The sequence below is a fragment of the Jaculus jaculus genome, chromosome 18 (genome assembly GCF_020740685.1).
Source record: "Jaculus jaculus isolate mJacJac1 chromosome 18, mJacJac1.mat.Y.cur, whole genome shotgun sequence".
NCBI classification, from domain to species: domain Eukaryota; kingdom Metazoa; phylum Chordata; class Mammalia; order Rodentia; family Dipodidae; genus Jaculus; species Jaculus jaculus.
In genome coordinates this window covers 35853355-36139530 of record NC_059119.1, presented here as the reverse complement: position 1 = coordinate 36139530, position 286176 = coordinate 35853355, and the positions used below count along the sequence as shown (strand labels likewise).

At 48.2% G+C, this 286176-nt stretch overlaps 1 protein-coding gene, 1 non-coding gene and 2 pseudogenes across 4 annotated transcripts; 2 read left to right on the top strand and 2 right to left on the bottom strand.

The window, feature by feature from the left end:
* Positions 1–5567: 5567 nt before the first annotated feature.
* On the top strand, positions 5568–5728 carry LOC123455915 (annotated as a pseudogene).
* Positions 5729–49497: 43769 nt separating this feature from the next.
* Positions 49498–279059, top strand: Mical3 (microtubule associated monooxygenase, calponin and LIM domain containing 3). 3 transcript variants are annotated; one of them, XM_045137315.1, is made up of 32 exons: positions 49498–49622; positions 145259–145595; positions 151474–151681; positions 154220–154336; positions 154721–154822; positions 155215–155370; positions 156588–156688; positions 160725–160982; positions 161503–161618; positions 164923–165049; positions 167115–167211; positions 170233–170380; positions 174237–174433; positions 176307–176419; positions 176516–176578; positions 177171–177344; positions 191156–191342; positions 205807–205895; positions 207206–207293; positions 232772–232967; positions 238270–238520; positions 242867–243004; positions 248075–248185; positions 249005–249151; positions 249581–249663; positions 250797–252513; positions 253157–253251; positions 258584–258694; positions 260285–260378; positions 275152–275251; positions 275742–275815; positions 275898–279059. In XM_045137315.1, the coding sequence occupies exons 2-32, from the start codon at positions 145317–145319 to the stop codon at positions 276080–276082; spliced, it is 5922 nt and encodes a 1973-aa protein (XP_044993250.1). In that variant the 5' UTR covers positions 49498–49622; positions 145259–145316; the 3' UTR covers positions 276083–279059. The 3 variants fall into 3 exon arrangements, with proteins under 3 accessions (XP_044993250.1, XP_044993251.1, XP_044993252.1); XM_045137316.1 differs by lacking the exon at positions 49498–49622 and adding an exon at positions 57515–57594; XM_045137317.1 differs by lacking the exons at positions 49498–49622; positions 232772–232967; positions 238270–238520; ... (9 more) ...; positions 275742–275815; positions 275898–279059 and adding an exon at positions 179428–179511 and having other exon boundaries at positions 207206–210631.
* Positions 137422–137886, bottom strand: LOC123455758 (annotated as a pseudogene).
* LOC123455857 lies at positions 228528–228632 on the bottom strand. Its single transcript, XR_006634172.1, has one exon. It is a non-coding gene; the product is annotated as a U6 spliceosomal RNA (small nuclear RNA).
* Positions 279060–286176: the final 7117 nt, after the last annotated feature.

Genomic DNA, 286176 nt, shown 5'->3' with positions numbered 1-286176 from the left:
CTCGGGAGGTAGAGGTAGGAGGATTACCATGAGTTCAAGGCCACCCTGAGACTACAGAGTGAATTTTAGGTCAGCCTGAGCTAGAGTGAGAAGTGAGACCATTCCTCTAAAAACAAAACAAAACAAAAAAAAAAAAAAAAAAAAACAGCACAGAGTATTTATGCAAGAATGGGGATTAAAAAAAAGAGTCTAATAAAGCCAAAGTCCCTTAGGGTGTGTGATGCCCCACACCCTTAATCCTGTCAACTGGGAGGCTGAGATTTCTGGTCTGAAATAGGTTCCAGGTCAACCCGGAGCAGAGTGAGGCCCTGCTCCCAAAAATGACAGAAGAAAAAGACAAAGGGCCTATGAATCAGGAAACGTCAAAGGCAACAACAGCCAACACCAAAATACAGCTTCTTTGAGAATGCTAAGGCTGACCAATAATACATCAGTCAAATCTAACACATACCCTGCCTTGACATGGAAGGTGACATCAGCACTTCCAGTGCAGGCCTATGCACCTGGCTTTGTGTAAGCAGGCCCTGTTACCCTTTGGGCTGGCGTCCAATCTCACCAATGCTGAGTGCCCAGCTCGATCCCTCTCCGTCATGCTGTGGACTGTTCGTGCTGCTTGCGTGGCTGGATCTGGTGTTCTGATCAGCTGTGCCGGATGCTGAGTTCTCGGGGGACGTGCCGCACTGGCGGCTGGGGGATGGGAGGCTGTGCAGGGTGCCAGGAGTTGCACCGGAGCTGCTCAGCTGGTCCCGTTTCTGTTCTCCACCAGCAGCTGCTCAGCTGGTCCCGTTTCTGTTCTCCACCAGCAGCTGCTCAGCTGGTCCCGTTTCTGTTCTCCACCAGCAGCTGCTCAGTTGGTCCCTGCTATCTTCTCCTTTAGGTTTCTTGACGTTGTAAGGAAGCTGGTAGGAGTGAAAAGTCCCTTCACTTGGTTTCTGCTCCTGCAGCTCTATGCAGGCTGGCTGGGTGGGCACGCAGACCAGGGCCGCCAGCGCCTTGGCAGGATTCTGGCCTGTTTCCTCCTTTCAAGAAGATCTGAGACTCTCTTGCTTCTCTACTGTGGTAGATCATGACTTATACACCTTCACTTTTTGGTATAAGAGTGTATTTTTGCTGTTTATGTGCTTATTTCCCTCCCTAGGCTGCTTTGGCATGGTTACTATGCCACCATCTTACCTGGAAGTCTGAATCTTCATGTTTTATTAGCAGATATAGTAGTACAGTCATCCGTTGGTGTCCTTGAAGATTGGCTTCAGGACCCCCACAGACACCAATATCTGTTCAAGTCATATATATATATATAATTTTGTTGTTTTGTTTTGTTGAAGTAGGGTCTCACTCTAGCCCAGGCTGACCCGGAATTTACTATGTATTCTCAGGCTGGCCTCAAACTCACAGCGATCCTCCTACTTCTGCGTCCTGTGTGCTGGGATTAAAGGCACCACCACACCTGGCTTATTGTTATATTTATTTATTTTATTTTTGGTTTTCTGAGGTAGGGTCTCACTCTAGCCCAGGCTGACCTGGAATTCACTATGGAGTCTCCAGATGGCCTTGAGCTCACAGAGATCCTCCTACCTCTGCCTTCCAAGTGCTGGGATTAAAGCTGTGCACCACCACGCCCAGCTCTATTGTTATATTTAAATGGTTTAGTTTTACATATAATTTACACACACCCTTCTGTATACTAAATCATCTCTAGATGACTTAATAACGGCTCATACAATGTAAATGATATGTAACTAGTTGGTATGTTCTGCTATTTAAGAAATAATGACAGGAGGAACAAGTCTGCACCTGTTCGGTACAGATATAAATATTTATAAATATTTTTTTCCACAACTGTAGAACCCAGGGGGAAAGAGCCAACTTCGGGCTGAAGAGATTGCTCAGTGGTTAAAGGTACTTGTAGTTCAGGTTCAATTCCGCAGTGCCCACATAAAGCCAGAAACACAAAGTGGCACATGCATCTATAGTTTGTTTGCAGTGGCAGGAGGCCCTGTAATGTCCATACCACACACCCCCTTCTCTCTGTCTGTCTCTTTATCACAAATACATAATTTTTTTTTTTTTTACCAGGTAGGGTCTCACTCTGGTCCAGGCTGACCTGGAATTAACTATGTAGTCTCAGGGTGGCCTTGAACTTACAGCGATCCTCCTGCCTCTGCCTCCCAAGTGCTGGGCATAAAAATATTTTTTAAGTTGGGCATGGTGGCATAGGCCTTTAATCCCAGGACTCAGGAGGCAGAGGTGCGAGGATCATCTTGAGTTCAAGACCAGCCTAGGTCTATAGAGTGAGTTCCAAGTCAGTCTAGGCTGGAATGAGACTCTACCTCAAAAAAAAAAAAAAAAAAAAAAAAAAAAAGGACTGGAGAGATGGTTTAGCGGTTAAGTGCTTGCCTGTGAAGCCTAAGGACCCAGGTTCAAGGCTCGGTTCCCCAGGTCCCACGTTAGCCAGATGCACAATGGGTACAATAGTGGCACATCTGTTATGGTAGAAACCATCTGCCCTCCAATTGGACTGGAGGCCCGCTCCATGGGGGGCAGGGAATACATCCCTGATACTGAAAATGTAAAATAGGGGTAGTCATGAGCCCTAGGGGTGTAACGTCTGCTGCTGTCTGGCTAAATGTATATACTATGCTTATCAAGCTGCCTGGTAAGCACTTCTCTCAATGTTCATACCCTTATTTTAATGCTACTCTCACTTTTGATAGAGAATCTCCTATTTTCAGATGGCAATGACCTTGGGATGACTCAGAAGGCATCATGGTGCTAGAAAGAAGTGACAGGAGTGCTCAGCACTGCAATATTTCTATCACACCTTCCAAGGTTCAGGGTCTATTGCAGAAGAGGTGGCGGAAAGAATGTAAGAGCCAAAGGAAGGGTAGGACTCTTCACAACATGCTCCCCCAGACACAAAATGGCCTGGATACCCATGACCTCACAGTGCCTGACACTACCTACACAAGACCATCATAATAGGAGGAAAAGATCATGACATCAAAATAAAAGACTGATTGAGATGGGGAGAATAGAGTTTCAAAGGGGAAAGTGGGGGAAGGAAGGGTATTACCATGGGATATTTTTATAATCTTGGAAGTTGTTAATAAAAAAGAAAGAAAGAAAGCTAAGGTCCCATAATACCCTCCCAGAGCACGTCTCTGATGGTACAACATCCTCCCCCAAGGCTCTGAGGCAGTTTAGGGTGACTGGGAACCCGAAAATATAAAACAGGAATGACTTTGGGTAGTCTTCACTTTGTTAGAGATCAGCGAAGAATCTGGCTTCCCTTGCCTAAAGGAGTTCCCTAGATCTGGTTTTTTGTTTGTTTGTTTGTTTGTTTGTTTGTTTGTTTTTTCCATGAACTGGGGTCCTTAGGCTTCACAGGCAAGAGCTTAACCGTTAAGCTATCTTTCCAGCCCTAGACTTTAATTCTTTAAATTCATAAGACAAGAATCCATGGTACCCTAAATTTATTGGTGCATTGGCATACTGGTATTGGCAAGCAACCCCAAAATTCCCATTTCAGCTCCATCTCCTAAAGAGTTCCCAGGCTGGGGTTCAAGCTTTCAATACACATGACTTCGAGAGACAGGGAGACACTGAGAATCAAAGCAACAGCATTGTGCACCCTTATCTGCATCTTATGTTCCTTACTTTCCAGCCTGTTGGTGCAGGATTTGGGGGTTCAGGAAGAGTCTCCAATAATTTTTGTGCCCCAAGGTTTGGGTTCTGTCCTACCTTAAATAAAAAATGAATAAAGAGGGCTGGAGAGATGGCTTAGTGGTTAAGCACTTGCCTGTGAAGCCTAAGGACCCCGGTTCGAGACTCAATTCCCTAGGACCCACGTTAGCCAGATGCATAAGGTGGCGCACGCAATTGGAGTTCATTTGGAGGCCCTGGTGTGCCCATTCTCTCTCTCTCTGCCTCTTTTTCTCTCTATCACTCTCAAATAAATAAATAAAAATAAACAAACAAAAAAAAAAAGAATTAAAGTCCAAGCTGGGCATGGTGGCACAACGCCTTTAATTCCAGCACTCTGGAGGCTGAGGTAGGAGGATAGCCATGACTTGGAGGTCACCTTGAGACTACATAGTGAATGCCAGGTCAGCCTGGGCTAGAGTGAGACCCTACCTTGAAACTTTCCACCCCCCACCAAAAAAAAAAAACACCAAAACAAGAATTAAAATCCACAGACCAGAGGGTAAGGTTTAGAGAGACTTTATTAGATTAAGAGAAGGAAAGCTGAGGGGGTGCCGAGAGCTCCAGCCAAGAGGGAAGCAAGAGAACCCTGAGATTACAGAGTAAATTCTAGGTCAGCCTGGGCTGCAGTGAAACCCTACCTTGAAAAACTAAAATTTAAAAAAAGTTTTCAAAACAAATGCTAGGGCTGGAGAGATGGCTTAGCGGATAAGGCGCTTGCCTGCAAAGCTAAAGTATCAAGGTTTGATTCCCCAGGACCCACATGTAAACAAGATGCACAAGGGGCCGTGTGCATCTGGAGTTCGTCTGCAGTAGCTAGAGGCCCTGGCATGCGCTCTCTCTCTCTCTCTCTCTCTCTCTCTCTCTCTCTCTCTCTGTCTCTCTCTCTCTCTCTCTCCCTGCCTATTTCTCTCCCCCTCCCCAAATAAATAAATTAAATTAAATAATTGTTTTTTAAGTGCATGTAAACTGGGAGTGTTGGTGCATGCCTTTAATCCCAGCACTTGGGAGGTAGAGGTAGAAGAATCGCCATGAGTTCAAGGCCACCCTGAGACTATAGAATGAATTCCAGGTCAGCCTGGACTAGAGTGAAACCCTACCTCAAAAAACCAAGGAAAAAAAAAGTGCATGTAGCCAGGCATGGTGGTGCACACCTTTAATCCCAGCACTCGGGAGGCAGAAGTAGGAGAATCGCCATGAGTTCGAGGCCACCCTGAGACTACATAGTGAATTCCAGGTCAGCCTGGGCTAGAGTGAGACCTTACCTTGAAAAAAAGAATTTTTTATTTGCGTCCAGGTGTTCACATGTGAGTGCAGACACCCGTGTGCCCTAGCACATGTGAGGAGGTCAGAGGACAGAGTTTGAGCTCCCCATGCAGTGCTGCATTTGTCTGGATTGTCCTTACTGTTGATCTTTCCACTATACTTGCCAAGAGCTTATGGGAACTCCTCCTGTCTCTGCTTCCCATCTCGCAGGCAGTGCTGGGATTACAGGAACCCGCCATGGCTTTGGGCTTTTATGTGGGGTCTGAGAATCTCGTTCCTCTGGTACTTAGGGTCTAGTGACTGAGCCATTTCCCCAGTCCCTGTTTATGTTTGTTTTTAATATTTTATTTCTTTTCTGTGTGTAGACACACACACACACACATGTGCCAGGATCCCTTTCTGATATAAATGAATACATTTTCTGTGTTTGGTTTTATGTGGGTGCTGGGGAATCAAGCCCAGGCCGACAAGCTTTGCAAACAAGAGCCTTTAACTACTAAGCCATCTCCCCATACCTTTAATCTCAGCACTTGGGAGGCAGAGGTAGGAGGATTTGTGGTGAGTTCAAGGCCAACCTGGGACTAATAAATTCCAGGTCAAGTTTTGCACAGTGGTAGTACTGTAGCCAATGAGGTTTATCCGAGGTGCGATTATTGCTAATTAAAAACTTTACCTAATTTCCTACTGTGACAACTTGCGATATATATGTATATATATGTATGTATAAAAATCTGGGCAATTTTGACAGTCTCTACAGAGACTGGAAAAAAAGAGAGAGAGAGAGAGAGAGAGTAAATTCCAGCCAGACATACTGGCACATGCCTTAAATCCTAGCACTTGGAAAGCAGAGGTAGGAGGATCATTTTGAGTTCAAAGCCACCCTGAGACTACATAGTGAATTCCAGGTCAGCCTGGACTAGAACCAGACATTACCTTGAAAAACCAAAAAAGCAAAAAGGTCTGAAGAAATGCCTCAGCAGTTAAAGCACTTTCCTGCAAAGCCTAAGGACCAGGGTTCGAGTCTCCAGTACCCACAAAAGCTAGATGCACAAAGTGGCACATGCACCTGGAGTTGATTTGCAGCAGCTGGAAGACTTGGTGCACCAATTCTCCCTCTGTCTCTCTTCTCTCTAGCTCTCTCTGCTTGCAAATAAATAAAATATTTTTTTAAAGGGGCAAAAGAGAAAAAGATATTTCTCTTCCTTCAAGGTGAATTCAGGAAGTGTAAGACCATCAGAGGGTGGCAATGGGGTGAAGAAAATGCATGGAGCAGAACCAGAGACGTATTTTTGAAACAAAACAGAAGCATGAAGGACAGACAAAGGTTGACACAGAGAATGTTGCCCAAGTCTTCCAACTCTGGCATGTGGTGGACCATTCCCTACGGGCAAAAACCAGGTGCCTGGGATGCAGGAACTCCTGCGCTGCCCTGTTCATTCTCGGATGCAGGGCAGGTTGCTATGGTTGTTTAGCCTGTACGATGTGGGTTGACTTAAAGTGATTTCAGGAGCCCTTTCCAGTGCATGGCTCTACAGACAAGGAATGAGATGCTTACTGCTCGGTGTACATCCATCCATCCTCCCGTGGCTCTTAGCCAAGGCATGATGTAGACAGTGATATAGGGGTGGGCAGTGGCAAGAGAAACTGTGTGAGGAAAGGTCTGGGGCCTTGAAGGCGGCTTACCAGGAGTGAGGAGATAGGAAGTGCTATGGCTAAGGGAGATATACAGAAGTGGACCAAAAAAGCCATGCAAAACCCCAGACTCCTACATCCCAGGCTGGCCAAGGTTCAGCACCCTCATGGAAGGAGGTTTACAAGGGAGGAACTCTGACAATGATTGCTCAGTCTCAGAGGTAAAGAAAACCTAAAATATACAGCCAGGACAGAGAACAATCAGTAGCATAATCTAAATTTAATGGAATTTCACAAGATCTCCCTCCAATCTGTTTCCTTCCACTTTATACTTGTTTTAGGGAGGTGGAAGTGTGGCTCAGTGATAAAGCAAGTGTTTTGCTTGGGCAAGGCCCTGAATTCCATTCTCAGCACCAAACAACAACAAAACAGAAGAACATAATTAATCTAGACTTTAGTTAAGCAAGTCTCCTCAGGGAGGCTCTTATTCCCACTCTTCCTGGATTTACTACAGGTGTCTTGTGTCCTCACTGATAATATAAATTCCCATAAGGAAGGGGTTTCACCTGCCTTTTTCTTTCATATCCCTGTGCCATATTTATACAGAAACACTGTTTTTGTTTTATTGCTCCACCATGCATAGCAACAATGTTTTTGGTTTTTGCTTGTTTGTTTGTTTGTTTGTTTTTGCTACAGAAAAATCATACCCTGTCCTGGAAAATGCAGGCACAAATGTAATGCCTTTTCCTCATAAGTACAGTGGTTCCTCATCTTAAAGTTGCAGCTGAGGCCAGGCGTGGTGGCGTTCACTTTTAATCCCAGGACTCGGGAGGGCAGAAGTAGGAGGACTGCCGTGAGTTCGAGGCCACCCTGAGACTCCATAGTGAATTCCAGGTCAGCCTGGGATAGAGTGAGACCCTACCTTGAAAAACCAAAAACCAAAAAAAAAAAAGAAAAACAACAAAGTTGCAGCTGAGGAAAGCAGGGTCCACTCTGTGGAAGGTGGGGGTCCTGAAGCCTGTGTCTTGGGGAGCCAGGCCAAAGAAGGCTGTAAAGTGGAATGCGCAGGGAAGCGCTTCCGAGGAGCAGGTTTGATCCAACAGCAGCAGCCAGAAGAGATGGGCTTGAGAGATAGACGCCCGTTGTCCTGAGCCCTGGCCCCCTGCCACCAAGCTCTCTCAGTGCTCCTCCCTGCAAGTCACAAAGAGGCCGTCAGAACCAGGAGTGCCCACAGCCATCCAGCGAGCTGAGGGGGAGGGGGCAGTGGGAAGCGGCAGTCCTGGAACTCTGGGGGTGGGGAAGAGCAGCCCAGCCCGCAGGTCCCTGCTGAGCCAAAGAAAACACTGTGGGGGGGTGGGGCGGGTGCTGGTTTTAGTTAGGCAGCCTGCATCTTCCCTTATATGACTGCAGGCCTCCTGACTTTCAGGATTCTGCAAAGAATGTCCAAACAAACATGTATACGGGCTTTTCTATAGACACACATGCTTGGGCTTTTGCCAGTGTACGTGCCAACCTAAATCTGCTCGTGTGGGCTGTACGTCTGTGCTTGTGTGTGATAGCGCCCATGTACGCACATACCCATGGGGCCTGGGGAGGCTGCTACAGATCTGGGTGCACGGAGACGTGCTGGGGCAGTGGAGCTGGGAAAGACAGACCACGCCTTTAGCGTCTGTGCGCCCAGGAGCACATGCTCCTGCTTGGCAGGCCACCAACGTCCCCATGACATCAGCCCACCAGCCATAAAGTGGCCACTGGCCAGCCTTCGCCTAACCCCTCCACCCACACAGCACTGCAGGCTCGCTGCCCAGTGCCTCCGCCCTGCCCCGTAGGGGACTTTTGTTTGTTTGTTGTTTATTTTTGAGGTAGGGTCTCACTCTAGCCCAGGCTGACTTGGAAACTCAGTAGTCTCAGGCTGGCCTGAACTCAACAGTGATTCGGCTACCTGGGATTCCAGAGTGCTGGGGTTAAAGTCATGCACCACCACGCCCAGCTTTTATTTATTTTGTGTGGGTTTTTTCTAGGTAGGCTCTTACTCTTGCCCAGGCAAACCTGGAATTCACTATGTAGTCTCAGGGTGGCCTTCAAACTCATGCGATCCTCCCTGCCTCTGAATCCCAGTGCTGGGATTAAAGGTGTGTGCCACCACCACCCAGTTTCATAAGAGACTTTTGAATCAATAGACTTTGGTCTCAAAGCTATGATTCTTTTTTTTAAATTTATTTATTTATTTAAGAGAGAGAAACTGCCTGTATTCACTGAAAAAACTGCCTGTATTCACTGAAAAGAAAACTAATAAATTAAGAGAGAGAGAGAGAGAGAGAGAGAGAGAGAGAGAGAGAGAGAGACACGCAGACAGAGAGAGAATGGGCACGCCAGGGCCTTCAACCACTGCAAACAAACTCCTGATGCGTGCGCTCCCTTGTGCATCTGGCATACTTGGGTCCTGGAGAATGCAACAAGTGCCTTAATGGCTAAGCCCTAGAGCATCCATTTTTACATGAGTACCAGGGAATCAAACCTGGGCCATCAGGCATTGCAAGCAAGTACCCTTAACTGCTGATCCACTTCCCCAGCCCCATCAGACAGGTTTTGTTTAATTCCAGCAAAGCTATCTATCTATATATATATAGACAATATATATATATAGACAATAACCCATGATAATTCGCTTCCTCCCCTGCCCTTTGCAACTCCACTCTACATCATACATTTCCCTCTCTCAGTCTCTCTTTTATTTTGATGACATCATCTTTTCCTCCTATTATGATGGTCTTGTGTAAGTAGTGTCAGACACTGTGAGGTCATGGATATCCAGGCCATTTTGTGTCTGGAGAACCACGCTGTAAGGAGTCCTACCCTTCCTTTGGCTCTCACATAATTTCTTCCACCTCTTCTGCAATGGACCCTGAGCCTTGGAAGGTGTGATAGAGATGTTTCAGTGCTGGGCACTCATCTGTCATTTCTTCTCAGCACCATTGTGCTTTCTGAGTCATCCCAAGGTCACTGCCATCTGAAAAGAAAAGGTTCTCTAACCAAAAGTGAGAGTAGCATTAATATATGGGTATGAACATTAAGAGAAGTGCTTACTGGGCAGATTGGTGAGCCTAATATATGCATTTAGCCAGAGCAGCAGACATTATACCCCCTAGGACACATGACCTCCTCTATCATAGGTTTTCAGTATCAGACATGTATGCCCTCCCATGGAGCGGGTCTCTAGTCCAATTAGAGAGTTGCTGGTTTCTCCCATAATGGACATACCACTATTGCACACATTGGTTCATGTGGCCTGGCTGGCCAAATTTGATTTCTCTCTCTCCCATGGAACTGCATGCGTGCATAGCTTTTTCCAGTTTTCTGCCAGATGGTCTACATGGAGGAAGTTTTTAGCTCAGCTCTGGCAGGATTTCTCAGTGACCTTGCAGCACAACTATGTGGAGTCTTCAGCAGTAGGGTCTTGCCATCTATTCCTGGTGAGAAACCCAGAGCCTCAGCAATGGCCTGTAATGCTTTGGGGGTATCAGGGACCTCCCTGCCCACCAACTCACTGGAAGGTATCCCATCCCTGAAAGCCATTATTCTTGCTCATATCCATTGAAGACCACATATTCTTTTTAAAAACTATTTTCATTGAGCTGAAGAGATGGCTTAGCAGTTAAGGCACTTGCCTACAAAGTCAAAGGGCCCAGGTTCAATTCCCCAGGTCCCACATAAGCCAGATGCACAAGGTGACACATGCATCAGGAGTTTTTTTATTTTATTTTATTTTATTATTATTATTTGGTTTTTTGAGGTAGGGTCTCCCCCTAGCCCAGGCTGACCTGAAATTCACTATGTAGTCTCAGGATGGCCTTGAACTCATGGTCATTCTATCTCTGCCTCCCAAGTGCTGGGATTAAAGGTGTGTACCACCATGCCAGGCCTTTATTTTTATTTTTATTTATTTATTTGAGAGAGAGAAAGAGGCATATAGAGAGTGAATGGGTGTCTCAGGGTCTCTAGCCCCTGAAAATGAACTCCAGATGCATGCGCCACCTTGTGCATCTGGCTTATGTGGGTCCTGGGAAGTTGAACCTGGGTCCTTTGGCTTTGTAGACAAATGCCTTTAGCTGCTAAGCCATCTCTCCAACCTGCAGAAGGAGAGAGAGATGGAGGCAGATAGACAGACTGAGCGCACTAGAGCTTCTAGCTACTGCAAACAAACTCTGGATGCATGTACTACATTGTGCATCTGGATTTTTGTGGGTACTGGGGAATTGAACCTGGGTTGTTCGGCTTTGCAATCAAGTGCCCTAACTGCTGAGCCATCTCTCCAGCGCCGTGACCACATATTCCTGATGACTGCTCTCGCTCGCTCTCCCTCTCTCTCTCTGACTCAGTGTCTCTGCCTCAGGCAAACTGGCTTGCCCTTTGTCTCCTGAATGCAGCTCTGAGGCTTGGCTTGCTCAGTCCCCTGCTCAGGAGGGTACTTGTCCACACACCCCCCCACACCCATTCCAAACATGACAGCAGTTCCTTTTCTCTAGGCAACCTTCCCTGAGAGCAGGCTTTCCCTCCCCAACCTCCAGCTCCTGTGGACAACACTAGGCCCCCAGGGTGACGCCTGAGCAGCTCTCTTCAGGGACCCCCACTCAGGTGAGGCCAAGATTCTTTCTGCCACAGGAAGGAATGTTAGGATAAGCAGAGGTGGAGTTTTTTTTTTTAGGAAGGATTTAAAGAAACAAAAACAAAAACAGATTCAATCTGAGGATTAATAGAAAGAAAGGCACTCAGGTCAAGGATAAGACACACCCAAGTGTGGGCGTGAAATTCTCAAGAGTCACGCTTAATTTTCTTTATGTAGCCATAGATAAAATTTTGGTGGAGTCTAGAGTTACCTCTCAGAAATAAATAAATAAATATAAAGTTACACCTCAAAAGGTTGGCAAGGAATTTAAATTAGAGCATAGGGTGTTTCCCCGACAAAGATAGGATCACAGCTGATAAGGTAAAACCCTAGGTCACAAGAGTAGTAGATGTTTTTTATTTTTTTATTTTTGTTTTTTATATTTATTTATTTACTTTTGGTAGCCTCTCGCTCTATCTCAAGCTGACTTGGAATTCACTATGTAGTCTCAGGGTGGCCTTGAACTCTCAGTTTCCTCCTACCTCTGCCACTTGAGTGCTGGGATTAAAGGCATGCGCCACCATGCCCAGCTTACATTTATTTTTTAATTTATTAATTTAGTTATTTATTTATCTACTTGAGAGATAGAAGGTGGTAGAGAGAGAGAATGAGCACACTGGGGCCTCTAGACACTCCAAATAAACTCCAGTTGCATGTGCCACTTTGTGCATCTGGCTTAATGTGGTTATTGGGGAATTGAACCTGGATCATTGGGCTTTGCAGGTAAGTGCCTTAACTGCTAAGCCATCTCTCTAGCCCTTATTTATTTTATTTTATTTTTAAATTTTCTACTTTTTTTTGTTTTTGACATTAAAATGTTTCACTGTAAAAAAAATTTCACTGTTGGGCTGAAGAACCCTAACTCAGGTTCGATGCCCCAGTACCCATGTAAGCCAGATGTACAAGGAGGCACAGGTGTCTGGGAATTCCTTTGCAGTGATTGGAGACCCTGATGTGCCCACACTCTTTCTCTCTCTCTCTTTCTCTCTCAAATCAATAAGTAAAAATATATATATATTTTAAAGCTCACCATCTTGTTTGTGAGATTCCTAGAAAACATTTAGAAAAGAGACTCTACCAAAAGTAACAAAAATAAAAATAAAAAAAATCCAGGTCATAAATGCTCAGGCATTAAGCACGGTTCATTCTTTTTTTTTGTTTGTTTGTTTGTTTGATTTTTTGAGGTAGGGTCTCACTCTAGCCCTGGCTGACCTGGAATTCACTATGGAGTTTCAGGGTGGCCTCGAACTCATGACAATCCTCCTACCTCTGCCTCCCGAGTGCTGGGATTAAAGGCGTGCGCCACCACGCCCGGCAACACGGTTCATTCTTTAAAATACCTCTCTGTAGAAGAAATTTTGTCCCTGTGCAGGTAACCTTCACAGCAAACTGTGCCAAGGTTCTTGTCTGATAAGAGGCCAGACTCCAGGGCGAGAAGTTCTTCTCCTTCCCCGCGTCCCCTGAACTGTCCCTGTCTTCCTCAGTTCTTGTGCACAGGACGCTCACCACTGGCCGTTTGGGACTCACGCCAGCTGCTCTGTTGCACACCGCCTCTCAGATGCCTGCCTCAACTCTCAGGCACCTCCTCTCAGATCCAGAATCTCGGCCGGCACCCGCATGTTCTGCACCATGCCTTCAAACTGTGGTGCAGGTCGGCATGGCACGCCTTTCATACCAGCCCAGGTGAAAGGATTGCTGTGAGTTCAAGGCTAGCCTAGGACTGCAGAGTAAATTCCAGGTCAGCCTGGGTACAGACCCTACCTCAAGAAACCAAAAAAGAAAGAAGGAAGGAAAGGAAGAGAGAGAGAGAGAAAGAAACAAAGAAAGAAATGTGCAAAGCTGGAGAGATGGGTTAGTGGTTAAGGCACTTGCCAGCAAAGCCAAAGCACCCAGGGTCATTTCCTCAGGACCCATGTAAGCCAGATGCACAAGGTAGCACATGCGTCTGGGGTTCGTTTGCAGTGACTAGAAGCCCTGGCATGCCCAATTCTCCCTCCCTCTCTCTCTCTAACAGCCTCTCTCCAAATGACTAAATAAAAATAAAATAGATTTAAAATTATTTTTATTTTTATTTATTTATTTATTTGAGAGCGACAGACACAGAGAGAAAGACAGATAGAGAGAGAGAGAGAGAATGGACACGCCAGGGCTTCCAGCCACTGCAAACGAACTCCAGACGCGTGCGCCCCCTTGTGCATCTGGCTAACGTGGGACCTGGGGAACTGAGCCTCGAACCGGGGTCCTTAGGCTTCACAGGCAAGCGCTTAACCGCTAAGCCATCTCTCCAGCCCTAAAAATTTTTTAAAAGAGATTTGTTGGTCTGGGATCCAATTAAACAGCTTGCCCCTTTGTCCCTCCATGATTTGATTTCTTCTCCAGCACCTAAGGCAGAGGTTGGCTTGGGTGTCTATGGGATACTCGCTGACAGCACTCTGGTCCAGGGCTCAGGAAGCAGCCAGCAGGCTTTCCCTGCAACAAGCCAAGGACGCCTGCTTGGGGGCCGGACCCATGGCCTTTGGGAGCCGTGTTGTCGCGAGTGGGGCCCGAGTTGGCCAGGATTCATACTTTATGTTTGGATGGAGGGTCTGCTGGGAATACCCGCAGGGCTGGGGACCCCCGGGTGGTCAAAAGCCAGACTGGGGGACATGGGACTGTCTGAGCAGCCCAGGACAGGACCCGCTACTCTGTGGACACCTGGCCGAAGGGTCCTCAGCTTCTTCGCGGTGCTTAGAGAGAGCCTCTTGCTGTGGCCTGACCAACCTCCGCCCGCCAGTTCTGAGCTCAGCCAGGCTCTCCATCTTACTATGTAGAAACCATTTTGGGCCAGAATTGAGTTGAAGGGCTCGGGAGATGGTTTCGTTTGTAACGTTCTTGTGGTACAAGTGTGAGGATCTGAGAGGGGATCCCCAGAACCTACCTAAGGTCAGGTGAGTGTGACCGCCCATCTGTAACCCCAGTGCTCCGGAAGAGGAGACGGGAATCCCTGAGGCAAGCTGACTAGAGGAATTTGTGAGCGCTGGGGTCAAATGAGAGCCCCTAGCTCAAGAAATGAGTGGAGAAGGCAGGGGCAGGTGAATTGCTGTGAGTTTGAGGCCACTCTGAGACTACACAGGTCTCAGATCAGCTTGGGCTAGAGAGAAAGACCCTGCCTCAAAAAGACAAAAAATAAAAAATAAATAAATGGAGAGCAAGTAAGGAAGACACCCAACGTCTTCCTCTGGCCTCCACACATAGGTAAACATGCAGACACATGCATATCACACCCATACACAAACAAAAAAAATGAGTAGAGGAATATTGATGAAATTATCATTAGTTAAGTAAAATGATCAAAAATTTCTTTTTTAAAAAATATTTTCTTTATTTGAGAGAGAGAGAAAGAGGAGATAGAGAGAGAAAAAGAGAACTGGTGCACCAGGGCCTCCATCCACTGCAAACAAACTCCAGATGCACACACCACCTTGTGCATCTGGCTTACATAGGTCCTGGGGAATCTAACCTGGGTCCTTAGGCTTCTCAGGCAAGTGCCTTAACCACTAAGCTATCTCTCCAGCCCAATCAGAAATTTCTAATAAGCCTTTACAGTCTTAATAAAACTATTACTTTATAAAGATGGTTTATATATACATTTCTCTTTCTTTCCATCTCTCTCTCTTTCTCTGTCTCTCTTTCTTTCTTTTTTGAGGGAGGGTCTCACTGTAGCCCAGGCTGACCTGGAACTCACTCTGTAGCCCTAGGTTGGCCTCGAACTTATAGTGATCCTCTTGTTTCATCCTCCCGACTTTTGTAATCATAGGCATGCACCACCATGCTATGGAGGGGGAGACAGAGTAAAGAGAGAGGAAAAAAGAGGGGAGGAAAGGGCTAAATGCTTGCACTTGGAGGGGACGAGGAGAGTTGACTTAATTCTCTCTGTAAAAGTAAACAAGCAGGGGCTGGAGAGATGGCTTAGCGGTTAAGGCGCTTGCCTGTGAAACCCAAGGACCCATGTTCAACTCTCCAGATCCCACCTTAGCCAGACGCACAAAGATAAGGCAAGCACAAGGTCATGCATGCATGCCCCCTAGGTGGTGCAAGTGTCTGGAGTTCAATTACAGTGGCTGAGGCCCTGGTGCGTCAATTCTTTTCCTCTCTCTGTTTTTCTCTCTCTAGAATAAAATAAAATACAAATAAATAAGTAAGCAAGCAGGCCGGGCATGGTGGCTCCCACCTTCAGTTCTAACATGGGAGGCTGAGGTAGGAGGGCTGCTATGCCTTTGAGGACAGCCTGGGACTACAGAGTAAGTCAGCCTGGGCTAGAGTGAGATTCTTACCTCGAAAAAACAAAACAAAATATATATATAAATACAAAACAATATATATATATATATATAAACAAACATATCTATCCTAATAGCATGCAAATGCCTTTCATCTTTAACAAACCCGGAGCACTGACTTGCTAGCTTTCTGCTTCTAAGCAAGGAGTCTTCCCTACCTTTGCCTCACGGCGCCTCCTGCAATAAAGGCCTCAGCCAGTTTGTCCACATGAAGAACAGGCTTGGCTCGGGGCTGTGTGGGAACCCACGTCATAGAGAGTGGCATTCTCAAGACAGCATGCCCTCTGCGTCTTTCTGCCCTTAGGCCTCCCCATGTCTAATACCAGCAGGAACAAGAGGCCAGGCACAGACTTGCCCTTCACTGACCTGAACAAAGCCGCGAGCAGGGCCAGGTCCCCGCGCTGTCTCCACCTGACGGTAGATGTCTTCATCGGGAAGCTCCTATTGGGTGCCTCTCTGCAGGTCACAGACAGAGCATGTGTTGCAAGGCCATCCCAGAAGAAACTGATGCTCCTGGCTTTGCAATGGCATGGCGGAGTTCCGAATATGCCAGGGCCAGGAGGGGGAAGGGGAAAGTGGGGATGTGATGTCGGGCATAGAGAGGTGTTGATAGACTCTCAAAGCTAAATAAATGTGTTTAAAATTCACACTGATTTAAAAATAAGTCCATACGTTCTGATGTTTTTAGGCCAATGAAAAGAGGACACATTTGGAGAGAATTACTAAGTGTAACAAAGACAGGCTATAGCCACTCTGAGCAGATGTGAGTCACCACAGGACTGAGTTTCGTGTCTTTCATTTCAAGTCCCTCTGAGCCAAGCAGACCTGGGAGCAGCTGGGAGAGCCGCCGAGGCCAGGAGAGCAGCCAGGGGCAGGTCTGCAGCAGGACAGGTCTCTCCTGGTCTCCAGGGAACAAGGGATGATGGAGAGAGGCAGGGTGGAGAAAACCTGCCACCTTGCTACTGAGAAGACAACTCAGATAGCTTCTAGGTCCCTTGCTGATTTGACAAGAAACACACAGGAAATGGACAGCTTGCCTGACAGTGGTCTGAGCACAACATCTGTGCTTATAAGTATGATGTGAATATACACAGGAATTATCCAGAGAAGCCTATGCCCCGAGTACATGAAGCATGAATGTTGGCTGCTGTGATGGCTAAGCACAAGGCCTTGCAAGAGAGGCAAAAAAGACAGGATCATAAGGTAGTAATCAGCATTCCAGGTCAGCCTAGGCTAGAGGGAGAGGGAGACCCTACCTTGAAAAATGAAAACAAACAAAACAACACTTCTTTGGAGCATTAACACTGTTGAATGATTTGCAAGTAGCACAACACACACACACACACACACACACACACACACACACACACAGTTTGCCGCAGTGTTGTGAGATTTCAGTCTTACACTATCAGATGCTCAGCTGAACACCTTCTTCTCCTTTTATGCTTGACTGAACCTTGTTTTGCAAGTGCCCTATGATGTGTTGGGAACTGCACGGTATCCTAGCCCCATTGAACATCTTTTGGAGTGTGTATTATGGAAGGCAGAAGAAAATTGATTGAAAATAATTAAAGCCATCCCACTCACTAATTCAAGCAAAAATGACAGACCCAGGGGTCGTTCATGTGTTAAGATATCAATCAATTCTTCAATCTTTCAAAGTACTTTAATCTATATTACAATGAACTAAGGTGTCCTACATTTTACGTCTCATTTTTATTTATTTACTTGACAGAGAGAGAGAGAGAGAGAGAGAAGAGAGAGAGAGAGAGAGAGAGAGAATGGGCATGCCAGGGCCTCTATCCATTGCAAAGGAACTCCAGATTCATGAGCCACCTTGTGCATTTGTCTAACATGGGTCCTGGGGAATAGAACCTCGGTCCTTTGGCTTTGCAGGCAAATGCCTTAACTGCTAAGCTGGCCCTCCAGCCCTAACATTTCATATTTTGATTCATTCATTTTGCGTATGGGGTGTTTTTTTGAGTCAGGGAGTCACTATGTAGCACAGGTGAAATGGAAACATCATCCTTCTTTTTCCCTTCAAGTTCTGGGAATAAAGGTGTGTACCATGAGGCCATCTATCTCTGCATTCTTTTTTGTTTGTTTGTTTGTTTGTTTTTGTTTTTTGAGGTAAGGTCTCCTGCTAGCCCAGGCTGACCTGGAATTCACTCTGTATTCTCAGAGTGGCCTGAAACTCATGATGATCCTCCTACCTCTGCCTCCTGAGTGTTGGGATTAAAGGCGTGCACCACCACGCCCGGCTCTATTCTGCATATTTTAAGCAAATTATAAAACTTCCGTATAGAATGTTATGTCTAGTTTATTGTCTGCACACAGATGTCTTGATTTTATAGGTTATTTGCTTCGATCATTAGGCCTTATTTCCCAGGGCTGTATGTTTGTAGAGAAATTGAACATACAGTCCAGATTTTTCATATGCTCCTACTTCATGACTCATGTTTTCCTCTTCTTAGCAGTTTACATGTAGTCAGTATATTCACTACAATAATGAACCAAGAAATATATTTGATTATGTGGAGAAATAATAAATACATAATTATTTACTTAAAAAACAAATAAAGTTGGGCTGGAGAGATGGCTTAGCGGTTAAGCGCTTGCCTGTGAAGCCTAAGGACCCCTGTTCGAGGCTCGGTTCCCCAGGTCCCACGTTAGCCAGATGCACAAGGGGGCGCACGCGTCTGGAGTTCGTTTGCAGAGGCTGGAAGCCCTGGCGTGCCCATTCTCTCTCTCTCCCTCTCTCTGTCTTTCTCTCTGTGTCTGTCACTCTCAAATAAATAAATAAAAAATTTAAAAAAAATTAAAAAAAAAAAAACAAATAAAGCGGTACTCATCTGCAGGACAAATGCATTTAAGATGCAGTCTTACGGGGGCTGGAGAGACAGCTCAGCGGGTAAGGGTGCTTGCCATGCAAGCATGAGGTCCTGAGACAGGCAAGAAGGCCTCAGTTCAATTCCTCAGCACCCACATAAAAACCTAGGTATGAGCCAGGCATGGTGGTGCACGCCTTTAATCTCAGCACTCAGGAGGCAGAGGTAAGAGGATCACCATGAGTTCAAAGCTACCTTGAGACTGTGTAGTGAATCCCAGATCATCCTGAGCTAGAACAAGACCCTACTTCAAAAAACCAAAACAAAACAAAAAGGCACATTTGGTTAAGAGAACAACTCTCTCTCAAAGAAGCAAACAGAAGAGCCACAGCGGAGGAGGTCACCCAGCATTCTCTTGTGAGTGCATCTGCACCACTGTGTGCACACACAGTACGTACAAAATGCCCTCTGTGCTTCATATATGCACACACAGGTATACAACTACACAAAATACATGCATACACACATTACACATGCATGTACATACCACATGAACACATACTGCCCCACACATGCACACACACAAAACAATGTACATACTACACATGAAAAAAGAATGAATAAAGACACAAGCTTGTTCTAAAAACATGAATGCATCCAGTGGATGCAATGCTCGCCATCTAGGGCCACATTCAGACTAGCTCTTTGGACAGAGAAAATATAATTTCAGAACTGTGACTCATAGCAGACCAAAACAACTCCTTTTACTAGGATGGCACCTCTTCCCCGAAAAAAAAAAAAAAAAAAAAACACCACAGAAACATTGTTCTCCATATTTAAGAACATTTCTTCATTCAACAGACACTGAAGATCCATCCTCTGTGACTAGCTTGATGGTGCCTTTAGAGTTCTAATGAAGAAAAGCCTGTCCCTGTCATTGAGGACTGTACAATCCACAGGGTGGAAAGATGAGTGTTTGTGCTAGTGAAAGGGTAATTGTTCTATATTTTTCTTTTGTTTTAATTTTTTATTGACAGCTTCCATAATTGTAGACAATAACCCATAGGAATTCCCTCCCTCCCCCAACTTTTCCCTTTGCAACTCCGCTCTCCATCATATCCCCTCCTCCTCTCAATCAGTCTCCTTTTTTTTTCCCAAAAATTTTTTCTTGTTTATTTATTTGAGAGCAACAGACAGAGAAAGAGACAGAGAGAGAGAGAGAGAGAGAGAAAAAATGGGTACACCAGGGCTTCCAGCCACTGCAAACGAACTCCAGATGTATGCGCCCCCTTGTGCATCTGGCTAATGTGGGTCCTGGGGAATCGAGCCTCGAACCAGGGACCTTAGGCTTCACAGGCAAGCGCTTAACCGCTAAGCCATCCCTCCAGCCCAATCAAGCTCTTTTATTTTGATGTCATGATCTTTTCCTCCTCTTATGATGGTCTTGTGTAGGTAGTGTCAGGCACTGTGAGGTCATGGATATACAGGCCATTCTATGTCTGGAAGACTGCATTTTAAGGAGTCCTACCCTTCCTTTGGCTCTTACATTCTTTCCGCCACCTCTTCCACAAAGCCTTGGAAGATGTGAGAGAGATATTGCAGTGCTGAGCACTCCTCTGTCACTTCTTCTCAGCACCATTGTGCCTTCTGAGTCATCCCAAGGTCACTGCCATCTAAACTCAACAGTGGACACTGCAAGCCTTATATTTGGCCAGCCAGGAGTGCTCAGCACTGCAATATCTCTCTCACACCTTCAAAGGCTCAGGGTTTATAGTGGAGGAGGTGGCGGAAAGAATGTAAGAGCCAAAGGAAGGGTAGGACTCCTTAAAATGCAGTCTTCCAGACATAGAATGGCCTGTATATCCATGACCTCACAGTGCCTGACACTACCTACACAAGACCATCATAAGAGGAGGAAAAGATCATGACATCAAAATAAATGAGAGAATGACTAAGAGGGGGAGGGGAAATGATGGACAATGTAGTTTCAAAGGGGAAAGTGGGGGAGAGAGGGCATTACCAGGGGATATTGTCTACAATCATGGAAGTTGTCAATAAAAAAAAATTAAATAAAAAGAATAGAATAAATTCTGTTAAACTTATGGTATTGTGGATGCAATATACTTCCTTAGATAAAAATACCCTAGACACTGTTCTTCATGAGTCAAGGATTTGAGTTAGTGTCATATCAAAGGGGGAAATGGAAAATGGAATGTGAAAGGAATGGGTTGATTCCTCTTTGCAATGCAGGTGTTTACTGTTACCTAAGGAATGGGATGATCCCTCTGTGCAATGTACCATGAACTTCCTGTATCTCTTTGTTTCTAAATATCTTTGTGATTACATAGCATAAAATGTTTCTTGCCTCAGTTTTACCTCTATGACCTATGTAACCTTGTGACTTCTTATAATAGCTCCCCTCCCCCAGGTTTGACAGTATGTAACTTTGTGGTTTAACTCCCGTCCTGTTTTTAGTATAAATATGTGGTTATTTCTAATAAAAGCTGACACTCCAGTGAACAGTTTGGGGCTGCATCCTGAGATCCTTAACTCTGGGATGCAGACCTGATGCATCAGCTTTCTTCTTTTTCTTTCTTTTTACCCAGTAAAACTTTGCACACACACACACACACACACACACACACACACACACACAAAAGAATGGCAAATCTGACCACCCACCAGATTTAACATATAATTTACCCTGACATGGAAGGTGCAATTAGCACTTCTGATGCAAGCCTATATGCCAGGCTCTTTTGGCAGGTACTGAGCTGGTGTAAGCTCAGTTGTCTTTTGGGATGGCTTTGGTCTCAATTATGCTGTGTGCCCACTTTGGTCCCTCTTTGCTTTTTTGTGGGCTCAGGTAGGCTGGCTGGGTCAGTGGGTCGTTGCTCTGATCGCCTGTGCCAGGTGCTGTGCAGGTGAGCTCCCTTCCCCAGGTCTCTGGTGCTTGCTGGCCCTTACGCTGGTGGTGGGGGAGGGGAGGCTGTGGATGGTGGCTGAAGTTCTCCCACTGGTCCTCGCAATCTTCTTCACAAGCCGCTCTGCTGGTCCCTGCTGTCCTCCCTTCATGTTTCTTGAATTTGTGAAGAGGCCACTGTGGGTGGAAAAATCCGCTTACCCGGCTTTTCCTGTGGTTCAGGCTGAGCCTGGTGGCTGTGGCCACACAGACCTGGAGCCGCTGCTGCTGGAGCCGCTGCTGCCTGCTTCTGTGGGCTCTCGACGCTCTGGGTCTCTCCTGCTTCTCCGCTGCATTTGATAATTTCTTATGCACCTCACTTTTTAGTAGAAGAGTGTATTTTGCTGGGGGCTTTTTTTTTTTTTTTTTTGTCTTTTTCTCCCCAGGCTGCTTTGGCCTTTGGCATGGTTTCTACACCACCATCTTAACCAGAAGTCCCCTACACTTTTGTTTAATAAATATTTTTATCCATTCGTTTATTTATTTGAGAGAGTGTGTGTGAAAGAAAGAGGCAGACAGAGAGAGAGAGAGAATGGGCACACCATGGCCTCTAAGCCACTGCAAACGAACTCCAGACGCATGCCACCTTGCGCATCTGGCTTTATATAAGTACTGGGAATTCAACCTGGGTCATTAGGCTTTGCAGGCAAGCATCTTAGCCACTGAGCCCTTTCTTCAGGCTTCCTACAGATTTTACACTTTATAGAAGAATAATAGCCTGTCATACCACACATCTGCTTCTTTGCCCAGAACTTGAGTAGCTTAGATTTAAAGTTAGTGCTTTAGCTTGGCATGGTGGCTCACACCTTTAATTCTGGGAAGCCCGGCTAGGAGGATCTCTGTGAGTTCAAGGCCAGCCTGAGACTACATAGTGAATTTCAGTTCAGCCCAGGCTAGAGAGAGACACTACCTTGAATGCCACCCCCCCAAAAAAAATTTATTAAAATAAAAGATAAATTTAGTACTTTTTTATTCCCAGGTTCTTGGTTTGATCCCCAGCACTGCAAAATGGATGAATATCAAAACGAATATAGTGCCCAATTCCTTTTCTTCTGGAAGTCTTTTTGGATTCATTTTTTAATTTGTATTTCAAATATGTATGAATATATATTTCAAGTCATTTTTCATTATTTTGGGATTCAGAAGATTGAAGCACTAAAACACAATAATGTATGGGAGTTAATAGCTATGCAAAAAAAAAAAGGTAGGAGGATCACTGTGAGTTCAGGCCACCATGAGACTACATAGTGAATTCCAGGTCATCCTGGGCTAGAGCGAGACCCTACCTCAAAAAATAAAAAAAAAAGAAAGAAAGAAAATGGGGCAGGAGCCAAGCACGGTAGCAGACACCTTTAACCCCAGCACTCAGGAGGCGGAAGCAGGAGAACAACACCAAGTTGAGGCTGGCCTGGGCTGCATAGCAAGACTCTGTCTCAAAAATGCAAAATAGGGCTGGAGAGATGGCTTAGCGGTTAAGCGCTTGCCTGTGAAGCCTAAGGACCCCGGTTAGAGGCTCGGTTCCCCAGGTCCCACGTCAGCCAGATGCACAAGGGGGCGCACGCGTCTGGAGTTTGTTTGCAGAGGCTGGAAGCCCTGGCGCACCCATTCTCTCTCTCTCCCTCTATCTGTCTTTCTCTCTGTGTCTGTCGCTCTCAAATAAATAAATAAATAATAATATATAAATGCAAAATAAATGAAAATTAATTACTGGGCAAGAGAAATGGCTTAGTGATTAAAGGCATTTGCTTGTAAAGCCTGATGGCTCAGACTCTCAGACTCCCTGGTACCCAGGGGAAGTGAGATCACAAAGTAGCACATGTGTCTGCAGTTTGTTGATAGTGTCAAGAGGCCCTGGTGTACATATAAACACACACACACTCTCTCTCAAATAAAATAAATATATTAAAAATAAATTAATAGGAGCAGGGCATGGTGGCACATGCCTTTAATCCCAGCATTTGGGAGGCAGAGGTAGGAGGATCATTGTGATTTCAAGGCCACCCTGATACTACAGAATGAATTTCAGGTCAGCCTGAGCTAGAGTGAGACCCTACCTTGAAAAATTAGTTAATTAATTAATAGGGCAAGAGAGATGGCTTAGAGGTTAAGTCACTTGCCCATGTAGCCTAATGACCAAGGTTTGACTCCCCAGTATCCACATAAGCCAGATGCACAAGGTGGTGCATGCATCTGGAGTGCCTTTGCAGTGGCTGGAAACACTGGTATCTCCCTTTCTCTCCCTCTTTCTCTCTCTCTTCTTGATTTTTTAAGGTAGGGTCTCACTCTAGCCCAGGCTGACCTGGAATTATATAGTCCGAGGTTGGCCTCAAATTCATGGTAATTCTCTTACTTCTGCCTCCCAGGTACTGGGATTAAAGGTATGAGCCATCACACCTGGCTTGCTCTCTCTTTCTCTCTCTCTCAAAAATAAATAAATGCTGCTCATTATCTTTCCTGGCTTTCTGACATCTACAAATTTAATCTGCCTGTCTTCAAACTTCAGGGTTACTAGTGAATTGCAGTATGAAATTGAAGTCGTCATTTAACTCCTTAAACTTCGATCTCTCTATTTGCAAAACAAGGGCTGGGGAATGACCTCCTTCGTTCCAAGGAATATCTGCAGGTCCCACACCCAAGGTTTCAGCCAACTGTGAAATGGAAATATGTGGGGGAAGGGGTTGCACTGAACACGTACAGATTCTTTTTGTTTTCTTTTAAATTGTTCTGTTTTTTTGAGGTAGGGTCTCACCCTAGCCCAGGCTGACCTAAAATTCACTACATAGTTTCAGGGTGGCCTTGAACTCACAGTGTTCCTCCTACCTCTGCCTCCCAAGTACTGGGATTAAAGGCATGAGCCACCATTCCTGGGTCAGATTCTTTTTGACACTTTTCCTAACAATGCTGTATAATGACTATATTAAATTTCTATTGTATTAGGAATTATAAGTAATCAAAAGCTGATTTAGGGCAGGAGAGATGGCTTAGTGATTAAGCACTTGCCTGTGAAGCCTAAGGACTCCGCGGTTCCAGGCTGGATTCCCCAGGTCCCACGTTAGCCAGATGCACAAGGGGGCGCACACTTTTGGAGTTCGTTTGCAGTGGCTGGAGGCCCCGGCGCACCCATTCTCTCTATCTGCCTCTTTCTCGCTTTGTCGCTCTCAAATAAATAAACAAAAAAAAAAAAAAAGCTGGTTTAGAGTACACAGGAGAAGTGCATAGATTATACTATGCCATTTTATATTAGTGATTCACTTTTGGATGTTGGTGTATTTAGGGGTTCCTAGTCCCTGGATACTGATTTAAGGAGGACCACATTTCTTACACAAATTTCAATTGGAAAAAGGAAAAAGGAAAGGGATTGATCCCTTTTGATTATAACATGGACTGTCCAAGTAAATTATTTATGTTCAAATACGTGCATTTCAACTTTAAACCTCAGCCATTCTCAAAAAAGATTCTGTGTATGCCCAGAAGCCATAGATTGTTACTAGAAAATTTTCAGTGCCAGGGATGGGATATCTTCCAGTGAATTGTTAGCCAAGAACTCCCTGATGCCCCCAAAACATTACAGGCCATTGCCAAAGCTCATGGATTATAAACAGCATTTAAATGTGATTAAATGTTAGACCACAGCTGTGGTATTTGAAAGTATAATGCACTGTTCATACTCATATTAATGGAACTGGAAAGTAGAAAAAGAAATTTTTCACTTCAGTCATTTTTTAAAATTGTTCAATGTAGAATACTGAAGGCAACTAGAAAATGAGTTAATCTTTTGTAAGATTGCATTGATTTTTCTAAAGGCAGTATATAATTGAAAATATGCTAACCAATCTAAGGGGACATCTCTTAATTTTTAGATAGCATGAAAGGTAAAACCCAGCATTTAAGCAGTCCAGTTTAAAAAATAGACTTAAAAAAAAAATAGACTTGGTGGGCTGGGGAGATGGTTTAGTGGTTAAGCGCTTGCCTGTGAAGCCTAAGGACCCCGGTTCAAGGCTTGATTCCCCAGGACCCACGTAAGCCAGATGCACAAGGGGGCGCATGTGTCTGGAGTTTGTTTGCAGTGGCTGGAGGCTCTGGTGCACCCATTCTCTCTCTATCTGCTTCCCTCCCTCCCTCTGTCTCTCTCTCTTTCTCTCTCTCTCTCTCTCTCTCTCTCTCTCTTGCTCTGAAATAAATAAATATAAACAAAAAAATTTTTTAAAAATAAACTTGGTACTGTGAGATGTTGCTGGCAGGTTCTTCTGGTGATGGGTGCCACAAATAGAAAGCGTTACTAGATCAGGGACTTGAATGCACTTTTTAAATTTTTATTCATTTATTTGAGAGTGACAGACAGAGAAAGAGGCAGATAGAGAGAGAGAATGGGCGCGCCAGGGCCTCCAGCCACTGCAAACAAACTCCAGATGTGTGTGCCCCCTTGTGCGTCTGGCTAACTGGGTCCTGGAGAATCGAGCTTCGAACTGGGGTCCTCAGGCTTCACAGGCAAGCGCTTAACCACTGAGCCATCTCTCCAGTCCTTGCTTGTTTTTTTGAATAGGAGAAAGGAAGATGTATTTAAAGGAATCATGAGAAAAGAAAAGAAAGAAAGATGTATTTAAAGGAATCATGAGAAAAGAAAATGTGAACATTTTATAGGCAGAAGGATGAAATATAATGTTTGATGTTGATATGGACAGGCAACATGGCCTTGCTGGCACTCAAAGCTCCTCACTTGGCTGTTTGCTTAGACTTTAAGAGCTATCAGGTATGACTGCCACACTAATTTTTCTTAACATACACACTACATGAATGTTACATCCTCAAAATAGTGAAGATTCCAGTGACCCAGCTTTTATACAGAGCCTTCTTAGAACTCCACTGTTCAAAACCCCATTTGAGTCTTCCCTCCTATCTTAATGGTTGTCATTTTTCCCTTTTGGAATGGAGTTGATTTGAGGAGGTAACCCTACTCTGAAAAACTATGTTGGGGGCTGGAGAGATGGCTTAATGGTTAAGCACTTGTCTGTGAAGCCTAAGGACCCTGGTTTGAGGCTCGATTCCCCAGGACCCACATTAGCCAGATGCACAAGGGGGCACATACATCTGGAGTTCATTTGCAGTGGCTGGAAGCCCTGGCGCGCCCATTCTCTCCCTCTCTCTCTCTCTCTCTCTCTCTCTCTCTCTCTCTCTCTCTTTCTCTCTCTCTCTCTCTCCCTTCCTCTGTCTGTCTGTTGCTATCAAATAAATAAATAAAAATAATAAAACAATTTTAAAAACCTAACTTAAAAGGGGGAAATACTGGTCAATTTATAATTCACAAGTAAAACATACAAAAGAAACTGGTTTTTCAGACTAAAATTCTGAAATGAATTTAAATAGCAGCGTTAATGTTTTAAGATTTTAGCAAAGTACAAAATGAAGTCTAGCATTTATGTTTAAATGCTGTGTTTATGACCACACTTTAAAGCATTGTCTAGCCGGGTGTGGTGGCGCACACCTTTAATCCCAGCTCTCGGGAGGCAGAGGTAGGAGGATGACCGTGAGTTCGAGGCCACCCTGAGACTCCATAGTGAATTCCAGGTTACCCTGGGCTATGTTGAGACCCTACCTTGAAAAACCAAAGGGAAAAAAAAAAAAAAAGAAAGAAAGCATCGTCTAAAGTTCCCGTGTTCTCAGCATATGATTTTTAACTACCACCACTTTAATCCTTAAATTTAAAATAGCTATGCCATGGTATATATGTTCAAATTTAAACCTTTTTAAAATGTGACACATGAACTTCATGCAAGTTGGCAAAAGTTCTGGTACTAAAGATTATACTTGTTTCTTCTTTTTACATAGCCTGTTTAGTATTGAATCCTCTACCAAGAGGGGCTTCCTAAGATGACTGATGTCATTATTTGCCCTAATATCTACAACCTGTGATAGGAGTTTTTTTAAAGGGCTTCATGTGAACTATATTGTATTGCTTTTCTAAGTATTTTTATTTATTTTATTTTTTTTCTCAATTTTTATTAACATTTTCCATGATTACAAAAAGTATCCCATGGTAATACTCCCCCACTTTCCCCTTTGAAATTCCATTCTCCATCATATCCCCTCCCCATCTCAATCAGTCTCTCTTTTACTTTGATGTCATGATCTTTTCCTCCTCTTATGACGGTCTTGTGTAGGTAGTGTCAGGCACTATGAGGTCATGGATATCCAGGCCATTTTATGTCTGGAGGGAGCACGTTGTAAGGAGTCCTACCCTTCCTTTGGCTCTTATATTCTTTCTACCACCTCTTCCGCATTACACCCTGAGCCTTGGAAGGTGTGATTAAGATGTTACTCAGGGGCTGGAGAGATGGCTTAGCGGTTAAGCGCTAGCCTGTGAAGCCTAAGGACTCCGGTTCAAGGCTCGGTTCCCCAGGTGCCACGTTAGCCAGATGCACAAGGGGGCGCATGCGTCTGGAGTTCGTTTGCAGAGGCTGGAAGCCCTGGCACGCCCATTCTCTCTCTCTCCTTCTACCTGTCTTTCTCTCTGTGTCTGTCGCTCTCAAATAAATAAATAAAAAATTAAAAAAAAAAAAGATGTTACTCAGGGGCTGGAGAGATGGCTTAGCGGTTAAGCGCTTGCCTGTGAAGCCTAAGGACCCCGGTTCGAGGCTCGGTTCCCCAGGTCCCACGTTAGCCAGATGCACAAGGGGGTGCATGCGTCTGGAGTTCATTTGCAGAGGCTGGAAGCCCTGGCGCGCCCATTCTCTCTCTCTCCCTCTGTCTTTCTCTCTGTGCCTGTCGCTCTCAAATAAATAAATAAATAATTTTTAAAAAAAAGATGTTACTCAGTACTCCAGTCACTTCTTTCCAGCACTATGATACCTTCTGAGTCATCCCAAGGTCACTGCCATCTGAAAAGAGAAGATTCTCTACCCAAAGTGAGAGTAGCGTTAATATAAGGGTATAAATATTAAGAGAAGTGCTTACTGAGCAGATTGATAAGCATAGTATATACATTTTTCCAGACATCAGCAGATGTTACACCCCTAGGCCTCATGACTGCCCCTACTTTAAGTTTTCAGTATCAGGGATGTGTTTCCCGCCCCCCCATGGAGTGGGCCTCCAGTCCAATTGGAGGGCAGTTGGTTTCCACCATGACAGACATGCCACTATTGCACCTGTTGGCTCATTTGGCCTGGCTGGCCAATTATAAGGCTTGCAGTGTCTACTGTTGAGTATCTTCACTGGTGGTATCTCTTTCTCCCATTGAACTACATGTAGAATGGCTTCTTCCAGCTTTCTGTCAGCTGGTCTACATGGAGGAGGTCTTCAGCTCAGTTCCAGCAGGATTTCTCAGTGGCCTTGCAGCCCAAATATGTGGAGTCTTCAGCAGTAGGGTCTTACCATCTATTCCTGGTGAGAAACCAAGTGCCTCGGCAATGGCCTATAATGTTTTGGGGGTGTCAGGGACCACTCTGGCCAACAACTCACTGGAAGGTATCCCATCCCTGGCACTGAAAATTTTCTAACAATGATCTATGGCTCCTGAGTGTTCCATTGTCCAAAGCCGGAGGATTCCATATGATTTATTTGCATCCTCTTAGATTTTGATTAGCCCTCCCTCCACCTTTCCTTTATTCAATCTCTTCCTCTGACCTCACTAAGTATTTTTTTAAAAGGTAACAAAGTTATGTTTATGTACTAATTCTGATCAGAAAAGCTAGGAAAAGTTGATGGTATTCATTAGGTTTTGATGAAATGGATCAGTTCCTTTTAACCATTTTATAGTAAGGCTAAAACACTAACTAACTTGATGTGTATTCAGTTTAAATTACTAAGTATTTTTTTAATTGCCAAGAAAATAAACAGTTTTGTACATGTGAGGGGCTTTTTTTCCCCCCAGCAGCCTCCATCTTTATTGTCTTACTGTGGCACTTTCCCGTACCCAACAGAACGTTGGCAAAAGCAGCCTTCAGCACAAACACTTTTTTAAATGAATAATGGTAGCCTAAAACAATATTTTTATAAAATGTTGTAATATTGTTTTGTGGGTAATTGAAATAAAAATCTCATTGAATGCATCTTTAAGAAAAATTAAACTCTGGGGCTAGAGAGATGGCTTTGTGGTTAAACGCTTGCCTGTGAAGCCTAAGGACCCTGGTTTGAGGCTCAACTCCCCAGGACCCACGTTAGCCAGATGCGCAAGGAGGCGCACACATCTGGAGTTCGTTTGCAGTGGCTAGAGGCCCTGGCACGCCCATTCTCTCTGTGTCTCTCTCTCTCTGCCTCTTTCTCGCTCTGTCTGTTGCTCTCAAATAAATAAATAAAAATAAACAACAACAACAACAAAAAACCTAGAGGATACTTCTGTAATTAGACATTCAACTTTTATATAGCTCCTATCTATAGAAAAGAAAACCTAAACCTGGAAAGGATTATACTAAGTGAGGTAACCCAGGCCCAGAAAGCCAAGAGCCACATGTTCTCTCTCATATGTGGATCCTAGCTACAGATGATTGGGCTTCTGTGTGAGAATGAAAATACTTAGTAGCAGAGGCCAGTAAGGTAAAAAGGAGACATAAAGGGAAGAGAAAGGAAGGGAGGAGGATACTTAATAGGTTGATATTGTATATATGTAATTACAATGATTGTAATGGGGAGGTAATATGATGGAGAATGGAATTTCAAATAGGAAAGTGTGGGGGTGGGGAGGGAGGGAATTACCATGGGATATATTTTATAATCATGGAAAATGTTAATAAAAATTAAAAAAGAAAAATAATAAAAAAAGAAAAGAAAACCTAAAAATGTACAGGTAGTTTTTCCATTCCATTGTGATAAATTTAACTCCTAAATTCAGTATATTATCTAAAATGACTTGCTGTTAGTTTTATACTGTGCATTACTTTTAACATTCAGAACATCACTTACAAGAGAATTCATAAAGGACCCCTCAGCAATTCTGCAACCACTTTTAACCCTTTAGTCAAGACCAGAGGCTTTTGGCTCAACCTAGTATTTTTATTTTTTCAATATATATATATTTTTTACTTATTTGCAAGCAGAAAGAAAATGAGAAAATATATGTGCACCAGGGCCTTTTGTGGCTGCAGACAAACTCCAGACACATGGTGGATCTTTTTGTGTACCTGGCTTTACATGGGTATTGGGGGGCTGAACCCCAGGCTGGCAGGCTTTGCTAGCAAGTGCCTTTCACTGCTCAGCCTCTCCCCAGCCCCTGGCCTAGTATTTTCAGAGGCCAAACTTCAAATAATTCAAAAGAAATAGATCCCCTTTTCTCCTCGTCACACTTCCCTTTCTTCCTGGGGGACTAACAAACTTAAGCTTGAGGACAGCGGGAGCAGGACTAAGTCCACCCTCACCTACGGGCCAACTTCTCTCTTCCAGAAGAAGGAAGCCTGCCCAAGCTGCATATCACCTTGGGATGGTCAGTGACAAGAGATGTCTGTCCCACAGCCATCTCTAACCATGGAAGGCTTTTTCTTAGTAGCATCCTTCACGTACCATGTAAGCCCGACACTCCATGGCAGCGGCTTGCTTTCTCTAACTAGCAGGTCAGTGGTAAACACCAAAATACAAATATGACTGTGGGGCTGGAGAGATGGCTTAGTGGTTAAGGAGCATGCCTGCAAAGCCTAGTGTTACGAAGATCTTGCAAGATAAACACTTTAAAGGACAATGTCACACCAGATGTGCATTCCTGGGAGTGGGCAATAAATGGGTGAAAGAAGGATTAAAAAGTCTTAAAAATGTTTATGCCAGCTGGGTGGGATGGTACCAACCTGTAATTCCACAACTCAGGAGGTTTAGGCAAGGGGATCTTGAGTTAGAGATCAGCCTGGGCTACATAGTGAGACCCTATTTCAAAAACAATCATAAGGCTGGAGGGGTGGATTAGCAGTTAAGGGATTTGCCTACAAAGCCAAAGGACCCAGGTTCAATTCCCCAGGACCCATGGCACATAAGCCAGATGCTCAAGGGGCCGCACACATCTGAAGTTCGTTTGCAGTGGCTGGAGGCACTGGTGCACCCATTCACTCTTGCTCTCTCTCTCTCTCTCTCTCTTCCTTTCTCTGTCAAATAAGGAAATAAATAAAAATAAAAATATTTTTAAAGAACTAAAAAAAAAAAAAACCACAAAAGGCCAGGTGTGGTGGTGCACACCTTTAATCCCAGCACTCTGGAGGCAGAGGTAGAAGGATTGATGTGAGTTCAAGGCCAGCCTGGGACTACAGAATGAGTTTCAGGTCATCCTGGGATAGAGTGAGACCCTACCTCAAAAAAAAAAAAAAAAAGAATGGCTGGGCGTGGTGGCACGCACCTTTAATTCCAGCACTCAGGAGGCAGAGGTAGGAGGATCACTGTGAGTTTCAGCACACCCTAAGACTACATAGTGAATTCCAGGTCAGCCTGGGCTACAGCAAGACTCTACCTTGAAAATCCAAAACTCTAAACAAAAACAAAAAAGGAAGGATCTCTTTTGGCTTGTAGTCCAGAGGGGCACAGAGGACATGGAGGTAAAAGCATGAGCAGCTAGTCACATTCAGCCTGCAGCCAGGGAGCACAAGGCTGGTGCTCCACTCTCTCTCTCCTTTTTACTCAGCCTGGGACCCAAGCCCATGGCAGGGTGTCATCCACTGTCAGACTATGTCTTCCTACCTTAACTAACCTAATCTAGAAAATCCCTCACAGACACATCCAGAGATTTGTTTCCATGGTGATTCTACATCCTGTCACATTGACAATTGAGATGAACCATCACACCAATAAAGTTTGCTTTTTAAATTTTTTTTAATGTTTTACTTTATTTTATTTATTTGAGAGAGAGATAGAAAGAAGCAGAGAAAGAGAGAGGAGAAAATGGGCACACCAGGGCCTTCAGCCACTATAAGCGAACTCCACACACATGTGCCACCTTGGGCATCTGGCTTACATGGGTCCTGGGGAATGGAACCTGTTTCCTTTGTCTTCAAAGGCAAAAGCCTTAACCACTAAGCCATCTCTTCAGCCCCAAAGTTTGCTTTGATCATTCAACCCAGTGCATTTGGTGGAGAATTAAGATGGGCAGATTGGGTAAGAGATATGACAATGATTAAAGCTTGTGTAAAAGAGCTTCATTTGCCTAGCACTCTGGAGAAGTGGAGGCAGGGGGATCTTAAGCTTAAAAGCATCCTGGGCTATATAGTGAGATACTACCTAAAAATTATATATATATTATATAATTATATATATAACATATATGTATAATTTGTTTGCATTGGCATTCCTTCTAGCTTTAAATGAATTGAAAGCTGCATTTGCCTGCAGAGCCAGCCAAATTACTAAGTAGTTGGAAAATAATTATGCGCACAGTCAGAAAAAATGACACCGGTAATGGTGCTTCTGTTCAGCCACCAGCATGGTTCCTGCCAATCTGTGGTGGGGATGTACATATAGGATGGATGCCATATGCCCAAACCAACACCAGGGCAAGACAGAAGACAGGAAAATTTACTATGCAGTGCTTCTGGGCTCCACGGTTGCAGGCACTTGCATTCTTGCAGTGCCCTGTTAGTGTGTATTAGTTCCTAGAGGAATTTTCTTTTTCTTTTTCTTTTTTTTGTGTGTGTTTTTATTTTATTTTTTTTAATTTTTAAATTTTTATTAACATTTTCCATGATTATAAAAAATATCCCATGGTAATTCCCTCCCTCCCCACCCCCACACTTTCCCCTCTGAAATTCCATTCTCCATCATATTACCTACCCATCTCAATCATTGTACTTACATATTTACAATATCAACCTATTAAATATCCTCCTCCCTTCCTTTCCTAGAGGAATTTTCAAGAACCTTGCCACATGGAAAATGGATGTGAGTGTAATCTCCAAGGTGAACTGTGCCCTGGAAGAAGAGTAGCTCCTCACCACAATGAACGACTTCAAAATACAGTGATCCTGAAAGTCAGCCAGCTCTTAGGGCCTATCTTGGTGCAATTACCCATAATCTATTCCTGGAGGACGCTTTTCATATGACTAATCGTGTCTTTAAAAAATTTGTGGGAGCTGAGGAGATGGCTTAGCATTTTAAAGGTACTTTTAAAAAAATGTATTTTATTTATTTATTTGAGAGAGAGAAAGAGGGAGAGAATGGGCGCACCAGGGCCTCCAGCCACTGCAAACGAACTCCAGATGCTTGCGCCCCCTTGTGCATCTGGCTTATGTGGGTCCTGGAGAGTCGAACCGGGATCCTTTGGCTTTGCAGGCAAATGCCTTAACCACTAAGCCATCTTTCTAGCCCTAAAGGTACTTTCTTGCAAAGCCTGCCAATTGGGTTTAACTCCCCAGTATCCATATGCACAAAGTGGTGTGTGTGCTAGAGCTCATTTGTAGAGGCAGGAGGCCTTAGCATACTCATGGTCTTTCTCTCAATCTCTCTCTCTCTTTCTTCTTGTTCTTGCTCTTTTCTCTCAAGTAAATGAATAAAATTTAAAGAAAAAATTTTGATGCTAAAGGCTGAACAGACTTCCAGGTAAAAGATGGGAACGTAAAGCCAGGCATGGTGGCACATGCCTTTAATCCCAGCACTCGGGAAGCAGAGGTAGGAGGATGACCATGAGTTCGAGGCCACCCTGAGACTCTATAGTGAATTCTAGGTCAGCCTGGGCTAGAGTGAGACCCTACCTCAAACAACAAAAAACAAACAAACAAATAAAAAGATAGGAACATAGTAGCCACACAAAAGCAACCTAGGAAGGGAAATAAGCAGAAAAACAGCACAATATACTCTTCTACCAAAAACTTTATGAAATAAAGAGGTCAATATAAGACTTGAATAAGAAAATAGAAATAGGGCTGGAGAGATGGCTTAGCGGTTAAGCGCTCGCCTGTGAAGCCTAAGGACCCCGGTTCGAGGCTCGGTTCCCCAGGTCCCACGTTAGCCAGATGCACAAGGGGGCGCACGCGTCTGGAGTTCGTTTGCAGAGGCTGGAAGCCCTGGCGCGCCCATTCTCTCTCTCTCCCTCTATCTGTCTTTCTCTCTGTCTCTGTCGCTCTCAAATAAATAAAATATTAAAAAAATTTAAAAAAAGAAAATAGAAATAATGAAAAAATACCAATAGGAAGTCAAGTAGAAAACTCTGTAGAAAGTCCCATCAGTCGAGTGGATAAAGGAGAGGACAGAATATCTAAACTAGAAGACCAGGTGACAGATTTAATACAGTCTAACACAGAGAAAGACAAACTAATAGGAAGGCATGAATGGGAACTTCAACACATTTGGGACCTGATGGAAAGAACAAACATGAGAATTCAGGGTATAGCAGAAGGAGAAGAATTCACTACAAAGGCAGAGTAGGTATTTTCAACAAAATTATAGAAGACAATTTCCCCCAAACAAGGAAAGTGATGCCAATACAGACACAGGATGCTTTTAGAATGCCAAGCAGACAAAGTCAGGAAAGAACCTCTCACTGTCTGTGGTGATTTAATCAGGTGTCCCCCACAAATTTGGGTATTCTGAATGCTAGTCTCCCCAGCTGATGGCAAATGGAAATTAAAGACTCCTGGAGGTGGTGTATTGTTGGCGGTGGGCTTACGGGCATTATAGCCAGTTTCCCCTTGCCAGCGTTTGGCACACTCTCCTGCTGCCGTTGTCCAGCTGCCATCCTGGAGCATCCCCTCAAGCCTGTAAGCCAAAACAAACCTCTTTATTTTTCCCATAAGCTGTTCTTGGTGGGTGGTTTCTACCAGCAATGTGAACCTGACTGCAACACTGCCATATTATAATTAAACTACAAAACACACAAACCAAAAAATATATATTGAAAGCAGTTAGAGAGGAAAAATCAAGTCACGTATAAAGGCAAGCCCATCAGGATAACAGCAGATTACTCAATACAAACTTTAAAAGCCAGAAGGGCTTGGAATGATATATTCCAAGTTCTGAAAGTTAACAACTGTCAACCAAGATTACTTCATCCAACAAAGCTATCTATTCACCCAAATTGATGGAGAAATAAGAATGTTCCACAACAAAAACAGACTAAAGGAGTATATGACCACTAAACGAGCTCTACAGAAAATTCTTGAAGGGATCCTTCATGCTAAAGAAAAAGAAAAGCACACACATAAGGAAACAGGAAAAAATAAATCATACTTAAATAATAGTTAAGAGCTGGGCGTGGTGGCGCACATCTTTAATCCCAGCACTCAGGAGGCACAGGTAGGAGGATCACTGTGAGTTTGAGGCCACCCTGAGACTATATAATGAATTCTAGGCAAGCCTGGACTAGAGTGAAATCTTACCTTGAAAAACCAAAAAATAAAATAGAATACAATAATAATAATAACAATAGTTAATACAGGAGAGTAAAGGAAAAACAGGAAGCACTACAAAACAAGAATAATGGCAAGAATAAATGCATACTTTTCAATAATAAATCTAAATATCAATGGCCTCAATGCCCCAACCAAAACACACAGGTTTGCAGACAGGATTAAAAAAAAAAAACAAACAGGATCCTTCTATCCTTCTGTTTGTTGCCACCGAGAAATTTACCTATCCATAAAAGACAGACACTATCTTAGGGTAAAGGGATAGAAAACATTTCAAGCAAATGGGCCTAGGAAACAAGCAGGTGTTTATATCCTAATATCTGGCTGGATAGATTTCAGACCAACATTAGTTAGGAAAGATAAAGACAGTCACTTTATATTGAGGAAAGGAACACTCCAACAGGAGACATTACAATTCTAAACATGGAGGCTCCCAATTTCATCAAACACTATTAGACATAAGGCCACAAACCCAATTGTAGTGGGTTACTTCATTACCCCACTCACATCAACTGACAGATCATCCCAGCAAAAAATAAACATAGAAGCATCTGGATTAAATGAGTTCATACAGATTTTGGATAAAATGGTGCATACTAGCTGTACCAAAGCAACCTAGGGAGGGAAATGAACAGAAACACAGCAAAATACACCCTTCTACCAAAAAGGGAAGGTGTATAAGTTATTATCAACCACAGCAGAGAAGCAGAAGAGGCCAAGATCTTCCAGAAAGCAGGAAATTGGCCAGAATCCCACCAAGGCCCCAACAGCCTGGGTTTGTGAGCCTGCCCAGCCAGTAGCTCAGAGCATCAGGAGCAGAAAGGAGGTGAGGGGATTTTCCATTCACATCAGCCTCCTTGCGAAGCCAAGAAACCTGAAAGGGAAGACAGCAGAGACCCGCTGAGCAGCTGCTGAAGGAGATATAAAGGGGACCAGCTGAGCAGCTCCAGTGTAACTACAGGCACCCTGCAAAGTCTCCCATCCCCCAACCATCAGGACTGTGAACTGCTCTGGAGAACTCATTCACTCCCCAGCACCCCCCACCCCGCCCAGCCCCGAGAGGGATCAAGGTGGGAACTCAGCATTGGTCACATTGGAAGCCATCCCCAAAGATAACAGGGCCTATTTATACAAAACCAGATACATAGGCCTGCACTGGAAGTGCTGATCTCTCTTTCCATGGCAGGAAAGGTTATGTATTACCTTAGAATGCTATATTTTTGGTTGGCTTTATTCTTTTCAAATAAGCTGTATTTTGTTATTGACTATCGCTGCCTTTGACATTTCCTGGTTTTTCAGAACCTTTGTCTTTTTCTTAAGTCACTACTGGGGGCAGAGACTGACTGGCCCCAGGGTGACTTGGAACCCATTTCAGACTAGAAATCTCAGCCTCCTAGTTGATAGGATTAAGGATGTGGAGCAACACACACCCTTAGGGACTTTGGCTTTATGAGATTATCTGTTTAGTTCAATCTCTACCATTGTATAAATACTTTGTGCTGGTTTTGATTGAATGCCTAAATTGCTTAGTTGAATTTTAGAAATTACCAGTAATTTACTTCACCTAGTCTACTAAATACTTGAACAGCAGGCAAACTCAATACCTAGGGTCACTTCTGCTGTTTCTCTTGGAGTAGAAGAGCTACACTTGGCACCTTAAACTCCTACACTGAAGATATATAAAGTCAGATTTATACGGCTAAGAACATTGCAGATAATTAGACAACCCAAGCATCAAATTAACTCCAAATGCAGAAATCTCTACATTATAATACAAGAAACACAAAAATCAAGACAATACAATCCCACCAAAAATTACAAACCCATTAGATGAAATACCTGACAAAGATTTTTAAAAAAATAATTATGTGCTGGAGAGATGGCTTAGCAGTTAAGGCATTTGCCTGCAAAGCCAAAAGAACCAGGTTTGATTCCCAGGACCCATGTAAGTCAGATACACAAGGAGCACATGTGTCTGGAGTTCGTTTGCCGTGGCTAGAGGCCCTGGCGTGCCCATTCTCTATCTGTCTCTCTTCTCTATATCTCTCTATGCTCACAAATAAATAAAATTTTTAAAAAATTATATCTATGCTCAAAGAAATCAAAGTAGTCAGAGAAGAAAACCAACTCTGAAGGAATTCCAAGAAAACATAGGAAACCAACTTAATGAACTAAGTAGGTGAATACAAAACATGAGTAAGGAAATAGAAATAATGAAAAATGCTGGATGTGGTGGCGCACGCCTTTAATCCCAGCACTTAGGAGGCAGAGGTAGGAGGATCACCATGAGTTCGAGGCCAGCCTGAGACTACACAGTGAATTCCAGGTCAGCCTTGGCTACAGTGATACCTTACCTTGAAACCGCCCCCCCAAAAAAAGATATCTTCAAAACTAATGAAAAATACCAATCAGGGCTGGAGAGATGGCTTAGAGGTTAAGGTGCTTGCCTCCAAAGCCTAAGGACCTAGGTTTGATTCTCCAGTTGCCACATAAGCCAGATGGTCATGGTGGCACATGCATCTGGAGTTCATTTGCAATGGCTAGAGGCCCTGTCACACATTCTCTCTCTCCCTCTCCTTCTCTCTGTCTCTAGTAAATAAATGAATGAATCAAAATAAACCAGAAGAAAAAATACCAATAAGAAGTGCTAAAAATGATTATCAGAGTAAGTCAAATAGAAAACTGTAGGAAGTCACATCAGTAGAATGGATGAAGGAGAGGACAGAATATCTAAACTAGAAGACCAGGTGGCAGATCTAATGCAGTCCAACAAAGAAAGAGAAACTAAGAAGAAAGCATGAATGGGAATTTCAAGACATTCAGAACACTATGAAAAGATCAAACATAAGAATTCAGGGCATAGTAGAAGAAGAAATCCACTCCAAAGGCATAACAGGTACTTTCAACAAAATCATAGAAGAAAACTTCCCCCAAATAGGGAAAGTGATGCCAATACAGATACAGGAAGCCTTTAAAACACCAAACAGACAAAATCAGGAAAGAACTTCTCACCATCATATTATAGTTAAACTACAAAACACACCACGAAAAAAAAAAAAAAAAAAACACCTATATTGAAAACAGTTAGAGAGAAAAATCAAGTTACATGCAAAGGCAAGCCCATCAGGATCACAGCAGATTAGTCAACACAAACTTTCAAAGCCAGAAGGGCTCGTAGTGATGTATTCCAAGTTCTGAAAGATAACAACTGTCAACCAAGTTTACTTTATCCTGCAAAGATATCTATTCAAATAGACAGAGAAATAAGGACATTCCACAACAAAAGCAGGCTAAAGGAATATTTGAAGACAAAACCAGCTCTACAGAAAATACTTGAAAGGATCCTCCATGTGAAGAGAAAGAAAAGCACACACATAAGAAAACTGGAAAAAGCAAACCATACTCAAATACTAGTTAATACAAGACAGCAAAAGGAAAACTGGAAGAACTACAAAACAAGAAAAATGGCAAAATAAATACATACCTTTCAACAATAACTCCTAATATCAACAGGCTCATGCCCCAACCAAAACACAGGTTCACAGACTGGGTTAAAAAGCAGGATTCCTTAATTTGTAGCCTCCAAGAAACTCACCTTCCTACAAAGGATGGACATTATCTTAGGATGAAAGTTTGGAAAATGGTGTTTCAAGCAAATGGGTCTAGAAAACAAGCAGGGGTTGCTATCCTAATATCTGACAAGGTAGACTTCAGTCCAACGTTAGTTTTTAGGAAAGGTAGGGAAGGTAACTTTATATTGATTAAAGGCACACTCCAACTGGAGGATATTATAATCCTAAACATATATGCACCTAACCCGGGGGCTCCCAACTTCATCAAACAAACGCTATTAGAAATAAGGTCACAGATAACACCAAACACAGTTGTAGTGGGTGAGCTGAGCACCCCACTCTCATCAATTGACAGGTCATCCCAGCAAAAAATTAACAGAGAGGCATCTGGACTAAAGGAGGTCATAGAAGAAATGGACCTAACAGATCTCTCCAATCATTTCATCCAAATGCTGCAGAATATACATTCTTTTCAGCAGCACATGGAAGATCCTCTAAAATAAACCATATATTAGGGCACAAAGCAAATCTTAACAAATACAGGAAAATTGAAATAATTCCTTGCCCTCCATCTGATCACAATGGGATCAAACTACAAATCAATAGCAAGAAAAGCTATAAAGCATACACAAAATCATGGAAACTAAACAATACACCCCTAAATTATGAATGTGTCAATGAAGAAATCAAGAAGGAAATAAAAAAATTCATAGAGTCAAATGATAATGAGAACACAACATACCAAAACCTTTGGGACATAATGAAGGCAGTCCTAAGAGGGAAACTTATAGCTTTAAAGTGCCTATATTAAGAATTTAGAGGGCTGGAGGGATGGCTTAGTGGTTAAAGTGTTTGCCCTGCAAAGCCAAAGGACCCAGGTTCCATTCCCCAGGATCCACATTAGCCAGATGCACAAGGGGATGCAAGTGTCTGGAAGAAATTCAAGAAATGGATGATTTCCTTGATTTATATGACCTACTAAAATTAAATCAAGATGAGATAAACCACTTAGATAGAACTATAACAAGTATGGAGATCCAAGCAGTTATTTAAAAAATCTCCCAATGTAGCTAGGCATGGTGGCATATGCCTTTAACCTCAGCACTCGGAAGGCAGAGGTAGGAGGATCGCCTTGAGTTTGAGGTCACCCTGAGACTACCAAGTGAATTCCAGGTCAGCCTGGACTAGAGTGAGACCCTACCATGAAAAGCAACAACAACAAAAAAGTCTCCCAATTTGAGTGAATTCCAGGTCAGCATTGGCTAGAGAGAGACACTATCTCAAAAAAACAAAAGTAGGGCTGGAGGGATGGCTTAGTGGTTAAGGCATTTACCTGCAAAGCCAAAGGACCCAGGTTCGAGTCCCCAGGACTCATGTTAGCCAGATGCACAAGGGGCACGTGCATTTGGAGTTCGTTTGCAGTGGCTGGAGGCCCTGGTTCACCCATTCTCTCTCTCTCTCCTTCTTTCTCTGTCAAATAAATAAATAAAAATTTTATATATATATATATACAAAATAAATAAATAAAGTACCTTGAAATAAACCTAACCAAGGAAGCGAAGGATCTCTATGATTAAAACTTTAAAACACTTATGAGAGAAATTGCAGAAGACACTAGGAAATTGAAGGACATCCCATGTTCTTGGATTAGAAGAATCAATATTGTGAAAATGTCAATCTTACCAAAAAAAATCTACACATTTAATGCAATTCCCATGAAAATTCCAATGGCATTCTTCACAAAAATAGGAAAAACAATTCTAAAATTCATTTGGAAGCACAAAAACCCTCGGATAGCCAAAACAATTTTGAGCAACAAAAATAGAGCTGGCAGTATTGCCATACCTGATGTTAAGCTATATTACAGTAACATAGTAACAAAACCAGCATGGTACTGCCACAGAAACAGACATGTAGTTCAATGGAACAGAATAGAAGACCCAGATGTAAGTCTGGGAAACTATAGCCATCTGATTTTCAACAAAAAAGAAAAGAAAATCATTGGAGAAAAGACAGCCTCTTTAACAAATAATGCTGGGAAAACTGGATATCTATATGTAGAAGAATAAAAATAGACTTGTCTCTTTCCATAAACAAGAATTAAGTCCAAATGGACCAAAGACCTTAATATCAAACCTGAAATTCTAAAACTGCTAGAGGAAAAAGTAGGAGAAACCCTTCAACATATTGTTAGAGGCAAAGACTTTCTTAATATAACCTCAGTTCCTCAGGAAAAAAACCACTAATAAGCCACTGTGACCTCATGAAATTAAAAAGCTTTTGCAAGAGCTGGGTGTAGTGACACATGCCTTTCATCGCAGCACTTGGGAGGCAGAGATAGGAGGATCACAGTGAATTTGAAGACACCCTGAAACTACATAGTGACTCCCAAGCCAGCCTGGGTCAGAGTGAGACCATTCCTTGAAAAACAAGCAAACAAGAGCAGCTTGTGCTTCACAGTTTGCAGGTCTGCACCACAAGCCACTGAGCATCTTCCCATCTCTGAGCAGACATCAGGCTGGAAGAGAAAACATCTGCAGAAATGAACCCGAGCGTCACTGGAAACAACACTACTCCGCCTTCCCTGCAGGATGTGCTCCAGCAGAGTGGAGAAGGAGTCCCCAGTCCCATTCCTATAGGGGCAGAGAAGTGCTTGCCGGACACCCCTGGGACCTCGGGAGTGGAGGCGAAGGACTGTGCAGGCACACACCAGATGAAATCGATGGTGGTGATGAAGGATGGCCTGGCATCCAGATTTGAAAACGGAACTCCATGTGCCATGAGCAATTCTGAGGATCCACCTATGACAGGAAGTGAGCCTGATGGTTCTGATCTGGAGACTGATGTGGACCCTGAGTTGTACCCAGAGGAGGAAGATTCATATGTATGGAGCAAGTCGGAACTGACACGTTCTGAAGGCCCCCTTGGATCACTTGAATGGTGCCCTGTGCCCCCTGAAGAGTTAACTAAGGCATTTGATTTCTGAAGAAACAACTCAGGAAGCCAAGAAGCAAAGGAAGAACTGCACAAGAGGTGGGCACCATGGCCCAGGCCTGTAAGCCGAGCTTCCAGGACAACTGAGGTGGAAGTGTTGCTTGCCTCCAGGAGTTTGAGTCAAACCTGTCTTGAAGAACTAACCCTGTTTTATAAAAGAAAAGACAATAAATTCTCAAATGTAATTGAGTCAAGCCCCCCCAAAAAAGAAAAACAAGCAAACAAATGAACAAGAAAAGCTTTTGTATAGCAAAGGATACTATGAATAGAGCAAAGAGGCAACCTATAGAATAGGAGAAAATCCTTGCCAGCTATACATCTGACAGAGGATTATATCCAGAATATACAAAGAACTCAAAAAACCTAAATAATAAGAAATCAAACAACCTAACCAAAAAGTGTGCTTTGGGGGCTGGAGGGATGGCTTATCAGTTAAGGCATTTGCCTGCAAAGTCAAAGGAAGGACTCAGGTTTGACTCCCCAGGATCCACATTAGCCAGATGTACAAGGGGGCACACACATCTGGAGTTCATTTGCAGTGGTTGGAGGCCCTGGTGCGCCTATCCCCTCTCTCTCTCTCTCTCTCTCTCTCTCTCTCTCTCCCTTTCTCCCCCTTTCTCTGTCAAATAAATAAAAATAATTTTTTAAAGTGGGCTATGGAACTAAACAGAAAGTTATCAAAGGAAGAAATACAGATGGCCTATAATATTTTTTTAAAAAAATGTTCTACATCCTTAGTCATGAGGAAAATACAAATTGAAATTACTTTGAGATTCCATATTACTCCTGTCAGAATGGCTACCATCAAGAAAACAAATGGTAAACCAGGCGCGGGCGTGGTGGCACATGCCTTTAATCCCAGCACTCGGGAGGCAGAGGTAGGAGGATCGCCAAGAGTTCAAGGCCACCCTGAGAATACATAGTGAATTCCAGGTCAGCCTGAGCTAGAGTGAGACCCTACCTTAGAAAACCAAAAAAAAAAAAAAAAAAGAAACCAAATGGCCATAAATGTTGGCAAGGATGCAGAAAGAGAAACCTTTCCACACTAACAGTGTGTGAATGTAACCTGGTCCAACCATTGTGGAAATCAGTGTGGAGGTTCCTGAGACAGCTAAAAATAGATCTACTATATGACCCAGCTATAGCACTCCTAGGCATATATCCTAAGGACTCCTCTCACTACCTTATAGATTCTTGCTCAACCATGTTTATTTCTGCTCTATTCACAATAGCTAGGAAATGGAATCGGCCTACATGTCCCTCAACTGATGAATGGATAATGAAAATGTGGTACATTTATACAATGGAGTTCTACTCAGCGGTAATGAAAAATGAAATTATGAAGTTTGCAGGGAAATGGATGAATCTGGAAAGGATTATACCAAGTGTCGCATGTTCCCTCTCATATGTGGATCCTAAGCACAAATGTGTAGACTTGTATGTGTGCTCGGGTAAAAATTGGTAGCAGACCAGGGTGATCTGAAATTCACTCTGTAGTTTCAGGGTGGCCTCAAACGCACCGTGATCCTCCTGCCTCTGCCTCCCAAGTGCTGGGATTGAAGGCGTGCGCCACCACACCGAGCACATTCTTCTTCAATCACCTTCATTTCCCCATTTCTTGCTCTCAGACAATGTGGTCACAAGACTGTTGTGAGCACAGCTGCAGAAGGTATGGTTTTCCTGAAAGGCTGGACCCTGAGGCGGAAGCACAGTTGAGACAGTAGTCTGACTCTGGTGGAGAAAAGAGACAAAAATAATGCTAATTCCTCATCACTCACTATGCTTGTACCCTTGACCAAATGAACTTTCAGGTTTTTTGGCTTGCTGTGGTTAGGAAGTGGTTGGAGGGACATACAGGTTCTGGCCAGGCCTCAGGAAGCTGATGCACTTGTACCCGCTCTATTGGAAAACTGCTCTGGGCATCTGCACAAGCCTGGGATATCCTGCTGGGACATCAAGACCACATGGGGCACAGCAGGGATCTCCAGGTCATCCTGGACTAGCCAGCCCCCTTGACACCAATCAACTCAACACTAGTGTGGCTAACTCTCAGAAGCCTGAAGAACATGGTCCAGAGGACTCACAGTGGCTCGAGGCAGGTGCAGGTGTGACCAGGAACTCCAGGTCAGCCTGCCTGGGCATCAGCTAGGTAAATGCATGGTGACTTAAGACACTGTTTTTTTTGTTTATTTTTTTATTATTTATTATTATTTGACAGAGGGAGAGAGGAGAGGAGAGAGAGAATGGGCGTGTCAGGGCCTCCACAGTGCAAAGGAACTCCAGACACATGCACCACCATGTGCATCTGCATAACGTGGGTTCTGGGGAATCAAACCTGGGTCCTTGGGTTTTTAGGCAAACACCTTAACCGCTAAGCCATCTCTCTGAGCTCTATGCGCATGCGCCACCTTGTGCACATGTGCAACCTTGAAGACACTGGTTTTTTTTTTTTTAATTTTTATTAACATTTTCCATGATTATAAAATATATCCCATGGTAATTCCCTCCCTCCCCACCCCCACACTTTCCCGTTTGAAATTCCATTCTCCATCATATTACCTCCCCATTACAATCATTGTAATTACATATATACAATATCAACCTATTAAGTATCCTCCTACCTTCCTTTCTCCACCCTTTATGTCTCCTTTTCAACTTACTGGCCTCTGCTACTAAGTATTTTCATTCTCACACAGAAGCCCAGTCATCTGTAGCTAGGATCCACATATGAGAGAGAACATGTGGCGCTTGGCTTTCTGGGCCTGGGTTACCTGACTTAGTATAATACTTTCCAGGTCCATCCATTTTTCTGCAAATTTCATAACTTTTATGATCATTTGTTTTCATGATGGTGGCCAATCTGACAGGAGTGAGATGGAATCTCAATGTAGTTTTAATCTGCATTTCCCTGATGACTAGTGACGTAGGACATTTTTTTAGATGCTTATATGCCATTCGTATTTCTTCCTTTGAGAACTCTCTATTTAGCTCCATAGCCCAAGACACTGGTTTTTTAAAGTGCCTAGCTTAACAATTCAGATTAATAAAACATGGTTCTGTAAGATCATACACAGAAAAGGTCTAAAGGCCAGCAAACTTGGTGGAAGAGATTTGTTTCAATTATCAGGTAATTCATATTGGTGTCCATCTCAACACATGCAGCAGTAGCAGGTGCCTGAGTCATCTCTCACCTATAAAAGTTGGCTGGCTCGTTTAGTCTGTTGAATTATGTATGCTATTACTATTACTAGTAAACCAAGACCACAATGAGCTAATCTTCATGGAGACCTGCCAGAGGCTGAGGAACAAACAGAACTGTTCGCCGTTGTTGCTTTGGCATCTGTTCATTCAATGGACCGGGTCATGCTTCCATTAAAATGTTGACTATCTTGGGAAAAAAAAAAAATTGGTAGCAGAGATCAGTACACTAGAAAGGGGCTGTAAGGAAGGGAGGAGAGGGGAGGATTTAAGGGCATGGTATTTAACCTATGCACATAGACGAACAGATTACTGGGGTTGGAATGGCCTACATGAGGCCATGGAAAGACATTGAGTAAATGAAGGGTGGGGGGGGTAATCAAAATTGAGCGTGGGGCTGGAGAGATGGCTTAGTGGTTAAGGTGCTTGCCTACAAAGCCAAAGGATCCAGGTTTGAGTCCCCAGGACCCACGTTAGCCAGATGCACAAGGGCGCACATGCATCTGGAGTTCATTTGCAGTGGCTGGAGGCCCTGGTGCACCCATTCTCTCTCTCTCTCTCTCTCTTCCTCTGCCTCATTCTTTCTCTCAAATAAATACATTAATTAAAATTTTTTAGGGTGTTAAGGCTGGGTGTGGTAGCTTACACCTTTAATCCCAGCATTTGGGAGGCATAGGTAGGTAGATCGCCATGAGTTCGAGGCCACCCTGAGACTACAAAGTGAGTTCCAGGTCAGCCTGGACTAGAGTGAGACCCTACCTCAAAAACAACAACAACAAAATAATAATAAGTTTCCATACAGCTTATTTATAACACCCTATTTATTTTGTTTTGTTTTGTTTTGTTTTTTGAGGTAGGGTCTCACTCTAGCTTAGACTAACCTGAAATTCACTCTGCAGTCTCAGGGTGACCTTGAACTCACAGCAATCCTCCTACCACTGCCTCTCAAGTGCTGGGATTAAAGGTGTGCATCACCACACCTGGCCGAAACCTATTTTTTGTTTTGGACAATGGCATACCCAGAAGCCATAGATTAGTACCAAAAAATTTTCAATGTAATGGTAAGACCCTATTGCTGAAGACTCCACATGCTTGGGCTGCAAGTTCATTGAGAAATCAAGCTGGAGCTGAGCTGAAAATCTCTTCCCTGTAGACCAGCGGACAGAAAGCTGAAAAAAGCTACACTGCATGCAGGCCTATGGGAGAGAGAGAAGTTATCAGTGGAGATACACAACAGTGGACACTGCAAGCCTTAAGTTTGGCCAGCCAGGCCAAATGACCCAACAGATACAATAGTGGCACATCTGTTATGGGAGAAACCAACCACCCAGTAATTGGACTGGAGACCTGCTCCATAGGAAGGTATACATGCCTGGTACTGAAAACCTATGACAGGGGAAGTCATGAGCCCTAGAGGATGCCTGGTAAGCACTTCTCTTAATGTTCATACCCATATACTAATGCTACTCTCACTTTTGGTTAGAGAAGCTTCTCTTTTCAGATGGCCAGTGACCACTGGGATGACTCAAAAGGCACCATGGTGCTGAAAAGTGTCAGAGGCACGCTCAGTACTGAAACAGCTCTATCACACCTTCCAAGGGTCAGGGTCCATTGCGGAAGAGGTGGTAGAAGGAATGTAAGAGCCAAAGAAAGGGTAGGACTGCTTACAATGCAATTTTCCAGACACAAAATGGCCTGGATATCCATGACCTCACAGTGTCTGACACTACATTATAATAGGGGGAAAAGATGATGACATCAGAATAAAAGAGAAACTGATGGAGAGGGTGAGGGAATATAGTGGAGAGTGGATTTGTGAAGGGGGATGTTGGAGAGGGGAGGGAATTATCATGGTTTGTTATCTATAATTATGGAAGTTGTCAATAAAAAAGTTTTGAAAAAAAATTAGCCAGGCGTGGTGGCACATGCCTTTAACCCAGCACTTGGGAGGCAGAGGTAGGATTGCCATGAGTTTGAGGCCAACCTGAAACTATATAGTGAATTCCAAGTCAATCTGAGCTAGAATGAAACCCTACCTCAAAAAAAAAAAAAAAAAAAAAAAAAAAAAAGCTGGGCAAAGTGGCATACACCTTTAATCCCAGCACTCTGGGCTAGAGTGAAACCCTACTTAAAAAAAAAAAGATTGAACTTAGGATCTCAAATATGCTACAACATAGCTACACCCCACCCTCTTTTTCTTTTTTTACTGACATTTTAAATTGTTTACATTCTTTTTTAAAATTATAGTTATTTATTTATTTGGTTTTTCAAGGTAGGGTCTTGCTCTGACCCACACTGACTTGGAATTCACTATGTAGTCATAGGCTGACCTTGAACTCACAACAATCCTCCTACCTCTGCCTCCCTAGTGCTAGGCTTAAAGGTGTCCATCACCATGCCTGATATATTGACAGAGAAAGAGGGAGAGAAAGAGAGAAAGAATGGGTGTGCCAGGGCCTCCAGCCACTGCAAACAAACTCCAGATGCCTGCACCCCCTTGTGCCTCTGGCTAACATGGGTCCTGGGGAATTGAACCTGGGTCCTTTGGCTTTGCAGGAAAACACCTTAACCGCTAAGCCATCCTCCAGCCCTATTATTTTAATAAAGTTTTATTTTTATTTTTAAAAATATTGTATTTATTTATTTGACAGAGAAAGAGGGAGAGAGAGAAGCATTTGGCTTTTTGAACTATATAGTTACATATACAGTTTGTCTACTCATAAGTTCACATAATTATTGTTAGTACACCTGAACATTTATATTTGCAAAAATATGTCTACTGTTATTATAAATTATATTGGGTAAAGTGGCCTATGAAATATTCTGTCATGGTTTTGTTTTTCAGATCCCTTTAGAAGATTAAAAAATTTCTCTAAGAAATTTAAAACTGAATCATGGTGCATGCTTTCAATACTAACAGTTGGGAGGTGGAGCAGGAAGATCAGGAGTTCAAAATCACCCTCAACTATATATGTTCAAGGCTTTCCTGGGATACATGAGACCCTGACTCAAAAAAAAAAATCTATTGCCAGGCATGGTGGCACGTGCATCTGGAATTTGCAGTGGCTAGAGACCGTCTATTCTCTCTCTTTCTCTCCCTTTTTCTGTCCCAAATAAATAAATAAATTTTTAAAGAATTACTTATTTATTTACTTATGAGAGAGAGAATGGGCATGCCAGGGCCTCCAGCCACTGCCCCAGACCCATGAGCCACCTTGTGTGTCTGGCTTTTGTGGGACCTGGAGAATGGAACCTGGATCGTGAGGCTTCGCAGGCATGAGCCTTAACCGCCAAGCCATCTCTCCAGCCCATAAATAAATTTTTTAAATCTAAGAGAGAGAAGGAGAGAATTGGTGTGTCAGGGCCTCCAGCCAGTGCAATTAAACTCCAGGCGCGCACCCCCTTGTGTGCATGCATGACATTGCATTCCTTGGTAGTTGAGCATGGGCCCTTGGGCTTCGTAGGCGAGCGCCTTAACCTCTGAGCCATCGCTCCAGCCCCCCCCCCATCTATTTTTTCCGAGTTGTACTCTTGAGGTATTGATCTTTCAAAAGAGCATAGATTTTAGGAATTTTTACTATTTTATTTTGATTTATTAGAGAGAGTCAGAGAGAATGTGTGCACCAGGGTCTCGGGATAGCGCTGGAATTTCTAACGTGTGTTAATTAGGGAGGGGTGGCTTTGCTTTGGGGTTGAGCCGCAAAAGTGTGGATTTTCCGGATGGTATCTTCCAGGAACTCCACTTCGTTCAGCTCCCTTGCGGTTCAACAGTCGCCCAGAAAGGAGAGAGAGAGAGATCTCGTCATCGCCGGTTAGTTACCTTTCCTCCACCGCCGTCCCCAGCCACCGAGGCGGGCGCCGGCTCCGGGTTACCGTGGCAACCCGAGGAGCCCGCAGCCCGCTCGGGCAGCTGCGGAGATGCCGCGGCGAGGACGCGCCGACTGAGGCCGACCCCGGGGCTCGTCCTCGTCCCGCCGCGCGGCCCGGGACCGGGAGAGAAGCGGGCTGGGAGCGAGGAGACTGGAGGAGATGTGCCGCGGAGCCTGCCTGCGCTAGCCGCCCGTGTTCCGGCTGCACGGTGGAGCCGGCGCGCCTCGCACGCACCTGTGTCGTCCCCCCGGAGCTGCACCGGGGAGGCAGGCGCTCGCCTCCGAGGGAGCAACACGTGTGAAGCCCCCAATCTGTGAGTACCATCAGATCTTGCAAATCTCCTAAAGGACGAGCTTGTTGGGTCTCGATCGATGCCCATTTAAAAAGTTGCATCTTTCAATTGTTTATCTCTGTCAATTGCATTGCCTTTCTGACATCTCTGGGCTTCTTGGAGCTTTTTTTTTTTCCTCCTTTACATGCACTGATGTGTGAACCCGCGGGAGCTCCACTCCATGGTTCGCGTCTCCTTTACGGCGGGACGGCCCCCAGCCCACATCCACGCACCACGAGCCCACGCCCCGGAGCCTTGCGAGGCAGCAGGGCGCAGCTTCCCGGCCGCTGGTCTCCAGCGTCCTTTTATTTCCCCAATCGAAGAAACGACGTCCCTAGACTAGCCAGTCGTTTGTCAGATGTCAGAGGACGGTCCGGAGATTCCTGGCGACCGGGTGTCCTTTCTTGGTGAGCTCATCCCCCGCGAGACAATCGTTCCCCGGGGAGGGTGCCCCGTCCGCCAGAGGCCGCCAGCGCCGCCTGCACCGCTCGGCGCCGGCGGCCGCGATGCGATCTGCACGCGCAGGCGTGCGCTCCGGGCGGGGCTGCGGAGGGCGCAGGGCCAGGCCTGCTCCTGCGGATCTTTAACAAAGGGATGTGAAGTTCGTTCCCTCTTGGAAGCCAGGGGAGACACAAAATGACTGCCAGAGCGCTGCATTTGCTTTCGCGTCGAATGCCTGTGATTCCGTAGCTAGGTACTCACTCTTGTTTGCCAAGTCCACCCCATCCGGTCGAGCATTGCCCCACCAGCCCCCAAGCCTTCCCACTTCGCTCTGACCCTGTGATGCACAGTTCGGAACGGTCCAGTGTTGGAAAGATTCCAGGGAAAGGCGCGACCTTGTTAGGACGAAAGACGAGCTGAAGGCTAGCAGGAGGCCCTGCGGCGCTCGTTAACTCTGGCCCCAGGTGGGAACACCTGAAGTCCCCTGCCCCAGGCATTCCGACTTGACTGGTCTGGGATAGGCTGGGAGTCTGCTAAAGCTTCCAGGAACATTCCTTTCAGCCCATTCTGTGAGCTTTCCCCTATAAAACACCACCTTCGTCGTCAGCTCTCGTTCCGGAAGCTGCTAGACACCCATGACAATTATACACCTGCCCCACCACCGCAGCCTGCTTAAGAGGCCAATCTAGTACTAAAGTTCACTTGGAAACATGTCACACTCATCTGTTGGAACAGTGGATTACAACCTCAGTTCCTGAAAGGAATGTTCTGACCTGTATTCCAGACCATGGACACAAGGAAATGTGGGTCTGCGGGCCAAAAGCTGCCCTGCCCTGTAGAAATGCACTTGATGGCAGGGCGTGGTGGCGCACGCCTCTAATCCCAGCCCTGGACAAGCAGAAGTGGGAGGATCGCCGTGAGTTCCACCGTGAGACTACGTACTGAATTCCAGGTCAGCCCGGGCTACAGTGGACCATACCTTAAAAAAAAAAAATTTAAAATTTAAAAATAAATAAATAAAATAAGGACTTAATGGTTCCGTGTGGTAGCGCACAGGTTTAATCCCTGCACTAGGGAGGGAGAGGTAGGAGGAGTTCCTTAAGTTCAAGACCAGCCTGAGAGTACATAGTGAATTCCTGAACTACAGTGAGACACGAAAAACAAACAAACAAAAAACAAAAGATCTAAGAGTCTTAATCCTTCTCAAGTAATTTCAATCCCTCCTATACCTAAGATAAATCCTAGAAATTTCCCTTCTCTGAGGATTGGAGCACCAGAGTAAGATCTCTACAGGCACTCTTGCAGCCTACTGGGCAAAAAGGTTTTTCTAACCATAGCATTCTCATGAGTATTCATAAGGCACAAATACCGGGAAGCACGTGGGAGGCAGAAACTACACCGCAAGCTCCCAATGCCTATGGTGTTCAAGGAAATTAGGTAAGGTCTCAAAACTCCAGGTTTAAGAGTGAGAATTTTAGAGTCAGGCATGGTGGCGCACGCCTTTAATCCCAGCACTCGGGAGGCAGGGGTTGGAGGATCACAGTAAATTAGAGAGGCCAGCCTGGGACTACAGAGTAAGTTGCAGGACAGCCTGGGTTAGGTAGCACTCTACCCTGAAACAAAAACAAACACAAATAAGTGAGAATTTTAAATATCCTACAAAGCCCAGGTGTGTTGTGTAGGTAGGAAGATGGGTTGGATGCCATTCTCCATTACATACATAGGGTTTTTGAGGCTAGCCTGGGCTACCTGAGCACCTATTTTTTTTTTTTTAAATGGAGCTGGGCATGGTGGCTCACACCTCTAATCACAGCACTTGGGAGGCAGAGGTAGGAGGATCACTGTAACTTCCAGGACACCCTCAGACTACATAGTGAATTCCAGGTCAGCCTGGACTAGAGCAAGACCCTAACTGGGATAAGAAACAAACAAACAAATAAATATAAAATTAAAGTCATCAAAGTAGCTCACACCTATACTCCCAGTATATGAAGGTTCACCGGGGAGTTTGAGGCTAGACTGGGGCTACAGAGTGAATTTCAGGTTAGCCAAGGCTAAAGTGAGACCTTGTCTAAATAAAACAAAGAATCAAATTGCAGTGTGTTCTGCAAACCTGGTACCAGCCTTTTGCTTGTCACAATTTTTTTTTTCTTTCCTTCAAAGCAGGGTCTCACTCTAGTCTAGGCTGACCTAGAACTCACTTGATAGCCCCAGGCTGGCCTCAGACTGGTGGTGGTCTGCCTATGTCAGGCTCAGGAGTGCTGGGACTAAAGGTGTGCACCACCACACTTGGCTATTGTTACACTTTTTGTTTTGTTTTGTTTTTCCAGGTAGGGTCTTGCTCTAGCCCAGGCTGACTTGGAATTCATTATGTAGTCTCAGGCTGGCCTTCAACTCACATCTATCCTCCTACCTCTGCTTCCTGAATGCTGGGATTAAACGCATGTGCCACTATGCCCAGTTTATAGTCACAGCTTTTTGTTTTTGTTTTGTTTTGAGGTATAGTCTCACTCTAGCCCAGGTTGACCTAGAATTTACTATGCAGTCTCTGGCCTCGAAATTCTCCAGGATCCTCTGCCTCCCGAGTGCTGGGATTAGAGGCGTGCGCCTCCACGCCTGTGTCAGAACCAACTTTTTTAATTTATTTGAGACAGAGAGAATAAGCTCACTAGGGCCTCTAGCCACTGCAAACAACCCCCAGATGCATGCACCACTTTGTGCATCTGGTTTTATATGTGGGTACTGGGGAACTGAACCCCAGTTGTTAGGCTTTACAGGCCTAACAGTTAAGTGCCTTAACTGCTGAGCCATTTCTGCAGCTCCACATTTATTTTTTTGTGCTCATTCCTCTACCCCCCTCTCATGTGTATGTGTGTGTGTGATGTGTGCGTGCAAATAAATAAATAAATATTTTAAAAAACCAGGATGGTATCCTGTCCCACACCATGTAAGGAACTCAGCATGACTTATACCAGAGTGGAATGATAGATATTTCTCACTCTCATCCACTCAGGAATCCATCTACTGGATAATCCCACACAAACTGACAGTTCCTTACTCATAGGAACTGGCCAATAAATATCTGAATGAATGTATAAATCAAACACAGACATAAGCAGAGACATTTTTAGACCTTTCTGAAATGAGACAAGTCAAGCTGTAGGAGTAAGATATTACCTGAATTGACTAGGGTTGGGCCACCAAACAGTGACTCAGGTATACTTGCTTAGAATTATCTTGAGCACTTTGAAGTCATAAAATCCTATTTCTCTGCTTGTTTCTAAGAGCAAAACAAACCCGGTGGTGCATGCCTTTAATCCCAGCATTCAGGAGGCAGAGGTAGAAGGGTCATGTGAGTTTGAGGCCATAGTGAATGCCAGGTTAGCCTGGACTAGAGTGAGACTCTACCTGGGAAAAATGAACACACAAACACACTAAAAAAGAATGAAATAATTAGCCCAGCTTGTTTTCAGGGTTGTCATAACTGCCAATGGAGCAGGGTAGCGTACCAACTGACTGGTTGGCAGAGGTAAGTTGTACAGCCCGTCCTCGTGGATATGGGGAGCATTCCATCACATTTCAAGCCAAGAGAACAGTTGTGCCACTAAGCCCGGCTATTCCTTGCTCTTTGCTATCAAATGCACCAACGTGACAAAAGACGTGAGCTCGCTGGCAGAACATGAGCAATAAACCAGTGAGGAGAAGCGCAGCATGCCCCTAGCTCACTCTTCTGGAAGCCGTCTTCTTCCCTGCCCGCTGCGGACGCTTCTTGTACCACAGTCCCGGAACCTCACAGCATACATTTTGTTACTTTGTATTTCTTTCCTTGTTGCTTACAGTTGCTGCCTAGTTTTACATATTATACGAAGATTGTGTTCACCTGGGGAAGTGGGAGAGTGCAGCTGAAAGAATGCAGGACTTGGAAAGCCAGGCTCCATTTTATTTAATTTTCAGATGTGCTGGAGATAGAAGCTGGGCAGGACACACGCAGTGTGACCACTCGACCACTGAGCTCCAACCCCAGCCTTGGAATCTGCAGTCCTCCTGCGCCGCCTCCCAGAGCAGTCTCCATTATCGACTAGCTTCCTTAACCTTGTCCACATTGGTCTGCTCTGAGCTGTCTACTCCCATGAAAATGAACTTCTGCAAAACTCTTCACACACTTTTTTTTTTTCAAAGATAGGGTCTCCCTTTAGCTTAGGCTGACTTGGAAATCATCCTGTAGTCCCAGGCTAGCCTCAAATTTACAGTGATCCTCCTACCTCTGCCTCCCATGTGCTGATATTAAAGGCAGGTGCCACCACACCCAGCCACACACTGTTGTTTTGAGGCTTAAATATTTTAGGTTTAGAACCATAAGTGTATGAAATTATCTTCTCCCCTCCCCCCCCCACCATTTTGTTTGTTCCCTGTTCTAGGCCATCAAGCCTGCTGAACACACAGTCTACCACTGAGCTATGTCCCTGGCCCTCACACCATATTTTGTAGGGCATGAGGTGGATTTGTAAGAGACAGGAGAAAGTGCTGTATGGCAGGATTATGAGGGTGGACACTAGAGTCCAGCGCTGTGTGCGCTTGAGCAGGTCAGCGTCTCTAAGCGTATTTTCTCTCAGAAAGAACAGTGCTGTGACCAAGACTAATAACAGCACTTCACAGTGTTGATGATGGATTTAAGGTTGTTGATGTGTTCATCCACGTCCTGTTGATTCTGGGCCTCGCCGTGAGGAAGACTATCGTGGAGCATGTGGGAGAGGCTACTTGCTTCATGGTAGACAGGAAGCAGAGATACAGAATAAGAACAGAGAGAGAGAGATTGAGAGAGAGAGAGAAAGTGAGCAAGAGAGCGCTGCTCTTGGATACTAGCAAAAAGGAAATAGGTCAATGTGTTCTGGGGCAGGGAACATGAAAAATCAAAATTATGGGGGCACAGGGTAGAAATGAGAGCTTTTAGTCAGGTGGCGCACACCTTTAATCCCAGCACTCAGCAGGCAGAGGGTAGAAGGATCGCCATGTGAGTTCAAGGCCACCCTGAGGATACATAGTGAATTCCAGGTCAGCCTGGGCCAGAGTGAGACCCCTACCAGGAGAAAAAAAAAAAAAATTAAACAAAACAAAAAGGAAGGAAAAGCTTTTATATGCCAGTAACTATTGGTGGTGACTACAGGCAGACTTTCTGGGCCTCCTTGGATAACAGTTGAAAGATAAGTTGTCTCAGAAAGGTCGTCTCTAGCCAGGTACAGTGACTCATGCCTATAATCCCAGCAGTCAGGAGGCTGAGGCAGGATTGACATGAGTTCAAGGCCAGCCTGGGCTACAGAGTGAGGTGTAGCCTCTGCTAAAGAGAGGGACATTCCAAACACCTAGTCTAATTTGGAAGCAGGTGGAGCACAGGCTGAAGCATTCTGAAATAAGCCGTGTGGAGTTGGCCTGAAGCCAAATGGAGGCCCAGCTCCCCAGGGCAAAGCTCTAAACACAGCAGCCTAGTTCCCCAGGGATGTCTGGGAAGTCTTCATGGAGTGTAACCTCGAGCACAACCAAGTGTGCACAGTTGAGTGTGAGTGTGCCTTACAGACTTCAGACAGGGACAAGCACCTCAGCAGTGCTGTGCTGGCTGCGGACAGCTTGCTGCTGATGGAAAGAATCTAGGGCAGTTCAAAAGGCAAGTGAAATACCAAGCTGAAGCCTCTTCCACTCTGGAAGAGCAGACCCCATGAGATACTCAAAGGCAGGGTCTCAAGGGTAGGAAAAATGGTCTTAGATGAAGGGGTCCAAAAAGAATATTCTATGCCTCTGCATTAGATGGCTTGAGATGGTCTCTGTGAAGATGTGGTGTCCTAAAGTCTACTTCTTTTTGGTGGGTCATTCTTGAGACTAGAGATCGATAATCCCGTGCAAAGGATGATGGGGTTGTGAAGTAAGAGAAGGGCAGCTACAGGTCCACTGTGGCACAATATCCTCACTGCATTAGAAAAGGAAATTGAGGCAGACAGTTGGAGTACCTATGTAATGCCATATAAATATATTGGGCTCATTTCTCTCATATGTTAATTGCTTATGTTTTTGTTTTTTTTTTTTTAATTTTTATTTATTTATTTGAGAGATACAGACACAGAGAGAAAGACAGATAGAGGAAGAGAGAGAGAGAGTGGGCGCGCCAGGGCTTTCAGCCTTTGCAAACGAACTCCAGACGCGTACGCCCCCTTGTGCATCTGGCTAACGTGGGACCTGGGAAACCGAGCCTCGAGCCGGGGTCCTTAGGCTTCACAGGCAAGCGCTTAACCGCTAAGCCATCTCTCCAGCCCCATTGCTTATGTTTTTTGAGGCAGGGTCTCTCATTCTAGTCCAGGCTGATCTGGAACTCACTGTGATCCTAATCCAGCTTCTCCAGTGCAACACTATGTCTCGTTCTTTCGCAGGTTTTTAAAAATATTTTATTTTTATTTATTTATTTAGTTTTTGGAGAGGGAAAGAGTCAGAGAGAGAGAAAGAGTAGGCACGTCAGGGCATCCAGCCACTGCAAACGAACTCCAGATGTATGTGGCACCTTGTGCAGCTGGCCTGAGTGGGTCCTGCGGAATCGAACCTCAGTCCTTTAGCTTTGTAGGCAAGCGCCTTAGCCACTAAGCCATCTCTCCAAGCCTTCTCCCCATGTTTTCTTTAGCGCTTTCCCCGGAAATTTTTGAGGTTTTCCTACTCTTTGTTTCCAATCTTGATGAGATAAGGAAGGCAATCCTAGCTTGTTTTGCAGCGACTTTTTTTTTTTTCCTTTGTCTTTTTAAGGTAGAGTCAGGCTCTAATCCAGGCTGACCTGGAAATCACTATGAAGTCTCAGGGTGGCCTCGAACTCATGGCGATCCTCTTGCCTCCCGAGTGCTGGCATTAAAGGGGAGCGCCACCACGCCCGGCTACAGAAGCGACTTCTGAGAGCAACAAGCGAGTCCTCTTTAAGGGCGCCCTCCGTCCCTCCATCTGGCCGCGTTTGATATGCCCCCCGCGTTTCCCCATTGGCCGTTTTGTGTGGCTTCTCGCCCCTTCCAGGACGCCCAGCCAATCAGCCCTTTCCTCCTCGCTCCGCCGGGCCCGGGGACCGTACCATATAGGCCGTGCGGGAGGGGGGTGCACAGGCGCCCGGGCGTGGCCGCTGCTCGCTCCTCCACTTTCCGCCCGTGAGCCGAGGCCGCGGCCCGCCCCGAGCCGGAGGGGGGTAGCCGCGGCGTCGTGGGCACGGGAGCCCACGCCGGGTCCGAGGCGCCCCGGGCTCGCGACCCCCGTGGAGGTCGCGTGGTCGGCGCTGCGGGCCGCGCCCCCCGCCCTCCCGTGCCGCCCAGCCCCGCCGGGGCCGCGCCTGCCCGCCCGCCCTCCCGCCGGCCTGCCTTGCCTGCCTGCCCCGTGCGGGACGCTGCGGGCTGCGCGCGGGGCTGCGGCTCCCGGCTGCGGGCTGCCGGCGCGCGGGGGACCAGACCCGGCCGAGCAGCGGGGCGCGGCGCGGCCGACACGGCACCATGCGGCAGAGGTGAGCGCGGGGCGCGGGAAGCGCTCGGGGCGTGGGGGGCCCCCGACGGCGCGTGCGGCCCGGAGCCCGCGCAGCGCGCCCGCCTGCCTCCTCCCGGCCGCGCGGGGAAGGCCTCGGCGCGCCCTTGACCCGACCCGGGCGCGGGTCAAGTGCGCCCGGCTGCACGGCGCTCCGCCGCGCTTTAGCTGGTGCCCGCGGCGGGAGCGGGTGCGCACGAGGGTCCCGGGCCGCAGCCTGGCGGGCGCCGGTGTGGGTTATGGCAGGTGGCCGGTAGAGAACCCCGACTTTCCCTCCGCCGGTGCGCCGAGGGTGGGCTGGCGGCCGCCTCTTATCTGGGGGGGGCACCCCTCCTTACCAAGTGACAGCGCTGCTGGAGGTCGCTGGCACCCGGACATCCCTAGCGCATGCATCACCTTGAGGAGCCCTGCCAGATAGCAGGACGGCCCACTGCAGCTCCTGGCGTCTCCCTGCGTGGACCCCCACCCCATCCAGCGCTGCTGAGAGAAGAAGGGGGGGGGGGTCCTTCGGGCTCCTCAGCTCACTGGGGGTGGGGGCCAGCTTGCTTTCTTATCGACAGCATTTCCCAGGAAACGCATCACAGCTCATGTTCTCTCAGTGTTGGTGTTTAAGGCAGACATTAATTACGGTTTGTGTGAACTGGGCTGATGGCAGTGAAGCTGAATTACAGATGGAGAGAATGGCATTTAAGCACCAGAACACCCATGTCTGTTTGGCCTCATTTGACAGTTTGCTACGCAGATAGTCATTTGGGTTGATGGTTGGGAGTGAGTGAGAAAGACATCTTACTACACAGATTAGGGGTGCCAGCAGAAACTAGTCTCCTCAAGACCTGGCCCCAGAGGTGCCGCTGTTCATTGTGGCTGCCTTCTTCTATAAGCACGTTTCTCAAGGGCCTTTACGAAAATACTATGAATTCCATATTTGATTTTCACATCTACTCAGGTCAGAAATTTGGCCCAAGTTATTTTAGCCTCAAAGTGAGGGTTTCTTACGCACCAAGTTGTAAAACTTTTAAAGCATCCTTTAATGGTGTATTAAGGAGCACCACTTAATTTCAGAATTATAGCTCAGATGTTATTTGGTTACTCCTCCTGCAAAGAATCTTTTAGAAAGTGGACCTGGCTTCTCATGCAGAGCTGCTCTCTGGGTTTACAGCGCTAACATTGGAAAGATCTGAAGCACGGCCGCCACACTGTGGTCCCCTCCCTCACCTCAGATGATTGCTGCCTGGTGCTTTTAGGTGTCAGAGAAGATGGGCTTTGCAAATAAAGAGAAATAGCTCTTTCTTTCTCTCTCCCTCCCCACTTCCCCTCTCTCTCTCTTTCTTTTGAGGAAGGTTCTCACTCTCTAGCCCAGGGAGTTCACTATGTAGTCTCAAGGTGGCCTCGAACTCACAGAGACCCACCTACCTTTGCCTCCCTAGTGAAGAAATAGATTTTTCTTTCCTTCTTGGTCGAGAGACCTGGTTGAGGAGGTTGGGCTTGGGCTGTGTGGACTGCCATGCTTCCTCCGTGAACCCAAGGTCAGTTCCTCATTCCTTCTCACTCCCACCGTAGCTCTTCGCACATTTTAACTGGAGGTTGTACATGAGACACCTCTGTATCCAAAAGTTAACAATCAAGGAAAAATTGAGCTTTACCTTCTGAATCATATATTTTGCTTGTTACTTTGTTTTGAGACAGGATCTCCCTACATGTGGTCCAGGCTGTCCTGAGCTTGCTCTGTATCCCAGGTCCCAGGCTGTCCTCAAATTCCATCCACCTACCTCCCAAGTGCTAGGATTGCCACCATATATATCTATCATTTGTTGATTAGAGAGAGTATGACACGCCAGAGCCTTCTGCCATTGCAAGTGACCTCCAGATGCATGTGCCACTTTGTGCATTTGGCTTTACATGGGTCCTGGGGAGTCAAGCCCAGGCCATCAGGCTTTGCACATAAATGCCTTTAACCACTGAGCTATCACTCCAGCCCAGTTTGTTTTGGCTTTTCGAGGAGGTAGGTTCTCACGCTAGCCCAGGATGACCTGGAATTCATTATGTAGTCTCAGGTTGGCCTCCAACCCACAGTGATCCTCCTGGCCTCCCTAGTGCTGGGATTAAAGGCATATGCCACCACATCTGGCTGTTGCTTTTTTTAAAAAAATATTTTATTTATTTGAGAGAGAGAGAGGTGGGGGGGAAGAGGCAGATAGAGAGAATGGGCACGCTAGGGCCTATAGCCACTGCAAACAAACTCCAGACTCATGCGCCCACTTGTGCATCTATCTGGCCTACATGGGTCTTGGGGAATTGAACTGGGGCCCTTAGGCTTTGCAGGCAAGCACCTTAACCGCTAAGCCATTTCCCCAGCCTGCCTTTCTTTTCTTTTCTTTTCTTTTTTTTTTTTTTTTTTTTTTTTTTTTTTTTTTTTGAGGTAGGGTCTCACTTTAGTTCAGGCTGACCTGGAATTCACTATGTAGTCTCAGTGTTGCCTCGAACTCACAGCGATCCTCCTACCTCTGCCTCCCAACTGCTGGGATTATAGGCATGATTACCTTGCTTCACCTAATGTGTTATATTTTAAAAAGTTTTTTCATTGTTTTATTTATTTATTAGATACAGAGGGAGAGAGAGAGAGAATGAGCATGCCAGGGCCTCTAGCCAGTGCAAATGAACTCCAGATGTATGTGCCACAATATGCATCTGGCTAACATGGGACCGGGAGAATCAAACCTGGGTCCTTAAGCTTTGTAGGCAAGCGCCTTAACCACTAAGCCATCTCTCTCCAGCCCATGTGTTGTATTTTTAAAGATAAGATTGTGCATGCTCTAGAAAAACTCTTACTCCCACTTAGAGCAGGAAAACTGATCCTTTTTGGGTCTCTGCAGGTGAGGATTTTACCTGTGTTGGTTAACCATTACTTAATTTGCTTGGACACTGATGTCTGAGAAGTGGCCAGGATGGTTGAAGCTGGAGCAGCAGGCAGGGGTAGACTCAAATTTCGTGGGCTCTCCACTGCCCTGCAAGGCATTGCTTTTTACCTCCACCTTGCAACAGGTTATGTGAGCAGATTAAAAGGCTATCAGGGGCTGGAGAGATGGCTTAGCGGTTAAACGCTTGCCTGTGAAGCCTAAGGACCCCAGTTTGAGGCTCAGTTCCCCAGGACCCACGTTAGCCAGATGCACAAGGGGGGCGCACGCGTCTGGAGTTCGTTTGCAGTGGCTGGAGGCCCTGGCGCGCCCATTCTCTCTCTCTCTACCTGCCTCTTTCTCTCTCTGTCACTCTCAAATTAAAAAAAAGGCTATCAGGCCTAATGTTCTTATGGGGGTGTGTGGGGGGGGTTTTCAAATTTTTTATTAACAACTTCCATGATTATAAAAAAAAAATCCCATGGTAATACCCTCCCTCTCCCCCACTTTCCCCTTTGAAACTCATTCTCTATCTTATCCCTTCCCCATCTCAATCAGTCTCTTTTATTTTGATGTCATGATCTTCTCCTCCTCTTATAATGGTCTTGTGTAGGTAGTGTCAGGCACTGTGAGGTCATGGATATCCAGGCCATTTTGTGTCTGAGGGGAGCATGTTGTAAGGAGTCCCTTGGCTCTTACATTCTTTCTACCACCTCTTCCACAATGGACCCTGAGCCTTGGAAAGTGTGATAGAGATATTACAGTACTGAGCACTCTGGTCACTTCTTTCCAGCATCATGATGCCTTCTGAGTCATCGGGTGGGTGGCTTTTTCGAGGTAGGGTCTCACTCTTCTAGCCCAGGCTGACCTGGAATTCACTATGCAGTCTCAGGGTGGCCTCGAACTCACACCAATCCTCCTACCTCTACCTCCTGAGTGCTGGGATTAAAGGCATGCACTACCACACCCAACTAGACCTAATGTTCTTCAAAAAGAAAGACCCATCATTGTTTTATATATGTTGGGTATGGCATTTTCACGAAAATCAGGCTCTGGCACTTAAGTGCTTGTTCTTTAAAGAAGTGGAAATTTTTCTTCACCTGTTCTTTTGGAAGAGGTGTGCTGGGCCTTAATCATGCTAGGTAACTTCTGTACCCGAGTCACACCTTCAGCTCCATTACTCGTTCTCACTGTCTGTAAGGTCTTCAAAGTGTGTTATTCTCATTTCTACATGAAGTAATGGAAGCGCTGTGCCCGGTTCTGAGTTCCCAGTGCGGTAGTCCTGAGCCAGCACTTGAATTGGGCGCCCTCCTTTCCGGCGTGAGCGCACGTGCACAGGTGCGGGCTCAGAGGAGGGCTGCCTCTGCTGCTCGTCCGCCCTGTTTCCCTGAAGCAGAGATTCCCACTGAACCTGGAGCTGCCGTGTTTTGCTTAGATGGCAGAGCAGCTGGTCCCCCCAGCCTCTTCTCCCTCTGTCTTCCCTGGCTCTGTGCTGGGGTCACAGGCATGCATACCTGTTGACTTTTTATGTAGGTGCTAGGGACCAAATGAGGTGCTCAGGCTTCCACAGCAAGTGCTCTTACCTGCAGAGCCATGTGCCCTGCCCCAGATTTTCCTCCTTTTACTACATTTCTCAGTGGTTGAGGCACTTGCCTGCAAAGCCTAAGGACCCGAGTTTTGTTCCCCAGTACCCACATAGAGCCAGATGCGCAAGGTAGTGCATGCATCTGGAGTTCATTTGCAGTAGTTAGAGGCCTTAGTGAGCCCATTCTCTCTCTTTCCTCACTCTCTCCCTCTTTCTCTCTCTCTGTCAGATAAATAAATAAATAAATAAAATATTAAAGAAAAGACTTAGAGCAGACCATGGTTACTTGATAAGTTACCAATAATTACAGTGTTTCGAATGCTTATCTGCCACATCCTGTGCCCTGTGCCGGGTGTTCAGCGCACATCCGTTCGTTTATTCCTTACAGCTCCCATTTCTCAGTTGACGAGCTAGAGTTTGGTGGGATCCAAGCCCCGGGGTGACAGTAGAAAGCCTTGACTGAAAGCAGAGCTGGGACCCAGACCCCTTGATTCTGCAGGGTGTCCTCCAGCTCCGCGCCGGGGTGGAGACTGACGGGCAGAACTCGCAGTCCTGACGCTGTTGCTTTTCCTGGGTTGGTGGCTTCGAATTGCAGTCATATACTCACACACTCTTCTGTTCCATGGCCAGAAGCACTCCTCTGGACAGGTGAGCTATACTCTACAGAAAAAAAAAAAAAAATCAACTACAAAATTACCTATATTTGGAGAGTGTGAAATATTTAATAAAGCCAGATGGGGGCTGGAGAGATGGCTCAGAGGTGAAAAGCACTTGCTTGCAAAGCCTGCCAGCCCTGGTGCAATTCCCCACTACCCGTGTGAAGCCAGATGCATAGGGTGATCCATGCATTTGGAGTCCATTCTGGCGCACCCATGATCTCTTGTGCTGTCTCCCCACCTCTCACTGTTTGTAAATGAATGAAAAAAGTTAGTTAATTAAAGAAAAAAAAAGACAAGGGCCAGGTGTGGTGGCGCATACCTTTAATCCCAGTGCTCGGGATACAGAGGTAGGAAGGTCGCTGTGAGTTTGAGGCTACCCTGGGACTACACAGTGAATTCCAGGTCAGCCTGGGCTAGAGCGAGACCCTACCTGGAGAGATGGCTTAGCAGTTAAGGTACTTAACCAGCAAAGCCAAAGGACCCAGGTTCTATTCCTCAGTACACACGAAAAGCCTGATGCACAAGGTGGCATGTGCCTCTGGAGTTGATTTGTAATGGCTAGAGGCTCTGGTGTGGCCAGTTTCTCTCTTTTTCTCTCTCTCTCAAATAAATAAATCAATAAATAACATATTAGATACAATGACAAATGGGGTGATAGGGCCAGAGAGTGTGGAAATGGTTTACGGACAGGGGAAATTAGTGCTCTGCTGACTCAGTCCATCGTTAGTGCCCAGGCTTCTTCATTTAAGCTGCTAGTCGAAGGTGTGGAACTTTTGCTGAAATCTGTGCAGTAAGGCAGACTCTTAACCAACTCAGATGGGAAAGTTGAGCATCTGATTCCTTTTTAATCTTCAGCTTTCAGAGATTAAGTACCACTAAGTGTGGAAATGGGGGATGTTTGGAAACTTCCATCAGCTTGCTGGATGTACTTCCCCTTCCCTCTAGTCAGCCTCTGTGTCGTCTTTGGTTCCATTTTTCCGAGTTGAACTCTGTCTCTAATCCAGTGGAAGTGGGTGGGGTGCGCATTATCCACTCAGGTGCTAGATATCCCTGTGGGAAGGGTGACATTGCTACCCTGTGGAGCTCTGTTGGATATGATCAGTTGTTTTTTTGGTTTTGGCTCTCCTGAGGTGTACACATGTGACTGCTAAACACAGGAAAACAATCTCCCAAGGCCCTGGGACAAATGACTGTTACAATTTAAAAAAAAAAAAAAAAAAGGAAGAAAGAAAGGAAGAAACAAAAGGGTGTGGAGGTGTGCTCTTTAATCCCAGCACTTGGGAGGCAGAGGTAGGAGGATCGCCATGGATTTGAGACTATAGAGTGAATGCCAGGTCAGCTTGGGCTAGGTCGAGACCCTAACTAAAAAAAAAAAAAGAAAAACAGAAGAATAAAAGAAAGAAAGAAAATGGTCATCAAATTAAAGAAAGAAAGGGCAGGCATGTTGATGCACGCCTTTAGTTCCAGCAGCTGGGAGGCTGAGGTCTGAGGATCACTGAGTTCGAGGCCAGCGTGGGCCTCCAAGTGAGTTCAGGTCAGCCTGGGCTAAAGTGAGACCCTTCCTTAGCAAACAAGAAAAGAGGGGCTGGAGAGGTGGCCCAGCTATTCAAGGCACTTGCTTGTAAAGCCCAATGGCTTACCAGCATGAAGTTCAGTTCCCCAGTTCTCATGTGAAGCCAGATAAACAAAGTAGCACATGTGTCTGGAGTTTGTTTACAGTGGCAGGAGGCCCTGGCCGGCTTGTACTCATTCACTTGTCTGCCTCTTTCTAAATAAATAAATATTTTTGAGATGGGTAGGGGATGTGATGGAGAATGGAATTTCAAAGGGGAAAGTGGCGGGGGGGGGGGGGAGGGTATGACCATGGGATATTTTTTATAATCATAGAAAATGTTAATAAAAATTGAGAAAAAAATATTTTTAAAAATGGAAGAAAAAGGGCTGGAGAGATGGCTTAGTGGTTAAGCGCTTGCCTGTGAAGCCTAAGGACCCCGGTTCGAGGCTCGGTTCCCCAGGTCCCACATTAGCCAGATGCACAAGGGGGCGCACGCGTCTGGAGTTCGTTTGCAGAGGCTGGAAGCCCTGGCGCGCCCATTCTCTCTCTCTCCCTCTACCTGTCTTTCTCTCTGTGTCTGTCGCTCTCAAATAAATAATTTAAAAAAAAAATGGAAGAAAAAGAAAAAAAAAAGAAGGAAGAGGTAAGACTGGGCAGCTCTTCCTTGAAGGAAGGACAGGCCTGGGCAAGAGCAGGGCAGTTGTCTTTGAGACTGTCAAGCGATGCCCACCACAGAGTGCCCGGCTCCCTGGAATTCACTATGTGTGTAGTCTCAGGCTGGCCTCGAACTCACAGCAGGCCTCCGACCTCTGCCTGACACCTCCCTTTTCCTTTTCCGAGGCAGATTTCAGTGTGGAGGTGGGTGGCTTTGAGGCCTGGGAAGCCTCTTGTGGCCACCCTGGGAGCCTGGGGAGGGGAGGGAGGGCCGTGAGGGCTCACTGCTACTACCTGTAGCTCACCCCTCTTTCTCCTGCCTGTGCCCCAGTGGCCCTGTGACTGGGGAGTACAGGGGTTGGGAGTGAGAAGCCCGGCGGTGGGGAGAACAGCTGCAGTCGGTCACTGGGCTAATGATCATTAGGCTGTGACCCAGTGATCGTGGTGGCCTGACATTAGCCTCTTGTCCTGAGTGTTCCTGCATCCAAAGCTAGCCTGGTAACAGCCGGGACGGGGGAGGCCGGGCGAAGAGCAGGGCTGTCACTGTGGCTCTGAGCCAAGAATACAGAGGCCACAGAAAGTGACCGAGGCGGGGGCGAGGAGGGCTCCATGCTCATGGGCTTTGCCTCGGAGCCTCCACCGCCACAGCTTGTCCTCCCGCTGATGGTGCCTAATGAAACGCTGGGGAGATGGGTTAGAATCAAGGCAGATTTCTTTAAATGTTCTTGGCATAGGGAGTGGACAGCAGAGTTGAAAGTAATTCTGGAGTGTTTGGCGGATGGACACAGGCTCACGTCTGCTTCCCAGAGTGCTTGGGGTCCTGGAAGCAGTGCTGTGGGGTCCAGGAAGTGTACCGTCCTGCTTCCATCCTTTGCTCTAAAATTTTTTTGTTTTTGTTTTTCAAGGTAGGGTTTTGCTCTAGTCCAGGCTAACCAGGAATTCACTCTGTAGTCTCGGGGTGGCCTTGAACTCACGGTGATCCTCCTACCTCTGCCTCCTGAGTGCTGAGATTAAAGGTTTGCGCCACCACGCCCAGCTTCCTTCCTTTCTTCTTTTTTTTGGGGGGGGAGGGGGTGGGGTTCGAGGTAGGGTCTCACTAGCTCAGACTGACCTGGAATTCACTATGTAGTCTCAGGGTGGCCTCAAACTCATGGTATCCTCCTGCCTCTGCCTCCTGAGTGCTGGGATTAAAGGCGTGCGCCACCACACCCAGCTTCCTTTCTCTTTCTCTTCTTTCTTCTTTTATTTGGGAGAGGGGTTGAGGTAGGGTCTCACTCTAGCTCAGGCTGACCTGAAATTCACTGGGTAGTCTCAGGGTGGCCTCAAACTCATGGTGATCCTCCTAACTCAGCTTTCTGAGTGCTGGGATTAAGGGCATGTGTCAACCACACCCAGTTTGGCCCTTTCTCTTTTTAAAATTTATTTATTTATTATTTATTTGAAAGAGAATGGGCATACTAGGGCCTCCAGCTGCTGCAAATGAACTGCAGACACATGCACCATCTTGTGCATCTGGCTTACATGGGTCCTGGAATTGAACCTGGTTCCTTTGGCTTTGCAGGCAAGCGCTTTAACTGCGAAGCCGTCTCTCCAGCCCTACCTTGGTATCTTAAGTACCTATAGATAGGAGGGTCCAGTGGGCAGTTATGGAAGAATAGCTGCGATAGCACTTCCCGATTGACCCTGGGTCAAGTGTTCTATGCGTACCAGTCATTTCTAGTTGTAAGGGAGGGCTTCCCCTCCATCACTCCACCAAAGGGTCACTTCCAGTCCGTTGCATAGGCTGGATGTCTCCCAAACCTGAGCCTGTAATTGCCTCCCTATATGATGAACTATTGAGGGAGCAAAGAAAGTGGGAATAGGGAATAGGGAGTATGAGGCAGCAGTAAATTCAATTAGTCCTCAGGATTTACTGACACTGTCTGCAGCCTCATGGGAAAGATGGGACACAAAGAAGCCCCTGGGCTTCCACCACCTCCGGAAACCACGGATCGCACGGAGGATTCAAACAGTGTCTGTGCTGGAAGTTGTCATGTTTCTATAGGACAGCCAGCACAAATGCAGCAAGTTGTCCTGTTGGGATGAGTGAGGGATTTCACTGGTCAGAGGACCTGAGTGTGAAGTGTTGAGCAAAGGTGCACTATTGTAGTCCACTTCTTGATGGCTTCACTTGTCTCTTGCGCACCCTTCATGGCTCTCCGTGGGACCTTGGTTTGTAGCTCTTCCTTAAGGAACTTGGCTGCAGGAAGGGCTGGGCCCTCTCGTCTTCCAGCAGGCCACCCTCGGGCCCAGCGCTACCGTGGATCTGTTGGCTGGTGCTCTTGTCTTTGCCCAGCCAAGAAGTAGGACAAGTGATCCTGTGATGCGTAGGCCTTCCTGCAGGACCCACTGCCAGCCACACCCTCTCCCGGGTGGCCTGACATGGTGGGGCAGCCGTGGGCATCAAGCCACTTCATGGTTGCTTTGGGGATTAGAACTATTATGGCACTGCTCCTTTTTATTATTTATTTATTTGCTTTTTACTTTTATTTTTCCAAGGTAGGGTCTCACTCTAGCCTAAAGTCATGTGCTATATCTGGAAGCTAATAATGTGGAAAAAACCTACTTGGACCTCTTGCAGCTGAATGTATTCAGTAGAACCAACCTACCTACCTACCTTCCTTCCTTTCTTCCTTCCTTTCTTTTTTCCCGAGGTAGGGTCTCGCACTAGCCCAGTCTGACCCTGGAATTCACTATTCACTGTGTAGTCTCAGGGTGTCCTCGAACTCTCTGCGATCCTTCTACCTCTGCCTCCCCAGTGCTGGGACTAAAGGCGTGCGCCACCACACCTGGCATTGCTTGTGTTTTAATCTTCTGTTTCCTGTTAAGACCTTTGCATCATGTCAGGTCCGGGTTCATTCCAACAGAAGTCGCTTTTGTCTTCTGGAAACAAGTAAAGGGTCTTCGCATCTCTGCTTCTGCTGTACTGAGTGATGTCAGTTTAGGAATCACGTCTGGGGCACTTTCACCTGCTGCCAGTGGACAGTCCTCTCTGACCATGACCGTTGATGCCAGAGCAGCGTCTGTGGGCTAAAGATGACACATGGAAATGCCTTTACCCCTGAAACTAGCACGTGCCAGTTCATCTCGGCTTGAGGTGGGATTTGTCACAGCAAAGGAATTTTACGACTTAATTCCTTCTTTAGAACCTAACATTTTGCTTTTCTGCGTATCTCAGGCAGTTTGACCTTCCACCGCTGGTGAGACTTACTAGCAGTCCAGAACACTTGGGCCTAGCCTGCCATCTTGGCTTGCTGGTGTGACTGAAAGGACTGGGTGCTGTCATGGGCTGTCAGTCAGGGTGTGTGCTGTGCTGGCCGGGCCCAGCTGGCCCAGCTTGTGCTCATGCATTTTGCATTGGCATTGGCATTGGCATTGGCATTGGCATGCCAGAAGTCCTCCAATTGTGCTGCCTCCCCTCAGCCCAGGTGCGATGGCCTGCCTTTCCTGCCTGTTGCCAGTTTTTTTTTCCTCTCTTTCTCTCTCTCTTTTTATTAAGTCAGGGTCCTGCTCTAACCCTGGCTGACTTATAACTCACTATGTGGTCCAGGCTGGCCCTGAACTTACAGTGATCCTCCTACTGCAGCCTCCCGAGTGCTGAGATTAAAGGCATGAGCCACCACGCCAGCTTCTGGGTTATTTTTACAAGCTTTAAGCAGTCCAGTGCTTGGGCATTCGGCAACAGGCAGGGCAGTCAGTGGCATAGACGGGTACCTGGCAGTTAAGAAAGTCAAGGGATTTACCTGAAAAAAGGGCTGTGGGACTATTGGGAAGGGAACCAGTCTCTTGGAATGTGCTTTAGAAGTGTACTGTGTATACACTAAGTATATGTGCTTAATTATGTGATACTAATGGAAGACGCTGGAAGCTCAGGCTAGGTGGCTTGCTTTAGATCTCTTGGGTGGCTCTAACTCAGAGTAAGGGCATCAAGTTGTGGGGTGTAGAGCATGGGTTCTGGAACTAGACTGAAGCGTGTGATCTTTGGTATGTTCCTTCACCTCCAGGGGCTTGGCTTCCTTATCAGGATCACCCAGCACTGTGCATCCACAGCAGTATTCCTCACCATCAGGGGTCACCACGCAATGATAGTTCCTGTGTATGCTTCTGGAACTTGGAGTGTCGGCCTTGGGCTTCGGGTCCGTGTCATCCAGGCATCACCCTCTGGGCTGCGTACACAGGTCCAGGCCGTCGTGAGCCCGGAGCAGGTTTTGTGCAGTGTTCTGGTGGGACATACGAGCAGTACCAGCTGCAAGGAGGGAACGAGCTCGTCACTGGCCCGTCTCCTCCAGTCCCATCTGAGGCTGACGGCACCCTTCCAGTTGAACCCGCGCCTGCTTGCCGTCTCGCGCCTGTCTGCCTCGTTCCCTGCTGCTCAGCCTCCTTTCTAGCCTCCACTAGGAATCTTCTACACTTCCTAAAATAATTTATTCACTAACTTACCATTGGACCCGTGCACCTGCCGCACTGTGCTGGATGTTTTGTCAAGGACTGGGCTCAAATACGACCTTGTCCCAGCGCATGAAACTAACTGCTTCAGAACATACAGTACTGATAGGTACAACAGGCGGGGGAGGAAAAGTGTAAAATGTAAAAGTGGTGTGCACCTTTGGGGAAAATAAGGGTGGAAACTGACTTTCTGAGAATAGGTTATACGCCCAGTGCTGGTTTAGGTGAGCTGCATGCATGGTTAGCCCTGCGTTACTCGTGCCTTACAGGTTAGGACCCAGAGACACCAGCATCTGTCCAGGGACACTCAGTTCACGAACAAGAGATGCCTGAGGTTTAACCTGCTCCACACTAATTCCCAAGGCCTACATGGAAGTGTGACTTGGACTGTACTTCAGGTCATTTGCGAGATTGTTCAGGTGAGAGGAGGGCGCTCCTGTAAGAGACAGCTTAGGGTGGTGAGCAAGCCCGGGACAGGGCAGGGCAGGGCTGCCAGGCCATCTCCGCGCAGTTCCACACCTGCAGACTACTTTGCCAGGCTCTGCCTGCGTGCTGGGAGGTCAGGTGAGTGCTCCACCTGCGGGCTCTTGCCGTAGCGGGGAGGCAGGCGCACAGATAGTTGACTCCTGCTCTGCATGGTAAATGCTGGGGTGAGGGCAAGTGTAGGGAATCACGGGAGTCAGGGGGTCCCGGAAATGTGCCCAGTCTCGAAAGGCAAGGTCGTAACAAGCCAAGAAGGGCTTTTTAAAAAATTCATAATTTATTTAGTTGAGAGAGAGAGAGGCAGAGAGAGAGAATGGGCATTGCCAGAGCCTCCAGCCACTACAAACCAACTCCAGACGCATGTGCCACCTTGTGCATCTGGTTTATGTGGGTCCCAGGGAATTGAGTACAGGTCCTTGGGCTTTGCAGACAAATGCTTTACTTGCTGAGCCATCTCTCCAGCCCCTATCCCCACCCCAGGTCCCGAGGTAGCCCAGGCTGAACTGGAACTCACTCTGTAGTTCCAGGCTCACCCTGGATTCATAGTGATTATCCTACCTCTGCCTCCCGAGTGCTGGCATTAAAGGCATGCGCCACCACGCCCGTATGAGGAGACTGTTTTCTTTCTGTTGACACCAGATAGAGCTGCAAACTACAAATCAAAGAAGTGATTCCATCCAGGTTCAGCTTGGCAACCGGTGAATGCATTGCTTGCTTACAGGAGCATGGATGAGAGGGGACTTACAGGAGCTTATGTGATCCAAAATGAGCCACATTACCAAAAGTCCCGCTGGGAAGGAGCACAGTGTGCGGCCACAGGCTCCCTTGCTTTCCTGAGCTGGAGGACAGGGACTCTGCCTTGCTCACATGGCTCCTGCTGCCCTCCGCCCCCCTGGGTGGAGAGTACTGTAGCAGCCCCTGAGACCTGCTGCACTGCAGACGCGTTTTCTCCTTTACTAGCATCTTGCTCTGTGGAATTGTTCCACGCTTCGTCTGGAAAATAAAATGGAAATAAATTCCAGTAATTTATTTTGGAGAAATTGGGTAGAAAAGATTGTCCTACCATTTATGATTTGGGCCAAAGTATATTTTCACTTTTGCTATTTTAAAAGACGGAAACTAAAAACAGAGACGTTTAAGTGCATGTCCTGTAATTCCTTCCAAGTAGCTTGCGTAGCCCAGTGGGAGCTGTGGGCAGTGATTCTGAACGTCCCGCAAGTTGAGGAGGAAGTCAAGGGAAAGCTCTTTTCTTAGTGCAGGGTTGATGCTGCGCTGCACTGAGCTAAATCCTACCATTCCACTAAGTGTTCCTTGCTGTGAGCCTTCATTGATGTCATTGGAGTCCTCTGTGCTCAGCTGTTGCCTCCTAAAAGCCTCTGTTCATGTAATCATCTGAACCCAACAGTCAGGGATTCCCAGCGTTTTCAGTCCAAGGCTGGTTAACATGGACAGAGATGCTGGGACATCAGTGAGGACAAAAGTGTGTGGTGGGGCTGGAGAGATGGGTTAGTGGTTAAGGTATTTGCCTGCAAAGCTAATGACCGGGGTTCGATTCCTTAGTACCCACATACAGCCAGATGCACAAAGTAGCATATGCATCTGCAGTTCATTAGCGGTGGTTGGAAGCCCTGATGTGTCCATTCTCTGTCTCTTCTCTCTCTCTCTGCTTGCAAAACAACAACAAAAAATGTGTGTGGTGGCTCTGCATCCCTTTTTCCTGGTATGGATGAGAAATCCTCAGTTCTGGTGCTGCCCTGGGAGCTCAGGAGTCCCTGGATGGCTGTCTCGCCATCTTAGATTTGTTAAGGGAGGTGTGAAGGGGCCAACTGAGGCTAAGATTTGGGTGTAAAACAAGCAGGTGTGCTCCGAAGCAGTAGGCGGTGAGTGCTCTTCATATACTGGTTCCTAAACAGACAGGATTGGGCTTAGGAGTGCTTGACAGGAGGGGCAGAGCTCTGGCCAAGCTGTCCTGACAGCTGCTCGTCCTCCGGGACGCTAGCTCACAGAATCCACAAGATAAGGCAGGTAGGTTCAGCAGCATCAACTTGACAAGAGACATGCGGCCGCAGAGTTCTCAGTTCACTTTGGAAGTCGTGATGGATGATAGAAGAGGAGCAGTGAACACCAGGACGGCGAGGCATAGAGAACATGGTCACACCGCGAGCTGCTTCTGCCACCCACAAGGCTGTCGCTCATCTGGTCTTTGCCTCCTGCACTCCTGGCTTGCCTCTGTCTCAGGGCCTTTGCACAGATCCTTCTCTCTCCCAGAAACACCCTTCCCTTAGATACCTCAAGGTTAAGGTGTTGAACTTCAACGTGAATCCTCAGGCTGCCAATTTATAATCTCAACATAGAGCTGAGTGTGTGGTATGCACCTGTATTCTTTGCTACTACAGGAGGCTAAAGCAGGATTGCCTGAACCTACTTAAAGAGCAGCCTGGGTAACATAGATGACCACACTGCCTAAGAGAGAGGATGGGGAGGGAGGAAGGAGAGGAAGAAAGGTCTCCATGTCACCATGCCCCTCCTCTCCATTACTCCACATTCTCTGTACTCCCCCTCACTTTTTCTGTGTTCTCAGAGCACTGCCACCCCTAGCCACGCAGTGTTTAAGAAGCATTATGTGTGTAGCCAGGGCATTGGAGCCAGAATTGGCTGCCTCGATCTAAGGCTTGGTTTCAACGTTGACCTCTCGTGTGACCTTAGGTAGGTATTTTAACCCCTCTGGGCTTGTCTCATTTGTAGAATAACACGTATGTAACTTATAGCAGTCTTATGAAGGATGATGCATTAGTGTTATGCTGATGAGGAGTCTGAGCTCTACAGGTGTTGGAGTCAGTTTGGAGTTGCTGCACAAAGAACCTGACCAAGAGCAGCTTGTGGGAGGAAAGGGTTTACTCAAGGGGGGGTTACATGATGGCAGGGAAAGTGGTGGCATGAGCAGAGGGTGGACATCACCCCCTGGCCAACATAAGGTGGACAACAGCGACAGGAAGCCAAACACTGGTAAGGGGTAGCTGGCTATAGCACCCATATATTTACCCCCAACAACACACTGCCTCCAAGAGGTTCCAATTCCCAAATTGCCACCAGCTGGGGACCTAGCATTCAGAACACAAAAGTTTATAGGGGACACGTGAATCAAACCAGCTTATTCTGCCCGACTCCCATAAACTGATAACCATCAATGATGTAAAATGTAATGCATTCAGTCCAACTTTAAAAGTCCCCATAGTTTTTGTTTTTTTAAGGTAGGGTTTCACTTTAGTCCAGGCTTACTTGGAATTCACTCTGTGTGCTCAGGGTAGCCTCCAACTCACGGCGATCCTACCTACCTCCGCCTCCCATGTGCTGGGATTAAAGGCATGCTCCACCAACGCCTGGTTTCCCCATAGTTCAAAATTCTTCATAGTCCAACATCTTTTAACTGAGCCATAATACGTTTTAAAAAAACATAATGGTACAGAATAAACATTCATACTGCAAATGATAGCATTAGGTATAGCAAATAAATAGTTGACGAATACAAGATTTAAGACAAACAGGGCAAACATGCAACTCTGTAGCTCCAAGTCTTACAGCTCTAACCAGTGACAAGTCTCCAAGTCTGATAATTCTAACCAGTGATGAGTCTTTGCAGTTACAGTTGCACCCCTCCAGCTTGGCTGCTCACAGCCCTGGTATCCTCCCATCAAGTGCTGGCAGCTGTCCTTGGCAGCCACCCCATAGTCCTGGCATCTCCACTGGGTCTCTACTGCAATCCATGGTTTATCTTCATAGCTGCATAGGGCCACAGGTAACCCAACAAGTGTGCTTCACACTGCCCATGGCCATTCCAAAACAATAAAACCCCAGTGCAAATTCAATGACCCTCTCTTTCCTGCATTTGTTATACTCCATAGGATCAGTTGGGCTACCAATTTGTTTTGTTAATCCAGGAGGGGATAAAGTAGACTTTGAAGAGCAGGACACTCCTTCAAGCGTTCAGCCCCCTTCAAAAGAGTCTGCATTCTGCCTGCTGTCCCAAGGAGAGTGTGTCCAACACTGGCAAGGGGAAACTGGCTCTAACACCTATAAGCCCGCCTCCAACAATACACTGCCTCCAAAAGGCTCCAATTCCCAAATTGCCGCCAGCTGGGGACCTAGCGTTCAGAAGACATAAGTTTATGGGGGACACTGGAATCAAACCACTCTAATAGGTGTTTGATAAAAACAGCTTTTTCTGTGTTTCCTCCACTGATGTAGTAACCTTAATCAAAAGCACTGTCTGCTCTCCACAGATAACTCCTGCCTGTCCTGGAGAACAGGCACTAAGTAGGCAGTGAGGATGCCCTCAGTGAGTGGATGGGCTGTGGGGCACGTTGGTATGAAGGCATGTGGGAGCAGCAAGGCACAGCAATGGCAGAGCTCACCTGCCTTCCCTGTCACAGTCTACCCTTAGTAGCTGGGTGACCTGACCCTGTCTTGGGCTACCAGCTTCCTAGCAGCATTGACAGCAGAAGAGAAGAAAGGCTGTGCAGTAAGTGTAAGCACAGCCTTGCGGCCCTGGCTGGGAGCAGACGACATGTTGCTTCTTTCCTTCCTCAGCACCCCTGGAAAAAGTGAGCTTGGATCTGGCTGCGGCCGAGACTGAGTGGTGGCATGAGGAGCAGGCAAGGCCTGAGTCCACGTTACGAGAGAGACGCACAGAACAAAATGCTGGGTGGACAGAGGTATGACCTACGCGCCCCAGCGCATGCGGAGTGGCTCACGAGCAGCTGTGTCTGTCAGACCTGGATGCTGAGTGGCGGGCCTGGACTTTGTGCGTGTTCATGGTGACTTGGTTGCGTTCTGATTGTTCAAGAATTGTGCAGGGACTGCTGTTTACTGTTTTCTCAACAGGGAGTCGCAGATTGAACCATTTGCTGTTTCGTATTTTCTGGTTGAATTTTTCCCCAGCATCCAGTTAGATATTATACCTTATTTCCTGGGAGTAGGAATATTCACTTAAATTGGTAGAGAGCCTCAGTAGCCCTGGGATGGGCTCCAGGACCTCATACATGCTTGCCAAGTACTGTTCTGAGCCACATGCAGCCCTGCAGAAAGTAGGAGGAGGTAGGAGGATCACTGTTGAGTTCAAGGCCACCCTGAGACTACATACATACATATATACATACATATGTAGCCTGAGCTAGAGTGAGACCCTATCTCAGAACCCCCCTCTCAAAAAAGTGAAAAAAATATTTATTTGAGAGACAGAGGAGAGGCAGACAGAGAGAGAGAAGTATGGGCACGGCAGAGCCCCTGCCACTCACTACACATGAGCGCCAGATGCCTGCACCACTTTGTGTATCTGGCAGTCATGGGTCCTGGGAAGTCAAACCCAGGCCACTAGCCTTTACAAACAGGTTCCTTTAATCTCTGAGCCATCTCTCCAGCCTGGAAAGTATTTTTTTTAAATTACTATTAATTAATATTTTTGGTTTTTTGAGGTAGGGTTTTACTCTTACCCAGGTTGACCTGGAATTCACTGTGTAGTCTCAGGGTGGTCTTGAACTCACAGTGGTCCACCTACCTCTGCCTTCCAAATCCTGGGATTAAAGGTGAGCACCACCAAGCTTCCATAAAGTACTTTTAAAAACATTTATGAAGTAGGGGGATTGTTGCGAGTTCAAGGTCAGCCTGAGACCATATAGTGAATGCAACCCTACCTCGAAACCACTTCCCCTCCCCCAAATTATTTATTTGAGGGGTGTGTGTGTGTGTGTAATTCAGAGACCACTTTTGGGCTGTTTCTTGCGTTCCGCCTATTTAAGGCAGGGACTCTTGTTTCCCATCTGTTCACTAGTATAGCTGGTCAGTGAGCCTCTGAGAAATTCTGTTCACTTCCCTACTGGCTATGGGCACAGTGGGATTACAGAGCCTGCCACAGTGTTTGGCTTTTCTTTGAAGTCTGGGGAAATGAATTCAGATACTCAAGAATTGTGCAGCAAGTGCTTTATCTGCCCACTGCGTCATCTCCCCAGCCCTGAGAAGGTTCTAAGTGAGGAAGGAATAGGATGTGAAGGGCTGGGGAAGGTGGGCTGGAGACTAGGAGATCCTGAAGCTAGCGGTTCAGAGCAGCTTCCGCCGGAGGGTGACAGGGACAAGGTGGGAATCAGAGACGGAGGAAGGCGTGGACCCAGTTGCATGGAGTGTGTGGCGGGGAAAGGAGACCTCAGGCCTTCGATGGGAGGAGAATGGTGCACTTGAATTTTGTACTCGGGAGACTGTGTCTGTGTCACAGAGGACCCCCAGCCCCAGCTGCTGCGGACACAGTGCTTACAGTTCTTGAGGCTCGGCACTGAGAGGAACAAACGTGAAGGGCGCGAGAGCAGTTGAGCCTGGGGCGACCCTGCGCGTGCTGCCGTGGAGCGAGGCAGGGCGTCTGGCCCAGGGCCGTGGCGGCAGGGTCAACCCTGCCGGAGCAGCGCAAAAGGAAATAACTTAAAAGAGGACCCAGACTGAGCCAGGGCAGGTGAGTGCCCAGATGTTACCTGTCAGGTGTCTTCTGGGGCCTGGAGGTGCCAGGTGGGCTCTGCCTTTCCAGATTTCAGACCAGAAATCACAAGCTCAAGGGAGCATTCTGTGGAGTAGTGACTCCCAGGGTGCGAAGCCGCGTCAGCCTCCTGAAGGCTCAAGGGAAAGAGAAGAGCGGGAAAGTGGGAGGGAAAGTGAGCGTCAGAATGGGTGCACCGGGGCCTCTTGCGGCTGCAGATGAACTCCAGACGCATGTGCCGCTTGATGCATCTGGCTTTATGTGATTATTAGGGAATTGAACCTGGGCCATCATTCTCTGCAAGCAAGGGCCATCTCTAGCCCTTTTAACTTTTTTTTTTCTTTTGGTTTTTTGAGGTAGGGTCTCACTGAAGCCCAGGATGACCTGGAATTCGCTATGTAGTCTCAGGGTGGCCTCAAATGGTGATCCTCCTATCTCTGCCTCCCAAATGCTAGGATTAAAGGCATGTGCCACTATGCCCAGCAGCACCCTTTTAACTTCTTAAAAAATATTTATTTTGAGAGAGAGAGAGAGTGAATGGGCACATCAGAGACTTTTGCCAGAGCAAACAAACTCCCTATGATGTATGTGCCACTTTGTGCATCTTTTATGTAAGTACTGGGAATCAAACCTGTGTCATCAGGCTTTACAAATAAGCGCCTTTAACCACTGAGCCATCTCCCCAGGCCTTATTTATTTATCTTTTGGTTTTTCAAGATAGGGTCTTACTCTAGTCCAGCCTGACCTGCAACTCACTATGTAGTCTCTGGCCTCAAACTCATGGTGATCCTTCTACCTCTGCCTCCTGAGTGCTATGAATAAAGGCATGCACCACCACATGTGGCTAATTTTTAAAAGATATTTTTATTTATTTAAAACCATTGCTTTCTTGGCTTTATATTTTGGGCTGGTTCTTTTTTATATTTTGGCAGTGCTGAGGTTTAAACTCAGGGCCTTGAGCATGCTAAGCAAGCACTCTACCTCTGAGCCATGCCTTCAGCTTGACTGAAGGCATATTTAAATTTTTGAGGTAGGGTCTTGCCATAGCCAAGACTGACATGGAATTCACTATGTAGTCTCAGGGTGGCCTTGATCTCATAGAGATCCTCCTACCTCTGCCTCCCAGAGTGCTGGGATTAAAGGTGTGCACCATGCCCTGGCTATGACTGAAGGCTTATAAATGCACTTTCTTCTGCCTGGATGTTTCTGTGAAAGCAACACCCTAGGGATCATTTTATTGAAGGGCATACCTTACATTGGAACTTATGCTGAGAATTAAAGACTTTCCTGCACTTTGAAATGATGAGAGATTGTACTACTCCCTTTAGCATCCAGAATCCCAGTTTAAGCAAGCTCTTGGTTCTCTCTGGAATAACAGTCTCTTAGGGTATAGTAACTATGGGATTTTACCTGGTTTCCAGAAATCCACACTGAGCACATCTTATGTACTCTGCCTTGGGATAGATAGCAACACAGGGCCTGCCAGAGACAACCAGTCTGTGTCATTAAATTTTCAAGGAATTGCATAAGGTGATTGCTAAGTACCATCATTATTACAATTAACTAGGTTATGTTAAAGCCAGGCTCATAGATCCTCAACACTCATCCCTTTGTTTTTCTCTTGGTATTAGCTCTGTGGCACATCTCTAGGACAGGGCTTGTGTGTTCAGAGATGCAAGTGGATAGCCTGACACCAGCTGTGGTGGAGCGTTTGCAAGTATCAGCGTGATTGAGTCCCTGTTTGCTCCTTGTCTAAGAATTGATGGAGAAAGGTTGTTATATCAGCTTGAGCTTACAATAAAAATACATACTAAATACTACATTATAGCATATTACTGTGATGGTTTTATTCAGGCATCCCCCATAAACTTAGGTGTTCTGAATGGTAGGTTCCTAGCTGATGGATATTTGGGGAATTAATGCCTCCTGGAGGCAGTGTATTGTTGGGGGCAGACTTATGGGTATTATAGTCCATATAGTCTCGCCAGTGTTTGGCACACTTTCCTGTTGCTATTGGCCACCTGATGTTGGCCAGGAGGTGATGTCCACCCTTTGCTCATGCCATTGTTTTCCCTGCCATCATGGAGCTTCCCCTCGAGTCTAAAAGCCAAAATAAACTTTTTTTCCCCACAAGTTGCAGCAGTGCAGAACCTGACTGAAACAATTACTATAGATTTTATTGCATATGTTATTAACTGTATTTGTTTGTGTTTTTTTTAAATTTATTTATTTATTTGAGAGCGACAGACACAGAGAGAAAGACAGATAGAGGGAGAGAGAGAGAATGGGTGCGCCAGGGCTTCCAGCCTCTGCAAACGAACTCCAGACGCGGGCGCCCCCTTGTGCATCTGGCTAACGTGGGACCTGGGGAACCGAGCCTTGAACAGGGGTCCTTAGGCTTCACAGGCAAGCGCTTAACCACTAAGCCATCTCTCCAGCCCTGTTTGTTTGTTTTTTAAGGTAATGTCTCCCTCCAGCCCAGGCTGACCTGGAATTCACTATGGAGTCTCAGGGTGGCCTCCCACTCACAGTGATCCTCCTGCCTCTGTCTCCCGAATGTTGGGATTAAAGGCGTGTGCTGCCATGCCCAGCTTAAATGTAAAATTTAAAGCGCTAAGTATGTGTACATGCAGTTACGTGTTTACTAAACATGTACTGACATGTACCACAGAAAGGTAAAGCTCTTCTCATGGTACAGTGTCTGTGGCAGAGGAACAGGTGGCAGAGACTTAGGATGAGTAAGAGGCATTGATGGGGCAATGGCGGCCCAGTGAGAGTGGGTGACAAGCACTCTGTGCTCGTAGTGTTGGCCTTGGGGAGTCAGGATGCTAGGGTGACTTCTTAGCAAGTGTAATTTTGAAGTGAAGCGTGCTCTTACACTCCTATTTTGCTTGGAGTTACTTGGGTCAAGGGGTGACTGTTGACTGTAACATTTGGAATGCAGCATTTAGGACTGCTTCCACATGGTTTTGCGATGACGAGGTCCGCCTGAGAGTGGCAGTCTCTTGGAGACTTTGGCCCCTTCGCCTCCTTGATAGCACGTTTCCGTGTCTTGAAGATGCGCGTGAGGGCTCTCGAGTCTACTGCCTATACATCCATTCCCTCTTCTACACCAACAACCTTGTGCATCCCCTCTCAGAGTGGATAGGAATACCCACCTTGCGAAGTTATTGAACTCAAGTGTTTAAAGTACAAAAGAAAGTGTACAAGCCGGTGCTTATCCTGTGGTGGACACCCGTGAAGCGCTAGCTGCTCCTGCTGTCACGGTGCAGCCAGAACGCTAATGTGGGCGCGGCCCTGGAAAGTGACGCACGAAGCAGCCGCAACACTGAACACGATTCCTGGTTGTCGAACACCTTCTCCTTGTTACGCCCTGTGCCATACGTGGACCTGCGTCCTTTTGTTTGGCAGCAAGCGCCTTAACCATTGAACCGTCTCTCCAGTGCCCCTCCTTTTAAAACCTTTTTTTTTTTTTTTAATTTGTGTTTATTTCAGGGAGAGAGAGGGGGGAGGAAGGGAGACAGGATGGGCACACAAGGGCCTTTATCTGCTGCAGACAAACTCTAGATGTATGTGCCACCCTTACACATCTGGCTATGTGAGTCCTAGGGAATCAGACCTGGGTATTTTGATTTTGCAGGCAAGTGTCTTAACTGCTGAGCCATCTCTCCAATCCTCTTTTACCCTTTTTTAAAAAATTATTTATTTATTTATTTTTATTTTTATTTTTTAAAAATTTTTTTTGGTTTATTTTTATTTACTTATTTGAGAGGGACAGACAGAGAAAGAGGCAGAGAGAGAGAGAACGAATGCGCCAGGGCCTCCAGCCACTGCAGACAAATTCCAGATGTGTGCGCCCCCTTGTGTATCTGGCTAACGTGGGACCTGGGGAATGGAGCCTCGAACCGGGGTCCTTAGGTTTCACAGGCAAGTGATAGAGAGAGAGAGAGAGAGAGAGAGAGGGAGAGAATGGGCGCACCAGGGCTTCCAGCCACTGCAAACGAACTCCAGATGCGTGCGCCCCCTTGTGCATCTGGCTAAGGTGGGTCCTAGGGAATCGAACGTGGGTCCTTTGGCTTGGCAGACAAACGCCTTAACCACAGAGCCATCCCTCCAAGCCCCTCTTTTACCTTTTTGATGGTGCCATTTGAAGCGTTGCATTCCCTCTGCCACTTCCTCCCCCGTTTCCTGATATGTTGAGACTTGGCAAGCGATGCCACATGAAGGGAGAAAAGAGGGCAGTGACCTGTCACACACATGCGCTTTCCTTCTCCCTCTTGCGTCCTGGCCGGCAGTCAGTTCAGCGGGGGTTGAGCATTCGACAGGGCGATAAGAACGCAGCGGCGCAGCTGGCAGGAGTGTGGTCAGGAGGAAGATGCCCTGAGAAGAACTGGTGCCTGCAGAGCCCAGTGTGGGCTCTGTGTGGCCTGGCTTGGGTGCTGGGCAGGTGCCACACAGCATGGCATGGCACAGTCTGCTGAACAAAAGCGGGGGCTGCCCCATGAGCATTGGCATGGTAGGCTGCTCCTGGTCCGGCACTGCCAAAGGCTGCATATGCTTGTGGGTCAGGTTACAGTTGCTGTGGGAACTGTGACCTTTGAATTTCCTGGCTTATGCCTGGAATTTTGGTTGCATAATACAACTTGGATTTTCCCCCTTTGCTAACCCTTCTCCTTGCCCCTCCCCCGACTCTCAGCCAAGGCGATCACAACTCTGTGCTGCTGCTCCAAAGTGGTCCATCTGCAGCGGCAACCTGGGGCCTGCACGGCATCATCGATTTTCCTTGCCTCCGACTGAGGCACTGGATTGGGGGGGGGGGAGCTGTCCGACGCCGGTGTAGGTGCCCTGTATTCTAGGGTTGGCTCAGCTGTGCTCCTGTGTTTTCCCAAGAGCACCTCCACCCTTGTGTCTTCTGCCTTCCCTGTATGCCCGGAACATGCCACTTAGCTTATTCTCCCCAGACTCCAATTTTCAACCTCTACCCCCTCTTTGAGGCAAGGTGTCACTCTAGCCCAGGTTAACCTGGAACTCACTGTGTAGTCCAGGCCGGCCCTGAACTCAGAGATTCAGCTACCTCGGCCTGGCAAGTGCTAGGATTCAAGGCAGGAGTCACAACTACACCCAACTGAATCCCGCCCTCTCCGGGAAGCCCTTGATGCATTTTACTCTTCCAGTGAAGTGTGCTGTGTTTGGCACTGAGCAGCTATTGCCTCAGGATGCATATTTCCTTTCTGTCCTATGCCTTTCTTTTTTTTTTTTTTTTAATACTTGGTTATTTGAGAGAAAGGGAGGGATGGAGGGAAGGACAGACAGAGAATGGGCACACCAGGGCCTCCCGCTGCTGCAATCAAACTCCAGACACTTTGCCACCTTACTCATCTGGCTTACGTGGGTCCTGGGTCCTTTGGCTTTGCAGGCAAGTGCCTTAACCACTAGGCTCTCTAACCCCCTCTGTGTTGTTTTATTTTTGGTTTGGTTTAGAGTGGGTGGTCTGCTTTCTCTTTTCCATAAATCACGTTACAAGATTCTTGAGGGTTAAGATTTTCAGCTATTGCCTTGTTAGTCATTAGTTTATATTTGTTGCTGAATTAATCATGGCTTGGTATTTTTTTATGTGAAGGAGGGAAGGGGAGAGAGAGAGAGAGAATGAATGAATGAATGAATGAATGAATGAATGAATGAATTGGAGCCCCAGGGCCTCTAGCCACTGCAGTTGAACTCCAGGCACATGTGCCCCCTTGTGCACTTGTGTGACCTTGTGCTTGCATCACCTTGTGCATGCATCTGGCTTACTTGGGACTGGAGAGAGTCAAACATGAATCCTTAGGCTTGGCAGGCAACTACCTTAACTGCTAAGCCATCTCTTCAGCACTGTTTTTATTTTTATTTTTTCAAATGAACTCTACATGCATGCGCTACCACATGTATTTGGCTTACATGGGTTCTGGAGAGTTGAGCCTAGGTCCTTAGGCTTTGCAGGCAAGCACCTTAATCATTAAGCCATCTGTCCAGGCCCATGTTTTTTTTTTTTTTTTTTTTTTTGTGTGTGTGTGTGTGTGTGTGTTTATTTATTTGCAAGCAAAGAGAATGAGAATGGGTGTGTTAGGGCCTCGTGCCTCTGCAAATGAATTCTATATACATGCCCCACTTTGTGCATCTCTTGGTCCTCGAGAATTGAACCCAGACGATTAAGCCCTGTAAGCATGTGCCTTTAACTGCTAAGCCGTCTTCCTATCCCAGTGGTTTTTTTGTTTTGTTTTGTTTTTTAGTGGTTTTGAGGTATGGTCTCATTGTAGCCCAGCTGACCTGGAATTCAGTATGTAGTCTCAGGGTGGCTTAGAACTCACAGCAATCCTCCTACCTCTGCCTTCCAAGGGCTGGAATTAAAGGAACACCGTTTTGTTTTTATTTTGTTTGAAGGCAGCTTCTTTTGTAGCTCATGGTAGCCTCAAATATCTGATCCTTCTTGCCTCAACTTTCACAGTGCTGGGCGTACAAGACATGTCTGTCATGTCTGTTACTATGTCCAGCCTTGGTCTCGTTAATGTTACTCAGGATGACCCCGAACTCCTGGACCCAAGCACTTCTCCAGCCTTAGCCTCCTGAGTGCTAGGACTTAGGCACCTGCCACGATCCCTGGCAAGCATGTGTTAATGTGGACCTTGAGGAAGGCATTGGGCTTGGGAGCTCTGAAGGGCATAGGAGAAAACAGCCCTGATATCCAGATCCTTACAATGCCCAGCCTAGCCTTGCTTGGCCTTCTCTGCCCTGCTACTGTCAGCATTGAATTCTAAGCCCATAGTCTTTATTCCAGAAAGGCCCAATTCTGTGGGTAGTCGATGCATACATGTTTCCTGCTCCCAGCCCAGGTTCTGGCCTTCACTTGACACCAGCCCACCACCATGACCAGGCACAATAGCCCTTCATTCTCAGTCCCCTTCTGTCCACAGCTGAGCCAAGTTCAGGGGACCTTCTAGGTCTTTCTGTCAGATTCTGCTGTTCTTTTTCTCATAGACATTGTCACAGCACAGTTGAACTTTTTGTCTATTTATGGAGGCATTTTAGACTGACTGCTGTCTCTACTGCACCTCCATTTCTGGACCCAAGAGTTGTTCAGATCCTGTGCTCAAACTCAGCACAGTGCCTGATACCAGTAGACTCATGTAGACTTACTTTGCTGTAAGGGACAAGAAAGAAATGTAAAGCAGCTAGCAGTTCATTATACTGTTTTAGTTGGTCTGGAATATATAGGCTTAGTGGAACCCATCTATTGTGCCCCTTGAGATAAAAGTGAATATGTTTTTGATCTAAGAATCTCTTTCTTCTCCTCTTTTTTATTCTTTTCTTTCTTTCTTTTTATTTATTTACTTTTTAATTTTTAGAGGTAGGGTCTTATTCTAGCCCAGGCTACCTGGAATGCACTCTGTGGTCCCAGGGTAGCCTTGAACTCATGGCAATCCTCTTACCTCTACCTCCCAAGTACTGGGACTAAAGGTGTAAGCCACCACACCTGGCCTTGTTTTTCTTTCTTTCTTTCTTTTTGATTTATTTGAGAGGGAGGGAGAGGACGGACACGTCAGGGCCTTCAGCCGCTGCAAACAAACTCCACATGCATGTGCCACCTTGTGCCTCTGGCTTACATGGGTCCTGGAGAATCAAACGTGGGTCCTTTGGCTTGGCAGGCAAGTACCTGAACCATCTCTCCAGCCCTTATATTTCTTTTGTCTTGTCTTGGGAACAAGTCAGAGGCAAGTTGGGTTCTTAATTCTTGAGGAGGGTGAGACAGATTATTCTGTCCTGTGGAATTCTAGACACTTATTTTGGGACATTTGGGATACTCACTTTTTCCTAAACTCCCCGTGTTGTTTGTGAGAAGCAGTCTGAGCTCCTGGCAGAGCCTGAGAAGCTGGGCTTCGGCTCCTCCTTGCTCACCACTCCCAAACTCAGCCTCGTGTTTTCCCGTCTCCTGGAGGCCCTGAGAAGTTCAGCCTTCCTGCCCTGGGGTCCCGGCTGCTGCTGTCGTCCAGGGCCTGCCTGCAAGAACACCGCAGGGAAGAACCTGGGGGCCTGGTGAAGTCACGTCTGTGAGCCAGGAAGAAAGAAGCTCTGTGTGGCCAACGTGGAATATTACTAATCAGACTTTTTTGGCTTCCCTCTGCCGTGGTATACCTCCTACTGCCACACCCCAGGATGAGTGTGCTCCCCTGACAGCCCAGAACCTCCAGACCCCAGGTCCCAGGTGTGCGGAGCCGCCCCAGTTGCAGACAGCAGCTCCTGCCTCTACCCTCATCGCTGTGGCCCAGATTCTCAGCATATTTCAAATGCACCTTCCTCAGCCTGGCAAGGTGGGGGCCAGCACACTTCCTCCCTCGCTCCACCCTCATGTTGCCGACTGGGAGCTCTGAACACAGATGCCAAGTTATATGACTGTCTTTCATGCTGTTCTCCTGGGAGCCTTTAACCAACTGGGGAGTCACACTAAAAGTGTCCCCTAGATTTCACTGCTAGAGGTCCAGTTGGGGGACCAGATAAAGAAGTCTCTGTTGGTCAGAACTATGCTCATTTTATTTGCATTAGAACTTCTCTTCTCTCTCTCTCTCTATTTAAGCCAGGGCCTCATGCAGCCCAGTCTGGCCTCAAGCGCATTGTGTACTAAAAGCTGACCTTAAACTTCGGGTTTTCCTGCCGGTGGTTTCTGCGTGCTGGGACTAGACGTGTACGCCAGCAGCCCTGTTTGTGCAGTCCAGGGCTTTGTGCGTGCTCGGCAAGCACTCAGAGTTGAGTCACATCCCCAGCAGCATTCGCTCTCGAGTTTTGCACTGACACTGCTTGTGCCTTTTGCTGTTTTTGCACTGCTCAGAGCAGACTTGGTGTCTGCTAGGTGAGCCCCTCACCACCTCCATCCTTTCCCCGCTTCTTAGCAGGGAGGTCTCCTCTGAGGAAGGTGTGGCCGACCCAGGGCCCGGTTGACGTTGGCAGAAGCTTGTCGCCTCCACCACTTCTAGAGGTGCTCTTGGCTTCCGTACCACTCAATCCTGAGAAGTGTGTCCCTTTGGTACCACACATCTAAACTTGGGGTCAAGGTTGCTGTCCATCCCTGCATCCCCACTCTTTTCACAAAGCAAGTTTCACTGTTTGCTACTGTGTTTCTCTCTGCTCAGGTCAGATCTCTTGTTCTTTCTGTCAAAAACTCTTCTTTCTGCTAAACTTGGCCTTACCTGACCTTCAGCTGAAATCCTCCTCCTGCGAAACTTTTACTTATTATTTATTATAGTTAGTGCTGGGATAGAACCTAGCCTTGCCCTCCTGCGTAAGTGCTGTTCCACTGAGCCACACCTCCAGTCCACTTTACCTGTTACAGCATCATATCGTTATGTCTCACTTAAATGTTAGAAGCCTGCTGTAGAACGCATTCATCCGTTTGAAGTGTTGGGAAAGGCGTCTGCACAGTACTGCTTTGTTGAGGGCGTCTGTGTACTCTATGCACGCGTGCTTGTCCAGGGGCGAGGGAGTCCATAGAATGGCTCTCCATGCATTGTGACATTGGGGGTAAATGATGTCCTAAGGGGGTGTGTGATGTTTCCCCTGCAGTGTCCAAATACTTTGCACTGGTCAAGCTAGGAGTACAGGAGAGAATGTTGAATGCACACTAGCTTTTTAATTGTTATTTTGCAGACAGCAGGCTGTCAGGAATAGTGTCTGTCACATAAAGATCAGAAATTGCTGAGGGCTAAAAGGAGCTATCTATCAGAAAAGGCTAAGAACCATCCCATTTGCTTGCCACCAGTGCCCTTCTGTTTTTGCAGTTACGTTGGTCTTTACTGCTTGTGGGCTGTAAGCTCTCTGGTGAAGCCTTCCTTTCATCTTACCACCTCATCCTACACAAGAGTAGGCACCCGCAGTGCCTGAGGGCATTAGGGCCCCAGAGGCCTCACAGATCCGACTTGACCCTTAGGTCCGACTTTGCCGTTGCACTCCGTGTTTTGCTGCCTTGAGCTCCCTCTTGCTTTCTTAAATCCTCTGTTTGGGGTTTTTTTTTTCCCAAGGTTGGGTCTTATGCCACCTCAGGCTGGCCTGGAATTCACTATGTAGTCTTCAGTGTGGCCTCGAACTCACAGCGATCCTCCTGCCTCTGCCTCTGCCTCCCAAGTGCTGCGATGGAAGGCGTGTACCGCCATACCCAGCTCCTCTTCTACTTTTTACAAATAGTCTCCCATCCCCAGTACTTCCCTGAGCTGATTGCATTGAGGTGCAGGGCATGCCAGGGAAGGTGGGCGAGGTTGACAGAGTCAGAGAAGCAGCAACGTGGTGAGGCGGGTGGGTGACGGACGTACTCCCGCCCGGGCGCAGTACCTCAGTGCAGAGTGGGCTTCTCTGGCACCTGGCTCTTCCCCTTCACCCCCTCTTCCTTGGGCGGCACAGTGCTTCTCCCTTCGCACCAAGGCCCCACGTTGCTTGGGGAGCTGCCTGGAGTGCAACAAACTGAGAAAGTAAAGAAAGCAGAGGTCAGACACTCTGGCTGGGCTCACGGACCTGAGGCTGCCTGGCTGACAAAATCATCTAAGCCTTCTTCATTCTACTTTTCCCTCATCTGTAATTTGCAGACAACTATAACTACTTATAATGTGGTTTCTGGATTACGGTGGCAGCAGACAAATACAGAGACTGTTCTGTGTTGCAGTTCCAGACTTCCTGAGATGAGCTGTGCTGTCCCCTGGGAGACTTTGGGCAAGTTGCTTAACCTCTTTCCTTTTCTTATCTATAAAAGCAGGCTTTCAATTTTACTTCACTTACAGTAAGAATTGTTGTCCTATGCAGGATAGGGTAGGGGCACACCTCTTAACGTCAGGCCCATAGAGTAAAGTGATGAATAGATGACAGCTACTGCCCTCCCCTCCCCCTCCCTTCCTGTTTCTCTGTCTTTGGACGGGTGTGTTGGCCCGTGTGTCTGCATGTATAGGGTAATCCTGCGTGTCTTCCTCTGGGCCACTTCACCTTTTTTAAGGCAGGATCTTTGGCACAGGCTGACCTAGAACTCCCTATATAACAGAGAATGACCTTTAACTTCTGATTCTCCAGCGTCTGCCTTCTAATACAAGCATATTTCTTCTTTCCCTTCTTGCCTCTCTCCTTCCTTCCTTCCTTTTTTTTTTCTTTTTGGTTTTTGAAGGTAGGGTCTCGCTGTAGCTCAGGCTGACCTGGAATTCACTCTGTAGTCTCAGGGTGGCCTCGAACTCTTGGTGATCCTCCTACCTCTGCCTCCTGGGATTAAAGGCATGCGCCACCACGCCCAGCTTCTTCCTTCTTTCTTTCCTTTCTTTTTTTTTTCTTTCTGTCTTCCTTCTTCTTTCCTTCCCTCCCTCCCTCCCTCTTTTCCTTCCTTTCTTTTTCAAAATATTTGTTTGAGAGAGAGAAAGGAGAGAGCGAGAAAGAGGCAGGTAGAGAATGGCACTCAGGGCTTCCTGCTACACAGACGAACTCCAGACACATGCGCCCCTTGTGCATCTGGCTTACTTGGGTCCTGGGGAGTTGAGCCTGGGTCCTTTGGCTTTGCAGGCAAATACCTTAACAGCTAAGTTATCTCTCTAGCCCTCCTTTCTTTTCTTTCTTCCTGGTTCTTTTTAAGTAAGGTCTTACTCTAGCCCAGGCTCACCTGCTACTCACTCTGTAGCTCCAACTCACAGCACTCCTCCTATCTCAGCCTTCTGAATGCTGGGATTAAAGGTGTACACCGCCAAGCCTGGCAGCTTCCAGTTTACTTACTTTATTTGAAAGAGAGAAAGAGGCATTGGAGAGATTGCTTATTGGTTAAGGCACTTGCCTGCAAAGCCAAAGGACCTAGGTTCAATTCCCCAGGACCCACATAGGCCAGATGCAAAAGGTGGCGCATGTGTCTGGAGTTCATTTTTGTGGTGACTGGAGGCCCTGGTGTGCCCATTCTTACTCTATCTGCTGTGTGCTCTCTCTCAAATAATAATAATAATGAATAAAAATAACCAAAAAAAATTTTTTTAAAGCAGAGAGAGAAAATGGGTGTCTGAGGACCTCCAGCCACTGCAGAGGAACTCCAGATGTATATGCCACCATGTGCATCTGGCCTATGTGGGTCCTGGGGAATCGAACCTAGGTCCTTTGGTTTTGCTGGCAAGTGCTTTCACCACTAGGCCATTTCCCTAGACACCCCCCCACCTTTATTTTTGAAACCTGGTATCTCACTGAAACTAGACATCACCAATTCTGCTAGACAAGCTAGCCAGCAAGCCTTGGAAGTGTCTTCTCGTCTCTGCCTCCCACCAGCAGAGGTGCTGCGGATCCAAGCTTGAGTCTTCATACTTGCATGGCTTGCTTATCCCATGAGTCATCTTCCCGCTGTCTGTCTGTCTGTATCTATATTTAGACGGGATCTCATGTTGCCCGGGCTGGGCTCACACTGGCTATGTGGCTGAGGAGGCTCTTGAACTCTTCACCCCTTCGCTGTCTCCTTAAGGATCACAGGTGCACACCATCATGCCTGGTTTGACAGCCGTTCTTAGTACTGGCACCGTCATCATTTTCACTATTTCCGTACTTTGTATAGAACAGGTACTTTTTTCCCTGTGGAGACTGAAGCATGTAATATCCCATGTGGTAGGAACTGTCTCTAGTCACAGTGGCAGTGATAGGCCTTTGGCATTTCTATTCACATCGAAATCATAACTACATTGTGTCGATTCCAGGATATTAAAAAAAAAAAAAACTCCAGGTATTGGTGAAATCCTTGAAAATGGCAAACATAAGCTGGCATGGTGGGGCATGCCCATAGTCCCAATGCTTGGGAGGCGGAGGCGGGAGGACAGGAGTTTGAGGCCCACCTGGGCAACACAAGGAGACCCTGTCCCCAAACCAGACAAAGCCAGGCCATCACATCTTTCTCAGGTGCAAAGCCCGGAGAGAGAAGGTCTTTTCCTCCAGTGGCAGGTGTCCTGCTGCAGTAGGTCTGGAAAGGCCGGCCACTGGACTTGCCCTGGGACTTCACACCCACACTGAGCCCTTCCCTGCTCTGTGTCCCTAGCTGTGGCCAGCCTCCTGTAGGCTGCTGCCCTTCTGTCCTGTCCTGTCTCCTCCCCTCCCCTCCCCTCCCCAGCTGGCTGCCTTGTGCCCTAGTGATGCAGTCACACTAAACAGAGGAAGCCAGGACCAGCTCCTCCTCCTGGAACTGGCAGTGGGGTCTGAGTCGGAATTTTATCTGGGTAGAGCAATTCTTGTGTTTATTTTTTTTTTTCTTCTTCTTCTTTTTAGTGAAACCCAAATCATTGGACCTTGTCCTTTGTAAATGAAGTGAGAGCTGTTTCCAGGGACTGGCTGGGGCTGGAAACCAGCTGCTTTTCAATTGCTACAGGTCTTTAAAGGAACAGCTTATCAGCAGACCCGTTCTGTGTCCCCCTCAGCCTTGTTTTCCAGGATGGTCCGGTGGTCTGTGCCAGGGTGGAGGTGGGTGACAGCTGGCTCAGGTATAGGAGGCTGGTTTCAAGGCTTTATCTCACCAAGGAGCAAAGTCCCCTTTGACACCTGCTCCCCACAGTCATGATCGGTGGCATGTGTAGACGTGTGCCACGTGGGGAGATGGTGAACGAAACCCAAACGCACACATTCATTACTGGGGCAGATCGTCACACACAACGGGAGAGGCCTCCCTTGAGGGGCCCTGGTGCTGGCGGCAGTGTCCTGAGGACTGAAGTCCTCAGCTAGCAGCTACTTTGTATATGGCTGCCGATTGGGCTTAGAGCGTTTTTGGCCTCGACTGAGGGAAATCAAGATAAAAATGCCATTAGAAGGACGTGAGGGAGGCCTGGTGCTGCGGGACGGGGGTGACCGGCTGGTGGCACCGCGGCTGCCGTCCCCAGCCCTGCCTCTCCTGGATTTCCTGCTCGAGCTGAGGAGCAGAGATTGGAGTGTTGGACTGTTGCCCAGCTCCCTTTATTAATTCTTGTGAGAACACAGAATTCTAGCCTCAGGACTTATGCCATTTTGTGTACTGTGTTTCCAGTCACATGTGGCCTAAGGTTCAAGAGCTAGCTCACCTCTCTTAGCCAGAAGCCTGTGACGGTCTTGGCTTTTTAAAAAATTAATTAATTGTTATTATTATTTTTAGGTAGGATCTCACTCTAGCCCAGGCTGGCCTGGTACTCACTGTGTAGTCCCAGGCCAGCCTTGAACTCACAGCAATCCTTCTCCTCTTACCTTTGCCTCCTAAGTACTGGGATTAAAGGTGTGTGGCACCTCACCTGGCAAGGTTCTTAGTTTTTACTATGTATTGATAAGTACAATAGGGTAGGGGCCATGTTCTTAGAGTATGTCCCTAGGACCTTACACATATTTGAGTCTGAGCTGATTGTCCAGTGGGTTAAGGCCGTTGTGTGAAGCCAGGAGTATCCTGATTGAAAGGTTTCTGGTCTGGTGTTTCACTTGGCATGGGTCCCAGTGGGCACAGAGGTGTGTTGTCTGCCTTGCAGTGCTTTGGCCATGTCTTGGTAGAACCTAGCTTTCTCTACTTGCCAAGCTTATGGTGGTTCTGTTGCCTGTAAGGGCACCAAGGTGAGTGGAAGGTCTAACCTGAGTTCCAAACTGTCAGCTTCTCCTTGGATTTTCATGGTGGAAAGAGAGTGCTTGGCCATTTTTTAGTTTTAATATCAAAGTCCCTTGGCTAAAGGCTCGGTACCAGTCTGTGGCACTATTGGGGGATGGTTGAGTCCTATTGGGGGCTAGTGAGAGGACGGCAGGCATGGGGCATGCCCATGAAGGGGTAGTGGCACCTGTTCCCGTTCTTTGCTCTTTGCCCCCTGTCTGCCAGGTGACACACAGACTTCGTCTGCCTTACATGTTCCTGCTATGGTATGAGTCATCACAAAGAGTTGGCCCCAGTTAGATTAAAAACTCGGCTACTGTGATTCAAACGTGAACTCTCAGCTCTTTTGTCACAGTGAAAGAAAGCAAACACCGTGACATGGCAAGGAACAGGCGAAGTAGGCCCAGCACATGCTAACAGCTTCCCTGTCTTACTGTTACAGCGCCGTCACACCTGAATGAAACCAAGAGAGCAAGATGAGGTCCCTAATGAATGCAGCTGTTCCCAACTGAGGCTTTAAGCCTTCCGCGCCCAGGAAGATTCCCGATAGGTCATTGACTAGAATAGAGAACTAAGTCTGCTTTTCTGCCACTGAGCAGACTTACTTGTCTATTCTACTAGGCAGGCTACTGGGGCTTGTTTTTGATTTGTTTGTTTGTTTTTTCGAGGTAGGGTCTCACTTTAGCTCAGGCTAACCTGGAATTCACTATGTAGTCTCAGGGTGGCCTTGAACTCACAGTGATCCTCCTACCTCTGCCTCCCGACTGCTGGGATTAAAGGCGTGTGCCACCACGCCTGACCTGGGGGTTGTTTCTAAGGGCACCTGTCTGCTGGGATGGATGTGTGAGATGTAGAGGGCAGCTCTGTAGTTTTTGTTTTGTTTTGTTTTTAAATAAAAGGGCAGGGATGGGCCAGCAGTCAGTGATAAAAGCATTTGCCTAGAATGCAAGAGGTGGAGACCACACACAAGCACGGCCAGTGGCTGGCGGATCAGCAAAAATCGCACAAGCACTCACTGTGGAGGGTGAGGTGATGGAGGCAGGAGTGCAGGGAACAGAGAGCTGAAGGGGCCACCAGAGACGAGGGGCAGCCAGGTTCCGTGCGCTCAGTCCACTGCAGCCCGCCCGCCTGGAGAGGCTGACCGAGCAGGAGGCGGCGGCAGACACGGGCAGCTCTGGGGCGGGAGGGCAGAGGCGCCGCCACAGCCGGGAGGCGGACTGCGTACGCGGCTTGGAGGTCTGCGGAGACCAGTGCGGACAGCATGGAGCGGGGTGAGCAGACGGGCTGTGTGGGGCACGCTGTGAGCAGGTGAGGGGGCAGCCCAGACATACTGTAAGAAAGACCAAGCCTGGCATGGTGAAGCATGCCTCTAATTCCAGCACTTGGGAGGCAGAGTTCTAGGTCATCCTGAGCAGAATGCAGTTAGCAAGTGAATGGAGTCCACAGCTGGTTTATATGCCCTGTGTATCTAACCTGCTTTGGTATTTCTTCCTTTGAAAAGATATTTTTATTAATTTATTTGAGAGCGAGAAAGAGAGGAAGAGGCAGATAGAGAGAATAGGCACACCAGGGCCTCCAGCCACTGCAAACGAACTCCAGACACATGCACCGCCTTACGTATCTGGCTTACGTGGGTCCTGGGGAATCAAACCTGGGTCCTTAGGCTTTGCAGGCAAGTACCTTAAATGCTGAGCCATTTCTCCAGCCTTTTTGTTTTTTGTTTTTTCAAGGTAGGGTTTCACTCTAGCCCAGGCTGACCTGGAATTCATTTCACCATGTAGTTTCAGGGTGGCCTCAAACTCACAGTGATCCTCCTACCTCTGCTTCCTGAGTACTGAGATTAAAGGTGTGCACCCCCACGCCCGGCTTCATGTAGGTCTTTTGTCAGCCTCGGTTTGGATGTTCACAGACAGCTCCAACTAGGAAAAGAATCCCCGAGCACATGCTTTCAGGGGTGACCTGTGATGCCAATTCTCCTTGCTCTGTGGCAGGAGAAAGTTACCAAGAAAGGCTAGGTGTGGCTGTGCCAGGTTTAGTGTGGCCTAAGCCACCGAGTCCAAGGGTGAATGAAAATGAATTCTGTTAGGCTCCATGCAACTGTCTGCTCTTGGTTAGGACAGATAAGGAACACTCCTGGCATGAGTGGCCATGTACAGAGGGCAGACATAAAGCAAAGGGAAGGCTGGCTAGGCCTGTCGCACATGAAAAAGGTCCACTGCCCAGGACCAACTGACCTCTGCACCAAGTGCACGGCTGGCCAGCCTGTTTCTGCCTGTAATCTGTAGTCAGCCACAGCAGGAAAGAGATATATGTGTTTATGTGTTTGATTAGTTTGGTCTGTTTGTCTATTTCTCTCTCTCTCTGTCTCTCTCTCTCCTTTTCTTTCTTTTTTCTTTAATTTAATTTTATTGACAACTTTCATAATTGTAAATATCCCATGGTAATGCCCTCCCTCCCTCCACTTTCCCCTTTGAAACTCCATTCTCTATCATATTCCCTCCCCCTCTCATTTAGTCTCTCTTTTATTTATTTTTTATTTTTTATTTTTTTGGTTTTTCGAGGTAGGGTCTATCTGGTCCAGGCTGACCTGGAATTAACTCTGTAGTCTCAGGGTGGCCTTGAACTCACAGCGATCCTCCTACCTCTGCCTCCCGAGTGCTGGGATTAAAGGCGTGCGCCACCACGCCCGGCTCTCTTTTATTTTGATGTCATGATCTTTTCCTCTTATTATGATGGTCTTGTGTAGATAGTTCAGGCGTTGTGAGGTCATGGATATCCAGGCCATTTTGTGTCTGGAGGAGCACATTGTAAGGAGTCCTACCCTTCCTTTGGCTCTTACATTCTTTCCACCACCTCTTCCGCAATAGATCCTGAGCCTTTGGAGGTGTGATAGAGATACTGCAGTGCTGAGCACTCCTCTATCACTTTTTCTCAGCATCATGATGCCTTCTGAGTCACCCCAAGGTCACTGCCACCTGAAAAGAGAAGCTTCTTTAACCAAAAGTGAGAGTAGCATTAATATATGGTTATAAACATTAAGAGAAGTGCTTACTGGGCAGTTTGGTGAGCATAGTATATACATTTAGCCAGATAGCAGCAGACATTATACCCTTAGGGCTCATGACTACCCCTGTTGTAGGTTTTCAGTATCAGGGATATATTCCCTCCCATGGAGCAGGCTTACAGTCCAAGTAGAGGGTGGTTGGTTTCTCCCATAACAGAAATACCATTATTGCTCCCAGTGGCTCATTTGGTCTGGCTGGCCATATTTAAGGTTTGCAGTGTCCACTGTTAAGTATCTTCACTGGTGATTTCTCTCTATCCATTAAACTGCATGCAGAGTGGCTTCTTCCAGCTTTCTGTCAGCTGTCTACATGGAGGAGGTTATCAGCTCCATTCCAGCAGGGTTTCTCAGTGAACTTGCAGCCCAAGTATGTGGAGTCTTCAGCAATAGGGTCTTACCATCTATTCCTGGTGGGAAACCAAGGGTCTCAACAATGGCCTATAGTGTTTTGGGCCATCAGGGACCTCCCTGGCCAAAAACTCACTGGGATGAATTCATTCCTGGCAATTTTTTTTTCCTTTTTTCCTCCCCCCCTAAGGTAGGGTCTCACTCTAGCCCAGGTTATCCTAAAACTCTCTTTGTAGTCTCAGGATGACCTTGAACTCTGCCTCCCAAGTGCTGGAATTAGAGGCATGCTTCACCATGCCAGGCTTGGTCTTTCTTACAGTATGTCTGGGCTGCCCCCTCACCTGCTCACAGCGTGCCCCACACAGCCCGTCTGCTCACCCCGCTCCATGCTGTCCTCACTGGTCTCCGCAGACCTCCAAGCCGCGTACGCAGTCCGCCTCCCGGCTGTGGCGGCGCCTCTGCCCTCCCGCCCCAGAGCTGCCCGTGTCTGCCGCCGCCTCCTGCTCGGTCAGCCTCTCCAGGCGGGCGGGCTGCAGTGGACTGAGCGCACGGAACCTGGCTGCCCCTCGTCTCTGGTGGCCCCTTCAGCTCTCTGTTCCCTGCACTCCTGCCTCCATCACCTCACCCTCCACAGTGAGTGCTTGTGCGATTTTTGCTGATCCGCCAGCCACTGGCCGTGCTTGTGTGTGGTCTCCACCTCTTGCATTCTAGGCAAATGCTTTTATCACTGACTGCTGGCCCATCCCTGCTCTTTTATTTAAAAACAAACAAACAAACAAACAAAAAAACACTACAGAGCCGCCCTCCACATCTCACACAGCCGTCCCAGCAGACAGGTGCCCTTAGAAACAACCCCCAGTAGCCTGCCTAGAGGAGTCAGCCCTACCTGCTAGCTACTGTGGGCTTGTGCTGTGGCCTCCCACTAATGGACAGTTCAGCTTGACCGGCCAGTGTACTCACCCAGCTTTCGTGGTAAAGAAGTGACGGCCTTTTTTTTTTTTGGTTTTTCGAGGTAGGGTCTCAGTCTAGTCCAGGCTGACCTGAAATTCACTATGGAATCTCAAGGTGGCCTCGAACTCAAGGTGATCCTCCTACCTCTGCCTCCAGAGTGCGGGGATTAAAGGCGTGCGCTACCACGCCCGGCTAAGAAGGGATTGTCCTTTAAGAGTGAGCAGGAGGCTGAGAAGGTTGAGGCACTTTGGAAAGGAAGACAAGCCAGGCTTGGGTTCTGCTTTCCTACATAATTGTTCCCTGTCATCTCATGTCACTCCTAGGACTGGGCTCAACCTGGCCCTGACTTGGGGACATTACATTGTAAGGAATAGCACAGGAACCACATTGGCTGACACCCAGAAGCAGTCCTGGGGAGGTGGAGTCTCAGCTGGTGAGTTCAGAAACCTAGCAGTGTGTTTCTGGAGGAGACCATATTGGATGGCGCCAGAAGTGCCTCAGGGATGTTGGATTAGTGTAGACTTCATAGCCATAGCTCGCAGGGGCACAGCTGCAGGTTTCTGTGCCTGGGGTCCTCCCAGGAGGTCGCCTCCCACGGCCTCAGTGTGTCAGTCTCTCTTTAGGTCTCACTTCTGGGTAGTTGGAATATTTAATGACTTAGGGAGATTCTTCCTTGTCCTAAAGAAATGTTCTGCTTCTTTATTACTAGCAGGGCTTGTCTCTTGAGGGCCTATAACAAAAGCTGTTTTCTGTGAGCAGATGCCATTGGTGAGTGGCCACGTGGAGCATTCTGACTCCTACATCAGCTAGCACCAGCGGAAGTTACCTTGTGACACAAACAAAAAAGGTTTTCTCTTTTGCCATGCATGGTGGTGCACAACTTTAATCCCAGCACTCAGGGGGCAGAGGTAGAAGGATCACTGTGAGTTCGAGGCCAGCCTGAGACTACATAGTGAATTCCAGGTCAGACTGAGTGAGAGCGAGACTCTGCCTTGAAAAAAGTTTTATCTTTTATGTACCAGAATCCTAGCAAATGAGAAACCCAGGATTTTGAGGACTTTGGATCACTCATTCTATCTAGAAAGATGAAAGTGCTAACCCTGGTAGCCATGTAGCGGTTGTACACGGAACTCTGGATTGACAGGTATAAGTTTACTTGACCTAACTACACAAACACAGAACATTCTTTTTTTTGTGTGTGTGTTTTCTTTTTTCTTTTTTAAATTTATTTTTATTTTTTATTAACAACTTCCATGATTATAAACAATATCCATGGTAATGCCCTCCCTCCCCCCACTTTCCCCTTTGAAACTCCATTCTCCATCATATCCCTTCTCCCTCTCAATCAGTCTCTCTTATTTTGATGTCATGATCTTTTCCTTCTATTATGATGGTATTTTGTAGGTAGTGTCAGACACTGTGAGGTCATGGATGTCCAGGCCATTTTGTGTCTGGAGGAGCATGTTGTAAGGAGTCCTACCCTTCCTTTGGTCTTACATTCTTTCCGCCACCTCTTCCACAATAGACCCTGAGCCTTGGAAGGTGTGATAGACATATTGTAGTGCTGAGCACTCCTCTGTCACTTCTTCCTAGCACCATGGTGCCTTCTGAGTCATCCCAAGGTCACTGCTATCTGAAAGGAAGGTTCTCAACCAAAAGTGAGAATAGCATTAATATATAGGTATGAACATTAAGAGAGTGCTTACTGGGCAGTTTGATGAGCATAGTATATACATTTAGCCAGACAGCAGCAGATGTTACACCCTTAGGGCTCACGACTACCCGTTTTAAGTTTTCAGTATCAGGGATGTATTCCCTCCAATGGAGCGGGCCTCCAGTCTATTTGGAGGGCAGTTGATTTCCACCATGAAAACACAGAACATTCTTTTTTTTGAGGTAGGGTCTCACTCTGGTCCAGGCTGACCTGGAATTAACTCTGTCATCTCAGGGTGGCCTTGAACTCATGGCAATCCTCCTACCTCTGCCTCCCAAGTGCTGGGATTAAAGGCGTGCGCCACCATGCCTGGCTCTTTTTTTTTTTTTTTTTTTTTTCACAGAACATTCTTGAGGTTCCTTCATGGCCCGATGGCTATGGAAGGTCTTACCGTATTTCTGTCTCCAAGGAAAACCAAAAGGATCTTAATCCATTTTCTGTTGACATAAGAAAATACTTGAGACTGGTAATTACAAATTATTTTCACATTTATAGAGTGGACAAGGAACTGAATGGGGTGGCACTTGGTTGTACTCTATCAGTACTCAGGAGATGGAGGCAGGATCAAGACCAAGCCGGGCGTGGTGGCACATGTCTTTAATCTCAGCACTGGGAAGGCAGAGGTAGGAGGATCTCCGTGAGTTCAAGGCCACCTTGAGACTACATAGTGACTTCCAGGTCAGCCTGGGTTAGAGTGAAAATCTACCTTGGGGAAAAAAAAAAAAAAAAAGATTTCAAGATCATCTTTTGCCATATAGAGCTCAAGGCCAGCCTGGGATTAAAAAAAAAAAAAAAAGGCAGTTTACTTGGCCCATGGATCTGGAAGGTGCTAAGTTGAAGAATATAGCATTGGCAATTTCTCAGCATTGATGAGAGCTGCTTCCTGCTCTGTCATAACACGGCAAGACAGACCAGGCATGCTAACAAGGGTCTCCTTAATTTTTTTTGTGAATTTTTTTTAAATTTTTTATCAGCATTTTCCATGATTAGTGAAAAATTTTTTTATGAGAGAGAGAGAGAGTATTGGTGCACCAGGGCCTCCAGGCACTGCAGTCAAACTCCAGATGCGTGCGCCCCCTTATGCATGTGTGCGACCTTGCACACTCGCGTCACCTTGTGCATCTGGCTTACATGGGACCTAGAGTTGAACGTGGGTCCTGAGGCTTCGCAGGCAAGCGCCTTATCCACTAAGCCATCTGTCCAGCCCAGGGTCTGTCTGCTCATAAAGCCACTGTGGGGACTCAATGCCTGAACTTACCTAGCCCTAATTATTTCTTAAAGGCCTTGCCTGCACATAGTTAACTTGTGAATTTAGCAATTCAGCTTCTAGTGCATGAACTTGTTCACACTGCAGCAGAAGCTTGCTCTTGGGGTGTGTGGATGGACCATGCCTTTTCAGGAGTCTTGCTGAAAGGCACCACCTACTTCTGCTTCTGTGGCATTTCCAAAACACCATTACAGCCTCAGGGAAGGCTGGGAAATGCAGTTTTTTTAAAAATTTTATTTACTTATTTGCAATCAGACAGATAGAAAAGAGACAGACACAGAGAGAATGGGCACTCCAGGGTCTGTAGCCACTGTAAAAGGAACTCCAGATGCATGTGCCACTTGTACATCTGGCTTACATGGGTCCTGGGGAATCGAACCTTGGTCCTTTGGTTTCGCAGGCAAACGCCTTAACTGCTAAGCCATCTCTCCAGACCGGAAATGCAGTTTTGTAATTAAGCAAGTTACTGGCTCTAATAAGGCTTTGGTTGTTGCTCAGAGTTGTCCTGTCTCATTGTAGTCCACTTCTTCCTCCCTGTCTTCTAGGGCATGGAGAGACCGGGAGTATGTAGTCTACACAGATCTAGGCTGGCTGTCCTTGGTCTGAACTCCACTGCAAGGGTCATTGGAACCTGTGGATATCATCTCTCTGGCCAGCCATGGAATCATAGAGCAGGGCAGCCCTGGGAGGCTGGTTTATGTCTCTGGGCTCCTCTTTCCTGTCCCAGGGTTTTCTTTTAAAAAAAAAAAATTGATTCATTTGCCAGGAGAGAGAGAGTATATGTGTCCCAGGGCTTCCTGCCTCTGTAAATGAACTCCAGACACATGCACCACTTTGTGCGTCTGGCTTTATGTCGGCAATGGGGAATAGGACCTGGGCCAGCAGGCTTTGCAAGTAAACACCCTTAACTGTTGAGCTCTCTGTTCTTTTTTATTTTGCTTTGTTTGTTTTGGTTTTTGGAGGCAGGGTCTTACTCTAGCTCAGGATAACCTAGAATTCCTCCTACCTCTGTGCCACCAGGGCCAGCTTGTTTGTTTGTCGTCCCCCCCCCCCCCCAAGGTACAGACTTGCTCTAGCCCAGGCTTACCTGGAACTCACTATGTTGTCTCCCGGTGCTCCTAAACTCATGACGATCTTCCCACCTCAGCCTCCCAAGTGCTGGGATTAAAGGTGTGCGCTACCACGCCCAGCTCTTTCCTGGTTTTGCATTCTGTTCAGTTTACAAACTATGCTTGTTATGTGTTTCCAGCTCGTATCCTTGCTGTCCTTTCCCTGTGGGGCTAAAGAGTGGCCACCAAATAAATTGTTGGGCTGGGCTGGTGGACATGAATGTGAGAGACAGTGAGTGTCTGACACCGTTCTGCGTGTCAGTGCAGCTGCATTGCTTGCAGGACCAGGGCCACAGAGGACACTCTTTGTCCACATCTCTGTGAACCTTCTGCATACACCATTTACTGATCCCAAAGTTTGGTTTATGACTAAAACTGAAATTCCTCAATTCTTTCTGGACCCCAGTCCTTAGGAAACCTGGGTGCTGTACCTGCTCAGCCAGTGAGCCAGAGGCCTCTCAGATCTCCTGGGCAAGACTTCTGTTTCCTTGGCCTGGGGCTTGCATGCCTGAGGTTTGTTTCCACTTCCCATCCTGCCTGGAGTTTATGCTGGAAGTTGTCTCTGGTACATTGAAATGCAGATAAATAGAGCTGTGGCCTTCAGGTCGGTCCTAGTGCAGGGTGTTCCAGAGCTTCCTGGCCATGTGGCTGTCCCCGAGACTTTGATGGCCTGCTGGGGTGTGGGCAGGGGTGTGGATGAGGCAGGACTGGTTCTTAGTTGAGGGCCTGGGGCATGCTGTTCTCTCATATACCAGCTCCCTCCATGGGTAGAGAAGTACTGAGCTGATACTCAGCTCAGAGGAGCAAGCCAGGTGCCCCTGTGGCAGAGGGTTGGGCTAGGCCAGAGTAGGAGCCACCACTCCTGGACAATCACTGAATTCCTTCCCCTCCCCCCTTTGGTGCGTGTATGTGCATAGGGAGCTGTGCACGCACCGTGTGCTGTGCGGTGGTTGGGGACAACGTTCAGATGTCGCTTCTCACCTTCAGCCTCATTTGAGGCAGGGTCTGTTGCTAGTCACCATTCCATTTGCCAGGCTGACTGGCCCTCTAGCTTCCAGGAAAATTTTCCGTGTCCACCTTCTCAGGTAGGCATGCCAGTTACGGAAGCCTGCCACACTTGGGCAGCATGTGCTTATCCACTAAGCCATTTCCCAGTACCCGGTCCTTTGATTCTCTACTAAGGCCGCTTTTATATCCCAACCTAGGGAAGCTTTGAAGGCAGGCGGGGGGGAAGGAGATGTCCATAGTTAATGGCTTTCATTTACTGAGAGCTTACCATGTGTTACTTTGTGAGGCTTAATGCATTGTCATTTATCCTTCTTAAGAATCAGAGAGGTTGGGTGGCTTGATTAAAGTCAAACCAAGTAAGTAGTTACCAAAAAAAAATATTTTTTTTTTCAGGTGGGGGGGTCTCACTCTAGCCCAGGCTGACCTACAATTTAGTATGTAGTCTCAGGGTGTCCTTGAACTCAACAGTGATCCTGAGTGCTAGGATTAAAGGCATGTGCCATCACACCCAGCTACAAAAAAAAAAAAAAAAAAAAAAAAAAATCCATTACTGTTTGACTCAAAGTTTGTATCCTTAACCATATGGGATTTCTGCCCATCCATTCATCCATCCATCCATCCACTGTTCCTGACACTGAAAACAGCAGTGAGCCAAACAGATGAAAATTCTTACCTTCATGGAGCTTGCATTTCAGCAAGAGAGAAGGTCTTGTCTTCTCTCTGTCGGGTTACTCTTTTTTTTTTTTGGTTTTTCAAGGTAGGGTCTCGCTGTAGCCCAGGCTGACCTGGAATTCACTATGGAGTCTCATGGTGCCCTCTCTAACTCACGGCAGTCCTCCCACCTCAGCCTCCCTAGTGCTGGGATTAAAGGCATGTGCCACCACGCCTGGCTGGTTACATTTTTTTAGACACATATTTTATATAAATATCATACCATTTCCCCAGAATATTCCTTATATGGCTCTACCCATGTCCACTTGTCCCAGAGAGCATTATCTCCCGGCATCAGAACAGTTCTCTCTTCCTCTCCCTCTCCCTCTCTCTCTCTCTCTCTCTCTCTCTCTCTCTCATACACGCACACGCACACGCACACGTACACGTCCTGGGCTGTCCTGGGCTATGTGGTGGTTTCCCAGCTGTCCCAGGAGAAAGGTACTTGGCCTTCCCGCCCCAGGCATTCCTTTCAGGCTGGGAACATAGGCCTTGCTGTGAGCTGTTCTTTGTGTTCAGTGTATTTAGATAGTTCACTGCTTGTCTGGTTCTTTGAAGCTTGGCCTAGACCTGTGGCTCAGAAGGCCAGGGAGTCAGGGGCATGTTTTTGTCTGCCTCGGATTAGTCAGTGTCCGGAAGCAGGTGCCTTCCATCCATGCTGAGACGGAGGAGCGGGCACGCTGGGAGCGCTGTGCCACCCGTGTTTACGAGCCCTGTTCAGCAACCATCCCGGATTTGATGCTACCGTTGGTTTCCTGATGTTGGGGATCGATGGCAGTCACCCCCATTGTCACCTCTAGCCCTTACTGAGTGTCTCCTGTGTCAGGCACTGTCCTAGGTGTTTTGCGTGTTACCACCTTTATCTGATTTCTTTTGCTAGGAAACAAAAAGATGAGAGAGGTTAAGAAAGCCACCCAAGTCACATTGCTAGCAAGGGAGCCAGTTGCAATGGTGCTGCCTCAAGGCCCCTGGTTTACGTTCTTCCTGGGACTTCACTGTTGTGTTTTCCTTATCTGTTGGCATAACACAGTCCTCCACTGAATCCTCCAGCTTACAGGTGGATTTTATCTAACGTTGCCACAAAACATAAAAGCTAAGATAGCCAGGCACATGCCATTAATACCAGCTGAGGTAGGACAATTGCCTTGAGTTCTGAGTTCAAAGCCAGCCTGAAATTACAGAGTGAGTTCCAGGCCAGCCTAGGCTAGAATGAGACCCTACCTTGAAAAAGCAAACCAAAACAAACAAAGAAAGCTATAAAACAAAAGTTTTGTGTAGTGTTTTTTGGTTAGTGAGCCTCTTTGGATTTCATTCTTATCTCTCTCTCTTTTTTTCTAATTTTGCTTTTGCATTTGTGTGTGTGTGCGTGTGCACACACCAGGGTCTCCAGCCACTGCAAACAAACTCCAGACACATATGCACCACCTTGTGCCTCTGGCTTACGTGGGTCCTGGGGAACCTGAGTCCTTAGGCTTTGCAGGCAAACACCTTAACCACTGAGCCATCTCTCCAGCTTAATTCTTCTCTCTTTTTAACTGTTCTCCCCTCAAAATGCCCCCATGCGTCCTTGTTCTGTTCCTTCAACTCCAGAGCTGTGGCAGTTTGAAGAGTGCGGGAGAGAGGATTGCAGCGGTAAGCTTGAGGGGTTCTGCTGTATAAGAAAGTGATCGAGCATGTTGCTCACAGTCATAGAGGCGGGCACGGCCTAGCGCTTGACCCTGGCGTCAAGGGCCTTTGTGCTGCTACATCATAACGTGGCAGAAGGACAAGCTGGCATGTCCAGTCAGAGGAAACTAGTCAACACACCCTTTCGGGAGCCCATCTCACGATGCCCTGCTCACAAGGCCTGGTCACTTTTTTGTTGTTGTTGTTTTGAGGTAGAGTCTTGCTGTAGCCTAGGCTGACGTGGAATTCACTGTGTAGTTTCAGGGTGGCCTCGAACTCATAGAAACCCTCCTACCTCTGCCTCCCGAGTGCTGGGATTAAAGGTGTGAGCCACCATGCCCAGCCTGATCATTTTTATTTTTAAATTATTTATTTGAGAGAAAGGCAGATAGAGAGAGAATGGGCGTGTCAGGGCCTCCGTCTGCTGCAAAGGAACTCTAGACACGTGCACTACCTTGTGTATCTGAATTACATGGGTTCTGGGAACTGAACCAGGGTCCTTTGGCCTTGCCAGCAAATTTAATTGCCATGTCAGCTCACCAGCCCTACTTTTTTGTTTGATTTTTTTTTTCTAGGTAGAGTCTCACTCTAGCCCAGGCTGAACTGGAACTCATTCTAGCCATAGGCCGGCCTTGAACTCACAGCTCTACTGTTAACCTCTACTTCCCAATTGCTGGTATTAAAGGCATGTGCCATCACACCCAGCACCATTTTTTGTTTTTTAATATTTTTCTTTTTACTTGCAAGGAGAGAGAGAGAAAAAAAGGAGGAGAGAGTTTGGGCGCACCACTACAAAGGAACTCCAAACATATATTCAATTTTGTGCATCTGGCTCTACCTGGATACTGGGGACTTGAACCCAGGCAGTAGGCTTTACAAGCAAGTGTCTTTAACCACTGAGACATCTCCCCAGGCCCTAATCACTTGAAAATATACTTTTATTTATTTATTTGCAAGGACATAGGGTCGGGAGACAGAGAAAAGGCCACACCAGGACCTCTTGCCACTGCAAACTTGAGATATGCCTTTATGGGGGTACTTGGAAATCAAACCTAGGCCTTCAGGCTTTACAAGCAAGTACCTTTAACCACTGAGTAACCTCTTTAGCCCCCCCCTTTTTTGGGGCCCAGGCTGATCTGGAATTTACTGTTTTCTTAAGGTTGCCTTGAGCTCAAGACAATCCTCCTACATTAGCCTCTCAAGTGCTGGGATTAAAGGTGTGTACCACCATGCCCAGATGCTTTTTTCTGTTTAATTTATATTTATTTATTTAAAGAGAGAATGGGTGCCCCAGGGCCTCTAGCCAAAATGGTACATGCTGCATCTGAATTGATTTGCAGTGGCTAGAGGCCCTGGCACACCCATTTTCTCTCTCTTTTCTCTGTCTCTCTCACTGTACTAATAAATACATTAAAAAAATAAGAATGTAGAATTATGCTTAGCGTCTACTCTCATCTCTCAACACTGATAGAATAAAAATTGTCAAGAAGGGTAGATGATTTGGGAGTTAAAGGTACTTGCTTGGGTTTCATTACCCAGTTACCCATGTAAAACCCAGTGTACAAGATGGTGCATGCGTTTGGAGTTCATTTGCTGTGGCAGGAGGGCTTGGAGCGTGCCCATTCTCTCTCTCTCTTCCTTTTTCTCTCTCAAATAAATAAAATATAAAAGAAAATTGCAGCCAGGAGTGGTGGTGCACAACTTCAATCCCATCACTCAGGGGCAAAGGTAGGAGAGGACCCCCGTGAGTTCAAGGCCACCCTGAGGCTATGTAGTGCATTTCAGGTCAGCCTGAGCTAGAGTGAAACCCTACCTCAAAAAAAAAAAAAAAAAATTGCTTTTCAGTAGTGTTGGGTAGAAGGCTCAGCAGTTAAAGGAGCTTTGTTTGCAAGGATTCCTCAGTAGCAAAAAATAAAAATAAAAAAGCCAGTTATATAAAGTAGTGCATGATTCTGGAGTGCACTTGAAATCCTAGTGACCCATCTCACAAATATGTATGCATGTCTCGAGGTGACTTCCACAGCCCTTCTCTGTTAGATATTCCTAGTCTACCTGCGAGGTATTTTCAGGGAAGTGAGAACATAAGCATGGGAAGGGTCTATGGCGAGAAGGGGATACAGGAGCTTTATTTTATTTTTTTTATGAGAGATCAAGGGAGTCTCCAGTCACTGTAATCGAACTCCAGACCTGTGGGCCACCTTGTGCGTGTGTGCGACCTTGCTCTCTTGCGTCGCCTTGTGCGTCTGGCTCACGTGGGATCTAGCAATTCGAGCATGGGTCCTTGGGCTTCATAGGCAAGCACCTTAACCAGTAAGCCATCTCCAGTCCTGAGCAGCTTATTCTAAGCTGGAAGGATTGGCTGCCAAACAGAGGTTGAACCTCTCAGCAGGTTGACCCTGTGTCTTTATGAAGAGACTGGATCCTTTCCCCAGCATGGGCATGTGCAAGGTTGTGAGGCCTGTGAGCCTCTGGTCTCCCACCTTCCAGTCACCTGTGCCTTGGGTTTGCATGTGTCACCTAACTCTCAAGTTTTGTCTCTTACATGGATTCCGTAGGAATTTTTTGTTTTGTTTTTCAAGGTAGGGTCTCAACTGTAGCCCAGGCTGATCTAGAATTCACTGTGTAGTCTCAAACTCGTAGTGATCCCCCTACCTCTGCCTCCTCAGTGCTGGGATCAAAGGTGTGCGCCACGCCTGGCCGACAAAAAAAAATTTTAACAGAAAACATTTGTGTGTTACCCTATAGCTCAACACAAAAATTCCAAGCTTACACATTTAAATTTTATTTATTTATTTATTTTATTGAGGTAGGGTTTCACTGTAGCCCAGGCTGACCTGGAATTGACTGTGTAGTCTCAGGGTGGCCTCAAACTCATGGCAATCCTCCTACCTTTACCTCCCGAGTGCTGGGATTAAAGGCTTGTGCCACCACATCCGGCTAAGATTTTATTTTATTTTATTTTATTTATTTATTTTTTAATTTTTTATTTATTTATTTGAGAGCGACAGACACAGAGAGAAAGACAGATAGAGGGAGAGAGAGAATGGGCGCGCCAGGGCTTCCAGCCTCTGCAAACGAACTCCAGATGCGTGCGCCCCCTTGTGCATCTGGCTAACGTGGGACCTGGAGAACCGAGCCTCGAACCGGGGTCCTTAGGCTTCACAGGCAAGCGCTTAACCGCTAAGCCATCTCTCCAGCCCTTATTTTATTTTTTTGTCCATCTTCAAGTGTGAACTTTGTTGAGGACAATTTTGTGTTGCCATGTTAAAAGGTTGGACATGCCTATAGACATATGACAGTCTTCAGCAGTTTCATTCCTTCCTTGGAAGGGGTGGATTGAAGTTGACCTCCCAACAAGTCGGTGCTTTCTCTGTTTCGAGCATTTCTTCTTGTGGCCAGGGCTAGTAAGGACTGGGTGTGGGTGTGGCCGACTGTGCCATGAGAGGGGCGAGCAGTGCGATGCCCTCACACGGGGCCCTTAGGACGTGGCATGGACGTTCTCAGCGCTCCTGCTTGTGGGCTCTGTCCCCAGCAGAGAGGAAGCAGGGCCAGAGGTGCGTGTCTGGGCTCACAGTGGTTCACTAGGTGACAGTGCCCTGCCCTGCATCCCTGTCGCTCAATTCTGAGCACAGTGCCGCCTGACCATGCCCCGTTGCCTCTTGCGGAGTGTCCACGCGGTGGGTTATAGGGTGGCCTTTGCTTGTGGTCTGGGCACTGGTTCCTGCTGCTGAGGAGCCAGCTGAGTATGAGCAGTGCCACTGGAGGAGGAAGTGGCCCAGCCAGGAAGCCAGGCTCGGCACCAGATGTCGAGGCAACCATCCTGACCCTTCTGGCACTCCCCTCTTGGGAGGCTGACGCAGGGTGGACCAGACCGTGCACTTCCTTTCCTTTCCTTTCATTGTGGATGGCAAGGGGTTGAGAACAGGCTCGCTGGGGAGGATTCCCTGGCTGGTCACAGGCAGTGTGGGAGTTCATAGCTTTAAGCTTCTGCGCCATCAGATGGTAGAGTCCTTGGAGCTGCATTCTCTAAGAATCTATTGTGTCAAGCAAAAGCTGTGTTTTACTCTAAATTTATTCTCAGGGAGTCAATAAGAGAACCTTTTCTCAAGAACTAAGAGCTCTCCAGAGAATTAAGTCTTTGATTCTTGGCCATCAGTTGTATATTAGCTTTCTGTCAAAACAAAAATATCTGAAAACCAAAAGAGCTTTTGTTTTTGTTGTTGCTTTTTGAACTAGGGTCTCACTGTAGCCCACACTGACCTGGAACTCACTCTGTAACCTCGTTCTAAGCTTTGAACTCCTGGCAATTGTCCCACCTCAACCTAATATAATATAATATTATATTATATTATGTGCCCTCATGCCTGTTGATGCGCTTTAGCTTGGCTCACGTTTTCAGAGATCTCGTTCCATGGTTAACTGGTCTCACCGCTTTGGGTCTGTGGAACCGTATGTCTTGACAGGAGTGTCCAGTGATGGAAGCCTTGCCCTCCTTATGGTGACTGAAAAGCTGAGACATAGGAAAGGGCCCAGATCCCAGTGTCCCCCTTAAGGGATGCCTCCAAAAGCCTAATTTCCTTTTACCAATTACCACCTCCCAGAGGTTCCAGTCGTGGCATCAGCTGGTGGCCAGGCCCTTAACAGGTGGGCCTTTGCGAGACATTCAAGGTCCTTACTATACCAAGAGGTGAGACAGCAGGAGGGTTTCCGTCTTTTGCAGCTGCAGATGACCATGTCCTGAGTGACTGGTGCATTTGTGTGTTTCTTCTCTCTCCTCGCTTTCCAGTGGCTCCCTGTCCCACACTGCACTCACTTTTCCACATTCAGCTCAGTCCTCTCAACCCCCCCCCCCTGCATTCCCCCCTGCCCCCCTCCCCCTATGGTAGGGTCTCACCCTAGCCCAGGCTGACCTGGAATTCACTATGCAGTTTCAGGATGGCCTTGAACTCACAGCGATGCTCCTACCTCTGCCCCTGAGTGCTGGGATTAAAGGCGTGCACCACCATGTCCTGTCTCTCAACTCCTTTTTTTTTTTTTGATTTTTATTAGCATTTTCCATGATTATTAAAAAAAAAATCCCATAGTAATTCCCTCCCCCCCCCCAACTTCTGTAAAAAATTATTTATTTATTTACTTATTTGACGGGGGGAGGGCAGAGAGAAAGACAAAATAGGCATGCCAGGGCCTCCAACCACTGGAAACAAACTCCAGACCCTTGTGCATCTGGCTTATGTGTGTCCTAGGGAATCGAACCAGGGTCCTTAGGCTTTGCAGGCAAATGCCTTAACTGCTAAACCATTTCCCCAGGCCACCTCTCAACTTTTTGATTTATACCTCTGCCCTTTGTAGACCACCTCAGCCCAGGTAGTGTGTTGACATATTTCATCAGCAGGAGTATGGCCCACAAGCTTGTTTGAAAGCAGCATGGCAGCCTTCCAGACCTCAGTCCCACTCTGTGCAGGAACTCCATTGGCATGTGTTCCCAGAAGCACTGCTGGTGGCAGCCTCAGGCTCTACTCACTTCTCACCTTTTTGTTTGGGAGAGTCCAGAGGTGGGGGTGGAGCGGGAAGACACAGAGCAAATGGACACGCCAAGGCCTCCAGCCACTGCAAACGAACTCCAGACGCGTGCACCACCTTGTGCATCTGGCTTACGTGGGTCCTGGGGAATTGAACCTGGGTCCTTTGGCTTTGCAGGCGAGCGCCTTAACCCATCCCTCCAGTCCATTTATCACCTTTTACAGAGTTGGTTCTGTTTCTTTCTTCCTTTTCTTTGGGTCTTTGTACTCAGTGCAGTCTTATTACACAGGTCAATCTTGGTACAGGCATCAGTCAATCAATATCTATAGATTGTTCATTGCTATTTATTAAAAAAAAAAAACTGTCAGAGAGCTGGAGAGAAGGCTTAGGGGCTAAGGAGCTTGCCTGAAAAGCCTAGCAACCCAGGTTTGATTCCCCAGTACCCACGCAAAGCCAGATGCAAAAGGTGATGCATGCATCTAGAGGTTGCAGCAGCTCTGCCCTGGTGCACCCATTCTGTCTGTCTATCTCTCTCTCTTGGCCTGTCTCTCTCTCTGCTTGCAAATCGGTTTTTTAAAAAATTTGTGTGTGTGTTGTTTCTTTCTTTTAAAATATCTTACAATCTTTTTTTGTTGTTTTTGTTTTTCAGGGTAGAGTCTCACTTTAGCCCAGGCTAACCTGGAATTCACTATGTAGTTTCAGGGTGGTCTCAAACTCACGGCAATCTTCCTACCTCTGTCTCCCGAGTGCTGGGATTAAAGACATGTGCTACCACACCTGGCTTTTAAAATCTTTTATTTTATTTTATTTATTTATTTATTTTTTTTTTGGTTTTTCAAGGTAGGGTCTCATTGTAGCCCAGGCTGAGCTAGAATTCACTATGGAGTTTCAGGGTGGCCTCAAACTCATGATGATCCTCCTACCTCTGCCTCCTGAGTTCTGGGGTTAAAGGCGTGCACCACCACACCCGGCAAAATCTTAAAATCTTTATTTATTTATTTGCGAGAGGAAGAGGGAGAAAGGCAAATAGAGACCAAGAGAATGGGTACGCCAGGGCCTCCAGCCACTGCAAACAAACTTCAGACACATGTCATTTTGTGCATCTGGCTTATGTGGGTACTGGGGAATTGAACTTGGGGTGCTTAAGCTTTGCAGGCAAGCGCCTTAACCACTAAGCCATCTCTCCAGCTGCGCACCCATGTGTGTGTGTATGTCTGTGTTGTATTTTGAGGTAGGGTTTTGCTCTAGCTCAGGCTGACCTGGAATAATTCACTATGGAGTTTCAGGGTGGCCTCGAACTTAAGGTGATCATCCAACCTCTGCCTCCCAAGTCCTGGGATTAAAGGCCTGTGCCACTATGCCCAGGGATAAAAATACATTTTAAAAAATTAAAACTGTCAAAGCATACATAGAGGAAATTGAGTGGGCGATGTGACATGTATAGTCGTAAGACTTTACCACGGACAGGTGAGAACAGGTGAAGAGCTCACAGTTAATGGATTTGAATTCACCATGTAAGGCTGTGTTTGGAGGAATAAAGATATTAGGACAAGCACTTATGGTCCCATGTGACCTTGGGAGTTAGTGGTCTTCTGAATCTTAATGTAATGCCTGACTTCTAAAGTGAACATAACACTGCATGTCAATGGCTGTTCTGAAAGCAGAAATGAGCTAATGCAGGTGGAACATGTAGCAATATTTGATACATAAGTGCTCTGTAAATTAATGAATATTCATGCACTTAGCCATAGCTAGAATTATCAGCTACTTTAATTGGATTCTTTGTGGTTTTTCGAGGTAGAGTCTTGCTCTAGCTCAGGCTGACCTGGAATTCACTGTGGTGGTCTCAGGGTGGCCCCCAACTCAGGGTGATCCTCCTACCTCTGCCTCCCAAGTGCTGGGAAAGGCATGCACCACCATGCCTGGCTTTTTATATGGATTATTAACAATCATTGCAGTATCTTCTGTTTGTTATAAAGGGAACAAAATACACACAACCTTGTGAGGTAATGTTCCATCTATCCCCTTGTTTTGGTGAATGATTTCCACAATGGGCAGAAGCTTCAGAGGAGCAAGATCCCTCGTGTGTGATCACCAGTCCTGGGAAAGAGTGCAGTCTGGGTAGTGAGTGCAACCTGGCTGCTGCGTGAGGACTTGGAGGAGCTGGAGTGTGAGAGGGAGGCAGCACTACCTTCCTCCGCCCTCCTTGGAACAGTACTTTGGAAGTCCTCCCTCTGCCCCGTCAGAAAGCAGGCACAGAGGTGGATGGAGTAAGGGCTACTATTCTCAGGTGTTACACACCAAGGCAGGACAAGAAGGGAGTGGAGACTTGCCAAGATGCCAAACAGCTTCTTCCCTGGACTGGGATGGTTTCATGGGTTAGCCTGGTACTCTGGGATTCGTGTGCACTCTCTTGGTTGGACCAGAGATGGAGAGTAGGTGACATTGGTCTGCACTGAAGATTTTAAAAAATATTTTATTTATTTATTTTCAGGGTGTGGGGGGTACGCCAAGGCCTCTAGCCACTGCAAACTCCAAGTGCACGCACCACTTTGTGTATCTGGCTTTACAGGGGAACTGGGGAATCGAATCTGGGTCATTAGGCATTGCACACAAATACCTTAACCCGCTTACCCATCTCTCCAGCCCTGCACTGATGATGTTTTTAAATTTATTTGTTTTATTGACAGTTTCCATAATTGTAGACAATAACCCATGGTAATTCCTTGCCTCCCCCCACTTTCCCTTTTGAAACTCCATTCTCCGTCATAGCCCCTCCCCCTCTCAATCAGTGTCTCTTTTATTTTGATGTCATCATCTTTGCCTCCTATTATGATGGTCTTGTGTAGGTAATATTGGGCACTGTGAGGTCATGGATATGCAGGCCATTTTGTGTCTGGAGGAGCACATTGTAAGGAGTCCTACCCTTCCTTTGGCTCTTCATTCTTTCCGCCACCTCTTCTGCAATACACCCTGAGCTTTGGAAGGTGAAATAGAGATATTTCAGTGCTGAGCACTCCTCTGTCACTGCTTCCCAGCACCATGGTGCCTGCTGAGTCATCCCCAGGTCACTGCCATCTGAAAAGAGAAGCTTCTCTACCCAAAAGTGAGAGTAGCATTAATATATGGGTGTAAACATTAAGAGAAGTGCTTACTGGGCAGTTTGATAAGCATAGTATATACATTTAGCCAGACACCAGCAGACATTACACCCCTAGGGATCATGACTACTCTTGTTGTAGGTTTTCAGTACCAGGGATGTACTCCCTCCCATGGAGCAGACCTCCAGTCCAATTGGAGGGTAGTTGGTTTCCCCTGTAACAGACATGCCACTATTGTACCCATTGGCTCATTTGGCCTGGCTGGCCAAATATAAGGCTTGCAGTGTCTACTGTTGAGTATGATGATTTTTTGTTTTGTTTTGTTTTTTGAGGTAGGGTCTAACTAGCTCAGGCTGACCTGGAATTCACTATGCAGTCTCAGGATGTTCTCGAACTCATAGCGATCCCCCTACCTCAGCCTCCCACCTCTGCCTCCAGAGCACTGGGAGTGCTAGGATTAAACCTTGCCTGGCTTAAGTATTATTATTTTAATGTTGTTTTTACTTTCTGATGTTGAACAGTATGGTGTTTGTGGAGTATAAGACATAGTGTATGTAGATGGATTCATAAATGTATCGTACACTTGTTTTTTTGGTTTGTCTAGATAGAGTCTCGCTCTGGCCCAGGCTGACCTGGAATTCACTATGTAGTTTCAGGGGGCCTCGAACTCACAGCGATCCTCCTACCTCTGCCTCTCAAGTGCTGGGATTAAAGGCGTGCGCCACCATGCCCAGCCCTCAGTCCAAAATCTCTCATGTGAGGTATAGGGAGGAGTTACCAGGGCTGTTGGAGTCCCACCTTCCCGCGGGTGATTTTGCTGGTGAGCTGTGGGCCCCAGGAGCAGAGGGCAGGGCTTTCCCCAGGGGGGAAGAGAGGAAAGATTAGAGGCTAAAAATAGGCATCTCTGAGAACCTACCTACTGCTCCCTCAGGCCAGGCCTGGGTCCTCTTATGATAGCTGTCACTCAGTGCTTGGTGTGTTTTGGAACCCTCATTGAATAAATTCCATCCTAAATGTCTCAGATAAGAGGGCTCTGTTACTGCCTTTTGACTTTCGACAGGGTTGTGGATATTTGTGATGTTCACGCACATGTGTCTGCGGCACCAAGGTCAGAGTCGTCTTGATGAGGAGGCCTCGTCTGGGAAACCCTCTCGAAAGAAGGCTGTGCGGCACTGCCGGGCCTCTCCTTACGCTAAATGGAAGCAGCTCCCTGGGGCTGGTTTAGGCAGTCTGGGTCATGGGTTCACACTGAGGGCCCACTGGCTGTGAAGTCAAAGGGCAAGATGTATTAAGCTGTTATAAAAAGGTCTTGAGGGCTGGAGAGATGGCTTAGTGGTTAAGGCACTTGCCTTCAAAGCCAAAGGACCCAGGTTTAATTCTCCAAGACCCACATAAGCCAGATGCACAGTGTCACGTGTCTGGAGTTCGTTTGCAGCGGTTGGAGGCCTTGGCATACTCATTGTTTCTCTCACAAATAAAATAGGCCTTGATATCTTGATCGGTAAGTTGTCTCTTTCCTCCCCTTCCTGCCTCCCCCCCCCCATTCCCAAGGTAGGGTCTCTCTCTGGCCCAGACTGACCTGGAACTTACTATGTAGTTTCAGGCTGCTCTCGAGCTCATAGCAATCCATCCACCTCAGCCTCTTTGAGTGCTGGGATTAAATGTATACACCAGCACACCCAGCCCCATTCTGTTCTTTTAAGAAGTAGCAGTTCTCCCCACCAAGCCAAGGAAAACGAAGTCTAACCTGCCTTTCCAGGCTCAAAATGAGGCAAGTGGATCTGCTCTAGTTAAAATGGCAAGAGTCAGGGCTGGCGAGATGGCTTAGTGGATAAGGCACTTGACTGCAAAGCCAAAGGACCCAGGTTTGATCCCCCAAGACCCACGTTAGCCAGATGCATAAGGGGGTGCATGCATCTGGACTTTTACAGTGGCTAGAGGCCCTGGCACGCCCATTCTCTCTCTCCCTCTCTCTCTTAAATAAATGTTTTGTTTTGTTTTTTTAAAGAAATGGCAACGGTCCTTTCTGTGCCTGCTGGGCACCCAGTGGGGACTCTAAGGAAAACCTCTGAAAGCTCTTAAGCCACTACTTGCATTAGGAAATGCCTTTCATGTTCTCCAACCAATACTGAGACCTCTGTTTTGTTTTGTTTTTCGAGGTAGGGTCTCACTCTGGTCCAGGCTGATCTGGAATTCACCATATATGTAGTTTCAGGGTGGCCTCGAACTCACGGCGATCCTCCTACCTCTTCCTCCAGAGTGCTGGGATTAAAGGCATGCGCCACCACGCCTGGTTTGAGTCCTCTGCTTCTTAGGAGGAATTTCTGTACCAACTTGCATGTTTGCTTTTTTTGTCCCTCAAGGCATATTTTTCTCTACCTTTTCCATAGCCTGAGAACATTTCTGTGCTCTTCAGTGAACTGCCCCTGGTCCAGGTCTGCCCGGCCTGCCATGGCTTGTGATGGATTGGCCGGCCGTGCTGAGCAATAGTTAAGCGATTGCTCTGTGCTTGGCCCACATGACTCATTCCATTCCTTTTATCTTGGTCGCCTAGCTAAATATAGTTTCTCTTTCTCCCATCCCTTCTTTCTCCCATCTCTGGGCAGAAAAGAGGCCTTGTCTGTGGTCTTTGATGTGGTGGGCTGGGCGGGCAGGATTCTTGGCGGGCTGGGGAGCACGTGGTAGAACTGGATACAGAGTGCTGCAGCCAGGCTGGCATGCTGCACGCAGTGCCCCTTTCCTCGGGCACTGGGGCTATGTCGCCCTGGTCACGGGTGCAACTCCCTGGGAATAAAGGGGAGTATCTTCAGAGAATCTGCTTCAGTTTGTTTATTTATTTACTTGGTTTTTTCGAGGTAGGGTCTTATTCTAGCCCAGGCTGACCTGGAATTCACTGTGGAGTCACAATGATCCTCCTACCTCTGCCTCCCGAGTGCTGATTAAAGGCATTAGCCACCACACCTGGCCTGGCCTGACTGCTTTAATCTCGGTTAAGACTCGAGGCCTTTTGAAAGAAGACATTATCCACTGGCCCAGGAAAGGATAGGAAAAGGTATTGATTTAAAAAATAAATAACTAGAAATTTTCCTTTTGTCTTTTGTGTGTGTGTGTGTGGGGGGGGTCGTCAACCCCAGGGGATTAAAAGTGTGTGCTAGGCAAGTGCTCAACTAGTGAGTTACACCCCTGGCTCCCCACCGTCCCAGACAGAGTCTTGCTAAGCTGCCCAGGAAGGCCTTGAATTGTCAGTCTCTGATCCTCTGGCTTCAGCCTCTTGAGTAGCTGGGATTGTAGGCCTGTACCATCATGCTGTGCAGAAAATTGTCAGGTGATTTCTTATAGCACTGATGGATTCTTCTGTCACCAGGGAACCTCAGCCCCACAGTGATGAGTGTGATGGGTGACTTAAGGGAGCGGTATGGTAGCAGAGTTGCCTCCCTCTAAAGGGCTCTGCAGAGTTCCCTTCGTGGGGGTCTGTGGGAGCAGTCCTCTCTGGGCCCACTGTGGCATAGGAAGTGTAGCCGGTCTGCCCTGGATCTCCCAGGATGGTGTCCACCAAACTCAAACCCTCTCAGATTATGAGGTTGGCACTGTGGGCTTGGCTGCCTTGGGCTGCCAGAGGAAAGGACTATAGACACTTGTCCTGGATGTCAAGTCAAGGCCCAGTTCACTCAGAGGTCACCACACCCACTGCAGTGCCCCCGGCATGCTCTCCTTGTTAGCAGGGTTCTCTTGGTGACTGTCTTCAGATTTGACGAGGTCTGCAAGCCTCTGAGAAGCTTTATCCTTAGGTTTGACATGTGACTGTGCCGCTCAGGGTCGGGAATGACCACTGAGCGCTGACTGACATTCCCGGACGGTAGTCGGGCACAGCCACCCACTCCGATCAAGTGGAGGAAATGAAATATGTCTGACAGGTGGCCGCATTGGCAGACAAAGGACTGGACAGAATCCCTCCCAACCCACAGAGCTGACCTGGGTGGTAGTGGGCTATATTTACTCCGGCTTGAACACCCGGGACTTTGATTTGTTGGGCGGAGGAATTTCCAAAGCCAGCCTGGCAGTTGTGGCCACGGGGTGCATGATCTTCCCGTGGGAGTGCCCGCTGCCGGGCTTCCTTGAGAACGTGCAATCACGGGCTATCTTTGTACGGGTTGTGGTGGAGCTTTACCTCAGGAGGGACAGGACAGTACAGCCGGTTTGCCTCTTCCTGAAGCCAACACCCATATCCAGATCAAACGTGTCATTTTCTTGAGTTCTGTGGGATGGTGTTCAACAGTTTGGCTAGGCAGCTCTTCTGTGTTGCCGTTCTGTTCTAGCTGTGGAACGTAGTAGAGATTTGCTGAGGAGGTGGTGACGTGTGCGTAGGGTGGAGGCCATCGAAGGTGCTTGAGCCAGGCCTCCTGCTGCCCAGCTGTGTGTGTACTTGGTGCCCCAGCCTTGCCCCTTTCTCCTCTTCTCAGCCCTGGTGGCCCACACCAGTGCCATTCCACCACAGGGATTGTGACTTGATTGGGCAGGAGTGGGGCGTGATCCAGAAGCTGGAGTGTTTCTGAAGTTCTTGGTTCTAGTGACCTCCACATGCCCTGGTACAGGCTGGCCAGGTAGGTGATCACAGACTGCTGAGATGTAGCACACCTTCCTTCTCGCCCCCGTTGGCTGTACCCCAGCAGTGGCGTGTATAGAGCATGATGGGAGATTGGGGTACAGCCCAGCTGGAGGAGTGCTTGCCTAGCAGGCCGGGGCTCCTGTCCCCCCCCCCCCCCTGCAGGCACGCATGCGTGAATGAAGCAAGCACACACTTGCGGGCATGGACTATTTTCTTGCAAGTGGATAATTGTTTGGACAATGACCAGTGGTGTTGAATGTGGCATTTGAAGCTCATCTTGTCTCGGTCGTGATGTGCACGTTTGCTAGGGAGCTCAATCTTCTGGAAAGAACCCTGTTTGGAGATCTGCTGAGGTCCTGGTTAGTCAGTTTGGTCTTCCTCCACAACTCAGAAAAACAGAGTGCAGAAGTGCTTACGACCTTGGCTCCCCTTCTGGCTACTACCAGCGATGGACGGACTCCCGCCCTCCCCCAGTGACCACTGGTGTTCACTATAGCTGGTGCCTCTGTTCCCCTCCTAATGGTTCTTTTGGGGTAGCGGTCTTCAGAGTCTCCAGGTAGATGCAGGCCACAGAGAAGGATGGCACGGAGCAGCAGTACATTTTCCCGATGAGAATTGTGTGGGTAGGTGGTGGGGTCTGCGCACTGCTGCCCACGTGCCCCAGGTGACACAGCGTGCGACAGGGTTCTTGGCTGTGGCCATTCACCTTGTGACCCCAGGACTGACCCCATGGCTCACACTGTGGAGCGAGGAGCAGTGGACTGACCGGCACTCTTGTGCTTTAGCTGGTGTGGGAGTGGCCATATCTTTTGGCTTACTTTGAGAGCTTGCCCTACCTTGATTAAATGGCTCTAGAGGACATCTGATGCTATCCTGTGCTTGCAGCTTTTCCTTTGAGGATTCCTGCACAGATCTGGAAAATGTTGTTTGGTCTCTGAGTGTTCTCCACCTAGGGAAGAGTTGCCCTTCCCCTTCGTCAAGGCTCCTGTTCTAGTCTCTTCTCAGGCTTCTTGTTGATATGTCTTTGGGTGTATGCTATCTCTGCATCTCTTCTTGTGAGGGGCTTCTTTTTTTTAAAAAAAAATACTTTTAAAGTTTTTAAAAAAAAATTTTATTAATTTATTTGAGAGCGACAGATAGAGAAAGAGGGAGAGAGAGAGAGAATGGACACATCAGAGCCTCCAGCCACTGCAAATGAACTCCAGATGCATGCACCACCTTGTGCATCTGGCTTAATGTGGGTACTGGGAAATCGAGCCTCGAACCGGGATCCTTAGGCTTCACAGGCAAGCATTTAACCACTAAGCCATCTCTTCAGCCCTTTTTAAAAATATTATTTTTATTTTTATTTATTTATATGAGAGAGAGAGAGAGAGCGCACCACGGCCTCCAGCCACTGCAAACGAACTCCAGACACATGTCCGCCTTGTCCATCTGGCTTACATGAATCCAGGGGAATTGAGCCTGGGTCCTTTGGCTTTGCAGGCAAGCCTGAGTCACCTCTCCAACCCTTCTTTTTGTTTTTTACTCCAAGTATGCTTTTCCATATATATTCTGCCACAGACTTGACTATGCACGGGGCTGGTCCTTCTCTGTCCCCTTTGACCCAGGGTTTGTACTGGCTGTTCTGAGGTCATGTGCCTTTCAACATCCCTGTTCTTTCTGCTTCACTTGTCAGAGTCTTGTTTTTTAATATTTTGTTTCATTTACTAGAGAGAGGGAGGGGGTCTATATAGAAAGAAAAAGAATGGGAGTGAAAGGTCCTGTAGCCATTGCAAACAAACCAGACACATGCACCCCTTGGTGCATCTGGCTTACGTGGCTACTGGGGAATCAAGCTGGGTCCTTAGGGTTCACAAGCAAGTGCTTCAGCCACTAAGCCACACCTCCAGCCCCTTGTTTGTTTGTTTTTTTAAATTATTTATTTCCAGGCAGGAAAGGAGGGGTAGAAGAAGGGAGTGAGGGAGAGAATGAGCACACCAGGGCCTTAAGCTGCTGCAAACAAATTCCAGATGTATGTGTCACTTTGTACATCCAGCTTACGTGAGTACTAGGGAATTGAACCCAGATCGTTTGGCTTTGCAGGCAAGCACTTTAACTGCTAATCAATTTCTTCAGCCAGAGTCTTACGTATTTATTTTTTCACGTAGGGTTTCACTCTAGTCTAGTCTGACCTGGAATTCACTCTGTATTCTCAGGGTGGCCTCAAACTCATGGCAATCCTCCTACCTGTGCCTCCCGAGTGCTGGGATTAAAGGTGTGTGCCACCACGCCCAGCTCCGAGTCCTGTTTTTAAGTTGTGTCCAGCTGACCACAGAAGGGTAAATACTAAAGTGAAAGCTGATTGATTGATTGATTCTTTCTTTCTAAAGAAACTTTTGACAACTTCCATGGTTTTAGATAATAAGCCATAATTTCCTCCCCTTCCCCACTTTCCCCTCTACAAAACCACTATCACATCCCCTTCCCCTCTAAATTAGTCTCTGTTTTGTTTTGGTACCATCTTTTCCTCCTGTTACACTGGTCTTGTGTAGGTAGTGCCAGACACTGCGGGGTCATGGATATCCAGGCCGTTTCTTGTCTGGAACACTGCATTGCCAGTGTTTGGCTCTTAACATTCTTTCTGCACCTCTTCCACATGGACCCTGAGCCTTGGAAAGTGTGATAGAGATATTTCCGTGCTGAGCACTCCTGTCACTTCTTAGTACTATGGTGGCCTCTTTTTTTAATTTTTTTTTTTTTTTTTTTTTTTGGTTTTTTGGTTTTTTCGAGGCAGGGTCTCACTCTGGCTCAGGCTGACCTGGAATTCACTATGTAGTCTCAGGGTGGCCTCGAACTCACGGCGATCCTCCTACCTCTGCCTCCCGAGTGCTGGGATTAAAGGCGTGCGCCACCACGCCCGGCTTTCTTTTTTTAATTTTTTTAGAGAGAGAGAGAATTGGTGTACCAGGGCTTCAGCCACTGCAATTGAACTCTAGATGTTTGGACCACCTAGTGGGCATGTGCAACCTTGTGCTTGCCTCACCTTTGTGCATCTGGCTTACATGGAATCTGGAGAGTCAAACATAGGTCCTTAGGCTTCGCAGACAAGCAGCTTCACCGCTATGCCATCTCTCCAGCCCTATGATGCCCTTTAAGTCATCCCAAAGGTAACCACCATCTGAAAAGAGAAGCTTCTCTAACCCAAAAGTGAGAGTAGCATTAATATATGGGTATGAACATTAAGAGAAGTACTGGGCAGTTTGGTGAGTATAATATATGCATTTAGCCAGACAAGAGCAGGTGTTACACTTCTAGGGCTCATGACCTCTCCCGTCATAGGTTTTCAGTACCAGGCATATATTCCCTCCCATGGAGAGGACCTCCAGTCCAATTAGTGAGCAATTGGTTTCCCCCATAATAGACATGACAGTATTGTACCTGTTGATTCATTTGGCCTGGCTGGCCAAACTTAAGGCTTGCAGTGTCCACTGTTGTTTATCTCCACTTATGACTTCTCTTTCTCCCATATGGCTGCATGCAGCGTAGTTTTTTCCAGCTTCCTGTCAGCTGGTCTACACGGAGGAGGTTTTCAGCTCAGCTCCAGCAGGATTTCTCAGTGGCCTTGCAGCCCAAGCATGTGGAGGCTTCAGCAATAGAGTCTTATCATCTATTTCTGGTGGGAAACCAAGAGCCTTGGCAATGGCCTGTAATGTTTTGGAGGCATCAGGGACCTCCCTGGCTACCAACTTCCTGGAAGGTTATCCCATCCCTGGCATTGAACTTTTCTAGTAAGATTGATACTTTCTTTGCTGAAGTTAAAAAGCTCAGGGGCCAAGCGTGGTGGTGCACACCTGTAATCCCAGCACTCGGGAGGCAGAGGTAGGAGGATCACCATGAGTGAGAGGCCATCTTGAGACTACATAGTGAATTCCAGGTCAGTCTGGGCTAGAACAAGAGCCTATCTTGAGTGGGTGGGTGGGGATAGCTCAGGGGCCATCTTAGGGAGTATGAGGCATATTCTTGGGATGGATGGCTATGGTGCTATGTACATTTGGGACACCTGGGAGAGAAGGACTTCAGTAGACAACACTCGTCTATGCACTGTTGTTGGACTTGGGTGCCTTTTGAATTAAGAGTCCCTTGTAGTTCAGGTGAAGCAGCTTTCCTGCTGGCCAGGGTGGGTGGAACTGGAGGCTGCAGGGGAAGGCAGTCTCTTTACAAAGGTGCCTAGTTTCCCAACTCTCCCTCTAGCCACAAAGGCCTTTTCGCTTCTGAGCTCGAAAAGAAATGCTTGTCTGACTCCTTTGGACATGATGGAGATAACTTGCAGAAGGAGACAGGTGAATTCTTCATAAGGCCCACGAACATGAGGCACACCGTTCTTGTACCTGGCTGAATTTACTGTCCCTAGTCCAGAGCAGCTGTCCTAGACACGTCCCATCCTGCCTCTGGTATCTGGCTTCCCTAGGGGAAGGAAATCAAGCATGGCCTCCCTAGCCCCATAGTGCCTTGAGGTAAGAGGGGCACCTTTACTCCGTGTGGTGCCACTCACTCATGGCATGCTGACTGGAGTGAGGGATGGGCTTCCCGGGCCCCCTCCCTGGAAGCTTGTATAACTGTACATGGCCAAACTTCCCCAAAGCCCTTTCAGATTCTACTTAGCAAGACATTTTGGATCAGGGACTCCAAATTCATCTTGATACCATATCTTTTGATCAGTTTGAAGTTTTTAAAACAGTTTTAAAATTATTTTATTTATTTGAGAGAGGGAGAGAAATAGGCAGTGAGAGAGAGAGAGAATGGGTATGCCAAGGCCTCTAGCAAATGAACTCTAGATACACGCACCCCCTTGTGCATCTGGCTTACGTGGGTCTTGGGGAATCCAACCTGGGTCCTTTGGCTTTGCAGGCAAGTGTCTTAACCTCTAAGTCATCTCTCCAGCCCCCAGTTTGTATTTAGCATGAGAGTGTGACCCAACTGTCTGCCAAGTTAAAGCTCTGTAGATACCAGGACCCCAGAAGCCCTCTGTAGCTCTGTTTTGCCAAGAAGCGTCACATACCTGCTGAGTCTGCTCAGAACTGCATGCACAGCTGACAGCTACACGTACTGACAACATGCCAAGATATTTAGGGCTCTAAGTGAGCACTCTGGTCTTCCTGTGAAGGTGTGAATTGGTATTCTTCGCTGACACATGAATTTGAGGAAGGAAGTAGAATAATTTGGACTTGAATGTTGTTTTCAGCTGTTTAGCTGGGCAAAGTATTTACCCTGTGATCCTGTTTTCTCATCTCTACTGAGAGATCATAATAGTTCTTAAAGGATGGTTGGGAGGACCAGATGAAAAGACTTCTGCCATGCCCAACACTAGGCTTGGCACATAAGGAATAGTTCAGTAAATGATGAAGACTGACAGACCCCTTATGCCCTTGGACCTTCCACAGCAGGGGCTGTTTGTAAAGTCTTACACTTAGCGTGAAATATAATTACTGTAGCCAGTTGCAAGAGACCAAAGAGAACCTGTGGATTTGTCTTGATGCATGATTCATGACTGGTTTGCCTCCTTCAGATCTTGACTTGGTTAATGCTGAGAATTAAATAAAACGTGGTCCTCCTTCCCCAGCGCTCCAAGTCATAAAAACTAGTTACTAAAGAAGAATTATATTTTGCTGTAGAATACAGTGAAGTTAGTATTATTATTATTTTTTTTGTAGCAGTCTGTCTTCATTGTTAGTCGGTCTGAGGCTGAAAGTAGGTGGGAAAAAGGGAGAAAGCTGAAATTTTGTCATTGTCCACCTCATAGTAATGTCTTAGGAGAGATGGTGGGTCCCACAAGGAAGTGCTAGGGTGGTGGTGTTTTTCCTGCTTAACAGTAATGTAAGGAAGCAAAGGGAAGCAGTGCAGAGGATTCTCCACCTAACCAAAGCCTTTGTAGCTGGTGCTGTAAAGAAGCATGACATGCTCACTGTCCAGACTCATTTGCCCATTGCCAAGAGCATCGTCACCAACTCTTCCACAGGTGGAGAGTTGCGGGCAGAGCCAGCGGGATAAGCTGGTGAAACTGCTCCAGAGAAGGTGAAGCAGGGGACGTGGCCATCACAGACAGAAGTTACCCCCCCCCCTTCACCGAGGAGGACACATTTAGAAGTAACTGAGGGTTGAGATGGCTCACTGGGTAACAGAGCAAGGTTTAGGACCTGCTTTCAGTCCTGGGCACCCACATAGAAAGCCAGGTATGGGCTGGTAAGATGGCTCAGCAGTTAAGGCATTTGCCTGCAAAGCCTAAGGACCCAGGTTCTATTACCCAGGACCCGTCTAAGTTAGATACACAAGGTGGCACATGTGTCTAGAGTTCGTTTGCAGTGGCTAGAGGCCCTGGAGCACCCATTCTGTCTCTGTCTGCTTCTTTCTCTCACTCTCTCACCAAAAGAAAAAAGAAAAAAAGCCAGGTGTGGCCATGCATGCCTGTGACCCAAGTGCTAAGGAAGACAGGAGACTCAACAGAGGCTTACATGTCAGCCTGTCTGACTGAAAAATGGGGAGCTCAAGGTTCAGTGAGAGATTCTTGTCTCGGAAACTAAGTGTACTTCTCCTCTGGCTTCCCCATGTGTTTTCCCAGAGTGTACGCATCTGCACACACACACGTGTGCATACACTGTGAACACACAAGACACAAAATAAAAATGAAGGGCTGGAGAGATGGCTCAGCAGTTAAAGGCACCTGCTTGCAAAGCCTGACAGGCCAGGTTTGAGGCCACAGTACTCACATAAAGCCAGCTGCATAAAGCCGTACATGCCTTCAGAGTTCAATTGCAGTGACCAAAGGACCTGCCATGCCCATTCTCTCTCTCTGAAATAAGTAAAGTACTTTAAAAAAATAGTAATGAAGAAGTAGGTAATAGTAGTAACTTAGAGGAAGCCCACAAAAAGATTCCAGGCTGAGCACATGCCGTGCCCTCATCCTGGCTCAGAAGGCATTCCGTGGCCACCTTATCTTGGGGCCCTTTATCATCCCGTCCTGAAAGTCACTGTATCCTGTACCTTCTCCTAGCAGCGTGTTGTGATCGTGAGCCAGCTTGTTTGCTGGTTGAGCCGTCTCTGCTCGGTAGTAAGCTCCACGGGGCCAGGCTCTCTGCTTTCACGCACCTGTGAAATGCAGTGGTTGCAAAGGGTGGCACAGACTGTGCGCTTGATGAATAAACAACATGCAGAATGAAATGAGAGGCTGGAAGCAGCCGCACTGATGTGCTCCTTACCAAGGGGGCCAAGGGGAGCCCTAGAGTGGCACAGCAGCCTACAATGCATGTTCTGAAGGCCACAGGAGGACTGGTGACTCACTTCTGTCCATCTAGAGATTACAGGGACCCTGGAGTTGGGGACTCTGTCCTTCGAAGAGAGGCACTCACTCTGAGCTGTGCAGTGTGGTGCAGGAATTAGTTTGCTAGGCAGGAGGCATATATTGCTATTTGCTGCTGATAATGCACCCCCAAAGACATCAAAGTAGAAGAGGGACTAGTTGGGATGAAAGGGGGGTTCAGTGAAAGGGGGATGGAGAGAGAGACAGAAGGTAATGGGTGCTCTGTTCTATTTTTTCAGTGAAAGGGGGATGGAGAGAGACAGAGGTAATGGGTGCTCTGTTCTATTCTTTTTTTAATCAACCACACGTCTCTGGCTCTGACCAGATGCCACACCCCAGTGGGCTCCCTGCCAGAGCTTAACACCAAGTAGTACTGGGTTGGCTTTGTCTTCCGTGTGGGGCCCAGTGTGGATTTTGCTCATGCGTGCTGCTCGCTCTCCCTCAGATAGCTGCATCAGAACACTTACATAGTGTCCTCCTTTTATATGTTCTGAGACGTATGCGAGAGAGAGAGAGAGAGAGAGAGAGAGAGAGGGAGGGAGGGAGGGAGGGAGGGAGGGAGCTGGTGATCTGGCCACGGCATTTGAACTCCAGGCACATGCACCACCTTGTACGCTTGTGTGTCCTGGCTCACACATCACCTTGTGCGTCTGGGTTACGTGGGATCTGGGAAGTCTAATATGGGTCTTTAGCTTTGCAGGCAAGTGCCTTAACTGCTAAGCCAGCTAGCTCTCCAGCCCTCTTTGACTTTTGAAATATGTAAACATCTGTGTGTGGTCAGAGGAGCACAGGCTAGGCTACAGAAACCCTGTCTCAACAAAATAAATGCATAAATAAGAAGCCTCATGCCGGGCGTGGCGCCGCACACCTTGATCCCAGCATTGGGGAGCTAGAGGTAGGAGGGTTGCTGTGAGGCCACCTGAGACTACATAGTGAATTCCAGGTCAGCCTGGGCTAGAGCAGGAACCTACCTCGGGGAAAAACAAAAAACAAATCTTAGGAATTGAAGACTTACTACGGGTTAATTTCTGTAATAGGCACAGTGTTTGTCATATCAATGTGCAATATACCAGCTATTTGCATAATGGTTACATTGTACTATGTTAAAGAGTGTCTAGGGATGATTTAAAATATATGGGAGGGGAGGCTGGAGATGTAGTTCAGTTGGTAGAGTACTTGACAGCGTTCAAGAAGCAGTTCAGAGCCGGGCGTGGTGGTGCATGCCTTTAGAGGTAGGAGGGTCACCATGAGTTTGAGACCACCCTCAGACTACATAGTGAATTACAAGTAAGCTTGGACTAGAGTGAGACCCTACCTCGAAAAACCAAAAAAAAAAAAAAAAAAAAAAAGCAGCAGCAGTTCAGTCCCCACATCCCCACGTAAAACAGAGTGTGGCAGATGCCTGCCGTCCCAGCACTCAGCAGGTGAGATGGGAGGGTCAGAAGTTCACAGTCATCCTTGGCTACATGAGACCCTGTAGCAAAAACAAAATAACATAGCAGCCTGTGCGTAGCTCATCTGTAAACACAATGTCATCCAGTATAAGGAATTTTGATATGGGGGAAGGGATCCTTCCATCAATCTTGTGTGGATACTAAACAACTATAGTTTATCATTTTTTATCACTGTAAAATATTTCTGGGTCAGCCTGAGCTAGAGTGAGACTAGACCTCGAAAAATACAAAAAAAAAAAAAAAAAATTAGGGCTAGCGAAATGGCTTAGTGCGTAAGGCACTTGCCTGCAAAGCCAAAGGACCCAGGTTCGATTTCCCAGGACTCATAAAAGCCAGTTGCACAAGGTAGCACATGCATCTGATGTTGGTTTGCAGTGACTGGGGGTCCTGGTGTGCCCTTTCTCTCTCTCCCTATCTGCCTCTTTCTCTCAAACAAACAAAAAAACTCCTCTCTCTCTCTCCCTCTTTCTCTCTCAAATAAATACGTAAATGAAATAAAAATAAAAAACAAAATTCATTCCCTAGAGACCTCATGTGTGATTTGGGTTTGGTCGCGCTAAATGTTGTGAGTAGAAACCCACTGGAGCCCAGAACCAATGAAATGCTTAGAAAACCTGTGGCCTATGCAGAAGGAAAGCGGAAAGTCACTTCGAAAATGGTTTGATGTGCCGGGGAAGTCCTGATGGAGGCCAGATTTGTGTCTTCTATAGTCGTTCAGATACAGTTAGAGGTCAGAGGGGCCAGTGTGTACACAGCGTGGAAGTGTCTTCCAGGCTGACAGCCAGGTGTGCAGCAGAGTACGGTGGGATCTGGGGCCACAGACAGGTGTGTGGCTGCAGCAACGTGGTGTCTTGAGGTTGAGGCACATCTGTCACAGACTGGCAGTCAGAGTTGAGCGTGTACACGGGCCACATAGCTGGGAAATGTACTGTACGAACCATGATGTCGTGTTTGAACAGGGTCTTCGTGTAGCATTTTCTACAGTCTCTAAAAGGTGTGCATCGGTGGGTCAATGGATGGGTGAGTTAGCAAGCAGCAGTGTGTATTGTAGTGGAATATATAATTCCACTTATACGAGGTGCTTTTAGAATTGGCAAATTCATGGAAACAGAAATCTTTTGGAGATGTTGAAAAGTTCTGGGAATAGTGGTTATGTTCATACAACATTGCCAGTGGACTTAACGTGTCTGTTGTACACTTAAAGATGGTTAAAATAGGGTCAGGTGTAGTGGCGCATGCCTTTAATCCCAACACTTGGGAGGCAGAGGTAGGAGGATCGCCGTGAGTTCGAGGCCACCCTGAGACTCCATAGTGAATCCCAGGTCAGCCTGGATTAGAATGAAACCCTACTTCAAAAAACAAACAAACAAAAGTAGCCGGGTGTAGTGGTGCATGCCTTTAATCCTAGCACCCAGAAGGCAGAGAGATAGGAGGATTGTTGTGAGTTTTAGGCCAGCCTTGAAAAGGACAAAAAAGAGGAAGGGGGCTGGAGAGATGGCTCAGGCACTTGTCTGCAAAGCCTAGGGACTGGAGTTTGATTCCCAGTACCCACATAAAGCCAGTTGCGCAAGGTGGCATATGCATCTGGCGTTTGTTTGCAGTGGCTAGAGGCCCTGGCATGCCCATTTTTTTTTTCTCTCTTTAGCTTCCTCTTGATTTCTCTCACTGCCTCTCAAATAATTCCTTTAAAAAATGGCTACAACAGGACTGAGGAGATGCTTAGTCATTAAAGGTGCTTGCTTGCATAGTGTGCTTGCCCAGGTCTAATTCCCCAGGACTCATGTAAAGCCAGATGTACAAAGTCGCCCATGCATCTGGCATTTCTTATAAGCTATTTTTATTTATTTATTTATTTGAAAGAGAGAATGGGGTGCATTAGGGCCTCCAGCTGCTGCAAACGAACTCCAGATACATGCACCACTTTATGCATCTGGCTTACGTGGGTCTGGGAAATCCAGCCTTGAACCAGGATCCTTAGGCTTCACAGGCAAGCACTTAACCGCTAAGCCATCTCTTCAGCCCCGCATCTGGCATTTCTTTACAAGGACAAGAGGCCCTGGTGTGCCCATCCTCGCTCTCTTTGTCTTCATCTCAAATAAATGCACAAAAATAAAATTTTTAAAAATGGTTATAATAGTCACTTTTATGGTAAATATGTCTTATCACAATAAGGAAAGCAACCAGATGTATATGAGGAATGACCTAACTGTAGACCAGACCGGGCGTGTTCAGGGCCTGGGCCTGTTCAGGGTGGTATGGTTGTCCATTTAGGACCCTTCCCCCCCCCCCCCCCCCCCCCCCGACAAGAGTCCAGGTAGAGAAAGGATTTTAGGAAGGACAAATGGGAACGTACCCTGCGCAGCCTCCCTTCCCCACCCGGAAGAAGCACGGCAGCTGGAATGCTGGCTTGGGTGAGTGACAATTTTACTGGGATTGCCGCGTGGGAAGGAAGGAGCGCGTTTGGAAGAGAAGGTGAAAACGCCAGGCTTGAGTCCCCTGACCTAGGGATACCTTGATAAGTCCTGAGAGAGGATGCCACAGTAAGGTGGTGGGCGTCCGCCTCCAGGTGGGGCCTGTTGCAGCTGAGCGCCTTGCTTCACCCTCTGGCCACAGTCAGCAGCAGGCATTTTGTTTTGTTTTGTTTTGTTTTGTTTTGTTTTTCCTAATGAGCACTTCACCCTCCGAGACACAAAGGCAAGGGATTCCTGGATTAAGAACATGGAAGTCTTCACCATTGTGAACAGTGACCCGGGAAGGTCAAGGAGCTTCTGAGTCACTGGGGGAGTCGTTGCGCTCTGACACTGGCTTCAGGGCAGGTTCCTTTCTGTGGCCAGGCCGCACAGACCGAGGAGGCCTCCCGGAGTGCAGAGTGTGTGGGAAGAGTCACTCCAGCTGAAAATCGGAAGTTCTAAGAGGCCCTTGTCTGCTGGCCATTTCTCAGCTTTCTTTTTAAAAAATACTTTATTTATGTATTTATTTATGAGAGAGAGGCAGAAGGGGGGGGGAGAGAAAGAAGGAATGGTTGCGCCAGAGCATACAGCCACTACAAATGAACTCCAGATACATGCACCACCTTGTGCATCTGCCTTACGTGGGTCCTGGGGAATCGAACCAAGGTCTTTTAACTTTGCAGGCAAGCACCTTCACTGCTAAGCCATCGCCCCAGCCCCATTTCTGAGCTTTTGATGTCACTGTCCCTTCATTGCATCTTTTTTTTTTTTTTGAGTGCATCAACCGAGTTTATTAACTCTAGGTAATAATAATTTAATGGGTAGAAAAGGGTCTCATATTACAGGAATTGAAAATACTGGCTACACAATAAATGAAAAAAAGTTTTCAGTGGCCAAACAACAGGTAGGCCACAAAAGTCAGCCAACCGTCTGGGTCAATGTAAATCAAGCAGAATGTCCTCCTTTTGCCTACAGTTCCACGTGAAGACAAATTGAGAGCCAGGCTCAATCTCAGGATGTGAGACATCTGTAAAACCCCCCATTCACATGGGCCCTATCAGTTAGCATGCCTGTGCCTTATACAAAAGTTCAAAGCATTTTTTTCCATAAATTTCATTGCATTTCTTTGATTAGTGATTTTGCAAGTGACTGGGTTTGCGGTTGGCAGCCCGTTCTGGTGTCCTGTGCCAGTGAGCATGTACAGCTGCCGGGAGGAGGGACCGTGCTCCTTTCAGGCCTTGGCTGACCGCTGGCTCTGGCACTGCAGGCCTCTCGTGGTGGAGAGGCTCACGCAGTTCTCAGACATGGTTAGGGAAGGGGGGCTGAACCGGGCGTAAGCACACAGAGGGTAAGGAAGCCTCCCGCTCCTCCCCACCCCCCCTCATGCCCCTCGCTTTTCGGCCACTGTTACCGCGTGTGTTAATGTCCAGGCTACAGGTGTGGAGAAGGTTTGGTTAAACTGACCTTGGGCATTAGGCCTTTCTCAGAGTGGGCGAGGCTTCATCATGTGAGCCGCTGGGATCTCCGCCATCGCTGTGTTCTGGGGTCCTTTCTACTGCCGCCTCCCACTGCTTACTGGGTGACTGAGAGTGAAATGGCATTTCTCCTGCTGTCACCCCCGTGTCTGTGGCCAGGTGGGCAGCAGGAGCTGGAATAAGTGTGTTTCATTGTTTGGTTGCAGTTGACTTTCTTTTTATTTATTTATTTGAGAGCAACAGATAGAGAAAGAGGCAGAGAGAGAGAGAGAGAGAATGGGTGTGCCAGGGCCTCCAGCCACTGCAAACAAACTCCAGACGCGTGCGCCCCTTGTACATATGGCTAACGTGGGTCCTGGGGAATTGAGCCTCGAACTGGGGTCCTCAGCTTCACAGGCAAGTACTTAACTGCTAAGCCATCTCTCCAGCCCGCTGTTAACTTTCTTGAAGAAGCACAGCTCCTGCGATTGCAACGCTGTTGTCTAGACTGATTTGGGCAGGGTTCGACTGCCCTCTGTGGCGACGGCCTGTAGTGATGACTGTTGACCTGGTGGGTGTCTTCTGAAATAATCACTCGGTTAAGGACCTTGACAGTGTCCTGATATCTGCAGTGTTCCATTTGTGAGTCGAATCTTTTGAGTTGAACGGAATGCACTTCTACAGCTGAACCACGGCATGAGGGTGCAGTGCCTTCACGTAAGCCTGGTACAGTGTCCTGAGCTGCTGGTCTTGCAGCAGGTGCCAAAAGCAGATAGTTGCTTTGCTGCCTCCCATGAGGATAGCTTCCCTGCAATGACACGTGTCCAGGTCATGATCACCAAGGAGGTCACAGCAGTAAGTAGCACTGCCTAATATCCCCTGGGAGTACTTGGATGTCTCAGTCTTTTATTTTAGTCCATGTGGCTAGCCAAAGTGGTTGCCTCCTGTGAACTGGAGACAGTGGGTCAACTTGCAAAAGTTAGGCTGCAGTTAAGTTAGGGTTTTAGAAAATCAGGTGGTGGGCAGAGAGCTGCTTGTCACCTGAAATGGTTCTCCCCCACCAGAGCAGGGGATCTGAGGGGTACGGGACCTGTGGCCGTCGCTGTTGGCATTTTCGGACAGGACAAGTGTAGAACGTACCTGTCGGCCCTTGTGGTCTGTGCTGGCTAATCTCACGGGTGCTGACTTGAGTGAGGGTGAGTAACAAGTCTTGTGGACACTTGGGTAAGGTGGTTGACTTTGAACCCACAACAGTTGTAGTTTTGGAGCCCAAAGAGCTCATGGTAGTTGGCTTTGGGCCTTTGAGAGAAAAGACTGAAGTTTTGGCTGTCAAAGGATGAAAGTCAAGGTCATCTAGTTTAATGAGAGTGGCAGATGAAAGAGGGGGTGTGGGCATCCGATGAGGACTGTAGAGGAGGAGACAGGCGGCCACCCCATGTCCCACAGTGGGGCAGGAATTTCCGGAAGAGTCACAGAGAAGGCACAAGAATAACTAAGGTCTGTGTCTTTCTCAGAACACCATCATCAGCCTCTTTGCTGTGATAACAACAGAACCCAGATTGGAGAGGGAGTGATAAGGCCGACAGATAGGTCCCTGGCACTAAGAAGCGGGGCAGGGGAGTGGACTTGGTAGCCTGCTCTTTCAGGAAGCTCAGTGTTGGGAGCAGAAGGAAGAGGCTGGTAGCCCAAGAGGGTACAGGGCACTGGGTGTGTGTGTGTGTATGTGCGCACATGCTTGCACAGGTCCTTAAAGCTGACAGGAGTTTAGTCTTGGAACCTAAGAATGGTCGTGTCAGCTTATCACCATGTGATTTTACTTAATCAGGGAAACATGAGATAGAGCCATTTTACCAGGAGAGCAGGAGATGGACCAGACATACGTTGATAGGCAAGGCCTTTTCAGAAGCAGGAGAAATAGGGCAGTGCGCCCGGAACCCACCTCCCCAAGGGGAAGCAAAAGAGCCCTAATAATTTCAGTTAAATTTCTCCACCATGTGAGAGGCAAGGTCGGTGGAGAGTGGAGTGGAGGTGGGCCTGGAGCAGGCCACCTGAGACCTAGAGACAAGCCAGGAGGAGCCAGGGACGCTGGAGAGGACCGCCGGGTGGCGCTCGACCCCAGCCGCTGTGGAGACGGTGGTGAGGAGTGCCTCGCTCAGCACTGCTGGGGCCTGTCACCACCCCTGCCGGGAAGTTGTCTCCCCGTGCCCGTTCCATTGTGGGAGCCAGTGTGTTCAGGTGTCTAGCTTTCTGTCTGTCTCATTTTCCTCCTCCACATCTCTGGACAGCCTTATTAGAAGCTGTGGATTGTGAGATGCACGATAACCCTTCTGGTCTCCTGTCATCCTGCCTTGAAAGAAATGCTGCCACTCAGGCTCCCTGGACTGATGACAGCTTCATGGTTTTCTGATGCAGGTCTTACACACATGCCCACAATTCGGAGTTAGAAATATTACAGGTCCTTCATCTATCTCCTGGGAAGTGGCTGGGGTTGTTGTCCAGTATTTCATGACACACATACTACCATTCTTCACTGGAAACCAAGTTCTTTTTATAGGAACAGTTTCTCTAAGACATTCTGGCTGTGGACACAGCTGTCCCTGTGTCCTGGCTGCTGTCCTGCTGTCTCCTGCAGGTCAGAGCAGCGCCTGTGGGTATCAGATAGCGATGGTGCACAAAGGGAAAGTCTCTAGAAGGCCAGAGTAGAATCTTCTGCCCTGGGCAGAAGCCTTGTGTTTGCTTTGTGGGTTCCTCCATCTTTATGTCTGGCGGCACTTGCCTGAAAGCTTTCTACTCGTTTTCACTTAACGTGGCACCTATCACATGGCCTCATGGGTTCTGTCTGCATCCCTGGGGGTTGGAGCAGTTCATCCCTTTGAGGGCTCGTTCCTAGGCACTGCTGTGGGCCAGCAACTGTTCGGGGCACTATGACAGGGCCTTGGGATGGGGAGATAACAGGCAATCATAACATTTACAGTATATCAAGCCAGGGTGAGTACTTCTAGAAAACCAGGGAGAAAGGATAAAAAGTTTCATCAGTGGTAGTTCTGGGGTGATAACCCCACCTCACCATGGTCACTACCAGTGAGCTGCACCCTCGGCTAGGATAAGAAGCTGAACGGGTGTGTCAGCGATAGTAGAAGTTTGTACCCTAGGAGGTAGAGGTTTTCTTCTGTGCTCACTGTTGTATTTCTAGAGCCTAGAAAAGTCCTAGGCATGTAACAGAGACCCAGTACTGTTTTGAAAGGGCAAATGAATGTGGGAAGAGTATCTTTAGCCAGAAGTAGAAGGTGCAGTGTGTGCGGAGCAGCAAGGGGCCCGAGGGGTGTCAGGGGTGCTGGGCCCAGCAGGAGAGGGTGTGAGGAGGAAGGTCTGGGTGGGCTCCCTGAGACCTTTTCAGGAGATTCACGAGGTCACGACTTGCTCAGAGTAATACTAAGATGGTGTCACTTGTTTTGTCCGCTCTTGTTTGCTGGCAGTACATGGGAATTTTCTAGACGGCTGGTGTGTCGTGTTGCAACAGATGGAATGCAGATGCAGATTCAAGAATCCAGCTGTTCCCTTAAGCCAGACATTGAAAGGTTTACAAAAATGTAAAACAAGGGCTGGAGAGGTGGCTTAGCGGTTAAGGCATTTGCCTGCAAAGCCAAAGGACCCTGGTTCAGTTCTCCAGGACCCATGTAAGCCAAATGCACAAGGGTGCACATGCGTCTGGAGTTCATTTGCAGTGGCTAGAGGGCCTGGCGCACCCATTCTCTCCCTCTCTCTCTCTCTCTCTCTCTCTCTCTCTCTCTCTCTCTGCTATTCTAATGTGAATTAACAGTACTTCTCAGTTCCAGTTAAGTGCACAGTAAATACTACTTCTCGCTCTGGGGGTCCTTCATGATTCTGGAACAATAATAGGGCGTTGGTGTGCCTTAAGGCCGAGTGCTGGGTGTGGGTCAAGATGCACTTCACGAAGACGTGGAGAGGTCTGGTAGGGCTGTGGGCGCGGTGCTGGAAGGGCCGCCTCGCCAGTGGGAAGACGTGCGCCACACGTCCACAGCTCGGACACATTCCATGTAAACTCTCTCACTCTCTCTTAATTGGGGCTTTCTGAGGAGATAGAGGATAAGCAAAATTGTAACGGCAAGGGTGCATTATCCCAGACAGCGTTCCATCCCTGTAACGAAAGCCGAGGTTAGAACAACTCGCAAAGATCAAGGGTTTATTTGGACTCATGCTTTTCAGGGTTCTAGTTCATGATCATGCGTGACCCATTGTTTTAGGTATCCAGTGGGGATGCTGGATGGCAGTGGCAGGGTCATGTGTCAGAGCAAAGAGCTGGTCACATCATGGCTGATAAGCAAAACAGGCCGGTGCCCTTTAAGAGCGTGCCCCAGTGACTGAAACACTCCCACTGGGCCCCATTTCTTTTCTTTTCGTTCTTTCTTTTTTTAAGTATATATTAAGAGGGAATTTACTGGATTAGATTACAGTAGTCCAATAGCAGTTGTAGGCCCCTGCGAATCAAGGGACCCAGTAGCTGCTCAGTCCGTGTGGCCAGATGCCTCAGCTGTCCCAATCCAGCACTGAAGGCTGGAGGCTTCCTGAGGAGCCACTGGTCTTCAGTCCACACGGGTCTTCAGTTGATGCTGGCCTTCAAAGTCCACACTGGAAGACAGCGAGCAGCTCCTGCAGCCAAGTGGAAGAAAGGGTAGGCCCCATTTCTTAAAGGTTGTATGGTGCTGGGAACGAAGCCTTTAACACACGGTGTTTACTCAAGACCCCACTGGCAGTGTTAGGATGAGATTAGAAAAGATTTCTGTAGTCAGATTGTGAGTGGTCCTAGACCCATGCCTGGGGGACCACAGTAGGAGGGCAGAACCTGCTAAGAGGTCTGAAGGCAGAGCAAACCCAGTCTCACTAGAGCCCTAGGGGCCTAGCAGGGAGTGGGGTATGACAGGGTCTGGGGTGGACAGATCCCTTACTGGACAGATCCCTTACTGGACCAAGAGGGTGCTTGGAAGCCAGGGTTGTGATGCTATCTCTCCAGCTCAAATTTTTTTTAAATTTAAATTTATTTATTTATGAGAGAAAGAGAGAGAGAGGCAGTTAGAGAATGGACACACCAGGCCTTCTAGCTACTGCAAACAAACTCAAGATGCATGTATCACCTTGTGCATGTGGCTTACGTGGGTCCTAGGGAATTGAACCTGGACTTCTGGCTTCACAGGCAAGTGCCTTAACCTTAACCACCAAAACTATGACTCCAGTCTCAGAATTTCTCCCTCCCTCCCTCCCTCTCTCTCTTTCTTTCTTTTCATTTATTTATTTATTTATTTATTTGCAAGCAGTGAGAGAGTGAAGCCTCCAGCTGCTGCAAATGGACTCTAGATGCACGCACCCCTTGTGTATCCGGCTTTATGTTGGCACTGAGAAATCAAACCTGGGTCAATAGGCTTGACAAGCAAGCACCTTAACCACTGGGCCACCTCTCCAGCCCATCTTTGTATGTGTGTGTGTGTTTGTGTTTAAACACAGACTTTATGGTAACACTTCCCTTAAACTCAATTAACTTTAGCTATTACAAGTTTTATGCAGATGTCACTATTAGACAACATTTAGTGACTTGTACTGGGTTCCTCATAAAGTAGAAGACAAATTGGCTTATGTGTAATCAACAATCATTCAGCAGTTGTTATGCCAACACAAAACATGGCTAATTTGCCACTTCGCCCCCTCCCCAAATCACAAACACGGCACAATCAATGTCTTAAGCATACTTCAAGTAAGTCATTAAAAAGTGAGTGCTTCACTACCCCTGAGACCACCAGTTAACTGAGGTTCATACTTTTGAATGTGAGCACACCCACATGAGCAAAAACTATGTTTTTAAAAAAATCTGATTATCACATTGTAAACTTGCCCAGGGAGGAAAAAAAAGTCACTTAAAATTTAGGCCCTGTGTGGTGGCGCACACCTTTAATCCCAGCACTCGGGAGGCAGAGGTAGGAGGATTGCTGTGAGTTCAAGGCCACCCTGAGACTACAGAGTTAATTCCAGGTCAGCCTGGGCCCGAGTGAGACCCTACCTCAAAACAAAACAAAACAAAAAAAAATTTAAATTTACCATTAAAGACCAACTGGTCTTTTAAAAACAAGAATTTAAATGTATGCATTTAAAAGTATAGGGCATACAGGAATAGTCTAAATCAATACTTAATCTGTTTTATATTCACTTCAATCCTACACATGGCACTAGTAATGTCAAAACTACTGGGCTGGGTGGGAAAGGAGAGGAAATTCTTAGATTCTTCTGAAAAATCTTATTGTGGATGATCCCAGGTCCAGTCCATACATTCAAAACCGTTGGGTTTTTCTAGGTATTTTACTGTTCTCTTAGACCTAGAGAAGCCTTTATGGCTTTTTCCCTTAGAAGTGACATGTGAAATGTTATATAAAGCATCAAGTCACAGATAAAGAACTGGACAAACCCATTAATCACGGCAATCAGTGGTTTATGGAAATCATCTCTAGAAATAACCTAAAGCTAGAAAAAGCATCAACTTGAAAGCCAATTAGGGATCCATTCTTTTATAAAAGTTTTACTTGTTCTTTGGCTTCTAAGAAATATGCCTACAAAAGCTGTTATTTTGAGAGTACAAGAGTTTCAGATATGATTTTTGAAAACAGAGCTAATGAACTTTTACCTTGTAGAACACTATGCTATTTTCTCATTCATAATTTGAATCCAGAAACTTTAATAACATGACATCTACCCTGAAGAACCCATATTTTAAGCAGAAAATAAAATCACTCACTGAAAAAATTATATAGCTGAATTGGTATTTCTCAATGAAATACTTATTACAGAATTAAAGCCAGAACATCTTCAGAAAGCATGCATTTCACTTCCAGTTTAGAAGAACCTTAAGTCAATAAACCATGTCCAAATTACATGTTAAAATGTCTATAAAAAATGAAGCTTTAACATTTATTTCTAACTTTCCACATCTGTGAGCAGACAGGATAAGACTGCAAGTAAGTGTAAGCAGTACAAATGTGAAAGTGGAGAGATTTCATGTGCCAGATATCAAATATGGGTTTTTAAGAAATACAGCAACAGATAAAGCTAGAAAAAAACATAAAACTCTAGGGCCAGATCGAGGAAGGGTGAAGCATGGTAATACCCTTGTTACTACAGAAGCTCAGTGGCACAGATGGCACTTGTCAAACAAAATAATAAAAAAGCAATCCAATATCACTGACTTTTATTCAAGTCACCTGAAATGGTATCTGCTGCATATAAATATGCTCATTAACGTAAATGGCCGAACAAATCCATTTCAATGGATACTCAGTATCTCACAGTTAAGTCACTTCAACACAGCCTCCTGACAACTCCCACACCAAAACAGTACTTTATTTTGTAAATTTTGACCCATTATCACTCCCAAGTTATGTCTCTTCAGCTGTTCAGTGTACAAGATGAAGAGAAATTTTAGAGAAGGGGATGCCCCTGGAAAATAAGTTTCTTCAACCTCCATATACATGTTTCAAAACTGCTGAGTTCCAAGTCCAAGTATGAACTCTAGGGCTGTCAGCATCTGTGCAGCATATTAAAGCTACACCATGTGAATAGCTTATAATTCTGCATAAATCAGGTCAAGCAGTGTGCCAACCTGCATCCTACTGTGTACTTTAACAGAACATGGCAAAATATTCACTCTTCTGAACTTTACATCATCATGTGATGTCAAACAATGAAACAAATCCCAACAGTATATACAAAAACAGCTTGGCATTTACCAAAGAGTGTTTCCCACGCTGATTCGTCCAGGCAGCTAACTCATTGGTTTATGCTACTTTATTGAAGAAAAACAAATCAGTTACTAGCAGAGCTATTAGTTGATCACTCACCCATTGACAACTTGCATCATGTGTTCAGTGCTGTATTAAACAGTGTATTGGAAGATAGATAATAGCTCCAAGCCTCCTAACAATTTTAAATGAGAATTGCAAAATGTTTTGAGACCCCATTTTGGAAAACAAGGGGTGTTTGACTTCCAGTTTCCATTCTCTATAGAGCAAGAACAAGTCATTCCTTTATTGACATGCATAAGATACATCACATTTTCTGTTCTTCTAGTGCTACAAATTCATTACCAGTTCTCCAGACACATCAGTTATGAGCATAAAGTATATCATGTAACCTCAAATCTCTAACAGTGGAAGGCTTAAAAACCAGAATGGATGCTGCAAGAATGTTGCCTTTGATGTGACAGCATCTATCTCCCTCCCCCTCAGATGACTTCTTCAGCATGTTAGAGCAGTGAGGAATGGTTTAGTCTCAACCAACTTAGAGTGAAGACATTGCCCACATACCACACATGCTCCATTGTTTAAAAAAATTCTGAATCTTGGGCAATTGTTCTCTTGTGACTACTTTACAGTTTCTAAAAGCAGTTATTGTCCAAAGCTGGAAGAACTTACGTCTTCTCAGATGAGCATGTGAATGAGTGGAGGGAGGTCAACAAAAAGTAAAATTAAGAAAGATGAGGTCTGATAGAGGAGCAGCTGGATAAGAAAATCAAAAAAACAACAGTCATTTAAAGTGTATTCCAGCTCTAATGCAGGTTATTCTGACTTTAAGGTAGCATCACATGGCCTACTTTTAGTCCATTCCCAAGATACTCTGTTGTGCTTATCTCTGTCTGTTTCATAGATCCGTGCAGTCTCTGGCACTAGGGGGTCATCTGGGTTTGGTCACATAGCGGTGAAGAAATGGATAAAAGAACTCTGTAAACAGTTGAAGCAGGAGACCGCTGTGATCTTAGAATGTCAAGACAAGTGTTGCCATCCATTACTGTTTGTATTCGGAGGGCGAATTCTTGTCAGTGCAGCCTTATGTGGTTTGAAGGGGTAGTCTGTAGGAAAATGAATTATGAAAAAGAATATACTGCCTTGATGTAGGCTGTCATTAGGCTCCATAATTGTAGCTTGCCAGTGAAACTCATCATCCCCAACAGGACCTGCAGAACGTTGGACTGGAGGGTCATAGGCCAGATCACTAAGTTCCTTATTAATCCATTTCAGCGCCATAGTCTGTGCTTCTTGCCTGGGTCCTCTCTCTCTCAACGTGGGCTCCAAGGTCCAGCCAAAACTCTTGATTATCCAGGCGATGAGGAAAAATTGTCTTTTCATCTCACAGCGGCTCTGCACTTGATGTTGAGGCGGATCTCGCGAGAACCTTGAGGCAGGCTCTCTCTCTCTCTCTCTCTATATATATATATATATATACATGTATATAAATAATTTATTTATTTTATTTGAGTCAGGATCTTACTCTAGCCTAGGCTGACCTGGAACTCACTGTGTAGTCCCAGGCTGGCTTCAAACTCACAATGATCCCCCTACCTCTGCCTCCCCAGTGCTGGGATTAAAGGTGTGTGCCAGCACACCTGGCTTATTTATTTATTTATTTATTTATTTATTTATTTATTTATTTGCAAGGGGGAGAGAGAGGAGCAGAGGGAGGAAAAGAGGAAAAAACAGGAAGGAGAGAAGAAAATAAGCATACCAGGGTTTCCTGATACTGCAAAGAAACTCCAGATGCATGCACTACTTTGTGCATCTGGCTTTATATGTGTAGCTGGGAATTGAAGCCTAGGGTATCAGGCTTTGCAAACAAGTGTCTTTAACCACTGAACCATCTCCCTAGCCCAGACTTGGCATTTTCTGAGAGCTCTATAGTTACCTTTATGAATTTTTGTTTCTCTGGACTTGTAGAGCCTGTCTGCTCTGTGCTACAGTGGCCCTCAGGTCTCTCCACTGGCGGGTCATCCTCTGAACCTAACTACCCAGGTGTGCCTGAGATTAGATGGGCATTGCTGAGCAGATGGGAACCAGCCCTGCAGAGAAGGAAGCATTCGTTGGAATTCTCTCTGGGCTGTGTTGCTCACCTATCCAAATGTTCTCTCAGCCAGAGGCCCCTTGCCCACCCCTTAGAACCTGGATTTCAGCTATTGTCTTGGGTTATCCAGGCACCTGAAGGTGCTGGTGGTTCAGGACTGTTGCAGCTCTGCCCTGAGCTCTTACAGTGACTAGGTGATCTAAACATGCATCCGTGCCTGTGGAGTGCGCCTTTGATGGTGGTGCTGGGAGGGGACGTCCTAGAGTCTGCTAGGGACAGTGGACCAGGAAGTCCTGTGTTAGCCACATAAGGGTTCAGCAGCCAAACGAGCGCTCCTGGGAACCTGGGCTGCGCCCGCTCCATTTAAAGAGCAGATGCAGTGATAAACTGAGATGAAAAGGACTCCCACATTGCATGTCCTTGCTAAATTTACTTGCAAGTGCATAGCAGCTGATAGCCAGCCTTCTGGCAGATGTGGCTGCCTGTCCACACCCAAGTCCCCACTGTTAGGCAGTGAGAGCAGTGATGACCTTTACATTCAACGTTTTCCTTATCTCTTCACCTACTGATGGGTATTTGCTTTGCTTCCATATTGTAGCTGTTGTGAATAATGCGGCTATGAGCATGAATAAAAACGACCTTTAATTTCTCAAGGACACCGGTGCTTCAGCAAACATGGCTGCACTCCTTCCTTCTTGCTTCAGAACCTTTAAACTTTTTCTTTAAGCTGAAGTTTCCCCAGTGTAAATGGAGTTGAGAGAGTTTTACTTTATAGCATCAGTGAAGAACACAGAGGTATGAATCTGATGCCTACAACCACCCCATCCTTGCTTTGACATCTAAGTGTGGCCAGAACTTACAGAGATCTCTGGCCTTGGGCTCTGCCCACCCACAGCCATCAACACACCTTATATACAAGCAAAAAAAAGTTAGAGATGGAACTGTTTTAGGATCTAACAATCCTAATCCTGGATATATATGTAAAATAATTGCAAGTAGACTTTCAAAGATTTTATATATATATAAATAGGGGCTAGAGAGATGGCTTAGCGGTTAAGTGCTTGCCTGTGAAGCCTAAGGACCCCGGTTTGAGGCTTGATTCCCCAGGACCCACATAAACCAGATGCACAAGGTGGCGCATGCATCTGGAGTTTGTTTGCAGTGACTGGCAGCCCTGGTGTGCCCATTCTTTCTGTCTGTCTCTTTTTATCTGCTTCTCTCTCACACTGTCTGTTGCTCTCAAATAAATAAAAATAAAATGCACCACATATATATATATAGAATTTTGCAAGCAGAGAGAGGAGAGAGACCAACTGAGAGAATGAGTACACCAAGGCCTCCAGATGCTACTAACGAACTCCAGATGCATGTGCCACTTTGTGCATCTGGCTTTATGTGGGTCCTGGGGAATGAAATCTGGTTCATTAGGCTTTGCAAGCAAGTGCCTTAACCACTGAGCCATCTCTTCAGCCCTCAAAGGTTTCTTTATTCATGTTCATACCTGCATCATTCACAACAGCTACAATATGGAAGCAAAGCAAATACCCATCAACAGGTGAATAGATAAGGAAAAAGTTGAATGTAAATAAGTGAAATATTATTCAGCCTTAAAAAGGGAGTTCTGGGGCTGGAGAGATAGCTTAGCAGTTAAGCGCTGGCCTGTGAAGCCTAAGGACCCCAGTTCGAGGCTCGGTTCCCCAGGTCCCACGTTAGCCAGATGCACAAGGGGGCGCACGCATCTGGAGTTCGTTTGCAGTGGCTGGAAGCCCTGGAGCGCCCATTCTCTCCCTCTCCCTCTATCTGTCTTTCTCTCTGTGTCTGTTGCTCTCAAATAAATAAATAAATAATTTTTTTTTTAAAAAAAAGGGAGTTCTGGGGCTAGAGAGATGGTTTAGTGGCCAACGCGCTTGCCCACGAAGTCTACAGACCTAAGTTTAATTCCCCAGAACAAACGTAAGCCAGATGCACAAGGTGGTTCACGCATCTGGAGTTTCTTTGCAGTGGCTAGAGGCCCTGGCACACCCATTCTCTCCCTCTCTTCAACAAATAAACAAAAATAAAGTATTTGGGGAGGGGGGCTGGAGAGCTGGCTTAACGGTTATGACACACTTGCCTGCAAAGCCTAAGGACCCAGGTTCGATTTCCTAGAACTCATATAAGCCAGATGCACAAGGTGACATGCATCTGGAGTTCATTGGTAGTGGCTAGAGGCCCTGGCATTGCCCTTCTCTCCATTCCTTCCTCTCTTTCCTCCCTCTCCTCAGGCCGTTAATACCAGCACTTGGGAGGCAGAGGTAGAAGGCTCACCCTGACTTCGAGGGCTGCCTGTAGAGAAAGTTCCAAGTCAGCAAGGGCTGGAATAAGACCCTGCTTCAAAAAATAGGAGCTGGCAGGGTGGCACACACCTTTAATCTCAGCCCTCAGGAGGCAGCGATAAGAAGATCACTGTGAGTTTGAGGACAGCCTGAGACTACATAGTGAATTTCAGGTCAGCCTGCACTACAGTGAGACCCTACTTTAAAAAAAAAAATCAGAAAATAAAGGAGGAGGGAGCGAATTCTGGAACACCTTTACTCAGTTAAATAAACCAATAATAAAAAGGCAAGTACTGCTAGGCATGGTGTCACAAGCCTGTCATCTCAGCCTGTGGGAGGTGGACGCAGCTTAATCAGGACTTCAAGGACAGACTTAGCTACCCAGCAGGTTTGAGGGTTCTTGGGCTGCATGACCGCTGTCTCAGAACAACCACTGCCACTGAAAGCAAGCACTAAGATCCACCCGAGTGAGGCGGTGAGTTTAGCGAGAACCACGGAGACAGCAGAGTGGCTGTCGCAGGGAGAGGGGCCCGAGCTAGCAGTCGGTGAGCCACGGCCCCCAGCTTCACCAGGTGAAGAGCTGCAGACATGAGCAGTGCTGGTGACGGTGCTGCCGTTACGACTGAAGTTAATGGCACTGTTCAGCACACTTGAGAATGGTTAAAATGAACCACGTACGGGAGGGTGTGCCTGTAATTTCAGCTGAGGCTAGAGGATTACTTGAGCCCAGGAATTTGAGGCCAGCTTGGGCATCATGGAGACACTTACCGCTAACAAGCAAACACAAAGTAGTGGTTAAGGTGGGAGTTTTATGGTATCTGTGTTATGCCACGACTTTTTTTAAAACTTGGGGAGAAAAGATGACAGCGAGAGACTGTTCTCCCTGTTGTATTTTTAAGCTTACTTCCTGGGAGCCCAGAGCCTTCCTGGGAGCCTCAGAGCTGAGATGCAGTCAGAGGCCACGAGGAGTCCCAGCCTGGTGCTCTTGGATTCAGTCCACTCACGGCCCTCGGGCCAGGCCCTCCGTGTCCTCGTCCACAGCGCAGGCGCCCATCCTGTGCAAGGATGGGTTGAGAGCTCAAGGTGGTTGGGTGCTTGTTTCTGGGGCAAAACACAGGAACTGCCAACCTGAAATCTGAGAGTCTTCCAGACGACATTCCAAGGCAGGCACTCCTGTGCACCCATTTCCGGGTGTGTTTGGACAAGCAAGTCACCTCTTGCTTGGGCCAGGAAGGGAATACTTCCTAGATCATTTTTCAGGTTTGCACACCATCTGGCATCATATCAACAGTACAGAAACGGGGAAGAAAATTAACTTCGCTGTGGTTCTGTATCCTCAAAAGGTGATTCTTATTTCTTTTTAAAGATACCCCCAAATAAACAACCACCCACCTATTCTAAGAGGTGGCGTGTACGTGTTCTCATAAGAGCATATGAGCTCGTGAGTCAGGGCAACCTCTACTCTTGTGAATAGACACACGAACATTGTTCCGGCACGTTCTCCCAGGCTGTCTGTCTGTCTCCCTGGCACGGCACTCTGCTCCACAGCCTAGGAATGCGCAGAGCACCTGAGTCAGTGGTCAGCCGCCACGAGACATGACATGCCGTGTGCTGTTGGCTGGCAGAGCTGTATGGATGCTCTGGAAGCCTGGCACTGCAGTTCTCCTCCTGGTCCCAAATGCCCCTGCCCCTTTCTTCCATACCTTGCCTTTTCCGTCTCCAGGACCTCTGGCACTTTCTGGCCAGGTTTTCTGGTCTCTAGGTTTCTGTGATGATGATGATTTTCCCAGGATGCTGGCCTGAGTGGCTCGCTGGATGAGGAGAGGCCAGGAAGATCAAGATGATCGGCCTTCAGGAACAAGGAAGCCAGCCGGGGGTGGAACAGGCCCTGCGCGTTCGTCCTGGCTGGTCAGAGCGTTGAGTCAGAATGCTGGGCAATGGCCTGGTGCCACAGAGCCGTCCTCTGGGCTGTCTTCCTGCTGTCCTCCCGCCTCGCAGAGGAGGAAAAGTGAGGCAGCCCAAGGGACTCCGCCTCGTGTAGTCTTACCCTCAGTGCCCATCTCACTGTGCCAGGAACCAGCGGCCTCTTGTTTATCTGCTGTCATTGGCGCCCCGGAGGTCGTGATCCTTTAGCCCCAGCACCTCACGCTTGCCTGCTTGGCAGCAGGCCCCTGCAGATCCGGGGAACTGGGCTGAGACTGTCCATCTGGAAGAGCTTTACGCACACCCACAGATCGGGGTGGTGACTACTGAAGGTGTTTGGCCATGGTGGGATTTGACTTGGAAATGCTCTGTAGTCGTTAACAGCTATTGGGAAGTTAATGTTTGTTTGAGAGTGGGCTGCACCCAGCCAAGGGGCATAGTTCTTCTTTAGAACCAATGATCAAGATGGTCTTTGGGGAAGTGTGACCATAAGGTAGTGTTAGGATGAGGAAAGGCTTTTGGAAAGGTGTGGGAGGGGGAGCAATCTTGAATATGTTGGGTTGGGCAAGAACAGCAAGGCTGTGAGTGCTTGAAAGCCTGGCAAGAAGTAGACAGTGGCTACAGATTAGGAACAAAGAGAAGCGAATTTTCGTTTTTTTCTTTTTTTTGCGGGGGAGGGGTGTACAAGTTAGATCAGACCAGGTTGTTGAAAGCTTGCCAAACCTTCCATGTGACTCTGAAAGAATTAAGATGGATTGTGAACACAGGTTAGGGAAGGATGTATGGTCAGGAGCGTGCTTTGCTGTGGGCTTGCCCGAGCCCCACCCAGAGGGCCCTCAGCTAGCTGAGCCCCTGTGATCTTTGTCTCCAGTCTTTTCTTCTGCCTTAGCATAAGCCTGCCTGCCATTTCCCCGCCCATATAAGCTGTCTTTTGACTACCATTTCTAAGACACTAGCCTGGGCTTGTAAGAAAAAGAATGAGCTCTTTTTGTTTTTAATTTTTTTGATTGACAACTTCCATGATTGTAAACAATATCCCATGGTAATTCCCTCCCTCCCCCTACTTTCCCCTTTGAAACTCCACTCTCCATCATGTCCCCTCCCCCTCTTAATTAGTCTCTTTTATTTTGATGCCATGATCTTTTCCTCCTATTATGACGGTCTTGTGTAGGTAGTGTCAGGCACTGTGAGGTCATGGATATCCAGGCCATTCTGTGTCTGGGGGGAGCATGTTGTAAGGAGTCCTGCCCTTCCTTTGCCCCCCCTCCAAATGGATTTAAGACTCAGAGTCAGGCAGGGCTATTGAGTAAGTTGTGTTCTGAAATAAATAAGAAGTCAAGTCTGTGTGCAGTAAGAATCACCACCTCAAGCTCAGGCTTCCAATTCTTGAATCCAGTCCTCCCCAAACTCAGGCACATTCTCAGGTGATTTGATTTAACCCCCTAGTACCATAGTGAGAGGTGCCAAAAGCAAATCTTCCTTCTACTTCACCGAGGGCCATTCTGCCGCTTAGTGATTTGCCCAGTGGAATAGCTTCACACAAAGCCATGGGAGTCATACGTGACACAGCTGGACTTGGTGTCACCTCCGAGAATTAATGCATCAACACTGACACTTCAGTGACTCACCAGCAGCATTGGGTCCGTTTGCTGAAGTGAGGACGCCTCTTTCTCCGCTCACCCTCTCCGGACTGCTCTCCCCGTGTTGCTCTTTTGCACTGGCTCTTCCCCGGGTCTTGTACAAAGCACGCAGCGCAGCCCTCTTGGCCGCCTATCACCTGTGTGCACAGCTTCCGCTCTGCCGGTGTGGTGACAGCCCCCAGCCCGGTCTGCCTCACCAGCCATGCTCTGAATTTCACAGCCATTCATGCTAAGTGCTGAGCTGAACCTGCAGAGCTCAGAGGCTGTGACCGGTGGAGGCGGGAGCCCACCAGCCACCATCACAAGCGGGGGGTTGTGATTTTAATCTTGGGCTTGCTTTCATCCCCCCCCCATGGTCTCCATTGACAAATAGGCAATTGCTCTTGACTGATGGCTTGCCGCAGTGGGAACCCCACCTCCCTGGGGTTTGCTGCTCTTTTCCCTGTGCCTCTCTGTATTGACACTTAGGCCAGCCCCCGGTGACAGTCTCTGTGTCCTGTCCCCTAGACTGTCAGCTCCTTGAAAGCAAGGGCCACCTCCCTGCTGTGTACATTTGATGCCATGCACAGACAATGCCCACAGTGTCTCAGTGCATGCTGTCAAGGGAGTGAGTGTCACTGCTCTTTGAGATTGTCTCCTGGAAAATGGCCACAGCCTGACCATTTCTTTCTCTTTGCTTTCAGGTCAAGGTGACAGTGTCAGGTGGATCAGCAGCCATCCCACTGCTCCCTCTGTGGGGGGATGCCAAGAGTAGGGGTCATGGAGAGAAAGCAGGAGACCACAAACCATGCACATGTCCTCTTTGACCGGTTTGTCCAGGCCACCACCTGCAAGGGAACCCTGAGGGCCTTCCAAGAGCTTTGCGACCACTTAGAACTGAAGCCTAAGGACTACCGCTCCTTCTACCACAAGCTCAAGTCGAAGCTCAACTACTGGAAAGCCAAAGCCCTCTGGGCCAAGCTGGACAAGCGGGGTAGTCACAAAGACTACAAGAAGGGAAGAGCGTGCACTAACACCAAGGTAAGGGCTTGGCTGCTCTCGACGCCTGGGGTCGCGGACACAAGGGCTTCCTGTGCTTGCGAAAGCACTGAGGTGAGCTGGTGAGAAGCAGATCTTAGCCAAGCTGTGGAAGTGAAGCTTTGACTCTGGTGAAACTTGGTTTCATGTGAGCATGCTCCATGTGTTTACTTGTTGAGCCTCGAGGGAAGCTTCAGCTGTTTAAGAACAGCCCGAAGATCAGGGGGATAGAAACCTGTTGTTGGCTGAAGCTCTGCTTTGAGCCTCCCACCGTGGGGAAGATGCAGGTCACTTAGCAAGGTCGAGGCCAGGCCCTGTCGGAGGAACATGGCTTCACAGATCTTGGCATTTCCTGTTAGCTACCTGTGTTGCAGTCAGGTTCGCATTACTGGTAGAAATCACCTAATCAAGAGCAGCTTGTGGGAAAAAGAGGTTTATTTTGGCTTACAGGCTTGAGAGGAGGCTCCATGATGGCAGGGGAAAACAATGGCATGAGCAGAGGGTGGGCATCACCCCCTGGCCCACATAAGGTGGACAATAGGAATAAGAGAGTGTGCCAAACACTGGCTTGGGGAAACTGGCTATAACACCCATAAGCCCACCCCCAACAATACACTGCCTCCAGGAGGTGTTGATCCCCAAATCTCCATCAGCTGGGAATCTAGCGTTCTGAATACCAAAGTTTATGGGACACCTTAATCAAACCACCACATTCCATCCCTGGCCCCCATAAACTGATATCCATAAATGATATAAAATACAATGCATTCAGTCGCACTTTAAAAGTCCCCATAGTTTTTAATCAATCTCAGTGATGTTCATACATCCCCATAGTCCAAGGTCTTTTAACTGAGCCATCATAATCTCCCCCAAAAGATCCCCCCCAAACCCATAATGGTACAGAATAAACATTCACACTGCAAAAGATGGCATTGGGCATAGCAAAGAAATGTCCAACCAATACAAGATTTAGGGAAAACATCAAACTCTGTAAACTTCAAGTCCAACTCTAGCCAGTGATAAATCTCCAAGTCCAATGGTTCTAATCAACAAGTCTGGCATCCCAATTCCGCCCCGCCAGCTAGGCTACTCATAGTCCTGGAAAACCTCACTGGGGCCGGCAGCTCTCCTTAGCAGCCATCTCATGGTCCCGGAATCTCCACTGGGTCTCCACTGCAGTCCACGGTTCATCCTCATGGCCCCATGGGGTCTCCATGCAAGCAACCAGCAAACCTGCTTCACACTGTCCATGGCCATTTCCAAAACACAAGACCGTGTTGCAAACTCAATGACCCTCTCTTTCCTGCATTTCTTATACTCCATAATACCAGATAGGGTGCCAATTTGTTAATCTGGGGTTGGTGGCGGGAGCGGGGTGGGGATAAAGCAGATTTTGACAACAAGACACTCCTTGAGCACTCAGGCCCCTCCAGGAGTCGACATTCTTCCTTGTGTCCCAGCGCAGGTCAGCTGGCCCAATCTCAAAGGTTGTAACCTCTCAATTGCAGCTGAATGGGCAGCAGTTCACCCAAAGATTTCCTTTTTCTGTGCCATGTCTCTCTGCTCACACCAGTTCATTTCTACACAAAGCAACCCTGCGCAAACTTCTCAGGACATGGGTATAACAGCAAGCCTCACACAAACTGTTAGCCTAGTACAAGCAAAGCTCTTTCTAACCCTCATAAGCCAAACCTTACAGTCCACAGTTCTTATACTGCATTCAGGCCTTTCAACTCTGACCAGAGTAGTCCATCAAGCTGTACTTACAGCACTACAAGGCATCTCTTAGGCCAAGGTTTCAAATCCTTCCATGTTCCTCTTAAAAGTCAGGTCCAGGGCTGGAGAGATGGCTTAGCAGTTAAGCGCTTGCCTGTGAAGCCTAAGGACCCCAGTTCGAGGCTCGGTTCCCCAGGTCCCACGTTAGCCAGATGCACAAGGGGGCGCACACTCTGGAGTTCGTTTGCAGAGGCTGGAAGCCCTGGCGCGCCCATTCTCTCTCTCCCCCTCTATCTGTCTTTCTCTGTGTGTCTGTTGCTCTCAAATAAATAAATAAAAAATTTAAAAAAAAAGTCAGGTCCAAAAGGATATAGCCACACGGTCCTGTGTCTAGCAGCAACCCCACTCTTTTTTTTTTTTTTTTTTTTAAATTTATTTGAGAGCGACAGACACAGAGAGAAAGACAGGTAGAGGGAGAGAGAGAGAATGGGTGCGCCAGGGCTTCCAGCCTCTGCAAACGAACTCCAGAGTGTGCGCCCCCTTGTGCATCTGGCTAACGTGGGTCCTGGGGAATCGAGCCTCGAACCGGGATCCTTAGGCTTCACAGGCAAGCGCTTAACCACTAAGCCATCTCTCCAGCCCTAATTTTTTTTTAATTTTTTTTTTTTTTTTATTTGAGAGCGACAGACACAGAGAGAAAGACAGATAGAGGGAGAGAGAGAGAATGGGCGCGCCAGGGCTTCCAGCCTCTGCAAACGAACTCCAGACGCTTGCGCCCCCTTGTGCATCTGGCTAACGTGGGACCTGGGGAACCGAGCCTCGAACTGGGGTCCTTAGGCTTCACAGGCAAGCGCTTAACCGCTACGCCATCTCTCCAGCCCGCAACCCCACTCTTTGTACCACTTTACTGTTGCAGTCCCGGTTTACATTGCTGGTAGAAATCACCCAACCAAGAGAAGCTTGTAGGAAAAAGAGGTTTAATTTGGCTTACAGGCTCGAGGGGAAGCTCCATGATGGCAGAGGAAAACAATGGCATGAGCAAAGGGTGGACATCACCCCCTGGCCAAGATAAAGTGGATAATAAACAGAGGAGTGTGCCAAACACTGGCAAGGGGAAGCTATAACACCCAGAAGCCCGCCCCCAACAATACACTCCCTCTAGGAGGCATTAATTCCCAAATCTCCATCAGCTGGAAATTTAGCATTCAGAACACCTGTTTATGGGGGACACCTGAATCAAACCACCACAACCTGCTAAGGATTTGTACAAGCTTCAGACTTCTTCCTATACAGACTCTAAACTTTTCTTTTTCTTTTTTTTTTTTCTTCTTTTTTTGCTTTGTTTGTTCTTTTCAAGGTAGAATCTCTCTCTAGCCCTGGCTGACCTAAAACTCATGTAGGCCAGGCTGGCCTCAAACTCATAGTGATCTTCCTATCTCCCCCTCCCAACTTCTGGGATTAAAGGCATGTGCTACAATGCTTAGCCCTAAACTTTTAAAATTACAGACAAGGACCTTGTAAACTGAAATATTTTTAAAAATTAATTTATTTGTTTGAGAGTAAGAGGCAGAGAGAAAGAGAGAATAGGCATGCCAGGGTCTCCAGCCACTGCAAACGAGCTCCAGATGCATGTGCCCCCTTGTGCATCTGGTTTATGTGTGTCCTGGGGAATTGAGGCTTGAACTGGGGTCCTTAGGCTTCACAGGCAAGTGCTTAACCGCTAAGCCATCTCTCCTGAAGTATTTCTTTAAAAAAAAAATTTTTTAATTACTTATAGACATAACTTAGTATGGAAACATTGCATGTTGGTACTATCCTTTCTCTCATCTCTGCCCCCTTTCCTAAGGGGTCCTCCCCATTAGGGTCACAGGTTATCCCCATGGGGGTTGTAGGTTATGCATTGTGGGAACAGCAGTCAGTTACTGGGGAGAGGCACTGCCTCTGGGTATAATGTCCCAACTTGTGGCTCTAACAATCTCCCCCCCACCCCAAAGTATTTTCTTGCTTTCTTCACAATGTAGAGAAATTGGATTTCCGTGAAACAAGTAGACTGGAACACACACCTGAGATGTGCACTCCCCTTTGTGGGTGGGGTAGGTGTTGGCATAAGGAAGAAAGGAGGAGAGAAACATAACCTGCTTTCTTCCTTGTAAGAACATCTCCTTGAGAAGTATGGGAACAGTTAGCAAATAATAATAATAAGTTAGAAAAACAAATTTGCCAATGACTCAAGGGTTGTGTTATTTTGGCCTTTTGTGAGCTTTCATTATGTGTTCATCTTACCTACTACTGTTGCTATTATTATACATTTATTTATATAGGTGCCATGTGCATATGTATATGTGTGGAGGCCAGAGGTTAAAGTCTGTTGTCTTCCTCAGTCCCTCTCTGCCTTATTTTTTAAAAAGTATTTTTATTTCTTTATTTGCAAACAGACAGGTAGGGTGTGTTGTATATATCACATATATAGAGAGGATGGGCGCACTAGGGCCTCCAGCCACTGCAAATGAACTCCAGATGCATGTGCCCCTTTGTGCATCTGGCTTTATGTGGGTACTGGGGAATTGAACTCTGCTCATTTGGTTTTGCAGCCAAATGCCTTAACTGCTGAGTCACCTCTCCATCTTCTTCCTTAGGTAGGGTCTCACTCTAGTCCAGGGTGACCTGGAATTCACTGTGTAGTATCAGGGTGGCCATGAACTCACATCGATCCACCTACCTCTGCCTCTTAAGTTCTGGGATTAAACGAATGCACTACTACAACACCCAGCTCCTCTTCCTTATTTTATTATTATTATTATTATTATTATTATTTAGTTAGTTAGTTTTAGTTTTAGTTTTTTCAACGTAGGGTCTCACTCTGGCTCAGGCTGACCTGGAATTCACTGTGTAGTCTCAGGGTGGCCTCGAACTCTCAGTGATCCTCCTACCTCTGCCTCCTAAGTGCTGGGATTAACAGCATGCACCACCACGCCTGGCTTTTTTTAATATTAGTATTTTTTAATAGAATTTTATTCACTTATTTACTTATTTATTTCAGAGAGGGCGGGGAGCCAGACATTCAGGCAGAGAGAAAGAGAATGGACGTACCAGGGCCTCTAGCCACTGCAGAGGAACTCCAGATGCATGTGCCATTTTGTGCATCTGGCTTATGTGGGTCCTGGGGAATTGAACTGAGGTCCTTTGACTTTGCAGGAAAATGCCTTAACCACTAAGCCATCTCTCCATCCTCTTCCTTATTTTTTGAGAGAGGTTCTCTCCCTGAACTTAAAGTTCACCAGTTCACTAGACTAGCCAGCCAGTCCCCCAATCCTCTGTCCCCGTCCTAGTGGGGTCTGACTTAGTCTGTATGCTTGCACAAGCAGCACTTTGCCAACTGAGCCGCCTCCCAGCCCCTGTCATGAGCATCTTTCATTTGTCTAGTATGATGCTATCATTTTATCTATTTAATTTCAAATAAAAACGAGGGCTGGTGAGGGTAATTCAGAGGAGAGTATTTGCCTGGCATTCCTGAAGTCCTGGGTTCCACCGTCATCTGTCCCCCCAACACACAGGCATGCACGCACCAGAAGAGAAGGAATGCAAAGTTAAAAACACGGCATATCTACCCTCTGCATACAGCGAAAGCCAGTTTAAGTTGTGTTCCCACTTTCATAACAGAGGTGATGATTTTAAAGCTTTTTTTTTTTCATTACATGAACATTTAGCTCTTAAAATGTGCCTTCTTTGGAGTCATTTATGTGGTAGACCCAGGACTCAACTGCCTGTGTCTGCTCTCTCTCTGTCTTCATGGACAACAATCTGCTAGACTTGGAAACCTTTCGAAAGGTCCTCTTCTGTTGATCATAGATGAGACGTGATTTTTATATCACTTGCTGAAATGTTGACGTGTTTAAGTCATGCAGGTCTGTGGGCCTGTCAGGCTGTTCAAGGTAGACACATGGGTCTGTGTCTCCAACCGATAGTCCGGGCTTCTCTGTCCAAAGCAGGCACCAGCTCATCTTTGAAGCCATTACAGGTCTGCGCTGTCACCAGGCGGACTTGGTGACTCTTCTTGGTAGTAGGGAGTATGGCTGGCCATCTTTAGGGGGGTCTTGGGAGTGATAGGAAGAGGAGGGTGATTTGAGAGTTGTGGCTTTTCCCTGCCAACATCTGTGTTTTTCAGTGTCTCATCATTGGAGCTGGCCCCTGTGGCCTCCGCACAGCCATCGACTTGTCCTTATTGGGAGCCAAGGTGGTGGTCATCGAGAAGCGAGACGCCTTCTCTCGCAACAACGTCTTGCATCTCTGGCCCTTCACCATACATGATCTGCGAGGTCTGGGTGCCAAGAAGTTCTACGGCAAGTTTTGTGCTGGAGCCATCGACCACATCAGTGAGTAGCACCAGCTCTCTGCCTCCATGCTCAGCAGTCACAGGCAGCAGGTGAACTGAGAATCCCTGCTCGGCCGCCGCATTTGTTCCACCACTTTGATTTCTATTATGTAGCTTGGAGTCAAAACACCTGCTGCCAGTGGTTCTGTAACCTAAGACTGTGAACCTCTGGTGAGTCATCTGTGAAAGAAAAAGTTGGCTTAAAGATGTCTGCTTGGGTCTCGGTGATGTGAGTACTCGCGGTGTGTGCAGGAGGGGCAGGTGCTGGAAGCCAGGTGGCCAGTTCGGGCTCCCGTTCCCTGCCGGTTCAGTCCGGTGGAAGGACAGCCCGGGCTGTGGCTCTGCATTGCGCCCTTGCATCGCTCTTCAGGCGGGGCAGGGCTGTGCTGTGTGGCACGGCCCTGGGCAGTCGTGGCACATGACGAGCGTCCTAGCTTGGATATGAACGCCAGGACCACAGCAGGGTTCCTGTGACTCGGTGACCTTGTGACATCTACATCCAGATGTGTGCTTGCTGCTCTTTCGTCATTGCCAGGCTCATCTGGGCCTTTGTCTTTCTATGGTGACATTGTCTCCGTGACTGTAAAGACATATCTGAAACCAATTTGGAATATTGTATTACCATGTTAGAAATACTTTTTGTTTTTTGTTTTGCTAGTTTCGTATAGGTATGTAATGTGTGTTGTCACATTTGCACCCCCATTACCTTCTCTGTCCTGCTGTTTTCTTCCCAAAATCCCCTCAATTTTTGGCGACCCAGTGAGTAACAGGTTGCCTGCATAAGCATGGGCGGCAGTGTTTATTGGGGGGATGTTTACTGCTGCTTGGGCACCTTACCAGTGACTGTGTCCCTGAAGAAAATGGAAAATTTTAAAATTACCAATAGTGATTCTAGGGAAATTTTACCAAGGCAAATTTGTTCAGAACTCCTCTATATGTGGCCTATAGATACTTTTCACTATGGGTCCTTTTATTGTTTGAAGTGATTTTGCCAGTTTACCAAACACTAGCTAGCAGCTGCCATATACCACTGGCAGAGGAACTGCCCTGCCCACCTGGCAGGCTGTAATTTGTAAAACAGCTTGGAACCCACGGTTGACTCCCTGTGGGTCTCTGGAAGTGACTCAGAAGGGTAGTGACGTGGTCACAGAAGGGAGTGAGCAGGATGACTTAGCAAAGACTCGCATGTCCGCCTGGCGCATTAGCTGTAGGCTGCTGGTAAATTTGGCCTGAAGAGAGGATCAAAGGACATCGACTGACTGGAGTGGTCTCTTTCGTGTGTGGTACTTTATGACTGAGAGTATCTTAGAACAGTACATTAGGGCCTCCTGCCTCTGCACACTCCAGATGTGTGTGCCATTTTGAGTTATCTGGCTTTACGTGGGTGCTGGGCAGTCGAGCCCAGGCCATCAGGGTTAGCATGCAAGTTCCTTTAACTGCTGAGCTCTCACTCCAGCCTAGAGGCCAGACTTCTGTCTCTCTATACATGGTGTTGGTGCCAGACCAAACACTGAGTAGGGACTCAATTAATGTCAAGTAAGTTTGTTATAATCTCACTCATCACATTGATGACAGTCCTTTTACAAAAACCTCATGTTTCCCAACTATAAACTTAGGGCATACAAAGGTAAGAGACTGGAGTGGTTGTGATTTCCCTTGAGTGCCTGATAGGAGCCTGTGAGGTCCGCAGGTGCCAGGGTAAGGCAGGAGAGAGTCCGTGAGGTCCGCAGGTGCCAGGGTAAGGCAGGCGAGAGTCCGTGAGGTCCGCAGGTGCCAGGCTAAGGCAGGAGAGAGTCCGTGAGGTCCGCAGGTGCCAGGGTAAGGCAGGCGAGAGTCCGTGAGGTCCGCAGGTGCCAGGGTAAGGCAGGCGAGAGTCCGTGAGGTCCGCAGGTGCCAGGGTAAGGCAGGCGAGAGTCCGTGAGGTCCGCAGGTGCCAGGGTAAGGCAGACGAGAGTCCGTGAGGTCCGCAGGTGCCAGGGTAAGGCAGGAGAGAGTCCGTGGGGTCCGCAGGTGCCAGGGTAAGGCAGGAGAGAGTCTGTGGGGTCCGCAGGTGCCAGGGTAAGGCAGGCGAGAGTCCGTGAGGTCTGCAGGTGCCAGGGTAAGGCAGGCGAGAGTCCATGCGGTCCGCAGGTAGGGTAGAAGGCAGATGCTGTGAAACCTCTGGAGTCCTGCAGCAGCTTTGACTCTCACCCTCTGTGTCCTCTGAAGACTGCACGTGCTACAGAAATGGCGGCTCTGACTATGTCTGGCCAGTAGAGGGGAGTCTCTGTTGGCCATGGTCCTTTGTTGACTTTGAGCGTGGGGGCTGTTTATATGCCTAACCCTGGAGGTCTGCTGGCCTTGTGTGTCTCCAGAATCTCTCTCCCACTGCTTTGTTGTTACCCTTGTAAAAGGAGAAAGAAATGAGATGGCCTGGGGCGCATATCCTTCTGTGACAGCCTTTGTGAGTGTGAGCTGACAAGGATGGGCAGGAACCCAAGGGTGGGCACCGTGGGGTTCTCCATGTGTTCTTGCTAGCACAGTCTTTGTATTCTCCCAGGTATCCGCCAACTCCAATTAATCCTCTTGAAAGTGGCCTTGATCCTGGGCATCGAAATCCATGTCAACGTGGAGTTCCAAGGGCTCCTGCAGCCTCCTGAGGACCAGGAGAATGAACGTGAGTTGGAGCGGACAGAGGAACAACCGTACCGGGCACTGGGAGGGTGGGGTCAGATGAGGTCCAGGAAGTTGAGTGGACAGGGCCCTGGGTGGGTGGCGACAGATGAAATCTGGGGAGGAAGCAGAAGAGCCTACAGGTGGTTTTCAGGACCCGCTAAAGGGAGCTTGGTTCACGCAGACTGGGCCTTTGAGGAGGTCTTGTCATAGGATCAGGTGTGACAGGCATTTTCATTGTAGTAAAACCCAGAGGCGAGGAGAATCCCTTGAGCCATTGTCAAAGCTTCTTTCTCTTACATGTAGCTTTTGTGCAGCCTGTGTGCCCTGGTATCTAGAGCTGTCTTGGTGGTGTAAATTTGGTCTTCATTGTGCCTTTGGTCCACAGGGATAGGTTGGCGGGCACTGGTACACCCCAAAACTCATCCTGTATCAGAATACGAATTTGAAGTGATCATCGGTGGGGACGGCCGCAGGAATACCTTGGAAGGTACTGGCTCTGCTTGTTTTCCTTTGCCTGGTTCATCACAGAGTGGAAGCTGTCCCTGTCCGCAGGGCCCACGCCTCTAAGGACCTGCATGGTGCTGCCTGTTGGAGTTGAGCAGTAACCCGGCGAGTAAGCGTGGGATTTAGTCTAAGTATTAATGACAGCAGCACCCCTCCCCCCAGTTTGAGTGAAACCTGCAGTGTTGAGTAATACCCCATCAGTTAGATGTCAAACTGCTAATAATATGGAAGACTGACTTCATTCCCTCCTGAATAATTATGTTCTCTGTTAGTTAAACAGCCTGCTTCTAGAAGAGCCATCCTAACTTTTTCCTAATTCTCATCCCCTGTATTTCCTCACTTGAAGCCATCATCTCTCTTCTTTTTCCCCTCCAGGATTTCGTCGGAAAGAGTTTCGTGGCAAACTGGCCATTGCCATTACGGCAAATTTCATCAACCGCAATACCACCGCAGAGGCCAAAGTGGAAGAGATCAGTGGTGTGGCTTTTATATTCAACCAGAAGTTTTTCCAAGAGCTCAGAGAAGCCACAGGTTGGTGTCAGTGCCTCCAGAGCCAGAAGAACAGATGTGGGAAACCACTTGTTAATTTTCCACGGGGAGGGAAGGGTTGTTGGTGTGGGTGGCCATAGATGTCGCTGGTGTGCCCTTTGCCCTCTGTTCTTTTGTCACTCCCATCTTTTGTTCTTAGCATCACACTGGAAAAGCTCAGTCCTCAGCCCAGTGACAAGGCTGCTGTGGGTTTTGTCTTTATTGGTTGGCTTGCTTTTAGAGTGTGTCCTGCCTTCTGCCAACTCATCCCCAGTTCCTTGCCCCCACACTGTAAACTGAGTTTGGGGCTCTTGTTTCTATTTTTTTTTTTTAATATTTTTATTTGTTAGAGGGAGAAAGAGAGGATGGGCACACCAAGGCCTCTAGCCACTGCAAATGAACTCCATATGCATATGCCACCATGTGCACTTGGTTGACACGGGATCTGGGGAATCGAACCTGGGTTCTTGGGCTTCAAAGGCAAGTGCCTTCCTTAACCACTAAGTCATCTCTCTAGCCCCTGGGCTCTTGTTTCATGGCAACCTCAACCCTGACCCTCCAGTGTGAGCTTGGTAGCAACCATGTGCTGCACAGGAATGAGATTGTCTATGATTGCTTCCTGTAGATTGGCTATATTTTGTTGCAACAATAAAAATGTATTTTCATTAGATTTTTTACAACTTGCTATCTTTCCATTGCATCTACTTTTCAGATTACTTGAATTAAAAAGTAAGTAGCTGGGCTGGAGAGATGGCTTAGCAGTTAAGGTGCTAGCCAGAAAATCCAAAGGACCCAGGTTTGATTCCCAAGGACAGATACATAAGGTAGCAAATGCATCTGGAATTTATTCGCAGAGGCTGGAGACCCTGGCATGCCTTCTTTTATAGATAAATAAATATATTTTTTTAAGAAAGTAGTTCACTCTGCTTCCAGGCATGTGTCTTAAGGGAGCTGGTAGATACCTCCAGCATCCTTGATGACTGTCAGGGAAGTTTTACCTGGTAAATAACCCATCCCTCTTGTCGAGGTTGGCTTCTATTTTGTTCTCCTTTTCCCATTGTGTGTTTGCTTTCATCTATGGTCATTGTTTTCAGGCTAACCTGAGGGGCTGAGTGAGCTGGCTTCCTGCCTGGATTCTTCAGCGAGCCCAGTCTTCTGGCTGCACCAGTGCCCTGATCTCAGTGAGCTCATTCTCACGTGTGTTTGTTTTCTGGTCACAGGCATTGATTTGGAGAACATCGTCTACTACAAAGATGACACACATTACTTTGTTATGACGGCCAAAAAGCAGAGTTTATTGGACAAAGGGGTGATACTGCACGTGAGCAATGGTTTTCTTTTAAACTACTAAATATGGTCACTAAGATAAAGAATTCTATTGTTAGGCATTTCTTTTTTTTATATAAACTTTTTTAAACTTTTATTTATTTATTAACAGAGAAAGAGGGAAACAGAGAGAGAATGGGCACGCCAGGGCCTCCAGCCACTGCAGTGAACTCCAGACACATGCGCCCCCTTGTGCATCTGGCTAATGTAGGTCCTGGGGAATCGAACCTGGCTCCTTTGGCTTTGCAGGCAAACACCTTAACCTCTAAGCCATCTCTCCAGCCCCCCATAATTTTTTACAGTTTAAATTTTAAAACAATCTTTTTTTAAAAAAAGATTTTATTGAGCCGGGCGTGGTGGTGCACACCTTTAATCCCAGCACTCGGGAGGCAGAGGTAGGAGGATCGCCGAGAGTTCAAGGCCACCCTGAGACTACAGAGTTAATTCCAGGTCAGCCTGGACCAGAGTGAGACCCTACCTCGAAAAACCAAAAAAAAAAAAAAAAAAAAAAAGGTTTTATTTTTAGTTGTTTATTAGAGATACAGAGAGAGAGAGGGAGGGAGGGAGGGAGAGAGAGAGAGAGAAAGAGAGAGAGAATGGGCCTACCAGGGCCTCTAGCCACTACAAACAAACTCCAGACATATGCGCCATTTGCATCTGGCTTACTTGGGACCTGGAGAACTGAACCTGGGTCCTTTGGCTTCACAGGCAAGTGCATTAACTGCTAAGTCATCTCTCTAGCCCACAATCTTTTTGTTAGGGAAAATTGAAACTGTAAATAGAGAAATAGGGGGAATAGCAGAATTGGCCTGTGTAACTCTCAGTAGCTTTAATAGTTACCAACATGACCAACATTGTTTCAGTAAGCCCAACGCCTTTCTCTCTTCTCTCTCCTGCCCCTGGACTGTTTCAGAGCAAGTGCTAGGCTATCATTTCAGGCAAAACAGCCTTTTTTTTTTGTTGTTGTTGTTGTTGTTTTTCAAGTGAGGGTTTCACTCTGGCTCAGGCTGACCTGGAACTCACTATGTAGCCTCAGAGCGGCCTCAAACTCACAGTGATCCTCCTACCTCTGCCTCCCGAGGGCTGGGATTAAAGGCCTGCGCTACCACTTCCAGCCAAAACAACCCATTTTAATTTTAGGTGACTTGGCTTATGGCTACAGCGAATTCCATGTGTGAATAGCCATTCATTGGTTAGTAGATCCCTATTTTATTATTTTTTTTTCCAGCACCAGGGGTTGAATCCAGGGCCTTGCTCATGCTGGACAGATAATGTTGCCACTAAGCTAAACACTCACCCCCCCCCCAGCCAACCCCACCCCATTTTAAAACTGTATTTTGAGACCAGGGTGTCACTAAGTTGCCCAGATTTGCCTTAAAATAGCTGTGTAATTCAGGCAGGTCTTGAACTTGCAGTCCTCCTACCTCAGCTTTTCAAGTAGCTGGGATTATAGACCTATAAGACCCAAGCCTGGTCTCAATAAATCCTCTCTGGGGAGAAGGGAATGATCAAAGGAAGAGCACTGAACAAAGGACCAGAGCGCAATGTTCACGGCAGTCTGATGCTATCTGTGGGTTTCCTGCAAATGTGGTGACTAGAAGTCTGAGCAATGCTGACCAGTTACAGTGCATTTAGGCCTCTTCCTAACTGGACAACAAAGGCCAGTGTCCATCTTTGCCAGCTCTAACTCAGTCTGGTTTTCTTGACATACCCTGAAATGATGATTTGAAATGCAAGAATCACAGGGTGGATGGTTCCTTAAGGAAAACAGTACAGGCTCACTTGGCCTCACTGGTCTGAATGTGAGAATTACTGTCCCCATGGATGAATGGATAGAAGGAGGCTCAGATGCGCTGATTTGGGCCTGTACAGTTTTCATCGGAGTCAGAGCCGAGCCTCAGAGAGCCCTTTGTCTCTGTAGGATGATCAAGAATCAGGTCCCTTTAGAGTGAGTCACGTTTTTGCTGTCTCAGAACAGACTGGGGAGTGAGCTGACGAGCACGTGCTTGCAGCACAAAGTCTCTTCTCCACCGCGCACCTCACGTCTGCCTCTCAGCACAGGGGTCCTGTGCCGCGCAGGGAGTGGCCGGACAAAGCCTGTGTCAGCCCATTCTGCCCACACAGACCCGGGCCAGATACGTACAAAGTGGGGTTGTTCGTTATCTGAGGCTCTTACGTCATTGTCAGCACAGCAGTTGGGATGCCTTGGGACTCGGGCCTACCATCTAGGCAGAGCTGGGTTATTCATGAAAATCAGGTAAGAAAGCCAAGGTCTGATTTGCTTTTTCCTTAATTTTTGTAGGAAGAGGACCATGCTTTCTTTCCATGTGCTGCTCAGTGCCAGAGCCACTGTGGCCGCTTAATGTTGAACAAACAGTATTTCCAGGAACAACCTGAGTATTTGTGTTTTAGCTTTGACAGTGTGTAGTCGTAGCCGAAGGTACCATCGGGCCACTCAGAAAGCCCAGGCCCCGCCCACTCAGGAGCCCCCGCAGAGCGGGCGGGCTTCTCAGCCCCGTGCTGCGGCAAGCCCCTTCCTGCTGCTGCTGCTTTCTTTGTTGGTAGGTTTCTGTAGAGCCTTGTAGAATTCCATGTGTGAATTTTAAAACCTCTGATCCATTTTTTTGTGTTTTTTTCTTTTTTAAATTTTTTTTTATTGACAATTTGCATAATTATAGACAATAAACCATGATAATTCCCCCCTTCACTTTCCCCTTTACAAGTCCACTCTCCATCGTATCCCCTCCCCCTCTCAATCAAGCTCTCTTTTATTTTGATGTCATGATCTTTTCCTCCTGTTATGATGGTCTTGTGTAGGTAGTATCAGGTGCTGTGAGGTCATGGATATCCAGGCCATTTTGTGTCTGGAGGAGCACGTTGGAAGTACTCCTACCCTTCCTTTGGCTCTTACATTCTTTCCACCACCTCTTCCACAATGAACCTGAGACTTGAAAGGTGTGATAGAGATATTTCAGTGCTGAGCACGTCTCTGTCACTTCTTCTCAGCACTATGTTGCCTTTTGAGTCATCTTAGAGGTCACTGCCATCTGAAAAGAGAAGCTTTTCTAACCAGAAGTGAGAGTAGCATTAATATATGGATATGAACATTAAGAAAAGTGCTTATGGGGCAGGTTGGTGAGCAGAGTATATGCATTTAGCCAGACAGAAGTAGACGTTTCACACCCAGGGCTCATGAACTCTCCCATCATAGGTTTTCAGTATCAGGGCTGAGATCCCAGGGAGCGGGTGTCCCGTCCAATTAGAGAGCAGTTGGCTGTCCCAAAACAGACATGTCAGTATTGCCTATATCGACTCACGTTTAATATATTCTCCCCCACTCTCCTGGACCACTATTGCTCTCAAATACGTATCTCTTTGCACTAAAGTTTTTGGATTCTTTCTTTGGTTCTGATGAGCTATGTAAGTCTTGGTGTTTCATACTGCTTCAGCTTACAAAGTACAGTTCACATGTTTTATATGAGGTAGATTTATATGAGGTAGATTTATATGAGGTAGATTCCTGATGGTCATAGGAGTAGTGACTTATTCCTAGCAAGTGAGAGAGCCAGGGCTATTGAGGCAGCAGAGCACCCTCTAGCACCAGGCCCCTCCCCACATCCCTTTAAAAAAAAAAATTGTGTAAAAGATTTGGTTTAAGAATGTGAAACCAGGGCTGGAGAGATGGCTTAACAGTTAAGGTGATTATCTATGGATCCTAGGCACCCCGGATCAATTCCCCAGTACCGATGTAAGCCAGATGTATATGGTGGCACAGGCATCTGGAGTTAGTTTTCAGTAGCTGGATGCCCTGGTGTGCCCATTGTCTGTTTCTCTCTCTCTCTTTCAAATAAATAAAATAACAACAACAACAACAAAAATCCTTAAAAAACAAGAATGTGAAATCACCTTAGAAGTAAAGAAAAGCTATGAGATGAGGTCACACCATGTGCAGTACGTTTTGGGATACCTGTACTTGGCTCTGGCTGCCCAAACTGGGCTTCTTCACCTCGGCCTCTGCTTTCCCTGGACAGGACTACGCCGACACCGAACTTCTGCTCTCCCGGGAGAATGTGGACCAGGAAGCGCTGCTGCATTATGCCCGCGAAGCTGCGGACTTCTCCACCCAGCAGCAGCTGCCCTCTCTGGATTTTGCCATCAATCACTATGGGCAGCCTGATGTGGCTATGTTTGACTTTACGTGTATGTATGCCTCTGAAAATGCTGCATTGGTACGGGAACAGAATGGACACCAGTTACTTGTGGCTCTGGTTGGGGACAGCCTCTTGGAGGTGAGTACTTATGGAGAACGAGTACTTTATGGTAGAGACAGTGCTAAAGAGGCACTAATGACAAGGACGGTGGGGTTGTGGGGAGAGCAGAGACTCGCTGCAAGACTTACGCCAGAAAGTGAGGCCAGCAGCCTGTGGGACACCGTTTGTTAAGTAGGGGTGGGAATCCTGCCGCAGTGGCTGCTCACCACTGTCAGCAGCAAGCTCTTGCTGCATGTTTATTTATTTTCTGCCTTGAAAAGCAGTTATTTCAGGGCTGGAGAGATGGCTTAGCGGTTAAGCACTTGCCTGTGAAGCCTAAGGACCCTGGTTCGAGGCTCGGTTCCCCAGCTCCCACGTTAGCCAGATGCACAAGGGGGCGCACACATCTGGAGTTCGTTTGCAGTGGCTGGAAGCCCTGGCGCACCCATTCTCTCTCTCTCTCCCTCTATCTGTCTTTCTTTCTCTGTGTCTGTCACTCTCAAATAAATAAATTTTTTTTAAAAAGCAGTTATTTCAATGTGTTTTATCTCCTTCACAGCCGTTCTGGCCAATGGGAACAGGAATAGCCCGGGGCTTTCTGGCTGCTATGGACTCTGCGTGGATGGTCCGGAGCTGGTCACTAGGCACCAGCCCCTTGGAGGTCCTGGCGGAGAGGTATTGTGCTGAAGCCCCCATTCTTCCTGCTGCAGCATAGCCCAAGACGGCTTGGGGTTTTCCTCAGGCTGAGTGCCAGTTCTTTTCCCCTTCATTAAGGATGTTTTTATGTTTAAGTAACAGAAAGGCAAAGTACTGTTTCATAAAATTATAAAACATCAAGGCAATCTATTCGAATTGCTCTTAAGCCTTCCCAAACTGAGTTCCCAAACTGGCATACAGTATCTGCATCTTTGCTACCATTGACCAGTGCTGACTCCTTTCATAGAAGCAATTCCTCTTGCTCTGTTTGCAAATAAATAATAATTTTTTAAACAGGAAAAATAAACAAATAAACAGAACTGGAGAGATGGCTCAGTGGTTAAAGGCATTTGCTTGCAAAGCTTGGCATTCTGGGTTCAGTTCCACAGTACCCTTATCAAATCAGATCCACAAAGTGGTGCCAGTGTTGAATGAGGACATGCTAACATAAGATATTAGAAATGGGATGGAGAGATGGCTTAGCAGTTAAGACACTTGCCTGCGAAGCCTAAGGGCCCAGGTTCAACTACCCAGAACCCACGTAAGTCAGATGCGCAAGGTGGTACATGCATCTGGAGTTTATTTGCAGTGGCTAGAGACCCTGGTGTGCCCATTCTCTCCCCTGCCTTCTTATATGTATGTATGTATGTATGTATGTATGTATGTATGTGTGTGTGTGTGTGTATATATATATATACATATATATATGTATGTATGTATGTATGTATGTATGTATGTATGTATGTATATGTATGAAATTAGAAGTGGCTGATGCAAAGGAAGACACCAGACTGCTTATTATAAACATTTCTTCAACCTCAGAGTGTGAGATATTTTGAAGAAGCTTGTTGTAAATGAGGCAGAAACCCTAGGCTTGCTTGCTGATCAAGAACAAATTCCTTGAGCAAGAGAACTAGAGAGAGATTTCCTGGGTGAAGGTGGTAATGGATACTGTCTTATCATTTTAGCATTGTGGTGGCAAGCTTTATTTATTTTTACTCCTATTTTTGGGGTGTGTTTATGCACTTGTGTGCATGCGTACAGGGGCCAGCGAAGGGCATGGGTGTGTTCCTGTATCCTTTTCCATGTGTTTTCTTGAGACAGAATCTCACTGAAATTGGAGCTTGTTGATTTCCGGTCAGACTGGCTGGCTGGCAAGCTCCAGGGATGCTCCTGTCTGCCCACTCAGTGCTGGGTTACAGGTGCTCGTTGCTGTGCCCAGCCTTTTAAAAATATCTGTGTTCACTTGCAAGCAGAGAGAGAGAGCAAGCGAGCAAGCACACACATGTGCACCAGGACCTCCAGCTGCTACAAACGAACTTCAGATGTATACACTACTTTGTGCATCTGGCTTTACGTGGGTACTGGGGAATTGAACTCTGGTCATTAGGCTTTGCAGGCAAGTACTTTAACCACTGAGCAATCTCTCCAGCCCTATGCTCAGCTTTTTCTGGGGGATGAGAATCTAATTTGGTCCTCATGCTTGCATAACAAGCTCTCTCTCTCTCTCTTTTTTTGGGGGGGTGTTCAAAGTAGTGTCTCAGTCTAGCCCAGGCTGACCTGGAATTCACTATGTAGTCTCAGGGTGGCCTCAGACTCAGAGTGATCCTCCTACCTCTGCTTCCCGACTGCTGGGGTTAAAGGCGTGCCCCAACATGCCCAGCCCAGAGCAAGCTCTCTTACCTGTGGAAACATCTCCATAGCCCCGTGTTTTGTTTTTAACACAGGCTATCCTGGGACATACTCTGTAGTCCTTCATGGCCTTGAAGTTGCAGTGATCCTCCTGCCGGAACCTTTTAAGTACTAGGATTACAGGCATGAACCATCACATCCTGCTTAAGTCCTACCTCTTATAGTTCCCACCACCTGAATGCCACTATACTGGGGAACAGACTTTCAGCACATGATCTTTTGGGGAACAAATCATGACATTGGCAAACTCAGTGAGGAATTAGCATTAAAAAGTCTGTTAGCATGTTAACAGAAAAAAGTTTTTTTGAAAATATCCTTTGTCATTCACTATCGAGGGAAAAGTTGACAAAGATGACTTTATGGCAACAGAAATGGAGAAAAGCACAAAGTGTGCCCTATTAATCATATAAGCTGGCCACATACATGATATGTGTGCATGTGCTATGGCACCCTTGTGGGGGTCTGTGGGCAACCTCAAAATGTTCTCTTCCTGGGCTGGAGAGATGGCTTAGCGGTTAAGCGCTTGCCTGTGAAGCCTAAGAACCCTTGTTCGAGGCTCGATTCCCTGGGACCCACGTTAGCCAGATGCACAAGGGGCGGATGCATCTGGATTTCATTTGCAGTGGCTGGAGGCCTTGGCGCGCTCATTCTCATTCTCTCTCTCTGCCTCTTTCTGTCTGTTGCTCTCAAATAAATAAAAGTAAACAATTTTTTTTTTTTTTTTTTTTGCTTTTTCGAGGTAGGGTCTCACTCTAGCCCAGGCTGACCTGATATTCACTATGGTGTCTCAGGGTGGCCTCGAACTCACAGCGATCCTCCTACCTTTGCCTCCCAAGTGCTGGGATTAAAGGCGTGCGCCACCACGCCCGGCGAAACAAAAATATTTTAAAAAATAAAAATAAAAAAAATGTTCTCTTCCTCCACTCTGCTTGAGGCCCGGTCTCCTTTTCTGAGGGGTTTGTGGCGCTTAGTCTCATGCACTAGTTAGCCCTCAAGCTTCTCAGGTTCTCTTGGCTCCATCGTGCTCCATTGACATAGGCACGTGGGGATAACAGACGGATGTTCTCCTTTGTGTTGGGGAGCTGAACTGGGCCGGCAGCCGTGCAAGCACCTGAAGCCCTGACGGAGCAGCCTCCTCCCCACCTCAGCACTTTGCACTGGAGCCAAGCACTTCTCGTCCACAGTGCTGTCACTGCTCTTCCCTCCCTCCCTCCTTCCCTCCCTTCCTCTCTCTTAAATATTTTATTTATTTGAGAGAGAAAAAGAGTGGGCTTCTTGTTGTTGTAAATGAGCTCCAGATACACACACCCTATTTTGTATCTGGCTCTCCGTGGGTGCTGAGGAGTGGAGCCTGGGCAGGCAGGCTGTGCGAGCGCGCCACGGGCCTTCAGCTGCTGGGCCTTCTCCCAGCTCCGCTTCTCGTCTCGCGGGCCTTTTCTCATCTGGTGCAAGTGGAATTACTGGGTAGCGGGTGTGAGGGGCAAGAACTGATAGAGAATTGTAGGAGGTATGTCAAGATTGAAAACGGGTTTTACATGTCAGATAATTTGGTGTTACAGCTGTTCTGACACCCTTTTGTGTGTTATTCCAGGGAAAGCATTTACAGGTTGCTGCCCCAGACCACCCCTGAAAATGTGAGCAAAAACTTCAGCCAGTACAGCATCGATCCCGTCACTAGGTATCCCAATATTAACATCAACTTCCTCCGGCCAAGCCAGGTAAGAGTCTTCCCTTCCACCACATGCATTCCCGCTGGCTGGCGCTCTCCACCGATCATAACTGTGGTCTGTCAAAATGTCTAGCCCTAGTGGTTAAGCGCTTGCCTGTGAAGCCTAAGGACCCCAGTTCGAGGCTCAGTTCCCCAGGTCCCACGTTAGCCAGATGCACAAGGGGGCACGCGTGTCTGGAGTTCGTTTGCAGAGGCTGGAAGCCCTGGCGCGCCCACTCTCTCTCTCCCTCTATCTGTCTTTCTCCCTGTGTCTGTCGCTTTCAAATAAATAAATAAAAAATGAACAAAAAAAAAATTTAAAATGTCTAGCCTAAGCCAGGTGTGGCGGCACACGCCTTTGATCCCTGCACTTGGGAGGCTGGAAGATAGGAGGATCGCTGTGAGTTCGAGGCCAGCCTGGAACTTCAGAGTGAATTCCAGGTCAGCCTGGGTTAGAGTGAGACCCTACCTTGAAAAACCAGAATAAATAAAAAGGTCTAACCTACGTAACTGTGTTTGGTATTAATACCATACATACAGGTGGTCTCTGAATTGGTGAAAGTAGGTACTGTTTTCCAGCAGCACATTAAGCAGCTAAGGCACAGAGAATTTCTTTTGTTCTGCTTCCCCCCCCCCCCCCACCAGAGGTAGGGTCTCACTCTAGCCCAGGCTGACCTGGAATTCACTATGTAGTTTCAGGGTGGCCTCAAACTCACAGAGATCCTCCTACCTCTGCCTCCCAAGTGCTGGGATTAAAGGTGTGCGCCACCACCCCCGGCTTGTTTTTTGTTCTTTTTGAGGCAGGGTCTCCTTATAGCCCCAGTTGACCTGGAACTCACTCTGTAGCCCCAGGCTAGCTTCAAACTTGCAGCAATCCTCTTGCCTCAGCCTCCCAACACTGGGGTTATAAGGTAGGAGCCTTCATGCCTGGCTATGCATAGAAATTTTAAATGACTTTCAGAAGATTCCAGTGACACGTCCTAATTAGAACCCCACTTCCAGGGGAAAGGGCACCAGTTCAGTAGTCAGGAAGCTGGCTTCTTGCATTATCACCGCTTAACCAGTTTTGACTGGGGCAGGTCATCTCACTTTCTCTAATCCTCAGTTTTTCACCTGTGACATTAATAATGCTTGCCTACTCACAGGATATTGGGAGACAAGGAGATTGCTCTCTTGAAATAATTTTCTGTAATTTTTTATTATTATTTGCAAGCAGAAAGAGGAAGAGCGGAAGGGGAGCAGAGAGTGAATGGGTGCACCAGGCCACTGCTAGCAAACTCCAGGTGCATGCGCCACTTTGTGCATATGGGGAATGGAACCTGGGCCATCATGCTTTGCAAGCAAGCACTTTTAATCACTTTAAGCACCTTGATAACTGGAAAGCTTCCTCTCCAACCCAAAAGAACTTTTAAGAATGAATTCTTACAAAGCATAACAACTCTAGAAGAGTAGTTTTCAGGAAGCAGCCTGTTTTCTAGAGAAAGTTTTCCTTGCCTTCTATCTGAAAGTTACACCTTTTAGGCCTTTTGTATGTAGGTGGAAAGTACCCAGAAATCTGCAGCTGTAGGTGGACGGGTCCTGTTCACAGAGATTGCCGTGGCCCACTGGCTTGCTTTCACCACTGCTGCTTACCAGTCAAATAAGCTATTTTTCTCTCTGTGACCTATTTCATTCCACAAAGAACTTAAATTCATTATATAATTTCTGTCTATAGTTTTATTACGGGACTGGGATACAACTCTGCTCAGCTATGCAAGACCCTGGCCTTTATCCCAGCACCTCTAGAAAATAGAAATATAGCCGGGCATGGTGGCACACACCTTTAATATTAGCACTCAGGAGGCAGAGGTAGGAGGATCACCGTGAGTTGAAGGCCACCCTGGGACTACATAGTGAATTCCAAGTCAGCCTGGGCCAGAATGAAATGCTACCTCAAAAAACTTAAAAAAAAAAAAAAAGAAAGAAAGAAAAGAAAAGAAAAACTTTCCTCAGCCTGGTTTCTCGGTCTTCATTTTAGTTGAGAATTTGTTAGTTGGGGTTTGATTTTTTTTTTCTTCCTTTCAATTTTATTCCAGGTGCGCCATTTATATGATTCTGGAGAAACAAGAGATATTCATTTGGAAATGGAGAACCTAGCAAATGTCCGAACTACTCCAAAATTGACTCGCAATGGTAAGTTCCGATAGTAGCCCCTATGGTTTGAAGACATCTGCTCATCCATTAAGCTGTTGCTTGGCCACAGCACTGTCAAAGACTGTGGGGCTGGCAGGATGGCTTAACAGTTAAGTCGTTTGCCTGTAAAGCCAAAGGACCCAGGTTCAATTCCCCAGGACCCATGTTAGCCAGATGCACAATGGGGTGCACACATCTGGAGTTCGTTTAGAGTGGCTGTCAAATAAATAAAAACAAAAAACATACATACGTGTGTGTGTGTGTGTGTGTGTGTGTGTGTGTGTGTGTGACTGAGCCATAGCCAATGGTTTTGTGCTCTAGGAGGGTAGAACCAAGGTTGTGTCAGGCCGTATTTTGTACGTTATTACTGGAATGGGGTGCTGCTGGCATCTAGTGGATAGAGCCAAAGGATGTTGCTCTGCCTCCTAGAGTAGTCAACAAAAAGTGACCTTGGTCAAAAGTGATAGGGAGTTTAGAGGTGGTGCATGAACTTCTCCTTGGGAGATTTGAACACCTGTTTACCCTACGGGCAGCCAGTGACAGACCCAAGCAGTGCATCCTTCCAAGTGTGCCTTAGTGAGCCAGTAAGCTTCTTAGGCTTACATGCAGAGCATGGGTAGTGAGGAGTTACCCCAGGAATGTGGCTAACCCTAAAACAGCTACAGCATTGAAGTCTCACCCCGGCACAGATGCCAAGCTCTCCCTCCTCCTAGTTCGCCCCACACACTTCATATCCTTCAGTCCAGCACCTCCTGAGCACAGGCGATGCAGAAGCATGTACCCTGAGGGGGTGGGCTCATCAGGGGGCAGCTGGGATCTCAGGTGAGGTTCTAGTGATTCACCCCCCTTCTCCTGTGAAGGAGCGTCAGTAGGTGGAATCTTGAAGGTCTTTCAGGTAACCACGGCTGCTCTGATTAAGGTAGAAATGGCTGTCATGCGGGGGGACAGTGTTGCTTAGCAAGCATTTGCAGGTGCTGGGGAACACTGGGGAAAGGAGAGCAGATGCACACACGAGTTCTTCTGCCTCCCCCCCCCCAAGGTTTGGAGGACAACTTCATAGAACATCGTGATGACATTTTAGCTACGTCCCAAGACGGTTCCCTTATGCTGTGGCAGAAGTAAAGGCCATTTTGTGTGTGTTGAAGGGTCTCTGGAAATTCTTCTTGGAAGGAGTGTGACCTTGAGTATCCTGGCCAGGTGCATGTCCAGTGGACTGAGAAGGGAAATACATAGGACAGACATATGGAGACTTTTTATAGGTCCCGGTAGTCAGGCTATACATGGTGAGAGCCCAATCTTCTCCTTACGCAGTGGGTCACACTTAGAAGTTGGACCAAGGCAATATGCTGGCAGCTCCCACTCCAAGCCATGATAAGGTTGGAGAGGTTTGAGTTCTGTTTTACACGTTTCAGAGCTTTTTTTTTCCCCTTTCCTTCTTTGAGGTATGGTTTCACTCTAGCCCAGGCTGACCTGTACCTCTACTCTGTAGCCCTAGGTTGGCCTCAGACTCACAGCAATCCTCCTACCTCTGCCTCCCAAGTCCTGGCATTAAAGCTGTGAGCTGCCATGCCTGGCCTTGTTTTACACCTTTTGAATTTGACATGTAATACTAAGGTAGATATAGGCATTTAGGAACAACTTTGCCTTTCTCCCCTGGGTGTCATCTCCTTGAGAATAGAGGGTGTATCTACTCACTGCTGCTAGGTGAGAGCCTGAGACACCAGCCCAGTATCCAGACTCAGAAAGTCCTCATCAGAGCCAGGAGGTATGGTCTGTGTGTTGTCTTAGGCCACACTGCCTTTGTGAAACACTCAGAGGAATATTTAGTATACTAAGTTGTTTGTTTGCTTGTTGATTGGTTGATTTTGAGGCAGGTTCTCACACTAGCCCAAGCTGACTTAGAATTCACTCTGTAGCCCAGGCTAGCCTTGAACTCACTAGGATTGTAAGCATGAGCCACAACACATACGATGCAGTGTTTTTATCTTATATTCACAAATCACCGAATGATAGAGTGCAAAGATAAATATTTTCAGCTGCCTAAGGGAAAGGAACAGACTTTCTTGTACACAAATAGGTGCTCACAGACCCTCTAAGTGATTCCGGTCAAAGCTCTTCATGGGAAGACATGTCAACGAGCCAGAAACATCTGTGTATACGTGTTTGCCTTGTCAGTATCTCGGAGTGTGATCCTTGATAACACAGGGTACCAGACCTGGGTAAGGGGGACTCTTCCACTCTGGGATCCTCACACTTGTCATTGTACCTTACAGTCTTGTCACTTGGCACCTGCTTGGAAACTTAGAAAGTGACTAAGCCAAGGTTTTGTTTGCTTTTAGGTTTAAAGCGTTACAGATTAAATGACTCCTTCTTCTTTCTTCTTTCTTCTTCTTCTTCTTCTTCTGAGAGAGAGAGGGAACTGGTACGCCAGGGCCTCAGCTACTGAAATCACACTCCAGACACTTGCACCACCTAGTGGTCATGTGCGACCTTGCCTCACCTTTGTGCGTCTGGCTTATGTGGGATCTGGAGAGTTGAACATGGGTCCATAGGTTTTGCAGGCAAGCACCTTAACCGTTAAGCCATCTCTCCAGCCCTCTTCTAATCTGATCGTGGGCACTGCTGTGGAGAGATGGCCTCCTCTGCCTGTCGCCAGGTAACTCTCCAGGGAGAGCCTGGCTCTGTTGCCAGTGAAGCGTCAGCTCGGTAGGAAGCATTCTGCCATCTACAGGTGTCTCAAGAAGTGATGCCAGGACACATCTTCAGCATGGCACTTCCTTTGTCACCCAGCTGTGAAGAACATGGGAGATGGGCATGACCCTAGAATCTGGATAGCTTGGTATCTTAAATTCTGCTGACATGATACTAGGGACATCACTTTATACCTCACTGCCTCCTTTTGATCATTTTGTGCCTACCCTCAATAATTTTTCAAACTGGTTATGTATAGTGCAAAGAGAGTCCTACATAACTGTTACTAGGTAAACACATGTCCAATAATACTTTTTTCTATTGTTTTAGAATCTGTAGCTCGTTCAAGCAAACTGCTGGGCTGGTGCCAAAGGCAGACAGATGGCTATGCTGGAGTAAATGTAACAGATCTCACCATGTCTTGGAAAAGTGGCCTGGCCCTGTGTGCGATTATCCACAGATACCGCCCCGATCTGATGTAAGTTGTGATCAAGCTTTTGCATTTCTTTTTATATCTGCCAAGAATCTCAGAGCACCCTACTGTCTATCAAGTGTACAGATTCTGTACTTTTTCCTAGAACAAGCTACATAGTGAGATGTTTTCTTCAGAAGTCCAGGATTTGTATTTTATTACATTTAAGAGCCCATGTCTTAAGCATGGTTCCACCTACGAACAGTTTAGCTGAGCTTTTAAAAAACACTATATTCAGAAGGTCAAAAACTTGTTTTAACACCCACCTAGGCTGTTAACTCCACACAAAGGAAGACTGTTTATTGGCCTTGCACTGAACTCTTCATTTTGGCCAGCTGTCTCTCTGGATAGAACTCTTGGCTAGCTCACAACAAATACGTTACTACCAGTGAAACAGAGAACAGTAGATACCCAAGTTAATGATGATTCGTTAGCCTTATCTAGCTAAAGGCGTACTCCCGTGCACCGGGAAGCATGTGTGGGCTCGTCCACACCAGCAGCATCTCTTCTCATCCCTCTTCACTCACCTGTCTACAGAATCTGTGCCTGAAAGTGGCCCCAGGTCCCTGTGGGACAAAAGCACCTGGGTTTCTCCCATAGACATTCTTCACATTAGAAGCCAAGAAAATTCAGAGAGAAGCAAACATGGTTGACTATTTTGGCTGTCTCCTTTATCATTAAGTCTACTCACAGACCCACTTGTTACTGTTTTGATTGGTTAAGGAATCTTTATTTTTATTTTTATTTTATTTATTTGTTTATTTATTTGAGAGATACAGAGAAAGAAAGAGGCAGAGAGAGAGAATGGGCGCTCCAGGACCTCCAGCCACTGCAAACGAGCTCCAGATGCATGTGCCACCTTGTACCTCTGGCTTACATGCATACTGGGAACTCAAACCTGTGTCCTTAAGCTTCTTGGACAAGCATCTTACCCACTAAGCCATTGCTCCAGCCTTTTTTTTTTTAAGTTTTTTTGAGGTAAGGTCTCACTCTGGCTCAGGCTGACCTGGAATTCACTATGTAGTCTCAGAGTGACCTCAAACTCATGGTGATCCTCCTACCTCTGCCTCCTGAGTGCTGGGATTAAAGGCATGCATTACTACGCCCAGCCAACCTAATTTTTTTATGTTAACTTAATTTTTTACAATTTTTGTTTATTTTTATTTATTTGAGAGTGATAGAGAAAAAGAGAATGGCACACCAGGACCTCCAGCCACTGCAAACGAACTCCAGATGCATGCGCCACCTTGTGCATCTGGCTTACATGGGTACTGGAGAATAGAACCTCAAACCGGTGCCCTTGGGCTTCACAAGCAAGCACTTAACCACTAAGCCATCTCTCCAGCCCTTCTCCAGCCTATTTTTATTTTTTTAAAAAAATATTTTATTATTTGCAAGCAGAGAGAAACAGTGGGCACGCCAGGGTCTCTAGCCACTGCAAATGAACTCCAGGTACACATGCCACTTCGTGTATCTGGCTTTATGTAGGTACTGGGTAATGAATAGAATGCCAGTTGTTAGGGTGTACAGGCAAACACCCTACCTGCCAAGCCATCTCCCCAGCCCTAAGGTTAAAGAATCTTAAAAGACATAGTCCCCATATATGTGAAAGATCTGATTTTTTTTTTAAAAAATTGCATTGGCTGGATGTGGTGATGCATGCCTTTAAGCCTTGCACTCAGGAAGCCAAGGCACAAGAATCGTGATGAGTTTGAGGTTAGCCTGGGCTAAAGTGAAACCCCACCTCAAATTCCCCACCCCCACCCAAAGACTAGTCCTGGCATGGTGACGTATGTCTTTAGTCCCAGCACTCTGGAGGTTGAGTTGGTGGGTCACTCTAAGTTTGAGGCCAGCCTGGGCTACAGAGAGAGTTCCTGGTCAGTCTAACTAGAGTGAGATCCTGCCTGGAGCCAACAGACAGAAATGAGGAGCATGTGCAAGGCCCAGGTTTGACCCTCAGTACCACATAACGAAACAGTGACTGTAGCAAGGCATGATGTGAGGTGTGACTCAGGCCTGGGATCAGCAGTAGGAGGCTGAAGCAAGCAGGAGGATGGAAGCGGTGCTACAGCAGCCTGATACAGAAAGAACAAAGAGAGGGCTGTGGAGATGGCTCAGCAGTGAACAGTGCCTGCCTGCAAAGCTGGCTGGGCTCGGTTCATCTCCCCAGCCGCCCACGTAAAGGTGGGTGGGCATGTGTTTACACTAGCAAGAGATCCTGACATGCCCATGCATACATACATGCAAATAGTAAGTAAACGAGACAGAGGGAGAGATTGAGGCCCGGGAGGAAGTGTACCTTGTGGTGAAGTGCTTGCCTGGCATGCATTCATTACTGCAAAACAAAAGGGGAAAGTTCTTAAGGACTAGGCTAATGGAAATGATTTCTGGTGCTCCTCTCACCTGTCCGTGCTGGGAGATGGCTCATCAGTTTCAAGTGCTTGCTTACAAAGCCTGCCAGCCCGGGTTCAGTTCTTCAGTACCCACATAAAACCAGACACAAAAAGTGTCGCATTCAGCCGGGTATGGTGTCGCACACCTTTAATCCCAGCACTCAGGAGGCAGAGGTAGGAGGATCGCCGTGAGTTCAAGGTCACCCTGAGACTCCATAGTGAATTCCAGGTCAGCCTGGGCTAGAGTGAGACCCTACCTCAAAAAAAAAAAAAAGTGTCACATTCAAGTATTTCACTGATATACACACACACACACACACATCATTTTTTTAAATTTTATTTTTATTTATTTAAGAGAAAGAGAGGGAGAGACAGATAGAATGGGTGCTCTAGGGCCTCCAGCCACTACCAAAAAAAAAAAAAAAACTCCAGATATATGTGCCACTTTGTGTATCAGGCTTATGTGGGTCCTGGGGAATTGAACCCAGGTCCTTTGGCTTTGCAGACAGATGCCTTAACCACTAAGCTAGCAACCCCCCACTCCCACACTACCACCACAGGTTTTTTAAAGTACTGCTTTGTCACTCCATTAAAGACCGGGAATGGGGAGGGAAAGCTTATAAAAGCAAGGCATGACAGTGCTTCCAAAGATGGAAGTGAATCGGATCTGTCTCAAAGGGAAGGTAAGAAAGCCGTGAAGCAGCTGGCAGGGGAAGAGTGTGGGGCAGGAGTCACTTTCCTTTCAGAGCACTCAGCTGCCCAGGAGAAGGCTCGGCTCAGAGGAGGTGATTCAGGCGGATTCAGCAGTGCCTGAACTACATATGGTGACGCCATTCAGGAAGAGTGTCCGCAGAGACAAATAATGTTTTACAATGGAAGAAGCTCCGTGTGTTCAGAACACTAACACAGAATAAAAGCCGCCAGAGCAATCTGCGGTCAGATGAGGGGAAATGCCCCAGGCCTTGCTCGCTAAACCCGGGAAATGTTTGTTGATGGAGACACCGGAATGCTCAGGAAATTCACCAGTGGAAAAATCTTCTGAGGAAGGTTTTGGAATTTCCCCTCAAGGGGTTGCTGAGCAAGGTTTACCATGACTGATAGGAAGAGTGAATCCCAGGTCCTGAAGCAGTCTAGAGACAAGATTTGTGTCACTGTTAGATGGTGGTTTCATGTGCATGTGTGGACACACAGGTGTCAGAGGACACATACTAAGTTGTCCTGTCCTGAACTTACATTTTAGTAAGAAGTGTGTGTTCCTTGAAAAATAAGAAGTCTTTCCCCGTTTCTCCTGTACCTGGTAACGTTCTAGTCACTTTCTTAGTAAAGGAAGGAGGATGAAAGATAAGTCTGCTGTGTGTTCCAGGAATGATGCCCAGGGGCCGAGCAGTAACAGTGGCTCCACCGTACTGGATTCTAATTTGAGAACAATCAGGCCCAACCTGATGCATTTTTCTTGCCTTGCCTCTCAGAGATTTTGATTCTTTGGATGAACAAAATGTGGAAAGGAATAACCAGCTGGCCTTTGACATCGCCGAGAAGGAGCTGGGCATCTCCCCCATCATGACAGGGAAGGAGATGGCGTCCGTGGGGGAACCCGACAAGCTGTCCATGGTGATGTACCTCTCGCAGTTCTACGAGATGTTCAAGGACGCGCTCTCCTCCAGTGGTGAGGGCCCGGGGCGTGGGCGTGGGCATGGCCCTTGCCCAGCCTGCCTCCCCTCCTCTCTTTTTCCTGCTGTGTCTTTTATCAGCACCACCAGCTCCAGCCAGCAGCAAAGTCTCTGGAACTTGCTTCATTCTTCCCTTCTCAGTAGTGTATTCTCACTGGACTTACAAGTGTGTGATCAGAACTTCTTTTCTTTGATCCCACCAGCCACTCTTAGACCCTTCTGCTAAGTGCTTCCTCCTGGGGCCTCTCCACACTCACTGCTTGAACTTGGAAACACATTTCCAGGCCACTTATCTTTGTAGTACTGTACTAAAGTGGCTCTTGCCCTTGGGGAGAACCCCCAAATCCCAGTTCTTTTTCTCGTTTCTCCCCTCCGCAGCCGTGCCGGAGTGTGGACTCAGTAACCTGGGTATGCTGGACAAGTGCTGGACCTCGGGCCTACACCGAGCTCTTCGTTGTTCGCGTCCCGCGCTTGGCTCTGTGCAGTGTTGTCCTCTTGTCCCAGCATCTGTGACCTGTGCCTTACCAGGCGCATGCTGCTTTCGTCAGTAGTAACTCTTTCCTTAGTGGCTTCTCTTCAGTTCCTCTCTCATAAGAGTTTCCAGGTTTTCCTTTGGCCTTCAGCCCACTGCCTCCGTCAGCATTCAGTAGTGTTATATGAAATACTTATGTTGCCACTATGGTGCCTTCGAGTGAATGAAGTTAGTGTTCAGAATGTTGGCTGTGGTGTCTTACCTGGATTTTTTTTTTTCAAGGTAGGGTCTTGCTCTAGCCCAGGCTGACCTGGAATTAGTCTCAGGGTGGCCTCAAGCTCACAGCAATCCTCCTACTTCAGTCTCCCAAGTGTTGGGATTAAAGGCACACACCACCATGCCTGGCTGGCCTGCCTGTTTGTTTTTTTTTTTTAATTTTATCATTTATTTATTTGAGAGAAAGAGGTAGATAGAGTATGTGTACACTAGGGCCTTCAGCCACTGCAAACAAACTACAGATGCATGCACCACCTTGTGCATCTAGCTTACGTGGGCACTGGGGAATCAAACTTGGGTTCTTTGGCTTTGCAGACAAATGCCTTAACCACCAAGCCATTCCTCCAGCCTTGACCTGAATTTTTGCTCCAGCGTTTCTCTTTGTTTAGCTTTAGGCAAACTTAAGAACTCCTTTTGCCTTATGTAAAATGGGGACAATGTATATAATTTTAATATGCAAAGAAGAATGTCGAATGGGCGCACTGAAGCTAGCAGTTCATTATTCAGTGACTACTTTAAGAACAACTACTGCTACTAAGAAAGTACTGGAATCCATACTTGATGATGTCCCCACTCCCAAGTACCTTCTAGCCCATGCACCTTTATAGGTACCTGTGGCTTTTCCTGATTGGAAACACATTTCTTATAACAGAACCTCACAGCCCTTAACTGTCCCTGTCCATCGAGAGCCTCCCTTCAGACACAGCTAAGAACTTGGCCTCTGCAGCTACCAGAACTGACAGCCCCTGCTCTTTTCTCTGCCTCGACTTCTCTGTCCTGAAATTTCCCTAACTAGGGTGAGACTTCAGCATTTACCTATAACTGTCACAGATTCCAGCCTTTAGAAGGTGAAAGTGCTAGTTATTGTAACCGAAGTGTATAAAGGAAAAGTCGGCTCTCTCTATATATGTGGATGGCACAGACAGTGTCTAGACCTGAGTATGCATCTCTTTGTGGCCCTTCCTGTGGAAACCTGCATGCTCCGTCCTAGTCGGTGGCCCTGTGGCGGTCCGAGCTTCATTTCCCCCGACCCCTGCAAGGGGGCATACTTCTGGTCGGGATCTCGCCACACCCTCCAAGGCTACCTGTGAACCCTGCTTGTTTCTTGCTTGTGTTCACAGATGCCTTGAACCTGAATGCTGAGGAGAAAGCAGTGCTGATAGCCAGCACCAAATCCCCCATCTCCTTCCTGAGCAAACTTGGGCAGACCATCTCTCGGAAGCGCTCTCCCAAGGTGTGTGTTCGCTGCAGTCACATTGCTGGTGGTTGCGGAGCTAATGCCTAGGGGTAGTGACCAAACTAATGTAGTTTACCTCCTCTCCTCATACAGGATAAAAAAGAAAAGGACTTGGATGGGGCTGGAAAGAGGAGAAAAACCAGCCAGTCAGAGGAGGTGAGGCTCATCATGACTTGCTAGACTTATGGCACTTTGCATGTTCACTCATTGAGAGAATACCTATGGCAGATGCTTCTCCCCTCCACTCCCCTGTGGTGTGTGTGTGTGTGTGTTGCTTTTTTTTGTGTGTGTGTGTGTGTTGCTTTTTTTGAGGTAGGGTCTCACTCTAGCCCAGGCTGACCTGGAATTCACTCTGTAGCTCCAGGCTGGCCACAGATTCACTGTGATCCTCCTACCTCTGTGCCTCCCGAGTGCTGGGATTAAAGGTGTGCACACACCACCACACACTCGGCGTGTTTTTGCCTTTCATTTTTTTGGGCAGCACAAGGGAACCTTGCACACACATGTGCTCGGGCCTTCTTGCCTCCGTGGAATCACATTTGGCAAAGTGCCCTCGCTTCACTGGGGTCTGATAGTGCCTGCCCAAGTTATGAGTGCCCTGTAGACCTCGTGTCCCGAGGTCTTGCTAACTCTGAAGGTCAGTGCTGACCTAAAGCTGCTGTACAGGTTCTGTCCACACACCAGTGGAAGAACATGTGGGGGTCCCCCATAACAGGACTTGATTCTGGGGTGCTTGGCTGTTGGGCAGGAGGAAGCTCCCCGGAGTTACAAAGGCGAGAGGCCCCCCCTGGTGAGCACTCTGACGGACAGGCGGGTGGATGCCTCCACTGGGAGCCAGAGCAAGGTGAAGTACGTGGCTACGCAGCTGCTGGCCAAGTTCGAAGAGAACGCCCCTGCTCAGTCCGCCAGTGTCAGGAGACAGGTAAGCCCGGTGCCCAGATGGGCGCTGTCACCCACGGAGGAGGGTCTTCTCTGGGGAAGCGGACATGGCATACACAAGACCTAGGATGTCCGTGCTCGGCCCGAGCTCTGGTTTCCCCTTATTGTGCCTGGGGCAGAGTCTGAGCTCATCCCATTCCGGGCGCTTTATCTTCACCTCCAGTCTGAGGAATCTGGTCCAAGCTGGTGGAGAAAACTTACAAGTATTTAACTAGATGACTGTACACATGAACGTGTCCGTACACATGACACTGGAAGTATAAAAGAAGCCTGGAGCGGGCATGGTGATGCACAGCTGTAATCCCAGCACTTGGGTGGCCAGCTCAAGAAGAGATCAAGTTCAAGGCCAGCTTCCACCGCATATACATAGCAAGATTTTGTCTCAAGAAAAGGGGAAAAAAAGCTGGGCTGGTGGCACATAATCCCAGCACTCAGAAGGCTGAGGTCGCAGGAGGATTGCTGTGAGCCTGAGGCTAGCCTGGGTTAAAGTGAGTTACAGAGCCACATAGACTAGAGTGAGACCCTGTCTCAAAAATAAGGCAAAAAAATATGGTGGGGAGACTATTGTCTTATGGAGTAAATCTGAAAAGTATAGTAGAGGTAATTAAGGCACTGAATTCTGTAAATATTTTGCCACAATTATTTCTAGACTTTTCTCCGCATTTCAGCTTTCATAGTGGAGACCTGTCTGAAGACGAGCTCTCCCATTCTACCTTGTTCACGTCTTCTTGGGCCTAACTCCCATGTATTCCAAGGTGTTTTTCATAGTGTGTGGGCACCGTGCCCTTAGCTGTCGCTCTGGTGCTGGATGTAGTTGGTTTCTCGTCCTTCATGAACATTCTTCAGAGAAATCTGTTCCTGCAGGGTGCAGATTATATTTCCAGGGTATCTTCAGGAGCTGGATATTTTAGATACTTGACTTGGCTTCCTGAAGTCATGCATAGGAGTCTAGACAGCATCTGACCTGAAGTGTCCATGTTAAATCTTGTCTCTCTCCTGCTCTGTGAATGCCACCAAGACTCCTTTTTTTAATTAACAGTTTTCACACACGTGTATCATGTATTTTGAACAAAATAAGCTGCCATTACTTTCTTTTGTCCCTCTCCCCCCATGCCCCTTGTCCTTCTTTCCAGCTAGTCCCTGTTCCATTTTAATGTTCCCTCCCACCACCGCCTCCATCATCCATGGCGGTATGTTGGATGGCCCGATACTCATCAGGTGATGACAGCCACTCTGAGGTCATGAGGGCAATGGCCACTTGGTGTCCAGAAGACACCATTCCGCACTAAGACTTCTAATAAGAGAAGCTGGCGCTAGGAGTGGTGGCACCTTTGATCCCAGCACTTGGGAGGCTGAGGTACAAGGATTGTCTTTAGTTCGAGGCCAGCCTGAGATGATAGTTAGTTCCATCCAGGTCAGCCTGGGCTAAAGGAGATCCTACCTCAAAAAAAAAAAAAAAAATAGAGAAGGAGCTGGGATTTTGAGAGCTACAAAATTCTCTTGTGACCTGAAAAGGCAGACCGAGACCCATTTGCTTCATTTTCTTTCTGTCTTCCTTCATGTTCTAAATGCTTACAAGTCATTGTCCCCAAGGGTCAGGCCGCAGCCCTGACTTCACTTTTCATCTCTCACCTTTGTTGATTACCGTCTGTACTCTGATCTTTTCCTGTTGTATCTCATAGCAAAGCTTCCCCTGGAAGCTATAGAGGTCGCCCGGAGACTGACAGCCCCGCCCTGGGGGTGTGGAGTGCTGTTCAGTGGTTGGGGGGGGTTGAGGATTAGGTTCCAAGTCAGAATTAGTTTAGACTCACAGAGCATTGTGTTTGGGAAGAAGCAGTAAGAACCACAGCTTGCTTCCTTTTTTTTTCCGCTTGTTTTTGGTTTGTGTAGGGAAGGGGACAGCTGGTTTATTTTCCTCATAAATGTAACTCAGCCTACCTTCCCACAGTTTATAGACATGTCTGTCCTCCACAGGTTCCTTTTATGTGTCTTCTCCTACCTTAATGTATTTTATTCTGTTTTGTCTCCATGTCCTGTCCCTCACACACGTGGCCTGTGTGTCATAGCCAGCACAAGAGCGTGAGGTCAGCCAGCCGTCCAGCTGCCTGCCTGAGCAGGGTCGCCCCGCCCCCACGCCTCAGTGGAAACAGGTAAAGGAACTGCCTGTGTCAGGACAGGGCTGCCACCCACCTTCCCACTGCACCCTCACTCCTAACCCACGTGACAACCCTGGCTCAAGAGGGAATGCTGTATGCTGTGGGAGTAGTAAGTAACTCTGGGGAAACAGTTAACAATGTTAATTTGATGCCATGGTTCAATTAACTCTTTGAGATTTGAGAGACCTGTTAGGAATGCAAGCTATGAGATTGGTGTTGAAAGTATTTTGAACCATGGCGTAAGTTTTCAAGGCGCTTGAGCCTTTGGGGCTTCTCTGCTGTAACATCACTCCCAGGTTGCCTTGGAAGTGCATCTCCTCATCACTGGCAGAGGGAGACTCCTGCCTTTGTCAGGCCTGAGAACTCGGGCGGTGAAAGTGTTACATGCAGTGAGGAGATGCTTGCTAGCAAAGCCTGCCCGCTCAGGTTTGATTCGCAGTACCCACACAGAGCCAGGCGCTAAAAGTGGCACCTGCAGTTTATGTGCAGTGGTAGAGAGGCCCTGGTACCTCCATACTCACTCATCCATGCTCTCTCAAATCAGTAAATAAAAACAACAAAATAAATATTAGGGGCTGGAGAGATGGCTTAGCAGTTAAGGCACATGCCTGCAAAACCAAAGGATCCAGGTTCAGTTCCCCAGGACCCACGTAAGCCAGATGCACAAAGGGCGCATGCATCTGAAGTTTGTTTGCAGTGACTAGAGGCCCTGTAGCACCCATTCTCTGTCTCTCTTTCTCTCTCTCTCTCTCTCTCTCTCTCTCTCAAATGATTTTAAAATAAAATTTTTAAAAATCCACTACAAAGGGAGAGCTGTTTAAAAAAAGGAAAATAAAAGAACTATTACCTCCAGCATGTTTCCTACAGCTGGAGAGTGGTAAATTGGGCCTCACTTCAGCTGCGTTCAGGGAAAGCGTTCCTTTACAACATGGTAGTGGCAGTCATTCTCTCCTTGTGGAACAAAGTAACAAAATACCTGAGGAAAAGCCACGTAAGGAAACGCGGGCATTTGGGCTTTCAGTTTCAAGCAGAGAGGTGGGACTTTCTGCCTGGCTTCCTCTTCCTCTTCCTTTTCGTTCAGCCCAGGACCCAGCCCGTGGCACAGAGACACCAACATTCAGCGTAGGTCTTCCCATCTCAGCTAACCCAGTCTCAACTCCCTCACAGAGATGTCCAGGGGTTTGTCTCCCAGGTGATTCTAGGTCCTGTCAAGTTGACAGTTGATTGACAGGGTCCTGTGAGGCTGAGATGGAATTTTGGAGCAATGTCCAAACTCACAATAAATCCCAAACAATTCCTTTTTTTTTTTTTAATGTCTTAGGAAGTTGTTTGTAAAAAAAAAATTGATCAAGAATTTACTTGTATTTTTCTTCCCTTCTGCCTTGAAGTCTAGGTAACAGGGAAGATTTACATAAGTGAACTGGAAACCAGATTCTAGAAACTCTGAGTCTTATTCTGCAGCAGAGGTAGAGAGCTAGCTGGTACAGCTGTGGTGGGGGCAGCGGAGCCTGCTGAGCTGGGACCACTGTCCTGGTAAAGACCACCTGGCAGCTTTAAATGGTCATCAGTGCCTACTTGTCTGGGCTGCTGGTGAAGTTCAATGTAGCCAGTAGATCGTGCCGAGTCCTGTGTGGAGATTGTTGTTGATCCCCATGATACAGCATGTCACCTGGGTCACCCAGCATCACCGTTACCCTCACAAAAGCGTAATGCTGGTGGTCTGTATGGGTAGCAGGATGGAACCATTAGAAGTTAAACACAGGTTCCACAGAACAGGCATCGGAGGTTAATTAGAGCAGCTGGGCGGATGGATGTGACTTGGTAAGTGGGAAACCTTGAGAAATGAAAGCCCTGTCAGGTCTTTAAAGGGCTTGTGGCTTGGCACTTGCAAATGCATGTATCTACTGAGGAAACGCTGTGCTGTTCTTTCGTCCCGCCCATGTTACATACAGTCTTCACATTCTGTCTGTTCTCAACTTTGAACTCACAAGTCTGGCCCTCTTAATTTGTCTCTTAAAAGCCAGAGGTGTATTCAGTGTCACAAGCTCCAGAGACTGGAGACTTGGGATCTTGGGTGCCTGGGCTCCTGCTGGCTGATCTCACATCTTCCTTTGGGACTGGGGCTAACAGGCAGCACCTCATTGTGACTCACTGTATGTGTCTCTTGAAGTGGTTCCCGCTGAGGCAGGAAGGTGTGGCAGCAATGGCAGAGCTGGCATGAGAACCAGTTCCAACTTAGGTCATCCTGTGGAAGGAGGGAAATGAGTCACAGCTCTGCTTGCCAGTGGCTCCTCTGCTCCTGTGTAAGCACCGGGCTCTCTCCTTCCCCACCCTTAGCCTTGTGATCCTGGAAGTACATCCTTCAGACAAACTGCTCGTGAACCAGTCTAGATTTAGAAGTAGACTGTCACGTGATGTGGGAACAAGCCGTAGGGCCTTAGGACTGCCGTATCCCTTCCCCAGTTGCACTCTTTACCTGTACGCTGACTTGACCAGCCATCTGAGGAAACTGGGCGCCCCCTGGAAGATGCCAGGGTACTGTATGAAAGTTTGTCCAGAACTGAGAAGCAGCTTTGTGAACCAGTTCATTCACAATGAAGGGACTACATGGACTAGGCAGAACAAGGAAAAGCTGTGTACAGTTAGTGCTTCACTTCCAGATCCTCTTTCCTGTGCTTTCTGGCATGCGTTGGCAGTTTCTAGAACACGTGGGTGTGATGTGGGGCATAAGAGGAAGGATTGATGGGATGGAGTGAGCCTGGTTCTGTGGGGCAGTGTACTTTGCTGTATGGGTGTATGATATACAAACTGTGCAGAGATTGTCTGGTGTCCCCAACTTCACTGATAAAGTCTGTAAATCCCAGGATTGAGAGTTCTACAGCACACCTTCTCGCAGTCTTCATAGTTGCCAGTGCCTCGTGAGCTTAAGACAAGTGCAACACGGAGGCCCGGAGACTGACAAACCGCCTCTGAGTGCACAGTGAGGGCTGTTGAGGGTGGAGGGGCCAGGAAGGGGCCTCTTGGGTGCTTTGCAAATGCCCCTCAGGCTTCCCTGAATCAGCATTCACCTGGCCACCGTTTCAACGATGTTCTCTCTCTCTGTGTCTGTTGGTGTAAAAGCGACGGCAAAAGGAACATTCTCGGACCTGCCCCAAAAAAGTGATCACACTCTGTCCTCCTCCTCCTCCACCTCCCTGCCAGGCCTGCCGTGACCAGCAGGTGATCTTCTGTGCATGTTCTGTCCTTATTGTCCACCTGCCTGCCTGCTTGCTTGGGGACCACCGCAGTGTCCTATCTCTTCAAAGACAACATTCAAGAAAGATCACGTGGAGCAGAAGCAACATGTACTGCTATAAGTCTTGCCAGGACCTCAGAATAGCGCCCCGTACAGTCAAACCCAGCGTGGTCTCGCCCAGTCCCTGTCACGGAATGACAGCCGTGCATACACTAACTAAAAGGTATTAACCACCCTTGCCTCAGACCCAAGGCCTAGAAGCCTTGTGAGCCAGACGTTTTTATAGGATCTCATTTTAAAAGTAGCCCCTGTTTCTCCCTCTCTGGTGCAAGTGAGGACACGTCCTACGGCTTCTCCGCATACGCTTGGCTCTGTCTGATGCCGAGAGCCTGGCCTCTGACTTATCAAGCTTCTAACCAACACAGCCATCCACTCAAACTCCAGACATAATTGAAAGCCAGCTTTTGAGAGCTGCCAGCCACATACAGCCTAGGAGCACACATGTGCAAGAGCACACACTTTGCGGCAGGCACTTGTGGCGTGGCGAGAGCCAGCAGATAGGGCACACTGGTGGTGCCAGTGGAAGGTGGCACGGATGATAGTGCCCTCTCCAAACTGTTTTGCATACTTGTCACCCAGGCAAAATGGCTGTGCCGACCATTGGGGTTTATCTCCATAAAATAAAATGTTCTAAGGGAAGGATTTATGGAAGGGCATTTCTTAGTTAAGCTGACCTGTCTAAACAGCAACCATTCATGATACATGTGTTCCACAGGCCTGTCTCGTGTCCCGGGGCCTCAGAACTGAGCCGTGGTGGCTATTATTACAAAGGCTCAGCACTCTCGCTCCAAAAGCACTCACAGCATTTTCTCTGCCCCACTTAGTGTCCTTGGGTTCCTTCCACACATTAGCTCAGGAGCTGTGAGGTAAATGCCATCACAGCTCCACGCTGCAGCCGGAAGAGCGGCACACCCGGGCCGAGGCCGAACAGCCCACGTCTGCGCCGCGGCCCTGCAGTCTAGAGGCCGCGCCTTGGCTCGCGCTGCCTGTGGCGCCATGTCCAGAGCACCGGGTGGGGCCGTCTGCAGGAAGCTGGGCTCCGTTTCCTCCAGGAAGTTAGCCTGAGGAGCGAGCGTGGTCTGCTGTCCCCGCAGGTGCCCACTTGGTGGTTTCTTCAGTTCGTTGCGAAAACCCCGTGCTTGTGCTGTGACCGTCCACGCTCACGCACGTTGTGTTCACTGAGCGTGCTTCCAGACTTGGGCGCTTCTCCCTGGGATAAGTCGGGCTTTGGTCCCACGCTCCTGCCTAGCGTCCCCTCCCACCCGGGAGTTTCCTCCGAGCTGCTGGAATCGTCCTGCGTTCCAGCCGGTTTCCATCTCCCCGCCTTTCCTCTGAGGTCCTGTTGTGGAAAGCTTCCCCGGCCAGTGCGCTTCTCCTCGTCGGCCTGCACTGCACGCCTCCGTCCCTGTGCCACTGTTTGAAAGACACGTTTGTCCCACCTTTGTACTAACCACGGTGCTTCACTTGTCTCTGTAGCTGACCTCTTTGGAGGCCAGGTGGGCAAAAAAAGTTGTTTTCAGGTCATGGGATTTGATACAGGTGGGATTATGACTGGCTGGGTGGGGACCAGTAAGGGCCTGGGATATATATATGTGGAAATGAACTCTGAATTCCTGGCGGTGAATTTCTCACTGTCACTTAGTAGGTCCACATAGAGCCTTTGGATGGAGCTTAAGTTTCTACTTTGTTGCCAACAGACGCACAGGGGTCTTCATGGAGACAGCCGTGGCAAGCAGAGCCCCCGCCACGACAGGGTAAAGAGCATGAACCTGTGGCATGGCATGTTGAGAGCCAGCAGAAGGGGCACGCTGTATGGTGGGGCCGGGGGAAGGTGGCACAGAGCGCAGTCCCCTCTCCGAGCTGTTTCGCATACTTGTCACCCAGGCAAGAGCCACATTCTGGTGTGTGTGTGTGTGTGTGGTGTTTTTTGGTTTTTGTGGGTTTTTTTGGCTAACAATGTCAATCCAGTGAAACAGCATTCACCACAGGCCGTCCATCCACACAGCATTCACCACAGGCCGGCCGTCCACACGGTACTCAGCCTTCGGCCTTTGTTGTTAGGACCAAGGCTCTTAGTGAGTCCCACTTTTGTCCCCCTTTCCCATCTAGCATTTGACCACTTCCACCCCCAGGGCCAGTGGTAGTATCTGCACAGCCAGCATTGGCAGCCAGGAAAAGTCTACAGAAGAAAGGTGTACACAGAAGTAGAAATACTAAGAGAGCTGATGCTCTTTCCAGAGTGCTAGGAGGAGACTGGCTGAGTGAGGAAGGTGATGATGGGAAGATGGACTGCATCAAGACAGGCATGGCTGGACAGCTCCATAGAAGCATCACTGATTACGGTGGGCCGTGGGCCGCTCATTCCATAGCATGTACGCGGTTAGAGAAGCCTGCTTGGAATATAAAGTTTTCTGCATTGTTACCTCGGCCTTTAGAGATCTCCAACAGGGAGATCCTTGCAGCTAGAGCGGATCATCTCTAGTTTATAATTACACAGAAGCCTTTTCTGAGCCTTTGGCCTCTGAGAAGTGCAGTGAGGGTGAAGCAACAAATCAGGTTATCATGGATCTATTAGGACCAAATACTAGAGTAGTCTTCTCCCAGTCACACTGGCACAGGCTTCCTTGTGCTGCCAGGACAAGGTGCCACGTAGGGAGAGGAGGAGGATCCGGGGGGGCTCACTCTCCTCTCCACTCTCACTGCACCCCGCTTAGCTCCTGCTTGGTGGGACAGCTTCTGCAGGCACAATATGTGCACAGCCTCTTGCTTCCTCCTTCCCAGGCCACAGGCATAGTCCTCTCATGCAAAATGGAACAAGGAGGACTCTGGAGAGATGGCTTAGCAGTTAAGATGCTTTCCTGCAAAGCCAAAGGACCCAGGTTTGGTTCCCCAGTACACGCATAAGCCAGATGCATGAAGTGGCACATGCGTCTGGAGTTCTTTTGCAGTGGCTGGAGACTCTGGAGCACCCATTCTCTCCCCCTCCATCTGTCTCCCTCTCAAATAAATAAATAATTTTTTTTTAATGGAATAAGGATCTCAGCATGGTAGTGCACGCCTTTAATCCCAGCACTTGGGAGGCAGAGGTAGGAGGATCTCTGTGAGTTCGAGGCCAACCTGAGAATACAGAGTGAATTCCAGGTCATACTGGGCTACAGCAAGACCCTACCTCGAAAAACCAAATAGGTGGGGGGGGGGGGCAAGGCAGTACCCTACATTTGGGGGAATGAATATTTATTTAGTGGCTGATAGTTTTTAACTTTTAAAAACTTGAAAAAGGATAGAGGAAATGGGTAGAGTCAAAGGAGAACAAGGTGCAGTGCTATAGTACCCCAAAAGGAAAGTTGCTCAGGAGGCAGTAAGGCATGCAGGGACCTTCCTTCTTCCCGAGGAGCTGGATCCTGGAATCCTCAGTGTAGGACCACCGACTAGATACTGTGGAGGGTTACATTCATGGTCTTTTCCAGGCCTGGACCTCCCCTTCTCCATAACCTGCACATGCAGTGCCCCAGGAGCTGTGGCTACCTTCACTCAGCTCTGCTCCTGTCAGCCCTGACGCCTGCACACTGCAGTGGGATAGTCTGGCCTTTTGTTTCCTTTTGATGGTGCTACTCATTCTTTGAGATTCATCCCTACCTTCGGCTCACATGACCAATGCCCCAAATGCTACATTCAGAGTCAGGAAGTTGATGGGGTGTCTGGAGCAGAAGCTAGGTGGCCCTTAGGTACCTGCTGCTCCACCTGTCACCCCCCCCACACACACACACACACTGGGAAATCAATGTCCACTAAAATAGGGTTACAGTGGATCTGCTTAGAGCCTGGACAATACCTCTGTCCCTCATACCCTATAAAAATGTTAATCTGGTGGGAGACTAAACAGTGCTCAGTTGCCAAGCCCTTCAGCCACTTCATTCTCTCTAGATCAGAGTTGCTAGTGGAACAGACCAAGCACTGAGGAAGACGCTGGTCACCATCGCTGCACTGACTGGAGGAAGATTGAGGGGGTTTCATATGTCGTGTCTGGGTCACTGCTTGGAGTTCAGCAACCAGAGCTGCCCTGAGTACTGGCCATAGGAGAGGGAGCTGCCCTAAACACCCACTGGCATAGAAGGTGTAGATGCCCTGAGCACCGGTCATTGGAGAGGTTAATGTGCTGAGCAGCACACATAGGAAGGGGAGCTGACCGAGACTATTCTCAGGATGAGGACGTGCCCTGAATCCCAGCCACAGGACAGTGATGTGCCCATTCCTGTTCTTCATGCAGGAGAAGCAAGCAGAGTCTAAGATTCTCTCCTTCCTTTCTGTGCAGCCAGTTGAAGGAGTAGCTACGGGATGTCCCTTTCCTAAAGAGAAAACCTGGCTCAGGCCAGCAAGGGCTCCGTGCAGAACCTCCAAGGAGAGCTGAGCAGAAGCACTGTCACCAGAGCAGGGCCGCTTTCCCAAGCACTCCCCGCATGAGGACAGCGGAGGCAGCCTGGCTGCAAACACAGGAAGGAGCAAGTGGGAAGCAGAGGAGAGCTATGTATTCTGGGGACTAGAAGAACTTCTTTTACAACATGTGATGCAGAAAGGTTTATGAAACAGGTTTCCTTTTTGGTTTTTTCAAGGTAGGGTCTCACTCTACCCCAGGCTGACCTAGAATTCACTATGTAGTCTCAGGGTGGCCTCAAACTCACAGCGATCTTTCTACCTCTACCTCCTGAGTGCTGGGATTAAAGCGTGTGACACCACGCCCGGTTTCCATTTTTCTTTTGTGATTTTTAAGGTAGGCTCTCACTCTAGAGCCCATGCTGACCTGGAATTCACTATGAAGTCTCAGGGTGGCCTGGAACTCACCGCGATCCTCCTACCTGTGCCTCCCGAGTGCTGGGATTAAAGGCGTGCGCCACCATGCCTGGCTACAAGTTACCTGTTTTGGAAGTGTGACTTTCTTTTAACATTTGCTATGATGTTTTTCTCCATCTTGTATTTTATAGCCAGAGCCTGAGCCTTCGCGTCGATTTTTTGTCGACCAGTGGGAGCACTCCCTGAGCCTGCGCTCCTCTGCGCGCCCTGCCTCTCCCTCTTCCGACTCCCTCCGACAGGTAGCACGGCCTGGGCCTCCCGGCACGGCTCCCCTGCAGCCTCTGCTTATTCCACTTTCACAGGTGTCACCCACCCAAGGGAGGCTGGGGGGTCTCCGTGTTTGCCTGGCTCCCCAGAAGCTAGTTTTGTGCTGCAGACACCTAAATTAAAAGAGGCCGCTAGCTTTTTTTTTTTTTTTTTTTGCTTAACATGTCACAGCCTGTTGAAGTGAGCTCACTCTAGTTGTATGTAAGCTATATCCAGTATTGATGAGCGCTTTCAGCCATTGGTTAAAGACTCCACGTGTCTTCATAATCACATGGCAAAGTCTCCCAAGTGCGGTAGTGAATGCTCAGTGCTCCGGGTGCCTCTTGTAGCCACGTGCACAAGGAGAAGCTCCACGCAGCCTCACTGCGAACCCTAGGGTCTTTGCTGTGTGTGCTTCCTGTTCCGGAGCCAGTGTGTGTAGAAACGTGACATGCATGTGTGTGATGCGCAGGGGTGTATGCCCAGTGATTGCAATACTTCTCACCTCTGAAAGTGAGGAGAAGGAAACCATCTGGTTTTCATGCCAGAAACAAACAGAACATGAGTCTTCACCTTCCTGTGTGTGTGGGGGGGGGGTTGTCAGTGTGGCCACATCACTGACCACTCAGTGCAACAGCCACTTCTGCACATGGCTGCCCCAGGTCATGGCTGCTGTTGCTGATGGCTTCTGGTGGGGAACAGAAGGTTTGGGGCGCACAGTGGGGTCTGGGGCTGCAGTGTACTGGCCTCCTACTGGCTACCTGCTCTGCACTTTTCACTGCTGCAGAATGCAGAAAATGTGTCCTTTCTGCTTCCTTGAGGGCAGCCTTCAAATAACCCGCACAGCTCTGCCTGGTGTGTGTCTGTCCAGGTCCCTAATCTAAACAGGGTTTAGACCTAAGAGCCTCTTACTTTCTTCCACCACTAATGGGCATAATCTGTTATGTTAATGGGCAAATAAATGACACCAATCCTTAGAAGTCTTAGTTTTGAATTAGAAAATAGAACTGATCGCTAAGTTACAGGTAAGCCTTGGCCGAGCCCAGCAAGAACTCTTCTATCATTTATGTGTCTTCCCACATTTGAGTTGACCCAAGAGAACCCAGACATACCACTTCCTGGGCCGATGGCTGTCTTATATGTGACTATAGGTTTTTTTCCTTGACCATACATTCAGGGGCTATTGCCATCTCTGGGATAAATGTGCCTGGTGAGTTTCTGGGTGACCACCTTTCCCACTTGCCAAGGAGGGTGCGTCCCTTGCCAAGAGAGGAGCGGCACATATCCTGTCATGTTTATTTCAGCCCTGAAAGTGACCTGGTCATCCCTCAGGGCTGACTACAGCCTCCAAGACAGGCTCCAAGGCCAGGCCGCAGGGTCCCCAGCTGGATGACTAACCGTGCAGATAGGGAGTTTTCTCCTTTCTGCTTCTTCAGCATTGCCAAAGGGGCTTGAATTAGTTGGGTATTTAGGGTCAAAGAGTTGGCTCAGTGGTTACAGGGCTTGCCTGAATTAGTTTGTTTGTTTTTTTGTTGTTTTTTAGACAGGGTCTCCCTATGTAACCCAAGCTGGCCTTGAACCCGTGGTAGTCTTATCTTTCACCTTTTTTCTACCTATATAAACAACCCTCCCCAGACCAGTAACATATTCTAACTCCCTGGGACTAGCTGAACAGCTAACCTACAGGATGTAGCATGAGTCCTGGGAGATGGCAGCATCCAGCCCAGAGTGGGTCATAATGGGTTTTACTTCCTGTTTGCAACCATCACTCCCTTAGATATTCAGATACTCAAAGTGAGATCTGGATTGTCGGCTGCAAGGGACGGGTGCGACGGGTCAGACTAATGAGGGAGGCTGATGCCAGACCTCTGCACCCCGTTGTCCCCACAGAAGGTTAATCTCTTCAAGAACCAGCTTGATACGACTTTTCTCTCCTCCACCACCTCTTCCTTTTTTTCTCTTTTCCTTCCTTCCTTCCTTTTGGCAGGTCTGACTCTAGCCCAGGCTGATCTGGAACGCATGATACGTGTAATCCAGCCTGGCCCCAATCTCATGGCAGTCCTCCTACCTTTGCCAGCCACCCTCCTCCCCCAGTGCCACCATGTCCAGCTCTTTGGGTTTCTTTTTTCAGTGAGGAAATAAGCTGCCAGTCCCTGCTCCTGGCCTTTGAGACCATGGCCACTTGCCTAGAGCTGTCCCCTTGAACTCCGTGTGTCATGTGCGCACCCAGGACCCAGGCCCTCTTCCTTTCTCATGTGTGTATCTGTCCTGCCTTCTGCCTCGCTGGCCCTGGAACTGACTCTTGGTCAAGACGTGAAGGGCCAGGTCCTCCACCATGGGAGATGCTCTCCACCACCACCCGCGTGCTGGCCACTGTGTGATGCTGGCTGACTGGGTGTTTTGCTCACCACCAGTTCCTGCTTGTGGGCACTGTGTTGGCATGGTTTGCTGGTGCACTGTCGTTTCATTTTACACCTTTCAAAGATTTTTTTTTTCTGTTTCCTTAACTTATTTTTTCCTTCTCATTTCCCTTCGTTCTGGTCATTCTGTAATCTCCAACCAATAGAAGTATATAAAGATGTACACAGGCGGAGTGAGCTCATTGGCTGAGCAGATAGCCAATCAGCTTCAAAGGAAAGAACAACCCAAAGCCCTTCTAGACAAGAAGGAACTGGTAAGAGATACTCCAGGGGCATTGTCACTAGCATTGGTAGCACTGGTCAACAAGCCCATCTCGTCTTGAGGGGTTTGCGAACCTGGATTGCCTTGTGGTAGCTTTTGCACCTGTCTGAGCTTTGAAAACAATTTCTAGGACTCTGGTAGACCCCTAGAGTGTTGTATGGAAAGCCACTTTTCTCTTCAAGACCTCTCTCTAGAGTCCAGGGGACACACACGTGTGTTCAGACTGAATGTGTGTACATTTATGTTATCATTCAAGTACAGTTCTGGTATAATAATTAATTTGACTGAGAAATTCTGCAAACTTGGACCCTTCATCCAAAGCAGATCTTGCCTGCTGGTGGTCGCCACTGTTGAGCGCCAGTGTGTCCCGAGGCCTCGCAGGAGGGACCTGTGAGGCACCGAGACGGTACACTGCTCTCTGGTGAAGCGTGCTGAGCGGAGCGCTCACGGCCACCGCCGCTGGGGTCGGGGTCCACCGAGCCAGGGCCAGCTTCACCCACAGAGGGCCTGTGCGGCGCTGCGAGGAGCCGCGTTCTGACATGTTCTTCCTCCGCCCACTCCCCACAGGGCTCCATAAAGAAGGAGTTCCCGCAGAACGTGGGGGGCAGTGACACGTGCTACTTCTGCCAGAAGCGGGTCTACGTGATGGAGAGGCTGAGCGCGGAGGGCAAGTTCTTCCACCGGAGCTGCTTTAAGTGCGAGCACTGCGCCACCACCCTGCGCCTCTCCGCCTACGCCTACGACACCGAGGACGGTGAGTCGGCTGCGCCTCACTGCGCTCAGCGCCTTGCCCCCATTTGAGCCCGCGCCTTTGGGCCCTTGCCACGTCCTTCTGTTCATGGTATTGGTTTTCGCTATACTAACCCTTCGCAGGCATTCTGTGATTTTCTCTGTGACTCTCTGAAAATATTTTTCCATAGTCACCAGACTGCTGTAGAACTGGTCACTAAGGAGGGTGACGAGAATGGCTGGCAGCAATGAATTCTGTCTCCCTCACTTCACTCATTCACTTTCTTACCTCCTGGTGGGATCGCAAGGGAGAGAGAACATAAAGGGTGCCCGTTGCCTGTCTGGAAGGAGAACTCACTGAAGTCACGTTTCCTGCCTAAGATTGATGACACAAACTAAAACTAGACCGTCCCCCCCCCCCAAAATAAACAACACCTAGATCCCAAGCTTCTTCGTGTGCAGCTGATTGAAATGTGCCCTTTTCTCTCTTCCCTTTGGAATTCACATCTCTTTGCCACGGGCCCATGTCTGCATTACTGTGGTGTTCAGAGCTAAGCCTCCTGTGGCTTTTGCTGGTTTTACAGAAGAAAGACTTGGGTAGGTTAGAAGGTAGAGAAATGTGACAACATCAAACAAAGCCAACCTCAAGAGCCTTAAGAGCCATCTGAAGACACTAAGGGTGACAAAAATAAGTGCCATGGTTCCTGCCTCCTCAGACTGCATGAGGGGCGGTCTTAGCAGTACACAAGTAGTGGAGAGCCCTAGACAGACAAGTAAGTCCTTGTGTTACCTTGATAAGTGATGTATTAACCATGAAAAGAGTGCAAGATGCCGGGCGTGGTGGCGCACGCCTTTAATCCCAGCACCCAGAAGGCAGAGGTAGGAGAATCGCCATGAGTTTGAGGCCAACCTGGGACTACAGAGTGACTTCCAGGTCATGCTAGGCTAGAGTGAGACGCTAGCTAGATAAAACACATACTCACACACAAAAGAGTACAAGTAGAAAGGAGAAGGACCCCTTACAATTAGGACGCTCGTTCTGATCCTTCAGACATTCCCAAGAATGAAATGTAGACAACTCTGTCTGAAAGAGGAGACAGAAGCTAAGTGATGAGCTGTCAGCATTGTGGCAGCTGGCCCTCTTCCTGTGTTAGCAGAGGCACTGTCCAGTGGGGAAGAACCGAGACAGTTGTTCCAGTAAGGATAGTATCTAGCTAGGAATCAAATGATTGTCCCAGGCTTCACACATCCTTGCTGTGTACATAGCACAAGGATGAGGTCTGGCAGATGGAGCCCTTAGCCACATATGTCCATCCTTAGTGCCTCAGTCATTTCGCTTTGGGAAAAGCCTGGATAGTCCCTCGGGTCCTTAGTAGTTCTGCCCATCGGTGCCTATTCATCTTTGCTGCTTTCACTTAAGAATCCCTCGAGGAGCTCGCATTTTGTGTTCACAAGCTTTTATAAAGGAATACCTGAAGCTGCCTGTGGTGATGCACACCTTTAATCCCAGTACTTGAGAGACTGAGGTAGGAGGATTGCTATGAGTTCAAGGCCACCCTGAGATAACATAGTGAATTGCAGGTCAGCCTGGACTAGAGTGAAACCTACTTTAAAAAAAAAAAATGTAAGAGAGAAGAGAAGAGCCTAAGATAACTTTAAAAAGAATTTTATTTTGGCTCATAGTTTTAAAGACTTTGGTTGATGACCAATTGACCCTTTACTTTAAATATATATTGTTGCAGTCAGGTTCACATTGCTGGTACAAATCACCCAACCAAGAACAACTTGTGGGGAAAAGAGGTTTAATTTTGGCTTACAGGCTCGAGGGGAAGCTCCACAATGGCAGGGGAAAATGATGGTATGAGCAGTGGGTGTACAGGTGGACAATAGGAACAGGAGAATGTGCCAAACACTGGCAAGGGGACACTGGCTCTAACACCCATAAGCCCGCCCCCAACAATACACTGCCTTCAGGAGGCATTAATTTCCAATTTCCATCAGCTAGGGAGAGTGTCATTCAGAACACCTAAGTTTATGGGGGACACGTGACTCAAACCACCACATTCCACCCTGGCCCCCATAAACTGATAACCATACATGCTGTAAAATGCAGTGCATTCATCCAACTTTAAAAGTCCCCATAGTATTTATCAACTCCAATGATGTTCATACATCACCATAACCCAAGAAGATCTTTAAACTGAGCCATAATACCAAAACTCCTCAAAAAAACCCATAATGGCACAGAATAAACATTCACAAAAGACGGCAAAAGATGCAAAAGACGGCATTGGGCATAGCAGAGAAATTTTCAACCAATGCAAGATTTAAAACAGGGCAAACACCAAACTCTGTATGTAGCTCCAAGTCCAATAACTCTAGCCTTTGACAAATCTCTTAAGTCCAATAATCCTAACCAGCAACAAGTCTCTGGCATTCCAATTCCACCCCTCCAGCTAGGCTACTCACAGTCCTGGTAAACTTCATCCGAGGCCAGCAGCTTTCCTTAGCAGCCATCTCATTGCAGCATCTCCACTGCAAGCCACGGTTCATCCTCATGGCCCCATTGGGTCTCCATGCAGGCATCCAGCAAACCTGCTTCACACTGTCCATGGCCATTTCCAAAACACAAGACCATGTTGCAAATTCAATGTCCCTCTCTTTCCTGCATTTTTTATACTCCACAATACCAGGTAGGGTGCCAATTTGTTAATCCAGGGGGGAATAAAGCAGACTTTGAAGAACAGGACACACCTTGAGCACTCAGGCCCCTCTAAAAGAGTCGACATTCTTCCTGTTGCCCCACTGCAGGTCAGCTGGCCCCATCTTAAAGGTTATAATCTCTCAGTTGCAGCTGAATGGGCAGCAGTTTCACCCAAATATTTCATTTTTTTCTGGGCCATATCCCTCTGCTCACACCAGTTCACTTCTACGCAAAGCAACCCTGCACAACTCAGGACACGGGCATAACAGCAAGCCTCACACAAACTGCTAGCCCAGTCCAAGCAAAGCTCTTTCTCGCCCTCATAAGCCAAACCTCACAGTCCACAGTTCTTACTGCATTCAGGTCTCTCAACTCTGACCCTAATAGTTCATCAAGCTGTACTTACAGCACTGCAATGCATCTCTTAGGCCAAGGTTTCAAATCTTTCCACATTCCTCTTGAAAATCACCTCCAAAAGGCCAAGACCACACAGTCAGATGTCTAGCAGCAATCCCACTCCTCGGTACCACTTTACTGTTGTAGTCAGGTTCTCATTGCTGGTAGAAATCACCCAACCAAGAGCGGCTTGTGGGAAAAAGAAGTTTATTTTGGCTTATAGGCTCGAGGAGAAGCTCCACGGTGGCAGGGAAAACAATGAAATGAGCAGAGGGTGGACATCACCCCTTGACCAAAATAAATTGGACAATAGGAACAGGAGAGTGTGCCAAACACAGGCGAGAAGAAACAGGTTATAACACCCATAAGCCCACCCCCAACAATCCACTCCCTCCAGGAGGCATTAGTTCCCAAATCTCCATGAGCCGGGAATCTAGCATTCAGAACACCTAAGTTTATGGGGGCACCTGATCAACCCACCACACACGTCATCAAAGATGTTTATTTCATCTGTCAAGGGACAGAAGCACAGAGAGTAAAGCATAGAATTTTAGGGAAATAAATTTAGTCATAGACTAATCCTGAAGTCTTATCAAGTAGCTTCAGATAAGAAGATAAGTATGGGGCTGGAGAGATGGCTCAGCAATTAATGCACTTGCCTGCAAAGCCTGAGGATCTAGGTTTGATTCCCCAGTACCCACATAAAGCCAGATGCACAGGGTGGCACATGCATCTGTAGTTTGTTTGCAGTGGCTGGAAGCCTGGCATGCTCAATCTGCCCCTCCCTCCCTTCACTGGCCTTTCTCTCCCTTCCTTCATTCCTTCCCTCCCTCCCTCTCCCCCTCTTTCTCAAATAATTTTTTTTAAAAGAAGATAAGGAAAGGGTCTGGAGAGATGGCCCAGTGGTTAAGGCATTTGCTTGTAAAGCCTAATGACCTGAGTCTGAGTCCCCAGTACCCACATAAAGCAGATGCGCAAAGTGGTACAGTAGGTGACTGATGGCCCTCATGCACCCATATTCTCTCCCTCTCTTTTACTGTCTCTGCTGGGTATGGGGACGAACGCCTTTAATCCCAGCACTGGGGAGGCTGAGGTAGGAAGATCGCTGTTAGTTCTAGGCCAGCCTGAGACTGCATAATGAATTCCAGGTCAGCCTGGGCTACAGCAAGAACCTACCTGGGGGGAGGGGCGGGGAAGGAATGAAGGGAGGGAGGGAAAGGCCAGTGAAGTTAGAGCTTGAGAGAAAAGAAATAACTTCAGCATCCAATCTTTTAACATACAGTATTATCATTTCATGCTCATGAGATACCCATGAGAGTTTTTCGTTATTGTAAATTAGGAACCAAGTTCAATGAATATGCTATTTGCTTGTCCAACTTGACACGGCTAACAAGTGCTGGTCTGTGCGAACTGGCCTCTGAGGCCTGTCCTAGGTTAGACATCAAGGGGTAGCGACTCCAGACCCATAAGTTGGAATGAGCGCCCTCGGAGACGGCCTCTGATCGCCTTTCACTGTTGGATCCTCCCTTCAGCGCAATAGTGGGTTTAGTATGCTTAACACCAAACGTCTCTATTCCTAGCCACATGCTAGCAGATTATTTACTGTTGCCTGCTCTTAAGATTAGGTCTCCAAAGTAGAATGTTGAGTTCCTTGTCATTGTGAGGAGAGAACATGTACTCCCTTCTGAGGGCCTGTGAAGTTAGTTCCCTGAGCGACAGGCCTGAGACAGCCAGTGCGGCCACGTCCCGCGGTCCAGCCACTCCCTGCCCTGCTGCTCCCCGCGGCACAGTAGTCCAAGGACTCTGACAGGTGTCCAGTCTCCCCAGGGCCTGCTTCCTGCTTGGCCACCCTCTGCTGTACACCTGGAATCCACAGCTTCTCCTGCGTGAGAGAGGGTCACATCCACTATCTGCTGTCACCTGCCCCAGCTTTCTGTACCCTTTTCACACCAGTCTAATCTCCATTCTGTAAGCATGATCATGCCATTGGTGCCTCATGACCTTTCCTCTAGCTGCCCCTGCCTGGAGTGCGTGTCCTTGGTCTTTTTAGAGGGGACTTCCTGGTCTTCCTGTCCCAACATGTCTCCTCCTCAGAAGCCTTCTCAGACCTGTCTTGAATTAGCCACCTGTCCATGTGTATCACCCGTTGTAGTTCCGGATCCAGTGCTCAATGCTGTGTGCTCTGCCTCATGTTACCAAGTGATTCACCTGCCTTGACTGGAGATCCAGCATTGTTGTTACTCATGTCATACAGTGACACTCAAAAGTGGCTATAAAATGCCTGGCGTAAGAGCCCAGCGTGGTGGCGCACACCTTTAATCCCAGCACTCCGGAGGCAGAGATAGGAGGTTCACTGTGAGTTTGAGGTCACCCTGAGAATACAGAATGAATTCCAGGTCAGCGTGGGCTAAAGTGGGACCCTACCTTAAAAAAAAAAAAATTTAAGGCTATAGTAAATGGCTGCTTGGCATGCCCCACAGACACCTGCCTACCTCCCACTCCCTTGCCCTTACCTTTAGTTGTCAGGATTGCTTAATTTCAACCACCTCCAGTCAGTCACTTGATGAATGGCCCATGGTTTGTGCTTTGTTTTCAGGGTCAGCCTGGCTGGCTCGCCTGGCAGAGACAGATGTCATAGTGTAGTGGCTAAAGGCACAGGCTCTGGAGCGAGCTCCCGCCTCACGGGGGGCTGCTCACTGCAGGCCCTCCCGCTGGCTGCTCCGCCTTGCAGAAAGTAGATAGTTCCTTCTTCCTCGCCGATTGAGGGAGGATTAAATGAGCTGACAGACGGTAAAGCAGCTAGAATAGTGCCCAGCACATGATAAATATTATGTAGAAAATTAGGATATTTTCGTGCTCATTAAACAAATAATGCAATTAAGAAGAACATTAAGGCCACCATGCAGTAGGTGGAGGCAGGAAGATCAGGAGTACAAAGTTATCCTTGTGTATATGATGAGTTTGAGACCAGCCCGGGCTACGTGAAAGCCTGCCCCCCCCCACATTATATTAAAAATACATTAAAATTTAGGGCTGGAGAGATGGCTTAGTGGTTAAGCACTTGCCTTTGAAGCCTAAGGACCCCAGTTCGAGGCTCAATTCCCCAGGACCCAGGTTAGCCAGATGCACAAGGGGGCGCACAGGTCTGGAGTTCATTTGCAGTGGCTGGAGGCCCTGGTGTGCCCATTCTCTCTCTGCCTTTTTCTCTCTGTGTCACTTTCAAATAAATAAAAATAACCAGAAAAAAAACTTTAAAAATCATTAAAATTTAAATACATCAAAATAAATTAAAAATTGTAAGGACTGAAGAGATGGCTTAGCGGTTAAGGCACTTGCCTGCGAAGCCTAAGGATTCAGGTTCCATTCCCTGGAACCCATGAAACCAGATGCACATGGGCACACCTATTCTCTCCCCACCCCCCAATAAATAAGTAAATAAATATATTTAAAAATAAAGAGAGGAGGAGGAGGAGAAAGAGAAGATACACATTGAACACATTATTATTTGGCGGGGGGCCACTAGCTAGTAATTAACCCAGGGCCTCCTATGTGCTAGGCAAGTATGAGGTGTGCTACAACCACAGTGCATATACAGAATGTCCCATGGGTTATTATTTATGATGGAGAACAAATTATAAACAAAGCATACAAAAATAATTCATTAGATGAAATACTGTGAAGTAATTATCATGATGCAAAGTTTGTATTTATTCACCTTGAGATAGTTTCCTAATATATCTAAATGAAAGCAGAGGTACAAGAAGCAGTATTTCTTTTATTTTTATTTTTATTTTTTTATTTATTTATTTGAGAGCGACAGACACAGAGAGAAAGACAGGTAGAGGGAGAGAGAAAGAATGGGCGCGCCAGGGCTTCCAGCCTCTGCAAACGAACTCCAGATGCGTGCGCCCCCTTGTGCATCAGGCTAACGTGGGACCTGGGGAACCGAGTCTCGAACTGGGGTCCTCAGGCTTCACAGGCAAGCGCTTAACCGCTAAGCCATCTCTCCAGCCCAGTATTTCTTTTTATTTTTGGTTTTTCGAGGCAGGGTCTCACTCTAACCCAGGCTGACCTGGAATCCACTATGTAGTCTCATGCTGGCCTTGAACTCACAGCAGCCCTTCTACCTCTGCCTCCTGAGTGCTGGGAACACCTGGCCAAGAAGCAGTATATTCAGAGTGACTCCATCTTTGTCAGTCGATACACCTCATTTGGATTAGTCAGCATTCTGTTTCAATGGCCAGATTACACACTTAGAGAGCAAAGCTTTATATGGTCTCGTGCTTCCAATACATGGTGGGTGGGTTCTATGTCTTGGGGCCAGCGCTGTGGCAGAATATTCTGGCAGGGACATGCTGTGGAACAAAGCCACAGCAGCCAGGAAGCAGGGAAAGAAGAAGGTAGCAAGGTCCTGATATCCCTTCTAAAGGTGCTATCTATTTATTTACAAGTAAAGAGAGAGAATGAGAGTGGGCGGACCAGGGCCTCTTGCCACTGCAAAGGAACTCCAGACACATGCGCCACTTTGTGCATCTGGCTTTACATGGCTACTGGGGAATCAAACCTAGGTGCTTGGGCTTTGCAAACACAGACCTTAGCCATGAGCTGTCTCTAGCCCTAAAGCACATCTTACTTTTAAATAGGGCTGGAGAGATGGCTTAGTAGTTAAGCACTTGCCTGTGAAGCATAAGGACCCCGGTTCGAGGCTCGACTCCCCAGGACCCACGTTAGCCAGATGCACAAGGGGGGTGCACACGTCTGCAATTTGTTTGCAGTGGCTGAAAGCCCTGGAACACCCATTCTCTCTCTCTCTCTCTCTCTCTCTCTATCTATCTGCCTCTTTCTCTCTCTGTCTGTCTGTCACTCTCAAATAAATAATTTTTTTTAATCTTACTAAATAAGTATCAGTCTCCCTCCCATTCTTATATGGGATGCAGTAAAGTAACAGAGGCTGGGTGTTATTCACACACAGCCCCTGCTCCAGCATGATACGAAATTTAAGTTTATTAAATCACTGCAGGTTCAGCATCCCTACCTGTAATGTAGAGCAATATGCCAGTGCTATTCATTTCTGTAACTGCAAAGACTTACTCCTACTCCAGAGAGCTACCTGATAGTCGTAGAATCAGAATCCTCCCCTGTCCCCGTAGGGTCAGTGGTTGTATGAGTTTCTGTTGCAACAGAATGATGATCCACGCCAGATTGAGAAATCTTTTTGCAACCCTTATCTGCCACTTGATACCTCTGAATTTGGCAAGCAAAGTAACCTCCTTGGATTTAAAAAATATATATTTTATTTATTCATTTATTTATGTAAGAGAGAAGGAGGCAGAGAGAGAAAGAGAATGGATGTGCCAGGACCTTTAGCCACAGCAAACACTCTCCAGATGCATGTGCCACCTTACGCATCTAGCTTTATGTGGGAACTAAGGGATTGAATCTGGGGCCTTAGGTTCCACAGGCAAGCTCCTTAACCACTAAAGCCACCTGTCCCACCCACTTCCCAGCTTTTATCTAAAAAGATTTTTCCTTTGGTTCCTGTGGAATTGAACCCTAATGGAAGCCTTTTCACTACTTAATTTTTGCCTGCCAGGTTCGTGTCAGGCATGGACAGTAAGTATCCAAAGTAGCTTATTGCCAGGCATCGACCGATCCGAGCATTTGAGAGGCAGAGGTGGGAGGAGCACGTGAGTTGAGGCTAGCCTGGGACTGCAGCTTGAATTCCCGGTCATCTGGGGCTAGAAGGAGACCCTGCCGAGAAAAATAAATATATAAACATGGTAGACTTTTAAATAAATTTTACTGGGAACTTTAATATATGAACTACTGCAAATCAGTCGTGTCTCTATCAGGTTATCCTCTTTTGGCCCCTCCCTGCCCCCTCATTCCACTGAGGGCCCTCCTCAGTGGGCGCCGGGAATCACTATGGGGTGTGAATGCACCAGTCACTTCCTGTTGGGAGTACAATTCCTCACATGATGCCTTCCTAGCCTGTGGCTCTTACAGTCTTTCTCTGTTCCTTCTGCAATGTTCCCTGAGTCTTGGAGGCCATGTTAGGAGTCTCCTTTAGTGCTGAGTTCTTAGTACCCCTTATTTTCTGCTTTGATGAGTTTTGAGTCTCCTCAGTGTCTACCACCATTTCTGGAGAAGGTTCTCTGACTAGCAGCAAGAGCAGCACTCGTATTTAATCCAACACTTCCTCAGGAAGGTTTCCTGGGCCCTGGCAGGTGGAATGACATGTCCAGTGCCAGGCACCCAGCTTTCCCTTATCATTGTAGAGGGTTTTGGTCTTCCTGGTATTCACCACTATCTGTAACAAGGTAGTTCTCTACCCAACAGCGAGGGCAGCATTGATCAAAGGAATCAACATAACCTCTAAGAGAGCTTTTTGAGGGGTACAACCTCTGCATTCAGCCAAAGAGCAGTGGAGGCTTCACTGTAGGGCCTATGACCTTCCGAGCCGTAGGCTTCTCACGTGCTTCTCAATAGCAGGCATGGCGCGGGAGAGCAGTGATTCCCGCATCACGTACGTGCCACTGTGGCACTGGAGGGTACATCTTGCCTGGCTGGTTGATTTTTGCAGCTTGTAGGCTCTCTGCTGGTGACTCGCCCTGCAGGCTGCCATGGGGCTTTCCAGCACTGACAGTGGCCGCGGGGAGATGCTGCTGTCTCAGTTTCCAGCCTGGCTCCTCGCTGTCCTGTGACACAGCGGGGTGTCTTCAGCATCAGGGTCGTACTGTCTAGTTCTGGTCGGTGACCAAATGCTTTGGAAATGGCCTGCATTGCTTTAGGGGCTTCTTCAGCATCAGGGTCGTACTGTCTAGTTCTGGTCGGTGACCAAATGCTTTGGAAATGGCCTGCATTGCTTTAGGGGCTTCATGGGCCTCCCTACCAACAGCACACGGTGGAAGGGAGTGACCCATCTCCTGCGCTGAGGCTGACCAGCAACAGCCTGTGGTTTTAGGTGACACTGTCTCTGTCCTTGCAGAGTACTTCTGCCCAGACACACCCTCCCTTTCTCTCACTCTCTCTCACTCACTCTCTTGCGCGTGCACACACACACACCGTCTTTCTTTCTCTCTTTAGTTAGCTAATGAAGAAGTGGGTTTCTGTAGTGCTCATTCACGCTGTCCTCACCTTTGGACATTCCTCTGCCTCTCCTCCCTCCCACTTCCCTGCCCCCCTGAAACTTTCTACCCCTATATTCGGTCCCTACACTTGTCTCTCTACCCTCCTCTGATCCCTTCCTGCTTCTTCTCTCTCCAAGTCCCTTGATGTTCAGGGTTACTACTGAAAGATGTGAGTTCATTTCTGTCATGTTGATGATTTTGTGGAGTTTGTCATTTTCTTGATCTTCGTTTGCTTTAACAACTGTTGAAGTTTTGAATATTTTTTTCCTTCTTGGAGCCTCTTGAGTATGTTTATTCTTCTCTTCACTGCACAGTATTCCATCCAGTGCTCTCTGTGGAGCTGGCTTAGTGCTCATGTATTTATGTAACTGGCTTTTATCATGGAAAGTTTTTCTATTATGAGGGATAATATAGTGGGTATAATAGTGTGGGTTGGCAGCCATGGTCTTTTAATATTTGAATACTTCATTCATTTTTATTTATCAGAGAGAGAGAGAGAGAAAATGGGGCACACCAGGGCCTCCAGCCAGTGCAAACCAACTCCAAACACATGTGCCACCTTGTCCATCTGGCTTACTTTGGTCCTGGGGAATTGAACTGGGTCCTTGGGCTTCACAGGCAAGCACCTTAACCATTAAGCCATCTTTCCAGCCTGGCAAATAATATCTTACAGAATTATCTTAACTATGAGATGCTTATTAGGTTTGTTTCTGTCAGAAGAAGCAATGATGTTGATATTGCATTTGAACTGAGATTTCAGCCTCAGTTTCTTTGTGTCATATTGTGCAGTCTTCCTAGAGGAAAATTTTCTGGAATGTTCTTGAAATTTGCCTTTTAGCCAAAAGGCTTCAAAACCTTGGTTCTGACATTTAAACCTTTTGTCAGTATTGTTAGGCTAGAGAAGTGTTCAGTGGTATTCAATCTTTATTTTCTAGGTTTCTACCTTAGAAGAAATTAATTCAGAAAGAAATACAAAGAATGAAAAACTAATTATCACTGTAGTTCTCTGGTGCTGTAATGACGAAGACTTACCCAGGTCCGACTAAAGTATGCACTTCAGGTTTCAGTCTTCCTTCCAGATAGCATCTCAGGAAGGGCTGCCCCTCCCCCTTTACTGTCCACTGCTGTCCCCACACAGTGATCAGCCTGGTTCTTTGTCTACTCCCAAGGTACATTTGTCACAGGCCATGTGGCTGATAGCCCCATCACAACCGCATGAGAGAAGGAGGAGTATTTGTTAAAGAACTAAATACAAAACAGACCCCAAATAGCAAATGATGTACAGTATTGATGCAGTTTATGTTATCATACTTATTGGGGGCCAAACTTCCCAAGACCAGCCAGGCATAGTGGTGCATGCCTTTAATCTCAGCACTTGAGAGGCAGAGGTAGGAGGATCACCACAAGTTCAAGGCCACCCTGAGAATACATAGTGAATTTCAGGTCAGTGTGGGCTAGAGTGAGACACTACCTCAAAAAAAAAAAAAAAAAAAAAAATTCACAAGACCAGAGTGTGGTTTATCACAGATTATGAAAGGAATTTGCTAAGCTAAGAAAAAGAAAAGAGGACTGGAGAGGTGGCCCAGTAGCTTCAAGGTCCCTGCTTGCAAAGTCTGATGGCCCAGGTTGGATTCCCAATGCCCATGTAAAGCCAGATGCACAAAGTTGCACATGTCTGGAGTTTGTTTGCAATGGCAGGATACCCTACCATGCCCATACTCACTCTGTATCTGCTTCTTTCTCTGTGTCTCTGTCCACCTGTCTGTCTCTCTATCTCAAATATAAGAAAAAGAGAGAGAAGAAGCCAGGCGTGGTGGCACGCGCCTTTAATCCCAGCACTTGGTAGGCAGAGGTAGGAGAATAACCATGAGTTCTAGGCCACCCTGAGACTACATAGTAAATTCCAGGTCAGCCTGAGGTAGAGTGAGACCCTACCTTGAAAAACCAAAAAGAAGAGAGAGCAGAAGAACCAGAAAAGACATGATCAGCTCTGCTTAGACAGACAGTGAGACATGCCCTTTGCCTATCAGGTGATTCCCCACACAGTACCATTTCCTGACCGAGTATACCAACAGCTACTGCAAAATCTTTTGAGGAAAATTATATGATCACAAAGGCCATTGGTAAACACTGGTGGCCAGTTGATAGGCTTTTGGAAGGTTATTAAATCATGAAGGTTGTGACTTCATAAATGGATTAATCCAACAATGAGTTCATAATTTGCAGCGTAATTGGGTAGTGGTGGAAACTGTAGGAGGGCTTGGTTGGAAAAAGAGGATCACAAGGCTATATCCTGTCCCCAGCCCTTTTTCTGTGCTTCCTGGCTGCCATGAAGTAAGTAGCTTTGCCCCGCCCTCTGCCCCCCCAACACGTCGCTGTGCATCGGCAAGGCCAAGAGCAATGGGCAAAGCTCCATGGAGTGAAGCCTGAAACCAGGAGCCAAAATAAACATTTCCTCCTGTAGCTGCCTCCCCAGGCATTTTGCCCGAGCAGTGGGTAATGGCCTTGCATAGTGAGGAAGGGCAGAGAACAGAGCAAGTCGCTACTTAGGTGTGCTCCTGTTACCAGAGAAAGGGAAGCATGGCAACACATCTCCATTTGCTTTAACTTGTCTGCCCTCTGGTCTGGTCTTGGGGATCAGGAGTGTTCGGTTGTTGGGGCAGCACTTCGGCAAGTGGGAAGACAAGATGGAGCAGTTCCTCTTTCAGGATTCTTATCACAGGGCTTCTGCTCAAGAGCTCCTCTTTAACTGGGAGTTAGGGAGTCAGATAATTGGACTCTGAGTTCATTCTAACTCTGTTTTATTGAAAAACTAATGATCAGTCATTCAAACCTCTTTGGCTATACCCTCAGCAGGACCCCATAAATGCACGTGGACCTGGCTGTAAGTTGTAGGAAGCAGTATGAACTCAAGTTAGGCCACAGCACACTCTGGGCTTCATTTGCTTCTTCAGTTGTGCTGCACTCATGGGCCATGGTAGACTTGCTGGGGCGGGGGAATGCTTGGTGGGTTGGTTTGGCCCTGTGATTTTTTTATTACTTCTGTGTGTGTGTATGTGTGTGTGTGTGTGTGTGCGCGCGCGCGCGCGCACGCGCACATGCGCTTGCTGAGGCATGTGTGTGGAGTCAGAGACCAACCTCTGGGTGTTTCCCCTCTCCTGCACCCCAGGGTCAGCCTCTGGGTGCTTCTCTTTTTCTATACCCCAGGGTCAGCCTCTGGGTGCTTCTCTTTTTCTATACCCCAGGGTCAGCCTCTGGGTGCTTCTCCTCTCCTGCGCCCCAGGGTCTTTGTTGCCACGGCTTCAGGATTCTCCTGGCTCCCCATCCTATTGCCTTAGATGCATTGGGACTACAGTTAGCACTTTGTGTGAGGCTTTATGTAGGCCTCAGGCAGGTTGAACTCAGGGTATGCAAGCTTGCAAACAAGCACCGTTAGTCACTGAGCCATCTCCCCACGGCCAGCTCTGTGATTTTTTTGTTAAAGGTTTATTTATTTATATTTATTTATTTATTAGAGACAGAGAGGGAGGGAGAGAATGTGAGAACGGGTGCACCAGGGCCTCTAGTCACTGCAAATGAACTCCAGACACATGCGCCACCGGGTGCATCTGGCTTACATGGGACCTAGAGAATCGAACCTGGGTCCTTAAGCTTCGCAGGCATGCGCCTTAACCACTAAGCCATCTCGCCAGCCCCCGCTCTGTGTTTTGTTTTGCTTTGCTTTGCTTTGCTTTGCTTTGCTTTGGCAATGCGGGACAACCCTGGTTCGTGGGCATGGAGGGGGGGAGTCTGTGCTGTGGAGAGGAGTAGAGGTGGTCCGGGCCTGTGTAGCGCTCGTTTTCACAGCAGCCCCTGCAGCGTTCCCGCCTCCCCCTGCACTTGCGTTCATTCTTGCCTTCCCCAGAAATGCTGCTCCCAGCTTTCATGTGACCCTGTCTTTGTCCTCACACACTGCCACTTTGTTTTCTAGCCCTCCCATGTAAGCCTCACATCCCTGCTCTGGGAACTGATTGGTTGTGGCTCAATGGCCTTCACACACCCAAAGGGAGGCCTTCCATTTTAGGCACCGGGAGAGAAAGCTGGAACCCGAGCTTAGAGGGAGGGCTGGCCTTCCTGGATTGCCGGGGTACAGGGAAGGCTGGGCAGTGAGATGGCGCCCTGTAGCTGGAAGGGACAGTCAGCAGTCTGGCAAGGCCAGCAAGCCAAGTTCACAGTTGTGGAGTCTTAATCCCTTTCCACCCATTTCTTGCAACCTGCAGGTAAATTCTACTGTAAGCCACACTACTGTTACCGGCTGTCCGGCTACGCGCAGAGGAAGAGGCCAGCAGTGGCTCCTCTCTCAGGAAAGGTAACAGCCATCCTTCCTGGAAGGGGGCGAAGCATCGCAGCAGTGTTCGTCCTGTGAGCGTCTGCGGTGGGCTGTCGTCAGGCTGGGGAGGGGCCGGCTTTCCAGCAGTCTGTGTTTCCGTGCCCTGTGGTGGTACTCGGCGATTATTCTGAGTAGAATGGGTCCTACTGATGAGAGTAGCTTCCTGATCCTTCCCCCATGTCAGAGCTGTCCACAGGGAAGGCAGTAGCTGGAGAAGAGGCAGCCTCTGCAATCCTTCCTGAGCTTCAGCTCCAGCCCACCTCCCCGGCCCCCCAGGCCCCGCCCGGGCATCGGAGAGCTAGCCCCTGCTGTCCATGCTGAGCCTGAGCGGTCCTCACAGACTTCTCTTCCTGCTGCCCTTCAACCTCCGGCTCCACGAGTTACTTTTCTAAGGCCCTGGCTTGTTTCTGACTTCCCTTTCACTGAAAGTGGTCCTTCCACTGATCTTTGTCGAGGTGACCCGAGTATCCCCTTCACTGCCTAGACGGCAGTGTCCCAGCATGCAAGCTGATTGCTGCTCCTTTGAAAGGCTTGCGTTGATTGCAGAGGGATGGTGCAAGAGGTGAGCAGTTGTCTGTGCCCGTTGGCACCACATCATGGCTGGATTCCATCCTTGAATGGAAAAGTGTTTCCATACTGTATCTGTACAGAGTCTTGCTTTCTTCACATTGTCCTCTAAGCAAATACTGTTAACACAACGTGTATTTTTTTAATTGTTTATTTATTTATTTATTTGAGAGTGATAGAAAGAGAAAGAGGCAGATAGAGAAGGGGGGGGGGAATGGGCATGCCAGGGCCTCCAGCCACTGCAAACAAAGTCCAGACACGTGCGCCCCCTTGTGCATCTGGCTAACATGGGTCCTGGGACATCAACCTCGAACCAGGGTCCTTAGGCTTCACAAGCAAGTGCTTGACCACTAAGCCATCTCTCTAGCCCTAACACAACATTTACATCATATTAGGTGCCCTGAGTTTTCTAGAGGTGATTCACAGTTGGCATGAGGATGTGCATAGATTATAGTAAATGCCACATCATTTTAAGTATTTTAAACCTCGCAGATTTTGATATTCTGGAGCCAGTCCCCAGGAGTGAGTACACCTAGATTTTGATTCCTCGTGACTTCCATGTGAACTAAGGCGCTGCTTCCTTAACAAAATCCCCACTCAGGCATGCAGCTCCTTGTTGACAGAGACAGACCAGCCCGTGTGGGTGGGGTGAAGGGAATCATTGCCTCCTGAGATTTGATGGCTGTAGTCACGATTTCTCTTTTACTCGTGGACTCTCCTAGGAGGCCAAGGGACCCCAGCAGGATGGCTCCACTGCGGACACAAACGGACTGGCCAGCGCCAAAGCCAGTGCGGCGGAGAGAACTCCAGGTAGCCTCACTTCCTTGTTTGGCTGGGTGGCGCGTCACTCGCTCGGCCTCTGTGGCAAGGCCAAGGGGATAAGCCAGCACCTCCAAAGCAACATTTCTTCAATTGGGCAACAAGTGGCCCAAAACCCCTTGGACTCCTTTTTCATGTGTCAGCTGCTCGCATTCGGAGTCCCCTTCCTGTATGGCCTGTCAGAGGTACTGGTGCAGATTGGAGGGGAGTTTCACTGGCAGGTCGTGAGCCAGTGATGGTAAGTGGAGTCACCCTAGCTCCCCCAGACCCTGCAGGTAAACAGGATCGAAAAGAGACTTCGTGTCACTGACCCGGGGGACAGCAGGGAGTCACAGGCCTTCGTGGGACTCCTGTGTAGGCCTTCTGCAAAGGCACTGAGCCATGTAGCTGAGGCCTGCAATCTGATTTGTTTACTGCAAGTCACGTGCAATTCTTGCACGCCGTTCCCCCAGCTAGATGGCTAGATAAGCTGTCACGGCTCTTCTGTGTGTGAAGGTGACTGGAAAGAGAATACCCTGTCCCCAGCACTTTAGGTGGGGCGTGTGAACTTACAGAGAGGGTCAAAGCCCACAGGTAGCACTGCCCTCCCCACTCTTGTGCCAGGAGTTGAATGGTGCCACCCTACTTCAGCAGTCTCCTGTTCTACTCAGCCCAGGGGTCGGAGGCATGAGCCTGTGGAAACTTGTATTACTTTCTTCCTTAAAACTGACCCTCTTTGTCCTTATAAACCTAGTCTGTGAGATCTGTCTGCAGTTCTACACATTGCTGAGAGGCCCTGAGTCGCAAATGCCTTGATGGGAATCTACATCTACTGGGCTGTGTTTCTGTCAGTCACACATTTCCTTTGTTCGTAGCATGTATATCTCTTTTTGGTTTTTCAAGGTAAGGTCTCACTCTAGCTCAGGCTGACCTGGAATTCACTATGTAATCTCAGGGTGGCCTCGAATTCATGATGATCCTCCTACCTCTGCCTCCGGAGTGCTGGGATTAAAGGTGTGCACCACCACACCCAGCCACAGCAAATATATCTTAAGCAGCTGTTTACAAACTCGGATTGTCATCTAATGCCAGAGACCATGGAGGAGTTGGCAGGGAACTTTCCATGACAGAGAAGGGACGAATGTCCTCCTGCCTTTCAAGTGAGAGTCCCAGGAGCCGCTCTTCCTGCGGCAAGGGGCTGATGTGGCTCTTGGTGCGCTTGTTGCGGTGGGAGCCTGGAGGGAGGGTCTTCAGCCCCTGATAACCCTCAGCAGTAGAAGGCCAGATGTTTGGGGGCCAGGGTTCTCAGTTGCCCTCCTGGAGAGTGATCTTTTCAGGGTTACTGTTCTGCATCCTGAACGTACCCGGGGCCCTGGCCCTTTGCCCTGAGCTGCTGCTGCTGTAGTAGAGGAGGAGCAGGATCATGATCCCCGTGTGAGTGGCTGCAAACTGGGCTTACTTTCCTTCTTGGGTAGAGATGCCTTTGAGTTGCAAGCCAAAGCTTTGAGAAAAAGAAAGCTCAGTATTTCAGACTTCTAGAATGTATGTCGCAGAGGGTCACGCTCCTGACCGCTCTGCTGTGTGTGGCTAGCCGCGCTTCCTGACGTCCCACCGCGAAGTGGGAAGAGTAGGGCTGTGGAAGCACGCCTTGTCTCCCTGGCTCTGCGCCTGCTCTCTGTTCTCTCTTCCCTTCCGGCTTTCCCCTTGTGTCAGAATGACTGTTGTTGCCTCAAAGGAGAGAAAGAGAGAGGAAGAGAAAGAAGAACAGGATCCACTGGTTCAAAGAACCCCGGTTAGGTCATGTGGTGAAGCATTGTCTGCTCTGGTAACTTACCTGTCTACTGCCTGAGCTCCTGGGGTTACTGTTTATAGCATGTCTGTTTGTTATATTATGTGCTTTTAATATGGAAATCCTCTTTTCTGCTGTCAAATCTGTAAATGCTTTGTTTCCAAGCTTTTCTCACTGCTGCAGATCACTGGGCCTGGCACACATTACCTCACCCTGGCTGGCCTCCTGGTACCTTCCCAGAGTTCAGGAAGTCTGGACAACAGGCAAAGGGAAAAGCCCATGGGATTGCTAGCCCCTTGAGCACGAGGCCCTTGGGTCAGGTGGTTTGGAGTTCTTTTTTTCCTTGCAGAATCCCCTCTTATCTCCCAGTATGGACAGCCAAAAGTGAGGCACAGGGGCTGTGGTGGCCATGGGAAAGGAACAGAAGAGCCCTTCTCCCAGGGCTCAGCCTCCAGCGTTCACCGTGCAGACAGGGGCGAGTGGGAGGAGCACACTTCTTTCCTTGGTCTGTGGGAGGATTGTCCTTGTAGAGAAGCCGCAGTTGCATGTGGTACCTGCTGCTGCCTGTCTCCAGACAGGCCTTATGTGGTACCCACTGGCATCCACGGTTTGGCTCCTGATGGGCTGATAGGAAACACGGGTACTGCCCACAGCAGCCAAAGTAGCCATGTGGTACAAATAATAATAATGCCAGTCAGTCCTGGGCTTCAGCCTGTTGGTGAGGTTAGATCTTCTCATGGGTTCCCAAGGCCTCTTCCCTCAGAGACCTTGTTGGCAAACTGCAAATTCTGCTGAGCATTTCACTTCCCCAACCTATTGTTAGAACCATAGCAGAGTTGCTGATACTGTGTGAATATCTGTGGTGTGTGTGTGTGTGTGTATACATAGGTTCATGCATGTGTGTGTATAGCTTCAAATTCACATGTATGGATAGTCTGCGTATATATTATGCCCTGAATAGCAATAATGAGGCTGTTTCTAAAGCTTCTTCTTGGTCTAAAAGCCACAGGAGCTTTCTTTTGGAGCTTGCCCTGGCCTGGCCTGTGTCTGGTCAGGATTCTAAGGCCAATCACAGCCTGGGCATGGCTGTCTGTGGAATCTTAGACATGGGGCTGGGTCTCTAAAGAGTTGGGCAGCACATACTCCCAAGCTCAGGTTGAGTTTTCCAAGCTAGGAAAGAAGGAGTCTTCTGCTAGGTCACTACAGAGAGACAGATGCACACTTTCTCTTGGGTCTGCTTTCAGGCTGTGTTGACTCCACCGGGTCTTTACAGGCCACTGTCTCTCAGTGTTCACTGTGCCTGGCTACTGCCTGAAGGACAGTGGAACGTTCTAAGGCCCCCCTAACAGGAGCCTCACTGTGCCCCAGTAACGTAAGAGGTTCTCCCCTTTTCCCCCTACTATTCTTTTGGGGTTGGGACAGGAACAGGGCAGCAACCACTACCCAAAGCTATGGTACAAAGAAGCCAGAACAAGGGAGAATTAGTTGTGCCAAGGAACATGTGTGTGTCCACTCTCTGACCTCCTTAAAACGCGCTGTGTGTCCACTCTGACCTCCTTGAAGCCTTTTTCTTTTTCTTTTTTTTTTTTCCCCTTGTTTTTAACCTGTGCTATTCTGAAGTTTTTTTTTTTTTTTGGTGTGTTGTTTTGTGAGTTTTTAATTTGATTGTGTAACTTTGTTTTTGTGTTACTGTGAAACCAAGGTGTTGTGCTTTAAGCGTTTTTTAAAAAATATGTTATATTCTTATTTAAGAGAATAAATTCCAAACAATCTTCAGGCTTCTGAGTTTTTCTTTTCCTTCCCTTTTTCCTGATTGGAGGGTGGGAAAAGGGGAAGCTCAGGCAGGTCTGGAGTATGGCCTCAAAAGCCGATGCTCCTCAGCGCCCTTGCTTCTCCTGTGGGGCAGTGAGCCCAGGTGGCTGTGGGGACTAGGTTGTCCGTACCTCTGGATAGCATTCTGCTCACAGAAAGGGCCCTGTGGAGGGCATGGCATGGTTTCTTTCTGCAGCAGCTGCAAGTAAAAGACAAAAGGCTGTCTCCTGTTCAGCCAGCCAGGCCAGGCAGATGGAAAGATGAAGCTTCCAGGCCCAGCTCAGATCTGCCGTGGGGGCATAGAGCCAGGTGCCTCCCTGCGCTGTTTCTGACTATAGCAGGCTCAGGAAGAGAACTGGGAGCAGGCAGGTGTCTCCCCTTCTTGGTGCTTGCTGGGGCGCCCTCAGGCATGGTGACTGTGTTCCAGGTGCTGGTAGAGGTGCTTGCTCTTTGCTCTGACCTCTCTGCTGTGTGCTCTCCATAGGGACCTGGCCCCTAAGTTACCATGACAAGGTCTGTGGAGCTGCCCTCAAGTCCACACACACCACCACTGACCTGGCAGTGGTAGTGCTTCTGCTAGCCATGTGAACACAGACCACACTGAGCCAGAACAGGGCACATCTGTGGGGAAAGTATTCAGTACTGCCTTTTTCCCACTGGGCCCTGAAGTCTGGGTTGCCTCACAGGTCTCTGTCTACCCAGCAGTGACCTGGGAATTTGAAGAGCACTGGGCTCTTCCGTGCCCTGGAACAGCCTGGCTTCTCATTCGTGCTCTAGGTAACACACTCCTCTTTGTTGGGAATAGTCAGTGGACCAGGAGCCAGTGAAGGGAGCGTACATTCCTATGGGTCGTCTCTTCAACCCCCTGCCCCTGGGTGTATGGTTTGCAAACTCACTCTGGGCCGCCCACGCCGTCCCATCTCCAATCATAAGGGAAAGAAGGGAGATGTGCCTAAAAGCTTTGATTCTGTGCCAGCCATTGTGAAGACTCTGGAAAGTTCCTGAGGGAACTCAGTTTCTTTCTGAAATTTATTGTTCTCTTTTTTCCCCTTATGCATTCCATAGCAGTTTCCCTAATTAAGATGCTTCCTGCCAGGGAGGCAGGGCCACAGCCATGGAAGGACGGGCTATGAAAAAGTCAGCTCTCTATTTTCATACTGAACTTGGCAAGATGGTGCCTTTCATCTGCTCTGTCCTGAGGAGGATACCCAGCGAGGCTCTCTTATGCCTCAAGAGTAGGCAGAAGCTTAGGAGGAATCTGCCCCAAGTTCCAGTCTCTTCCAGAATGCTCCAGAACCCCACTGATAGGCAAGGCATTACCTCCAGCTCACATCCAAGTGCCAACTAGTAGATTGATCGTCACGAGCGGGGACGAGGCCCGGCTGGCACGCCCTCCGAGGCTAGGTCAGGGCCTGCTCGTCGTTTCATCCTGCCCGCAGCGTCCACTGTGGCAGGTGCCTGCTCAAGCCCCTTCCTTACGGTCGCTCATTGTCTCCTTGTAGCATGTGTTCTGGAGGGGGAGGCTTACACAGAAGTTCCCGTACACCTGGGGAAGAGAAGCGTGGCTCTAGGCATGTGAGGCTCCCTTCAGTTCCTTCCAGGTGTTGCCCACCATGTGTACACCACCTCCTTTTACTACCTCTGTGCCAGATTGCTCATAGCTTTGCACCAGTGATTTGTAAACACTTTCTGAGTGTGTCTGAGGTGTGTTAATGAGTCTCCTAGGACAGCATGCAAAAGAGAGCTGTCCCTAACATCCAAACCTTAAGTGAAGCTAACTAAATTCAACCTCACCTTTGATGCTCTTTGCTTCCCTCACAGAAGTTTCCTTGATGGTGCAGGGCCCCAGCTCAGCCTTGCTGGCACCGTACTAGGATAATCACAGATAGAATCCTTACAGATAGAATCAGAATTTCTCTTGGTCTCTCTCTCTCTCTCTTTTTTTTTTTTTTTTAACTTTTGCTTTTTTCTGTACTTAGTTCATTGTAATTGTATATCATTTGCGTTAAGCTGGCTCACACATAACTATCAAATAAATGAATGACTTCTTTTTGTGTGTGTGAGAACGTAACATGCCAGAATTATTCCCCCGTTATCACAGTTATTGTTTAGGAAGTATAGTCTGGTTCATTTTTAGATCCTCACCAGCAGTTGTTGGTCCTTATAGTTATTTCATATTGTTATCTCTTTCATCAGAACTCAAGACCGTTGGGCCCAGGGCTATGCTCCTGCCTGGAATTCTGAAACTGTCATCCCCTGGTGACTGTCCCATTTTAGCATACCTTATTCTAGGGCCAATCCCTTCAACATGAGAATAATTACAGAGGACCAGAGCTGCAGTGGGCCTTTGAGCTCCTCAGCACACAGGTGGTGAGACCAGGGCTGTTCTATAGACAAACACCTAAAGAAGTCTCATGACTACCCAGGTTGGAGAGGTACACTGAGCACATTCCAGAGCAAAGATTCCTCTTGACGTTCAGTGTGTGCTCAGATCCAAACTTAAAAAGTAAGGGTTGTATCACCTCTTGGCCTTTTGGCTAAGATCTTGTGTAAAAAGTGAAGGTTGGAGCCAGGCGTGGTGGCACACACCTTTAATCCCAGCACTCTAGAGGCAGAGGTCGGAGGATCGCTGTGAGTTCAAGGCCACCCTGAGACTAGATAGTGAATTTTCCAGGAGACTATATAGTGAATTCCAGGTCAGCCTGGACTACAGTGAAACCCCACCTTGAAAACAAGCCGGAAATGGTGGCGCACACCTTTAATCCCACTACTCAGGAGGCAGAGGTAGGAGGATCACTGTGAGTTCGAGGCCACCCTGAGACCTCACAGTGAATTCCGGGCCAGCCTAGGCTAGAGCGAGACCCTACCTCGAAAAACAAATAAACAAAAAGTTGTGAGCAAAGTAGTAAATGCTGTCAGGATGAGCTTCTGTCCCCACCATGCCACACAGCTTCCCTTCGTCCCTCTCTGTCACCTCACTGAAGAGCTCTATAAACCAGCAAGGATGTAGTTTACTATTCTGGGATATACACGTGTCCCACTTTCTTTGGCAGTGATCCTCAGAGTTAGGGACTTGCCTTTGGAACTCGGGAGATGAAAAAAACCTGATAAATAAGAAGGGAAATCATCTAAAGAGAACTAGGATACTGTAAATTAACTGACTAGTATGAAATGAAGTCACTGTTTTCTCCGTGTTTACCCTCTTGGGACATGTCAAATAATCAAGCCCAAGGCGATAGGATTAAGAGAATCCTAAAATGGTCCCCCACCCTGCCAACAAGCTTAAACCCCGTTGATGTCACCCATTTGTACTCTGCCATTTCTTGCTGGACATTTTCCTCTTTTCTTCTCCTTTCCTTTTCTCCCCCCAGTGCTGAGCCACACTGCCAGCTCTCCCCCCCCCCCCCATTACCTTTTGTTAACTGCTGAAACATCTTTCCAGCCACAATTACTAGTTACTTTTTTTGTTGAGGTCCTCCTACCTCGCCTCCCAAGTGCTGGGATTAAAGGCATGCACCACCAGGCCCGGCTGAAACTCCTTTTTATTTATTGTAGTACCATACAATGGACCGAGGGCCTTATATATGCTAAACACCCATCCTACCATTGAGTCATGCTTCAGCCTCTGGAAATCCTCTTCACACTTGAGACATTTTGGTCTCAGTGCCAGTTTGGGCTGCATATCAATATTGCCCTGTCCAAAGAAACTTGGTCCAGCAGACAATGCAAGCAGTTGCCTACACCTGTACGGACATGACTCAGCACATACTTCAGAAAGACACGTTGTAACAAAAAGCCTCCAAACTCATACGTAGGTAAAAAGAAGAGCTGAAGCCGGGCCTGGTGGCGCACACCTTTAATCCCAGCACTTGGGAGGCAGAGGTAGGAGGATCGCTGTGAGTTCGAAACCAGCCTGAGACTACATAGTGAATTCCAGGTCAACCTGAGCTAGAGTGAGACCCTACCTCAAAAAACAACAAAAAAGAAAAGCTGAGGCTACTAAGAGAACGTGGTGTGTTTCTCTTTGTGTGTCCACAAGTCTCCCTTTGCTCGTGGGCTTTCTGAGAGAGCATGCTGCCGTGTCATGAAGCCATTCGTGTGTGAGCAGGCACGGAGCACCCGGGGAGGAAGCCAGCAAGGGAGAGACGTTGAGCAGCTCTCTCTTTGAGTCCCTATAGTGTCCTTCAGCCTCCCTGACAAGACAGACCTGGGAAGAAGGTAGGGACAAGAGAGCGGCACTGTGGGAGATGGGCAGTCACCCTCGGTAGGTGGAGCCATAGCACAGGTGGTGAAAGGTCTGGACGGCTTTTGTAGCTATTTGAGCCACATGCTTAGTGAGGAGCATTTGGGGCAGTTCATGCCTTGGCCTCGGAGCATCTCCATTCGCCTCTCCCAGGGACCGTGTGCTCAACATGACAGGGCTCAGTTCGCCCTGTATCCCAGCACTCACCCATAGACCCAGGCTGCTCTCGAACTCCCAGCCATCCTCCAACCTCCACCTGCCAAGTGCTGGGATTAAAAGTGAGCACCACCACACTGCTGAACTTCTTATTTCTTGACCTGAATGCATAAGGTTACCTCGTAATTCATATATATATTCTTTTCTTGGTTTTTCAAAGTAGGGTCTCACTCTAGCTCAGGCTGACCTGGAATTCACTATGTAGTCTCAGGGAGGTCACAGCTATCCTCCTACCTCTGCCTCCCAAGTGCTGGGATTAAAGGCGTGCACCTCCATGCCTGGCTTGAAGCTCTGTCTATATATTTTCATATTTTTATGTATTTATTTGAGAGAGAATGGGCACACCAGGGCATCCAGCCACTGCAAACAAACTCCAGATGCATGTACCTTCCTGTGCATCCGGCTTACATGGGTCCTAGGGAGTCAAACCTGGGTCCTTGGGCTTTGCAGGCAAGCACCTTAACCGCTAAGCCATCTCTCCAGCCCCAAAGCTCTATACTTTTAAGGTAGCTTTGTATTATCTTTAAAACAATGAAAGAAGCCGGGCATGGTGGCACATGCCTTTAATGAAAACACTCACTTGGGAGGTAGACGTAGGGCAATCACTGTGAGTTCAAGGCCAGCCTGAGGCTACATAATGAATTCCAGGTCAGCCTGGGCTAGAACGAGACCCTACCTCAAGAAACAAGGGGGGAGAGAGGGAAACTGAGTTGGCCTCGGGAACAAGCATTCGTCTTATAGACAGAAGGCATTCACCTGACCTTTTTTCTGCCACCTGTTATCCATGCCGTCTTTAGCATAACCTTCTTACAACCTCATTTCCCATCTATACAATTCTAAAATGCAGGAGGGGGATGCTACCTGCTCCTCTATCCAGCTGTTTGAAAAAGGCAGCAACCTAAAGTGAGTTAAGCATTATTTGAAAATGTTTAGGGATTTCAAATATGATTATCGTTGATAGTCTAAAGAATGGGAGAATAGCTGGACTGGAAGAAGGGATTATCATTGGTTCTGTTGGCTGGCTGCTGGGCTCCCTGTCAGGTCTGGGCACCCTATGGGTTTATTCAGGATGGCCTAATGGGATGCGTTCCTTGCCAGCAAAGAAGTGTGGGGATGGGTCAGTTCAGGACTCCTGTCTGCAGCCGGGGTGGGGTGGGGGGTTGGTCAGGCAGTGGCCTTCTGCAGAGTAGCTCTTCTGGATCTTTGTCCTGTACCCACAAGTCCTTGACTAAATTTGGCCTTGCTTTCTCCTTCAGCCTGCATGGATAAGATGTGAAGTCACTTACTCATTCCATGACACCCTGAGGGCTCTTCACTGTAGTAACAAAGGCATACACACTCCTAGATTGGGTCTATGTTAAGCTGAATTTTCAACACCTAACTTGGGTAGATCTGGTCACCACCATACTAGCAAAGCTAGGGTTACTCATCCTAGACTCTGTCCAGGTCTGTGCTGGCTTGTTACACAACCTCTGATCCCCCAGCCCACCTCCATTACCTCATCGCCCTTTTGCAGGAGTAGAAATCTGGTAGGGTCTCACTCTAGCTCAGGCTGACCTGGAATTTACTATGTGTTCTCAGGGTGGCCTCAAATTCCCTCCTGCCTTGGCCTCCCAGGTGCTGGGATGAAAGGTGTGTTGCCACCCGCGCCTGGTCTAGTTTCCTTTTTGGAATGAATGTGTGAATGGGTACCTGGGCAAATGCAGAGCTGTGATACTCAGTTCCTCTCATTCGATAGCATCATTCAAAGATGGAGTCCCTCAAAGCCCGAGTTCATCAGCCTGAATTCTTAGTGTCTTTTTGCTTGGAGCCTCTCGATCCCTAGACATTAACGCATGTTTTGCAGGCCAATCTTAGTAATCTCCCAGATTGAAAAAGAAACATTTTTAGGTACGAATGGTGGGCATTGCTAGGAGGAAATTTCAGTTCCTTTCCAAAAATATAGCCAGCCAGCTCAAGGGAGTGCTGCATGTGTTATTTTGTGTCTTTAAAAGGAAAATGAGACATTGGAACTTATCTCAAAGTGCCTTGCATTGTTCTGTCAACCGATCCAAGATGTTAAACACCCCTTTCATGAGAACCAAGCCCCCTCAGGCTGTGCATCTGGCCACATGTGTACTACCAGAGTGCTGGCTTTGAACACCAGCTGGGAGTGCCAGAAACATACCACCTAGAATGTGGGTTGGCAGCAAAAGCTTGCCCAGTATGTTCATAGCTCTGGATTACAACTCCAGCACCACAAAAAAATAAAATAAATAAGTAAATAATCCTAGCCCTTTAGGAAAAGCCCATCAGTGCAGACCTCTGCTAGTCACAGGCCTCTCTGCCCTTCCTCCTACTCCTCTTACTGCTGTGTGCACACTGCTCCCTGAAACTAAGCTGCTCTTCACCATGAAGGAAAATAGTTCTTCAGAACATGTTCATTTGAGGACCTTCATGCTGGCGAGGGGGGCGGGGTCTCCTGAGCCATTAGCATGTCATTAAGACCTCCTCTTTCACGGGCACTAAGGGGACTGTCATTGTTTGGTGGCCTTGCCCTTTTCCAGGAGATGACATTGTCACCTGTGGGCTCCTGGTACAGGTACTCCAGAGACCTGACCTGTGTCAAGATGAGGAAACCAAGTTCAGAATGTGCTTACCTTAGATTCTTAACATGATAGTGAAACACCCTGACCTTGTGTCAAGACATTTATCCACCCAGCACTCGGGAGGCCTAGGTAGGAGGACCATGGTGAGTTCGTGGCCACCCTGAGACTACAGAGTGAATTCCAGGTCAGCCTGGACTAGAGCAAGACCCTAACTAATATATAAGATATTCAGGGCTAGAAAGCTCTGCTCACTGATTAAAGAAGCTTGCTTGCAAAGCCTAACTGCCCAGGTTCAAATCCCCAAGTACCTATGTAAAGTCAGTTGTGTAAAGTAACACATCTATCTGGAATTCATTTACAATGGTAGAAGGCCCTGGCACACACACTTTCATTCGTTGATTCATTCATTCCCCCCCCCCTCTCTCCTTGCAAATAAACAAAGAATAATTTTTTAAAACAGCATTTATTTAAAATGCCTGGTCAGGCTTGGTGGCACACAGGTAGGAGGATCACAAAGCCTGTTTGCCTGAATTCAATTCCCCAGTACCCACGTAAATCCAGATGCAAAAAAAAGTGGTGCTGAGGTTTGGAGTTCATTTGCAATACAAGAGGCCCTGGTACATACACCCTTGCTGCCACACACCCACACACATGCAAATAAAAAAAAAATTAAGAGCTGGAGGGCTTAGCAGTTAAGGCAGTTGCCTACAAAGCCTAAGGTCCTAGGTTTCCTTCCCTAGTACCCACATAAAGCACAAGGTAGCAGCACATGCATCCTGAGTGAGTTTGTAGTGGTTAGAGGTGCTGGTGCACCCATCTCTCTCTCTTTCTCTCCTTTTCTCATAAATAAATAAATATTTCTGAAACGAGCTTAAGAGCAGAAGTCCCATGAGACCACAATCTGAGAGCACCTTAGCCCCCCAAGAGCACTGAGAGGTGGGGAGGAGGTAGGAACCAGGGTGACAGTACTCCTGAGACATGATGTTCTAGCCTGTGGCATCCCTGTGGGCATCCGGGTGGTTTTCCTGGTACAGTGTTAATTCATTCCTTTGAGATTTCTTCTCACTGGCCTCATGTAATGTTTAACTTGGAAGTTCACAACTCATTTATCAAATATCTTCAAAGCAACCAAGCTTCCCTTTGGACCCACTGATCTCCTACTGTCGGTGCCTTCGCATCAAAATATATTCACCCCAGGAGGCGTGGTAGTGCATGCTTGTAACTGCAGCACTCAGGAAGCTGAAGCAGGATGATTTCAAGTGTGAGGCTAGCCTGAACTGTACAGTGAGACCCTGTCTCTCACAAACAGGACAGGAGAGAGGCCTCAGTAGTTAAAGGCACTTGCTTACACTGCTTGACAGCCCCAGATTGATTCCCCATATCCACATAAAGCCAGATGCACAAAGTGGGTCATGCATCTGTACATCTAGAGTTCATAGGCAGGCACTGGTATACCTGTTCTCTTTCCCTCCCTCTCCCCTTCTCATAAAAAAGAATATATATATATATATATATATATATTTAGCTGGGTGTGGTGGTACATGCTTTTATTACTAGCACTTAGGAGGCAGAGGCAGGAGGATCACTGTGAGTTCAAGGCCAGTCTGGACTAAACTGAGACTCTGCCTCAAATATACCAAAAAATAAATGTGTGTGTGTGTGTGTGTGCTTGTAATTACCCTAAGAATGTTTCATATATAAATGGCAATGAAAACATCCATCTTTGGGACTGGAAAGACGCTGTGGCAGTTAAAAAGCCTGATGGCCCAGGTTCAGTTCCTAAGCCACTCGCATAGACTGGAACAAGAACCATAGCACAAGCATCTGGTATCATCTGCATATAAAAGGACCTGGTATGCACATGTACACATGCTTGCACACACCCACCCACACCCAAACTAAATACACACACCTCCATCCATCTCTGGCTGAGGGTGTAGGTCAGTTGTAGAGAACTTAGGTTAGCATGCATGAAGTCCTGGGTTCCATCCCCAGCATCACCTTCTGCCTGCAAAATCCCACTGTGCATGGATAGGTGGAAGAGATGTTAGCTTGTGGTACTGGCTGAGGATTTAGTCCTGTCTCTGACATTTGAGCCTTTGGACGTGCTTTTGTTTTTGAAGCAGGGACCTCACTCTGTAGCCCAGGCTGGCCTCAAGCTCATGTGGAAATTCCCACCTCAGCCTCCATAGTGCCGGGATTAAAGGCATGTTCCACCTTGCCTGGCCTTTAAAGTGATTTGTGTGCATGTAATTTGTTTTCACTGTAATCAAATGCCTGTCCAGTTTTATGTGATTAGCTGGGGAATTAAACCCCAGCTGGCAGCATTTGCCTTTAACTGCTAAACATATTTTTAACATTACTGAGACACAGAATCCTCAGTGTCAGACCAGGTAAGCCTTCCTAATCTAAAACCCAAAAACCTTTTGAGCACCAATATGATACCACAAGTGGAAAATTCTATACCAGAAAACTATCATACATAGAATTTTTTTTTTTTTTTTTTGAGGTAAGGTCTCACTTTATAGTCCCAGTCTGGCCTCAAACTCAGAGCAGTTTTCCTACCTCTGCCTCCCAAGTGCTAGGATTAATGGCGTGTGCAGAAGTTTTTTTTTTTTCTTTTTTTTTTTTTTTTTCTAAGGTAGGGTCTCACTCTAGCTCAGGCTGACCTGGAATTCACTATGTAGTCTCAGGGTGGCCTCGAACTCTCAGCGGTCCTCCTACCTCTGCCTCCCGAGTGCTGGGATTAAAGGCGTGCGCCACCACGCCCGGCTAGAAGTTTTTTTAATACTACATAAAATTGTCCTTAAGATATGTAAGTAAATATGAAACGAATGAGTTTATGTTCTGGCATTATGCCCATCCCGAAGGTATCTCATTATGTATTTACAAATACTCCACAGAATCCAAACACTTCTGGGTTTTTGTTGTTGTTATTGTTGTTGTTGTTTGTTTGTTTTTTGAGGTAGGGTTTCACTCTGGCTCAGGCTGAACTAGAATTCACTATGTAGTCTCAGAGTGACCTCAAACTCCACCTACCTCTGCCTCACAAGTGCTGGGATTAAAGGCGTGTGCTACCACGCCCGGCTTACCATTTCACAGAGGGGACACTGAGCTTGTAGCACTAACAATACAGATTTATAGAATGTTGTGACAGCTCAGTGCTCAGCCAACATTCTTACCGTGGACCCTGACACAGAGTTGCCCAGTGAGCGAGTGCCCTCCGGTGCAGCACAAAAGGTGCCCACATGAGTGTAGCCGTGCGGGCACTGCCCTTAGCAGAGGAGACGGCTGGCTGGGGCCGTTCACCTAGCCCGGCAGTGACCTCCTCCCGCTCAAAATAGGCATAGTTCTCCCTTCTCCCTCAGATACAGAGGAATATTGTCCAGCCTTGAGTGATGACACCGCCCCAAGGCAGAGAATGACCACTTCTTGTTTCGAGTCTGTAGGTCAAGATGCCACCCGATTGGATGCTGTTTGCTCTGCATCTTTCACACAACGAAACAAGAACTAACTATTGGGGCAGGGGGACTTTAGCCCAAACAAGAAAGGGAGTGAACATATATGCAGTATGATTCTTCAGCATGTTGTGACCAGCACAATTCACATCACTGGGGCCCTACTTTTTGTAACTTTTTAAAGTTTACTTGAGAAAGAAAGAGAAAGGCTGGTAGAGAGAATGGACACTCCAGAGCATCCAGCCACTGCAACGAATGAACTCCAGATGCATACGCTACTTTGAGCATCTGGCTTTATGAGGGTCCTGGGGAGTTGAACCAGGATCCTTGGGCTTTGCAGGCAAGTACCTAAACTGCTGAGTCATCTCTCCAGCCCCTTTTTTGTAAAATTTTTGTCAATGACTTTGGTTTTGTGTTTGGGTCTTTTGGGGTTCTGTTTGTTTTGTTTTGTTTTGTTTTTTTTTCATGTATATACATTTGCAAGCAGAGAAAGAAGACAGAACAGGTGTGCCAGGGCCTCTACCTCCAGTCACTGCAAAAATGGACACCAAGTATATGTGCCACTTTATGCATCTGGCTTTATGTGGGTACTAGAAAAATCAAATTAGGGTTGTCAGGCTTTGTAGGCAAGTGCCTGCTGTTTGGTTTGGTTTCTTCTTCTTTTTGCGGTGGAATGTTGCTATGTTATCCAGGTTGGTCTCAGTTCCTGGGCTCAAGGATCCTCCTGCCCAGCCCCCTTACAAGCTGGGACCGAGGGCACATGGTACTATACCAGGCTTCGTGTGCAGGTTTCTATTCCAAATGAAACAGCCCAGCACCCACTTCATACTGTTTTTCTGTCTGAGAATAGCCGCATGCCAGGTGGCTTCTGCCTTACAGCCCAGTATATGGAGGAAGACGCATGGAGGAGTAGAAGTGGCACCCTGTTTGCTACAGCAGAGCCCCGTGTGGCCCTCTTCCCGGCCTGGCAGTGACTGGGCTCGGGGTGAGGACGAGCTGCCAGCTTCTTGGAGTGATTTTGTGTCTTCGACAGTGTCGTTACAGATGTGGAATTTTGGGTTATGCTACCAGCCTGGTAGTTCTTTCTGCAGAAAGTTTCATCCTTCACCTCTCCCCAGAGACTCTGGAGCTCACGCTCCCCTTGGACATGTAGAGGAGGCCCCGAAACAACTACGTAATATTTCTGAAAGAAAAGTCGCAGCCAGGGACTAGAGCAGTGGCTTAGTGGTTAAAGGCACTTGCTTACAAAACCTGATGCCCAGGTTCATTTCCCATATAAAGCCAGGTCTCCCTCTGCTTGCAAATAATTTTTTGTTTGTTTGTTTGTTTGAGGTGGGGTCTCACTCTTGTTTAGGTTGACCTGGATTAACTATGTAGTCTCAGGGTAGCCTCGAGCTCACAGTGATCCTCCTACCTCAACCTCCTGAGTACTGGGATTAAAGGCATGTGCCACCACACCTACCTCAAATAAATAATTTTTTTAATTATTTTTATTTATTTATTTGAGAGAGACAGACAGAGAAAGAGGCAGAGAGAGAGAGTGGGCACACCAGGGCCTCCAGCCACTGCAGATAAGCTCCAGATGCATGCGCTCCCTTGTGCATCTGGCTAACATGGGTCCTGGGGAATCGAGCCTTGAACTGGGGTCCTTAGGCTTCACAGGCAAGTGCTTAACCTCTAAGCCATCTCTCCAGCCCAAATAAATAATTTTTGATTAAAGGAACAGAAGCAGCCAGGGATATTGCTTAGCAGAAGAGGAAGACTTCACATTCTGTTTGCAGCTGAAAGAAAAGAAAGCAAGAAAGAACAGCCTTGGGGCTGTACAGATGGCTCAGTGGTTAAAGGTGCTAGCTTGCAGAGCCTGGGTTCAGTTCCCCAGAACCCAAACAAAGCTGGACACACAAAGAGTCACGTGCATCTGGAGTTTGTGTGCAGTGGCAAGAAGCCCTGGAGCACCCATACTTTCTGTCTCCTCCTCCTCCTCCTCCATAAATAAGTAAACGTATTTTAAACAATTAAATTTTTAAAAACTAGCGCTAGGGTTTAGCCCAGCAGTTAAAGGCACTTGCTTGCGAAGCCTGATGGCCCTGGTTTGATTTCACAGTACCCATGTTAAGGTAAATGCACAAAGTGGCACATGCATCTAGAATTCACTTGCAGCAGTGTACCCATTCTTTCTATCTCTCTCTCCCTCCCTCCCCTCCTTGCAAATAAATGATTTTTTTTTTTAACTTTAACAAATATATTTAAAGAAAAAAAAAGTACTGATCCTATGGAAAACCACTTTCCAACTGAAAGGACACTGGAGTCCAGAGGCCCAGGCTGCCTGTTTCTCCTTCTATCCAAGAGTGGCCTGGTCCCTGGTCAGGAGCACACGCAGGAGGGAAGGGGTCAGCCCTGCCCAGGACCCCACGTGCTTGCTCACTGGCTGAACTGTGTCCTCCATGCCCCACAGACCTCAGGGAGGGCTTCTTCCTTTGTGGATGTGGCCATATCCTGGGGGCGCCCATATGACAGTATACCATATTTGTGTGGGTGAACGTGGCATGTGGCTGAATGACCTCAGGGAGAGCAGGGGGTACATGCGATGGGCACGTGTGGGAGGGTGCGCCTGGCCTTCAGCCCCCCACAAGGTAGTTCTTTACAGACAGCCTGCCTGTGCAACCCTCTCGAGCTCCCATGGACTCTTTTTTTTTTTCATTTTTAAAATAAGTTTTATTGGGAATTTTAATATATGAATATATTAAAAATTGGTCGTATTCCAGTTCTCTTTTGCCCCCTCTCCCCTGCCCCCATTCTGCTAGGGACTCTGCTCACTGGGAGTGTTAGTGATCCCTGGGCAGTCATGGATGCACCAGTCAGTTCCTGTGGGGGACCACGCCTCACAGTATACGCGCTTATCCTGCAGCTCTTCTGTTCTTGCTGGTCTCTTCCACAGTGTTCCCCGAGCTTTGGAGGGCATGTCATACATCTCCCCTAGTGTTGAGCTCCCAGCAGCCTCTTGGTTTCTGCTCCGTGGACTCTTCTGTTAATGGTCTGAGACTGTCCTGTGGTCGTTCTCACCCTCTTTCCCTCCCCGAGCAGCAAAATGGAAGGGCAAGTGCTGCTGAAATAGACGGCTCCTGTACTTCTTACCGTAGCCCTACTGGACGCCTTTCATCCCCCAGCAGGTCCCCTAGCAGGTGGCTGGCAGCATGTCCCGTGGCAGGCTCCCCCAGGGGCAAAGGTCTTCTTGGCCGTAGCACTGGTTACTGAGCATGTGGCACAGTGCCCGCCTGAAAGCCACGGTCAGTGAAGTTGGTTGGATGGATCCGTGTTGCTTGTGGCTCGGGGGCACCAGGGAAGACACCTCTCCGCACCTTTTCCCTAGTTCCTTTCAGACGCAAGTTTCACTCAGACTCTCTCTAGCCAGAAGGTTGTTCTTAGCCAGGGAGAGAGTAGAGCAACCACTGCAAGGTGGAAAGGGATTTGGGGAGGTTGAGAGGCCAACACCCGGAGGTCACCAGGCCCAAGGGATTTGCCGAGTGTTCTCTAGCTCTGCGGGCTCACCACACAGGGTTAGGGTGAGCCCTGACCACACTCTACCTGCATTGTCACGTACACAGAATAACTAAAGGGTCCCAACACATACGTTTGAGGAGGTAAAATACTGACACTGTTTATGTGTATTTGGAAAGATCATAAATATGTACTTTTTTGTTGTTGTTGGTTTGGTTGGTTGGTTTTGTTGGGTTGGGATGACACAGCACCTCTAGTCCAGGCTGTTCTTGATCTCACAATAATCGTCATACTTCAGCTGGATTACAAGCGTGTGCCACCACACCCTGCTTAATACAAGCAACTGTTAAGGTACTAAGATTTTATTAGGAAGAAAAAGTAATGGAAAAAACGAGCCAGAAGTAAATTCAGAGCTGAAGGAGAGAAAGCCTCAAGGTCTCACATGTGATGCCCCTAGTACCCAAAACCCCACCCAGCACCCAGACTTCGTCACCCAGTGCAAGAAAGCCAGGGGTGGGGAAGAGCTGCTGCCGAGGCCTGGACACACGGCACTGTCCCCTGTGTCCTCGCCGTGTCTCTCCATCATCAGCCGGTTCTAAATGAAGGCTTCTGGCCGCTCATGCGTGTCAGCTGAGAGCACGTCGGCCTGCTAGGAAAACTCTGCTTTGGGAATGACATATGGAGCTCCTACGGGCAGTGACTGTTCCAAAACAGCCTCAGGTCAGGCCCAGGCCCTTTTTCCTATTTAGGATGCGGCCCAGCTCCTGGGAGTTCTTTTCTCCTGGTATGTTTGAGCTGTAATTGGCCTCCTCGTGATCTGAGATCTGCCTGTGTTAACTTTGGAACTGATTCCAAAGTTTTCTTCCCACTTTTAGCTGGAAAGTCCCTGCTGCTATGCCGGGGCGTGTGAAGTGGAGGGCAAGTGATAGCCAGCAAGCTGAGTTTGTGTGCAAGTTAGGTTTGGGCCTTGATCTCCCGGGCTCGAGCGACCCCGCTGCCTCAGCCTCCTGCGTAGTCCGGCCGCTGCACCAGACCTCTGGGCACTGGAAGTGCTGAGCGCCGGCAGCTGCATGCTGCTGTCCTCTGGGGTCTTCTCCCAGGCACTTCTCCACGTAAGGATGGGCGTAGGGTGTTCTGCGCTGGGGCCAGTGTCCTGGTCACCACCCGGACCTCCCCACACCCATTTGTCCCAGCATCTCTCATCACCGTCTGGTTATCTGACAGCCCCTCCCTCAAAGCAGAGAACCCAGGATACTGATCGTGTGCTTTTTTTTTTTTTTTTTTTTGCCTGTGCAATTCCCTTAGCACTGCGGGGTTATGAGCTGAGAATGTTAGGTGTATTTTGGTACTTGGTAAGTACTGAATATTTACCAAGTAACCTCTGAGTGCCACCTTCCCTGTGGAAAAACAGAACCTGCATGGGGTCTTAGTCCTAGACACAACCCTGCCTGTGACTGAGAGCTGGAGAGGACTCTAGCTGTGTGTGGGGCCTGTGGAGCGGCCGTAGAGCAGAGGACAGAGGCAGCTCTTCCCTTCACCTTTTCTTGTTCTGTTTTGTTTTGTTTTAGAAACAAGATTCCTAGCCTAGGCTGGCCTTTAACTTCCCTTTGTAGCCAACAATGAGTTTCTGATTCTTCTCCCTCTACCTCCTGAGTTACAGGATTACAGGTGTATACCACCATGCCCAGTATTATGCGGTGCTGGGAATCAAACCCAGGGACTCATGCACGAGGCAAGCACTCTGCCAACTGTAACTATATTCCCAACCCTCTACCACAATCTTTGTTTGATGAGTTTTGTTTTGTTTTTTCCCAAGGTAGGGTCTCGCTGTAGCCCAGGGTGACCTGGAATTCACTATGTAGTCTCAGAGTGGCCTTGAACTCACAGTGATCCTCCTACCTCTGCCTCCCAAGTGCTGGGATTAAAGGCATGCGCCACCACACCCAGCCTATTTGGTTTTTAAGACGAGGTCTCGCTGTAGTCCAGGTTGGCCTCCATCAGCCTTTTTGAGTCCTGGGATTGCAGGAACAGGCTACCAAGTCAGGCCTTATACCTTTAATTTTTACATGATCTCTAGCAAAGTAGTTCTTAAAGTTCTCAAGGCCCAGAACATCCTTCCTCCAGGGACCAGATGTGTGAATGATCTGGATAGTTCTAACGGCTTCTGGTTTCTTTCTTTCATTTGTTGTAGCCAAGCCCATAATTAAATCAACATTTCCCCTCCCTTGAGCCTTAAGCTCTGGGGTTAGGCTGCCAAGTTCTGATGCTTGATGACCCATTAGTCTGCAGAGCTTATGGAGTTTGGTGGAGGGCAGAATATCTGCCATTCCAGGCGCCAGATCCTCGGCTCTAAGACGCTTTGCTGAAGTTACTTCATATTGAAGATCACGGGGAGATTACAGTAGCCCCCCCGCCCAGGGAAGAGCAGATGAGAACTCTAAGGAAATGCATCATCACAGGTCTAAATTCAGCATGCAGTCTCTTGGATTACTGCTTTTCTCCTGAAGTTCAACTTTTGACCCTGGCCCATAAGCTCCGTGTCCTCTGGCAGCTAAGTGTCTCCACAGTTGAGTCACCTCATTTACAAAGTATAGTGCCAACCTTGCAGAATGTTGGTTTTTAACTTACCTCGTTGCATATTTCTCTAGCAAATCTTCCTTGTGTAGCAGGGCACTGCGCTGTCCTTCGAGCTCTCCCACCTCCCCACACACTTGCCCCTGTCCCATTGCTCCACGCCTTATGTTCACGTGTTACTCTAAGAGCTAAGAGTAGACAGTGTTGGGCTGGAGAGAGGGCTTAGTGGTTAAGGCGCTTGCCTGCAAAGCCAAAGGACCCAGGTTCGATTCCCCAGGACCCACATTAGCCAGATGCACAAGGGGGCGCTCGCGTTTGGAGTTTGTTTGCAGTGGCTGGAGGCCCTGGCACACCCATTCTCGCTCCCTCTCTCTGCCCCTCTCTCTCTCTCATATAAAAAATAAATAAATATAAATATTAGAAAGAGTAGAGAGTGTTTCCATCTGCTGTTTTTCCCAAGGTGCCTGGCCTGGAGTATGCATCACTGGCAAAGCCCATAAATGTTTGCTCTCTCTACATTGAACTTGCTGAGGTGAAATTGATTGACGAGTCATTGTTTTGCCTGAAATTACAGTTCTGCTTCTTTTCTTCCCACATTTTATCTAGAGGAAATAATTAGTGTTTACTCTGTATGAATGCAGTCCCTGGGAAGCTTGTGCTTGGGGAGTTGCTGCATATTTATAAGAGCAGGTGACAGAAACACATGATCGGAAGGAAGGAGTCCCAGGGTGTGGTCGGGGAACCCTCTGCTTTCTCGGCTACATTATGTGAAGACTGAGAGGAAACGTCTTGTTTGGCCATAGAAAGCCAGCGCAGGAGAGCTGTGCCTTGCTGGGGCCGGGGCAGGCAGCTTTGACACATGCTGTGGAATCTGCCTGCTTGGCTGCCACCTTTTTCTTTCTTTCCTTTTTGGATTTTTGAGGGAGGGTCTCACTCTAGCCCAGGCTGACCTGGAATTCACTATGGAGTCTCAGGGTGGCTTCGAACTCACAGTGATCCTCCTACCTCTGCCTCCTGAGTAGTGGGATTAAAGGCACGTGCCACCACGCCCAGCTTTCCTATTTTTTTTTTTTAATGGAATGCTTCACAGATTTGCATGTCATCCATGTGCAGGGGCCATGCTAATCTTCTCTGCATCATTCCAGTTTTGCTATATGTGCTGCCAGTGAGGACAGAGTTCCACTTCTTTTGTGCCATTTCGTGCAGCCTGTGTCCACCCTGGTCTTCCAGATGCTCTCATCCAGTATGGCTTTCAGGACCCTGAGCTTAGCATTGGGAAATGGAATGGGATGTTTCAAATGATGCCCCCAAGGGTGAGAAGATTAGGACAGGAGAACACAAGGACGTGTAGTCAGACCCCACATCGCACGCTTTCCTAGATATGTAAGTGAACTTGGTGCCGGATCTCTAGTAGGATTCTCTACTAAACTCAGAAAGTGCTGTTGTAGAAGATTCCAGTAACTCCAGCAGATGCACTGAGACTTTACCCTGTGCCAACCCGTATTTGTAGCCAAGCGCTTTCTCAGGGATGGGGAGATGCCTCAGAAGTTAAAGGCACATGATCCCAAGCTTGCCAGCTGGACTTCGGATCCCCGGCACCCATGGACTCAAAATAGCATATGCATCGGTGACCCCAGAACAGTGGGAGGCAGAGTCAGGAGAATCCAAGACCTTTATTTTATTTTGTTATTCTATTTTGAGATAAAGAGAGAGAATAGTGCAGACACATGCACCACTTTGTGCATCTGGCTTCCCATGAATACTAGGGAATTGAACCTGGGCCATCAGGCTTTGCAAGTAAGCACCTTTAGCCACTGAGCCATCTGTCCAACTCTCCAAAGCTTCCTAGCCATCTAGAGTGACATTCACAGCAACAGAAACAACAAGAAAGGAAACAAGGACTACCCACCCCCAGGTTGTCCTCTGACCTCCACATGTGTGCCCATACACATACATAATGATGATGTTTAAAAGGTGCTTTCTCAGGGCTGGGGAGATGGATTAGCGGTTAAAGCATTTGCCTGTGAAGCCTAAGGACCCTGGTTCGATTCCCCAGGACCCACATTAGCCAGAATCACAAGGGGGCACACACGTCTGGAGTTTGTTTGCAATGGCTGGAGGCCCTGGCACACCCATTTTCTCTTTCTCTCTTCCTCTGTCTGTCTCTCAAATAAGTTAATTAAATATTTTTTTTAAATAGTGCTTTCTCAGCACTATTTCCTCACACTTGTGAGGCAGAGGTAGGATTACTGCGAATTTGAGGCCAGCCTGGGCTAGAGTAAGACTCTACCGCAAACTCGAAAAGCCAAAAACAAAAAAAAAAGTGCTTCCTCATGCTATGACAAGGGGCTCAAAACGTTATGCAGGCTGATAATGTAGCTCAGGTAGCACAAGGCCCTGAGTTTGGCTGATTGTAGTAGCAAGTATCTTTAATCTTAGTAGAAGTTTGTTTCTTTGTTTGTTTGCTTGTTTGTTTATTTGCAAACAGAGAATTAGCACACCAAGACCTCCTGCCTCTGCAAATGAACTTCAGATGCATGTGCCACTTGGTACACCTGGAATTACGAGGGTACTGGGGAATTGAACCTGGGTCATCAGGCATTGAAAGCAAGTACCTTAACTGCTGAGCCATCTCTCTAGTCCCAGAGCACATTTTGTACAAATTTTAGGACACAAAAGTTAACCCAGTACTCCTTTAAGAGTCTGCCTGAAAGGACACCTGTCACTCCAAACTGGGTTGATGTGACTTTACATTCCAAACCCAGTGTTATATATTAGTGTTTAGAATGTCATAGCGACCAAGGACCTGTCCTGGCCAGAGCTCACAGCCATTGGCGACTCCCTCTTACTCCGGCTGAAGCCTCCTCCCGTCTACCCCTTGAGGACCTAAGCATGAGTGTGTTTGCCCCGCTTAGTGCTGCCCCCTCCTCCCGTCTGCCCTTGTCAGGTGACGCTACTTGTGGTAAGGAACAGATGAGCGCTAACCCCTGTGGGAGCACACGTGACTGTATGCCAGCCCATGTGAGAGTGAATCGGAGTGTTGGGAGATCAGGAAAGTCCTTGAACCCTAAACCCTGGATTCGCATTTGCAATTAACCAAGGAATCGTGGCAAATCAAACTAAGCAGGATAAGTATTATATTTATTGAGGAACATACAAAACCAAGGGAAGAAAAATGAATACACCCACGTGGTCTGACAGCCCATGTGGTGGGCCTGGAAAAAACTATAGAAAGGACAGAAAAGAAAGGGGCTGGAGAAGAGATGGCTTAGCAGTTAGGGTACTTACTTGTGAAGCCTAAGGACCCAGTTTGATTCCCCAGTATCCATATAAACCAGATGTACAGGTGGCACATGCGTCAGTGGCTGGAGGCCCCTTTCTTTCCCTCTGTCTGTCTGTCTGTCTGCCTCTCTCTCAAATAAATAAAGTATTGAAAAACAAAAAAGCACACAGAGCTCCTGCCTATGTGGGAAGTAGGGGTTGGGGGTTCTCCCCTCATCTCAACCCAGCCGGGCCAAGACAAGGGGACTCACCAGAACTTGTAAGCTCACAAGTGGTCAGGCAGCCCAGAGAGTGTACCCTCCCTTCACAAATGTATTTATAACCTTATGGTAATGGGCCTTACCTTCCCGCTCAGGTGAGCCAGAGACGCAGCTGATTGGTCTGGGCCAGCGGCTGTCTCAGAAAGAGGCCAGCCATGATACCAAGTTCTGGGAGCTGGGCTTGACCAACCACCATGTTAGGATTACATCCTAGGAAAGGAGACCTCCCTGCCAGGGGGGGCCCAGGCTGTCTGTGGAAAACAGATCTAGGGAAGAGAGAAGTCAGGTCGTCCTTTGATCTCTAGCAAAGTGGAGACCGCAAGGAGACCTTCAGGGACCCCGCCACCCTCACTTCCTAACAAAGCGACCCTACTCCCTCTCAGAAGTACGCACCCGTGGATGTTGGCACGGTCGGTCACTGTATGCCAGGCCGCGTGGGAGTGCACAGACGTTGGCACTGTCACGACATGACAGGTGCAATGCTTAGCTCACCTTTGCCTGGCGTTGCCTGTGTGCCAGGCTTACAGAACAGAGGAAGGTACCTGTTGTGCTAAGGGCACAGGATTGGCACCCCTGCCTGTGAGCAGGCAGACACAATCATTCAGCATCCACAGTAACCCAGGAAGGCAGGCACTGTGCTTCCCCCAGGCCAGAGCACGGCTCTGGATGGTTTGGTACTGGGAGGATTCAGGATGTCACCCCACTCGTCTGCCTATTCCTGTGCCACGTCATGACGCTGCAGGATAAACGGGGGCCTCGGGCCAGAGCCACGATGACAATGTCGAGAAGCGGTGCTGCTGAGGGAGGCAGGGCGCGTGCTCTAGATTAAGGGGAACTTTTAGGGTCATAGAGGCCCCAAATCCAACACTGAAGTTGTAGAAACACCAAGAGCTCAAAATGTTACTCAAAAGTATCCGAAAGGAAGATGTTCTGTGGAAATGACTGGGTATCAAGAATCACCTTCTGAGCCGGGCGTGGTGGCACACGCCTTTAATCCCAGCACTCGGGAGGCAGAGGTAGGAGGATTGCCATGAGTTCGAGGCCACCCTGAGACTCCATAGTGAATTCCAGGTCAGCTTCTGGTGGCCGAGCATTCTGACTGACAGGTAGAGATCATCAGTGGATGCTCAGACACCAGGGTGAGAGAACGCTAGGGGCCAGGCTCTGCACGGTTTCTGAATGTCACCTCACAAGTAGCTATAGAGGTTATGTGCTTTTGCATCTCAACATGATGTGTGGTTACCACGAAGCCTGAGCAGCTGCACACAGCTTGTTCTGTAAGGTACTTACCACAGGCAGATCCCACATGACAGCTCTGCAAGACAGCTGCCTAGAGACCTCAGCAAAGCCAGCCAGGCCCGTTACGGGTCCACTGAAACCGGGCTGCAGGGAGGACTCATCCTGTGTGGGAGGCGGCCGTACAGCCCTTTTTAGCCCCTCGTGGTGAGACAAGCTACCCGGAGGCCTCATCAGTATCACCCTCTCCAGTCACCATCACTGCTCAGATAGCCTTTGTTTCTCTCACTAGGGAGGTTCTGTCATTCACACCAGATTGCTTCCTGACCTCTACCAAATCCATGCCATTTTGGGCTGTCAGCCGCTCGGGGTTCTGACTTCATGGGAGAGCTGTGTACCTTTACCTAGAGATGAGTTGCAGCTGCTCCGATGTCTGACATCCGTCACTTCTTTCGCCCGCTCCTGCCATACACGGCCAAAGTTCCCGTTCTGTCCCTTGTACTCAAGAGTGGTGCTTCTTTGCTTGTCCGGCAGGTTCCAGTGTGAATGGCCTGGAAGAGCCCAGCATCGCCAAGAGGCCAAAGGGCACCCCCGAGAGGATCGAGCTGGAGAACTACCGCCTGTCCGTGCGGCGCGCCGCAGAGCTGGAGGAGGTGCCCGAGGAGACACAGGCGGAGCACAACCTGAGCAGCGTGCTGGACAAGGCCACGGAAGAGGACGAGGCCAGCAGGTCAGCCCACGCCTGTGGCTTGCCCAGCCGCCGGGTCCCCAGGGTCATGGTCTCACCTAAGCCCCCCAGATGAGTACACTGCCTGACTCTGGGGACAGGGTTGGAATCTCCTGCTCTTATTGTTGTTGCTATTGTTGTTAATATTTATTTGAGAGAGGGAATGGGCGCTACAGGGCTTCTAGCTGCTATAAACGAGCTCCAGACACACTCGGGCTGGGAGGGAATAGAGGCAGGCTCGGGTGTGCTCAGGCAGCACGGTATGAGAGCTGGAGAGCCCCCCACACACACCCTGCGCCTCCTCCAAGCAGCAGCTTCCGTAGCATCAGATTCAGGTACGTGAGAGGAAGACCTGATTCGCTGGTAAATTTGGAGGATGAACCTGAGGGTCAGCCCATTTGGGTCAGCCCACCCAGGTAGCAGGGGCCACTATAGATACGTCTTGATCAGACAAGTTTCATTTTTCAATTTTTTATTTTATTTATTTGAGAGAGAGAGAGAAAAAAAAAAGAGGCAGAGAGAGAGAGAGAGAGAGAGAATCAGCGCACTGGGGCCTTCAGCCACCATAAATTAACTCCAGAAGTATGTGCCACCTTGTGCATCTGGCTTCCGTGGGTCCTGGGGAATTGAACCTGGGTTCTTTGGCTTTGCAGGTAAGCGCCTTAACTGCTAAGCCATCCCTCCAGCCCAGTACTTTTTGTTTTTCAATTTATTTATTTGCAAGCAGAAAAAGACAGAGACAGAGAAAATGGGCATGTCAAGACTTCTAGCCACTGCAAAAGAAAAGCTAAACTGGAGCAGCATGCCAGTGCCACCCTGGAGCAGGTGGCTCTGCAGAAGGGCACCAGGATTGGATCGGGGGCGATTCAGCCACTCTAATGTGCAGCCTTCGGGAAGCCACCTCCCCTTGTTGGTATTCTTCATGTCTCCCAAGGGTCCAGAAGGGCAGAGACCCCTTATGCCAGGTCATCAGGCTTTGGAAGCAAGCTCCTTTTAAAATCCAGGGGATTTTTAAAATCATATCCCTGCCCTTGTTCATGCAAGCGCCTGCAGGTCCTAAACTGCTTCACTGACCTTTCACGAGGCCTGAGCAGTTGTCCAGTCTGTCTTTTCAGGCTCTTGGAGAGGCAAGTCTGGCGGTAGTACTTCCATCTCTGGCAAAACCGGGTGGCCACAAGGGCAAGGGAGAACTCACTCCCTAGTTAAAGAACGTGGTCTGTGCTATGTTCTTTTTTTCAATGTTTTTGTTTGTTTGTTTGTTTTTTGAGGTAGGGTTTTACTCTAGCTCAGGCTAACCTGGAATTCACTCTGTAGTCTCAGGGTGGCCTTGAACTCACGGAGATCCTCCTACCTCTGCCTCCTAGTGCTGGGATTAAAGTCATGCACCACCATGCCTGGCTTATATTTTATTTTTTTTAATTTATTTATTTATTAGAGAGAAAGAGGCAGAGAGCAAGAGAGAGACAATGGGACAGCCACTGAAAACTAACTCCAGACGCAATGTGTCCCTTTTTGCATCTGGCTTACATGAGTCCTGGAGAATCAAACCTGGGTTCTTTGGCTTGGCAGGCAAACGCCTTAACTGCTGAGCCATCCCTCCAGCCCTGTGCTCTGCACTTCTGTAGCTCTAAAGACCAGTCAGTGAGTGCCAGAGCAAACAGGCAGCTTTTGCAGGTGGGGCAGTCAAGGTTTCAGAGGGCTCCCTAAAGTCCTGGCATGATCAGTCACTCCAGGAACGCCTCTTTCCTGCCTCGGCCCGTGTTCAGTAAAGGCAGTAAGGGGCAAAATCTCTGGCTGTGTGTGATGTTGAGCAGAACACTGTGAAATTTCTGCTGGGTGAACCTTATGGGACAATGTGGGCTGCCTTTGGCTCCCTGTATGGTAGTGGAGCAGATGTTCTCAGGGTTGTCAGTATGGGGGGGGGGGCCCAGGGTGTGGTCAAGCCAGGTAGCAGGTTACAGTCTCTGAATGGGAGAGGCTTAGCCTAATAGTAAAGGCTGTGGTTTTCCAGATTCTGTTTCCCTCTGAGAACCACAGGGAGGGGCTGATAGAGTACATGCCCAGTGTAAGAATACGTGGGTTCCATCCAAGACATGGTTCAGGCCTCTAGTCCCAACCCTCAGGAGGTGGATGCAGAAAGCTCAAAAGTTTGAGGCCACCTGAGCTACTTGAGACCCTGTCTCAAGGAAAAGAGGAAAGAAAGAAGCCCGAATGAAGGGGCTTTGCTTGGGGCCTTTCCTGCTGTCTCCTCAGATCCCATCCCACCTTCAGACACCAGGTTGTGGATCTCAGCCTACTTCCTGGGATGATTACCCTGACAGACACCAGTCCAGAAACATCCTAGGACTTTTGGAGAACCACTGAAAAGGTTGCTGGGAATCTTGATTCTTACTTCTTAGTGATACTTAGCCTGGGAGAATAGCTATGTGTAAGAATGGTCGTGAGCCAGGTGAGGTGGCGCACGCCTTTAATCCCAGCACTTGGCAGGTAGAGGTAAGAGGATCACCATGAGTTCGAGGCCAACCTGAGACTACATAGTGAATTCCAGGTCTGCCTAGGCTAGAGTGAGACCGTACCTCAAAAAACCAAAGAGGGTAACTACAACATAGCATGTGAGCATTTCTTTTCTTTTTTTTCCCAGAGTATTTCTTCTGAACTCACTCCCTTAATCACATGACCTTATTTATTTTTTATTTTTTTTTTTTTTTGGTTTTTTGAGGTAGGGTCTCACTCTATCTCAGGCTGACCTGGAACTCACTCTGTAGTCTCAGGGTGGCCTTGAACTCTCAGCGATCCTCCTACCTCTGCCTCCCAAGTGCTGGGATTAAAGGCATGCACCACCACACCTGGCCTTTAAAATATATATATATATATATATATATTCATTTGAGAGAGAGGGCAAAATAGAGGCAGAATAGAGGCAGAGAGAGAATGGACATGCCAGGGCTTCTAGCCACTGCAATCAAACTCCAGACAAATGTGCCACCTTGCGCTTCTGGCTTACATGGGTACTGGGGAATCAAACCTGGGTCCTTAGGCTTCACAGGCAAGCGCCTTAACAGCAAAGCCATCTCTCAAGCCTAGCTACCTTCTTGTTGCCAGAAGCAGCTTATGAGAGGCGAGAGTTTTTTCTTTTTTCAGACCTACAGTTTTGAGCGAAACCTATAGAAATCATGATAGAGCAGGTGTTAACATAGCAGAGGCTGAGCATCATGTCTTGCCACAGCAGCTGGCAGGAAGCAGCAAGAAAGTGAACAGGGCTAGTGCTGGCAAGGTGGGTTAATAAACCTCAGAGCCCCCCTCCATCCAGTGAGACCCCGCCTCCCAAGTTACCACCTGCTGGGGCCTGAGTACGAGGCCTAATCACAAACACATGGGGCCATGGGGGACACATTCATGTGGCCTTCACCTTTCCCTCACTTGGACCTTTCCGTTCTAACAGGGCAGACTCTCTACTCAGCTCAGTATCATCACCAGCCAGCACCGAGAATACATCTGAGGGCAGCTGTAGAGAAGGGCTTCAAAGCCGGGCGTGGTGGCGCATGCCTTTAATCCCAGCACTCGGGAGGCAGAGGTAGTTGGATTGCCTTGAGTTCAAGGCCACCCTGAGACTCCATAGTGAATTCCAGGTCAGCCTGGGCTAGAGTGAGAGCCTACCTCACAAAAAAAAAAAAAAAAAAAAAAAGACAAAAATGAGAAGGTCTTCAAGATGACTGCAACACAGTTTAGCTAGAGGATTTTGCTGGCTGTTTTTCTAACAGAAAGGGCCAGTTCTTTTTGGAGGAGGCATCACCAGGCCTCTTAGAGTCCCCTCTCTGTCACCTCTGAATCAGAGGCTACCTGCTTTTCCTTCACAGCCAGCAGTCTCTCGTGCATTCAGCTCATCTTGGCCGTGCTAGGCCGTTGATAGCCGCCTGAAGCAGGGAGGACGCAGACCCTGCTAGCCAAGTAGGACAGTGTATTGATGCAGGGTGAATATAGGTGCCTACCACAAGGGGAAGGGATTTTTTAAATTTTTATTTATTTATTTATTTGTTTTATTTTTTCAAGGTAGGGTTTCACTCTAGCCCAGGATGACCTAGAATTCACTATGTAGTCTCAGGGTGGCCTCAAACTCACTGCAGCCCTTCTATCTCTGCCTCCTGAGTGCATTAACAACAGCAACAAAAAAGATGTGCTTTGAGGCTGGGTATGTAGGTCGGTGGTAGAGTGCCTGCCTAGCAATCACAAGGCTTTGGGTTCAATCCCAACAGTACAAAATAAAATAAAATAAAATGAGGGCTGGAGAGATGGCTTAATGGTTTAAGGTGCTTGCCTGTGAAGCCTAAGGACCCATGTTCAACTCTCCAGATCCCACATTAGCCAGACACACAAAGGTAAGGCAAGTGCAAGGTCTCACCTGCCCACTAGACAGCACAAGCATCTGGAGTTTGATTGCAGTGTCTGAGGCCCTGGCACACCAATTCTCTCTCTCTCTCTAAAAAATAATAAAATCAAATGATCTGTAAAGCCCTGGAGTTACCCCTCCAATCTTGTGTTATATGGGAGCTGGGCAGCCAGGCGGGAAGATGGCTCAGCAGGTAAGATTACTTGTGATAGTCATGAGGTCCTGCGAGGGCATAAGGCTGCTTTACATCAAGTCCCAGGACCCACATACAAAGCGAGGTGTAGCCACACACATCCGTAACCCCCAGTCCCATGGGAAATGAGACCAGAGAATTGGAAAATCTCTGGGGCTCCCGAAAACCACAGCTTCACATTCAGAGCGAGACTCCATCTCAAGGAGGTTCATGTATGAGTGGCAGAGGAAGGACACCCAGCGTTGTCTTCTGGCCTCCATGTGCCTGTGGGCACGTCTGCACATATATGTGCATACATCCACACCACTACACATGCAAAAATAAAAAAGTGCTAGGCAACCCCCACATTGGCCTGTGACGGCAGTAACCTAGAAAGAACCAACTGGAGCATTTCTGTCTGTCCTTCACACACACAGTTAGGCTACCACGCTGGCCCTAGCGCTCCAGAATCCAGTAGCAACGGTGGTGCTACGTTCAAGAACTTTCATGGCGGGCTGTAGAGATGGCTCAGTGGTTAAGGCGCTTGCCTGCAAAACCTTCCGGCCCTGCAAAGACAGGCTACAGGGCAGGTAGACTGTAAGACATCGTGTGTGCAGCTCCCGTGCGCGGGTTGCCGGCCTGGCCTGCTTCCTCGGCCCTTCCTGTTGGCAGTGCTTGACTCTGAGCCTTCCCTTCTCCACACGCCGCTTGGTCCCTCACTCGTGCTGCGCGGTTGTTTCCTACAGCAGTTCCGAGTCAGAGATGGAGGAAGAGGAGGAGGAAGAGGCTGACCAGCCCCCCACCTCGGACCTGGGTGGCGTTCCCTGGAAGGAGGCCGTGAGGATCCATGCTCTTCTAAAGGGAAGGAGTGAAGAGGAGCTAGAGGCTTCCAAGAGCTTCGAGCCTGAGGAAGAGGAAGAAGAGGAAGAGTATGAAGAAGAAGAAGAGGAAGAGGAAGAGGAAGAATATGATGACGAGGAGGGAGAATCCAGTGAAGGTTAGGAGGAAAAACATCTCTTCCAGCCCTGATTTCATTCATTCTCCTTACACCCCAGGCCGTGTATCCAGGTATGAGTGTAAAGAGGGCTGGTGGTTGGAGTCACGGGGACACCTCCTTCAGAGCTTGACACTACCTCTGTCACTCCCGGACCATGGAAGTGACAGAGGAAGGACACAGTCAGTGCCTGGCACACTATCGTGCTGGGAATAATGTCCCGCATGCTCATCTATATTTTTAATTTTAAATAGAAAGTGGGGCCAGTTCAAGGACTTTGTCCAAATTAGGTTACTGACTCTCATTTTACCTCTTTTTTTTTTTTTTTCCTCTCTTTGGTTTCAGTTAGAGAAATTTATTTTAAAGACAAACTTAGCTCCCTAGAGGAATCACCCCTTGACCCAGGTCTTGGACAGACAGGCTGTCATAAGGCATTTAAAAGGCTCCAGAGACGAATCGCAGAAGCACTGGGGCCTACAGGGTGTCTTCCAGTCTTTCTGACTGCTTCTGCATCCTCAGCCTTAAGCTTGGGGTTTTTCTATTTTCTCCCTCTGACCTGGAGAGTTGAGGAACTTGACGGGGGACACAGACGGTGGAGGAGGAGGAGCCAGAGCCACTGGGGGCCTGACTGCTGTCCTCACTCCCAGCGGGCGTGGACGAAAGGACGGACGAGGACCTTCCAGAGTCCAAAGCCCTGCTTCCTCCAGCCCTGGGTCAGAGGCACAAATTAAGCTCCTGGTGACAGAGGCACAGAGGATCGGCACTTGGTGGCCTCGCTGCTCCTAGAGTGGCTCTGCTTGTCCTGCCGAGGCTGCTCAGGCCCTTCTTGTGTGAACACTCAAGCGAAGGACACTTTTTCCTTAGTGAGCTTTCTCTTGTCCTTCCGCACTCACTCTGTCTGAAGGCCAGGGTAGGTAGAGCCTGGCACACCTGCTCTCGCCCACTCAGGTTCAGGAGACACGAGGAAGTGTGCCTGGCACTGGCTGCAGCATGGCTTCTGTCCATTCTGCCACCCCTGCAGGACCATGCTGGCCCACAGCAGTCCCATGTCTTGGCTAATCAGAGGGAGACCATCTTCCTGTAGTTCCTACAGCAGAAGATGTTTTGTTTTCATTGTTCCAGATTGAAGCCTAGCTTTTAGCCCACACCCAGCTAAGGGTGGGACCTAAGATCAAGACTAGTCCTCAGCTAGCCAAGTCCCTGCAGCCAAGCTCAGGGTGCTCCCGGCCTGCAGCGGGCTCGGATGGCTGTGCGGCAGCCGCAGCACACACATGCCTGCGGCGGCAGATTAACTCTGCTTTCTATTCTCTCTTCCCTCTGTTCCCATCTCTACCTGCCCCACTGTGGGATTCTTGATGCTGTCTGTGGGTTTCTGGCTCCCCCTGCTGTAGAAGGGGAGTATTGCCCCTGGGACAGAGAACTCCTGCAAGGCCAGTGGCTCCAACATCTCTCAAAGGAAGAAGAAATGGGTACACATGAAGGTACCCGCTTTGCCCGCTCCCTGCCTCCACCCTGGCTTCCCAGTAGCCATCCAGAATTTTCCTCCAAGAGCAGGTCCCACAGGAGGTCTGTTTTGTAGAGCCGTTCCCCCAGACCAAGATGTGAACGAGCAGGTTCTTAGGAGACAGAGAGCAAGGCTCATGGAGCGGGGCCTTACCTCTGCCCCTGTCACTCTTGCTGTGCGTTCCCCTCATCTGCTAAGACTTGGCTGTGCCTTTGATGCGGAAAACCTCCCTGCCCAGCCACAGCTCTTTCATCCTACCCCAGGGGCCTCGGAAGTGCCCCCCTGAGCTGGTGAGCCCTCCATGTGCTGGCAGGAGGCAGAGCTCTCATCAGGGAGAAGGCTCACTTCTTACTCTGCTTCTTAGAAGGTGGAAAAATGGACCAGCCTTTTTCTCTGACTCGCCTTCCCCAGCCCTAACGAATCACACTGTTGGTGGTTTTACTATGATTTGGCCTACACCACAGCCACAGTGCATATTGGCCTTGAGGCCAAGCCATGAGTCTGTAGAGAGACTATAGTCTATGGAAAGAAAGTATGGGAGCCTGCAAGGGCCACTCCCTGTGTCAGCACAGTTCAGCATTCTGTTACGTGTCCACCACTTATGTGGTAGGCTGTTGTAGTAGCTATCAAGCCAGGTTGTCCAGCTAAGGGTTGAAGGCAGGGGTGTACACCCCTACCTGGAATCCAGCTCCTGTCAGGAGCCGTTGAGTCCTTCAGATTGGGTGGTACCTGCTCTTGCTGCCCGAAGAGCTGTTTTCCCTTCCTCAGTGTCCCCTCCCGAGTTGCTGGCCGTCCCTTTATCTTAACCCTGCTGTATGGCATGGTCCAGGCACTAACGAGAGGCCCAGGCTGCATGTGGACTCCATGGGCTTTGCCGACGGCAGCATGTGAAGGGACCACTGGTGACATTTCACTGGGTATACAGAGAGTCTGATCTAAGCCTCGTGCGCAGGGGCCCCACAGGGCCCCAGATGGAGTTTTCAGGAAAGGGCTTCAACCTGAGAATGACAGAGGTGTCAATTTCACACCTGCCTTGGGATGTTCCAAATGTTGAAGCTCTGCCTCCTCTTACAGCCGCTGTCCCTGCCTCTCCATCCCCCAAACTGTGTCCTTCCGTAATAGCATCCCCGCCACAGATCCCTCACTCAGCGTGGAGCGTGCGGCCTCTGGCAAACGAGCTTGCATCAGCAGCTCTTTTTGGTTTTTGGAGGTAGGGTCTCACTCTAGCTCAGGTTGACATGGAATTCACTATGCAGTCTCAGGGTGGCCTTGAACTCACGGCGATCCTCCTACCTGTCTCCCAAGTGCTGGGATTAAAGGCTTGTGCCACCACACCCGGCCAACATCAGCTCTTTCTGCAGAAGAGACTCCGGAACCTTTTCCCCTGGGAGACAAGAGTACATGTCTGTTCACCCCAGACAGGGCTCAGACTAGTAGAAGCACACTAAAACCAGTTTTGGTGAATCTGTGAATTTCTGGGGTTACTTACAGAGCAGGGTGAGGGGGTGCTTACAGGAACATGGGTGACTCAAGGGCAGCTCTGGTCAGCAGAAACCCACCCAGCACGGGTGATGACTCCTGGAAGCTGCCTTTCTGGAGCTCACTGCATACCCTGCAGGCGACGGGCTGGTAGGAGAGGCTTCCCCTAAGAAGTTATTCCTTGTATATAACCTCAGGGAGGGCTCTTGCAATCTTTCCACCAGACTTAGGAGGAGGAGGGAATGTTTCAATTCAGAGAAAACTGCTATACAACACGGGTCTGAGCCTGCCTCTCAACAGTTGTTTACTGCCCCTATGACCTTGGGAGTAGTCCTGTGGCTTTTTTTTTTTTTTCAAATTTTATTTATTTGCAAGCAGAGTGAGAGGCAGAGACAGAGAGAATGGGCATGCCAGTGCCTCTAGCCGCTGCAAAATCCAGCCAGATGCATGTGTCACTTTGTGCATCTGATTTATTTTAATTTATTTATTTATTATTATTGTTTGCTTTGGTTTTTTTGTTTGTTTGGTTGGTTGGTTTTTTGAGGTAGGGTCTCACTCTGGCCCAGGCTGACCTGGAATTCACTATGCAGTCTCAGGGTGGCCTCGAACTCACAGCAGTCCTCCTACCTCTGCCTCCCGAGTGCTCGGATTAAAGGTGTGCGCCACCATGCCCGGCTTGCTTGCTTGTTTTTTGAAATAGGGTTTCACTATAGCCCAGGCGGCCCCATTTCAGGAGGGAATATTTCAGTTCTGAGGAAATTGGTGTATAGGAAGTTAAAAGAAAGGCTAAAGTCCCAGCAAAGCACATTTCTGTCCTGAGCAACTGGTTGGCTTGTGGCAGAGTGATACTGCCCCCACCTATCTCTCTTTCTTACTACTTGACTTAAGTTTCAAAAGAGAAGCAATCCTCCTGGCAGGTGGTGATAAGCACCTTGCAATAACCAATAGAAAGTGTGTCCTTGGGAGCTCATGTAATGCTACCTGACAGCCAGGTCAACACCCCTGGAAGGAACGGTCCCGCTAAGGCCCACCTCGTGCATTGTTCCCTCTGGGCATTTGGAGTGACTACGTGGCTCTCCTTCCTGAAATGAGCAGTACACGTGATGCTCCAAATGGCTAAATCAAACTGAGTAAAAGGTGCGTGTGTATGCGCGTGCGTGTATTTGCACGTGTGTGTGGGTGTGTGTGCATGCACATTTATATGTTCTCATTTTTTTCTTCTTTCTGACTCAAACTGGTTCTGACAAACACTGTAACTCATTTTCTATTTCCTTTCCTGTGACGTCCTGTTCCCCCCTTCCCTTGACTGTTCACTTCCTCCTCCCATGTCTCCTCCTGTCTCGTTCCCCTGGACCTGGTGCCCTAGCTGGGAACCACAGGCTACAGCAGATCGTAAATGCAGAGGATCCCTTGGCGATCCAGGCTGATGTGCACTGGACACACATCTGTGAGAGAGAGACAGAGGAGAGGATGGGCCCAACCTCTGAGTCCTCCACTTCTAGAGGTAACTGCTTCGAAACCCAGAAGCCAGTGTGCATCCTGGGCACCTCACCGCGTGCCCCGCAGTGGCTGCAGAAGGCTGTTGGGCCCCATTTCCCAGTGTCCATTGGGGAGCTGCTCTGACTGTCCTCTGAGGGCATGTAAAGTTCTCTGGATTACAAGCTGTGGGTCGGCCCCACTGGCGGGGCACAGGAAGGCTAAGAATCTGGCCCTGTCGCTTGCGTGTCTCGGCAGGGGCCCTCTTTAGTCCTCTTGGGCTGTGTGGCACAGCGTGTGCGGCTGAGTGTGAGGCAGGACTAGAGCCGGGAGCATATTGGAAAGACGCACATCTGTGAGGCCCCTAGCATCACCGCATAACTTTCAGCTCCAGGTGTTAGGTGAAATGTTCTGTTTTCCAGGAAGGTAAAAAAATGTACCTTAGTAAGGCATTTCAAAAAAAAAAAAATTTATTTTTTTGCTAAGCTGGCCAGTCCAGCCTTGAACTCAAGCTCTCAACTTCCCGTGTAGTTGGCATTTCAGATGTGTACCACCATGCCCGGCTTCTATCTTCTTTTAAGGAGTAGCAGTAAAAGACAACAAAACCCATTAGGGACCAGGCATGATCCCAGCACTGAGGAGGCAGAGGTAGGAGGATTGCTGCAAGTTCAAGGCCAGCCTGGGGCTATAGAGTAAGTTCCAGGTCAGCCTGGCGCTAGCGTGAGACCCTGCCTTGGGAAGGAGGAACCATTAGGAGGTGTAGTAGATACATGTCATTGTCCTCAGCCACTGTCTTCCACATAGGGACCCTCAGTAGCATCACTGTCTCTGGCTCACATGGGGTGATGTAAGGCCACCTGCCCTGTAAGGCTTTGAATCCACAGAAAGGTGCTTCCTGCCACCTGGAAACGTAGGCTTTCATGGGACACTTTATCCTCCTGAGCCCCAACTCCTTTTCCTAACGGCAAGACCGACCTGATAACAGCTCTTACAGCACTAGAGATGTCTAGCAATGCTGCAAAACTTGAAGAGACCCTGCCACCAGGACATCAGACCGCCGGTGAAATTGGGACAGGGACCACTGTGCAGCCCAGGCCAGCGTTGGCCTCTCTCGAGTTCCGTCTTCCCTCCTTGTCTCAAGTACCCATCACAAAGGCTAACAGCAGGTTGTCACCCCTCGTCTGTGACCAGCAGGCCTCCGTCTTGTGACGTCATCTCAGTTCCTCTTATTTTGCACGTTAGGATTGACCTCAGCTGTCCCCACCGGCAGCGTATCACTGTGTAACTTGTCATTTATATCTGTTTTAAATCCAGTGCCCGGCCTTCCCTCCGTACGCCGCGCAGCAGTGCAGGCCTGGCTGGAGACGGTCTCTGGAGGTAGTCTGGTGATGTGTGACATCCCCCACTCATTGTAACCTCTCTCTCTAGGCAGCTCTGCTGGCACCTTAACTCTAGGACTCCACTCCTGTCGCTGGTGCATGTGAGGGTGGAGCCGGCGGGTGGGGCCCGTGCATGCTTCCTCAGGCCGCCCAGCCTCGCACAGACAGGGCATTTCGCGTCCTCAGCAAACTGGAGAACAGCTGTGGAGACAGGGCAGTTGAGTATGAAGCCCCGTGTGAAAGGAAGCTTTTTGTGCTGAGGCTTTTTGTTTTGTTTTTTAGTTTTTCAAAGTAGGGTCTTGCTCTAGTCCAAGCTGCCCTGGAATTAATCTCAGGCTAGCCTCAAACTCACAGCGATCATCCTACCTCAGCCTCCCAAGTATTGGGATGAAAGGTGTGAGCCACAACGCCGGGCTGTGCTGAGGTTTTAAATGTATAGAAATTAAGTCAGGTAGCATTGGTGTGAAAGAGAATCAGCTTCCACAAGCCCATCATCAGGTCAGAGGAGGAAACAGTCAAGGGGAAGTTTCCCTAGAAACCTGTTTCTCAGGGAGAGGTTCCTGGCATTTGGGGCAGGACGGTTTCCCTACTGCAGAATGTCTCGTGTCCGCAGCCCCTGCCTTGCCAGCGTCTGCCCACACACAAGGATCTCTGCACGCCCCCACAAACATCACGTAGACTGGGCAGTGTGCCTCCAGGCGGAGACAGTGTCCTGCCAGTCACTTACAGGCATGGCGAGGCTTGCGCTGGAGGGGGCTTCCCGCCCAGCCCCTCATCCTCGCCAGGAGTAGGAAGTAGGCACGGAGCGAGAAGGGTCTTCACAGGCCGCGGGGAAGGAGCAGTGGTGTCTGGTGCGGCTGGCCCTGAGCCGTCCGCCCTCGAGCCGAGGGAAGGAGGGAGAAGGCTGAGAAGGAAGAATGTTACGGCTGACAGCTGAGATAGACGGCAGCTCCCAGCTTCCGTAGTGCGTGTGGCTCCTTGCCTCCGTAGCCGCTTCCAGCACGGCACTCCATCTTAACCTGGGTTCCATCCCCCAGTTCCATCGCTCAAGCTGTGTCTTCTCCCACACCTGCTGCTGCTGCTGCACCGATAACGCTCACGTGTTTGCTCTTTGATATGTGTCACCATCCTTCCTTTCAAGGTACTCCAAGGAGTGTAGGACTCCTCCCTTCTGACTCGACGGCAGGCATTTTTAGTAGGAACTCCAGGTGGCCAAATGGCCCGAAGGACCAAGGAACCAAGACCAGGACAGGTTGATGGGGGGCTGAGGCAGCCTGGGGATCATGGAATGGTCTTTTCTTCTCTTATTCTTGTTATTTTGTTTTTCTTTTCTTGTTGGGTTTGTGGGGGTTTTTTTGTTGTTTGTTTTTTGTTTTGTTTTTTGGTTTTTCGAAGTAGGGTCTCACTGTAGCCCAGGCTGGCCTGGAATTCACTATGGAGTTTCAGGGTGGCTTTGAACTCATGGCAATCCTCCTACCTCTGCCTCCCGAGTGCTGGGATTAAAGGTGTGCGTGTGCGGCACCACACCCAGCTTGTTTTTCTTTTCTTTTTTTCTTTCTTTCTTTTTTTTTTTTTTTTTTTTTTTTTGAGGTAGAGTCTCACTGTAGCCCACACTGACCTGGATCTCACTCTGTAGTCCCAGGCTGGCCTCCGCCTCACTGCACTCCTCCTATGTCTGGGATCACAGATGGGCACCACCGGGCCATGCTCAGGAGTGGTCTTCTTGGTGCTCATTTCCAGCTTACTTGCCAACAACAGCCTGGTCATGCCATCTAAGTGCCAAACACTCACCAGTTCATACAAGCTAGCAAGCATAAAGGGCCATCATGGGCGCAAACTTAGGTTCTGTTCCCCGTGTGTTTCAGACATGGCACAGTGCCACAGTGAGCTCACCGTCCCTGGTGGAAAGCTGTCAGCCTAGGGAATGCCTTGGCCCTGCCTGCTGCTTTCTTCCTGGGTGGCCCTGGCTTCTCAGAAGTCACCAGCCCAGAATTGTACTGGGCATGCAGCAACCTCTTTCTGGACTCTGAACGACCTATTCTATTCCAAACCTGTTTGCCATAGTCCTCCAGTTTCAAAGAGTTCTTCATAGATTTGAGCCATTATCTTATAAACTGTACATAAACAGATTTGGAATTAAGGAAACAAAAACTCACATAAATATACTACGTAAGGCAAGAAGTATAAAATTAGGCTGGAGAGCCGGCTCAGCAGTTAAAGGTGCTTGCCTGCAAAGCCTGATGATCTTGCATTCATTCCCCCGGCACCCACCTAAAGCCAGATGCAAAGTGGCATATGTGTCTGTGGTCCCAGTGTGCCTACAACAGGGAGAGGCCAAGCCAGGAGAACCTGGGGCTTGTGGGCCAGCTAGTCTGGCCTTCCTTTTCAATTTATTTACAGTGGCAAGAGACCCTGTCTTAAAGAAGATGGCACACAGCTACCTCAGAGTTGTCCTCTGACTCCATTCATGTGCTATGGCATGCACAGTGCTCTCCCATCACCCACACACACCACATATATATATATGTATATGGTTTTATAAACTCTCTTTACTTATTTATTTGCTTTTTAATTTTTTTATTGACAACTTCCATAATTGTAAACAATGCCCCATGGTAATGCCCTCCCTCCCTCCCCCCACCTTCCCCTTTGAAGCTCCACTCTCCATCATATCCCCTCCCCTCTTAATCAGTCTTTTATGTTGATGTCATGATCTTTTCCTCCTATTATGATGGTCTTGTGTAGGTAGTGTCAGGCACTGTGAGGTCATGGATATCCAGGCCGTTTTGTGTCTGGAGGAGCACATAAGGAGTCCTACCCTTCCTTTGGCTCTTACATTCTATGTATGTGTTTTTTTTAAAAGAAGTTAAAAATTCCCAGATCATGCCAGGCATGGTGGGCACACCTTTAATCCCAGCACTTGGGAAGCAGAGGTAGGAGGATCATCTTGAGCTTGAGGCTGCCCTGAGAACGCATAGTGAATTCCAGGGCAGCCTGAGTTAGAGTGAGGCCCTACCTTGAGAAAGAAGAAAGAAAACTTCCCAGATCATCAAGGTGCTCCCTCCTAGTCACAGTGCTCCCTCCGTACTCCTGAAGGAGCCCCTGTCTCAAGTTGCATCATCACCTGACCTAACGGCCCACACTGGCACAACCAGTAGGTTGGCCGGAGCTCTGTCGGCACAGAGTAGAATGCCTGGTCTCTTGATTGGTGCAAATCAAAGCATGGCCTGTTCATAGGAAGAGGGTGGCGGCTACAGCCTCAGGTGACAGAACGCCAGCGCCGTGTGCAGGTTCTCTGCAGGCAGAGGCTAGGGCAGGGTGGCACGCAAATTCGGGTCTCTTTCCCTCAGGTCAGGAAACATGGATGAGTGCCTTGCCTCATTTTCTGCATCCCTGAAGGGCATTCTTGAATCCAGAAAGGGAACTTTACATATCCCTCAACCTGCCCTGCTTTAACAAACTCATTCCCTAAGTTATCCCAAAGCAGCAGCCTACAAGTGCAAGGGGCCCTGTGTGAGTCACTTAACCCCAGCTTCAGCTCTCCCACACGCTAGGAATGGCCTTCTGACTGCCTTCGGTGAGGAAAAACTGCCCCACGGCATGTGAAACAGTGAGCGTTATACCTGGTACAAAGGCCACGGTACCTGGAAAAACAGTCCCTCTTCCCCTGTCCAGCTGTCTGTCTGTTCTTCCTATCCTTGAATGTGTCTGCTTTACAGCTCCTCCAGATGAGAATGACCTGGAAGAAGGTGTGGACTCAGAGCCAGCAGAGACGGAAGGGGAGGCCGTGGAGGACGGGGACCCTGGCGATACTGGTGCTGAGCTGGATGGTATGGGGCACAGCTTCCCCTCTCACCAGTGTGACCTTCTTCCCCACAGGAGACTGACTGGGCCAGAGTGGTTAGAACTCAAAAGATCTAAGCCGAACACTTTATAGCAAAAGTTCAAGGACACAGCTAGTAGGCTCCTGGGCTGGTCTTTGTTCTGTTAGTGATTTGAATGTATCTCATTTCATGTACCCAGAAGCCACATTTTAATACATCTGGCATGCTACGAGCTAATCCAATGTATGCTTTGTGTGGGACCTTTGATCCCATAAACGCCCACTGGCAGCCAGAGGCCAGAATATTTAAAGAATTTTAAAAAGTGCAGTCTTGTTGGTTCGGGAAAGGGCCCAGACTAGGCTGGGAGGTGGTAGGGACAAAACTGGAGTCAAGGTGGTAAGGGGATGCAGGTCTCAGCTTGGCAGTGGGAGGTGGGTCCAAGACTGGCAAAAGAAAGATGAGTGCAGGAAGCTAGGCCCACCCTCCAGAGGGACACCCAAAGGGTGTCTCCCTATAGCAGCCTGTCGTGTCCTAGTCCCTGTATTTAAAAAGTGAAGTTCTGCATGCTTCCCCAGACTCAGTGCTGGGTCGGGGAGCACTTTGTGTCAGGATGCTGTTTTCTCCAAGGGCTCGGAAGCTTGGTGTAGACCAGGAGGCAGGTCTGTTGCCGGTAAGGGGCCAGGTTTGTAGGGACAAAGCCAGATCCAGACGTCACACAATAGATCAACCTATTAAAAGTGTTCACGGAGGAAGCAGGGCCCAGAAAAAGGAGCCCAGCCCAGGCTCAAGCTGGGCAGCCATTTGCACGTCCCCTCTCTCCACCAGATCAGCGCTGGTCTGACGACATCCCCTCCGAAGCTGAAACAGAGCTCCGCCTGCAACGCCAGGCTGACGTGGAAGCAGAACTAGAGCTGAGGGTGTCAGAAAATGAGGACGAGCAACCGCCCACCGTACCGGAACAGCAGGAGAAAGGTAGGGCTGTCACTGCCAGCAGCAGACGCGGCTTCCAGAGCGCAGAGGGTCTGCTGCTGGCACCTAGTGAGGGGCTCAGAGCACAGCCAGAGTGGCCCAGCACTAGCCCGGATCCCTGCCCCAACCACCCTAGTTCTTGCCTGCCCTGGACCACAGGTTTCTACAGCCAGTGGCTTCAGCCAGTAGCACCTTTCCTCGAGATCTTGGGAGCATGAAAAGTTAGAAGGCACTTTGAAGATCTTGGGGCCAGGTTGCAGAAGGAAGATGCAGGGATGGGCCCCTTCACTTGGTTCTTTGCAGAACAGACGGAGGACAGACCTGGCCTGTCTGAACCTCTGCTCTTCTGCCTCAGCCATGGGCCCGTGGCACTGTGACACCTCATGGAGCAGGCCGATGTCCTGTTGTAAAGCCCACTGTCCCTTCTTTTAGGTCCCTCCCAAGCTTCCAGCCCTGTCCGGTCCCCTCGGGAGCAAGCTGCTCTGTTCTCCCCGGCCCACAGCCCTGCCGCACAGGTAAGAGTTTGGGGCTCACTGTGGGGGACAAGGAACCAATGGGACCTTGAGAGAACATTGTAAGTCCTGTGTAAGAGCCCCCAGTATGAGCCCCCCCCCCCACAAAGACTGGAGGTGAAGAAGCCAGCTCATTCTGAGGAAAATTTTTTTAAATTCATAAAAACAAAAAACTAAAATTAAAAAAATTCATGCCACAAAGCTGTTGACAAGAGGCATGGCCTTTGGATTCTAGCTCAGCCTTTATTTAAATTTATTATTAAATTTATGCAGTGTTATTTGTGTGATCATGAGTTATGATATGTACGTTTTTCCCTTTCTTAATATTTTATTTATTTATTTGAGAGAGAGAATGGGCGCCCTAGGGCCTCTAGCCACTACAGACGAACTCCAGATGCATGTGCTATCTTGTGCATGTGGCTTTATGTGTGGGTGCTGGGGAATCAAACCCAGTTCCTTAGGCTTTTCAGGCAAGTGCCTTAACCACTGAGCCATTTCTCCAGCCCCCATTTTTCTTCATGTTAAAATGTCAATGTATAACTGCTTAAATTAAAAATACATCTCTAGATCACTGGTGGTGAGTGAATCACCATAGGGAATGCATCTCAGCAGTGTCTGGAACATCGTCTGGGAAGTACCATGTGGAGGGCAGACCTGGGTCTTCGGGACTCTGGGCAGCATGGCATAGTCCCATAGTTGCCCTGAGATGTGGGAGGCACTAGGGCACGTGGTGTGAGGGTCTTTGAGCTTCTCCAAGCTTCTGGAAAGGATAGTGTGTCTGCCTGGCTGGCTGTGTTTAATAATTATGTTAGGCCTTCTCGCTGTATTGGCCCTGTACTGGTTCCTTGGAGACCCCACAACTCTGGGGATTATGGGTGGGATGAAAGCCTAATTCCTTAATGTCCTTGGCCAGTGTTCTTGTCAGTGGACCAGGGACCAAGGATGTTTGTGAGATGAAAGCAACCTGGGAAAACTCAGTCCAGTCAGAGTAAGGAAGGGGTTGTAAAAGGGCGAACAAAATAGAGCAGAAAGTCAGGAAGCTTCTCCTGGAGCCCTTATACAGATAAAAGGATGGAGAGAGGTCAGTGTATGTGAGAGAGGTCATGGACCCCCACCTGCTTCTTGCTTCCCTGCAGGAGACCCGGCTGCCCCTTTCCTCTGTCACCGCGCTGAGATCCCCCGAGGAGCACCCCTTCCCCGGTCCTCTGCACCTCAGAGAGAGGCTCAGAGCCGAAGCCCCGTCCCATCGGCAAGCCGCATACTCTCCGGTTCGGTCGCAGCCCGTGGCACTGCCAGAAGCCAGGACTCCTACCTCACCAGCCAGCCTGCAGCTCGAGACCCCGCTGACCCCGTCCTCGCCCCCCTGCACCCGGCTTCCCATCTGCTCCCAGCCGCAGCCTTCCCCTTGCGCCGAGGCCACCGCCGTCCCGTCCCCCACCGAGTCCCCCATCCGCTTCCAGCCGGTTCCCGCCAAAGCGTCCACGCCGCTGCTGCCCCCCGCGGAGGAGACCGTGAAGCGGGGGGACCTCGTGGAGGAGTTCTGGATGAAGAGCGCCGAGATCCGCCGCAGCCTCGGGCTCGCCCCGGTGCAGCGGAGCAAGGGCCCCGAGGCCGGCCTCCGTGCCCCCGCCCCCACGTCCGAGGGGCTGCGCCTTGCCGAGCCCCCTCCGGCCCCTAAGAGGCCCGGCCTGACCAGGTCAGCGGCTGACCCGCCTCCCCCGCCCGCGCCGCAGTCCCCCTGCGATCGCGATCGCGACCCGCTGCGCGCCGGCCCGGAGGAGCGCCGGGAGCTGTCCAGCAGCTCGGGCCTGGGCCTCCAGGGCAGCTCCTCCACCACCAAGACCCTGGGCAGCCAGAGCTTCAACACCTCGGACTCCACCATGCTCACGCCGCCTTCCAGCCCGCCCCCGCCGCCGCCCGACGAGGAGCCCGCCACCCTGCGGAGGAAGCCCGCCTCCCCCGCGGTCCCGGCCCCGGCCCCGGCCGTCCCCCTGCGGCCCCGAGAGCCAGGCCGCGCGCCCGCGCAGGAGGAGGTGCGCAAGTCGTTCGTGGAGAGCGTGGACGAGATCCCCTTCGCGGACGATGTGGAGGACACCTACGACGACAAGACGGAGGAGGACTCGAGCGCGCACGAGAAGTTCTTCACGCCCCCGTCCTGCTGGTCCCGTGGCGAGAAGCCGCTGGCCAGGGAGAACGGGCAGCCACCGCCGCTGCTGGAGCGAGGGGTGCAGCCCCCGAGAAGGGCACTGCCCCTGGTCTCCGCAGAGGCCAAGGAGCTGGCGGAGGAGCGCATGCGGGCCCGGGAGAAGTCGGTGAAGAGCCAGGCGCTCAGGGATGCCATGGCCAGGCAGCTGAGTCGGATGCAGGCCATGGAGCTCGCCTCCACGGCCTCCAGGTCCCATGTAGGGCACCTGGCACCCTCCCGGGGCAAGGAACTGGGGCCCCAGGCCTCCAGACAGCCAGGCCTCCGAGGTCCCCAGGTGTCTACTTTGAAACATGAAGCCACCAGCGAGGAGGTGCCCTCCCCTCCTTCTGACTCCGGGGGTCCCGATGGCTCCGTCACCTCCTCTGAGGGCTCCAGTGGGAAGAGCAAGAAGAAGTCGTCCCTCTTCTCCCCGCGCAGAAACAGAAAAGAGAAAAAATCCAAGGGGGAGGGCCGGCCCGCAGACAGACCTGGCCAGGGCCCGCCCGAGGAAGCCACCGCTAAGCCCAAGTCTCTCTGGAAGTCGGTCTTCTCTGGGTACAAGAAGGACAAAAAGAAAAAGGGCGACGCAAGGTCCTGTTCCAGCACCCCATCCAGCGGCACCACTGTGAACTCGGGCCCCAACAGGGCATCTCCAGTCGTGAGAGCAGGTACGGCCAAGGGATGGGTGCCCACCCAGTGGCATGAGGAATGATCCCAGAGTCATTCTGTTCTATGATCCACTGCCTATGCTGCTTCCGTAAGAGTATTAGGAGGAAGGGAACCAAGCCATAAGGGTCCTCGGAGTATTCCCGGTCCATGAAAAATAAATAAGCCGGGCATGGTGGTGCATGCCTTTAGTCCCAGGCAGAGGTAGGAGGATCGCAGTGAGTTTGAGGCCACCCTGAGATTCCATAGTGAATTCCAGGTCAGCCTGGGCTAGAGCAAGACCCTACCTCGAAAAACAAAAATAATAATGATGATGATGATGATGATAATAGTAAGTAAATAAATTCTCACACAAGGTTAAAACAAGGTAAGGTAGATTCTGGAGGTTAGTTCCCTTCCTCAAGTTACGTGACCCCAAAGTGGGACTGGTTTTGAGTGGGACAAGCGCAGTCCTGCAAGGAAGCTCCTTGGCAGAAGTCTGGGGTGCTGTCTTTGGTGTTGGCCCTGCCCCATCTGGGGATAAGTGTCATCACCCAAGTACACGACACCTCATGTGGGAGAAGTGTTCAGCCACCCTGGAGACCTTGTGCCTGTGGAAGGTGAGAGGCTGGTCACATCCTTCATTTTGTCCTCTTCACCCCGTAGAGCTGCAGCTCCGGCGACAGCTGAGTTTCTCAGAGGACTCAGACCTGTCCAGCGATGACATCCTTGAGAGGTCCTCCCAGAAGTCCAGGCGAGAGGTGAGTGGGTCCAGTTCCTGAACAGCTTCGAGACGGCTGGTGGAGTAACAGGCAAGGAGACCAGCCCAGAGCTGGGGCAGAGCACCGGCATGCTGCTCTGATCTCTTCGCAGGCTCTTGCCAGCGTGCTGAGCCAGCCCGGGACCAGTTAGACTCCGCGGCTTTTCCAAGTCATTTTGAAGTGAGCGGCAGAGTATATTGCCTCGTCTGCTGAGGAAGGCCAGGGTGCAGGATACCCTGTTAGGGAGCACCCTGTCATCACGCCCACTCAGGCAGAATCTGCCAGGGCCAAAAGGTGCAAGAAGAGTTAAAGCATTGTTCCAGGTCATGAAAGTGAGGGCAGGGCACCGGGCATGGACCAGAGGTGCCCCCCTCCACCCCGACTGCTGGTACATCTGCTAGAGAGGACTTGTTCCTGATAATGAGCTAGTCTGAAGGCTGGCCTTGGGGAAGTGCTAGGCATGCCCCTCTCAGGGCCCTGCTGCACCAGGGCTTCAGAGAAGGCACAGTACCCAGCTCTCCTGAAAGCAGGCCCCGTGTGGAGGACTCTAGTGTTGCTGGCTTCCCTTAGCTACTTGCTAAGTCTTCTGTTCTCAAGGGTTGTGATAGATTTGTCCAGACACAGTGAAGTTGGAGGAAGGAGGGGATCAGAGAGGTCTAACATGGCAGTTGTGGCACAGCAACAGTGATCAGACGGGAACTGAGGGCCACGAGGGCTCTCACAGCAGAGGAGGGACCGTGACACCCTGTATGAGCCATCCCACACCTCCCTTCCGTGAGCCCTGGCTTGTGTGGCCCTCTGCACTTGATGATGACCCAGCTGTCCTTTCTGCCTTCCTTTTTCATTGGAAGGTTTCCCGTTTCCCCAGAGCACCATGTACCTTTTTGGCAAGGTCTCTCAGACCTTGGGCTTGATTTAGACCTTTCTGTTGATAACCTTGAACTTGAAGACCAACCAGAGCAGGCCATGGTGGCTCTGTCCCCCGTATGTTCCTGTTTGTAAAGATGGCACCTGTAGCCCATTTCAGATCTCCCCCCAACCTGATCCAGTTCCTCTTACCTCAAAAAGCCAAAGGAAGCCATTTTCTATCTCTTCTCACTCTCCTGGGACACAGAAGCTCTTTCTCTGCTGTCCTGGGGCATCTAGAACTACAAGCCTCTCCTTGCATACAACATGAGGTGGAACTGGCCTCGTGGTCCACCAGGAGCCCCGAGTACACATGCATGCTATTGAGGGCTCCCTGCCAAGGTCTCCCAGGCAGTGCCATTGGCATTGGGCCAGATACTGCTTGTGGAAGTGCTTTCAGGAGTCCTGAACAAACTGTAAAGAAAAGAAAACGTAAGCCAGGAATGATGGTGCACGCCTTTAATCCCAGCACTGGGAGGCAGGGTAGGAGGATTGCCGTGAGTTTGAGGCCAGCCTGAGACTCCATAGTTAATTCAGGGCAGCCTGGACTAGAGTGAGACACTACCTCAAGAAACCAAAAAAAGAAAGAAGAAAAGAAAAGAAGACATGGTCCTTTTCCTGCGTAGTAAGCATGCAGTTCATGTCACGGTGGCCAAGGCCATCATATTGATCCAGCTGCCCAGTGACCTCAGATTCCCTGGGACCACAGAACAGAGGAATTAACTTCCACCAGCTCTGTGAACAAATCACAAAGCCATCATAGATACCTAGAACCACATGGTCGTGGAGAACTGATGACCCAGGTGTACCCCCCAGGGACAAGGTCGTTCACTTGGCAGTCAGTCAGGGAATACCCCAAATAAGCGTGGCCTCAAGGAGAGCTGATACATCTTTCCCCGTTGTGTGGCATCTGAGCAAGGGCAGGGCTGTGAGTGTTCAAGCTGTGGAACTCAGCAGGCATTTGACTCATGCCAGTGATCCAAGCATTTGGGAAGTGGAGATAGGAGGACTGCTGCAAGTTCAGGACTATCCTGTGCTATATAGTGAACTTCAAACCAGCTAGAGCCGAATAGCAAGATCATGTCTCAAAAAAAAAGCCAGGCATGGTGGCGCACATCTTTAATCCCAGCCAGCACTTGGGAGGCAGAGGTAGAAGGATCACCATGAGTTCAAAGCCACCTGACTACCTAGTGAATTCCATGTCAGCCTGGGCTAGAGCAAGACTCTACCTTGAAAATAAGATGACAAAAACAAACAAAAAAAAAGACACTACTTTTGGAACAGTTGCTGAGTTTGAGGCCAGCCTGAGACTACCTAGTGACTTCCAGGTCAGCCTTGACTAGATCAAGACCCTACCTTGAAAGGAAGAGGGGAAAAAAGAAAAGAGAAAAGTTATATGTAAAAACCATATCCCTGCAATGCTACTGTTGGAGAATCTAGGTGAAGGTTGTTTAGTCATTCATTGCCTTCCTTTTTGGAGTTTCTGAGTTTGAACCCTTTCAGAGCAGGAAATGTAAGGAAATTTTTTTTAGCCAGCATGCCTGTGGCATACTATGCCGGTCCCCACTGTGTTGATCTCAGCATCTGGCAGTCTTGCAAGCCACAAAGTTCCTGTTGTTTCTCCTCGGCTCTCCAAGGGCCAACGCGATGACTAGCAGGACAAAGATAACTGGCCGAGGCTGGGGCAGTTCCACTTGGTGTTTAAGGCGGGGAAGAGATTTCCACAATGACAAATCACAGTGCTCTGTGCTGCTCAGTCCCTTCGCCAAATGAGTGAAGCGGTGGGGCCTGGGGAGGTGGCACAGCAGGTAAGGGTGCTTGTTATGCCAAGCATGAGGGCCTGAGAGCCAGCTTCACTCTGAGTTCAATTTCCAGCGCCCATATAAATGACTCTGGCCCCAGTCCTGTGGGGAACAGAGACCCCAGAATTGCTGGGGTTTGCTGGATAAGCCAGTCATCCATAAGATGGCAGCACGGAGTTCAGACAGAGACTCTGTTCAAGGACGTAAGCATATGAGCGACAGAAGAGGCTCCACGTCTTCCTCTGACCTCTGCATGCATGTCAGGGTATGCACACCTGCACAACCTTCACATCACACCACACCACGCCGACATGCAGAATGAGTCTTGAAAAATAGCAGGCTTGCTGGACATGGTGGTGTACATCTTTAACCCCAGCACTCAGGAGGCTAAGATAGAAGGATCACTGTGAGTTCAGCGCCAGCCAGGGACTACAGAATGAGTTCCAGGTCAGCCTGAACTAGACTCTGTCTTTTAAAAAAGAAGAAGAAGAAGAAGAGGTTGGAGAGATGGCTTAGCAGTTAAGGCTCTTGCCTGAGGAGCCTAAGAATCCATGTTTGACTCCCCATATCCCAAGTAAGCCAAACACACAAGGTTACACATGTGCAAGGCAAGGTGGCACATGCGTCTGGGGTTCAATTACAGTGGCTGGAGACCCTGACGCACAAAAAAAAAGGCCAGGTGGGCATGATGGCACACTAAAGTGAGACCCTACCTCAAAAAAAAAAAAAAATAGGCCGGGTGGAGGGGAAGAGCTGGCTTTCCCTGACTGGCACATTGTGAACCCATGTGACCCTGTTTGAGGATTGCATTGAGAGCCTTTTGGTGAGCGTCAGTGCCCATTTACCTCTGTGCCATGTCTGACATCAGGAATCTCCATCTCTTTCCTGCATTTCATATCGGGAAGCATTCAGCAGTGGGAACCCAAGCAAACGAGTGTGTTGCTAAGGGGGAACAATGTGTTTCATCACATTGAAACAGGCTACCTATGCAAGGGACTGACATGAGGATAGGCTTGAGGCATGGTGAGGAGTCTGCTTCTGCTCAGTTAAGTAGAAAAGTGAACCCCAGTCTTAACAGCAGAGTTCACTAGGATGCAGCTGGTGGGGTCCACCTTGGTCCCAGGTTCCTCTTTGTGTGGCCCTGTGTGACATTGTGGAAAATGATCATGCGTTGAAGTCTCACATTTGTTTGAAAATTCTAACTGATTTAGCTCCATTTCTGTGTTCTTTTTAATCATCATTATCATTACTATTCTGTTTTGTTTTCTGTTGCCATCCCCTTAAAAGTCGATTTATGTACCACACGCCTTGGCATTCAGGAGAGCCTATTCATCAAAGGTAGTGTCTCATTGCTGCTGGCTGGGCCTCGCTGCATGCCTGTCTGTGATTAACCACCTGGATACCCCATGGGCCCTGTGGCCACATCTTCACTAACTACGTCATAGGTGCATGCAGCTATCACAGCCAGACTGTCTTTAGCCATGTCACAGGGTGGAGGAAGAGGAGGAGATGCCTGCTCGTCCCCTGGCTGGAGTGCATGTGGTTTGCTCCATGCTCCAGGTGGGGGCAGAGCTACCCCATTGGTCTGGCCCGGCCGCTCAGTGAGGAGTGGTCACCAGCCCTTCACTGTGGACTGTCAGGACATGTTGCAACGATCCTAGGGTCTTCCTGTTGCCTGTTCCCTTGACTCTCCATTCTCACTTGAGCTCTTTGAGAAGAGAGAATGGGTGTGGACCCCTATGTTGAATTTGGAAGTCTCCTTTATAAAGTCTCATTGGCTTCTCAGAGGCAATAAAGAGGGCCTCACAACTAAAGGCACACTCCTACATGTGACTCCCATCAGGTCAAGCCCTGGGTGTTTGGGAGCATGACAGCCCACGTGTGTAGGTAGGTCTGGACAGCCACCAACAGACTGCATGGCACTTGTCCAGTTGCCTCCTGGCTCTTAAGGGCACTGGCGGCAATCGCCCTGACCAGGCTACTTTCTCCCTTCCTCTCCGTGGCAATTATTCCCCACACAGACTTGTATGTGTTAATGTGGGTTCACTGAGATTTAAAATAGAATTGTCCTCCCCTATCTTCTCTACTTCAAATGTTACCTCTTAGAAGAACCATATGAATCCCACTTATTTGAAGAGAGTGGCTTTGATGCCAAACAGGAATATAAAAGGATCCTGACTTTTCAAGCCTTTATTTCTTTCCCTGTGTGCCTCAGAAGCCAGAGGCTTGGGGAAACATTTTACTGGGACTTTTTTTTTTTTAACCCCAACACTGTCTTTAAAAGTACAGTCATGCTTATATGAGAAACAGTGATAAAGGAGCTTATGTGTTTGTGGTTTAACCCCTAACAGCCCCACTCAGATTCCTCTCCATGTCACAGAGTGGGAATGTCTCATCTTGTGGTTTTAGCTGTGCCTCTGGCATGACGGCTCCCACAGGGACAAGTGCCCACAAAATCTCTCTGGTTGGGCTGCAGCTAGGAGATATATACGCACCATACCCAGATATCTGCCACGCATCAGCCACCATGTGTGGGAAGATCCTCCCTGTGCCCCTGCCAGCCTGCTACCAAACTAACCCCCATCTGCATGCGCCTGGCTGAAGAGTTCTTTCATCCTGTCCAGCCCAGAACCTACACGGAGGAGGAGCTGAGTGCCAAGCTGACACGGCGCGTGCAGAAGGCAGCGCGGAGACAGGCCAAGCAGGAGGAGCTGAAGCGGCTGCACCGCGCTCAGGTGGGCACCAGGGCTGGGCACCGCGTTCGGGTGGGAGTCACATGCGTCCTCCCGCTGTGCCCCCAGAGGGCCTCATCCATCGCGGGGGAGGTAGGCAAACCAGCACAGTCTCACGGGTGTCTTACATCCAAGATAGCAGCCCCAAAGTGCCTTCAACTCAGTGCACTACAGACACTCCTCTTTGTGGCATGATCTGTAAAAAGGAAGATCCACCAGGCATGGCGGTGGCACACACATGCCTTTAATCCCAGCACTCGGGAGGATCCTTGTGAGTTCAAGGCCAGCCTGGGACTATACAGCAAGTTCCAGGTTAGTCTGAGCTGGAGCAAGACCCTACCTTGGTGGTGGGGGTCGGGGGTAGATCCATGTTTCTAGTTTCCTGAATGCTTTGGTCTAGAATAGCCGCGGGGGGTGGGGGGGAATAACTAACGCACTTATAAGCTACGTATCTAGTGCCCATTTGTGGCCTGGTGTCTGTGGAATTTTGTGTGGAAAGCTCAAGACATCAGTCTCCAACTAGATTGTTCTAGACACTTTTTTTTTTAACTTGCAGTGACAAGACATCTAAGAACCTCATCCAGTCAACCTTATTAGAAACATCTGACTTGATAGTTTTTAATTTTTTTTTTCAAGCAGAGAGTGATAGAGAATGAGCATGCTAGGGCCTCTCGCCACTGCAAATAAAGTCCAGATGAATGTGCCACTTTGGGCATCTGGTTTACCTGGGTGCTGGGGAATCGAACTCAGGCTTGCTTTGTAAGCAAGTGCCCTTAACAGCTTTCCCATACATAATTTGCCTTGTTCCCACCTTGAATTTGCAACTTAGAACTTCTGGAAGCTGCAGGTAAGAGAAAGATGGGAGTTTACATTGTTTAGTTTTTTTTTTTTTTTGGTTTTACAAGGTAGGATTTCACTCTAGTCCAGGCTGACCTGGAATTCACTATGTAGTCTTAGGGTGGCCTCCAACTCACAGTGATCCTCCTACCTCCGCCTCCCAAGTGCGGATATTAAAGGTGTGTGCCACCACGCCAGCTTTGTTTTTTTGGTTTTATGAGGCAGGATCTCACCCTAGCCCAGGCTGACCTGGACTTCACTATGTAGTCTCAGGGTGGCCTTGAACTCATGGCAACCCTCCTACTTTTGCCTCCCAATTGTTGGGATTAAAGATGTGAGCCACTACAACCAGCTTTGTTTCCCTCCCCCAACATCCCCCCCGAGGTAGGCTCTCACTCTAGCCCAGACTGATCTGGAATTCACTATGGAGTCTCAGGGTGGCCTCAAACTCACAGCGATCCTCTTACCTCTGCCTCTCGAGTGCTAGGATTAAAGTCGTGGGCTACCACGCCCAGCGCCCAGCTGTTTCTTTTTTCTTTCTTTCTTTCTTTTTTTAATAATTTATTTATTTATTTGATAGTATGGATGTCCCAGGGCCTTTTGCCACTGGCTACAAACAAACTGCAGAGCATGTGCCATGTTGTGTGTCTGGCTTTAACTGGGTACTGGGGATTTGAACTCAGCTAGCAGGCTTTGCAAGCAAAGGCCTTTAGCTGATGAGCCATTTCTTCAACCCTCCACTCTTTCTCTTGACAGATCATCCAACGGCAGCTGGAACAGGTGGAGGAGAAGCAGAGGCAGCTGGAGGAGAGGGGTGTCGCAGTAGAGAAGGCTCTTCGAGGCGAAGCAGGTACTGTCGGGCTTCCTCTTCAGGAGGCTTATTCTGAGGAGTGCCTGCCCTCCCTCCTCGTGGGGGGGGGGTGGCATCACCTTTTCAGGGCTTCAGCTTCTCTGTCTGGGTTTGCTAGGTCACTGACATCACCCAGGCATGGGGCTTACCTGACACGCAGGCCAGCTCCCTAGCCCCTGCCACAGCTTGCTCTTTCCACGCAGAACAAAGCTCTGAGCTTCCTCTCCCTATTCCTACTCTCCCTCATTCTCCCCATCCTTTTCTCTGGGAGAAAATACTGAAAAACAAAGGAGATTTTCCCACAAGGAGCCATCACAGAACTGCACCGAGCAGGCCCCAGCCTGCTTTCCCCGTGCTTCTGTCCTCAGTTCCCCGGACTCCTCCTGCCCAGGCCTCACGGCACAGAGCCTGTGCCCTCCTGGGGGGGCTTAGGCTGCCCCTGTGCTCGCAGAGTGCCCTGGGCCTGTGTTTGTATCCACTCAGGGCCCCTCACGTGGGCCGTGGCTGGATGGGCTCAGGACCCGCGATAAGCCTGTGTGGCGTGGGCACGGGAAGCCGTCGCGAGGGCCGTGCGATTGGTGACTGCCGGGTGCAGCAAGATGGGTACAGAAAAGCGAGGAGGTGCCCGAGCTGTCTCTGGGTCTAGGACAAGGGAGTCCTGCTGGCTGCAGAGCTTGAGTGACATAGCTGGCCCAGCCTCAGGCATGGTGTGACTAACCTGCTTCCTCGAGGTCTAGTCCCTGGATGGGAGCCTCGTGTCTACAGACACCTCATGGCCTATGGGCTCAGAATTCAGAGTACGAAGCTAGGAGGAAGGAAGGTGCCAGGGCCTCTTGTAGCTGGTACGCCTCTTAGCAAGCAGACTGTGTATGAACTGAAGAGCTGGTGGTGAGGGGCAGGAAGGGCTGGTCCCTACCACATGGCCTTGTTGATCAGTGGCCAGTGGGCTGCCCCAAAACATGAGCCTGGTGTCAAGGATTGCTTCTGTCACTGGAGTTCTGTGGCAGTAAGTCAGGTTAGGCAGAGAGATAGGTCTTTCTCCAGAAATTTTACTCACCAGTCAGCTTAGTGATCACTATCCAATGAGGATATGGACTGGGGAAAAAAATCAGAAATACCCACCTTCTCATCTTCCTCCGGGTCCACACTTGAATCACTGATCTACCAGGAGTTCATGTAAACAGCTTCTTTTTAAAAAATAATAATTTGTTTTAATTTATTTAATTTATTTTTATTTATTTGTTTGGGAGAGAAATAGGCAGGTAGAGAGAGAGAGAAAGAATGGGCACTCAAGACATCCAGCCACTGCAAATGAACTTCCAGGTGTGTGCGCCCCCTTGTGCATCTGGGTCCTGGAGAATTGAACCTGGGTCCTTTGGCTTTGCAGGCAAGTTCCTTAACCGCTAAGCCATCCCTCCAGCCACCATGTAAAGGTCTTATAAGCCTCCCATCACAGAGATAAAGCTCTCAAAAGTCCACTGAGGGCAGCATGTCCCTGAGCCCCACCCTAAGGGGTCCCTGTACAGTGACGTGTGAGCATTTCTTTTTTTTTAAACATTTTTTTAATTTTTTATTTATTTATTTGAGAGCGACAGGCACAGAGAGAAAGACAGATAGAGGGAGAGAGAGAGAATGGGCGCGCCAGGGCTTCCAGCCTCTGCAAACGAACTCCAGACGCGTGCGCCCCCTTGTGCATCTGGCTAACGTGGGACCTGGGGAACCGAGCCTCGAACCGGGGTCCTTAAGCTTCACAGGCAAGCGCTTAACCGCTAAGCCATCTCTCCAGCCCGACATGTGAGCATTTCTGTTGCCAGTAGGACTTGGATTAATTAATTACTTTTTGCCAACGTGCTTGCAAGATGTTCAGATCTTTTCACAGCCAGTGGAAGAGACTTGCCTGTGAAAGCCTTACAAGAGCAGGCTCACCTGGAGGTCATCGGTGGGTCCAAAGTTGGCATGTGAAGCACTTGAACATGGTGTATTGCAAGTTTATCGGAGTTAAAAGTATCTGTACATACTTTTTATTTTTTATTATTTTTAAAATTTATTTTATTTTTATTTATTTATTTGAGAACGACATACAGAGAGAGAAAGAGAAAGAATGGGCTCACCAGAACTCCAGACGTGTGTGCCCCCTTGTGCATCTGGCTAACATGGGTCCTGGGAAATAGAGCCTGCAACCAGGTCCTCAGCCTTCACAGGCAAGTGCTTAACCACTAAGCCATCTCTCCAGCCCACTCTTTTTATTTATTTATTTTTTTTTTCCAAGATAGGGTCTCACTCTGGCCCAGACTGACCTGGAATTCACTATGTAGTCTCAGGGTGTCCTTGAACTCACAGCGATCCTCCTACCTCTGCCTCCCGAATGCTGGGATTAAAGGTGTGCCACCATGCCTGGCTGTGGTTACTCTTTTTTTTTTAATATTTTTCTTTACTTATTTTTATTAGAGAGAGATAAAGAGAGAATGGGCACACCAGGGCCTCTAGCCACTGAAAACAAACTCCAGACGCGTGTGCCACTTGTGCGTCTGGCTTACGTGGGTTCTGGGAAGTCAAGCCTGGGTCCTTGTGCTTCACAGACAGGCACCTTAACTGCTAAGCCATCTCTCCAGCCCGGTAATTACTCTTTTTTAATACTTTCAGATTATTTATTTATTTATTTGCAAGCAGAGAGAGAGAAGAGAAACAGAGAACAGACATGCCAGGGCCTCCAGCCACTGCAAACAAACTCCAAATGCATGCGCCATCTTGTGCGTCTGATTTTATGGATACTGGGGAATTGAACCCCAGTCATTGGCTTTGCAGGCAAGCACCTTAATTGCTATGCTAAGCCATTTCTCCAGCTCTGTAGTTAGTCTTTTGGAGACTCCCTTGGAATGCTCTGTGGAAATTTGAAAGCCATGTACTTGTCCAACTCCTGCCTGTAGATGAGGCTTCGCAAAAACAAACCCCTGGGCCCAAAGGCAAGGCTGTTCTGTTTCTACACGTGTGCTTCAGAAGCTCTGATTCCCATCTGATTACCATACAATGAATTTAGAAAACTATTCTACCATAGGTATTTATTTCCCAATACATTATTTTCCATTTCTCGATATTCCATATCCAAGGCCAGACTAGCTAGCGCCAATTCCCAGCGGCCCTGTCTCTGCCTGGCACAGAGCATCTCAGGGTGCATACTGGCCACGCCTTTCTCCCCACTTCTGATTCCTTTTCACCTGCCAGTCTCACTCGTCTGGCTGAGCGAGGAGCCCTTCTGCTTCCAGCAGCGCTACCTACCTTCCTCCCTGAGCTGCGCCGCAGCAGCCAGAACCTGCCATCCTATGTCATGTGGTGGTGTCAATCTTCCCTTGCTATCTGAAGGGTCATACTTTTTAGCTAATCTGTCCTTCCAGAGAAGAGACGTGATCTGGACCTACCATCGGCTAGTCTGTATTTGTTAAAGACTTCTGTGTATTCAGACTACTAGTTTTTGCTTAGAGCCTTTGACAGTAGGGCAAGACCAAGACTTCTGTGATCCTTGGGGAACATTTTTGTTGTTGTTGTTTCTGGAACTGCAATTCAAACTTAGAACTACCAGATTGGCCTTGCCCATGAACCGGAAAGTCGTGGTAGGGTGCACTCAGCTTTCTAATGGGCCTGTTCTGAAAAAGAGAAGCTCTCATGGCTACTGATCAGCTTCCAGGTTGTGAGGCCCGGAGAAAGGCTGACAAGGTAGCAGCTAAGTTGTGACGTGCTCTGGTTCTCTGTGACCGCTAGCTCGGGCTCCTCCACCCCCAGGCCCTGCGTCTTAGGAGGGCGGGTCAGAGCAGGACAGTCAGCTGGGCTCCTTTAGGAACGGAAATGCCGGGAGATCCTGCGCCAGCAAACCTCCACGAGCCTCAGGGCCTGCGGTCATGAGATTGGAACTCTGGAAGTCTCCGCTCATTCATTCCTTGTTCTTACGGAGAAGGATGTCAGACATTGGGGACCTAAACCTCAGAAGACGTGGCACCTTCATCTTAAGCCCGCCCATCCAACAAAGTTTCTGGAATGACAGTGCCTTTGTCACCAGTTGGGACGTGTGCAAGTAACTTGGGAGTGATCTGGGCAAGCCTGGGTTTTCTGAGATTGTTATTTTAAGATGTTCACATCTTACAGCCTTAGCTGGGGGCTTCGACATATTTAGAAACCGAGGAAGCAAGTAGCTTCCGATCTTCTGTTGAACTTCTTTAAATTGTAGTTGAGATTGAGTAACAAGAGGATCGGAGTTCTCAGCAAAACCAAACCCCCCACCCTCACAGTGTCAAGATGTGAATAGGAGTCACTGTGATCCCGTGGTGTTTGGTTACACCCCCCCCAACCCCCGCCACACCATGAGCTATAGACATGGCCTGTGTGTGTGCCTGAAGTTCACTTACAGGCGTGCACGCTTCTTGGGCCCTCTCAGTCTGTCTCTGCGTGTTTCTTGTGCTCACGTCCTTGATGGTCTTGGGTGTGGGAGAACAGCAGGGTAGTTCGAGTGAATAACTCTGTCTTCACCAATTCCTTGTAGACTATTGGGGAGAGTCTTATTACAGTGACCTCATCGACTTGCACCTGGGTGGTATGTATAGCAGCACCTGTCACTGTCGCTAACTTCGCAGGACCCCACCCTCCCGTCCTTCCTCCCGTCCTCTGCCTCATACCCAGCAACAAGAAAGCAACCTGATAACCAAATAGCAAAAGCACAAACCCTTTTCCAGGCTCAGTGGCAGAGCTCTTGCCTAGTTTGTACCAAGGCCATGGGTTCAGTTCTCAGTACCACCACAAAACAGGCAGAGAGAAAGACGGAAGCTGCTCATCATTTCTCCAAAGGAAGAGTAAATATAGTTTTTTGCTCCCTGGGTTTTTTTTCTCATCTTTTTTTTTAAATAAGACTTAAGTTTCCCTATTCCATCCACTTTGAATTTGAATTTGAATTTTCTGGTCCCCTTCATGTTTGGCTGTGGGCAGCAGTACATTCACACTCAGATACAATGGGACTTTGATCCTGAATCTCGGACCTCACAACGTGAGGTATCACACGGACCAAGATGCGTATTGTCAGCTACACTGGGGCTGGGGCAGGACTCAGTGCCTTGCATGCCCAACTCCCTATTTCCACCCCAGTACCTAAGGAAAAAAAAAAAGCAAGCGCCACCTTGGCTTAAACCATTTTTATGGTGTTTGCTCATATTTCTCTTGCATGGGCTGAAAGCTCTGCTACTGTCATTTCTGCTCCATCTCCAAATTTGAGGCTAGGTTGAGAGATGCCCATAACGATGTCCCTCCCTCCTTGCCATATACTGGGATTCACTTTGCATCCTCCTTCAGTAGAGTCAGGAGAGGGCCTAGGCAGTGGCTCTCAAAGCATGGTCCTGGACCAATAGCCCAGCGTCACTTGGGGGGTGGTTAGACATGCAGATTCTTAGGCCCCAACCCAGATCTTCTGAATCAGAAACTCCACAGAGAATGGCCCGGTATCTGTGTCTTAGACCTTGCTAGCTGATTCTGACGCCTCTAAAGCAGGAGTCCTCTAGCTGAAAGGAATTCAGTATTGGCTGTCTTGCTGTACAGACAGAGCTCACCAGAGAAATGGCTAGTCTGTGAGTCTCGTTGCTAGACATCAGGCTGTTTCCTTCTAGAAAGCTGCCACGTGGTGAGAGGAGGCCTAGCACCTGATGCTGCTCAGGTCAAACGGGCCGTAGCACCTGCCTGGCCCCTCTTCATTAGACCTGACCTCTACCCTACCTTGGGGACTCTATGCCTTCTGAAGTCAGAAAAGCATGGAAAATGGAGCTCTTACCTCTTATCCTACCCCATCCTTTCCCATGAGAAAATCACTTCTTGACCAACTCATTCAAAAACTACAGTCAGCCGGGCGTGGTGGCGCACGCCTTTAATCCCAGCACTTGGGAGGCAGAGGTAAGAGGATCGGGAGGTGGAGGTAAGAGGATCGCTGTGAGTTCAAGGCCACCCTGAGACTACAGAGTGAATTCCAGGTCAGCCTGGAGCAGAGTGAGACCCTACCTCGAATAAAAAAAAAAAAAACTACAGTCAGAGCCAAGCATAGCAGCTCTCGAGGATCATCCCAAGTTTGACGCCAACCCAAGCTACAGAATCAGCCTGGGCTAGAGTGGCACACGCCTTTAATCCCAGCACTCTGGAGGCAGAGGTAGGAGGATCGCTGTGAGTTTGAGGCCAGCCTAAGACTACAGAGTGAATTCCAGTTCAGCCTGGGCTAGAGTGAGACCCTGCCTTGAAAAAAAAATTGTCACTTAGGTTTGGTGACTTAATGTCTGTAATCCTAACACTTGGAAGGCTGAGGCATGAACATTGTCACGGATTACAAAGTAAAGCCCTGTCTCAAAAAAAAAAAAAAAAAAAAATCCAGGCCAGCAGGTGGAGCTCAGTAGTAGAACCGTTGGCCAGCATGCATGAACGAGGCCCTGAGCTCAGCCCTGTGTCTGATTCCTGTGAAGACTGTCACGTGCTTAGACACGTCACTAGTCAGGTGGTAGGGCCCTTTGCTACTTAGCCTGGTCTCTGCTATCTCAATCATGTATTCTTAGGAGTCCACCTCTCCACAGTCCCCGTCAGGGTCCCAAGCTTCTGGAGTGGTGGGGGACTCTCACTTGTGACCATTGATGCTGAAAAAGGGCTGATGCTTGCACCCCAGTTAACAGACCCCCCCCCTCCTGTCTAATGTCCTGATTCCCACCTCCTCCTAACATGTCCTGTCAATTTTAAATTCCTCTCATGTGTAAAAAAATAATTTATGCCAGGTGTGGTGGCACACACTTTTCATCCCAGCACTCGGGAGGCAGAGGTAGGAGGATTGCCGTGAGTTCAAGGCCACCCTGAGACTACATAGTGAATTCCAGGTCGTCTGGGCTAGTGTGAAACCAACCCTACCTCAAAAAAAAAAAAAAAAAGTTAATTTGCATCACAGGGAGTGGTCCAAGCCCCCACTTTTTTTTTCTCAATTTTTATTAACATTTTCCATGATTATAAAAAATATCCCATGGTAATACCCTCCCTCCACCCCTCCCCAAGCCCCCGCTCTTTACACTCAACCTGCCCTTCTAGCTTGAGACACTGGCTTTTGCCACAGATTGCCTCATGTATGTCCTAGATGTTGTCTTGACTCCTCTGCCCAGGTAAGGAAATGCAGCCGACTCTTCCTCCTGGAGTCTTGGACTCAAATTCTAATCTTTTGGATTTAATATGCCAAAAGTCTGTAGGACAAAATGAAATAAATAGAAGAAACTCAGTGTGTCTTTCAAATAATAAAAGCTGGCCCACCACCAGACATTGCGCAACCGCTGCCCCTCAGTTCCTGCCGCCTCATCACTTCCCCCTAGGGTCAGCCATGCTGGTGTGGACAGTGTGCTCCAGCTTTCAGTCTGTGGGTGCTGCTCACCACTTGGCCTGTGGCTGATCCTCAGGACACGTGGGAGAAGGGCTCCTCTCGGAAGGATGCTCCAGGCAGAGAGCAAGGGTTCCTAGGCCCTAGGAGGAAGACAGCTCCCCAGACCTGTACAGAGTCTGCTGATGTCTCCTGCAGGGGGCACATGTGACTGTTCATTACTTGAGGTTGGGAAGGATTGCTTTTTTGAAATCTGGAGCCTGAAGTGTGCGAGTAGGTTGGTCCTCCAGGACTCACAGAAAACACCACTTCTGGATCACAGCCCTTCTTACTTCTCATCTTGGGGACACAGAGCTCCAAGCAACATGTGGAGTGTTAGGAATTCCACATCCCATCCACGGAGTGCAGATCCCGGGCCCTGCCCACCACAGCTCCCCACTGGGCCTTCCACTGGCTCCCAGCCCTATGCAGGCTTGAGAGCCACACTAGAAGTCTTTTTCGCTGGCTGTGGTGGTGTATACCTATGTCTCAGCTCTCACAAGGGAGTGGCAAGAAGATTGCAAGCATGTAAGATCATGTCTCCAAAAAACATCTCTTCTTGCCGGGCGTGGTGGCGCACTCCTTTAATCCCAGCACTCGGGAGGCAGAGGTAGGAGGATCACCGTGAGTTCGAGGCCACCCTGAGACTACATAGTGAATTCCAGGTCAGCCTGGGCTAGAGTGAGACCCTACCTCGAAAAACAAAAAAAAAAAAAAAAAACAAAAACAAAAAACATCTCTTCTTGAGTCAGATGTGATGGTTCGCATCTCTAATCCATCCCAACACTCGAGAGGCAGGAGGTGGGAGAATTGCTGTGAGCTTGATGCCAGCCTGAGACTACATAGTGAATTCCAGGTCAGCCTGGGCTAGAGTGAGACTCTGCCTCTAAGAAAAAAAACAAAGTCGGGGAGGGGAAAAGTGGGAGCAGCAAAAAGGAAAGAAGCTCCCCCAGTCCTCAGTAGTTAATCTGCCGACACAGTGGTTACGGGAGATGGCACTAGAGTTTCTTCAAGCAAAGGTGAGCAGTGTAAATTCAGTTGGTTGGCATGCTTGCCCAGCATGGTCCCTGACTGTGACCTCGAGCACCACATAAAATTAGGCACACACCTGTAGTCCACCTGTAGTCTCAGCACTTGTGAGGTGGAGGCAGGTGGATCCCAAGTTCAAGGTCATTCTCAGTTACTTAGCAAGATGGAAGCCAACCTGGGTTACATGCAACCTTCTCAGGGAAAAAAAAAAAGGACTCAAGAGATGATTCAGCAGTTAAAGATACTTGTTTGCAAAACCCAAAGGCCTGAGTTTGGTTCCCCAGCACCCACATAGAGCCAGATACACACAGCACATTTGTCTGTAGTTTGTTTGCAGGGTCAATGTCAGGAGGCCCTGGCACGCCCCCTTCTTGAGCACATGCCCTCTCGCTTCCTCTCTCCCCACCCCTCTCCTTGAAAAATAGCTGGGCATAGTAGTGTATGCTTTTAATCCCAACTCGGGAAGCTGACGTAGGAGGATTGTTGTGAGTTCCAGGTCAGCCTGGGCTAGAGTAAAACCCTCCCTCAGAAAAAATAAAACACAAATGAAGTAATTAAAAATTAAAAATAAACATTTAAAAAGGTTGGGGGTGATCTTTAGTCCCAGCACTGAGGTAAGAGGGTCACTGTGAGTTCAAGGCCAGTCTGGGGCTACAGACTGAGGTCCAGGTCAGCCTGGGCTACAGTGAGACCCTGCCTAAAAATAAATAAATAAATAAGGGGGAAGGGAGAAAAGATGAGCAAAAACAGTAGTGTCTGGGAATTTCATTAAAAGGCCATTAAGTCAGGTGTGCTAATGCACCACCTCTAATCCCAGCACTTGGGAGACTTAAGTAGGAGGATCACTGTGAGTTCAAAGCCAGCCTGAAACTACATAATGAATTCCAAGTCAGCTTGGGCCGGAGTGAGACCCTACCTCAAAAAAAAAAAAAAAAAAAAAAAGTCATTGAACCAATTCTGGGTTACTTAGCAGTAAATATAGCACATTAGTGCAAAACAGGAAGTGAGACTCCTCCAGGCCAGGCATGGCTACCTGGTGTCCGTGTGGACTGCAGCTCCTCCTTGCTGCCTCTGCCTCCCAGGTGCTGGGATTACAGGCATGACCACTGCCCCAACTGCTAGTCATCTCCAAGTGGAGTTTCAGTGTCTCGCCTTGTCCTTAAAATAAGCCCAGCCTGGTTGTTTCTGATAGCACCCGCGTAGAAGCCCGCGGGTTAAACATAACCGGACAGGATTAAACGTTCCTCAAGTCAACTGGGGGAGGGCGCTCTCTGAGCCGGAGTGAGCAAGACCTGCGGTCTCTGCCTCTCAGCCTTGCAGTTAGGGCTGTCAGTATTTTGAACCCAAAAAGAACTAAAGCATGTTTGGTCTGAGTCTCAGGTGAGCACTCAAGCTCGGTGTCTTGACGGTGTGTAGCTCACTGGCAGGTCACTTGCCTAACATGCCTAAGGCCCTCGGTTCATCCCCAGCACCAAAAAAAAGGAAGGGAGAGAAGAGTGATCCAGTGAACCGGACCGTCTGTTTCTCACATCTCTGTAAAAAGCAAAGAGACTACTGTCAAAATCAGTGCCCCTGCGCTTCACCTGCGTGCTCATTTTGGTCTGGCGTGGAAGTCCCCATTTGATCAGTTGGCCCTTCCATTTTCTTCTTCTTATAATAGTATCTGTCAGATGTTTTCTTCTGACCATAAGAGTAAGTATGAGCTGGTTGGCATGGTGGCGCATGCCTTTAATCCCAGCACGGGGGTGGCTGAGGTAGGAGAATTACTGTGAGTCCCGGACTGCATACAAAGTGATTTCCATGTCAGCCTGGGCTAGAGTGAGGCCCTGTTTCAAAAAAAATAAAATAAACACCCCTGTAACGCTGGGCACTGGAGCGCTGACATCTGCAGCCTCAGACAAGGTGGAAGGCAGGCTGCACTGTGACTTGTGTGTGGCACACTGCCCACCTCTGTCCTCCTCACACACGGAGAGCACGCTTGTGGAAAACAAGCAGAACCAGGTGGAGTCGGCCCCGGCCTTTCACACCCGTCCTTTGGCCTCCTTGTTAGGACACTGCCTTTGTCGCCTTTTCTTTGTTTTACACACTTGCTTCACTGGACATCCTTCCCATTTTCTAATTTCCATTTCATAACTTTTCCCCCAATACTCTTGTTACCTCAAATCATGCTCTATATTAGGAATAGGAGTATGACTATGGCCTGCCTAAAGGAAGCTGGGAGCACGACTTTGTGATGTCCAGAAAGCAGCAGGACACTTCAGGCGTATGTTTGTAGCCGTGCCAGCACCTGCTTGGTATTGGATGTGCCCTGGCTGTGTGTCCTGTCACCACAGTCCCAGTAAGCAGCAGAGGTTGATGACCCTGAACCTAGGGGATTAGTCCAGGCATCTCAGCCCCACAGACTACACTTTGTGGCCAAGAAGGCTGATGAGGCAGAGCAGGTGTTTTAGGAAATAAACCCTTTTCCCTGTCCCAGGCATCAGCTGGTTACGATTGTCCTGTGGAGAACATTGGATATAGCCAGCACTTCCCACACTCTGCCTGCCTGTGGCTTCGTTTTTGAGGTTGTAACCTAGTATCAGGTTTGCTGTGGGTAAGACAGCAAAAAGCTTTATAGAAAGGGAACTATGACCTCTGCGTTTACTCCATGATGATGTAGATCAGTGGTTCCTCTGCTAAGAACCTCCTGTTGACCTGAGCACCCCACTTCTCATCATGAGCCCTTCCCAAGTGACCCCCAAGGCCTATCCCTTGGGCTTCCTGTCTCCTGTGTTGTAGCCCTGTGGTTCTGTGATGGTCCCTTGTTTAGCTCCTCTCCCTCTTTTTCAAGTGGCCGTGCAGTGTCCCCAGGATCTGGAGGTGTCATGGTATAGTGTCTCCTCTTACCCACCCGCCTCTTACAAGCACTCACTGCTTGTGGTTGGCATGTCCTGTCAGCTTATCCCCATTTGGTCTCACAGAAGTCCACAGTGTGACAGCCTCCTTCCAAGCCACGGGAGAGCCCACAGAAAAGGCGCGGCTGGCTCTCCGTGCACAGAGGCGGACAGTGACGCAGGCTGGCCTCGGTCAGAACGCGGGGCTTTGCAGCTGTCGGCCCGTAGCGCCGGCAAAGGCTCGGTGCTGCCCGTGTGGACTCAAAGCTCCCTTCTGTGAGCGGTGGTCAGTGGCGACAGACCCCCCCTTGCCCCTTAGAGTTAGGCAGCGTTGGCTTCACCTCAAGCACACTTGGTGAGGACATCTTAGAACACCCCACTTAGGCTTTGTTCATAACCCCAGGTTATTACACAAAGTCTACTCCACACATTTAGGCAAGCCAACCCAGGGCCTTTGGGTACTTGTCAAGAGGGAAGCCATGACCCCAGAGGCCACCGTATGCTAATACTCCAATGTCACCCCATCCCACATCAGCCACCAATGCCCAGAGCCTGAGCCTGTTCTTGTTCGGTTTCTGTGCTGGAAAGAGGACTTAACTCATTTGTAGACTTTGTTTCCCCTGTTTCTGCTTCTCCATTTCTTGTATTATTTTTTTTCTTTTCTTCCTGTTGTTCTTTTCTTGACTTTTCTGCTTTGTGACCTCTGCTTGTTTTTATTTCACCTTCCCACCCCTCTCCACTTCCAAATTCCTCTCCTTTCCCCACCCCCCCTTTTTTTGTCTTTCTCCATTTCCTCTTCCTCCTCTTCTTGTTTGGTCCTTTTTGAAGTTGAGCCCAGTGGCGGGACTCCGCGGCGTAGACCTCTCTCCTTCTGCCCTTGCTGTGTCCAGGAAGGTAACGTAACCTCGCCCACTCATCCCCGCTGCCTTGGAGGGGCCATAGCCACCATAGTCCAACGGGGAGCCAAGGCCAGCGATTGCTCCTCCTTCCTCTGACACCTGACAGCCCTACTTCGGAATGACATGAGTATGTGGCAGTTTCTTACAAGGCACAGTATCCCTTTGACTGTCTGAGGGAGGACGGGTACACAGGGAACCCAGAGAGCCTGCTGGCTCTGCCATCTACAGGCTGCGGAACTCTTGCAGTCCTGACCACTGTTGGCACTTGGGGTCTGTCAGCTCAAGGCCACCACCTAGAGGGTCAGGAACACAGGGGAGGAGCCTCCTACTGTGCCAATGATTTGTACTGTGGAGTCAAGGAATACTGTCCTTACAAAGACTGGTCTACACAAATGCCCGCAAGTTCTTTTTATTTTTATTTTTTCCAGAGCAACCACTAAAAGCAAACTTTTCCTTCCTCCTGTCTTGCTGAGTGTGTCTTGTTTTGTTTTGAGTTTGTCTGACTTGAAGTCCGTTGTGGTGATAAGATTGTCGTTGACAAGGCATGTGGGTAGGGGAAGGGATGTGTGGCCATGACTAACCCCTGCTAACCTCTGACTCTGCTCTCGATGGCTCTTGTGTGTGTGATCTTCACCCACCCACCACATCTCCTTGCCCGTGGGCTAGGACTGAGCTCCACCATGGCTCACGAGCAATGTCCTGATGTCCCACAGTAGAATCTCTGGTCTGTGGGGAGGTGGGGAGGTGGGAGAGACTTGGTGGTGCGTCCGCGGCTTGCCGCACTGAGCAGCTTGCATGCCTCAGGGCTCCATGGCCATGGCCACGCGGGCACACTGTGCAGAGACGCTCCAGAAGGAATGCGTGGAACTGGGCTCTAGGCTGCTTTAAAGCCAAAGACCCAAGTCAATTGGATCGGGTGAGGAGAGCTCAGACCCCCAGACCTGAAGGCAGGCTTGACAGACCCCTGAGTAGCAGGCTCAGCAGGCCAAGTTAAGCAGGTGTACCATCCTTGAGAGTGGGGCTCAGGGGCAAGATGCCAACAAGGGAGCAAGGCTGCATGCACACCGGGCCTGGTGCAGACACTAACCCTGCTTGTGTGAGCGTGAGTCACTGCAGCCTCCAGAGTGCGGCCGCCAACTAAGGACTTAGGGTTAACATGTCCATAAAACACCAAACTAATAGCCTTTGGCTAGTGTGAGTTAGGGAAGAAGCAGGCAGGCGAGGGGTTGACATGAGAAAGGTTTCTGCCTTTGGACATGTCCCACCCTCTAGGGCCAGGAGACTGCGCTGTGCTGGACCATCCAACCAGGTAACCAGAAAGCGGAGAGGACTTGGAGATTTGCAGTCTCTTAACACCCCTAAACTTGTAGTGTGTGCGTGTGTGTGTGTGTGTGTGGATTTCAGAAAGCCTAAGAACACCCTGGAATTGTATATGAAGTTGTACACTGGGCTGGAATGTCGCTCATTTGCCTAGCAGATAGGAGGCCTGGGGTTCCATCCTCAGCTCCAAAACTTTAAATAAAATTTTATATGTCCGCATAAGCATTTTCCTAGAAAGAGTCCTTAGCTTGCGTGAGATGCTCAAAACTATCTTCACTCCAAAACTGTTAAAGAGCCACTGACGGTCCATTTCCAAGGCCAGGCCAATATATGCCACCTAAGCTTTGTGCTCCAGTGAAGAGCTCCTTCCTTCATAGGTGGTTTCACTGCTTGCAAAATTCTTCCTCCCTCCTCCTGTAGTTAAACCCAGGGGTCTGGCTGCTCCTCGTGGAGACTCAGTGCCAGTCATAGATTGGTTCAGAGTAGCCTGAGTCAGCAGGTGGCACCAGCCCCAGAAACTGCTTCTGCAACTAGATCTGAGCAGGGGGCAGCCATCTTCCTCAGCCCCAGCTTCTGCTAATGGGAAAGCCATCAGCCACCCTGGCACCCTGTGGTGCCATGCTGCGTGGCATCTGCACATTGAGCACTGGAGATGTAGCTCGGTGGTAAAGTGGTTGCCTAGCACCCTTGGTGCCCTGGGTGCCATCCCGAGCACCACAGGTAACAAAGAAGTGGTGTCTTCTGAGAGCCGAGAACAGTGATGAGGAATCCGCGTTAGTGGCCCGAGAGAAGAAAGCAAGGTATAATTTGTAAGCTTCCTCTTGTCCCATGTATTATGCCATTTTCCTCCAAGGAGACTTAGCACATAGGAGGTTACAGATAGATATTAAACGACGAACATGTTAAAAGGGATGGTAGGCCATTTAATATATAGGTATTTTTAAAAGTCATTGAGCAGGAGCAGTATCAACAAGCCTGTGAGCAGGGAACAGTCACACGGGCCGAAGCCTGAGCAGGATGGACAAAAAGCATACATACATCTCCCCTAGACCCTGGGGTAAGCATGACGCAGGGGCATGTCATTCTCTGCCCCCCCCCCCCAGGCTGTAGGCAAACTCTGGGCCTGGCTTGGGACTGTTCCGGCAGCATCTTGCTTGGCTCTTTGCACATTTGCCCCAGTGTGACAATCCCTCCGGCCGGGCAGACAGAAGCCGCCCCCACGCCTGACCCCTGGCTTCCTCCCACAGGCATGGGCAAGAAGGATGACCCCAAGCTGATGCAGGAATGGTTCAAGCTGGTGCAGGAGAAAAACGCCATGGTGCGCTACGAGTCGGAACTGATGATTTTGTAAGTACGCCAAGATTTACGAGCTTGCTATAGTCAGGCATGGTGGCACACACCTTTTTTTAAAATAATTCTTTTTTTATGGGAGCGAGACAGAATCGGCACTTCAGGACTTCCAGCCCCCTGCAGTCAAACTCCGGGTGTGCGTGCCACCTTGTGCGCATGTGTCACCTTGTGGCTTACACGGGATCTGGGGAGTCGAACATGGGTCTTTAGGCTTCACAGGCAAGCGTCTTAACCACTAAGCTATCTCTTCAGCCTGGCGGTACACACCTTTAACCCCAACACTTTGGGAAGCAAAGGTAGAAAGATGGCTGTGAGTGAGTTCGAGGCCAGCCTGGACTACAGTGAGACCCTACCTCGAACCCCCCCAAAAAAAACAGAGCCCTCTATGGGAGATGTCAGTGTCTCAGCAGGCACACACACCTGTCCTGGCTTGTGGGGGTAAGAGGGCCAGTCCCCAGGTTATTGCCAGTCTTCCTTCTTGTCTCAGTGCCCGGGAGCTGGAGCTGGAAGACCGGCAAAGCCGGCTACAGCAGGAGCTACGGGAGCGCATGGCCGTGGAAGGTAAGGGGAGCGCCAGCAGGTGGGAAGGCGGAGGGCGCCGCTGCCCCAGGACACACCTCCCATGCCTTCACCCACTCCGCAGATCACCTGAAAACCGAGGAGGAGCTGTCCGAGGAGAAGAAGATCCTCAACGAGATGCTGGAGGTGGTAGAGCAGAGAGACTCCCTGGTGGCCTTGCTAGAGGAGCAGCGGCTCCGAGAGAGAGAGGAGGACAAAGATCTAGAGGCTGCCATGTTGTGCAAGGGCTTCAGCTTAGACTGGTCCTGAGCCCTGCTGCCCACGCAGTTGGTAGACTGGCACCTGCCTGACCCAGCTGCAGTCTCCCAAACCACTGGATCCAGCCTCCAAGGAAGCCTGGTGCCCCCGGAGTCTGCCCAGGTGAAGGTGATCACGTGAGGACATCAGCTCCTGGGAAGAGGCCGCCTGGACTTGCCACTCCGAAGGGAGGAAACATGGTGTGTGTGATATATGCCTGAGGAAAACCCCTGGAGGCCCTGCCTTCCTCCAGTATGTGAGCCACTAGCTCCCTTCAGAGCCACCCAGAGCGCCTGCGGGGCAGGGCAGACCTGAAGCACCACCAAAGAAAGGGCACCAGCACCCCAAAAGCAGGCTGTGGGTGGAGACCCAGGAGAGGCAGCCCCAGTCAGGGTGATACCCACCTGCCCCAGCGCCACAGGGGAGGCACAGTGGTAGGCAGGCTCCAAATCATTATGCAAGGTCAAAGGACACAGAAGGGGTCTGTCCCCTACCCAGCCCCATACCACACACTGGACTCCCCCACCCCCCCACAGTGGCCATATGCCCCAGGCCTCTTACTGGCAATAGTCTGAGGTCCGTGGATTGCTGCATTTTGCTTTTAGTTCACAACCATGTTGACACTGGAAAGTATTGACTTTGGGAGAACTGGGGGTGAGGGGGGGTCACTACATGTCAAGCCCTCCATTGACAGACAGGCACCATTCCTGATGGATGCCCACAAGCAAGATGACCTTCGTTGGTGTTTTCCTGTGTTTGCACATTGAAACAAAGCTGACAACCTGGCCAGACACTCAAGCCACTTCAGACCCTTTTTGTCAATTAACTTATTTTTTTAATACTTGAAAAGAAGCAACTTCATTTTTATACCTTTACTAGAGACACTGATTACCTGTGTGTAGGCATGACCGAGAGACCTGTTTAGCCCACGCACGCGGCGGAGGCAGAACAGCCCGGGACTTGCTCCGTGCATCTGCTCATTAGCCCTTCTTCGTGTCACTGACCTGTCAGCACCGGGAGCTGCTGGGGGCCCCGTGGGTCTGTGTGCCCATTTTCCTTCCCCTGTTCTGTCGGCTCCTCCTCCACCCAGCACCCTAGCCCCACTGACCCTAGGCTTCCATGGCAGAATCGTCCCTTGGCAAGGATGAATTTCAACATTTCAGGAAGCCAGGCCAGGAAGCAGACAGGCTGTTTCGGTCTCCCGCCTGTGGGATCTTGGCTCTGTAGAACCCATCTTGCTCTCCGTTTTGTTGCCGGGGTTTCATCTCCTTGCACACGTGTGTTAAAAGAAAGGCTGAGGGTGGGTCATCTTCTGACTGGCTTCTGTGTGGAGTATGCCCTCGTCAGGCAGGCTGATGAGAATGCCTCAGTCCAGCCAGATAGGCATGTGCTAACCTTTTCCCAGTCCAGGAGCAAATCCACTCTCTCCCTTCACCTGTACTAGGATCTTCCTGGCTCAGCCTGGACTGGTTAACACCATAAAACAAGCTCCACAGGCCAAACTTCATCTCTTGTGGTTTAGCCAGAGCTCTCTGTCATGGAAGCCGGGGTGCTTGTCTATCACAAGAAACAGCACATGGACCAGTCAGTGCCAGACCACCTTAGGCAGAGCATGCCAGCCAAGGCTGGTGGGAAGGGCCAGTGCAGAGAACAGACCGTCTCTGGCTCAAGGCTCCTGAGGGTGAGACAGCCGAGGGCCCACGCATGCTAACCCTGGACTTCCCATGGGAACCACACTGTGCCTCAACTTGAACATTCATCCTGCCACACAGGACAAAGAAACTGTCTTACTCTTCACTCTGTGCAAAAGCTGCCATCTCCTGTGGAAATCCAGAGGCCTTGCCCGCAACCAGCAAGCTCTAACGTCTTCACCTCCTAGTTTCTGACGTGGCAGCCTCGACATTTCTCTTCCTCTCCTTCTACCAGGGGAAGAGGACGGTGTTCTGGATTCCATCTTCAGTTGCAATCTGCCAGCCAAACTGGACTTTGGACAGGACCTTCACTGCTCACGTGGCCTTCTCCTGTCTTCTCCGATGCCACTGGCATGCCCCGGCAGCACTGCCTGCTTCCCTGTCACTCCTGTGAACCCAGAACGAGGAAGCCATTTCCAAAGTGACCCGTCAGCTACGCGGGGTTGTACTGTATTTCAAGTGGCCTCACAGAGCAGAAACACCGCCTCTGTCCTGGTCAGCCATGACATCATTGCATCCTTCCAAAGCACATGCTGCTCCCTGCAGTCGCTGGAGAGGGGACAGAAGACTGTGCAGAAAGGCCTCAGAAATCCACCAGCCTGGGAACATCCCCCAGCTCTGCATCCCTGACAGTGAGGGCTTCAAGTTCTCACACGGCACTTCTTTTTAAGCTCCCGAGTTTGTAACCACTAGTTCGCAGTTGACTTTAGTAATGTGGGCACTTGGTACATGAAATGTTTCCTTCCCTGAAAATGCATGCAGCTCCAGTCAGATGTCCTCCCCAAGAATTCCGTCTTCCCTTGAAGACAGGGAAGCAGGGATGTATACACTTCACGCCCACATAGGATGCCAAAGTTCTTTCCAGTGAGTCCAAGCACACGTGTCAGGCAGAACAGGGCTTCCCGGCTCTGCATCCCAGAAGGCAGAAGGCGGCCTCCACGCTCCCGAGTCTGAGGCTGCCGCGGAGCTCCACGGGGAATTCTAACACTGCTCAGTTAGTGTCACTGGGTCCTCGTCCCCCAAGAGCCATCCTCTAGCTGATTTGGACCAGCAACAGAAGGCTGTTCTTAACCCTTCCTCTCCCCCAAAAAAAGTTTCAGTGGAGCAAGAAAGAGTAAGGGGTAAAAATGTCAGGGACTGGGGGTACAGCTTAGTGGTAGACTGTGTTTATCACTCATGACGCCCTAGTTTCAATGCCCAACACCACACACAAAAAAAAGTTTTTTTGAAGGGTGGTTACATCTGACCAACAAATGGAAATGGTATGTTTTATGCGCAATAAAAGTTTTTAAAAGAAATAGAGTGTATTTCGGAGGTCATTCTCTGCCTTGGGATTGAGCCAGGACATGTTTCTGTATGTCCACCTGCCTTTCAGATATCTTTTTTTTTCTCAATTTTTATTAACATTTTCCATGATTATAAAAAAATATCCCATGGTAATACCCTCCCTCTCCCACCCAGTTTCCCCTTTGAAATCCCATTCTCCATCATATCCCCTCCCCATCTCAATCAGTTTCTCTTTTATTTTGATGTCATGATCTTTTCCTCCTTTTATGATGGTCTTGTGTAGGTAGTGTCAGGCAGTGTGAGGTCATGGATATTCAGGCCAGTTTATGTCTGGGGAGAGCACATTGTAAGGAGTCCTACCCTTCCTTTGGCTCTTACATTCTTTCCACCACCTCTTCCACATTAGACCCTGAGCCTTGTGGGGGGGGGGTTGTTTTGATTTTCTTTTGGTTCTTTTTTTTAGGCTTCCATGTTGTCTTGACTCAGTACTCCAGTTGCTTCTTTCCAGTACTATGATACCTTCTGAGTTGTCCTAAGGTCACTGCCATCTGAAAAGAGAAGATTCTCTACCAAAAGTGAGAGTAGCATTAATACAAGGGTATAAATATTAAGAGAAGTGCTTACTGGGCAGTTTGATAAGCATAGTATATACATTTATCCAGACATCAGCAGATGTTACACCCCTAGGGCTCATGACTACCCCTGTTTTAAGTTTTCAGTATCAGGGGTATATTCCCTCCCATGAAGCGGGCCTCCAGTCCAGTTGGAGGGCCATTGGTTTCCACCATGATAGACGTGCCACTATTGCACCCGTTGGCTCATTTGGCCTGGCTGGCCAATTATAAGGCTTGCAGTGTCTACTGTTGAGTATCTTCACTGGTGGTATCTCTTTCTCCCATTGAACTGCATGTAGAATGGCTTCTTCCAGCTGTCTGTCAGCTGATCTACATGGAGGAGGTTATCAGCTCAGTTCCAGCAGGATTTCTCAGTGGCCTTGCAGCCCAAGTATGTGGAGTCTTCAGCAATACCTTTCAGATATCTTGTATTCACACAAGTCACGAGACTAGCTTCTACCTGGGTATACAGAGCATTTAAAGAATGCAACTTGTGTAGGGTGTGGTGACTCGCACCTTTAATCCCAGGCTGAAGGAGACGGGTCACCAAGAGTTTGAGGTCAGTCTGGGGTTAACAGTCTAGTCCAGGCCAGACGAGGCTAGAGTGAGAACCTGCATTAGGGGAGCGGGGAACACAACTTGTTTTTTTGGTTTGTGGGGTTTTTGTTTAGTTTGGTTTGTTTTTTTAGGCCTTCATGTTGTCTTGACTCAGACATCAAACTTTGGACAAGATCTAGCACTTCAGAAACTGCCTGAGGCAACCCTATTTCTTAAGTATTGAGTCGCCCAAGGAAGCTAGAGCCTTGTGATTAGTTCTCTAGATATTCCAGAAAGGCCAGTTAGACCGGCCCCATGTGGGTTATGAGATGGAGAAAAACAGAACAAAGTAAAATAACCAACTCAGGAGGGAAAAAAGACGGCCCCAGGCTCCTGAGAGGAAAGACGAAGCATGACTGTTTTCCTCTGGGAAGAAAAGTAGATGGGGGTGGGCACCTAGGTGTAGGCAACTTTTCCTCCCAGAGATGTTTGTGACAGGAGAAAGACTTGAAAGAGGTGGGATTTAGCCACAGTTCACAGCAGCTCCAGGTGGCAGGAAATGGTGGTGGCTTTAGGCAGCCAGGCAGAAACCACCATTTCTCCTGAGAAACCACCTTTCTGAGCCTCTGCCAATACAGTTGACACCTCTCTTGTCAGAATGGAGAGCTTAGTTATCTGAACATGTAGGCTTATGAGTAGCAAAGTTAACTCTCAAGGGTAGTCAGGCTCCCAGGGGTCTTCCCTGGCAAAAGTCAGGTAGTGAAAGGCACATGTACATAAACTGGGTCCCCTTTCCATCTGGAACTTGCAAGGGAGAAGTGCCCTCCCTTGGCCCATAACTGATGCTACTATATGGTGCTGTTACAGACAGATGGATATTACTATTCACTCCAGCTACCTAATGGTCCAGAAATTGAGAAAGGAAAGGAGAAAGAAACAGAAGCAGGAGCTAGAGAGATGGATCAGTGGTTAAGGCACTTGCCTGCAAAGCCTAAGGACATGGGTTCGATTCCCCAGTGTCCACATAAAGCCAGATCCACAAGGTGGCACATGGGTCTGGAGTTCATTTGCAGTGGCTAGAGGCCCTGGTGCACCCATTCTCACTCTGCCTTTTCCTCTCATAAATAAAATTTTATAAGAAAGAAACAGAAAGTATTCAGCCAGGTGTGGTGGTACGCGCCTTTAATCCCAGCACTCGGGAGGCAGAGATAGGAGGATCACTGGGTTCACATAGTGAATTCCAGGTCAGCCTGGGCTAGAGTGAAACCCTACCTCGGAAAAGAGAAGAAAAAAAAAAGGAGGTGTTAACCCAAGTACAAACTTCACATTCTTTTACATAGCTGTAAATTTGAATTGATATTTAAAACATTAATAACCATAAACTGTACATGTGGATTTTCTAAAAGGTATTTTTAAATCACAAAAATAAGCAGCCAGGTGTGGTGGCACATGCCTTTAGTCCCAGCACTTGGGAGGCAGAGGTAGGGGGATCACTGAGTTTGAGGCCAGCCTGGGACTGCAGAGTAGTAGTAAGTTCCAGGTCAGCATGGGCTAGAGTGAGACTTTACCTCACCAAAGAAAAAACAGAAAAAAAGGAAAAGAAATAAGCAAATGGAATCCAGAGGCACACATGCAAGACAGACATTTGGCTCACACCTTTAATCCCAGCACTCGGGAGGCAGAGGTAGTAGGATCGCCGTGAGTTCGAGACGACCCTGAGACTACATAGTGAGTTCTAAGTCGGCCTGAGCTAGAGTAAAACATCGAAAACAAACAAACAACAACAACAAAAAAAGATAGACATGTTCTTTACTCTCCAACCTTAAATTACCAGTAGCTTAGACAGGCTGTCCAGATCCAGGCACCCCTGACCAGCCTGCAGCCAGAAGTAAGGCTCCTGTAGTCTCCAGGCTGCAGAGTCAGGATGCGCTCTCAAACCTGGAACCGACTTGTGTGCCACCAGCCCTTCCGTCTGTGCTCACACCCGCTGACTGACAAGTCCAGCAGCAACCAACCAGTGCAGGCGGGCTGCCAAGCGCGTTCAGAGCAGCTGCCACAGTGAGTGAGCAGGAGCTCCAGCTCAGGTCCCCAGCTGGTCCCTTTACAGACTTGCACCTGTCTCGAGGCTGGCCTGAGATAGCCTCTCTCTCTCTCTCTCTCTTTCCCTTTCTCCCTCTCCCTCCCCCCCCCCCCCTTCTCTCTCTCTTTCTCTCTCTCGGTTTTCCGAGGTAGGGTCTCACTGTAGCCCAGGCTGACCTGGAATTCACCTTGCAGTCTCAGGCTGGCCTCATGGCGATCCTCCTACCTCTGCCTCCCGAGTGTGGGGATTAAGAGTGCGGGCATTAAAGGCTTGTGCCACCACGCCCAGCAAGGCCTCCTATTGTTCACTGCCTCTCACTGGAAGCTGAAAAACAACAAAGGTCAGCTCCCATCTGGGTTGACAATTTGTAACCAAACACAGTGGGTACACATCTCAGTTAAGTGTAAAGGCACACCCAGTGCACAAAAGTGAAGATATTTTTTCCCCTCATCCTAAGGATGTAACCCAGGGTCTTGTGCATGCTAGAAAAGCTTCCTATCACTGAGGAAGGCTGTAATGCCTGTACGCAGCAGAGCAATTCCAAAAATGGGGCACCTTACTGAGCAAGAGTAGGGAAATGGTGGGTGCGGTGGCGCAAGCCCAGAGGTGTTCAAGACCAGCCTGAGAGTACATGGTGAATTTCAGGTCAGCCTGATCCTACCTCAAAAAAAAAAAACACAAAGTGTAGAAGGGAAGATTCTCTGGGTACACTCAGTCTGTGTCCCACATGCTTAACATCTCTGGTCACTCCTGGCTGTGTCATAGTCACCAACTACAGTGGCTTGGAGCTCGAGGCCAGCCATACTATCAGAACAGGCAGTGAACTCTGGGTCAGAAAAGACCCAGAAGGATTGCTTGGGCTCCCACAACCAATCCCTCTTCCCCAAACTTGCCTCAGCTTCATGGGAACTTCTGTAAGCTGCCTTGGGCACCAAAACCAGGTTTGCGCATTGACCTCTGTGCTTCAGGCCTGCTCAGATTTCATGAACTTGGAAAGTGATCCTTAGGCTTCTTTTTTGTTCTATTTTGTTTTGCTATGTTTTTGAGGCAAGGTCTCGCTCTAGGCCAGGCTGACATGGAATTCACTCTGTAGTCCCCAGCTGGCCTTGAACTCACAGCAACCTCACCCTGAAATTAAAGGCATCCTGGGATTAAAGTCATGTGTCACCACACCTGGTGTTTTGTTTTGTTTTGGTTTGGTTTGGTTTGGTTTTGGTTTTTCGAGGTAGGGTCTCACTCTAGCTCAGGCTGACCTAGAATTCACTATGTAGTCTCAGGGTGGCCTCGAACTCTCGGAGATCCTCCTACCTCTGCCTCCCAAGTGTTGGGATTAAAGGCGTGTGCCACCATGCCCGGCCTATTTGTTTTGTTTTTTGAGGCAAGCCCAACAGACTAGCCTTTTTTTTATGAGAGAGAACAAAAGAGAGAGAGACAATTGGTGTGACAGGACCTCCAGCCACTGTAACTGAACTCCAGATTGGTGTGCCCTCTTGTGCACATGTGCAACCTTGTACGCTTGTGTCACCTTGTGCATCTGGCTACGTGGGATCTGAAGAGTCAAACATGAATCCTTAGGCTTTGCAGACAAGTGCTTTAACCACTAAGCCATTTCTCCAGCCCAGCTTTTTTTTTTAACACTTTTATTTATTTATTTGCAAACAGGATGGGTGATGAGAATGGGCACACCAAAGCCTAATGCAACTGCAAGTGAACACCAAACATGCTCCACTTTGTGCATCTGGTTTTATGTGGTTACTGCAGACTCAAACCTAGGTCGTCAGCCTTTGCAAGCAAGTGCCCTTAACCATTGAGCAGTCTCTCTAGCAACCCCCCCTCCCCAACACACACACACACACACACACCAAGGGTTTTTCTGTTTGTTTGTCTGTTTGTTTTGGTTTTTTGAGGTAGGGTCTTGCTCTAGCCCAGGCTGACTTGGAATTCACTATAGTCTCAGTGTAGCCTCGAGCTCATGGCAATCCTCCTACCTCTGCCGCCTGAGTGCTGGGATTAAAGGCGTGGACCACCATGCCCAGCTAACACCGAGCTTTATTATTTTTTTAATTAACTTATTTTTTATTAGCAACTTCATGATTATAAACAATATCCCATGGTAATGCCCTCCCTCCATGGCCACCCCCCACTTCCCCCTTTGAAACTCCATTCTCTATCGTATCCCCTCCCCTTCTCAATCAGTCTCTATTTTGATATCATGATCTTTTACCTCCTATTATGATGGTCTTGTATAGATAGTGTCAGGCACTGTGAAGTCATGGATATCCAGGCCATTTTGTGTTTGGAGGATCACATTGTAAGGGGTCCTACCCCTCCTTTGGCTCTTACATTCTTTCCACTACCTCTTTCACAATGGACCCTGAGCCTTGGAAGATGTGATAGAGATATTGCAGTGCTGAACACTCCTCTGTCACTTTTTCCCAGCACCATGATGCCTTCTAAGTCATCCCAAGGTCACTGCGTCTGAAAAGAGAAGGTTCTCTACTAAAAGTGAGAGTAGCATTAATACATGGTATGGACATTAAAAGAAGTGCTTACTGAGCATAGTATATATACATTTAGCCAGACACCAGCAGATGTTACAACCCTAGGGCTCATGACTACTGTTGTAGGGTTTCAATATCAGGGATGTATTCCCACCCATGGAGCAGGCCTCCAGATCAATTAGAGAGCAGTTGGTTTCCACCATGGCAGACGTGCCACTATTGCACCCGTTAGATCATTTGGCCTGGCTGACCAAATATAAGGTGTGGTGGTTTGATTCAGTTGTCCCCCATAAACTTAGGTGTTCGGGGAAATGCAGATTAAAACTAAATTGTCTCACTCACGTCAGATTGGCTACCATCATGAAAACAAATGACCATAAATGCTGGTGAAGATGTGGAAAAAGAGGAACCCTTCTACACTGTTGATGAGAATGCAGTCTGGTCCAGCCATTGTGGAAATCAGTGTGGAGGTTCCTAAAACAGCAAAAAATAGATCTACCATATGACCCAGCTATAGCACTCCTAGGCATATATCCTCATATATTCTCAGGACTCATCTCATTACTTTAGAGATACGTGCTCAACCATGTTTATTGCTGCTCAATTCACCATAGCTGGGAAATGGAACCAGCCTAGATGTCCCTCAACTGATGAGTAGATAATGAAGATATGGCACATTTACACAATGGAGTTCTACTCAGCGGTAAAGAAAAATAAAGTTATGAAATGTACAGGAAAATGGATGGATCTGGAAAGGATTATACTAAGTGAGGTAACCCAGGCCCAGAAAGCCAAGTGTCGGATGTTCTCTTTCATGTGGATCCTAGGTACAGATGATTGGACTTCTGTGTGAGTAGGAAGAAAACTCAGTAGCAAAGGCCAGCAAGCTAGAAAAGAGATATAAAGGGAAGAGAAAGGAAGGGAGGAGGGTACTTAATAGGATGGTATTGTATGTATGTAAGTAGAATAGATTAATGGGGGTGAAAAGGCCCAAAGTGAGGTCAGGAGAAGAGATTGAGTAAAGGAAAGGTGGAGGGAGGGCTAATCAAAATCTAAGAGGATATAAATAAATCATACAGAAACCTACTTTTTTGGACAATGGAACACTCAGGAGCTGTAGATTGTTGGTAGAAAATTTTCAGTGCCAGGGATGGGATACCTTCCAATGAGTTGTTGGCCAGAGAGGTCCCTGATGCCCCCAAACATTATGCGCCATTGCCAAGGCCCTTGGTTTCCCACCAGGAATAGATGGTAAAACCCTATTACTGAAGACTCCACATACTGGGGCTGCAAGATCATTGAGAAATCCTGCTGGAACTGAGCTGAAAACCTCCTCCATGTAGACCAGCTGGCAGAAAGCTGGAAGAAGCCATTCTACATACAGTTCAATGGGAGA

What these genes read in the sequence shown, in the direction of transcription:
- Mical3 (XM_045137315.1), top strand. Translation starts at nt 145,317, where the DNA reads ATGCCAAGAGTAGGGGTCATGGAGAGAAAGCAGGAGACCACAAACCAT. An exon ending in TGAGGACCAGGAGAATGAAC is followed by an intron (nt 154,337 to 154,720) that starts GTGAGTTGGAGC and finishes TTTGGTCCACAG; the next exon opens with GGATAGGTTGGCGGGCACTG. An exon ending in GGACGCGCTCTCCTCCAGTG is followed by an intron (nt 174,434 to 176,306) that starts GTGAGGGCCCGG and finishes TTGTGTTCACAG; the next exon opens with ATGCCTTGAACCTGAATGCT.